Here is a 243,793-nt window from a genome sequence, read left to right as displayed (position 1 = left end):
ACTGCTATCTGCCTTTATATAATCCTCCACAGTGTAAAGGCTACAAGACGGCTGCTCTTTTTTCCCCTTACATTATCAGCAGCAGTAGGCCTAGCAGCTTCATCATCATCATCGTCATCATCATCCCCCTCCAGCCTCGGGGTTTTAGTTTAACGTCTCTGCAGCCTGCAGCATCTTCACTGAGCATCTCACCGCGGACGACCCTCCGGTCTGCATTAAGTGACGTGACTTCGGGCCAATCCTGTTGCTGCTCCGCTTGCCGACGCCACTGAAAGAGAGGGGCGGTGACCAATGACGGTGGTCGGCGGGGTGAGGGGCGTCGGTGTGGTGTACTTCACCACCCCTCCTATGGGTTTACAGAGAGTTAGTGCAAGATATTCTGCTCTGGGAGTGAGAGTGCATGGATAAACGGCACATACTCGCAGCGCATTGGTGTCACACTGAACATCATTTCTATTTAGTTTGGCATCTCCAAGTGGTATCGACTCTGAGATTTCACACCTTTCTTTCTCTTTTGCTTTAATGCCTTCATGATCTTTTTTAACCTTGTGTCTACGTCGCCTGATTATTGATGGAGCTCCGTGAACTTGAATCATGACGGGACACGAGTGTCTCTTTTTGCGTTCACCTCGTCGGGGCTTTCACCTTAACAGGTAGCCGGGAGAGAAAAAAAGAAAAAAAGAAAAGAAAGACGTGCACGGGACATGAGCATTGATTTTGGGAACCGCTTTAATGGAAGACACCACAAACCACTGACCACCTGGCTGTGTCTGCTGGAGAGCGACGCTGATCACCGCAATCACCGCAGGTCGCACAATTAGATCCTGTCCATTCCTGAAGTTAAATGGGGGGAAAGGAACTGCGACATATGCAGCCTTTAATTTACACCAGTTTGTGCGACCAGCTGTTTTTTCCCCAAACCTGTTCTTGACTCTGATTACTCCCGCGGGGCGATTAATTTTTTTCTTCTTTTCCTGGACCTAAAGCCAAATCTAACGGCGCTGACTGAGAAGGATATCTTTACCCGAATAAGCTCGCAGGCACACTGGATGAGAAGACTATGAGCTGACACACTCCGGTTTTTCTCCTGCGCTGTAAAGGATTTGGGTATGTACGATAAGAATAGGTCTCAGATGCCCACTAAGAATCCAAAATCTGCCTGATCTCATTTTTGTAGGCTTCATTCATGCGTATTCGTGTTCGTGTAGGAGCCCACACACAGCTAAAGCTCTTTAATTTGGGCAATTTAAGTGTAAAATTAATAAGACTGTATAATGTGTTGTGAAGTTTTGTGGCCATGGGGGTTTGAGGCGCTGAAAATTCTTAGTGACCATAAAATGTGGAGGATTTAGAAAGGGAGCAATAGACATGCTGCAGTGTTTTGGTGATGTTTTTTTCCCCTGTGTATTAATGCTTTGGGCATATCTAATAGTTGGCTAAATCATGTTAAAAAAAAGTTAATGACAGATGACTGTCAGGAGGGGGGTTGTTTGTTAATTAGATTTAATTACTGTGCATGGCCAAGTTATTTAACTGAATAGAAACTCTGTCATATATTCATAGGTTTGTCCTTGGAAGATTCCTGCCATCACATGAAAGGAGTCACTGCTTGTAACACCGTTGCATAGAGAGAGACCTTTGTGTTTGGGCTGGAAACACATTTACATTGTCATGGATCTAAAAGACTATTACCTGTTGGGCACCCTACTCGCCTGCATATGGTTAGATCCTTCAATTGCCCAAGAACTGATCTATCCCATCAGAGAGGAGTTGCAAGAAAATGTCCTCATTGGAAACATACCAAAGGACCTAAACATTTCCCACACAAATGCTGCCACTGGAGCAAGTGCTAATCTCGTGTACCGGCTTGTCTCCAAGGCAGGAGATAACCCACTGGTCCGCGTTCTGAGCAGCACTGGAGAGATTTTCACAACATCAAACCGAATCGACAGGGAGAAGTTGTGCCCTGGTCCCTCGTTTGAGGACAGCGAGTGCTCCTTTGAAATTGAAGTGGTCATTCTGCCTAATGATTATTTCAGGCTGATTAAGATCAAAATAATCGTCAAAGACACAAATGATAATGCCCCCATGTTCCCATCCCCTGTGATCAACATCTCCATCCCAGAGAACACGCTCATTAACAGCCGCTTTGCTATTCCTTCTGCCACTGACCCGGACACTGGACCCAACAGTGTCCACAAATATGAGCTGATCAATGGGCAAAGTGCCTTTGGCTTAGACATAGTGGAAACACCTGAGGGGGAGAAGTGGCCCCAGCTCATTGTGCAGCAGAATCTGGACAGAGAGCAGAAGGATACATATGTAATGAAGATCAAAGTGGAGGATGGTGGCAGTCCTCAGAAATCCAGCACTGCCATTCTTCAAGTTACTGTAACTGATGTCAATGATAACAGACCAGTGTTTAAGGAAAGTCAAGTAGAGGTGCATATACCGGAGAATTCTGCTATTGGAACATCTGTTGTGCAGCTTCAAGCTACAGATGCCGACATAGGGGCAAATGCAGAGATTCGATACGTATTTGGGACTCAGGTGTCGCCTGCTACAAAAAGACTGTTTGCACTGAATACAACATCAGGCCTAATCACAGTGCAGAGGCCTTTGGACAGGGAGGAGACTGCTATACATAAGCTCTCTGTTTTAGCTAGTGATGGCAGCTCGAGTCCTGCCAGAGCTACTATTACAATAAATGTGACTGATGTTAATGACAATCCACCTAATATAGACCTGAGATACATAATCAGTCCCATTAACGGCACGGTTTTCCTGTCAGAGAAGGATCCCATCAATACCAAGATAGCTCTCATCACAGTGTCAGATAAAGACACTGACATCAACGGCAAGGTCATTTGTTTCATAGAGAAGGATGTGCCCTTCCATCTCAAAGCAGTGTATGACAACCAATATCTGTTAGAGACATCAGCACTGCTTGACTATGAAGGGACCAAGGAATATAACTTTAAAATTGTAGCTTCTGACTCTGGGAAACCAAGCTTGAATCAGACTGCTTTGGTAAGAGTGAGGCTGGAGGATGAAAATGACAACCCGCCTATTTTTACTCAGCCAGTTATTGAGCTGGCTGTCATGGAAAACAACAAACGCGACCTGTTCCTTACTACTCTTAGTGCCACAGATGAGGACAGTGGGAAAAATGCAGAGATAGTTTATCAGCTGGGACCAAATGCGTCATTCTTCGATCTTGACCGCAAGACAGGGGTTCTGACTGCATCCAGAGTGTTTGACCGGGAAGATCAGGATAGGTTCCTCTTCACTGTAACGGCAAGAGATAATGGGACTCCGCCTCTGCAAACACAGGCAGCTGTCATTGTAACTGTTCTGGATGAAAATGACAACAATCCAAAGTTCACTCACAACCACTTTCAGTTCTTTGTGTCTGAAAATCTCCCCAAATACAGCACTGTTGGAGTGATAACTGTGACAGATTCAGATGCTGGAGAAAATGCTGCTGTTTCTCTTTCCATACTGAATGACAATGAGAACTTTATACTGGATCCTTACTCTGGGGTGATAAAATCTAATGTGTCATTTGATAGGGAGCAACAAAGCTCCTACACATTTGACGTCAGGGCTGTAGACAGTGGCAGGCCTCCCTGCTCCTCAGCTGCCAAGGTGACCATTAATGTCATTGATGTGAACGACAACACCCCCGTTGTCATGTTCCCTCCATCCAACACATCTTTCAAGCTTGTCCCTCTCTCCTCTATCCCAGGATCTGTGGTAGCAGAAGTGTTTGCTGTAGATAGTGATACAGGGATGAATGCAGAACTCAAATACACCATAGTGAGCGGCAACAACAAGGGGCTGTTTAGGATCGACCCTGTCACAGGGAATATTACTCTGGAGGAGAAGCCAGCAGTGACTGACATAGGCTTACACAGATTAGTGGTCAACATCAGTGACCTGGGATATCCTAAGTCCCTCCATACTTTAGTTCTGGTATTTCTTTACGTCAATGACACTGTGGGCAACTCAACACTAATCTATGATCTCATCCGGCGCACCATGGAGACCCCAATTGACCGTAACATTGGTGAAAGCAGTGAAACTTATCAAAGTGGTGACTATTTAACCATAATGATAGCCTTTGTTACTGGCGCTTTAGTGGTGATTATTGTCATCTTTGTCACTGTGCTGCTGCGCTGCCGCCATGCTTCCAGGTTCAAAGCTGCACAGAGGAAAAAACAGGGGGCTGAGTGGATGTCACCCAACACAGAGAACAAGCAGAATAAGAAGAAAAAGCGCAAGAAAAGAAAATCCCCAAAAAGCTCTCTGCTCAACTTTGTCACTATTGAGGGGAACAAACCTGACGATCCTGCCCACGAGCCAATCAACGGAACCATCAGCCTGCCCACCGAGCTGGAGGAGCAAGGGATTGGACGCTTTGATTGGAATGCCACACCTACCACAACATTCAAACCTGGCAGCCCAGACCTGGCCCGGCACTACAAATCCGCCTCGCCGCAGTCGGCCTTCCACCTCAAGGCCGACACGCCAGTCTCAGTGAAGAAGCATCACGTGATTCAGGAGCTCCCATTGGATAACACATTTGTTGGGGGCTGTGACACCCTTTCCAAGAGGTCCTCCACAAGCTCCGACCACTTCAGTGCCTCAGAGTGCAGCTCCCAAGGAGGGTTCAAGACGAAGGGGCCCATGCACACCAGACAGCAGGTAAAAGAGCACTTTTACTGGTCTATAAGTACTGCCTATAACTGCCCTGTTCCACAGTGCTAAAGTGCCAGTCTAGATTAGAGACTCACTCTAAGTTACTGTGAAGCAACAAAAAAGAGTGCAGGAGACATACTGCTTCAGCAAGTTTCACTGTTTCTCAAACTTAAACATGAAAAAAAAGATTAAAAAAGTAACTTGAACACCTGCTAAGTAATGGAGTTAATTATGGACTCAGCAATCACATGCATAATTTTGGGGGAATAATTATAGACTGATGTTTTGTCATTAAAATATATTTAAAGTCTTATTTAACAAAAATGCAAGTGGGTGAGTGATTGCCTTGCCTTATTTTTTCTCTATTCAGCACCCAGGTTAGATCACTGGTAAAATGTACCAACATAACATTAATTGTGACTCAATGTTCTTTGTGAAAGAAACATTTTTTTCTTGCCTATCTACTCAAATTACTGTTCTCATCCTAGATAAATGCTGCACACATTCTCCAAAAAACTTAGCTGACTTTTCACCTCTCTCGTCATGAAACTGAGTGTATTCATGTTTTTTGTTTGTTTCTTTGTTTTGGTGTGTACTGTAATATCACAAAAGACTTTGTAACCTTTTCAACACCTGCAGCAATAACAACAGTCAATAATTAGCCTGCTGCGGTGGTTTTGTGAATGTCACTGTACGCTTTGCCACATCATCTAAGCTTGAATTAAATGCCTCCTCTCAAAGCACACTAGCGAACTGAGTGAAGCTTGTCTGGAACTTGATACACATCCAATTCAAAAAGGATTAGCCAATAATGAGCCTCAAATTTCAACGTAATCCATGCTGCTTTTTATCAAAGCCTTATTAATTTTTCTGCTAATAAAGCACCACTACACAAAACACAGTTTTAATCTAATGGAACACACGTGGACAAATACAGAGAGCAGCAGAGAGGGGGGATGAGAGAGCGCGCAAAGGGAGAAAAGCAGGCAGAGTGAGAGTGTTGTCAGTGGGTCAGACTTGACAGGTGGTGGTACTGAACCTTTAGGTGGCAGTGTTGCGCTGCATGGCACAGCCTGGCACTACGCCAACCTGCAGTGGACTTATAAATGCAAGGGAGGAGAAGAAAGGAGTGAAACCTATGTTGGTGTTCTTAGTGAAATACTCTCGCCTAATGATGCAGACGCTGCACGGGGAAGATTGATAATGGCAGTTAGAGATGTGAGTGATAAGATCTATCCGGAAGAGAGAGTGGAATTACAGGGGTGACACTGTGCGACTCCTATCGACGCATACCTCCGGGTCACTGCATCTGGGGTTGCATTTAATGTGTTTCTGTGTGAGAGGTAGCAGTCAAAAGAGGCATTCAGTTTGCCGTCATTTGCCAGGTGCCCTTGGTGTGTGCGTGTGTGTGTGTGTGTGTGTGTGTGTGTGTGTGTGTGTGTGTGTGTGTGTGTGTTGTTGGTTGTGTGTGGAGAGAGGAAGATGAGATGAGACGATGCAATGGGTGATGGTGGCGCAGGGGGTGGGGGTGCAACCCTTAGAGGAGGACACATGAGATATGACACCATACTGTAAGCACAACTTCATTGATTCTCTCAGTCATCCCACAATTCCACACAAGATTTATTGGAATCAATAATTGTGACAAACGATTCAAAGAAGCACACAAACAGAGCCAGTGTGTTATGTAGTGCCATTAATTATAGAGATAATGCACTGTTGCAGATATTTTCACTCACACATGTTCTGCTGCAATGTTCTGTACAATTATATTGATAAAATTGTTCTATGCGTCTGTGTATAGTGTAAAGGTAAACCTTATCTAAGCTGAGAAACTGACCTCAAGTTGTGCCTCAGTTGTTCTGCTTTGTCTTTTCAGCCTTTATTCACCCTGGCCTAGTTGAGTCTTGCCAATATAATAATTATATTCCTGTCATCCACTCTTCAGAACTGGACAATAATGTCCTATAAATATCACATCTAACAATTGTGTCATAAATTTCACACGCTCATAATCAAATCACAATTAGTTTATTGATTCAAAACACATCTAGATCTAAAGAAAATGCACTACCAGAGAAGCTCCATGGGAAGTTAGATGCTCTGCCCATTAGCAATATCTATGAATTACTCAAATAAATATGCACTAATATATTTGACTGCACACCAGGGTACACTTTCTTATCTTCGTTTCTTATGATTAGAAGAAAAAGTAATTTTCTACTTTTCCACTATTAGCTAATATCTGTCTTTGGAGATTAGTAATGAAGACTGTTAAGGCATATCTGGCTGGTTCTCAGTCATAATTACTCCAAGACATCTCACTGATCAAGACTTCAGATGTTGAGGTTAAATGGCACTTATTGATTGTGGTAAAATGGTTACGCTACACTGACTGCACTGACATGTCATCCCGGATAAAGGATATGTCATCAATGCCATTGTTACGTCCATATTTTGATTTTATTTGTACAGTTCAACCATTTGTATTGACATGCGCATTGCATCTCCATCACATGAGCAGTGATAAACAGTCTCTCATCCAGTAGGTCATATTTCTCTTCGAGCTCTGCCTGCATAATGAATAAAAACAGAGAGATTAGTTTTCACTTACAAAAAAATAGCTTTTGAGGGAATTTTTAAACAGACATTGTGTCTAAAAAGTAATATCAGATTATCATATCCCTGCTGAGAAGGAGCGCTTTGGAAAATAATCACTACATTATTAAAAGATTTCTTATATATACATAGATAATAAGTCATTATCATTTAAAGGCATTACCAATTATTTTTCCTTGTGAAATGTGGTTTGATGCTCAGTATTGACAGTATGTTAACTAAGGTGTGATATGAAACATCACCAAGGCAAATTAGAGAATATTTGATTGAAGCCTTTACATTGTCAGCTAACAAACATTATCAATCATCCATTTTTGCCTGATGTTGACATGAAATAAACTATTGGGTGAAGGAGGACATTTAAGAGAAAGACACGTGCAAATCTTGGGGGAATAGCTTTTAAAATTGACCTTCTCTCTAAGAATTGAAAAGCCATTTTGTTCGGGTTCTCAAGAGTCACTTCTATGCAACATCAGCACCAATCGATAAAAAGGAAACTGAAAGAAAATTGATTAACAAGCAGGCAGAGAGAAAGAAAGGTTGAGAACAACAGCAAGGCATGAAGTTTGCAGTGGCATCTTCCTCTTAAAGAATACAGAACATAAGGAATAGAAATAGAAGACATCCACTACAGCGTCATCATAGACGAGTGCCTAGTGGAATCAGCTTTATAGAGACTGCTAACTTTGCTGATAGCAATAGGAGCAATCCTTGCCTTTCCCTTCTTTTTTCACTTATTATTTACCCTCCAGGGACCTACATTAGTGTAAACAACACTAAGGAAAAAAGCATGAAAACACTGTCCTAGTTTCACAAGGCAACACAAGCATCTAAGAAACCAAGTATAATCATCGCCGTTTCACCATCAGTCGCACTCTCTTCCTTTCAGTATTCTTAAGGGGAGATGTGGCTCACTCACATAACATGAGCCCAGTGGCTACGCATTATCCATGTACTGTACATCAGATACCAAGGCTCATATTATGGACACATTAACATGGTTTCGCTGAGAGTGCAGGCTTTAAAAGTAGTCAGTCAGATGGTGTATGGAACACCATGCTTAATCAATTAAAAAAAATATTTTTTAATTCTCACTTTTCACCATTAACCATAAATAAATACCATAGTGAATTTGACAATAAGGCAGTTTATCTACATCCTTATGTAGGTTCTTGCAAATGCATAAGACATATCCTCTCCCCTTTGCTTTCTTGTGGTAGTATGAATCTATATTATATGTTATGAGCCATAATTATGGGCCTTATATACGGCTCACAGTTGTGGAACCATATTGCATCAACTTCTTGTGTGTAAAAAGGCTTAATTGCTGTGGGTTAGTATTTTTCAGCATGGCGGAAAAGATGCAAGCTCTCAAAGGAAGTGTGGACCTACAGTACAGTTCAATTATCCCACACTTCTCTGATGTGCTCCTCTGCAGCACCAATCATGCCTTAGCTCTGGGGACACAGTATAACAGCTCCCTCTTTGGCAGCTTCTCTATAGTTACAGCACATAAAGAACAAGTGACAAGAATCAATATTAGATCGACCTAATCAAAATGATTCTGGAGACTTTTGTTTCAATTTTTGTCTACCAAGAATGAGAGCAGCCTGCATCCGACTTGCGTATAATTTTCCCAATTTTTGTGACTATTACATTAAAAATATTTTTTTATTACAGTATCAGCCACAAAAGCAGGACATGAAATACACAGTAGATGTAGTATTCAGTTTAAAGCACAGTATGAGAGAAAGGACAGCGAGGAAGAACAGGGAATCTTTAGCGACATATTCCTTGAATTGTCTTGTCAGTACATTTAATGAATGGACATTCTATGCAAACAGGAGTTTGTACAGACCATTGTAATTATGGAGCCTTGGGGGAGTCGTCCTTCTTGTGCAGGTTCATTTGCCACATTAATAAGTGGATTAGTAGTATGTACGGGGGCTGATGGCAGCAGGAGAAGTTTGAGAAGATTAATGAACTATGACAATGTTGCACCTGAGGGGAAAAGTCTGTTGCAATATCTTCTGGGTTGTGCTGACACAGAGTTTGGCAGTATGAAAGAGGAAGATGGAGAGAGGCCAGTGATTGGTGCCGACTGTGATCGTACATCCATCTCCGCAGCTATCCTGTCACTTCTCCGGGATACTATGTTTGTGATCTCCTTTACTGTACATGTCTAAAATACTTTTGACTGACGACGTACCAGTGGATTTAAAATTTTCATAGAAATACAGAAAACAATTTGTAAAATCTTTACAACAATTTCATTCATATGAATCAATATTAAACAGATCAAATAACTGAATACAGCAAATCACCAAATAAAAAGGGAGAAGCAAGAAGAAAATTGAACCTGACTACTGCATTCTCTCATTGAGTAAAATGTAGCAGATCCTCAAATCAGAGGTAGCTCTCAGGAGATAGTAAGCCAATAAGTCATTGAGTGAAGTTTTTTCAAAGCTTTAAATCATCAGTGTGGGATCTGAAGGGCTCTTTACTGCAGAGAACATTGTATTTCTTTAAAAAACTTGTCATGTCCTCTATGTCTAGGTGGGTAAAAGGAAATGAAATGGATTGCGGGCTATGCTAAGGTAGTGGGTGTGAGTACTACCAGAGTAGATCATTGCCCCAAGGGGGATCCAGTTTTGTCTGCAAAAAACAACAAAATAAATCAAAGCACCGTGTTGGTACTCTGGCTGAACTGCAGAGTTCATTTATATGTTTGTATGTTCTTCTGTTGAGAAAAAATGAAGTGCTACTGATTGTTAATATATTAATATATTTATTTATTTATAGCTTTTTTTTTTCTTTTTTCTTTTTGACCATTGTCAATTTCTGCCAGGTGCAGAATTGCCAAAACACAGATGATGGCAAATTACCAGGAATTACATTTAATTTTTTGTGAACATTTGGTTAATTTTCATTTCTGTTTTAACCATTTTCATACATGTATTCAAATCCATAAGTTTTAGTCTGTCAGATTGTCATATATTGAAAGGATATACATGTAGGTGTGTGCATGTGTGTGATTTTTTTTAATGTCTTCATTTGTTTTTGTTTTTTAGTCCATCACTTTTGGCTGGCAACCCATTCATCACTGACTTCAGTGTCATCCATTTCTGCAATTTCTCAAAGCAAATTGGTTGATCAATCTTCAGGGGTTTATTTTGTGAAATTAATGTTCACACAAAAACCAAAGTCATTGTGGCTCTTGTATGGGACTGTCATTGCTTAATTCATCTCCATGTTTTCACTAATTCACAAAACACATTTCCCATTTTTCTAAGGCAATCAATCAAGTTGACATATTAGCGTCATATTTTTTCCAACACTGCACGATGAGAAAAAGACAAACTGCAGCTTTTAAGGTATCTGAAATTTCAAAAATGTACCTTAAATATGAGAGTAGAGGGTGGAAGAAAATGTTTCTTGACTGCTTGCTTGTCTCCAAAAAAGAAAAGATATAAAAAGATGAAGTTATGATGCTACTTCATTGTTTGAATGCCCCCCCTCCCCTCCTCCCCACCCTAACAACCCATATCTCCTTTCCACTCCTCACCTGGCCCCTCCACCCACTCCTTATCTCCCCTGTCTCCAGCCCACACCTTTCACCCATGTTCTATCGGGGTCAATGCTGTTACATGCAATGTTAAATCACCAAGGGTGTGCTCACCTTTGTGTTCTGATCATTTGTGACAGATCAGGGTGCTTTGTGTTCAACATGTAGCCCCACTTTCTTCCTGTTACCATCATCTCTCCTTTTATCATTGGAGAGAGAAGTGGGGGGATGTGTAAAAGATGGGCAAAGCGGTGCTGTATGTCCTGACATGACAAACCCAGAGGGAGACGCGTCCTTGTCATTGGGTTGTTGTCTCATGTGACACACAGGCCACTGCTCTGTCACTAGCGTGTGCCAGTGTCTGGACTAATAGTTGTGATAATGGCATTGCCAGCCAAAACCCCCCTCAAGCAAAGAGCCACACTTGACTTGAAATGTGACTGCCATTGACTGCTCTGCCACTGGGTCTAATAGCTCACAAAAACTCTGTAACCCTCATCGATGTAAATCTTTCTTGTATATATGAGATGTTTCATGTAAATTGAACTCCTGGTAATCTTGCCTAATGTGCTGTGTTAAACAATAATGGACTTGTTTTTTTTGTTTTTTTTTTTAGTTTCATTTTACTTGCCCTGCTTATTTCCTTTTTTCTTTTTTTCATTGCTGGGTATACATTAATTACATCTGAAATAAACTCTGCCAATTATTCAGTACATTGCAACTCCGATTCTGTTTTTAAAAGCTTTATTTGAACAGTGCTATTCTACCTTTATAATTTCATAATAAATGTTTCAAAGAGATCATTTCTTTCTTGTTTTTAATTTTGTCTGTTTGGTCTCCTGTGTGATGTTGTGATAAGACATTATGCATAAACTGGGATATGTTTCAGTCAGCTTCCATGTGTGAACCACTTCTAATCAGCGTTTGCCCGTAAACAAGTGCTTTGCCTGATTATAATGCCAAGTTGTGTATTTTAAGAAGCAAACAGATTTTCCGGTTTGACTGAATCTATTATTTTAAATGAGGCACACAAAGTCACTGACACACAGCCAATATAATAATTCGACTTACAATGAAAGTAAAATGTTAATTTAAAGTGGTAGTTTGGTTTGGTATTGTTTACCCTTCTACAGAGTCAAAGGAGCACATTCTGTCTTTATGCCTCTGCGTGCAGTTCGAAAGCATGTTGAATGCAGAGTTTGGCCTTGGTGACCTAAATACATGAATGTTAATGGGATCATGTTAGCAGCTGCTCTCAAAATGATGCTGAGGGTTTAATACTTTGCATGAATAAGCCTACAGTTTTTTCCAGATCTGTCTTAAAACAATACTTAAATGCACTCACTTTCTAAGAGTTCATGATCATGAATGATACAATGACAATACACAACTTCCAATCGCACAACTTTACTGTGAGAAATAGGCAGCAAAATCCAAAGTTTTTGTTTCATGCAGATCTGAATGTCATTTAAACTCTAGCAGCTAATTTGACACTTAAAAAGTTGGTGTTAGACAATTATGTTGGTATTACTCTAAGGTGGGAAAAAAGTAGAAACCTTCCATTTGTTTTTATGAACATATTTTAGTTAGTTGGTACTCACAAGATCCTTCCACTGTGTTCTGAATTACTTTCAAAATATGCAGTGTGTGAACTGTGTGTGTGTGTATATTAATCAAATGTGGCTTTTAGTTAAATTAACTGAAATTATATATGCAGAAACATGGCCTTTTACAGGTTTGTCTGACTCTGGGTAAAATGAATAAACTTCTCTTTATGGTTTGTGTCTTAATACCCAGTTCTCAAACACTTCTCTACCAAACAGTGTCTCTTTATTTTTGCACACTTAATCCAATTAAGATTTAATTCTGATTGGTGGAGCGGAGGAAACACTTGTAACTGAACAGTGCTTAATTACATCAGGTGTGCAAGAATACATTAAGAACTGAACAGTAACTTGCGGAAACAATGCGATAAAACATCACATTGAAAGAACTGGCATCATAAAATTGATCTCATACCAAGATCTAATATCAACAATTTAAAAAAGAAACTAATTTCCTAACCCACACTATCATCATCCTTATCATCACTACCAGCATCATCATAACATCATAACAAACAGTAATACACTGAAGACATTATGTATATTGTGGGAAATATGAGGGGAAAGAAAGCCTGTTTGAACAATGTGTCTTTTTTTCCTTGCAAGAACTGACTCTTTGTAGTCATACTTTCAATTGTTAATCTCCAGCTACCTTCCAGTTAGATTTGTCACTTCTTTGCTGTTTTTTGCACAGAGAGAGAAAGCGATGGGGGGGTTGGGGGTGGGGGGTAGCCATTTCAAAGTGCCAAGCCAACACATCTATGGAAAGTAGGCCTAACTCAGCTTAATCTGTCCACTCCATTTGAAAGCCAGAAGCAAAGCTTAGTCTGCATTTGAGTGAGAATGAGGAAAAAATAGAGGATAAATAAATAAATATAGGCTTTAAAGTTTGACCTCATCTATACGGTCACTCAAAAAGCTGTGTGCACTTACTGATGGGAATTTGAAATCTGACTCCTGACCTAAAGTATAATCATATTGCCTGCCCTTTCCAAAAAAAGTCAAAGAAGGCATTGCTAGTATTGCATCTCTGAACATTCTGTCAGAATGTGGTGTCGGTGTCCTGCAAATACATGTGGCCAGGTGTAGAATCCATGTTGGATCGTAAGACTGTAGATAACATGGATCTTTGAAAGTGTCGCCATGCTATTGAATTTGTTGAAGTTAGTGTGGCAGATTTCCTTTTTTTTCACTCTTGCACTGATTACATTTGTAAGCACACAGTGTTAGAGATGCTCTCAAGTGTGACTTCTATACGCGTATGGTTAGTGAAAGAATATGAATAGTCAATTTTTCTGTACAAAACATTTCTTCGATTAATATGCTGATCGCAAAATGTAACGTGTACGTTTTGCCAATAGGGAAGCAATTAACACAAAGTACACACGATCAAATTCTTGTCTCAACAAAAGATTTAAGACTAAATCACTCCAATGACCAGATGTGTAGTTTTTAGACAAAAAGCCTGCGTATGCACAACAGCATTACATATACAGTCTTTGCAGCAGATTTATAAATCCCTGTGTTCGCATTGTTCTGTTATACAATTTTTTCATCATGAAATTGAGTGCACATGACAGAGCATAATGCCCACTTTCGCAATTATCCACACAGGGATGATGTCACATGCCTTTTTAACCTTGTTTGGACAGAAACCAGACTAATGCTGTCCTTGGTCTTCCACCAGCACTGTTCTCAAAGCAGTCCTTTCATTGCCATTATGCACTGGTATGTATAGTAAGCCAATAAAGGCAATTGATTGATGACCTGTAAGTGGTCAAACATATAATTCACTTTCAGTGGTGGAAGAAGTATTCTACACATTACTACAGTAAAAGTAGCAATGCAACAAGAATAGAAAAAAAATCTGCATTCAAAACATTACTTAAATAAAAACACTGGAGTATTATATGAGCAAGATATATCAAAGGTAATAGTATTAATTAGGCAGAAAAAATGCAATCATATGATTTGATATTATTATGGATGCATTCATGTGTAACTAACTATTTATTGTTGTGGCTGTTTGAAATATAATTGTAACCACTTTATACACTGCTGGCTACTTTAATATAGCAATACATCATATTTTGTGGGTAATTTTTTTGTTTGTGAAATGTTCATTTGTAGCTGTCAAGTAAATGTATTACTTGATTTATAAGTGCACTGTTTGCCTCTGACATGTAGGGAAGTATAATTATATAGTAGCATGAAAAAAAGTACAACTATATTATATATATAAATATATTTGTATGTGGTTATAACCCACTACGTGACTCTACAATTTCAGGGGGGCAATATGTAGGTTACACCTATTTATTTTCACAAGAAAAAAAATGTGTGGTTGCACATTTATACATTTTATTGAACTTTGCTGAGATACCGTAGAGACCTCTAATGTGCTGAAAAGATTAAGGCTCCAAATAAAAAAGTCCCTCAGAGAGGTTCTCTTTTCTTACTCCTTTTCACATTGCAGTATCACACTCTGCAGCATTTTTATAAATACCAGTATGTGTGTGAAGTGGTGTGAGCATGTTTCCAGTGCGCACTCAGGACTCAGAACATAACCCAATAAGGGTTAAAGTTGAGATTGAGATTGGTAACAGCATAACATCATTATAGTTCATGATATGGCTTTAAAAATGATTGTCTCCTTCTATCATGTTTAAAGCATTTATACTGTAAAGAATTGATATGGGACATATGTAAGTGACATGTTTTTCTTGCTAGAAATTGAGTTTACTGTAAACAGATTTTGACATAACAGACTATTGGTCAAAAAGATAAAAAATTAAAGCAGTAAAATCATTATTAAACATTTCCTTCCATAAAAATAAAGAAATGATTCATGGTGTGATAACTTTGAATCCAGGTGAGTTATAGATAACATGCAGCAATAACAACAGGAGATAAGAAGCATAACATGATATTTCAGTTAAATTAGGATTAATTACTGACTTTAATCAGCAACATCTTGACTTCACTAAATATGCTACATTTTCATCTTTACACAAATTGCAAGATGCCTTTTGAACATAGAGCTGCTGGGAGCTCCACTAAATTAGTCCTCTGCCCGACACCATTGCACTGCATTAAAATCAGGATCAGTCAGACACTTGAAGAGGGCCGAAGAATTTGAGCTTTGTATTATTTTCCCCCTGCTGCTGCTGATGCACACTGTCTTATTTCTCTCCAGTGACAGTGTGGTCTCCTGACCAGTATCTATTCACTTATATTTTCCTTTTGGGAGAGAAATGAAAAAAGGTGAGTGCATTCCTTACGCTGAATCCCCACATGTATTTCACTGTAGACAAAGAGAAAAACTATTTTCATTTTCACCCAGAATCCTTCAGGACAGCAGTAAGTTATGCCGTGATATTGCAGGGAGGGAAAATCCCATCCACTATAATGTATGTATAAGATCTTTATTGAATGTAGGTGCAGTGGTCACACCACTGGGAGCCTGAGGCAAATGTTATTTGTCTATTCCCCTTTTAAAAAAAAGATGGACTGACAAATGCACACATACTGTACAATCCATACGCGCTTACAAAAAGAGAGAACATGGCCTAAAGGTTGCAGTATTGAACTTTTGACCGTAAGGTTGCTGGGTCGGTCCTCGGACAGGCAGGATAAATTAGACTGGGGAAGTGAAACCACCACTGCGGTGCCCTTAAGCAAGGCACTTAACCCCCACTTGCTCCAGAGGGTTTGCTCGGTGGATAAGCCTGTTGTACCAGGCAGCTTCCAGGTATGAATTTGTGTGTAATATGTGAGTGTGGAGCAGGGGGTTTTCTCTCTGGTGCTTAGGAAATCTACCCTGGATGACAAACAAACAAAAACATATCAAGACAAAGAGACGTGCAATGGTCTTTACACTTCTCCTCTGAATGATGTTTAAGCTTGTGAGCCTTTTAGTGAAATAAATATGATATTTAGATACAGTACCCAACTTGTTCATTGGTGCTACAGCGATTCTCACAGGAAGCACATTACTTAGAATAAAGGCATAAATATGATTTTATGGGGATTTTGAAGGATTTACATTTAAGCACATAGTAATGAACAACATGGAAACAAAAGGGGACGAATCAACATACTTGCAATGGGAAAATTAAACATACAAAATAATGCGTGTTGTCTTCATGATCAGCTTGCTTCCAAAAATATAATCGACGGTAGTGAACCATGGTTTGAGCTTCCATATCATAAGATGACATTTATTTTAAAATAAAGTTAATACTGTGCAGAAACTATTGGTCAAATTCCAATTATTAAAAAAGTAATTTCCATTGATATCTGTTGTTCCAGATGAGAGCTTTCGCTGTCTTGGTATTAGCACTGGGAGAGGTCTGATCCTTCTAATTGAACTGTGGAAGATCACAGAATTAAGTATAAATTATTTTCCATGGCGAACTGGATGAAGAACATTGATTAATCAGTGTTAAGACTAATTATATATTTCCTTAAATCTGTACCACATCATTAATAGATTCCCTTTATCATGACAACAAAGAGCAACTACACTTAGTGTGGATAGCATATGATTTTCCTTGGCAGAGAGTACAATGAGAGTTATGCGTGAATTAGTAGATATATAATGCTCTTCAGGGAGCTAATTAGATAAGAAGTTGTGATGTATGGTTGCTGGAAGGATGTGTGTCAGCCCACTCCTGTTCAATGTATAGACTGCAGATTTGTATTGATTGTATGCTTTGTCTTTTGCCTCAGGCATCAGCATGCTACTGTGTAAGCTGCGCGGCCTGCCTTTGTCTGGTGAGTTGAGCAGATAAGGGTTGTGATAAATCTGCCCGAGAATAAGCTGTCATAGAGGTGCCGCACATGGGAATATTTAACGCAAACATAAAATATGGCTTGTCTGTTGTTTTATCGTCGAGGGTATACGAAATGGCAGGGTTTTAAAATACTCTCACCTCCTTATTTTTGCACTTTCTATCTCTGCAGCCCTCGCATAGGCAGAAGCTTCCTGTCCTGCTCTTCTTTGTTAGGGCCATAGAGCGGACAAAGAAAGGGAAATAAGAGATGCTTTGCACGGAATGGTGAACCAGCACCTTATCGCCACACAGTAATATGCAGAGGTGTAAAACATTTGGCTAGCTTATTTAGATGAAATGATTTAGTCCTGGTTGTGCAGAGTTAGCGAGGGCTGAATCAAGTAGTGTGTTGGGGATGAGGAGGGAGGAGGTGAAAATTGGTTTCCCCTATCTTACGGCGCACATAGAGACCCTCTCTCTCCACAGTCTCCCCTCTGACGATAACGTGCACAGATAATGGATATATGCACCCAGATTTATTTCCTATTTCCTGCCACAACTGCTTTTCCAGGAAACTTTTTTTTTTTTTAATATATGGGGTTTATGGCTTCTTTCAGTTGTAACATTCAGGAGCTAGAGTTTGCCATGCAAAATAAATATAAAATACAGGGGGATGCTTTTTAGAGCGCTGCAACTTCTACTGAAATATATACAAGAAAGCTCTAATGCAAGCTCAGATATGAAGAAGAGGAAATGTTATTTACTTTTGTTGATATGACTGCCTTGATTGTCTGCCCACAGTTTTTATCCCACTTAGTACCATTGCAAGAAGCTTATATAGGACGCAGCATTACAATTCATTACATGTGAAATACCACTTTGTTGTATTTTCGTCAAATAAAATGAATGAAAATATGTTTTTCATTAATGCTTCAAAACCTGAAATTGAAGCTTAAGTTTGCTAAATCATGTGACATCTGCAACATGGCAGGAGTGGGACTGACTCATTGACATGACAGGATGTAACACCGCCGCCCCTCATTTTTTTTAAACTTCTGCTCAAATCTGTAAAAAGCCGTGACTCTGTCTGTCATGTGACATGTGACCCCGCTACATGCTTGATAGGGTGTTTCAGTGTCCCAGAAACCAGCTCAGCCTCTATCCCAGGAACAATGAGGTTCCTTCAGTGCCACTGATTCTGGACTGTGGTTGCCCAGGGCCATACATCACATGGAATCCCCCATGAATGGTGCATGTGCACATCTGAATGTGTGCATGTTTCTGTGTGTGTGTTTGTGCAGTGATGATGGGACTTTATTCCCTCAACACTTATTCAACACTGTGTTAAATTGTTCACCCATAGAGATCAGTGACTGCCTTGTTCTGGTCCATATCTTCACAGTAGGAAGTGTGTGCATGTGAGTGTGTGAGTGTCCACTTATTAATAGCCCAGCCTCTGGGATGATATTCATAACCAGAGCAGGACAGAAGGGATTAAATGCATCACAGTGGGCAGATTTGACTGATTAATATCTTAGAGGAGCATGTTCTTTGATCTTGTGTTTACAGACAGTGTGTAACCATGTTTGTCCTAAAGACAAAGAAGGACATTATTGATTAGTAATGGTCATGAGGTTTGCTGGCCTCTATCAGTCTGTCATCATGTTAGCTATGCAGTATTTCATTAGGGAAACACTCCAGTTAAGAAAACAGCACCAAACAAACAACAACAACAACAAAAAAAGATTTTCTTAAAACAAGCCAAATGACCTGCCCATTGGGTTTTAATATACAAATGTAACAGATCTACCATTAATCAACTTGACCTGTGTCTTGTTTCACAATACTGATAAAGATTTCTACAACATTCTTAAAAACAAGAGGGAACTTTATTGGAAATGATCTCACCATATCGGCAAAATTGTTTTTCTGAAATGTAATTAAGGCATACAGTACAGAGTGCTGACAGCTCAGCGTGACTCCAAATGCGTTGTTAAGGTAGGAGTCCTTTGCAGTGCAAGCACGGGTCATTTTGTCACTTTCCGTTTTGTGCATGAGCACACATACACATACATACAGCATATTCTATTATTAATGCATCTTTTATACAGATCTAACTGAACCACCTCCTATTATTAAACATCCGCTTTTACTTTGGTTAGCCTATTTTATATGTGTCAGTAGCCTATAAGCAGCATTTCTAAAGCTTATGTGACCCAAAACTGACCTGGTTTCTAATTTCAAGCCCAGCCCTTAAATTTACACTAAACCAGACACAGTACAGTTGTATTTAGTTTTTCAATTCCTTAGGGTTTACCAACTGCCATCTCTAATTTTCGATGAGGATCTGGCTTTGAAGGCCTTGGTAATATCAAGCACAAACAATCAATCCTGGCCAATCTCTTGAGGCCTTAATGGACTTGGAAAGAATATTAAGAGGTTTTGTCTGCAGAGAAGCTTTCTGCCACAGCAGTCGTCCCTCAGCTAATTTGTGTTTGTGTGCCAAGGGAGGCCACACACTGGGACTGCTGTAACAGGCTCTCGGTCCTACTTTCGAAGTTGCTGCTGCCAGGCCAACGAGCGCACACACACGTAAATATGTGCTTCCACATAAGCACGTAAACACAACATAGGCTTCATTCTCATTAGAACAATCAGTTTCCAGTGAATAGCATACATTTCAACATGATATTTTGGACCTTTGACACCAAGGATTTAAGACTTGCAATTTTGTTCTAATGTTTTGCTTTTGCAACACATTCAAGATTTTCCATAATGCTTATTGTTTTGTGCATGAGGTTGCCTTTGTTGTTTTGCATTTGCAAGTCAGACAGAGAGATAAAGGGTGGCATTTTGGCATGCCAGGCTGAATGTGGGGTAACCATGAGAATGTGGGATCAGGGCCCAATACTTGGGTGGTGGTCCAGTTGTAAATCTGTCTTTTGTTGCTACACATTGCTAATGAAACCAAACACCACCCCAGAAGTGTCACCACATCTTAGCCTTGCCTCACTGTTTAGCATAAAATCAGCACTGAGAAATCTAATTAAAATGGGTTATTGTGGACCTCCTAGCCTAGTTATTAGGTTTTCTGGAGAGTGTAGTCTGTGTGGTGTAAGATGAGAGGGTTGGCTTAAGAGTCTGACTTAATACTAGCCTGACATTTGTTTTTGCCCCCCCCCTCCCCTCTTCTTCCCCTGTTCTTCTCTCTCTGTCAGTATTCATTTTCTGTCTCAGCTTGAGTGCAGGGACCAGACCACAGGCTACCTCAGAGACAAGCTCTTCTTTGCATATATGTATTTTTTTTTGCCATCCAATGACTAAGAATAAGCCATTTGCCAATGTTTTGCCCTTGTTTCCTGTCCCCTTCCTCATTTTGCTCTTTCTTAATTTCTAATTTTCAACCCTGCATTTTCTTCACCATTTCTCCACTGCTGCTCCAATCACTCCATTTTCCTTCTGCATTCTTCAATATTCTGTCTTTTATGCCTGCATTCCATTCCTTCCTATGTATCTTCCATTTTATCCCATAATTTATTTCTCAATTTTCATCATTCACCACCTGCCTGTCAATTTCCTTTCACCTCACTTCTCTCCCCATCCCTGTTTGTTAGAAGGCAAACATTCAGCAGTCCAATTTAACAGTATTCCACATTTTTCTTCTCTTTCTGTTTTCAATATGCACTTACTAAAAGTGTATAACACAGTATATAACTATTTGATTTTACCCACCTGAACCCTCTCTCTAAGTGGCTGCTTAGCTGACTGCCAATTTAGACTTTAACCTCAGGAGAGGAAGGCTATTGCCAGAGAGGCAGATGGTCAGAGGCGGAGGCAAAAGATGCTGGGAAATTCATCCCTTAACCTCTAATGCTCACTTTGTCATTCAGTCAGACCGCTTCCCTCCTTTATTTCTGTGGTTTTGTGAGTGAATGAAAGTGAGGGGCATAGAGAAAGACAGAGAGACAGAGAAAGAGAGAGTACGGAGCATATGTGGGTGTGCTTGGAAGGTGGCAGCAGCACGGTGCCCTAGCCTGTGTGCTCAGAACCTACTTCACAACCTACCTGCATATTTTAAAGCCCTCATGCAATATTGCTTCTGCTGTTTTCTGTTGCCGCTCTCACCAATTTTCTGCCTCATTGTCATTCATGTGCAATCTGTTTGTTTGGCTAACCTCCTCGCATTCAGACTATCTCAGCAGAGCTACTTCATGTCCATGTGTCACTGAGTGTATTTCATGCTATCTTTTGTATTATCTGCATCGCCTTGGTGATTCACTCCTCTATCAGAAATGCTGCAGGACGTCTTTACTAGCTCAAGGCTTTTTCTGCCTCTTGAGGTGTAAGACTGCCCAAACGATTAAGACTGGAACAATGAAATCTTTCAAGAGGTTTTACAATCGCACAATTGCTTTCGTTGGTTTGCCTCTATAGGAAGATGTCTTTACAGAAGTGTTTAATTCTGCACAGATAACGTAAATGCTTGCTTCATAGAGAGATTTCAGGAGGTGACGCTTACTGACACTTATGCACTGATTAAAAAAATGAATTTATATCTTATCTCTATATTTTATAGTATGTGCCCCAGCGGGAGCCCTTTTTATTGCACATCAAGCACACACAGTCTTGCTTTATAATATGCTCCTCATTATGTTTCTAACTAGAATTTGAAATGTGAATTTTTTTCTTTTATGGCTTACTGCACTTTTGTTTTAGTTTAACATCAAAAGGGTTTTTAAAGTAATATATATTATTTCTTAGGTGTTTGAGTATTATAAAAAAAGTCTGATGCCATACTTCTTTAAAATTGCACTGAACCTGACAGTATATCACAAAAAACTAATTGCCTACAGCTCCTGATATTTATAATGTAGTTTCATAGAAGAAGGTGGCCGACTTTCAAAATGTCTTATTTGAAAAACATTACACACACAATATGCAGCGGTTCTATTCAGGAAAACATATTTTTCATATTTATAGTCTGGGTGCAAGATGACTAACTCGCAATTATCATTTAGTTTTTCGTAAAATGAAAAAAGTATCATATTTAGAGGTCTAGAGGTGATTTGTCATGCAGAGCTTCGAATCAACGGGAGACAAATTATCAACCTTACGGTGAGCATATACAGTGAAATATCTGGATCTGAAGCTGTACTTATTTACTCTACCTTATTATAAATGCTGTGGTAGTTCTGCTGTAGTGCTAATTTCAGAGCTTGTATGGTTTCCAATGGTAACCAGGCAGCATAAGAGGATGAAAGGCTCATTATAACCCCACTGAGTGAAAATTAGCCCCTCTCTTTTATAGTGCACTAGCCTGCTCTTCACTGGACAGTCCTACATATCTGCTGTCATGATAATAGTCCTCTTCTCTGTGAGTGGGGAGGCCATTTTCAGCTGTATAGGTCTTTTTCAGGCTGAGAATACTCAACGTCTAAGATTGTTTGTGTGAGTGTGTTTGGCTAGTTCATTTCATTGCATGTGTTTGTGTCTGAGTAGCCTCTGTAATGAATGAAGCATGAATCATTTTGCAACATTAACTTGTATGTAATTAAAATCCGAAGCTAACAGTAACTGGGGAATAATGGGATGGTCCCTTAATGTTTGTATGGCAAACACAATTTGGGTGCTGTTTGTATCATGACCTTGGCCCTCTCCACAAAGACAGCATCTTTTGTAATGCTTTTATTATGTAACGTCGGGCTATACAATATCTGTTCTACACTGGTTTCCAAGAAAATGAGAGAATGACAGAAAATGAAAAGTGCGTATTATATGTTGTATACTATGACTCACAAACATGAGGTAGAACCTTGTAACCTTTTTCCTCTCCAATTGACTCGGTGTTAGGTAAATCCAAATCAATCACAGCATGTTTCTCATACAATCATCTTTTATGGAAAAGGGCAGAAATATAATGTTCAATGCAATCCAGTCGCACTCACTCTAAGTCACTCTCATTACTCTGACTAATTATTGTGTGAATAATTTTCTGCCCAAAAATCCCATTTAAGAACAGACTATGGCTCAGTACTTGCTGTTTATCAGAATCCTAGAATCCTGTAAAATAATGCTATGCAAATCCTTCAAAATAAGCCCCTGCAAAATAATACCTCAAACTAATAGTTAATGTTTTTCAAATATAAATGTGTTGACACATTGTGAATAAATTCAGGCCTGCTCATGATGGAGAATCATTTATTGACCATTGCCTGGAATGAAGGAAAAAGTGCCATTCCACATTGACTGGAGGCAAGACGTGTTTCTTTATTAAACAATCAAAAAGTTACAATATTCCTTTTAAATATCTGCCAGTTTAGATTTTCTGGCAAATGTTACACAATACTGTTTACAAACCATTATTTATTATTGGTGTCTTCAGGTAAATTCAGCATTAAAAGTGACGTGCTACATAAAATTAAAATTAAATTAAAAAATGGCCATCTGTTACAACTTTTATTATTATTATCACTGCCTGTTCGTGCCTTCTTGTATAAATATTTCTCCATGCTGTTTCATTTGTCAGTTTGTCCTGCCATGTTAACAGATTTTTCAATTGTTCAATGTGTACTTTTTCAGCCAAAAAACTGTAGTGAACTGTGCCCAAAAATAGCACCTGTAACATTTGCTCCATACTTAACCCATCAGCTGGTTATAACAGCTGTAGTGAATTTGCACTTCATACCCTTGAAGCAGTGAATTGTGAGGTTGATTCCGAGTCCTGGTGTGAATTGAAAAATCTGCTCTTTTATTGGTGTGATGCACATGCCTTAACATCTAACCTCAACACCTTCTTGCATCTCATTGGGGCATTACATTTACTTTTTAACAGATATATAGTTCTGTTTTAATGATGCACTCAATAAGACCTGTGGAAAGTGCTAGTAAATGCACACAGGGTCAACTTTTTTCGTTCATATGAGCAGAGAGCAACATTGTAGGGTTATGCAAGTGTAAATTGGAGGGCTGTGGTGATTCATTGCTGTGTCTTCACCTATGTACCTTATTTTTGGCATTGGTATAGTTATATTTGCAGTAAGAGGAGAACCCGTTTAAGTGCATTTCTTCTAGTGCAACTGCAAATAGCCACTTTTCACCAAAATAACATCTGCACCAAGTGCCAAAATAATGAACGGATGGACAGCATGCAATTCAAGGTCAGGAACACACAAACATGTACTAGTTTAGGGCAGACTTCACTTGTCTTTGTACAGCCTCAAAAAGAGATACCACAGACTCCAACAGAACTGCAAAAACACAAACCTTTTACTTTGGTTGACTGTCTTTGTGGGTACAGTATGTGTTTCCATTTCTGTATCTGTAAATAGCTGGCATGAATTGTGTAGTTTGTATGCCATGTAAGTCTTTTTGCAGCCCCGTGAGTGCAGGATAGTGGTTAGAGTGCATGCTACGTACAAAGCCGACTCCAGTTCGAATCCCAGCCGGAAGTCCTTTGCTGCATGTCACACCTCCCTCTCTCTCCCATGTTTCCTGTCTGTCTACTACTCAATAAAGGCGTCTATGCCGGAAAAAATCTTCATTACTTGGTTATCTTAGAAAATTATACAGAGCAACATGGTTAAAACAATAGCAGAGACAGAGAAAATACAGAGATGTCTGTGTATTGTCACACAGCAGCTGATCTATAGCATCAGGAGTGGTCTTTATAAAGTCTTTAATTGTCAACAGCAGGTCTATGATGTCGGTTATTTCTTCTTTATTTAAATATACAAGGTAAGGTAAGGTAAACTTTGTTCTATACAGAATCAGAAATATGCTACTAAATTATCAAGGAAGTTGCACCTATATAATTTAGATTAGGCTTTGTTTTTGTGATAAACAGACAAACAAGTTGATAAATAGAACATGAAATGTACATTTTAGCAATCAAAAAAAGGGAAAACTTCACATTTTTATCAATTGCAATTGTATTGTCTAAATAGAAGTAAATCACAAAACACTAAGCACATTGTAGATATTTTTTAATTTGTTGCTCACCTTCCTTTTTCCTTGGCAGCAACAGAAACACAACTGCGTCTGAGCTCTTCTTTTTAAGTTCTTTAAAATGTACAGCTTGTTTGCAAGGAATATATTCGTTTTACAGTCAGTCCAAGTGAATTGACTACAGAAAATCCCACCGCAATTATACTTAATTCATAATTAATGCAGAGCAGACAGGGGACCTAATTTACACTTGCACATTGTCAGTTTCCCTGCATGTGCTTGTCATTCTGCATAAGAGTAAACATGAATAGCTTTGGAAAGAGGGTGGTATCTCCCCACCATTACCTAGACTCTGGGGAGCTGTGCACTGTGGCACACAATTTTGCCATTAGATGATAAAAACAAAGGAAATGATCTGACTACCCAGTTGCTCCAAACAAGAGCAGGTGTGTGCAGCCGTGTTAGCAGTAGGGAGTACCTTCTTATTGTGTTGTAGGCAGAATTGTTTATTATTGCACACCCTCATTCTGACGCTGACTGGCGCCTCCACTTTGAGTTGAAGGATGAGAAAACAAAGTCTTTGTTCATCTGCAAGTCAGATCCTTAGAGCTTGTGATTATAACAAGACCTGAATACATCTATACATGTGCATACATGTATATGAGTGGGTGCTTATGAGCGTACATCTGTTCATGCAAGAGTTGGATCTAACTGTGTGTGTGTGTGTGTGTGTGTGTGTGTGCGCACGCATGTGTGTGTGTGTGTGTGTGTGCGAGAGAGAGGAGGAGAGTTGGATCTGACTGGGTGTATATGTGTGTGTGTGTGTGTGTGTGTGTGTGTGTGTGTGTGTGTGTGTGTGTGTGAGGAAGAGAGAGAGAGAGAGAATGGGCTTCTTGCAGTCTTTAGGAGTGTCATACTGAGATAGTGTGGCTCTTGATCTTTGTTGTTTGTGTTGTGGTGCCGTATTGTGCTGAGCTGTGCTCTGCTGTATAGAGTGACATTTCTGATAGGGTTTGACATGCTGCAGCCAATGTGCACAGACAGAGGCCGCTTCGGAAAACCACAGAGTATTAGTCCAATCACAGCACTGGCAGTCAGCCTGACATGCTGAATTTGTTATTCTCCTTTATTCGAACATTCGCTCATATCCTGTCCATGAGCCACCTCTGTTGGAATCAGTCTGATCTGCTTGCACCCAGTCACACACTGGCACTCAGTGTCATATATAGCACTGTACAGTAGCTGTTGACTGCAAACTCTGGTGCACTCAGACTGTCAGGAATGAAGAATTAGTTCCAAAGTTGTTAGCAATGGGGATTTGTAAAGAAACATGTTTTTAAAAGTCAAGTTATTAATTTCTCAAAGCAAATTCTGATGTACAGTACTATTCTTACACATTGCTGGTAGTGCATAAGTCAACATATGTATTTAGTGTTTTCAATATTGCACACTGAGGTGAGCACACAAGCCAGGGAATCTAACATCTCGCGTGTCTAAAACGATAAGGCATTTGTTGCGGCAGAGTATATTAATGTACCAAGTTGTAATCATAATACTCTAGTATAAGTTCATTTTAGCTCTAGTAAAATCGGGTGTAAAAAGGCAGATATTTATCTTGAGCATTGCCAACACATCCTCATTATTAAATGGCAATATAGATCTAAAATTTAAAGTGGTTATTTTCCAAAATCATTACAAATCACTAAAAAAAAAAGAAAATGTTATGTTTTATGGTGTGAGGTGCTGAGGGTAGGCACAAAAACCTTTTGGTTAGGGTTAGGAAAAGATCTGGGTTAAAATGATCACTTGAAATATGGTTAATAATTCCTTAAATGTATGCAAACATCATCACCATGGCAACAGTAAATCCCCTGACGTTACAGTTTTTACAAAAATGTCCCAACTCACAGTTGGAAACATAACACTCACAGTTGGAAATATGAAGCGAACAGTGGTCTCCTCCAACAGATGGTATAAACGTAACTATGGGTCATTTATGCTGTTCTGAATTTTAGACCTATACTGTGGTTTCTCTAATGAGGGTGGGCTGGAATGGAAAGAGAATATTTAAATATTTTTTCTCTATTTGACCTTTCAAGCAAGAATAATTACAAGACATGTCATCTTTATTGATGGCTGACTGTCTATGGCGGCTTAAATCTGCTAAAAATAAAGGGATCTTTCAACTAATTTAAAAATCAAATAATATGCCAATAACCAGAATGAGATTCGATAAAAAAACTGGCATTGGTCATCGGTATTGGACTCAGACAGAGAATGACTAATATCAAAACACAACGCTGTCTCTTTCAAATTATATTTACAAACTAATACCTCACTAATTTGTAACAGCAAACAAGTTATGAGTTGCAATGTTATCTGAATTGCATTTTATCAACAAAAGGAGGAATGTTTTAAATCTGCCAAGTCACAAAATGCTCATAAAGAATCAATCAGTAAATTGTTTGTGTCAATAGCTTTTTAATGTATATAGTTAGCCACTCACAGCATTTGGTTAAGGCTAAAGACAGATTGCTGTCTTGATTAGATATTAAAAAAGCCAAAAGTCAAACATAACACTGAGCAGTATTTGCCTTACCTTAACCAAAGTGTATTTGTTGTCTTAACCTAACCACATGTGGAACTCATGCAAACTGTGATCTCCTGTCAAAGTCCTGATCATTCTCCTACAAAAGGTAATTGGAAGAAAAGTGTAATTTTGAGGAGAAAGGGTTGTCTTCTCCTTCTCATATCTAACTCAGACAAACACACATACATTACCACACACAAGGACTAACACCCCCAACTACCCGCACACTACTTGAAATGAAGTAGTTTCTCACGTGAGAAGTTTTAAATTGTACTGAGAAGTTTTAAATTGTATTTGTAACAGTCTGTTTGGTTCTAATCGGAGGGTAGAGGCAGAGTCATTTTAATTTCATTACCACTGTGGTGGTTATTTTTAGCTCAGAGTGCTTGTGATCCTTCTGGTGCATTGTGAGAATTTGACAAGTCCTATTATTCACACAGCCGCTCATCCTCTGAGCTTGTACTTTTCAAAGCAACCCCTCTTGCTACTCATCACATTAGCTGCATATAAAGGTAGCTAGTTGTTGTGATTTTACAAGCAAGTCCGTCTGCCGTGATTTTATGGCGGATGATCTCACCCAAAAGAAAATTTAAAAAGTAGATGCATAATTAAGAGAGAAAATGGTAAACATTCTTTTTATTTGTCAGCTGGGGATATTTAGGGAGTAATTAAATGTCTTTAAAAAGCAAATTAAGACAGGAAATGTGATATTCAAATTACAGTTAATGATCATGGAGGGGAAGTGTACATGAAATTTAGAAAATAAACATCTTTGTTGTCATTTTGCAGCTCTTTACACTTTTTCCTTTTTGGTTTTTCTTTTTCATTACAGTTTTCATTAAATGTCAATTTTATAATTAAAGGATTTCCGATTAATCTTTTCCATTTTTCATTTCAGGGTTCTCAATTTCACTGTCCATGTACATTACCATTTAATTATGTCAATTCGCCATTCAATTTTTCTTATAATTCATTTACAATTTGCTCTTTAAATTTTCTTTCTGTGTGAAATTGTACTTCAAGTCCTCATATCATTAATGCTTTATCATCTACTATGATATATTTTCATAATAATTCTAATGCTATTTATCGTATATTCATAATGAATACTAACAAGATTTTCACTGTATTACCTCTTGCCAATGCATCTCAGTGGAAATGCTGGCAAAAGAACTGAGAATAAGAGAACTGAGCATCCAAACTAAGGCGAGTATGTCGTAAACATTCAAATATATCCTGAAACCATTACAAGTATTAATGTAAACATGAAAACCCAGTAGGCTTTAAAATGTATCAGATTCCCAAACAAACATTTACAATAATTGACTTTCTTTGGTACATGTGTAGGAGTATGAGTCCGGCTGTGTTTGCCGTTTCGTTAATTCAGTTTGTCTCAGTGAATGCACAACCAAGTACAGACACAAGTGAGTCACGAGTTGGAACACACATGCAAAGGGAACACACGTTGGCGGAAGAGATCAGTGAGATGGAGGGGGAGCTGGGACAAGAGGTGACCAGGGTGTCATCGATTGCTACAGGGATGGAGAGATGTCCCTCGCTGTGAGGCGAGTCAAGACGAGGCAAAGCTGCGTGCCGCAGGCCCTTTTTGTGCCTGATGACTCGCAGCTGATGTCTTATCTTGGTCAGTCAACACAGACGATTGAGTGTGTGCACATGGAAAACAGAGGTGGGGAGAGGGAGGGGCGGGAGCATAAAAAAAAAGAGGCCTGTTATCTGGATTTGTGATGCAACAGATGCTACAGATTTGTAGCAAATCTTCTAGATTTCTCTTTTGGTATCACTAAACATTAAAGTGTAAGTTGAGAAGAAAAGAGTGCCATAACATTTTTTTTAAGACAGTTTCAAAATATGACTCAAATCTGTTACTTCTGTTAATTTTTCTTGCAAGTAGACTTAAAGAGTAAATCCTAATTAAATAAAGCCATGCTTAAAGCACAGTTTTTGATTAGAGAACTAATCAGTGAAATCAGCTGGTGTTGTGTTTAAAGTGAAGGACTATTATGGCACAGCACTCAATACCTGTAGTTTGATAAGGATGGAGAGTCATGTTTTTTTCTTCTTCTGGTATTTAATGACTAGATCTAATTATGACATTTCTTATTTTTGATGTCAAACATTTTGCATATTATGAAAAAATTCTTGGATCACAGTATGCTTGGTGCAAAGCATTTAAGCTAAAAAAGCCTGTGCCCAAATATTCCACAATTATACTGAATTAATGTAGCAATAACAAAGTCAGCAGACTAAATTAGACAATCTGTCAATTTGCACAATGTAGCTTGAATTTAGCATTAACGGCGAGATTGTCAAAGGGAGCAACATTTAATTGGCTAACAATCCTTACTATTCTCAAACTATCTGTAAAAATGCAAGCAGAGCCTTGTCCAACACAGTCAAGAGGAAATAGAAAAGGCCGTCAAACAATATCCTATTATGTCAAAAAGAATCAATAAGCTGTATAGGTTGTTTTTGCTAGGGGACATATTGTCTCATGACCTATGTCAAACTCTATGGGGAGTGTAACATCAGCCTCTGTCACATATTGCAACAAAGTGTTTTGTTTTATCATATAACTATTACATTCCATACTTAAGAGGGCAATATGACTAAAGGTTTCCATCAATCAGTTATCTGAATGAGACTTGTCAGGTTATGTGGTTTATGCCTTAACAAATGTCATGGCACAAATAGTACAGGATTTGTTGCTAGAGCTGGAGGCTTTAATTACCACTAAGCCTTATGGCTGAACCAGCTACTAACACTACTAACACACATTGAATGCCTTAGGTTGCCAACAATAAGAAATATTGTAAGCCTTACCTCAACCCTGGGGAGCTCAACTCACTTTCTGAAGTTCTGCAGTGGGTCGTCCTGCAGCATGTCTTGGACTGGCAACATAGTTGGGGACACGCCCTCTCAAAAACCATCAGTGAGTCACCAACCATCCTGAGCTTGTTGTTTCAGTTCATTTACATGACAACTTATACGTAGACAGAAACTAAACCATCTCATTGGCATGGGGGTTATCAACAAAAAGTTGCTTTTTGTTATCAACTGCTGCACACCGCTCAACTCTACTCTCCCTTCTTATGTCTGTGCTGTGACAGGCTCATATGTGGTAAGACCTGCCCTTTTGAATTTTTACTACTATTCAAAAGGATAAAACACAACCTTTGACTGTGACAAAAAAAATCTGAAATTAAAGTTACTCAAGGCATAAATGCCCTCAGGTTAGGAGCATTGTGTGGCTGCATATAGATTGTGGTCTATGTAGTTGTCCGGGGTTTTGTTAAATTTATTGATAAACAATTTAAATTTAATATCTACTCTCATCCCCCTACCACTGGTGTTGCTGCTGATGCTCAAAAGTTACTCCATGGTTGGCAAGAGTGCTTGAGATATTTTTAGACTGCTTGTCTTGATTTCCCCCAGATGACCAGTTTTCATTGTGGTGCTTAAAGCCTCTAAAATTTATACTATATAATAAATATCAAAGAGGCACACATTTATCAAAACATGCTTCCATAAAACTTAAAACGTCAACTTCTAAAATAATGTATAGGAACATTAAAAGGCACTTAATTACAGTAATTGTACTTTATCATTTTCCACCCTGGATAAAAGCAGTTGTGAGAAGTGAACTCCCACACCAGTCCAAAGTAAAAGCCATTGGTAGTAACTGCCTTGACACTTATTAACAAGTGACAGTAAAAAGTTGCCTCAGGAGCTCTATAATGAGTGAACAGTCATTTTCATTCTGACCTTTTCCTGCTGAACTGTCATGGTGGATATTTTCATACACACTGTCAGACTAACATCCTTGCATTATCCTTTAATGTCATCGTTTTTAATGCCAAACCCTCATTCATGTGGAGCACTGTGGAACATGCCAAAGACTGGATTTATGACAGGGTGTGAATCATGGACTACTTTTTATTTAAGTGGCCTTATAATGAACCTAGTGCATGAACTAGAGTCTTTGTGCTTTTTATAAAATTGCTAAAAATCAATGCAATGGTAGGTATATGTAGACTTAATCAGATTTTTGTAGTAGTTATTATTGACATAATTGCGCAGTCCTGTAAATGTAGCATACTGGGAGACCATTCCTACAACTTAGAAAGCACTTTTTATTTCGGTAAACTGTCATCCTTCAGGATCAATATGAGACACTCACTATCTCCACTTACAGTGCATTGTGGTAAAAGAAGATGAAGGAGTAGGAAGCAAAGCAATCCTCAAAGTTTAAATCTTCTTGAAATAAGAGCTGCTTTATGGATGATGGATGATGCCCAGCTGACCATAACAATTTAGAAATGGTTGTATTCAAGCACAGCCCTGATTTTTGTTTGAATTTGGTTTCAACAAAAGCACATTTATGCACAAATTCTAAACCAGCTTATCTCATGCTATGTGGCATCTAACCACATTTCAGAGGGATGTGACGTAATGGTTTCTTCTACTTAGAGAGACAGAATGACCCACATGAGGGCCGGGGACCTCTGGAGGTGGTTTGGCTGAGATGATAATCTGGAGTCATCCAGGTGGAAATTCAATCTGCACCGTGTGTTTGCATTAGTGATAAAGTACCCACTGACAAGACAGAAACATTATTACCATGTCTTCCTATTGTCTTGTACTGAAAAGTCTCAGAGGACAACTCTTGCAGCAAAACAAAAAATAAGTCTTGGCTCTGCAGTAACAATATCCCTTATGACTTTACACCTGCCCATGTATGTGACAATACACAGACTTGGCATCTCTACTGTACATCTCTCCTGTGTTGTCCTGCTATTGCTAAGTGCTCATAAAAACAACATCCAAATCACAATGATTCTGGGGTTCAACCCAATACAGACAGATGTTGAAAGCTTCAACAGGTTAATTAAAAACTATCCGTCAAATTTGGTGATGTTTGGACAAACTGTCTTTGGTTCATAGCCAAATTTATGCCAGGCCCGTGCACATCTTTGGAAATGGTGGCGACTGAGTGATTTCAAAGTAGTTTTACACATGTTTGGTTCAACGTTGCTATGAAATGTATCCTGTGAGTTTTGGAATGACTGGCCAAAAAAAATCTCATTGTTGTCTGATTTGTGTTATGCCGTGCCCATTTCATGCTTCTGTAGCATCCCCTAGTGGTTTTATTTTATGCACTGGACCACGCCCCTTTGAAGTTCATTGGTCAATATCTCTATTAAATGATTAAATAAGACGTCAACAAGCTTTATGCAACTTTTGATAAGTTGGTTCTATAATGATCCTCTGAAAATTTGGTAGCAATCAGACTTACATTTTAGAACTTTTGAGACCCATGGTTCTAAAGTTATAGGCCAAAATAGTTTTTGTTATAGTGCCACCATCTGGCCATTTGTGGTCATATTTTTTGGCAATAGCACACAACTCCCAGTCAATGAGCAAAATATCATGTCTCTCACATTTACCATCTCACCAGAATTTACGAAAACATTTCTGAAACAATAAAATAAAATAAATAAATAGATAGATAAAAGAGTCTCAGTCCAGCTATCAGTCAGAAGCATTAATGCATTAAGCATTATGTACAAATACATGGGCATTATCCAATTGTTCATTGTCTGTACAATATATCCAGATGCACATTACACTTTTATAGTAGGTGTAAATTAAATAATAATGCATTCAGGCCCTCAGTTGGCTTTACAGTCAGTCATTGTTAGTGCATGCAGAGTGTAAGCATGAGCACTGGAGCAAACAATCTGCCAGGGACACATGGATATTTTTTGTTTTGTCATCATGTAACGGTACGTTGACCAACAAGCTAATCTCTCAAAAAACAAAAAAATCCCCAAAAACAGACAGACACGCACACACACAAACAAACACAAAGAAAACAAAGAAAGAAAACCTACAAACATACAGTACATACATAGATCATGTCCATTTGTTTTCCATTTGTTTGGTTTTAATTGAGATGTGTACTGTACAGTATATGTAGACATATAATCAGTAAGCATTACTTTTATTACAGCTTGGTTTCATTCAACAGCCGTATTTATAAAACTGTGCCATTGCCACAGTACCACATATTCAATATTCAATATAATGCAACATACTATGCTTGCTCCACTAAGACTATAAAAATAATTTTACAAGTTTACTGCTTGTATATGCATTTCTCCTCTTTGTCTTTTTGCATAATTTCCATGTTACTGACAGTTCTAAAAAAAAAAAAAGCTATAGATAACAACAACAGATCTAATTTAAGGACATGTGGTGTTTCCACCTCAATATTGCGCCTTTCTTGCTGTGAGGCCAGAGATAATGTGTCTGATAGTTTGACAGTTTGAAAGAAGAGGAATCATTCAGTAAAATCACAGTCGCCAGTGATTGTATTGCGATGCAGCATTTGAATTCCAGTCTATTTCCCACTTACAACATGCTTACAGATAAACCATAGCTAGAATAAGCAATGACTTGACCAAAGGGTTTGGAGCAGTAATGAGTTGACAAACCAGAAAATAACACATTTGTAAATGGAAACAGGTGAGACTGTTTGCTTTTTAACCTCTGCTCATGGCCAATTTGGACTTAGCTGAACCAATTTCTTAAAGGGCGGAGCATAAAGTCATTATAATAATGGTCAAAACAAATAAAGATGGAAAAAATAAATGAGATTAAGCAAGCGAAAACAATGTTATGCATGAGTGAGTGTGTATGGGGGCAGAATTTTCACAGGCACACAGATACAGACAGTGTATTTCACTCAGAAATGATGACACAAAACATCCACAGATATTAATATTTCCACAAAATTATTCTTGACTATGTGATTTTTTTAAAAGCATAAATACTTTATCTTTAATTTTCACCTTACTTGTCTTTTCCTCAGTATGTGTTTTTCACAAAAAAAAAGTATAGCCAGGAATCATTTTACTATGTAACAATGATATCTAAGTATCCATAGTGCATAGAGAATATAATAACCTTGCAAATGATTTGCCTGCTTAAAAAAACAGTAATTCCATAATAATAATAATATCAAAATATTAGACAATACTAGAAAGAAGAAACTGGTAGGATCAATAATTTAGGATGTAGATTGCAATGCTGACAAAGAAATTACATGTGCGGCTCCTTTTGGCAGGAGCACCCGCACAACAGCTCTCTGGCTTGCATATTGTTGTATATCCATTTGATTGACAGGTGTGTCATAGCCAGAGACGCACTGGGCAGACCCCCAACTGCCGTTGCAGTTCCTGTCAGTGTGGTTGGTTTGAAGCTGTCTACATGGATTGTCTGGCCAACATGGAGAACATGGTGAATTAGAGAAGTTGACATGGTAAATCAGTGGACTTGGCTCTGCTGCACACTGCTGTGAGCCATGCTTTGTATCACTGCAGAGGCTCAGTTTCAGGCTATGTGTCATGCCTATCAACCAGCGGATGCAAGTGAAGGTATATGTGTATATTTTAGTTTTTTGAGTATTTCCTGTTCACTGTTCTTAGAGATTAAATGTGCAAGGTGCAGAGGCCATCATTTAATATTAATATTAACAATTGTGGACTTTTCAGTGTGTGCATTGATGTGTATGCTGTTTCCCATCTTACTAACTTGCAATTATGTGTTTCCAGTATTTTTGTCCATTTTACATATTTTCTTTTTCAATTGGTTGCACACATTTCAACACTGATTTTTTTCCCAAAACACACACAGCACGTAGCAGTTAGTGTTGACTAAACATTGGATAACATATCATTGCTTTGACACAAAATATATATTGGGATGACCTCTTTTGAAATGTCTGTACTAACAGTCCATTTTGCACAAGTTTACATACAGTACAACTTTAAAAACAGTTACATTTAATCAATATCTAACACATATCTAAACTGCTAATTAAGCAATACCACACTGAGTGCTTCATTTCACTTCTAGTTTACCTCTAAAAGATTTGTGCTGAAAGCAGGCAAGACAGGACAAAAGTACAGTAAGGAGGACATACTGTAAGGTGTGATATGGATGAAAGCTTGTGGCCATACTGTAGGCAGAAGACAAGGTTGACTAGCCCTGCTTTAAATCTGTATCTGTAGTTGTCAATGCATGTGTGGTGAATATGTACAAGTTTTTGTTGTATTGGAATTACTTTATAGTTTGGGAAAATAAAGCTCCACTGAAGCATATTGCAGCATTTCTGATTCATGTCTGACACATATACCATAAGGTAGCACTATCTGTGCAGTAAGAATGCACTGTTCTTTTTACTCAAATGAAATCTTGGTTCATGAAAAAATGAAATACAGGAATAATAGAAATGATCAAGTGCTGGGCTGAAATGTGTTTGGCTACAGACACAGTGCAAATTGATGTACAATTCAGCTGTTGTAAATCGCTTAACCTGAGAAGAATGACTGACATAGACAACATTATGATGTGTATGTCATGAGATAGATAGATAGAAAGAAACTGGAGAAAAATCCACCTTAGTTAAATTTGCTGGACGTATTGAATCTGCAAAAGCCTTTGTTAATGATTACAAATACCCATGTATGATTAAATGAAAGATATATTATGTCTTTTTTTTCCTTTTAGACATTTCCAATCAAGTGTTGCACAAGATAAGCTGTGAAAGAAGGTAGACATGAGTAAGCCTAATTCGAAATTGCCTCAGTCACCTCTAGTTCAGTCCCCTCAAGATACATTTTGGGCACCATGGATACTGTGTGTAGAGACTAATAGCATTATGACAAAAGGAAAATAGAGATATACTGCATGTGTGTGTGCATGAGCAGACAAGGAGAGAGATAGCAATGTACATTCTTAGAGAGAGAGAGTGAGCTGCAGTGACACAGCAGACAACGAGTTATCAAGGGTGAGAGAAAACTGCAATGTTTTGATTAAGCTCATCACACTGAGCTTAGACCGCTCACACTACAGACATCCATGCTTGGCTGTCTCGCGGTGGTCAGAGTCGCTCACTCCTTCCCTGACCTCCCTATAGCCAGGAGCTCTAATCACTGTAAAACCGATTCATTAAAATCTGCTGTTAGTGAGAGGACACACGGGGGTGAGCAAATGGACCACAGCCAATTATGTGATTCCCTGTCAGTTAGAAAGAGATTTAGGCATTAAGTATCTCTGAGGAGGGAGACAGTGATCACTACAGCAGATCTGCACATTATTATAGGGTTTGGAAGTATGTGTGTGTGTGTTCTCTGTGTGTAAGTACGTGCATGTAGAGTATGTGGGCGGTAGTGGAGGAGTGGGTCATCCACTAATCTGAAGATCAGCGGTTCGATCCACAGCTCTTCTAGTGCGCATGTTGAAGTTTCCTTGGGCAAGATACTGAACCCCCAATTGCTCCCAAAGGCTCCCATTGGTGTGTGAGTGTGGGTGAATGATAAGAAACTCTTCCTGATGAGAAGCCACCTTGCATGACATCTTCTGCTACCAGTGTATGAATGTGTGTGAATGTGTGACTGTTGTCATGTAGTGTGAAGAGCTTTGAGTGGTCGTAAGATTAGAAAGAAACAATACAAATTCAGTCCATTTACCATTTATGTTAAAGGTTGACTCTCTATCTATTCTAACAGCCTAAGAAATGACTGCAATGTTGCCAGAATAAATGAAGTAAATCAAATTTTGAGTGGCATTTCAGGCCCTGTCCTCCAAAAACGTGAACACAATGTTCACAGAGAGCTAATACATAAGTGGAACCACTGAGTTGTGATACAAACAATAATCATACCTGACAAGTTATCGTAAAATTTTAAATGTAGTTTGAGGCTGCAAGTGTTTTCTGTTTGTATTGCTGCTAAAGTAATATCCCCATGGAAAATGCTTTGTGCTGTGTTTGATTTTTACGATAAGACAAGCAAAGGACTAAATTAGAGGCCTGTGGGTAGTCCCCTTGAGAAACCTACAACACAATTTGACCACGCTAGATCTTAGTTCCAGGTAGTGCCTAACTGAAACTGTCAGAGGATTTTTAAGGAAATACCAAAAGCAGCAAAAACAACATGAACTCCTTTCTCTTGTAGTGTGGCATTCCACTGCTTTTACACACAAAGATCAGTTTACTCGTCATTAAGAGCCTGTGACACCAACTGTGGTTCTGAACAAAACACAAACTGTCATAGTGATGTTATCAGGGTTATTACTGATTGGGCTTAAGACTTAAATTTCTTAGAAAGCCAAAACAGGAAGCTTGTGTCACAAACTTGGGACATGGAGTTTGAAAGACTAGAAGTTGGACCAACATGGACAGCGCGCCATGGACAGTATCAAGCCTGTCTCCTAGGACAGGGCTCCACAGACTTCATGGATAGTCTAGGACTGGGCTGCAAACATCTCAGTCATCTCTGTGCACCACGGTGCTGAATGGTGGTCTGAGGCTATCATGAAAATATGTAAAACAGCCTTCTCCGCCATGGTATGCATTTAGTATGTCAGGAAGAATCAGAGCTGACAATGGGTGTTGTTGTGACGTACAGGTCCTTTCCCAAACCAGTTCCATATCTGCTGCACAATCTTGGGGCTCTCCACCTCACTGTGGTGTTAGGGCAATGCACATTGTCTTTTCTCTGACTAGAAGAAGGGTAGAGCGGCAGCTGGCAGTTCAGCTGTGCCCTTTCCTATTTCAGCCTCTAAAGCATTGAGTGACAGATGAAACAAACCCAAAAAGAGTGTCCGGAGCTATGGGAGCTCTCAGGAGGTCTTTTCTGTCTTCTCTTTCTAGGGCAGTGAGTCCCAACCACACGTGACATGACCCCACTGTGGCAAGCAACGTAACACATCCTACGGCAATAGCAACTCCCTGAATCAGGTTCTGGCCGAAATGCCGAGAAATTCGACTGTTATGCTGTGGGGAGTGGGGGGTTGGTGTATTAGTTGCGGTGACACCCAACACTCCCAGGTTGTTAGCATCCGCCGAGCCAGAAAATGTTCTCAAAATATTCCAGTCATCCTGCACTAGGTAGTGGCTTCCTACTTGCTTCCTACTATGGCAGCCTGTCTCTGTGTAGTCCTACACTATCAGAAAGGAAATCAGTCCTGGAACTGGTGACTTCATTTTCAGTGGCTCCTTCCAGGACACTTCCACACATTGCTAAATGTCCAGGAGAGGAGATTAAACAAAGGCGAAAAGGAGTTGGGTGCGCTTTCACCCCACTAGTTTGATTATTCGGTCCGCACCAGGCAGTAAAATTGTTACTATGTAGCATATAGGCTGCGGTGTGGTCCGCGTTCACACCTGCAAACGAATCAAGATTGGTCTGATTGACGTTCCCTCATCTTCCAGTGGGTCAGCATTTGGTGCGGAGTCAAGCGGACCGAGACCACCTCTTTTTGGGGGTCTCGGTCCGCTTCATTTAGTGCGCACCCGAGTACGATTGATGCTTTCACACCAACGAAAACAAACCAAACTAAGAGCTTTTGGTCCGAATGGACTGTTTAGTGCGCACCAACTGCTGTTGGTGTGAAAGCGCCCTTAATGTAGCAGGCTAACCAGCTTGGGTGAGATAGGTGGGGGCAGTGTTAATCCTACACAGATAGTCTCAGATAGAACAGACTGTTACAAGAGATACATTTTATTTTCACCTCAAGTAAAAGTCATAATGGATGTCTTAAGTAAATCAGTTAAGAGCCAATTCATTTTTAATCAGACATTTAATCAGACATTGCGTCCATTCAGACTTGGGTCCAGCTGCAATTCTCAGATTTTTGGTGTTTACAATTCAAGTTCAGACCAGTTTCTAACAGGTAATTATACTGTAGGTTAGGGTAAGAGGTACTAATTAAAAAAATGAATTAGTCATTTTTAAGCTGGCTACACTTTTTAGGACACTTAAGAGGCCTTTATTTATTTTGTCTCTACCTACCATCTACCCTTCTCCTCATCACTATTATTTAATGTAAAATCTAAAATTATCAATATAACTTTTGATTCCTTGAGTGCCACAAATCCACATTACTGAAACATCGCAAAACATTATGAAATACAGTAGTACTACAATTAGAAGATTGGCAGCCTGTACAGCTTTCTATGCTGCATTTCACATTGTGTGCTCCAGGGTTGGATTTCATGGATAATATACCGGATTGCACAAAGAAAACTGCTTTATTGCACAGAACAGGGGTAGAGCCAGAGACCTGCAGCTCTCAGAATTTATTGTAACAGCACATGTTGGAACTAGTCAAAGGTTGATGGCAAAATCACATCCAGCATTCCATCTAACAACTCCTTTAAAGTCCAACCGAACTTAATTTCTTCCCAAAGGCCTGAAAAACTTGGATCTGTGAAGTCTTTCACTTTTATTTTCTCTTGTTACCTTTAGGGCATAAGACATTTGTATAAAGTGTGAAACAGAATCAATACTGCAATACCAACTCAACCTCTGTTATACATCCAACTGTATTTTCCCTGAGTAGAAATTCTGGGTGTTATGGAACTGAAAATACATTAAGCCTTTCAAAAGATGTTGTGGACACCATTCAATTCAACTTAAATATTATGAGTAAATAAACAGAATCATTATTCACTTATTCAGTGTTTTGCTGATGTACTGCACTGTTCTGTCACTGGCTGCTATTATTTGGACCATCATACCTTCCAATAACCTGCTTTATTCTAATCTCATTAAAAACACAACTGCATCTTTCCTCACAGATAGAATAAAAACTCTCACGCTGACAGTAACAATACTGTGCTCAACACTGCTGACCTTTTAGATCTTTTCTCTCACTTCCTCCTCCTCTCCTGATATGACCACAGGTCCTGGAAATCCTGCAGCTTTACACTAGCTTTAAACCTTAATGACACTGACAAGAATCACAGTTAGTTATGTATAGTATGTCTGCTAGCTATTTGGACCATTAGCTTTGCTGACACACTTGAGTTCCTCTAATTCCCTGATATTAGAGATTGACCAGAGCAGATAGCATCTTATATCTTTGTGTTATTAATTGTGGATTGGATTACCTTACGTGGCCCTACTGTTGACTCATTTCAATCCGCTCTGATATTATTTCTTATCGCTTTGTGATTTAACACTGGCTGGTTGTAGCCCTCGGCTTTAGGTTGATTCTTTCAGGTTCACTGTTGATTTACATATTCATGAGGAGAAGGTTCACTGCAACCCACAGATGAATGCGGCAGATGCTCCTTTGATACAATAAAGTGTTTTAACTACAGTAAATTAGCTATTTCTGACATTCAAATCTTGGAGGATGGTTAACAAGATAATTGTCAAAGATATATGCAATTAAGTGTTTAATTTCATATTCAACATATTAAAGTTGCTTCAGAATAAAAACAAAAAAATTGGGAGTCATATGTTAGTTCCACCTGATATCATCTTTGTCATTGTTTAATTTTCAGCTACAGCATAATTGTCTATAGTCTTGTACTCTACTCTGCATAGAAATCAGACATAGTGCAGAAGGGATTCAGTAAACATATAGTAAATCGTCAGTGTAATGTGTTACGAGATCCTACAGAGTTGATAATATGATTGCAATAGCTAAGAAAAAGGACGATTTATTTTACATATACAAATACAGTGTTTACAGTTCAACACAAGGGGACTTTTTAACTGAATGTCCCTAAAGAGATCTGCATCTCCAGTTCACATTTATTGCATTTGCACTGACACCTACAAAATTATCTAACTTTAAGTAAATCACAGCTGCAATTATTATGTACCACCTCGTTCTGATTTGATAAGTCATGTGACTTGTGGTTCAATGCAATTAATATACCCATATTTCTGCTGCTTAAGTTTACTTGGTCATTAAATGAGTTTGAAGTGTTTCGTGTACAGTTCTGTTTGCATCAAGATGTTAAATCAAGACATTATTACAGAATATTTCCTACATTATTCATGTGACATTGAGATGCTGGTTGGATCTAATTGAATCTCATCCAACTAAATAAATTAACATGTTGTATAATGCACACATATTAATGGTAGTGACAATCCTGATTGATTCTTGTAGAAAAGCTTAGGTAAGTTGCTGTGTGCTGCTGTTTAAATAAGGTAGCAAGTAATCCAGCACCCACAACACCACCCACTGATACTTGACAATTGGTGCAACCTGCAGTCTTTGTAGGTGTTTTTCCCTGACAGCCACGAGGGGCAACAATGAGCCTATTCCCCACTTGAAAAAACAACAACACTTGAACAAGGGAGACAAAGGTGAGATTTATGCTTTATCAGAAGTGAAAAGACTGTCTGAAAGAGAAGGCTTCCTATACAAGTTCCAGATTTCTTTAAAAGTGCTGACAAATATGGGTATTTTCTCACACTGTCAGCTGTAAGGGTCTCTAACATTTAAACATAAACATTCTCAAACAGCATTCAGCATGCTGACAGACACACATCTATGAATCCTTTCAACCAATTGATGAAATTTTAATTGACTATCAGTGTCTGATGGTTAAACTTTTGTCTCAGCCTTGTGGGTTCTGCCCCACATTTGGAACCCAACTGCGACTACCAGTGTCTGATAAGGAAAACCACAGAACAAAACAGCTGCTTCCAGTAACAACTTTTGACTGATATTACCTTTGCATGATTTAATATAGTCCTTTTTTAGAAGGAGGCAGGAGACAGACTAGAAGACTAATAGTGACTAGTTTTTGCAAAGTCAAGTGGAATCATGCACTGCTCATGGGTTTGATTTAACCGCTTTTGAATATTTAAAAAAAAATGGAAAAATAGAAAACAAGTATACATTCACCCAAAGGGATTTTCTCTAAAACTGCTTTAAGATTGGTTGGCTGTGTATGAAGGTTAGAGGACTGTTAAGGACATATGTAATGATCTACACTTCCAGTTTTAAACAACATTACCTTGACAATTACAGGCAAAGCTGGCTACTGATAGGTGCATACTTGTCCGCTGCTATTTTCATGCTTCAGCTATTAGCAGAAGAACCTGCACAACACTGTCACTTGGCTGATTGCCGGTTTGTTCCATGTATGAATTCATAATGTTCTCTCATAGCAGCTCCCTCTGAAATGGGTAATGGGTAAGTAGTGAAGGCAGTGTGAAATACATTTTCAAGAGGTTGCATGAAAAGCTTGCACTCTTGCAGTTGGATTTACTTAAACATAACATGGATGATACAGCTAGCTTATCAGTTTGGTAAAGGTTTAAAAGCCCATTAGCTTTTAAACCTTAGCTGCCCATGCAGTCTCTGCTGTTTCTCACTTCCAACTGGATCAAAGTGGTTTGGGCCAACTGACAATGCCATCCTTAGAGCCCTGCACTCTTGCTTGTGCTGCTATAAATGTTCAAAAATTGGCACAGAAAAAAAGAAGCTGCCATTCAGTTTACATGTGCACTGTGTTCTACCTGAAGGCTGTACAGGATTCAATCTTGTGAGTCAGTAGTTTTGAAGAACATAAGAATCCCCATCAGGAAGGAAGTAATATAATGCTCTCAGTGCAGGAGGTTAGAGAATAATGTCTCTCATTCTATGTAGCTCATATTCAATGGCAGGCAGCAGCCTTTTACTTTGTAACCCATACAGAGACGCACAAATTGGATACCATGGATTTAGGCTACTTTAAATTCTTACAACTATTCTACCCTTCATTGTCCAGTTTTATATTTAATAGGGTGGGGTAGAGTGGGACTGGAGGTGGGCATATGGCTTGTAAATTGGACTTATATGGGTGAAAGCATTGCTTGGCCTCAAGGGGGAATCCTCAGTTGACTTAAACACAGCACTTTTACTGCAACAGCTTCTTCAATTCGCTGAGCTCTTTTGAAGCAGAGCAGCAGTTCGAGAATGAACAAAGAACTTTTGACTAGATGGAGGAACAAAGACAGAGGAAAATGGATTGAGACATACATGAGACAGACAGAAAATGTCTGTGTTGTGTAAGGATGGTCGTGGAGCTGTATAAAACAGCTGTCACATGTGCTCCGCATAATGTAATAGGAGGTTATGTCTCTATCAATCCCTCTACAATGGATTTCATCAGATCATCTGTCTTCCCTTCTTGTCATTTGTATTTTTGAAGAATTCATAAGGTTTGGTTTGAAATAATTAACATGACATGCTTTTCAACCCTGGTTCTGAAATTCAAAGGCTCAGTACATAAGGATAACTTTAAATGTAAAGGGAATGGTGGATATTTAAGTTTAAATTTATGTATTCATAACTTATATCAGCACAAATGCCAACCTCAAGTGAAAGGAGTAATGAGGGATATTTGAAAAAAAACAAACTACACCAGTCTGTTCGATGACCACAGAACAGTTGAACTATAGCTGAACTACATTCAGAGAGTTTACCTATTTTAGAAATGATTATTTTTCTCAAGAAGAAAATGCACTGAAAATGAAAGTTAGAAAAGTACACTCAGAGTAACCACTAGCTGCTCTGCAACAACTTTCTACTCCTTTTGTACATGGCTCCTTCAAGAGAACACTATTCTAAGGCCAAAAGCACAGACAGACCCCCAATGAGATGAAGTCATACACTTGAAAGATGAAAGGTACTCTTACAGAATAGTTGAAGGACTGAGGAGAAAAATAAGAAAGTAGAAAATACAACTTTTTTTACTTAACATAAATATCATATATTAGTATTAGTAGTTATGTTCCTTAGGCAACTGTGCATAAAACAGATAAAATGTTTGTTTAATCAGGTTTCATTTTTTTCTGTTGCCTATCATGTTTAATCAGAAAAGCTGACCTCTCTATTGCCTCAATCTTATTTCAGCATCTTAGAACAGAAGTCATTTCGACTGTGCAGTAATGGCGGAGAACTGCTTTGTTAATGCATTCACTGTGTTCTCCAGACGACCTGCAGCATTCTGCCTTCTCATCACTGCACTCCAAATTCATAAAATCTGCTTATTAGAATTCAACCTCAAGTCCAACTGAATTCCTTGAAGCCATTAGTGGTTGTTGAGAATGGTTTGGGCTGGCCTCAGCATCGACTGTAGGACAGGGTGCCAGAGAGAATCAATGCTTCTCTGTGGCTCAGGAATGAAACTGTAACAGCAAGACTGCCCCAATTGAGTACTGGACTGCTGTCTTTTTTTAACCACTTAATTGATCAAAGTTTTATTTATCTTGTCACAACACTTTAACCTAATTTGTTTTCCATTCACTCACAAAGTACCTTCATTGAATAACCATGTTAACAATAGGCAGTATTACATTAAATTTCCTCCCTCTCCGAACACACTTTAAATATTGTGTCTATGTTAATTTACATGTAGCAGGGGCACTCTTAAACTTGTGTAATTAATTATCATATCAAACATAATCTCTATATTAGTTTCTGTCAGCACGCACACACATACACTCACAGTGGGCTTTTCATTAGAGAATATTCTCTTTGTATGTATTTTACTACAGCAGAGAGAGTGGAGGGGTGCAGGGCTGAGATGAATCCCTTTCCCTTTGTTCTTTCTGAACAAAGCAGAGGTGCATCATGCATATCCTCTTTATTCTGCAACTATGCAAAGATGTCCTTGTAATTGGGTGATATTTTTTACTGCAATACCCGCTGCATGCATTTCCATTACATGTCATAAAATACCCTCCTCACTGTCATCAACTTAAATGGAATGTCAATACTTAGTGTGTGGAATGGGGAGCGTGGAAATGGGCTTAACACTGGGTCCCATAAACTTTAATGCCACCACCAAAGGAAGGGCCAATCACAGCATAGCTTTGCAAATCAAAGAATAATAATCACAGATTTTCTTGCCGAGCCATCTCAACAGATTAATATAAATAAGTTAGTAGCATCCTCTTATGTGTTCTCATTTTCTAATCATCACCGATTTCCTTCTCTCCATTTTCCTTTGCATTGCACACTTTGCCTTTTCTTGGGTCCAAACTGCACAATCCTCCAAGCCCACCCCGCATCCCTCTGAAATGTTCTTTTTCTTTTTTCAATTTCTTGTTCAGTGATGGAATCCAGGCAAAACAAAGCAGGCCAAGAAAAACAAACAGCAAAATCAAATTATTTGGTATGAAGTAGGGTCTGGATTATGGAATACCAGACAACACTGCTCAGCTGATTTCAGTCAGATGTCCAGAGGGAGATTCCCCACACAGGGCCACTTTATGGGCTCATTTGCATAACCACAGCTCCTGATTATAAGTCAGCAGGCTGCTATGAAGGAGACAGCCACAGGGCGATTATGGCCATAATATATTAACCCATACTGGGCAATTTCCTGAGACAAGTCAGATGATGCTGTGATTGATTTTTATTGTGCTTTAAGTGTTAACTATTAAAATTACTGTATGTGAAATATGCTTACTGCTATATATCATCTGTTCAGACAACTGTACTCACTTTTCTCTGCCAACATCTTAAGAAATACAGTTATTATAATTAAATGCTTATTTCCTGTAATACATTTAATAATTAAATAAATACATGGGTAAGTAAATAAATCATGACCAAAGGCCTTCCTGAATGACTCATCCACATAACGTGTAATGTATCGTTTTCCCCCCATGAGTCTTACCACTAGTCACAAGATAAACGTCATGTTCTTTTCTTAGCAGTACACACACACACACACACACACACACACACACACACACACACAAACACACACACACACACACCACACACACACACACACACACACACACACACACACACACACACACACACACTTGTTGAGAAACAAATGTTGTCTTGTGATATCAAGGAAGAGTGCATGCAGTGGTATCTCTAAGGTAATTAAACAGAACTAAAGGTCTGCTGTGACTCTGAAGTCTTGGAAGGGCCAGACTAATGGTATAAAGCTAATTAAAGTGTGTTTCATCCCCTAATGAAAATCATCTTCTCAGCCCACAGTATACAGACAAGTTCAACAGAAAGGCTCTGCAGGTCCTCTGAGACTTTCACTCATATGTTATTATTCTTACTTTTATGTGTTTTTCATATCAAGCAACACAAATTGTTAATAATAAGAACTTTTTTTAAACTGACCAGTTACTATGATATGGTAAGATACAAGCATTCATAACATACATTAATTTAACAGACACGTTTGTCCAAAGTAACTTAAACCAATGCATTCAACATCGTGACTGCATCCCTCTCAACTGCTAACAGCATGTTCACAACAGAAGTACCTAGAAACACTCATTTGCAGAAAACACATTTTCTGCACAGAGCTATTTCGCAAAGGGCTCCACATTCATGATGGCATATGGCAGAGCTTTCTGCTGACAAAGTCTAGTTGTCAAGTGTTTTTTCCACCACTGGAGCCCATTTGGTATCTTGGTGACTCAATATGAACTTGACTGTATTAAATTGCAAAGGTAGGTGTAGTTCCGACAGCACTTAGTATTGTCCCTTCACAGCAAGACAGTCTTGTGTTGGAATTCATGTGCACCTCATGTGCTCCTCTTAACTCCAGTAGTTCAAATACTTACAGTTTTAGATAAACTGCACACTCTAAATCGCACAATCACATTGTCTATGTATGTCAATGTAGGTCAGCCTGTGATGAACTGGAAACCAATGCTGAGTGTAACTTGCATGCATGCCGAAATTGTCAGCACAGGTATCAAAATTTAGATGTGAAGGTTTTTTTGGTGGATCTGTACTTGCATTGCTCAGGTGATCAACCCTGCTCTGTCATAATTTCAGTTCTTTCATTGAAAGACACATTCAAGAACACACAAACAAAAACCCTGAACAATTTCCCCTCGTGCATAGTGACAAATCCATCTCTCAGGGAAAATAACGTATTACATTTTTCGTTCCAAATTGTATGTTTGGTTGTGGAAAAGACTGTACACCAGGATGTGTGGGAAGAGGAACCATAGAAGTGTCATTACTCTCTGTAGATTTCAGTAAATGGCTGGTGGATGCACCTTCCTGTTGTCAAACTGTCCCTGCTGTCCACCAGCAATCCTGAGTGACTCAATGAACATTTTCTTGTATTGAGTAGGCCTAATGGTTTCTCAGTGACACGAACAACACATTAAGCAAATGTGCTACTGTATATCCTCCCAAGTGAAAATAAGGTGTCATATATTCATTTGTGATTATATTGCATCTCACACCTAAGATCATTTACTTGTTGGGAGGGGCTTTTTTGTGCAGATTGTTGTGATGTAACTGGTCATGATGGATCCCAGTCCCACCCACACTAACTGAAAATGTATTCATCAGCCCCTATGCCACTGCAGCATAGTTGTAGAACATGCTTCTGGTTACAAAATGACCAAACGTCTGTTGCCACAGGCTGTTGTGACTGCATTTTGGTGTGTAGCTTATTTAATTTCAGTCCCATCTTGGTGTCCATTTGTATTGCAGTTGCCCCCTTAAAACACTGTAAGTAGCTGGACCTCTTTCAGTGTGGGACTTCATTAACATTCATTAGTCATGCCAGCCTCAGTCTCATCAGCAGCTATGGCATTTTAATGAAAAATAAGAAACAAACAAACAAACAAACACAAGCTAAAAAGACAAACAAAAAACCAAATCAGTCACAGCACAACTTGAAATCCATTGCATAGAATTATTGGATTTTTACCAGCTTTGGAGATAATTTTAATTTTAGTTTTTTATATACAATCAATAATTTTGACTTTTTAAATGTATAAGTCACAATAACAATTTTAATGTCAAATTCAGGTAAATGAAGAGGAAATATATATGCACCATGAAACCATTTCTGCTAAATAAAGCAGAAAATAACAAGGCAAACCTAGACACTTCATTCTTTTGAGCTCCCATAACTTTAATTATCTTTTTCTTTGGCTGCACCATTTCGATCCAAAGTGTTCTACTTTTGCCATTTCAGGTAATGGAAAAGTGTATTGAAACCCCATGTCACTGCCAGGACTCAATCAATCTCAATAACCTTTTCTATTCATGCACCTTATTTTTATTGTCAGTGTTGACAGTATCACGCACTGCAACCAAGGATTTACCACGATCACTCTGACATTGTGGAGTGAAAAATGATCAATTATAATGTTGCCAACTCTCACTTCCACTCTCTCTGTCACTTATCATACTAGTGATAAATGACTACGTACTAATAAATAATCTCACATTCTGGGCAGTTTATGGAGAAAGACTGCCATTAATTAGAGTGACAGACAGTGGAATATATTAAGAAGATGCATAATGAGATAAAGGTTCTGAGTGTTGCTCTATCCCACTGTCACATATTTTCCTATTTTTTTCTCCAATAATAGGAAGAATGTGTGTGGTATCAGTTGTTAGAAAAGTCTCTTGTTAAAATGACACATAATAAGTCCACACAAATAAGATTTTTAGTATTTTACGAAAGTTAATAACTGCAACCTGCATGGAACACGAAGCTAAGATGCACTGCCACATTTTGTTATCAATTCTAATTGCATCGTCAAAATCAAAAACTTCCTCCCAATTCAGTGATGAGGTTTTGAGACTTAATGGAGAACTGTTTGGGTTTTAAAACTAATGAAACATCGTAAAATACCATTTCATATGGTTTAATGAAAAGTATGGCACACTAATGGGTGGTATTTTTTACCATGTTACTTGTCATGGTACAAGTACAGGCCAAAATGTAATAATGGACCATGGTATTGGCTGTTGTAGCTCACTGGCTATGGTAAGGAAATGCCAGCTGTTGTCAGCAGTCCTCATTAGTGAGATGTGATATTAACAGGATTAAGGCAGGGGTCTAGTGGCATTTTGTTTTTGAGGAAGATTTTCTACAAAGACATGTCATTTGTAGATGTTGGTAAAATTTATTTCTGTCCAATGACTGCAACCCCATAATGATGCTCATGTTACACCTGCTCCGCCAAGAATTTGGGAATGTCTGGTCTGTATGCTATATGTCTTCCCTGTTTTATTTTGTTAGCAATAGAGAAAGTCTCTCTCTCTCTCTCTCTCTCTCTCTCTCTCTCTCTCTCTCTCTCTCTCCCCCTCTCTCTCCCTCTCTCTCCCTCTCTCTCCCTCTCTCACTCACACACGCACACACACACAGATGTGTATGTTGGCCACATAGAAACCATACATTTTACACTGAGTGTTGCAACAATTCATTTTTGGAGAATTAGAAAAGTGTTGATTTTTTGCCCCCAGTAATAGTTTGAGATAATGTGACATTATGAATACAATCAATTATATTTTCACTGCATTAGGTAAATGGCACACATACTTTTTTGAATGACGGTGGCCACTATATTGCTTTGATGCTTGTTTGGTAACCTTTTAATCAACATTGCAAATCTTTCATTTTGCTATTTTGCTATTACAGGCTACAGAACAAAGAAACTGGCTTGCAGGGAGGCTGAAGTTAGAAAGCCTGTAATGTAGAGGCTTAGTGATGAGGAAAAATACCATTGCTCTTAAAACTCTGAGATACTTTATTTTATTTCTGACACTTTAAACAATTTTTACTGTTCATCTTTCAAGCTGATGTGGTGAAGCTTATGTTTTATGATTGTGTATATAATACCTTTTATCTAATTTACTGTTGCCTGTTGTTTGTTTTTCCTGATGGAACTGTATAGTTAATAAATTGTACTTAAATCTGAAGTTTAAAATGTTTTCCTATTATTTTTCCTAAACTTGTTCTCCGGAGTCAACTGAAATAATTTAAGAAATACAACCCCCTTTTTTGAGTGACCTCAAAGGCTAAATTGGTGACAGTAAGGATGGTATTTTATTGAAAAGTTTGCATTAATTTATTGTATAATTTAATAATAATTCATAAAATATTATATACTTTCATGCAGTTAATACAGTGCAGTCAAAAGATGAAATTGCTGTTTCTGTTTAAATTGTACAGTATGTCACCAAACCATTCCAACTCTGCCTATTATGTTGAGATATACACCCAACACAGTCACCGTTAACTGATTCTGTATATGCTTGAAAAGACTCCATATTTAAAATGCATGTGTATGTGTGTGTCTTGGGATGGGGGTGGTAACAGTGTATTTGTTTATGCCTGTGTGTGAGTCAGATTATGGGAACAGTTTTATGCCAATGACAGCAGACAGCCTGACAGACAGACTGGCATAACGCCATTCAACATAGTCGAGTCTAACACAGCTTCAAGAAAAAAGTCTCCACCTATGTTGCATTGCTAAATAAAGCAGCAAGCAGTTAATATATTGGTAGCCAAGCTCTAAACAGATAAATAACTGAGAATATATGCAAGTGAGTTGACTATTTTTAGGAGACAGGAAACTGTCTTAAATAAGCAAGTTTGGCTAACAATATGGCTTGTGCTGATAAGAAGCACAAGTTGGATGCTATATAGTGCTGCTACCCAGATAACCCATCCCCTCCTTTCTCTCTGCTTCTGCTCTGCGTTGTTGTTGGTCATCTGGAAGTCAGTTAAAGACAGTGATTTATGCCTGGGGCTTCATGCAGCATAGCCTCATTACACACAGCCATTTTGAGAATCAGCAGATAATTACAGTATATATCATAGACCTCATGGGGCCCAGCAGATTCAGTCCATTCCACTGGCCTGTCATTTAGGCCATAGGGCCTCAGAAATGGAAAACTAGATTCTAACCTCATTTGGAATATAATTTGCTCTTCATTTTATATGAATTTCTGTTGAAAATTCATTGTGAAATGTTGATTTGGCATTTTTTAATTGCTCTACTATGAATAGTCATTATAGGTAATGATTTTCTTGCTAATAGTATATCTGTATTCAGTAAAGTAATGGCAGTACAGAGTCAAGCTCTTTTGAGGGCAGTGAACATTTGTTTGTTAAGAATCATGACTTAGATATTGTCAAGAATTTTATATTGTTATTGTGTTCTTTTTGCACCAGAGTGAAACATATTGGGATTTTTCACCTCTCAAAACTGACACGTCCTACCTAAATGACAAAGTAAAGCTAAATAAGCCATTCTAATTCTTTTCTTTTTCAATCTTCCATGAAGGGAACGTTAACTCGTGCCCGAACTGAACTCAACCCTGAATATCTGGACCTTCGTCCGCGAGCTGAGCTGAACCCTGAATATTGGACCCCTTGCACCCCTTTAGTGAGTACTGATGGTCCCATTTCTCATGAAACAATCTCCATAGATTCATCTTCAATTAACTAAAATTATGTTGTACAGCAGTTTTGCTAACATGTTCAGTTATATTATGATTTCAGCATAATTTTCTCATTCATAACTCCATACACGCTTCTATGCTTTTATGTGAGACACTGAGCAGACTGCTTCCTTCAGATTTTTTCCTTCTTCCCTATACAATGTTTAAGCATTTTTTGCCTCACAGTTACCGTGTCATATTGTACTTACAACATCATTAAATTCATGCCCTAATGCAATGCTAATATTCATGCCATTTTTACTTGAGTAATAAGTATTTGTCTCATTACCTCCATGCTTAGAAAACACAGTGCTTCATAGTCATCTGGGGGTTGGAGGAGTTTGCTTGTGTTGCGGTGCTTGCACACTGGTGAATCTTAATGATGTCAGTTTTTCTTACTCTCTGTTATCAAATACAATACATCAACATGGGGAGGGTTTCTTGCAAACTAGGAGTCTTACCATATTCTCCCTCCATTATAAACGGCAGTGCCAAGTTTATTTACTTTTGCACTGTCATGATACAGGAATAATTTGCAGTCTTTAAAGTCCTTACACATCACTGTCTATTGTACATACACAAAGGTGGTTGGATATTCTTGTATAGAAAGAGTTCTATCCACTTTGTATTTTTTTCAATCTGTCTCTTGTATAGATCGGTTATTCAGCTGGAAAACATGAGGTTGTTTTTTAAATGTTTTATTTGAGTTCAAGGTCTTCACTTAGGCATTAGTGAATCCATTGGTTAGATATTGATTTGAATAAGTTGTTGTCAATAGAGCCCCTGTGTGGCAGCCATGTGTGTGTCTCCTCATTTTAAGCATATTTTATATTGCTGCTGCCCTTATGCTTTTGTCTAGTGAACTATATCTAAGTGATTATAATAAGGGCCAATATGCTTAACCATGTGTGTTAGTCCAAGCTTAAAAATGTAAATATGTGCATATATGCAGCAAAACTCACAATGAATTGATGACTGCATTTGACATTGTGTTTTATATGCTTTGAAGTACTTGTTTCCCTATAAAAGCTAAAGGAGGGAAACTGGTTTTGTACCGATTTGTTTTACTAATACTTATCTTGTAATTTAGTCATACTGTCTGTTTTCCCCCACATTAAACATTTATCACTTGTTTTGCTCCTTTGAGTTCACTATCAACAAATGGGAATAGCTCACAAGAGGATGGTACAGACACAATGTAAACACAGGGAGGTGAAGTCCCTCCTACCCAAACTCCCATGGGTTGGGATAAAGCCCTCAGGTACAGCCCTTGTGTGCTGTACTGGTTTTATCATTGAGGCTACAATCAGCACAATAGATTAAATTGATGTGGAAACTATAAGCAATAACCTTTAGATCAAATATATATTGAAAGTTGTAATTTTTGTGTCACTCTTGTGTGTGCAGAGTGAGAGAGAGACACTTGTATGTGCATTATGGTTACTGGAATAGTAAGCAGTAGAAAGGTTTTTCAACTTTCTTTGAGTGCCATGTCTGAATACTTTATCCCTTGTGTGTGCAAGTACAAGATGGCTTTTGACTTCTGCCTGGTGTCTTCTCCTGCCCCCACACAATCACACATATGCCCCATAGGCCATATTTAAGTATGTTAAACTTACAATGTATACAGTATACTTGGCACAGAATGAAAGCAAGCACTGCATAAACCTACTCTAACATTCTGCTGCCAGTCTCATCTACACTGGAGTGTTTTGAAACGGTTGTCCTAACAGCTTGTCTAAACAGGACACCTTTCAGCCATGTTTTTCAGTCCTCTATCTCACACATCTGACACAACAGATTTTTCTATTTTAATCAATGCAGCTTTTTACACAGGTTGCCTAACACCTTGCATTTCCCTTGCACGACACTCATGTAACTGTGACCCGAAATGTATTTTTATGCTTTTATGCAAATCTATTTGTACAATTTTCACTACAGTGATTGTGTATTGGTCTCAGGGCACTGCCAAAACATGTGTGACCTACACTCAATACTGTGCCTGAACGCATCCTGTGAAGCCTGATGGAGGACTCAAGCTGTTGCCGCTAACATGCTGCTTTCACTATTCAGCCGGTATAGGGATTGTGTAAGGTTCCCTTTTTTCTCTGTCGCTCTCTTGCTTTCTCCTTAGTCCTATAGCTATGTCACCAACTGTGAGTGCAGAGTCAGCTGATGAACTCCTGGATAAATTTAACTGGAAAATCTCAAATGTCATGGATGCTGTTGCACCTATTAAAACTAAGACGACCTTGATCAGAAAGAAAACACCATGGAGGAACACTATGATGGTAAAGAATGCAGGAAAGCAGAGCGTGAGAAAAACAAAACTTCAAATTCACCATGACCTTTACAAACAAAGTCTTTGTCATTTTAACTATGAGTTACTCAAGGCTAGACAGTGACACTATTATTAATAAGAACAACAGCACTCGCACACTGTTTGCTATGGTTGATAAGCTTACACACACCCCTAAACAGATCGCTCCAGAACTCCTTTCCACAGAAAAATGAAATGAATTTGCTTGCTTTCTCCAAAAATCCAGCCCATAAGCTTAAATATCAACACAAAACAATAAAATGATGCAATCCTTAAGACCTCCCAGGAATAACTCAACTGCGATGTCAGAATTTAATACAGTTGACCAAAAGTCAGTTCAGCATTTAAAACCATCAACATGCTGTCTTGATACAATGCCATCAGACTTTTAAAAAAATTATTGTGAACTCGCGACAAATAATAAATAGCTCATTTCAATCAGGCATGTTTCCTAAACCCCTAAAAGCTGCCATTAAGCCACTCTTAAAAAAGAGAACGCTGGATGCTTCCATGTTAACCGACTACAGATCTCAAATCTTCCTTTTATAGCCAAGATCGTTGAGAAAGTGGTTTATAATCAACTCAATTTCTTGAACTCCAGTGGCCTTTTTGACAAATTTCAATCAGGCTTCTGACCTTGGAACAGTCCGAGAATGGTTTAGGTCCTACTTGGAAGAGCAGAGTTATTTTGTGACCATTGGAAGTTATGAATCTGATCGAGTGGCTATGACATGTGGAGTTCCTCAGGGATCAGTTCTTGGACCCCTTCTGTTCAGCCTATATATGCTGCCCTTGGGCCAAATTCTGCAGAACTCTAATGTAGACTATCACTGTTATGCAGATGACACGCAGATATACCTAGGACTGTCCCCAGATGACTACAGTCCAATACAGTCATTGTGTCACTGTTTAGAGCAAGTAACACATTGGATGAACCAAAATTTCCCTCAATTAAATCAGAACAAAACTGAGGTAATTGTTTTTGGCAATAAAGAGAAGAGGATTGCTGTCACTAAACATCTCGAGTCACTCTCTCTTAAAACTAGGGACCAAGTCCGAAACCTTGGCGTGCTGATACTCAGATTTGACCTTCAGCAGTCATATCAAATCAATCACCAAAACAGCCTTCTATCAGCTTAAGAACATATCCAGAGTGAAGGGTTTTATGTCTCAAACAGACCAGGAAAAGTTGATTCATGCTTTCATCTCAAGTAGACTCGACTACTGCAACAGTCTTCTGACTGGACTCCCACAAAAAAGCATTAAACAGTTGCAGCTCATTCAGAACGCTGCAGCTCGAGTTTTAACCAGAACAAAGAGATCAGAGCACATTACTCCAGTTCTAAAGTCTTTACACTGGCTCCCAGTCAGCTATAGAATAGATTTTAAAGTTCTGCTACTGGTCTACAAATCACTGAATGGTTTAGGTCCAGAATACATGAATGACATGTTAGTAGAATATAAACCCTGTAGAGCTCTGAGATCTACTGACTCAGGTCAGATAGTGGAGCCCAGAGTTCAAACCAGACATGGTGAGGCAGCTTAGCTGTTATGCTGCACACAACTGGAACAAATCAAGGTTAAAAACACTTCTCTTCTCCTGTGCTTACGATTGAGCTCCTTCAAAGCATTTTAAATGTTAATCTTTCATTTGCACTCTATGTCCTTTTAATTATTTTAAAGGAAATCATAATTGTATGCCTCAACCTTACATTTAATGCTCTATTCTAGTATTTTATTTCTCTCTCTTTCTATTTTTCTGTACTTTGTTTTTATTTCATTTTGTATTATTAATGGGGAGGGGGGGGGGGGGGGGGGGGGGTTCATGTTTTTTATTTCCAATTCTTACTGTTAAATGTTTATTTTATGGAAAGCACATTGAGTTGCCATTGTGTATTGCCTTGCCTTGCCTTACAATACATCAGATTTATTATAGAACTACAGATGCAATAGCGCAGTACGTAAATATCTCAGATAGTACCTCTTAGGATCTCCTTTAATGTCCACAAAGCTGCTTGTAGACGTTGTTCTTGGATTTGTATGGTTTAATCAAATGGAAACTTTACTGGGGATTTAAAAAAACACGAAAATAGCCCTCTGCTTATGGTTTGATCAATGATTCTCATGAGTACAAGTCCAATGGTAACACCTTGTCACTTGTAGTGATACATCACAGCTACTTCGCCTATTAGATAATAATTTATATAAAGTTCAGTTATCAAATGTTTCATTTATCCTTCAGCTTTCTTCTATTAACTTGAAATATATTCCCCAAACATATAAATGGTTGAGGGATCTGTAATATGATATATGGAGCTTACAAAGTCAATATTTGGACTTTAGCCTGATTTAATGAACAGAATTCTAAGAGAGAGACCTCCCCCAAGCTGTATTCAATGGAAGATCTCTCTGGCTTAGTTAAAGCACTGTGCTGTTTGCTTATTGGGCCTCACTGGACTGAGGAAGCTCAAAGACAAACATACGCATGCAACCGCATTCAAACACACACACACACACACACACACACACACACACACACACACACACACACACACGTGCACCATCATCACAGAGGAGGCCCTTTTCTTCCAGCCCAAGAGGGAATGATGACTCTCATTATCGCCTCAAAGCAAGATGGCCACAGTGCCCCTACTCAGCAGCCCTATTAAATTACCAGACAGCTTTATTGTATTGGTGTTCGATAATTTCCTTTCCTCTGTCATTCGGAGTGCATCAGGGAGTTGTTGCACGGTGAGGGAGGGGTTTAGAGAGTGGCAAAACGTGAACATGAAAAGGCACAGCTGGCTGAAAAGATTCCCTCCTATGGTTAGAGAATCTTGGGGACGACTGTTGAGCAGACACCTTCCCTTCATTAATCGTTTAATCTTATGCAAAAAATCTCAGGGAGAGGATTGGAGGCTTAAGTATATCATGTAAAGTAGTCACAACGTACCACAAATTGCATCCTCTGCGCTAGTTGTTGTCAGCAAGATAAATACATTAAGTTACTGGAAAAGTCACCTCGTCGACTACATATGTCCAATTGATTTATTGGGAGTTTTTCACTCTGCGGTCCCCAGACTTAGGATCAATATATTTACTGCCATGTATATCTATTACCATTATCTAGAACAGTGGAGTTTCCAAATGTATTAAAATATTGGTGTGGGAGGAATCCAAAACAATCAATGCTGTATCCCCACAAGAGTTTTCTTTATGTCTCTATAAAAACCATTGTTACACTTAATGTCCCATCAAATTAAATGTATTTACAATTTAGGGACATGCTTATTTAGCTTCAGTTCCTTCTTTTCAGTGTTAAAAAAATTAGACAATGTATGGTGAGAAGTAAAGAGTGTTATGAGGCTGAACAGGTGAACCCAAGACTCAGACTGGTAACAGTTAAAAGGTTTTATTAACCAACATGAGGCAGGGGGTTATTTGGGAGGAAGGTTGGCTGGATGTATGGGCTAAAGGCTGGCAGGTTTGCAGAGCTGAGGGAATCAAGAGAGAGGGCGGACAACAGGCAGGCAGGGCAGACAAATGAGATGAGGAACTTGTTTGGCAATGGTACTGGGACTGGTAGACTGAGCAGGGCATTTGTAGCCGGTATGACTAGTGATGACTAGGTCCAGTATGAGCAGCAGGTGTGAAGGGAGAGAGACAGAGACACAGAGAACAGACACGCCTATGCCATAAACACACACACGGAATGGGAAGTGGAGGAAAAACACCAGGGGCCAGATGCATAAATGATACATATGCACAAAAAACATGCATACACCATTTCTTGCACATAAACTGGTACTTCTAAACACAGAATGTGCAGTGAGAATGTGCACACGTCACACGTTTTTTAGACCATACGTAACATACCATTGATTAATGTGTGATTCATTTTATAATTTTTTTAATTTACATATGAGTCAACTTTAAATTGTGCTATTCATTTTGTATATTTTTATCCATAATTTTTACACACTTTGTAAAATTGGATTAGATATGAGCACTAAAAACTCATCATACATTATATTTCTGACATATCACTGTCGGTGATGGTTTATAGGTCCATGTGAAAAATGAATGATATAGACGATATAAAGAGCCACCCAGACGTGCGTAATGACAGCTGTTCTGCTGTTGGAGAACCTCGCTGATGCAACAGAATGGTTCTTCTTCTTTCCTGTTTGTTTCACTGACAGATGTAGAAACTGGTAAAGCAATCTGACATGAAAATGGCTGGTTCAGTGTGTATCTTCATCCATTTATGACTAGCTGTGGGAGTGGAAATGAGGCCTGTGCATGTGCTCCAAGTTCTGCAGTGACTGAGATTTATTAAATAGAACCATGTGTATGCATGGCTTTATAAACTGGATGAAAAAAATGCATATTTCTTGCTTTGTGTGCACACAGTTTTAGTTATGAATCTACACAGAGTGTTATGTAGCCCCAGGAAGACACAAGGGTAAGGCTTGGATTGTGACAATTGAAGTTTACATTTTTGGTTCCACACAACTGAAGTCTTAACATGACACAGGTCGACGTCATTTAGGTGTGTGCTTCCTTATTTATTTATTTTTTTTTACAATTGCTGTTTAGTTGACACTATGGAATTTAACAGTGTGAAATTTGTCTAAGAACAAATATTAGGACTCAACAGTTTCATGAGAGCTAAGTGGCGTGTTTGAAGAATATGAAGAAAAATCTAACCATTAATATTAGGAAGTGAGTCTGTGTGTCAAAAGTACAACAGCTTTCTCAGATGTACACAGTTCAGGGTAAATACCATTCCAAATGGAAAATATGACTATTTCATATCTAAAAGCAATATGGATCATAGGGTATGTTTGCCACCCACAAAATACTTTGTGGAGAGAGAATATACATATGCAAGTACAGTCACATGTAGTCATGTAGTCATGAAATAACTTTTGGAAAACTGCCAAAACTAGAGAACATCAGCATTGACTTCTAGTATTCATACATTAACCCTACAGTTTTGCACAGTTTTACTGCACCAAGGTGACATTAGACATGTCAGAAACAGTCCTTGTAGGTGTCACTGTGGAGACTGAAAACTAGCCAGTGACGAACATACTTACGAGATTTACACATAGGGTAAATGTATTACTCTCTAAAATGCACTTACTGACAAGGCTGCAAAATCACATTCGTAAAAAGCTACAGACACTTACAGCTATTAATGTTGACTGTGTATAGACTTTTGAATGAGACTGTGATGGAGTGCTAAATCTTATTTGGGTATAAGCTGAGACAAGGAAGGAGACTTTAGTAGGGTTGGATATACAATAGCCATTGCTAATACTATACTTTGTTTCCTAAGATACAATTTATAAACTACACAACACTGAAAGAGCCACAGCTGTTTTTTCAACTGGTTTTCTTATTCTACTGTCAATTTTTCAATTTTCAAAGGCCATAACCTTTCCACTGCTGTTCCATTTTTGATAGATTTTGCATGATGATGAACTGTAATTGTGTTCACGTGTTTAAAAAGTATGGCTCACTGTTAGCATTGTAAATAAAAATAAAGAAAAAAACAAACTCAAAGATACCTCAGACACCAGTATGGTTGTCAGTTTGAAACAAGAAAGGATGATGTATTATACAACTGTTTTCTTCATTTTTAACATAATTAAAGGTCACAGTTTCAACATCTAAAAGGCCATATTTGCTAAATCATGCATCTAATTTTGGTATGATAGATCTAGCTAATGACTGACCACAGACTAATGTGAGTTGTTGTATGTTTCTTCACTATAAATGCTTTTATAATATATTTCATGTTGTTTCTTCTTTGAATATAAATAATGAAATGCAACCAGAAATAGTGTATTTTGTTTTGTTTTGTAAAAAATCATGTTCTTGATCTTTCACAGTATATGCCATTATTTCAGGAAATAACTAAATAATTTGGAGCACTAATAAGAAATGAAAGAAAACAGATTATCACCTGCTATTTCTGTATTTAGCACTGTGGATCTTTCAGAAAATATTTATTTTGAATGTTTTGCTAATCCCAAAATTTCAGTCTGTGCCCTTACTGTGAATAATGCCTTGCAGCACAGTATGCCTGATTGTGACTACCCTTCTGTGAATCAAGTAAAAGAGATCACCATTAGTGCGCACCAACAGCAGTTGGTGCGTACTAAACAGTCCATTCGGACAAAAAGCTGTTAGTTCGGTTCGTTTTCGTTGGTGTGAAAGCATCAATCACACTCTGGTGTGCACTAAATCAAACGGACCAAGACCTCCAAAAATAGGTGGTCTTGGTCCACTTGACTCCGCACCAAATGCCGACCTACCGGAAGATGAGGGAACGTCAATCGGACCAATCTTGATTCGTTTGCAGGTGTGAACGCGGACCACACCACAGTCTGTATGCTACATAGTAACAGTTTTACTGCCTGGTGCGGACCGAATAATAGAACTAGTGGTGTGAAAGCGCCCTATGTCTCAATCAGGTACAGCAGAGAAATGGTCCATGAACTGCAGAGTGAAAAAAAAATGTGATAAAGGAAAAAGAAGAGGAAAGGCCCTGGGCGATATTACTTCATATGCATCCACTTCTGCTCTATTCTAAAATTCCAAATGATATTGCCTCTATACATTACTATATTTTAGTCTGTTTGCTTCTTGAGCACTGATGCTCTAGTAAGAAAGAAATGCTACTGTGTTTTTATGTGATGGTAAAGCACAAGCTAGCTAAAATAATTGGAATTATGCCAATAAGCTTTGCTTTCGGAAAGCTTAATTTGTTTACATTCAACAATTATTAAATAATACAAGCTGTCTCAGAAGCAGGCAGCATTTATAGAGAGAAATAGTATAGTTATAGTATTCCTTTTCTCCCAGCACTGCAAAATAACACACAAAAACGACATGTACACATTCCTTTTCACTGCTTGTGTTAACCCTCATATCGCACTTCTTATCGCTTTGTGAATTTGATGGAAGATTAGTTGTCCAACACATGCTGGGCATTGAATGAAACACATGACAATGTCTTCATCTGCAACCTTGCTCGAGACAGATTTATGTGTTGTGGTTGTTACATGAGACAGTTACACAACATTCGATCCATGAATGCTTGCTGTGTGCTTGTGTCATCCTCTCCATATATTGAAAAAAAACATGTGGCAGTGTGTGTGTGCTTTCACCACCCACTCCTGGTGTAAACTTCATTGTGTATCTCTGACTGGACTGTTTGGAGGATGAATGAAATATAATCTTACAAAAATGTTCAGACTACCTAATCTAAGCATAATTTAAATATACTGTACCATATAACAAATTGTGCAGCATATTTTAAACGGATGGTACTTAAACATCTTCAACATTACACTTATTTTTGTATATCACTTTTACACAAAGTGGAAACCTAGCTACCTGCCTAAAGTCATACGAAAGTAAGTAGTAAAGGCATGAGTAATGGCAGTGACCTGGATTAAGCCACAGTGGCTTTGTATGACATACTACTTACTCTTCTTACTGTTCGACTTTCTCTGAAGGTCAGTTTGGCCATTAGCTAGATCAGCCTAACACTGCGTGCCCCACCTCTCCACTCCAATTCTTCTCATCTCCCCTCTCCTCACTTCTCCTCCCCTCTCCACAGTCAGAAGAGAGATGTGATGGGGCTAAATTTATCTTCACAGAAACTAAAGCTAAGATGTAAAAAGGGAACTCCTGCCAGCTTGGTAACTGACTGCTGATCGTGATCAACTTCACCTTCGTGAGGCGTCTGTCAAAATAACACACACCCATTTCTCCTCTACCCTTCTCTCCATCCTCCTTTCTTTTTTTCTCCTCCTCAACTCGATCCTCCCATCCTCTGTTTTATTAACAACGGAGCTGGTGGCTTGTGATAACTGGTCACTCCTCCAGGCATTGAAAGGCAAGGACACTCTATTATCCTAGCTAGATGGATGGGTTGAAATATTGCCTGCAAGTGGTAGAGCCTGCCAAATCCTCCAGTCTTAAAACCCCTTTGTCTCTGACAAGGAAGAACATTAGTGAGAGGGCCAGCTACCTGGATAGGGATACGCTTCTCTGAATACAACATGGGGGGAGTAAGGTGAACCGAGAAGTGCACATGTGTGGAAAGGAAACCAGAAATCGCATTGTGTCATTGTTTGGTCTGTATATAAGAAAAGAAATATGAAAAACTCCTACATTGTATTATTGTACTACTATTGTATAATTCTCTTTTCTCCCTACGCTTCACATACTGTATGGGTGTGTGTGCATGTGTATGACAAAGAGAGAGAGGAGGGAAGAATAATTTGTATACATTAAATGATTAACATGCAGGTAGACAGCCGGTCAGCGAGAAAGCAGGTTCACATATTAATTAAAGTCCTAATTATAAGTGACCTTTTCAGACTTGTTTTGGCCTCCATGTCTCTGCACAATCATTTAGGAATATTTGCAACCGTCATGTGTCCGTAGTTCATGAAGCTTAAAATAAGCTGTGAGAAGCAGCTGTTGTGTTTTAGTCAGTAGTGTGTTTCTTTACATCATTTGGCAGGAACATATATTAGTCTTGGAGATAAAAGACAATAAGTGTGCTATGTTGTTTGGCTTATAGTTGTGCTGCTCCATTTTGGGGCCACTCAGGGAATTTTTGAAGATATAGCGGTGAGATGCAGAATTACTTCAGGTGCTTTCAAAATCCACTCACTACAACTTTAGATGCCATATTGGACACATGTACCAAGATGCGGAAACCAAACATTCACATTTTACCAAACAACTCATGCAGCATTAGCCATTTATTCTATATCTGTATTTTTAGTGATGGATTTTGTTCACAAATGTTATTATTTCTAATAGGCATTCAACAGCTTCAAACTTCTTACGTTCAGTAGCAAAGTAGTATGACATCATAGGTAGGGACTAGATCACGTGGATCGGTGGCAGTGTTGGGAATCTTTACAAGTGACACAGTTGGATTTGATTTGTTTCATTCGATTCCGATTCTTGTCGATTCAAAACTGATTAGCAATTGAATAATTGAATAAACAGAAAGAAAGTTGTATTTTTAGACTGTTGCTCCAGTGTATTGTCTGCAAAGCCATCCCGTCACGTCCATACTTGGACTGAATTGGTATATGAAACATAAGTGGCAGCTAAGCTAAATGGTTTAAATGAAGGTCACTCTCTGATGAACAAATTGTGTGAGTGAAAAGTATGTGAGAGTATGCAGCTTTTTGGTTTATAAAACTTTACTATATTATATTGGAAGCATCTAACAGTCTGCTGTGTCCTGTATTTTGGTTGCTCCACAAATATTAGTCTCTAGGCGTTGTCTACAACGTTTCAGTGCCAACACTTTGAAACAGCAAACAGATAAAGCAATAAAAGGAAAACTCACACCATCATAAGTTCCACAATTTTCATTATGTCAATTGTGTGATTAGACATATTAAACACAAATTAATTAGATAAAGCTAAATAATTATTAAAAAAAAGTATGTGCTTGTAAAATACGCCTGCTAGTCTCTCAGCACCTGTCAGCATTCATTATAAATCAATTCCAACTGGTATTTTATTAATTTTTATATGTACTTCATGTGTAAGCCACATGGACTGTATAGAAGAAAGGTAAGCCCTCAAACATTTGACAATCACGTGACCTGAAGGTGCTCTCCGATTGGCTTCCTTCAGTTTTCCCACGGGCGCACCTCAGCGCTCCCCGGGCACGCCCACTTTTATTGGCAGCGAATTGTCATTGTTTTATGTTTTTTAATCTACTGTGATTGGACAATTCTGGCTGTCATTCACATCCTCCCCTCAGCTGCTGTCCCCAAACTGCCACTGACAGTAATTTCAGGAGATAACGTTCAAGTGGCGCTACGGAAATTAAAGAAGATTATGTAGTTATTTCTCTACAAAAACATAATGTCACAAGACTTTAACTAAAAGACAAAAAGAGGATAAAGCAGCTTGGACCGGACCGGCTTTAGCAGCAGCAGGTGATGGAGTACCAGCTGAGACCCTGAGCTTCTGCCGCTGCTGTTATGAGACACGGAGTTGGCTAGCTGGATGTGGTGTGAGTTATTCCTTTTATTGCTTTATCTGTTTGCTGTTTCAAAGTGTTAGCACCGAAACGTTGTAGACAACGACAGGGGAACGAGACCTAAAACATATCTCTGAAAAATGCATCAGAAAGCTGCAGCCATTAAGACAATAGCATGGAGCTAAGTTTCTTAGCAGACTTAGCAATGCTAAGTTAGCATTGCTGAGCTCTTTCTGCAGCTGGCCACATCTGGACCTAGTCTATGCCAAGCTCCACAAGAGGAACATAGATTTAGTCAGTGTATGACTGCATGGTGCTGTTGCATCCAGCAGCTCCAACAGGACATACTAACGATCAGCTGGTAGCTGCATTCCTGTTATTAATATTGTAAAGGGTTAAAAATACTTTATAAAAGACATAACTATGAATAAAGTGTAAAAGATTAAACGCATAAATGCAGGATAAGACATGAAAGTAATGTTGACTATTACAGTTGATTTGGGGTACATTTCATTATTAACCACTTAACGCACGCTGTTCCGTCTACGGGACGGGACGGATGTTAGGAGGTAGCCACAAGTTCTTCTGGATGTTTTAAACACCAACCCTTAAACATATATATTCATGCCGTACATCGTTGGAAAGCTTAGATTGTCCTGATTCATTCAATACCACTCACGACTTATATGGTTGCTCACAGCCGTAATAGTATTAGCGATTAGCTCGGCTAGCCCCTGAGCTAAGTAAGAAAAGCTATAATGCCTACATACCTTCAAAGTCTTCCCTTTATCCACAACGATCATCTTATGACTCAGCACTTTCTGTACAGCTCGCCAAGTATCCATTCTTGTGAAATATGAAATCCGTTCCCTTAAAACCGAAATACTTTCCTCAATATGTCCATGTATTTAGTCCAACACGTAACGTAATAACACAAATAACAAACCATATACGGTCCGTTTACGTCATTTCCTGACCTGCACGTCCATCTCAGAGTACACGTGACTAGATGTTTACAACCGTGAGCCATATATCATTACGCACTCGGCATTTTGGTACATGGTTGGTTCTTCTTCGACTTAACATATGACTTATACCAAAATAAACAGATAGATAGATAGATAGATAGATAGATAGATAGATAGATAGATAGATAGATATGGCCAAACAAAAAAATATGGTTATATGTAATAATAATAATAATAATAATATTAATAATAATAATAATATGGCGTCAGCTTTCATTAGAGACCAAGATTTTGATTGTAGGCAAAGGGGATGTGAAGTTATAGGTGTTTGATTGTGGTTATACAGCTTTGGTAACCAAGTGTCCATTTGGAGTCTCCAAAAAGGACCTGAGGAAAACGCATGGACATACCTGTTGAAAAATACCAGACACATCTCTGAGTCTCAAACTATGTGGGATCTGTGCTGTCGTAAATGACCCCACTAATAATGCCTGGATTGTTATCAAACTTCTACGGTAGTAAAAATAGGGTATTTACTCATAAATTGATGCATTGAAAAATTTGTAAGTACACCAGGAGTTTATTAAAATAAACACTTACCTGCTGGCTTTTACTCTGCTGCTACTGCTAAAGCTATAAATATCGTCAAAATATCACGAGATAACTGAAATATGTGTGGTCTCGCCAGACACCCACACATTACATCTAGAGATCTGTGTGTGATCGCACAGATCAAAGTTAGCATGGCCACCAAGACAAAATTTTCGCCTGAGATAGGGAACCAATCACATCAACAAGGCGGACTCAAGGCGATGATGCCCGTAGAGTGACTCTGTTTACATCCAGCATGGCGGCCACGGAGGTGCAGCAACCGTTCAAAGCAGCAGTAGATTGTGTGCTAAATAAATTGGAAGGCAAGTTCACTTTGAAAATAGAACAAAACCTTGCGCTACATGATTTTTCCTTCATAAAAAGGATGTGTTTGCGCTGCTTCCTACAGGCTCTGAATACGTCATTGTCTATCCTTGATATGATTGGCTGTAAGTTTGTCCAGTAGCATACGAAAGCATTTGATCGACATTCGTTGATCCCGCCTCAAATATGAGGAAATTAACGGCTGCTCGTCAGACCCTACCTCACTTGTGGTAGGGTCTAGCGTTTGCCAGACTAGTGTATATGTATATTAATAACAAAAATAACTTTTTAATCTGTTTTGATATTCTGAGGACTATAGAAATATAATAAGGTTTTTAAACACAACCAAATACATTATCCATTAAAAGCAATCAAACATATAAAATCAAGCCCTATATATGATTGTTCTCCCTTGTTAGGAAGAAGGCATTCAATAGACCTAAACATACAGACTTATAATTACAAAAGACGCTTTGCTGCACTTTTTTGAACACATTTTACATCAACAGCTATGCACATGTACAAAGGTGTATAAATGCACTGTAAACAATTGTGCTGTGGAGAAAAAATAAGAATTTCTGGAAATGAGACTATACTGGTTCTGAGTCAGCCTCCCATCTAAGCCCAAGATTCACATAAAGTGTCCATCTGGCGTCTCTCACAAAATGTTCAGCTATGAAGTTTATCACTGCCTCAAGGACATCTTTTTACACGGCATGCTCATCGTCCATGCTTCTTTAATTGAATTAAGGAGCACTCAGTGTGGCATCTCTGTTATTGTTATCTTGTAGGTGTACAGGGTTATTAAAGAGGGAAGCATGTTAAGTCATTTGTTATCCCTGGCATTCTAATAAACATGTTGGCTTTGGGCAAGGCCTGTGGGTTGTCTGTGTCGTTCAGATTGATACTCCTGCCATATCTAGACCTATACACCTCATTATCCTAAAAGGATGGTTAAGAGGAGATGAATCTAGGAGAGAATGTGGGAGACAATGCACAAGACATTGAAAATGCTGCATATCTTTGTGTTTTTTTTTCTTTTATAGGAAACAGTCAGGAGTGTAATTCAGACTATGTGGGTGCAGAGGTGATGTGGTATCAACATGTATCTGGAAATTATTTAGTCAGTACACTCACATTTGATGTGTAAAGTAACTAACTAAAGGGAATAAAAAACAAATAGAACAAACCTCATTTCCCCAATTATTCCTGACTGAGATCCACGCTTATTTGGCCAACTTCTTTTTTTCAGCTCAAGCATTGGTTCTTGACACATATAACCCCATGGGTATTCTGTCAGGGAAAGCTTGATTTTACTAATTGGTACCAAAGCTGTTAATTGGAGCTACGGAAACAAGAAATGGAGAATCACAGACTATCCTCTTGGGAAATATGTGTGTTCAACCTCATTTTCCACCTTTACTCATTGTTTTTTTTCTTAACTATCTAACTGCAAAGAGGACATCAGTTTGTTGTCACAACAAAATGCCCAATATGAAAAACAAACATATTACATGTAGTGTTTTACATTAAATTTGAGATATAAATGACTAAGTGGTGTATTCACATAATTGTGATACAGTACCATAAGGCACAGTGTAATAAAATAATAGTTTTTAGACAGTTTTGACAATAATAATATTTTGGTGATATTTTGTTGTGATACTCTTTTTTTGAACTACACTTCCAAGCGAGAGCTCACAGCAGCTTCAATATGTTCAGTTGAATTATACCTTAGATGTTTTGCTGTACTATCAAGTGAGATTTCCTACTGTTCAAGTTAGCACCAAGTTTACAATCCGTATGGGTTTGAAATGTTTAACTTTTAAACATTTTAATACAAAGCATGCATTACAAATTAGGATTGCAGAGCTGTGAACACGTACTGTAATACTGTCGGTGACAAGGAGTCTGTAATGAAAGGCCCGATTAAGTTGCATTATTGGAATTGTACGTAGGATCCATTGTTTCTGGATGCTAGGGAATACAATTAAGTTATCTTGGCCACTTGACCAGTCTTTTTGAAATCATTTTTAAAATCAGTCTTTTGTGAGTCCCCTGCCTTTGTGACATTGATTTGAGTAACCCTTTAAACAGGGATGGACAGGTAGGCTAGGTAGGTGGATAGGTCAGTGCATAGATATAGATATACTGTAGATAGATACTACATATACTAATTGATAGATAGACATATGCACAAAGAGCTAACATTCTTAAAAGATAGATAGACATCATAAGCACAAAGATCTAACATGCTTAAAAGATAGATAAACACTCTTCTGCTGAATGTTTCTCCAACTGTGATCAGTTAATCTGTTTCAATCATGTTACCTTTTCTCAGGGGCCAAACGGTCATCCCCTCAAATTCTCAAACGGTTTTCCATTGTTACCCACATTAGCAGCTTTAAACTTCCTGTCACACTGCAACAGCCACATGCTGTGCACCTTGGGAAATACAGTACGTGCCATTTATCATGGGAAATCATCATCAAAAACAAAGTATAAAAAAGCATCAACTGTGAAATAACACAATTGGAGGGACATCCCACCTTCACTGCTGCAGCAGTTCTTCTTGTTCTTTTGGTGTGAGTTACTCACTCTAACCCAAAATGTTGTGATTTTGACAACCAAACAACATCCTTATTTATTTATCTATTTATTTTGTGATGTGAATTGGTTCAGAGACACACCGTCAAGTTGTACACATTACTGCTTGGTAAAAATGGCATGTATCTGCAGAATATTAGCTTTTTAGGAATTGAGAAATACAGGCCATTAAAAAACAAAATACATTTTTAACAAAGGTCACAAATACTTTTTTAACGTGGATTTAATGAGCCTTCTTGTTGATATGCTGGTGTGAGTAAAGAACAAAAAAATTAATATATAATATGTGTGTATTTGAGATTAAACATACCACTGAACACTGAAGTCAGCTGTTGAGCATTTCCTCAAAAAATCTGTCTGTTGCAAACTGTATATATATTTGACCATTTCACTTGGGCAGCGGAAAATCATCTTATCTTTATTAATGCAGCCATGAAACCAAGTGTCATCATCAAAAACTTTCCAGTGACAAAATTCAGCTTCCCAGGCAGCAGATGCTGTGGCAGCTTTTGATGTGGTGCCCAGTACTGAGAACCCATGCAGTTCAAGTCTGGATACTAACAAAATTTCTTGATATGTACAACATACCCACATGAGGCCAGCAGTGCAGTCAACATATTGGAATTTGTCCAGATTTGTTGGAGGATTTTCAGATGATTGACCTGAAAAACTGGACCAGGACCATACAGTATGTTTCATAATAAAACCTTAGTTTGACATCAGAATATATTTTCTTACACTTGTATTCATGTTTTAGCATTAAGGTTCCATATTCATTTGGCCACATATTCATAGAATTACTTTTTGTAGCCAACCATTTTACTATAAGTCTAGTACATGCAATCAGCAATGATAGTTTACTTTCACATATCAAACAAATACAAGTATGCTGAGCCTGACTTTGACTAAAGCCCCACACCTTACATGGTAGGATATCTTTTAACTTTAGCAGAGTTACTGTATATGTATGTGTAAGATAGTAGAAAGGTTGTCCAACTGTAATACAGCATTTTAGAGTAAACGCATATTTAGAGGTATGAGTTATTCAGCCACACATTTATCTGTCAGAGGTGTAGAAGTTATGAGCTATAAGCACTGTTATCCAGGTGCATTCCTCAGCTTGAAATACAATTCATTAAGCAGTAGAAGGTAAATCATCAAATGAATTAGAAAAAAATGGTAATGGCATGAAAAAATGGAGGCATGTAGCTATCAGATTTGATCAGCATTATCTGGCTGGAATATGAGACTTGTGCTTGACTGTGTACTCTAATTTGCTGAATATGGTTTATTCATTTGAAGAGTGGACAGCAGAGATGATGGTTCATTATAAATTAACCACAACATTGTATTCTTCTCTTGTTGCCTTTTATGATAAAGGAAGAGGCTGTGGGTATTATGAGCCTATAGATACAGCACTAAGTTCACCATTCTTACATTTGGCCCCAGCGTAGTTGCGGTGACTCTACAGTAAATGCATCGTAAAGCCAATATTAGCTGTACTGTCTCCATCCAGACCAATAAAATGTAGTCAAACAGTTAATTGGTCTGCTTATGTATCTGTACCTGGAAATGGATGAAAGTAAGATGAACAAGAATAATATTATCATACTGATATGGTCCTTTTGAATGTTAAATGTTTTATGTTAAATATGGTTTTCTGTTCCAAGAAAGTTACTCAATGTCCTCCTGAACAGCCATGCACTTCAGAACAACACATAGGAGCATTTCCTAACAGCAGTAATGAATAGGGCAAGATCATTCGTCCAATCACTGTCAAAAATACTTGGTTAGAGCTAAGAAAAGATCATAGTTTGGGTAACAATTATCACTTGAAACATAAAGTACTTAAAGTTACTATTTCCTTAAAGTAAGGCAACCTTCATTGTCATCAGCCAATGACAATCGTAACTTTTTTTGTGTTTTTTTTTAAACTGTCCCGACTTCTGGTTGGAAACAAGAAGCAAAGAGTGGTCTCCACTGAGTCCACTAAGTCTACTTTTTGCAAGATAGGGTCTAACCAGCCACACAACCCATCAACTCTGAATATGGAAATATGTCAACTTCTATTGACATAATCTTAACTGTGCTACTTCTCCAGGTCATAATTACTGCTGTCACTCAAATGTAACCATTTGTCATTTTTGCAGCTGACATTATGACCTATTCTGTTGTTTTTCTTGGGAGGGCAGACTGGAAAATGTATTTGCTTTGGTAGGATTCCATATAAGATTTATCACAGAATTTTGGAAAGCCATGAGTTGGTTTAGATCATTCCTGAGTACACCTTTTTATGTTCGCACAGAATTGCCGAATCACATTTGGTGATGCACCACTATTTGCACAATTGATTGGATATTCATTGCATTTGACAAATCAAACTTGTCAGTATGTCAATGAAAAATGTATATGTTATAGTAGAACTATTACAAAAGGCTTTTAACTCTATGAATTATCTACCTTTTTCATATTGATGAAATTACTTTCTGTTCCAACTTTCAATGAAATGCCTTTCAATTTCTTGCTTCAAACATAAGGTACAGGTTAAAGGTCATGATCCTTTTTTTTTCAACAGTCAATAGGAATTATTTTGTAGAAGAAGTACAGTTTTATTCCCAAACATGCCCTGCACAGCATCTGATGATTTGATTATTCTTGCCCACATGGCAGAGATTGTGGTATGCATTCATGAAAACTGTTGGGAATTCCCTGGACTTGGTTGTGACAGTTTGTAGCTCAGGAATTATGGACCAGGCAGCATGTCTGACATAGGCTTAATAAATGAAGTCACAGAACAGTGGTGATTTTGATCAGTGGTTTACTTTGGCCATGAATATATTTGAGAATATAAAAAGGAACTGGATTACTCTTGTATTTAAAAAAAATACACTCCATTCTCATTACATCTACATTTATTGAGGCCCTTTTGCCATATTGCACATTCACATTAATACATGCATCCATGTACACAAACAAGTTCACAACTGTCAGTAATCCTTGGTTGATCAGAGGCTCCGAGGACCTGCCAAACAAAATCAACTCACAATTTGAACAGAGTTCAGTGATGAATATTAAATGAAAAGGGGTAAAGAATTAAGCTAAGGTGCAGGAGGTTAAAATTAATAAATAAATGGGCTCATATATATTTATAAATATAGAAATAAAAAGTTGAATCTCTTGTGGTCAGCCTCCATAGACCTAGTGGTCTTTGAAGGCATCATTAGCTGGTTTTATCAGCACATTGACCCTAAAACTAGTACCTGAGGGGCCTGACTGTAGTGGTGCAGGCATGAGCATATGAGTCTTGGGTGGATGAAACAAGACTTTGAAGTGGATTTTCTATTTGAAGGATTATACATCAGGGATTTTGATTCATGCCCATTTTTTGTCCTCGAGGCTATGTGCTTGTGTGGGTGGAAAGAGTTATCGTTCACAAAATTATTAATGTATTTATTTATTTTTCAACTAAAACAATGATGTATAGTTGATGATTGAAAAAACTTGGGGTTTGGTGTATTTGAACTGGTTCCTTCTTTAATGACGACTGTTTCTAGAGTGAGGACAAATTCCAATCTAACTATTGTACTAGTGGGGGAATTTCCTCAGTTGAATCCTCATGTTCACAATATTGACAGTATTTCAGACAAATAACCCAAAGATTTCAGGTCACAGGATAACAAGGGTGGCCTGAAGCACTGAGAAATGTAGATTGTTATATTATGGTCTCCAAAGCCTGTTAACCAAACCCACTGTCTTTCACTTCCAGGTTTTTTTTTCTTTCTTTGTTTGATTGCAGAGAAAATTAAATACCTTACAATAAAGATGATTATTTTTAACACAGATTGAAATTTCATAACATAATCATTTGTATTTCATATGGATTTCCCTAATCCCAGTATATATTGTCATGACCTAGTTTAGTATTGAAATTTAGTGAATACCCTGTACTTGCTAATCCTTGAATATAATATAGGAACCCTCTCAGCTTCAATGACCTATTTCAAGAAAAAAAATGTTTTTGTTTTGAAACAGTCCTTAAGCCATGCCATCAGGAATATGGAGTATACTAAAGAGAATTCAATGCACTTTTAAAGTTTCATTATAAAATAGAATATGCAGTGTGCAACACCTCCCCTAATGTCAAGACAAATAAAAAAGAATCCTGGATCAAATACACTGACAGAATGTATGAACAGCTGCCCCCCATACTTAACTGAAGTTCAACTTTCTCATACTAGTATGCTGTAATAGCAACACCTTAATTTCCCTGAATAATTTCCATGACAATGGGGCCTTTTTATGGCTGTGTATTGTTTTGGTTTACTCAAATAGTGAACGGGTTATTGTTTCCAATATGTTAATGCTGTTTTTCCTGCTGGAATACTGTCTTTGAAGTAATCTCTTTGAGTGTGTTTGGTTCAAGTACCATTCTCAGGGGAGGGGGTTGAACTTTTAAAATGTAATTTTCCTTTTACCACCCTTGAATAGTCTTACTATGGCAGTTCTAACCTTGAACAGTCAAAACAGATAAATCCTCACAGATTGTATTCTGATTAGATTATCCGCTTAATCTGCAACACATGCATGGAACTGCAAGCGGTGGGAATGCCATTTTCAAGGCAGGGTAAATGCAATAAAATCTGGATGCTAATACTTGCTGGCAGCTAGCATTGATACCAGAGGCAAACAATATTATTGGAGCACTGATCCAACAGCTAACAATAACCCAATTTATTATATAAAAAAAGCAGATTTCCCTGTATGTGTTCACTGATGGCCCTCCTCACATTCTCAGCCTTTCCAGGGATGTATTTTATTCAGGAACTTTTATATTTCTAGTTTTGGTTCCAGTCCCAATGCCCAAGTTTGGATTGGGAACTATCATGGTGAAATATGCAGAACTGAGCATTCCTGACTGGTCAAACACAAGCCTCAAGACCGAAGGTCTATTGTTCATTAGACTGGAACCAGCACTAGTGGCTAGTGTCAATAATTTAACATTGGATAGAAATGGCCTTTAATGTGATGACATGATGACATGTAAATGACAGTTATGAAGCTAAATTCCCAACAAAGAAACAAGATAAGGAGACATACAGTAATGAAGTGACAATAAAGACACTTTGACTTATGACACACCCTAATGGATAAAAAAAAAGCACTTTATTCAATTTGCAAATAGTTTTCACAAGGCTACTTTTGAGGCCCCTATCTTGCCTTGTCGGCTGGTTCCAATCATTTTCAAAATCTGCGCATCTCCTTTCCAATATTGAATCAAACATCAGTGCTCCAATAACAGCATAATTTATCTGTGTTCAACATGGATGAATATAACATTCACATCAAATTCAATATATTTTTAAAAATGTGTTATTGGTCTAATTTACTTAATGTTTGCTGCTATTTAATGGCTCATTGACCTTAGTGGGACTACTGAGTTACCTCCAGCATACCTGTGAATGCTGGATGATATTTAGCAAGGACATCAGTGATTAATAGATAGGGCTATATAGGGCTATATAGGACAAGCATTTAGTAGTTTACAGTGACCTTTATTCCAAAAAAAATTCATGGACTGCATTACATGAAAACCTGACATATTCCCTTTTAAAAATCAATTTATATTAGATTGCATAGTAGATGTATTTATACTGTAGTGGGTATGTGTGTACAAGCAGGTGTGTCTGAGTCTTTGCAGACATTTGTAATTTGATGTGTGTTGTTGTCGACTGATGTGATTCAGTTACCTTTCTGCTGGCTTCAGTAGACAATCCCTGCTTTTTTACCTTTGATATTTACCTTCTCTGTAGTATCATTTTGACACCTGCCGCTGTTTTGCACCATTCAACTCTGGAAAATCACTAAAATAAGTGATTTGATCCTTGATATGGCAGTTATTAGGGCTTGAAATCAATGTCTCTGGCAGTAATTCATAGCTTTGCTTGAGATGGATTTGAAAAGCAGTATAATCAAAAGAGTTTGATTTGTTATATTTAGATATTTCCAAACTGCCTTTTTGAATGCAACAGAATAGATCATATGGTTCCTTCTCGTTATTTTACTGCAAAATGCTAGTTGTTGAAAATAAACACACACTTCGAAGTCGAATGAATACCAAAAAGCAAGAATATTGGAAAAGGTCTGATACATATGCTTGATGAATTGATGTGGTACATTTGAAAGATAGCAATCCAACCATAATCCTGTCTGAGTGGATTTAGGTGCATCCAATTGAAATCGTGTAAAGATTGTCCAGTCAATGTTATTCAAAACACGGAAATGCAATTATAATGCCATTTCATTTCATCATCCACTCTTGGAAGCCAAAGAAGAAAAATACAGGAAGCACTGTAGCCACCAAATCTGCGCAAATGTGACAAAAAGAAACCATGTAATTCACAAAGCATCCGCAAAGGGTATAATGCACCCCAAACTGCGCTGCCAAGCAAATAGTGTCTCGGTGCTCTTGTGCCATTTGCACATATGGAAATTAGATAATATGCATAGCCTACATTTGGCACAAAATTTCCCCCTTTCTATGCAAATGACCCCTGTTGCGAAAACACTCCAATTAAAAAAAAAAACAGCGATAATAGCCACACACAGTTAGTGTGAAATTATTAGCGTCTACAGACAGTGGTAGCTGAAGTGCACAATCACTCACTCACTCACTCACTCACTCACTCACTCACTCACTCACTCACTCACTTCAAATCTTCAAGTTTTTGAGACATTAAATGATACTGAACAGATATTGAATGATGATGTCAAGGGAGGAATCTTCAGTCAGGCAGACAGTGCGTTCCACCTGACCTGTGTAGATGTGTGGCAGAACAACATTAATTACCATCAGATCCTGACTGATCCAGGATGAAGTAATGAAGCTAATACTGCTGTGCCATGTGCATAAATGTGCACCCTCTTTCTCAGTTTGGAGATTCAGTTATCATTTCAGCTGCTGTGTGATGCTGCAGCCAGCTGTAACACAGCCAGCTGCGGGCAACAAACAGAACATCAGTACTGATGTTTCTGCGAAATCCCAGATAACATTCAGTGACACCTGAACAATATTGTAAGATTCAAACAATTTTCAGTTCTGCCTGAGTCACATAGCTATATTTTGATATTTGACATTTCAGTAGATTATGTTTTACATGCAAAATGCTAGACAAGTAAAAGAAGCATAATACATGAGCTGGTTTGTGATCGTGGAGAGGTCTGTGTGTGCACATCTCTGCTAATTTGAGGCTTTTGTGCTCTTTACAGTTTTCATGTGGAGAAAAGTCTGAAATACTGGAAACATCTCTGCTTACTCAATCAAATACAAAACACAGGCAAATTTCACTCAGCTGCAAAACTTTATGGGCATGTTTGAGTCATCATATCATTGGCTCAATATCTTTTCTGAATCAGACCTTAAGAGTGGTGCTGTAAGTGGCTGTAATCCATTCTTTATTAATTCACCCTTGTGTATTTATTGCACTGTTGGAAGCACCTTGATAGGAGAATTTGAGTGCTGATAGGTTTGTTGTCACTGTTAACCTCAACTATTGAAAGGGGAAGATCCCAGGACTATGTGAGTCCACTTTAAGCTTATGAATACTGTTATTTAAGGCAAGCCATTGAACTCAACTTTGTAGGTACAAATATTGAGATAATACATTTTTCCAAGGCTGCATGTCATGAAGTGTCCAGCTGTAGCTCATTTAATCTTTCGTCCAAGGAGCTAAGTAGTACTTCACAGAGATTCTCCTCTATAGATTAGATGAGTACTTTCTTGTTGAATGTAGTTTGTGACAAAATGCATTCTCAACATACCATTTTTTAATCACTGCATAACGCTGGTCATCTGACTGAAGTCAATCCAGTTTCATAGAGATGGTTCATATTTCACAACACTGGTCTATGAAAAAGTCAGTAAATGAAAGCTACTCTTGTGTTCATAACACTTCTTACCATAAAGTACAGTATAGGCAAGTGTACAATGTGACGAGGCCCTTAGTGGTAATAAGTGACTCCACTTACCATTGGTATTAAGTGATGGAACTCTTATATACTACCTTTTGTAATGGTATGGGCAATTTATTACTTCCTTTAACACTTATGCCTTTCACAAATTCAATTCAATTTCAGGAGGTCCTGAAAATATATTTTGGCTAAAAATGGTCAAATAAAGAAGAAGAAATTAAAATAATCTGAAGTGTATGCAATCCATAATGTGGCTTTTATTTGATTTGGTGTACGCTTTTGCAGGTTATTTCTCATAAGCACTCTCCTTTCACTATTTAATTCAGAAAATAAAGCTAAGCATGATTGAATAGACTGTGCCTCTTCTACATCTGCATACGTTGCATTTAGCATTGCATTGAGGGGATACTAGTTTGAGAACAGCTTATCTTGGTTGGTCATCATTTATGTTGAGCTGAAATGTAGGTCTACTTTTATAATGTGTGCATGTTATTCATCTCTTTCTGTTACAAACTGATAGGATTGACCTTAAATGGTGCAACCAAACATAAAAAACCCAACATATATATAAATAAATACAAATAATTAATCAAATTAGTTCATTTTCACAAACAGGATGATGCAAACCTTGCAGTCTTTGAGAAATGTTTACAAAATAATATTTCTCTGCATCTTAAAATCATATGACAAACTAATTACCATTAATGTCATCACTGTGTATCTGAGCAAAGCACAAACCTTCATAATGAATAATTATGTGTTCAAATAAACAATCACATTTTTTATTAAAATGGATTGCTAAATCATATTAGGTTAATTACTCTTAACTCCACACAGCCATACACAAATGAATGAATTAAAGCTGTTAGAGTACTTATATGAGATATATACAGTATTAAGTAACAGATGAATAGATGATCAAACTACAGATACAGAGATGGCAGAATTCTGGTAGATCATGTTGAAGATTGTGTAAAGGCCGGCTCAAAGAATATGCTTACCTTCATGAAAACTATGCAGTACCATAGCTATTGATGCACACAAGCGAACAACTCCATGGGCCCCACAAACTATGAGATCACGGGTATGATGAATAGAATTTAAAAAAATGCAGGAATGAGTGAATCAGTGAAGAATTACACACTTCTGACATAATAGTGTTTAAAATGCCTCTGTGCATCATGGTTTGACCTATAATTTACAGTGGAAAGGGAAGATAAAGCTGAATGAAAAACATAATCAATAAATATTTGGCCTGTTGCATAACGAGCTTAATGCTCTTTATTGTAACCTGCTGTGTGAAATGGAGAGAGTTTCCAGGAGGGAGCTGCAAGCTAAATAGCTGACTGCTCACTATGGTTTGGTGACTTCTTTATATACCACAGTAAAGTCACATTTTTGTGGCAGAAGAGAGGCAGGGGATCTATTGCGGTAACAAGGGTATTGACTGAACATGATATAAATCAATATGAGCCATTCAGCTCTGTAATCTTGTTTAGTTTACCCAAGTTTAATCATTCAATCCTGTCAAGTGTACCATGAGCTCTTCCAAAAACACACATCTTGATTCTCCCATTGCTGCATGTATGGTGAGGGATATTATTGATACTGCTGATGACATTTATCTAGATAAACTAACTCTCATTTTTGTCAATTTACCCATTCATGGCTGCCATGCACATTCCAAGAATGAGTCAGTGGACTCATAAACACACAAAGTACTGCTAACCCTCTTTTTTGTCAAAGTTGATGTAAAAAAACAACAACAAAGAATGCCATGTCCAGGGGAAAGTTGAGAGTTATTTTATTTGTGAAAGAATGAGCTTTCAGCAGCAGGCTGGATTATAGTCAGTCTACTATGGTGAGACACTGCCAATCAATGCATTTTCTGTGTGACAGCGGAGCCATAGTACTGTACTGGCATTGTGGTTAAGATGGTGAGTATAAATGTGAATAAGGAAGACTCATCAAAATTTGGGGAGGTGATGTTCAGTACTGAATTATTAAATCCAATATCCAGTGTTGTAGCATTTCTATCCCTTGGGTTTAGATTATTCGTTCTTCAAAATATCTTCTAAAAAATAGATATAGATGTTGACTGCAGTTAGTATCAATTCAGTATCTGGCAACACTGATGATAGTGGTCATAATGTGCTGACATTACACATAATACCGTCAGGTATGATGCATCATATTTGTACCTAATAAAGAAATTCCTGCAGCTCTTTAATACCAAGTCTTACACCATTGAGTACTGTTGTAGTCCACACAGGGATTTTCTTCGTACGTAGTCTGTGGGAAATCGGTGTGGACCAACTATATGGAATAACAACCTGAGTTTACTTTAAAAATAGTGAGTGGATTTTTCATTCTTATTCCCATCAATCAGCGCTAAGTTTGTATGTACAAGTTATTAGATTTTCAGCTTACAACATTATGTTTGAGTGCCTTGGGTATGACCCACATGGATAGGTTTTTGTTTGGCTTTACAGTAATGCCCATTCCAATTTATTTCTCCATGCTGTAAGTGATGTTGTTTTTAAGGAAAGTAGACAAGATATGATCATGGTCATTTATATTCACAGCTGACAAACAAACACATAATCGACTCAAAAGTGAAGAATGGTCACTGACGTTATCAGTTAAAATATTCAAAGCCACCCATACTTGTCATTTATTTAAAAGAAAAGGAAATAAATCATTATTTTTTGGTTAACATCATATCTTGTCATGGTGGCCTTAGCCTTTGAGGTTGTATTTTATGCATTCATAAAAATATATTTTGTGTAATGCAATGCCTTATAAAGAATAAAAATTAATAAGGCAGCTAAAACATGAAATGAATAATGTCACATGCTGATTTATCACCATCAATTTTTCATATGCTGTCACTGTAATTGTGGTGATCAATTTTACATTCTGAAAGCAGTTCTGGGAAGATTTACAGGACATGTTTGCAGTTATTCAAATTCATTGATCTACAGTGACAACATCCATGTTCTTATCCCTCCTATATTGCCCGCACTTTTCCTTATAAGATCTCTAACCAGTCATATCATTCACATTCATCTCAGACAAATGATATCACTGTGTGAGTGATACTATCATACAGCAGTGAAAACCCATCATTTGTCTTTTTAATAAGTGGTAAAGCTATATTTCATTCATTGAGGCATATTGTTAGTAGGGTATGTGTAATTCAGAGATACTGTTTCTGTGTGGGACTGCAGGCATTAATAATTGACAAGTGTCTCAATTATTTCATTTAAATAGGACAACAATTCAGATTGAACATACAGTCCATACACAAAAAAGGCTTTGTGCTTTAATATTACATATTGTTTGGGCAACTGAATGTGTGTGGTTACAGTCAGTATGTAATTATGACAGCATATGATTATCCAACACAAACAATACATTAAACAAGAAAGAGGAAGTAGAATACTGTGTGCTCTCCTTTGATACATATACGCTTGAAATCCAGTTATATCAACAGTGAACTGAATATTGCCCATACAATGAGGCGGCAGATTTTTAGAAATAATACAATAAGTGAGAAACATGCATTTTGCAGGCTGGAAAACCAAAACAATGAGCGTAAAGCTGAGGGGAACTGCAGTATTGGAGGACAATTATCTGTGGGTTTGACATGCCAGGCACCTTTCATATTACAAACAGTCATTTAATTCACTGTAAACATAATAATATTGATTCATGCAGCCTTACAAGATGCATGTGAAGACCTTGTGACCACATGTGGCACTGTGGACCAGTATTTAATGAATGAGTTCCTTTACTGTTTTTATTGCATGTTCAAAAAGCTGATGCACAAGGATTCACTTCCAAGCCACAATTGTCTGTCCTGATACACGTTTCTGTTGATAGCAGAGGGCAGGTCAGTGGTGATATGCTTTAAAAGGCAGCGCTGTACCCGTAAAAAATGAAGGGTTAGGGGAAGTAATTGGTTTTCTAAAGAAGAGGTTTTCCAACAAGTTTGTTGGCTTAAAGGACAAAGGCTGAATGCAAACAAAGCAATGTTTTATTTAATTTCATTACAACTCTACTGGTTACTTATCTATATCTTCATTCTGACATCCACCTTTTTTCACACTAAGCTGTTCAAATCCTTTGACATGCACAAAAAAACAAAAAAAACAAAGATCACCTCTGCTATAGACAATTGTTTGGCTTCTGAAAGACTTATGATCACCTTTGAAAAAAAGTGTTGGATGTAGCCTCAAGCCATTACATCTTACAGACTTTTTAGACCTCAGTCATCCAGTGTATGGTCGCGGACCCTCAGGCTGGGTCCTTGCTTACTCCAAAGTCTGAAGACGTAAAGGCCATAAGGGATTTTCTTACCAATGAGCCTCTTAGCTGTCTAGGTACTTCTTCTGCCCCTGGCAACAATAACACCTCATGTTGTTTGCAGTCAGCAACAGAATGGCCATTACAGTAGCCATAGTTGTCTCTTTGGTACTCACATGAATCCATTCCAGCTGGTAAAAATAAGTATAAATAGTACTTAAGTTGTTTGGTCTAAAATAGGCACAGCTCCTGGAGTGCTTGCCTGAAACCACTGACTAAACTGATGACCACTCACATAATTTAAGGAGTAACTTAACACCAGACTGAACAGCAGAGTTTCAAAACCATCTCTGGCTGAAGGTTGAAAGCCTGTTTGACCTCTGACATTTGCTTTGTGAAACTACACTCAACAGTGATGCCATGGTGTATTGAAACACCCCGGGGTACACTTCTACATCACTGCAGCAAAATGAGAGGATAAACCACTGGAAGTCAGCAAAAACAAGTTAAGTTACGATTTGAAGGAAGCAGTTGCCAGCACAAAAGGTGTAGTGTTGGGAGAATGAGTTTGTGTCTGCAGAACAGAATGAGTCCACTATATACTTGTAAAGGGTTAATACAAATTGACTTAACCAATTAACAATTTGTCAAGAATCCAGCATACAAATACTCAAATGGGCTAAATTATGCTAGTAATTAAGTAAATGCTGCAACATGCACAAAGTTTAGAAATTGGGACAGAGATCCTGTTGAAGTTTGAGTATAACTGAGATGAAAGGGCATTTTTAATTTCTGTCACTACTAATGTTCAAGCTGGCTCTTACAGTTGAACGTGTGTTGGATAGCAGTGATTTCAATTATCTAGAGAAGGAATACAGTAATACTCACTCATGTGTTTGACATCCTGTGATGATGCATATTTGTATTTTGAGTTCATTACTGCATTGTGACTCAGTGGTCAGTCAGTCCTGGGTTGAGTTTATAGGATGAGGATCAGGATGCTGTGTGGACTGTATAGTATGTATTCGCTTAGAATATGTGTTAACCCCTGCAGTACTCTGATCATTTGCCTATGTATGTTTTCCTACTGTACCTTGTTTAAGCCTACCATGTGGCCACTGTTAAAGCTGCAGTATGTAATTATGAAAAAAAATGTGGACTTAGCCTGAAAATTTGAACCCTCCAAGTCCCTCCTTCTTCCTCTCTACTGTGCTGCAGTCCTGCCTTCTAAGCCCCTCCCCACAGAGGAACCTGCCGTGCATGCTGCACACACCTGAAGGCTTGTGCCCACAGTAAGAGAGGAACCCAGTTTGACCGAGTGAGAGCAAAGCAGACGCTGCATGGGGGAGGGGTGCTACTGAGTGAGAGCACGTGCTGTGCGGAGGAGGTAGGGGGAGGGGAGCTGCCAGTAGCATGTGTACAGCATCATTGACACTCCTCTGGGCTCTGATTGGTTGTTTTGATTCGGGAGCTGTGAATTTTTGCAAATCACATTTTGACCACTCGGCGGACCCAGAGCCAGTGGATTTGGTCACACCTTATCGGTATCTTAATCTAACGTCAGATCATAATGACTGATTTTAGCAAATATAACACAAAAATAGTTACAATTCATTAGATTAGATTAGATTCATTAGCTATGACTCTTAGCAATATGTCCCTCTGCTACCATCACAATTGTTTTGATAACGATATGAACATCTACAAGCCCTTAGAACATCTAATAAGCATTTAGTGTAATTTGCCAACTCTTGGCAGCTACCCAAATCATTAGAGGCTTGAAGTTTAGGGTACTTGTTGCCTCGAGGTACAATTTTATTTTATTTTTTTCAGAGGAGACATAATAGTCTTGTTGAATTTACCAAATATAGTAGTTATTATAGAGCAATGATAAGACACACAAATGGATTTGGAAGAGAGATGACATGTAGTACTGAAAAGCAATTGTGATATTTGATTTATGTTTACAGTCTAATTTAGAGCCAGTGATAACGGCCTTGCAAAAAGTTAATTGTGACATGCTCCATTAAAGTTTCATGTTTTATAAAAGAGATCCCATCTGTCAGAAAAGAAACAGTTAAGGAATTCAGGATGTTTATTTTTTTAGATTTTTTATTACAGAGGTTGATCAAGGTGTCTGTCAATGAAATCTAAGGGCAATCATGAGGAGGTGCACATTCATAAGATGTGATCATTAAATAGCCCATACACCTAAAATTACCATATAAGGCTCCATGTTCTGCACCATTACTGGGAGAGCTTCAATCACAAAAAGTAAAAAAAAAGTAAAAAAAACTCAAAACTAGCTGTCGGATTCAAACAAACATGTCGGTGTGGAAGTTCTTCAGAGTAAATGAGACAGATAAAACACAAGCCATCTGCAATCTATGCAACGGGAGCATCTGCAAAAAGTTTCAACATGACGACATTGATCGGATTGGTGAATTAAGACATTACAGCCGATCTCACAAATTGCATAAAATGCAAAATATCGGCCGATCCGATATAGCCGATCAGATCGGCTGTAAAGCCTACAAGCAACAGCCTGTAATCATACAGTAGAATAAGAAGATGTGGAAACACCAGAAATCATTTCCAAATTAAAAAGCAGGCTAAGGCTTAAAATACATGTAGGTATTATTATATATGATTCAGGTATAGAGTGGGTATTGTTTGCTATTTAGTTTTCATGATGAAGAACCCATTCTGAATGTGTCACATAAAAAACACTTAAACATAAAGCCAAACTGTTTGTACGGTTTTGCAAAGAGTGGGGAAAGTAGTTAATGACTGATGAGGTCTATCTGACCAAAATGTTACATTTATAATCATTGGAGCCAATTAACAGAGTATGGATTATTTTTCTAATAAAAGACAATCTTTCATTTTTATTTCCAATTATCACCACACAATTTCCCCATGTTATTCTGAGCTGCAGTGATGGAATCAGAGTGTAAAATCATCCACACTGTCAGCTGTCACACAAAATAAATTAAAATGCAGCATTATCATGTGTTTGGTGTCGTAAACAATCTTTCCACTTGTCAGAAGCTCTGTTTTAAAACCAGAAGGGAAATAGAAATGCTGGTACACGTCCATGTCAGGATCCTGTAGGAGTGATTACTTCTTTTTTCCAGTGATCTGATTGGTCGGTAGTTGTAATGTTGACAGGCTGTGACATTGACAGTTATGTTCTTCTATTGATAGTTATGGCAACTTATGCTGAACAGTGAACCACCACTGTAACCCTGAAAACCCAAAGTTAAAGCTGAAGTTACCTCACTAACTATTTAGGAGTGACAGTGGGAGACCAGATACAGTTAGGCTAGAATATATGAACCCATGGGAATGATTTGACATGAAGTTAGATGCTAAAAAGCATCTTTCTAAAGCAAAGTGAGGTGAGAGGCAGTCATGTGAGAGATACCTATATATTAGAGGAGAATATTATAGTCTACAATAGACTTTCTTGAGTACAAGAAAATGAATGAATGCTACAAATGTTCCTAAATCACTCGTACATGCATTTTATGAACTGATTTGTTCATACGAGTGCTTCTTGCATGAGGCCTATCAACTAATTCATCTTTTGAGCTTTGCAGAAAATGTATCTGGGTATTGGGCAAAAAAGTGAAAAGAAAAACAAATTAGAGAACTTACCTCATAAATTTGTTTAAGTGTTGAAAAATTGCTTTTCTTTCATGCGTAGTAACTTTCATTACATATCACCCAGGGGGTGAGAAATCAATTTGTGAAGCTTAAACACAAATTCAGGTTTTTGCGGCCACTATCAAATAAATAAATAAAATACATACAATAATTTAAATCCCTCTATGTGTCACGTGGACAGTAAATCAATCTGTTATTCTTTGTATTCAGTCATAAGTATAATAACTTTAAACTCCATGACATATCACATATTTTTCTTAGTATTTTACATTTAGCCTTCCATTTAATACAGACTTAATTTTAGTTTCCCAGTTATACCAGAAATATCCAAACTAATAATATGATCATAACAATTCAAACAAACAACAACAAACAGAATACCTTTGTATTTTCATATCTAAAATGCACAGTTGAACATGTAGTTTATTACAGGGTTAGTCAGTGGTAGTGTCGATAATGTGAAATCCTAGATATTAAATGTTCATCTTCAATTGTATGTGGTGGTCCTAGTAGTATTTGTTGTTAAAGTGTAATTAAGTAGCATACCACATGATATGGTTAAGCAACGTTTGAGTAAACAAATAAAAATAATAATAAATAGTTATAAATGCAGTTGCAGGAACAATAACCTACCCCACTCATTTCTTGGGGTGTTTCATTTGAAAGAACCTATTTTAATTGTAATTATAACTATTCTAATTACCTGTTTACTTCCCCTGCTTTCATCTGTTTCTATCTGCAGATGTCTGTTAACATAAGGTATTCATATGGTTGCATCTAACAGTCCATCAGCTGTGTGACTTTATATCCTTGCTGTGAAGAGCACACAAACTCCATAAACACACCTGTCACCTGCCGAGCATGGTGTAGTTGAACTGGAAACACTGCGGCTCCACCTTATTTTTATTTTAGGGTTGCGCATAGCATGGCTGTGCTAACTATGCTAGCCATGTTAACTAACTTTCTTTTGGTCTGACTGATTTCTAAATGATTTTTGTCGCCCATCTGAAATTCAACCCTCGCTCTTGGCCTATATTATGACAGTATATGATGGACCTTTAAATTAATGTCATTTAATGAAGGTTGTTTTCATAGCTAAAGGATTGTATTTTGACCTCAACTCAATTAAGGACAACTGAAAACTTTAAAAAAAAAAAAATCATGAAACATTTTATGAAATCAGTCACTTCAATAATCAGGTCATTCAATTTGTGGTGTAGTATGTGTTTCATCTAGTTCATCATAAGATTGTTTTTGACAGTACTGCTTTCTTGGCGCAGTTTTCGTATCCCTGTGTTTATGTTCAAGGATGACAACTAATTTGATATTCACTGAATTATGTTTTCATCTTGGATATTGTTGTATGTATTACCATTCTGATGATTATGTATTGTAACTAACAAGGTGTTTGGTTCTTCTGTGCTGTATTAGCTTAGTACACAGTTGTTACCACATTGTTAGCAATGTCTCTGTGAAGCTGCTGTTGCTATGGCTACCCTGTTCTTCAGCTCATCTTGCTCTCAAAGCCCATCTTGATAAATAACATAAATTTAATTGTGCTGTATTACCTATATAAGAAAACAATGCACAATGTCAGGTTATTTCTACATACTCTATGAAATTAAACTTATTTGTAACTATTAAAAATATTCACCAGTAAAAGAAGTAAAATATTGGCTGCACATTTATTTACAGCTTTAATATTTTTTCATATACAGTAATTTAATAAAAATGTCCTTGTCTATAATGTTAAATTGCAGCTAACCATAACCACAGTAACTGTAACTATATCTCTCAGGTGCTCTAATGTATCTGAAAAGCTATAATGTATCTGAAACATTGACTTTATTTCCTCCATGATTCCTTGATTAACTAATTCCCACTGAAACACCTGAATATCACAACTCAAACTCCATTTATTTGTTTTAAAACATCTCTACTTCTCATTTTGTCTTTCTCTCCATATCCCATTCATATTCTTCCCCTTTTATGCTCTGTTTATTGTCTTCGTCTCTCTCATGTTCCCTCTCTACCCCCAACCACCATTTCTCTCTGTTTCTTTTCTTTGTTCCTCTCCCTTATTCTCTCAGCCTTGTGCTGTCTACTTACCTTCGTCACACTGATGGCTGCATCTCTAATAACTATTGAAGGATGGTCACAGTTTTCCCTTTTCTTCTTGACTTATATCTACCTCTGGGAGCTGGTTAGGCCCACCGTATTAGAGATGAATGGAGGATCAAATGCAACAGAGCATTCTCATGTTTTGTATTTCCCAACATTTTTGCTGTAGAGGAGCATCCTCTACTCAGGGCGTCAAATTGCACTGTTTTGTCATGCTCCTCTACTCACTTTTTAACGTACAGGGTATGCCTGGGACACACTGCCTGCCTGAGCGGCACGTGTGCGTCGTGGAACCTCTTGCTTTTCATTTTGGCGCACATGTCAACAGGTCAGAGCAGCCACAGAGCCTGCGTGAGCTGCGCATCTCACGTGGTTGTCATTTAGAGATTTTTTTCTGTGTGACATGCACCGTTCTCAGCTAAAATAGGCAGTGAAAATGTTCTGTTCTTTTCCACCGAGATGGAGCCAGTGCTGGTTCGGAGCTAGTGCTAGAGCCAGTGCTCAGTTGGTGCTAACCCGAGCACCTCTTATGAACCTGTTGCTTTTCCACCGGCAAGGAGCCACACGATTACGTCACTGTATAACGTAGGCAGCACGCGTCTTTGAAGCACTTACATGATTCACCAGTGAGAGGCAGCAACATGGTGCAAGGCATCTAGCCTGCCGGAAACAAAGAAGAAGAAGACGACAGCTCTGGCAAAAAAACAAGATAAAAATAGTACTTTAAATCAACAAATCTTTAACCCTCTGTAAATGCCACGCTAGTCAGCTAATGAACGTTAACCCCACTAGTCTGCTAATAAACGTTAACCCCGCTAGTCTGCTAATAAACGTTAGCCCCCTAGCCGGCTAATAAACATTAACCCCGCTAGCCGGCTAATAAACGTTAGCCCCGCCCCAAATCCGCTGACGTAATCGGTTCTTGCTCTGGCCCCTAGTCTGTGGCTCAGGGCTGGAGCTTTGGCGGTGGAAAAGCAAAGAACCAGTGCTTAGTCAGGCTCTGGCTCCGAACCAGCTCCAGCTCCAGCTCGAAGGGGTAATAGACATACCAGCAATGTTACACCTTTTGCTATAGTTCCATTGTCTGTATCTGTAGAATATGCCAAGACATAAAAAATATAAATAAAGTGTTGCCACTGCAGGTCAGCTTAAACAGTGAGGCAGGGATCCTCTCTGGCGGGAACTCCAGCATGGAGAGTCAGTGACACATGGAGCTTCTTGTCTCGACTCCTGCTCGCTTTCTGTGATATTAGTTCAAACCAGGACTCCTGCCTGTTGCTTACAGACAGAGATTTGGTGTTGTTACTTTTCTTATTTGTTGTCAGTTTGCCTCCTGACAGTTAGTTTGTAGGTTTGTTTGTCGGAGTGTGTTTGGCTCGTTTAGGGAACTTGGTGTCGTCTGGAGGGATTTTCTTCACTTGGAGTGGTGACAGCTGGCGGAATAATCAATGTAATCAATAAAAAAAACCCGTCTGGTGTGAGGAGTGTATGTGACAGACAAGAAAGTAGCCCCAACCAGACACTACCATGCAGAAAGAAAGCAGCATTCACCTCACATATTATTTGTTTTTCGCAGTTGAACTCATGCTTCTTCACATTTTCCTGTCTAAACTAAATACAATTGACATATATAATAAAGTGAAATAAAACATTGTATTAGTGATGGCCATTATCAAAGTCAAACTCACAGCAGTTTAGCACCGCACATGCACTACTAGAATAAAGCATAATTCATTTGAGTTAATTTAGTTAGTTCAGTTCAATTTAACAGTGATTTGAAATGGTTGGAATAATGTGTTGATGAAGGATGAGATGAGCAGGTATATAGGGGGGAAAATGCACTTAGACTTGCCCTTGCATTACCTGAGGATGTTAGGAGACTAAAAGTTTCAGGGTTTGTATAGCTGTATTTTCCCATCAAATAACTGAATGCATGGATTAAAAAATTAAATAACAAAGAGAAATCAACTTATTGAGAGGGATACATTTGTTTGAACACCGGCCATTTGCATATTTTCCACTTATGGTCTCAGATCATAAGGCTGGGCAAACTTCAGTCATGAAAAATATAAATAAAGTTTTTTTTTTTTGTTTTTGTTTTTTTTTTTACATCACATCAGGAGTATATATAATACTGCTTGTGGCCATACAGACTGAACACCAATCGGCTTGTGTGTTTTCTTGTAACATTTATAGAAAATCCGTGTCCTTCAGTGTGTGCTGATCTTTAGGTCAACCATCAAAATAGCTGTGAGTGGGAGAAGCCAAGCATATGACACACAAAAAGTTTCAGTTGTAGCATGGAGAGCTGTTAACTGTATGACACTCCATAAATGAAATTTCTTTAGTTAATGTCACATAGGTATGGTACTATACTAGTTTTTGAGTGTGTGAGTCTAAATCATTCTCGTGCACAGCTGAAAAACAGCGCTCTGTATTTTGACCTCCAAAACCTTACTATGAAGGGGCATCTGTCACTCCATATACAGTATAACAAAATAAAGTATGCTTGGTATTTTCACAGTTCTGTGCATATTGTGCTAAAAGACTCAGAGCAGTTCAAGTACAACACACATCACATACTACATTACAACACCAGGAATTCTGCTGCCATTTTTCTAGTCTCCTACACCATAGCCACGTTATTTATGACCCAATATATGGTTCAAGAAAACACATGCATTGCCTAAGATATATTAACTCCCTTTGAGCTTTAGTGCAACTAGAGATGCAGAGGAAGGGTCAATCCAATGTTTGTCACTCTAAAGTCCACTGGGTCTTCTAATTTCTTCCTTTTAGTCAACCTGTTTGAGAACTTTAGGATAAGAAACTTTTATTTACTTTTAAATAAAATCATTGTGTCTTTGTTAAAAGGTACACAGAATTCAAAATTTAAGTTTGTGCTATTGAATAGAATAAAATAAAATAGATTATTAAGCGTTTTATCTGTGTTCAGCCCCCATCCTTTTCTACAAGCTTAGTCAGAAGGGCTGCTAGTTCTTGTTCTATAATTCTTACATTTCTATGAATAATGGAGAAGACTTTCAGAGCGAAGGTGCATCCTGCACTCCTGAAGCCCAAGGTTCCCAATTAGAAGCATGGATTGGTGCCAGAGCACATGTTTCTCCACTGTATTTGTTGGCACTTTTGAGATATACCCTCCTGAAGAATTAATGAAACCAGCAAACAAAGCAGCACTTGCCACAGATATTTCATGCTGCCTTCACAAATTTGCACTGTGCAGCAAGATATTGTCACATATCTTGGTCACATATCTTAGTCCGTGTGCTGCTGTTTTTCTAAATGGCTGAGGGAGCACAATGCATTGTCTTTGTAGCTGTTTGCTATGTGATAGTGCTAAGTAGATTACTTCATTCTGTTTGTCATCAACAAACATGATAATTGTAAGTCACAAGGCAAAAGGTCACAGTTTGTGGTTGAGTCTTAAAGAAAAAATATTTTTCAAAGCAATTTGTTTTTTTCATTGTACTCTAACAATTGGTCTAGACAAAATGTACACCCATTTGCTTTTGCTTTTTTTGTTTGTTTGTTTCTGGAAGGTTATATTGAATGCAGACAAATCTACATGACCCTTTTATTTTTTGAACAGCCTTGACCAACGTAATTCTGTTGTACTTTTAACAAATGCATTGTAGATTTAAACTGCTTGAGAGTTCACTGAGGTCTTCTTTATTTTATATTGATAAAGAAAACAAGTCTCATTCCTTAAAGAAATAAAGCATGACTTCTTTGACTTGCTAGTGAATATGTCGGTTTTCTTGTTTTCCGAGAACACAGACTCCCATGGAGCCCAGCATCCACTGCTAAGACACACTGTGACAAAACTTTGGAGAAGAAATTGGGTTTTTGGGCAAGAGTTCAGCTTACCAGCTGCCAGAAAGTATCTTCTGTTTTCCAATGACATCCTTATCGCATTATTTGAGGTTTTATTATGCACTGCTTTTCCTTTATTTTGACTTTGCATATTGCATGATGCCTCCTGTTGTTCGGCTCAGTAAAACAACATCACCATTAAAAGCATTTGTGTGTTTATATGCCTCAAGGAGATTAATTATTAAAATCTGCACATCATTCATTAACAATTGAAAAAAAAGGAAACAAAATGAATTACAAAACAACTTAGTTGCTGCAAATAGGTAAGCAATTAATACTTTTTAAAGCTTTTTAATTTCAGGAGCATGGGGTATTTCGTAAATGCAGATTATTTCCAGCAGAGTAGCATTACACCTCACTATCTTTTGTAAATAAACAGCTATCTCAAGTGAATTAGGCTGAATCAGGAAACGGTTTCACATTAGAAATTAAGTTTTGGGAGAGACAGGATGCTACTGGGAAGTGTGGAATTTCCTACAATAATCTTGCATTGTGACTTGTTTGCATGGTTAAGGTTAGGCTGCTGAAACCACTTGTTTAAAGTTATGAACAATTGTGGCTGTGGTTAAACAATTATTATTTCAATGCTGACTGCTATAATGAGACAGGTCATGAAACCAGTACAGCAGTCTTAGAGGCTACATACCACCTTGACCCTCACATTATTTGCTAGATGAGCATTGCACCACTTGCTGCATTGGCACATAAAATTGCCAGTTACACTTATCACTGTTTGTATTTTTTCCCCTATAAATGTTTCTGACATGCATTATGTTTCTCCCTATTGTAATTGCTTCTTCTAGAAATAGTTGCATGGATGTGTAATTGGTATGTCAGACATGCACTCACACATTCACACACATTCACGTATACCCTCAAACAGTCTCTATAAAGTCAATAAGACAATTAATATGCCCTTTGAGAAACCCAAATGGGTATAGCACAAAAAATGCTGACACACAAAGTCCTATACAATGCTCATCCAATCTAATTATAATATAGGAAGTCATTTGGCGCATTATAAAACTTCTCTGTTTGTTGTTTACTATAATAAAAAAGTTCTCAGTCTCAAGATAGCGATCTACATCTGATTCCCAATTGTCATTATTTCAATGACAGTGGTGATAGTATTAAAATGGTTGGGAAATGGACTGCTGATAATCAAATGTTGGACTTTTATTATATTTTAAGACTACATTTCATTCGTTTTGCATTACAAATAGTTCAAAGTGGTCAGTCAGCTATAGAATCAGAAAGCTTGGCTGTGCAATGTACAGTATCCAGTGGGTGTGTGTATTTGTGATTCAGCTACACTGTGTTCAATATCCACCTATTCATTTGAAGGCTGTCCAGTGTCCTTGGACTTCCAACAGAGGTCAGCTATCACAGGTCCCCCCCCTCCCTCCACCCCCACCCTCTGTCTTTCTTTCTTTCTCTCTCTCTATGTATCTCTTTGGCTGTCTCATTCAAAGGCCTGCGCTCACCCGGCAACCATGGCAAATAACTGCCGTCGCCTTTGTAGGTCGGGCGAATTACACGACGTGTCATGTTGGTCGTGTAGCAGGTAGCAGAGCCCATGGGAGATTTAGTGGCTTTAATTACATTTCTCTTGCTGGCCGTTGAGGAGAAAGGAATTAAATGGGACTGTTTTCTTAATCAGCTCTCGCTCTGTGGGTAACCACCCTAGCTTTCCAAATGAAAAAGTGCATTGAAGCGTAAACTCTATGCTGCATCCAGTCATGCTTATGTGGTAAACAATGGCATGTGCGTGTATGTGTGTGTACTTGTATGCAGTGTGTTTTGAGTTCGGAAGATGGACATTTATTACCATGTGCATGGTCTCTTCAGTGTGGGCTTTACTTATCTGTACAGTTGGATGGAAATATGTTTCTATTGATTGCTGCCCTTGGACAGTGAACAGATGTTGGCAGGGGTTTTGAAATGGTCTCAGCATGAGGAACATGAGCATTTTGTGTGAGTAGATAGATCTCATACTGCAGGGCTAGGCAGGACTAAGAATGGCTTTAGGAAATGGAATGCATGATTCATTGGACGTATAAAGCTTATTACAGAAATACAATAGATAATTGTAACAGTGAGAAAGCCAAGCCAATAAAAAAACTGTTCATTCTAGCTCCTTCCTCCTCATTCTTTTCTTCAGTTCTTTACTCTATTTCCCACAATTTCTCTTATGCAGTCTCTCTCACTAGTCACCTTCTGCATTCCATGTTTTCTTCATTTATTCAGTACTCTTTTTACATTTGTTTCCTTTTTTCTATTTTCACTCTTTTCTTGGCTTCAGCATCCATTTTTCTTCTGGATGCACTCTGAGATGGTCGGGCTGCAGCTGTGAATTTACTGCCCCATCAGGTGCTTCTAATGTATAAAGTAGAGCATATAATGGTTATTGAACAGGAGAGAGTTATGGTGCGTAGTATTTATATCCTTGGCCCCTGAGTCCGATAACATGATATTGAGATTGAGCTGCCCGCCAAGCACAGGGTGATTCGAGGAATACAGGACACTCCACGTGCACAGTAAAGAGCAGAGCAGCGAAAGGGGATCCTATAAATGAAATAGGGCCAGTGTGGTATAAAATAAGAAGGTCTAGAGGTAAGGTAAAGCATTAATCCTGATGTATTATGACATGGTAATATCAGAGGTCAAGAAAGATGTGAAGGATGAAGTCATGACCTTTCATCCGAGGCTGGTGTCGAGGTTAAATTTGATGAGGCTTGACCTTGTTCCCCAGAGTAAGAAAGGCAAAGAAGCCAATAAAAGTTAAACCTCGTGTGTGTCTAAGCCAGAAATTGAATTCCTGTGTGTGTGTGTATGTTCACATGCGCACGTGTGTACAATGTGCGTGTGTCCAGTAGCAGAAGAGGTGTGTTTGTAAACATAAGAGAAACCTGAGAGGCTGATGATCCCATGTGCAGTGCTGACACTAAGAGAGGGGTGCCACAGTACGGATCAATAGCACAACGTGTCGGGTAAGACGCACAGAGAGAAAGAGCAATATATAAAGAGCAACTGAGGGCAGGAAGTCAAAAACAGCTGTATGATAAATGATTTCAGAAGGTGATTGGGGCACAAAAGAGAAAACAGCACACACTTGTTTTCAACTGCTCTGGCACAGCTGGCCTGTAAAGTGGTGCGATTTGTATCAGAGTTGTTGCTATTACAGCATATGTGCAAACAACAGAAACAGAGTTTGACCTTGCTTGAAAAATTAATGGTACATGTCACTGGACATGTAGCATGACATCAGTCTTGCAGAATGACAAAGGGCCTGACTGTGACACCTTGAGGGTTATGAAGATTATTTTTTCCTACTTGTGGTAAATTACTCTTCAAATAAGGCACAATATAAGACAGGAAATGACAAATGAAAAGGGCACATTGTTGGATGAGGAAGAAACCTCAGTTGAAGGACGATGACTCCCATTGCCTTTTTCTTTTTTATTTGCCAAAGTTCGAGTGTGTTGGCTTGACTCTGGGCTGTAAGTCTTGGGATGCTCAAAAATAAATAATTTTAGATTGCCAAGCTCATAGAGTGATGTGTCAGTTGTTTTTATCACTGGGCAGAGGAATACTTGCTTCACATTATCTTCAGAAAAATAAATCCTGGCAGTCAACTCTTCAAGAAGAAAAATATGTCTACAGAGGATGCCATGGTTTATTGATTATGCTGAAATAAATAATACAGCTATTATGTTAGCTTGTAGCAAAACAGTGATATAAGGATGGTGTATGCAAGTCAGAAGTAGACTGAAAAACAGGAAAATAGAGACCCTGTAGGCATTATTTTGATACAGAGTCTGTCTGTGCTTTTTCTATTATCCTTGTGGATCTTTTTGTATGAATGTGTGGGTGTTTGTGTGTGTGTGTGTGTGTGTGTGTGTGTGTGTTTGGGTGGTAGTGGTTTCATCAATGGGAATGGAATCAAGATCGCCCAGGCAGCGCCCAATTTCAATCATCCCTTGGTCAGTTATAGATTCGAAAAAACAAAAAACGCCTTGATTGTCAAAGAGATTTTGCTTGTATTTTCTGGTGCTTCCGGATTAGGGCATGGCCCCGTATGCTAGCTTGTATCACAATTTGCTTTCAGTTATTCTCCCTGCAACCATCCAAATGACCTCCTGCCACTACAGCCTTTCTTGTATAAGCTCTTGCCTCATTCAATCCTTTCAGCCATGCAGGGATAGTTGACCCAATCAGCCAAGCAAGAATATCATCAAATATGCTTGTGGTATTTTCTAACACCAGCAAACCACTTATGGTTAGACTAATACTTTTATCTACCACTTCCCGCATGTTTCCAATATGCTGATGTACATGGTACACTGAACTGTCATTATAACTGCACAATTTTGTTTTGTTTTTAAATCCATTATAGGTACAGTATGAAATAATTCACTTTTGATCCCTGAACTAACACCTAAAACAGCCGCTCTTATGCATTATATTCCATTTTAAAGTAGAAATATGAAAAGTGACATGATATCAACTTGCCAAAAAAACCCACATATTCACATCAAGCATGTCAGAATACTGTTCATAATTGGTTAAAATGCTTTTTGTCATACTGCCCTTTAATTCATTTAAATTTCATGATTTTTTATGACTCTAAATTTACCATTTTTTGTGTCATCTGCACTTACCTCAGCATAGAGTGGGCACTAAGTTTTGAGTCCAAATTGGAAACAACTACCACTAGTGACTACATTTTGGTCAGGTCATATAATAACGCCAGTAATCACTAGAGTCCAGGAAAAATCTAAGATCAAAACCGTCCTCAGAGTATAGTTTGTAGAGTATGAATATGTATTTACAGGACTGTGTGGTTTGCTGTTTCCTAGCGAAAAGATGAGGTAAATTCACTTGCCCTTGGTCATCAACTACTACAACACTATTTTGCATTTCCACTCGAAGCACTTGTTAAAAGTTCTGCTGCTTTGCATAATATGCTCAAGTTCTCGGCTTTCTCATTGGCTCCCACTTGTGTTCCGTCCCACTTGTTCTTCTCTCGTCTAAGTGAATATGTATTCCTGAGTTGGGAATTGAAGAGCTAAGTTGACCGCAGAGGCCATTTTTGAGATGTTCGGCAGTGGACAATTATCACCACTTTTGAAACAACAAACAACTTCAGCTCGTCAGCATCCTGACCTGTGTGTATCTGGGATGCTGCACCCCATCATTACTACACAGGATCCTCCTACGACTTCCATGCACAGTCAGACCTGAATATCATACTTTTGCTTAACAATGAGATATTTTCTGTTGCCATGCTTTATCTCAAGAGAAATGTGTATATGACAGCCCACCTGTGCTAAGGTGAGAGGCATCAGGTGTTTTTTTTTTGTTTTTTTTCTTCAGGTTAGCCCATTTTGGCAGCAGATTTGCACTGCGATTTAAGGGTATAGTCTGTGTGTTGTCACTACCCGCTGTGAAGCCTCAAGAAGACAAGCTTATCCTGGTTCCCATAAGCCCCCTTAGACAGAAATCAATACCTTGTCTTCCTTCGCAATGCTGACCCAAATTAAATAGAAAATCTATAGAGATGTAAAACAGAGGAAAACAAAAACAACCAAATGAAGGAATTGATTGTAGAATATATACGGCTGGACATAAGATGGTGCAAACATTATTATGATCATTGATATATAAACAATTTCAATCATTCTGGAGTCAGCGCAATGATTTTAGACAGAAATAATTATGATTTGTGACCATTATGTTGACTAGTTTGAACCGTCTGTAAACTAAACATGTACTATAATCATATATAGTAGATATAGAATTCATTGAATCATTGTCCGTTGCAGTTTTCTTGATTTTAATCTTCAGTTTTGTTTGGAAATCAATGCATTTAATGTACCAGAAAGAGAGCAAAAAGCAGTTGATTCTATTTTGCCCGGTCCCTGTACCTGAGGCCAAAGGCATAGGCCAGAGTGTGTATAGTACAGGAAGGGTGTGTTACCACTGTCACTGCCTCTGTTTTCTGTCCACTAACACATTTGTTATTTCTCAAAGGTGTTAGGAGGCCATAGTAACAATATGACAAAGATCAACAGGAGCAATAACTTACTTACTGTATGTCTCTCACAGAGCAGAATAGACTATATAACACAATTCACAGAGGGAAGTCATGCTCAGCTCATTGTTAGACTAATTTCCTCTTTCTTATTGTAGGTTTCAGAAGAGGTCTTTGTACAACAATTCAGAATCATTTTAGTTAGTGTGGCCTATCGATGGCCATTTTTTACCCTGAACATCTTCAGCGAGGGTCTAGTGCTCTAATTGTTGCCAATAATCCTACAATGGCCTTTCTAATAGGAATCTAACATACATTGTTTGATTTAGTGTTAAGGTTAATGATACAACTTTTAATGGAGGAGCTACACAATCTACTAAATGATGACCCTCTTGAGGCAAAAGTTGCTTGTGCTTATTTTTTTTTAAATTCTAGCACATATGATCCTCTGTAAATAGCTGCTGCCAGCATAAATAGATTTTGCTTCAAGGTCCTGTTTATCCAACAAGTCCTTGTGAGTAAGCAACAAAATTACCCGTATGAGCATTTCAGAAACAACTCATGAGTGTTTTCCTAATTTGTGATTATTTAGAGTAAATGAACATTGACAGATAGTACTCTCTACTCTGTTGTTGAAGTCAAATACTGTTATTCTCTTCTCTCTATTTGATATTGAATGAAAGGTACACATGTATTCATAGAGACCCACAGAGCACATTCATGTGATAACAGTGGACAGTCATACTTACTTCAACAATAGCTGTAATCTAAACAATGACTGAATATTAAAAACTGTTATTTCCAGAGTGGGGCATTAATCTTAAAGATTGATGTCATATAAACTATGTATTATCCTTTCAAGATAGTAATCAGTCTGTTTGGCCTGATCTCCCTGTGCAGAATTTTGTAAATGCCATTGGAAAACCAGAGAGTGCAGGATTTCAAAGGAAACTCCATGAATTACCATGAGATCAGAATATTAATTAATATGCTGATGTAGATAAGATTTACATCTGCTCCATCTTGAGGGATACAGGCCACTCCTGTGCTACATAGTCTGGAACTTGTGTGTCTCTATTTTTTCTGGCCATCTTGATAAGAAACGAAAGCTAAGATAGCAAGTGGGGAGATTCCAAATCCGAAAGCATAAGTCTTTCTTAGAGGTGTACTCCTTTAAAAAAAGGTAATTCATGTTATTGGTCTTAAGTTTGTTTGAGTTTAAGACAAGAGTCAAGGTTATGTCTAACTGAACATACATTACATATTAGAATTTTGGCACCTATTGAAACAAAAAAAATGTCATGAATACGATAATGATAGACTGTTTTTTAATTCAGAAAGGATCTACTGAGTCACTAACAAACTAGAAAAGAGTCTATTCAGGGAAATAAATTGGTGGTTTAGGCAGGCATGGCTCAGCCCATTCCTGGCATGTCATAAAAATCAGACATCTTCATGAGACACTTGAAACTATCCTTGAATCGTTGACAGAATGAGGACCCGGTATAAATAATTAGCACAGTTTTCAACATGTTTGTCATTAGATGTGGAGAAAGCCTGGCACACAAGGCTACAGATTAGTAGATAGATTAGACGTAAAGATGATTCCACTTGAAATAATGGACTGAACTGGAGCAGACATGACAGTGCTTCAGACAGAAAACGGTGGCATATAGAAGAAATTCAGTTTCTCCACAGCTTTGTGTCACTGGATCTTTGAGTGGCACTGGCACATTATCATGGTGTCAGAACAGAACTCCTTCCGCCCCCCCTTTCTTTCCCTCTAAAACTAGCACAGGTCCCTTGAGGGCATATGGGAGATGGCTTCAAATTGATAATCACCAGTATTCATTATCGTAGTTCCTGGATTTACTCTTGAGTTCATTTCCTAATTACTTGATTATGTATCGAAAATTATTCATTAATGTTTTCCACTTGCAACAGTTTGCACAAGTCATTAATTACTTTGAGTGTCTCTCGATAAGTAATGATTGGTTCCCTCTCTGATATACCCCCCACTGCTGATCCCTTGTCTCATACAGGCACATTGTTGTACATCGAATTTGCAATATATTGATGCAATAAATGAGTTTGATAGGACAAAATCCCACCGCATCAAAATAACTCTCATGCTGATGTGACACAAAACATTTTGTCACAGCAGGCCATTTTTAACTTTTTAGTATCAAATCAAATTTCACTCTTTGGCTGTACTTTTGATATAATCAAAAGCCAATTTCCATTATGTGCTTAAAAAGTAAAAATGCCACATTTAGTTGAAATACTTTAATTTGTATTATGACTATGCCAGCCCGGAAATGGTTCTAGTAACAATTATTCCTCATTAGTCAATAAAACCACACATTAAACTGTAAAACAAAGCTTCTATCCAATAGAAATGGATAGTTCTAATAGGTAACATAGTCTCAATGTATAAAGAAATATAATCAGATGTAAATGTACTGTATTCAGTATTTACACAATAACCTCTTCTCAGTGCCACAGCAACAGGCAGCATAATTTTATTATAATCTCTATTCTTCTTCATTCTATTACTGCCTGGAACCTGATGTCCATGTGACTTATTAACATGTAGAATATTGGTTTAATGTCCATCTCTGTCAATCCAAACCTTCTTTAAGATTGTCGAATTGTACCTGTGTGACAATTAATGTTGTCTCTAACTTGTCATTCATCATTAGTGAGTAATATATAGGCTATTTATCATCATGTTACCTGGCCTTGCTGAGGCTATTTTCATGCTTTTTGCTCCTTACCTCTCAGCTTGAATCTGTGTACAGTTACAGACTTACATCTTCAGGTTGGTTGTACAGACAGTGCATACATGAGCCCTTTTGTATAAAACATTCACAATTCTTGAAATGCAGTATTATACAATTATATTTATTTTTAACTATAAGCTCTGTGGCCATAGATACCAGCATGAGACTTGAATCCTTCATGTACAATACAACTGAATATGAAGGTGAGCTGTTGATATTTAATCTTAATAGAAGTGAATAGAGTGATATGTAAATCAAAATCTATGGATCTGCTCTATGAATATAACTTACATAAAAAATATTTAGATATACATCTTTTGCTAAGCAGTGAAGGCTAAGTTGTGAAAAACTAATAATCACAAATGTTTTTAATTAGCTTAGCCTACCCTTAAATTCCATGGTGCTATCCAATTACAAAATCCCGGCTACAGTACCGACACAGAATTAGCATTTAAAAAGTCCGGCAGCATGTTGATCAGTGTGGATGAGAACAGAACAGAGACCACCAAGTACTTATTAAAGATGTAGAGATACAGATATTTCAGATCAGGTTTACTTACTCTCTATTGTCAGATCAAATATGAGGATTCCAGCAAGGCAATTGTTCATGAGTAGTATGAAATTGCAATTTTGCTCACATTGAAATCAAATAATAAATGGATGTGGATTATGAATAAATACGATTTGAAATGTTTGTTTAGCTTCAGTTTTGTACAACAGACTAAAGTATGTGAAGTTGACTTTGGTTTTCAGTAATGGTCATATTTCTAGTCTAATATGATAACATTAAGTCATTCATTTAAAGCTCAATGGCAGTCTGAATCTCATTGCTAATTTGATATAGTAATAAAGGAAAATGTAATTTCTAAAACTGAAACATCTACTGTATGATAAAGATAGATAAATCTTCAGAGGTATGTCACCTCGTGCTTTCTGTCAAAAGATTGACATCATAGGAAAAATTCTGAATATATCAATAATCCATTACTCCTTTTGTCATTTTCAGCTATATGCAGTGTCTTTTTTATTTCCTTTCCAGGAAAAAAACAAAGCTGCAATGCCATTAGAATGCTCTTAGATTGATATTGAATTGCCTTACTTCCTCTTTAAGTGCGTTTCAAAGTATGGCAGGCATCCTTTGGGAAAACATAGATGGACTGTTTACCATCCCTGTGTCATTTCATATTTTCCTCATTTCATATTTAGTCTTGAATCCTCTCAGTTGGACATCTCTTCCCCCTCTTCCTTTTTTCATTATTTAAAAATGATTCACCTCAGACATACGGCATGTGACATTTTAGGGCAATGACTAAGAGACACATCCAGGCCTCGCATGAAATGTTGACAGTTCTTTAAAAGCTTTTATTCAGCTGAAAAAATTGACGTTGCGTGTGGGGAACTTGTAGTATTTTTAGTACTAATGATCACATAAATCCCCCTAACTGTTTAAGGTGCTGATAACATGAGAAGAAATTATTTTTCCTTGGGTAGCTCAATTATTTCATGTTTACATGGTGTCAGTTGGAAATGCAAACATTACTGAATTAGGGGCAGCAGTCAGCAAACTGCATATCCAAGCAAACTGGCTCCTTAATGTGAAGCTGTAGAGTGCAAGATACACATTATCATAGTATATCATACGTAGTCACACGGTTTACAGATTCTGTGGACTGATGCAAGCATTTGTGTGTGCTTTTCAATAAAAATCTGTTTATTCTGTCACATTATTTAAATTCACTTCTCATTTAGTCTCTAATAAGAAGAAATGTAACCGTTTATGTAAGGCACAAGACTTGGTTTGAGGGTTGTGACTAGAATCATGATTAGGATAAGATTAGAATAGCATTTATGAGAAAGGTTAGGTAAAATAATACAGCTTTATAGGATAGTAACACTAATGTGTGTATGTGTATGTCAGTGTGCATTATAATTAAATATTTATATTTCTGTACATATGCACCCATGTACATCCCCATTTGCATGTGTGCCTTTGTATCTCTGAGGGCATGTGGACTCTTTTGTGTACTTGCAGTGCAGCATTTCTGCATTGCCACCATCTTTTTTGAGTTTAGCAGGTTGAGAGAAACAAAGAGAGACAGAGAGAAAGAGCGAAGGGAAGGATGAAAAGCGAGTAAGTACAAGGAAAGTGAAGTGTACATAATCTAGCATACTGTGACTCATCGTTCACCTATTTTCTGTTAAAGATGCATGCATCAGTTTTTTTTTTGCTGTTCATGTAAGTTGGTGCTCCCACCCCTCCAGAAGTCAGGGGAGATCACTGTAAAAGTCATTTTGACTCATTTGTAATGCAGAGCACTTCAGAGGCTCAGGACTGTGTAGCCAATGCCTGAACTTATCAGAAATTAGACTCGGTAAGACAGTAAGAGGGGGAATTCAGTCTCCATGAAAGTAAGACCGCTGTACACTTATTATTACTGCACCATTTGGCCAAGCTTCGCAGCATGCACATGTACAGATCTGCAGAATAAATGTGCTCATCTGATGGTGGAGTAGTTGTGTCTTTTGTATATTTCCATCATATGAAAAAAACTGTGACTCCTGGCTGAGCAGATATGACTGACATACAGCTTCTTGATTAGTGAATTAGCCCTAAACTAAAGTTGAACTTCATTAACACGTTATTTAAGTCCCAAGATACTAGTATGTTTTAGACCTCTTCAGTCATATAATGGTATATTTTTTATATTGCCATCACAAACATATGTAGTTGAAGACAAGTGTCTATTCAGAGGAGCTGAATGTGAAACTGCAATAATATAAATTGATAATAAACTTAAAGTCAGCACAACTGAGCTGTTTTATGTCCACAAATGAAACTAGATTTCAGGCAAAGAGGCAAGTCTATAAAAAGACATCTTAAAACAAGATTTAAAAGCAGTAACAGCATCAGCAGAAAGAATACTAACTGGAATACTGTTCCAGAGCTCAGGTGCCAATACAGCAAAAGCTCCATCATCCTTTGACCTTAACCTGGACTCTGGAAAATTAGCAGACCTAACTGGCCTTTTTGGACAGTAAGGAGATAAGAGTTTACTTATGTACTTTTAAAGTCTCTTCATTCATTTTCCATGCCGCTTATCTGACAGAGGGTTGCTGGGGTGCTGGAGCCAATCCCAGCTATCATTGGGTGAGAGACAGGTCGCTAGTCCATCACATGGCTAACATAGATTAGACAGACAACCATTCACGTGCACATTCACACCTACAGGCAATTTAGAGTGACCAATTAACCTAAACTTTGGTCTGTGTGAGGAAGCTGGAGTACCTGGAGAGAACCCATGCAGGCACGGGAGAACATGCAAACTCCACACAGAAGGGCCCCAGCCAGCCAGCCGCTTAGAACACAGAACCCTGTTGCTGTGGGGCAACAGTGCTAACCACTGCACCTCCATGCCACCCTCTCTTGTGGATCCTAAAATAAATTGGTAACCAATGCAAAGAGAGTAAAACTGATGTGAGAAGAGATTTTGGTCTTTACCAGAAGTCTGGCTGCAGAGTTCTGCACAGGCTGAGGTTGAGCTACAGCTTGGTCACTAAGACATGTAAGCAAGGTGCTACAACAGTCCAGGTGTGAAGAAATAAAACTATGAACAATATTCTCTGTATTGCTAAAGGATAACATTGCTCTGATGTTGTAAATATTCCTGAGTTAGCAGTAACTGATTGTACTAATTTCTTTATGTTTTGTTCAAAGCTTACAGTAGCTCACTGTCGAAGATAATCCCCAGGTTCGTAGCAGTGCCCTTAATATTTGGGATAAAGGGACTGAGCAATGGCTGGACTTGATTATAGAGGTGCTCAGGGCCGATGATAAGCACCTCTATTTTGTTCAATTTAAATGCATAAAGTTTTGTGACATCAAGTCTTTTAACATAAGCTAAGCAGCTCTGAAGTGTGGCCAGCTTGTTGCATTCAGCGGGTTTAATGCATAACAGTGAAATTAGATGTAATGGTGATGGATGATATAACCTAATGGGAACATATATAGAGAGAACAGAGTTGGTCCAAGAATTGATCCTTGAGGTATTGCCACATATTTTCTGTGCAGTTGAAAAGAATGAATCAATTGAGACATAAAACTTTATATTTGACAAATCAGAGAAGAACTGCTCCAGGGTCATTCCAGGAATGGCCAACCAATACTTAAGTCTATTAATTAGTGTAGTGTGATCGATGGTGTTGAATGCTTAGATTACGCAGCACCAATGCAGAGCAGTGTCCAGAGTCTGCAGCCATTAATAAATCATTTGTAACCCTCAGAAGAATAGTGCTATTTAATTTACGAAATCTAGATTGAAATTTCTCAAAGATGCTGTCTTTGTTAAGCACTTCCAGAAGTTGTTCTGAAGCCAGTTTTTCTAGAATTTTGGAAATGTAGGGCAATTTTGAGATTGGTCTAAAAAATTTTAAAACTGATGGATCAAGGCCAGGCCCTTTTCTCAAAGGCTGCATACAGGCTATTTTAATAATAAATAATCTGGGACACATCCAGAGCAAAGGGAGACTAGGGCCAATTTCCTCCGTGACTTTCCTTAACAATTTGACTGGAATGATATCCAGATGACTGGATGAGGGTTTCATGTGGGACATAATGTCAGTGGGAGTTTCCATATCAACTGGCCGGAAGCTATCTTGCAAATGAGGACACGGACAAGGAAGAATCATGGGAGAAGTTGGAATTGCAATATTTGCTCGAATTTGGTCAATTTTGACAAAAAAAAGGGAGACATTTCTTCAAAGTCAGCAGTAGATGAAGCTAAGGGACAGAAATTCAACAAGAAATTATAGTGAAATGATTGTGTAGCATAATCAGATGCCAGTAAGGTCACAAACCTCTGGTTATCATTTTAAATGTAGACTTTTAATTAGGTCATGGACTGTCTACATTGCTTTAGTCTTTATAACACAAAAGTTTCCAATTGTATACATTTTTTCACTAACACTCAATTGGCACACAGAGGCATGTAAATGTGTGATGCATGTGTAGTGTTCATGTGTATTTAAGAACTTTTGTTTAGATCTAATGATCTAGTCTAATGCCAGGAATTGGCATTTGAATAATTATGTGTGGAAACCGCTTTGTGTATCTTGCTCCTGGTGTTTACACAAAGAGGCTTTTCTTTAGTATATTCATGTATGCCAGATAGAACATTGCATGTACCATAAGTGAGATTCTCCCATTGCCCATTGACAGTCATTGACATGCAAGACTGTGCTTCAGTGAGAGAAATGTTGTTTTCTACAAGGCTCTCTGTGCACCTGAGTCACTCGTCGAGCAGTTCCTTTATCAGAGCAGAGCAGCAGGATGGAAGAGCACATCTTGGGCTGATAGTGGGGCTGCCGCTCCTGACTAATCCTGCTCACTGCCGGAGAAATAAAGAAATAAATAAGCAAGGACTTGAGAAAGGAAGAGAGTGAAAAATTCAGTTGTATGGAAAGCAGTTCAAAGGCTTTCAGTTATATAGAGGAGATCACTACTTCTGATCTTTAGATAAAGATGAGACTGTAGAGACAGTATATTGGCTTGGAAAGACAGACATAGAGGGAGAGATAGTGTTAAGGTATGTGTGTGTACACATATGCGATCACATAGCATCTGAAACATACTTGTGAATATAATATTTCATTTCTTCCAAGTCCATTCTGCTAGCTGCCAATAAATTCTATACACTGCACCTTTAAAAACATCCTATTGATTTTCACAAATCAAGTTTTCAGGTTGGCACTGTAAGTATATTAAATATGAGAAGGGTTCATGTGTATTAAAAGAAGTACATTCAATTGTAATGGCTTCTACATAACCTTCTGGTGTACCTTTTATGGGTTCTGAGTTCCAAATCTGTTATTGCATTTCACACCCGAGACACACATTAGTGCGGGAGATAGAGGAGAAGAAGACAGAAAGCAGTGTGTTCGATCATTTCTCTTCCTTTATTTTGTTTGAGTAAATCACATTCCTAAGACTTTTAAAGCGAGACAGCCGACAGATATTTCTGCAGTTCAAGATGTCCAACATTTTAAACTTTTTACTTTTCTTTTTGGTCTTGTGTGGAAATGGAAAATCAGGATAAATTGGCACTTTAGACCTTGTTTTTTTCTGTATAGATGTTAAAGTATTAAACAGGATGAGATTTGAACAAAATCAGGCTACCGAATGTATAATACAAACACATTTTTATGTGTGATTACAACAAGCACAAGCACAAGCTACATACCTAATATATATAAATTGGAAAACATGGTGTCAAACAGTGTTAAACAGCAGCTATGCATTAATGTATATCTATATCATCTAAAAACCCTGTAGTCCCAGTTAATGATGGGAAGTGGGTTATGGCTCTGTCAGACACAGAGAACACCTGAATTCAAAGTCATTAAAATGGTCCATTATTATATTTTCTAATTTACTGAGATTAATAATAGGCAATGAAAACATATACTCCAAGGACTTCTTTAATTTGCTGGCGTTTACATCATTACATTACACAAGAAGACTCTCTGGTTAGTGAATAAAGCTAAGAAGAAAGATGAACAAAAATAAAAACAGAAATCAAAAAACTACTTTAAGAAAAAGTAGATTCCATGAAACTTGAAAAAAAATGATTTAAAATTCTCTAGGTTATTTACACACATTCTTCATAAATTAAAATAAAAGCAATCCAGAGCAGAGCACTGTGATTTATCTGCCAAAGGCGCACAGATGTGTAACACAGACAGTCAGAAGTGGAGTGACTAGAGCTTTGGGAAGTATTGTACTTCTCTGTAGTATCTTTCCTCCACAATGTGTGTTTTTAATACTAAATAGATAATGTAGCGGTCTAGAGGCCCGGAAGTACTTTACCCCTCTGCCTGTGCAGAGTGGGCTGAATATGGGTGATGTTCTGCCTGGAGGCAAACTGTGCCAATAAAAAGCCTTTGAGGCAGGCAGGTTGTCAGCACTCGCTCAGTTTCTGATGGTGCAATTGCTGTACATTCTGGATTCTTGAAGACTCTTTGACAATGACGGCTACATACAAAATGCCCAGAAAACTCCTGACTCAAAAGGTTCGATTAAAACTGCAGTGACCGTGTTTTCTACACAGCAAAGTTGAAAGCCACATTTTTCAAAGGGAGTTTTGTGTCTTCCCAGGAATAAACTTGACTTTGCTGTTTTTTAAATAACTCATGTAACCAATTATTCACATTCAATCCTCCTCATACTGAAAGAAGTATTCAAAAAAGATCAAACTACAGTTGGTATTTACTGGAGGGAATAACTTTGCGCATTTAGAAAGCATAAATATGTTGGTAATTTAATAGCATATATTTGGGCTTTACCTGAACACAACCATATATTGACCTTTCATCTTAATCAAGAGAGGTAATTTTCATCAATTAAAAAACTACTAAGTCAATCTTTTGATGTCGTGATGCATGTTACTATTTTTTATATTATTTCAGTCTTTTTTAAATCTCCTTCAAAGGTGCTAACTAAAACCCAACATCTGACATCACTGGTCAAACCACTCAAAGGAAAGTCTGAGGAATGACATGTTGAATTAACACAGAGCTCAGCATTCTTTCCATGCAGATTGAAATAGAAGTCCTGCATCTTCCTCTGGACTTCAGAAAAGCTTCAGTGAGAGACATGGTACATGCACCCATTCCCTCTTGCTATCCACTTCCTTTGAAAGGATGACAGCTACATCACAGTGAGTCAAAATTTTGAAGCCAATACTTGGCAGCCCAGTGGGTTTTTTTTTTTTTTCACTGAGCAGCGGAAATCAGGGATCCTACAGACATCATAGAATTCACTTTATTTCCCTCGCTGCCTGTGCTCCCTCTGTTGTTATCCTCTAAAGGCTCAGTATGACCCCCAAACACACCAGACACACTTTGTTGTTATTTTCAATATAAAATATCCATTCAGGGATTACTTGATGCTTCTCAGTGTTTATTCTCTACTCCGCCTACACGGTTCTCACTAAATGCAAGACAAATTGAGCATTTTCAGAACTGGCACTTCAGTAGAAGAATCTGTCAGCATCATGCCCCATGCATTTGAAAGTTAATACAGCATGTGTGCATGACCCTGTGTGATTAGGGAATATTTTAGGAACACATATGGTTGTTAACCACTCAATCAAGATTCAAAATTAATTCAGTAGTTATAGCGAAAAGGATGGAGACAATGTGTAGGGGCAGAGAGAAGACTGAAAGGAGAGATTTGAAATAGAGTAAGTATAACAGTTATTGCCTTGGCTGCTTGGTTAGCCTATGAGATGCAGCTACATGCTAGTGTGTTGTGTGATCTCCTCCTGCAGACTCACCCACTAATCTGTGGTCAGACCCACCATCTTCCCACATTTCTCACTAGCTCTCCCGGTGGCTTTATTCCCATGTGCTTCCTGGAAGCCGTTCCAGTAAAACCCTACCCCAAACGACCCCTTCTACACACACACACACACACACACACACACACACACACACACACACACACACAAACACAGAAAGAGAGAGAGAGAATATCACTTGTAAATTCATGTTTTTACACTGCAATATCCCTTATGTTGATAGCAATGAATGGGCAAAATGATTTGACACGCTGCTTTGCTGTGTAAATATGTGATATCCTCATCCGTTGTGTGTTTTGTGGCACCAACGTGAACCAGCGCTGCTGTTTGTAATCAGACAATCGACATGCTTTACAGGACACTCACAAGGGTAAGGCCAGGGTTCTCAGAGGTGAGCACTGCTCCAGTGTTAGCCATTTATCACCACCGCAGTGGGGATGAAGGAAACATGCTGTGAATGCAGAGTGGTATTATGGGATGCTGGTCTCTTGATGTTGCCAGTGATAAACATTATGCTTGAGGCCAAGTGTGCCTTCCGCCATTATTTAGAGGACTTTGAATTCTTTCCCTGTAGGCTGACCAGGATTACTTAGTAAATGGGATGTTTACAAACACGGATTCATGGTGTTATGGGACAGATAAAATATATTATGAATATTGCCTCAGTATTTCACCAAACAATTTGTACTGTTTGATTAATTCTGAAAATTTGTTTACTAAACTGTGAGAGTCACAAATTGTTCTACTAAAAAATATTAATTTGTGTTACATTGCCTCACTGAAGTAAAAAAACAGTGTTTCTGCATATAATATGTAACATATTTATTTATTAAATTCATCGATATCTTATTATTCTAATTTCTACTTGTATCTGGTAATCTGTGATTATAATGCTTTTTAGATTTGGCTTTTGTATTCTTTCTTACTTGGAAATGTGATGGAGACCCATTGGACTGTTCTTTTTCCTGTTTATTAGCCAACTTACATCCATTAAACACATCTCTTAATTCTAGAACTTAAAAAAAGTTGCCATCCATGTCTGATAATAGCCTTTAAATCTTTTCAAAAATATGATTTTGTGTTAAACCATCTAGTACCAGTTGGAGTCATACTATTTGAGCATTTTATGTTTGCAGTGACAAAAATAGTTAGAATTAGAACATGGAATTATAACAAAAAGATGAGGCCAAAAAAATAGGGACAAACTGTTCAGATGTGCACCATTGGAAATAATGACTTTCAAAGAGCATCTGTTGCTGTGGGTACTGCATTTGCTCTGTTATCTATTACTGTTATGCAAATATCTAAACATGACAAAACAAGAACTGGACTGATCAAAAATATTTTTTCGTTGAAAGTATGAACAAAATATGATCATTGCAGATGTATGTATAAATAGAAGCATTAATATATCAACATATAACAGAGCTTCATCAAGATGAGTGGTCTGAACCTCTCAGAAGGATCAATTAATGATTTTTCTTTGAGCTAAAACAACAGTGTTGATTACAGCTGATTGTAAACCTTGTAGTTTCATTCTTCAGCTTCATGTCACTTATATCAAAAGGACACATTTGACTGGCTTGTAAACATCCCATCTCAAAGTCCTATGCCTGTTTTGAGTAGTAGGGCAACGCAGAAACAATATATCCTTCAAATTTTGACAAAGTCTGCTTAAAAAAAAAAAAAAAAGGGGGGCAGTTTCATGATCATCCTTTACAAAATGACATGCTTTCATCCCTGCCACATCCTCCCTTGGTATGTCACTGTATCTATCCCAGCTTTCTTTTACCCTCCTTTTTTGCTTTTGGCAGGAAAAGACAGGAGACATGAAACATTTCCCCATTTTTTTTCATCTTTGACAAGGCTTGTGAAGACAAGTCAGAGAGAGGAGATGTGCCATTTTTCTCCAACCGCCAACCAACAAAATATAACAGCTTCCCTGCACTGGAGAGATCACCTTTCCCTCAAAGGCCCAAACAGCAACACCTTCTTTGAGACTCCTGAAATGAATGTTGTGAAGGGACATCAAGAGCATGTACTGTACTGCATACTCTAACTGTAGTACCTTTCAGTCAGCTTTATTTTTCTCGTTGAATGTACACATTTTTTCCGTTTCTTTTTTTCTTCACTTTTATAGTCATTATATGTTACGCTCTTATAGGAGTGTGAGTGAATTTTTATTGTAATTTAGCTTATTTCCACAAGGAGATTTTGATATCATCAATCTGCCTTCTACCCACTTTAAACCTCCTGCTCACACTTCCTGGTAATAGGCTTGTCTCAGACACAAAAGGCTGAACTTGACATCTACCTTGTGATGTCAATGGTTGTTGGCAGGTTGATGGACAAGCAAGAATGGCAGAGTTGCCCCCTCTCTAGCTAATTAGCTCATTGAGGGAAATGAATGCAATTTCAGCAAGGCTAGCGCTTATCAAAAAATTCCAATCCCCAAACATCCCTGGTGATAGACAGGCCTTTTTACATCAGGCTGGCCTTCTAGGCAGGACTATTATCAGGAATTGGAGCTGTTTGAATGGGCGCAATATACACAGATGGTATCGAGAGGTCAGGGTTCTTGCCTTAAAAGATCTATGAGATTGTAATGGAATGCTAGATATTCGGTTAAAAAAAAATAATTATAATGCTCAAGCCTGAAATAGCTATGTGTAAGTGTGCAACATGTCCGGTGAAAAGATTAAAAGGGCAAAAAAATTGGGTTCCACAGGACCAAAAATTTATCAGCTCAGCTTCCCACAGAAGTGGAAGCCAGACGACCCTGAAAAAGCTGCCAGCGTAGCACAGGGCAGAGCAGAGAGTCTGTTTTGTAATGGATGGAGGATTTTTTCTTTATATATTCAGTACACATAAACACATCAGAGCACACCTCGCTTGGGGGAGGCGACAGGGGCTGCAGAGTGAGTGTGTAGTGGCATAGAATTACCATGAATAATTAAAAGACTGGTGTGAGCATTCTGGTAGCTCTTTGATTGACTCTGAAAGCCCCAGGAAGAAATTGGCAGATGAGAGCAAACTGCAAAATGGCCAGCTCTTTGCTCTCAGCTCCGTGCCTAAGATTTGCCCGGCTAAAACCTTGAATCAGCAGTGTGCTAGGAGGCCCTTTTTGTGTCTGCCTGCCCCAGAGTGAGATCCAAATTCTGCTCATCAAAAAGGGAAAAAAGGAGAGGAAAAAAGAAAAAGAACATAGGTTGGCATGTGGACATGGTGAGGTGACATGCTTGATTTTCGAGGTTTTTTGTTTTTTTATCTTTTCATTGGTGTAACTGAATGGTTGGCAAAGTGGTGAAGATGTTATTCTCCTGTACGGATTCCAGTTGGTCATTTCTTGAATTCTAGTCTCATATTCATGGAATGCAGTCATGTAACAGAATTACAAGGGGAAAAAAATGGCTGACATATGTCACTGCCGGTGAGAGTGGCCCATAGGGTGTCATCGACAAATTTGCTGAGTGCACAGGAAGGAGAGGTCAACAGGGACTGGGGCTTGGCAGCAGCCCCTCACCTTCCCGGAGTGTCCGGATGTGGGCGGCATCCCATTACTCATCCATATCATTTTGCCAAGCCAGCACCAATGTCCTTAGATATGTGACATGAAGGCCATTCAGCTAAATGAAACCTGCAGGTGACTCATGTTGTTCTGTTATAGGCCCAGCGACAAACACCAAAATGCTTACGTATGAACAGTTGTTTAAGAGTTGTACTTTTCAAGCTATCTTGTTTTATTTATTTGGATATTGACGTTTGTGTGACGTTGACATGCAACAGGTTTGGTTGACTTAGGAAGGTCTGCCTCATTTTACCTCATTCTCTAGAAATTATTTGTGATTTTTTGTTGTTGGTTTTTAAAGTATTTTAATAAATCTGCTCACGGTCATTCCTGCTTTCAGCCTTTTGCTGTTGCCTTCAACATAATAAAAGAGACTGAACATTTCACTTATACAATATGTTGAAGATTTACTGTCAGCCTGTTGCCATGGTTTGGGTTAAGAACAAAAACTGTAAGTATTCTGTATGCAGTACATGAAGGATGATAGAGACTGTAATCAGAGGGAATGGACAAAGGGACATCCTCTAAACGCAAACTTGACCAACATCATGTGACTAGATTTCATATCTCAGGCCTCAGTGTAAAGATCGGCTGTTCATTTTCATGATTACCTGATAATTATAAATATGTCTATTGCAGTTCACTGTACATTGGGATTCATCTGTGTTGGGTTTGGTTTTAATTAATGTAATATCCACATGACCCCTATATCCTTTGCACGTTTTACCATAAGCTGACTTAATTGCTGTAATGATGTGAAAGCTTTAATTCATCAACTCTAAAACATATCAAGCTATCATTTTTCACAGTGTACTTAACTAAAAGTTATCACTGCGTAAAACACAGATCACCCAAACATGCCACTCAACATAAAGCCTCAATTCAGTGACAATCGCCACTAATGAAATGTCAGATGACTGGTGCCCTGCCTGACTATCTGACCTGATTTTGCCATTTGATGGCAAAGAAAAATAGCTGGCTGTTAGGGAATATTCCTACAAGAAAAGTGGTATAAAGACATGTTTAGACGCCTGAAAGCATGTATTGACTCAAGCATAGCTGACTGTCTAATGGAGATTTTTTACACACAGTGCAACATGACTCTACCAACACTCCATCTCAATTGGACATCTTCCAAACTTTCGAAAGACTGGTCTGTATTTACTGCCCCAAACCAAATTTACTGTATTTAAATGTGTTTAGAGGCAACCTTGCAGCTGACAAGACAGTTGTCCAGTACGTAGATTATGTATGTAAGTGTGCGTGTGTAGGATTTCAACATTTGCTGCTGGAATTTTCTTTTTCCCCACCAAGAAAATGCTGTGAGAATATGTACGTATGTACTGTATGTGCAAGTTGCTACTGTCCATCCTGTCCATTCAAACATGCAACCATCGAGCTGCCATAAACAAAATAACAACATTAAAAAACTTAAGAAATAATGCTAAGGCAGTTTTTGTCTAGAGTCAATGTGTAGAAAAAACATTTTATTTGGGGGACCATGATCTTAACTCAACCTGTCTCCTGTTTTCTGATTTGTCCCCCTATGTTTAAGGAATAACTAAGTTTAGGAAACAAATATACTGCATATGAATAGCATAGGGAAATATTAATATAATGGTTAACAAAACAGTGTAGAGTGTTTGTAGAAACACAATTGTGAACAACGTTTCAAAAAATTGATAGTGCAAAATATTAGGATATTTCGACTTGCAGTACACTATCCATACCCAGGTGCCTAGTATCAATATTTTTTAAACAGCATTTTAAGAATCGATTCAGTTTGAATTACTAACCACTAACCTCTGCCTCCTTATAAAGTCGCTGAACAGACTAGTGATGGTCTGATAAACAGCAACTCTAAATCAACGGAAAAGAAATGCAAGCAAAATAACAACCATTAGCTGCTGATGTCAAACTCTCCATGTCCATGCTGGAAACACAGTAAGTCCACTAGAGATAGACGCACATTCTTTGTAAATGCCCTTTGTAGATGTGTCTGTGTTATAGCTAAGCTAGCGGCTCTACTATGAGAGGCTATGTCTGTGAAGCAGTGTTAGTACATAGCTGCTGCTGTTTATCATGTTAACATTTACTGTCGTCGCTCATCACGCCCATCAATATCTAATAAAACTCTGATTATGGCACAGTTAATTATTGGTGGGTCATGTGTTGTGTTTACTGCTACAGAAAAATAATAAATCTTTGGATTATTAGCACAATGTTGCCTTTCTTCAGTCTTTTATCAGACTTTTTAATGCTACCAGCATCTCTTTGTGAGGCACAAACTGAGGCTACAGTTAGCAGTGTTGTTAGCATATTTATACGTGGCTGCTTTTCTTTTCAGTTGAACTAATGTGCTGTTAATAAACACTGTACATTATCTGATAGGGGTGTGACGAGATCTCGCGAGACGAAAACGCAACGGTATTTGTCGTCGAAGTGAATGTTGTCTCCCGAAGCCATAATTAAGGAGCGCACAAAAAAAAAAGAAAAGAAAAAAAAACCAATCGGTTTTCTATCGCTCATTCGCACGTCACGTCTTCTTTTTATAATGTCACGTGTGGATCATTAACCTTGTTACAGCTTCTACCTGCTGAGAAGATCTCAGTCAGAAGTATGAGATGAGGAGAGGAGCAGGTTAACCCATAGACTGTAGGGTTAACCTCAGGTCTCTACACTGAGAGCCTGAGGTAGGAGGAGCGGAGGAATCTAGCGCAACTATGGAAGCCTAATGATGCCAAAAGTAAAATGAGTCACACTACCAAATTATAACACAATTTACATGTTGTTCTACATGTGTATTTATGTGATACAGGATTTTTGCAATTTACTATTTATACTATTATAATTTTTGATAATTGGATACTTAATTTATTTTATATTATATTAATTTAATTTATATTTATATATTAGAATTTTTTTCTACTCTACTCTAATTTACTTTTTTGTATTTGTGATTGTATCTAACTTTTGTATTTATGGTTTCCATAAATACCAAAATGATCCATCTATAAAATCTCTCTCTATTTACAGTGCTGCATATGATCATTATATATTTAGAAAGTAGAACTAAAGTGATTCATTACAAGATGATTAGTTAAAACATTTCAATTCAATTTCCATTTTGTGAATTTCAAATAAAAGAACAGTCATGTATTTCCTCATTGAAGTTTTCTTAAAAATATAGTTAAAGTCTCGTCTCGATCTCGTGAACCCAATATGGTGTCTCGTCTCGTCTCGTGAGCTGAGTGTATCGTCACACCCCTAATATCTGACTATTACCTGCTCTTTGAAGTAATGTGTCTTTCTTCTCCAGTTAGAGATATCATATAGATTATTTCTTTGTGCTATATCATGTATCACAGAATTGCCTTTGTTGTGATTTATTGTTATGGTGGAAAGAACATTGTGATATTATTGTTTGTTTGTTATTCCAACCCCCTACCATTCATACTTAACTCCTTCCTGTAGCTTTTCCTCAGGCCACCTATTTTCTGCTTTGGCATTGACTGTAAACATAGGTCATCTTCAGTTGTTTGTACAAGCCAACTTTTCTTTAATTTTTCTGAGTAACAAACTCTCTTGACCAGTCACAGAATTAAACTACACATCCATTTTCAAAATAGAAAACATAACGCAATAATAAATAAAAAGGACGGATGTGTTAAAAAAACAACCTGGACCTACAGAAAGATGCCAGGCAGCGGATGTGAATTCCATCTCTCTTATGCTTTCTATTGCTGTCTGAAAGGTTTGACAGAATGATAGAACAATAAAGAGAGGTAGGCTGATACAATGGAGGAGGTGTGAAAAATTGCTATATGTCACTGTCAGTCACATGTATTTCTTGAACCTGCAGTATCTGATAGCTAGCATCAATGCAATAGATGACCCACAATTTTCTACTCCCTTCCATATTACCCATGACTACAGAAAAGGCCTCTTGCAAAATATACCTTGAAAGTAGCTTTGGAGAAAATGGAAAGTGTGTGCACGTTTATGTGCATGAGAGAGAGAGAGAGAGAGAGAGAGAGAGAGAGAGAGGAAGGAGTGATGGGAAAAGAAGGAGAAGAAAGAGAGAGAGAGCACTGTAGGTAGGCAGTGAAAGTAATGGTGCTGTTTATGGATTGGGGCTATTTTGTACATCAAAGTACACAGAAAAGGAGAGAGAGAGAGACAGTGAGGGAGAGAGAGGGAGGGGAAAGTCTGCTGCAGGCCATTTGATTGTCATTGTTTCTCCTAGGTCATGTGGGAGCGCATACGCCTTGTTTTTATTCTTTTTGTTTTCCCTCTTCTATTCTTCCCTTCTCCCCAGTAATATCAAGCAACACTGTTGAAAATGCTATTGACATAAGACTATAACAAGCACAGCTAGCTCGTCTTTGTTGTTTCCATGGATCAAAAACTCCAGATTGCTCTGTGTCCTGCCTCTCTCCGTGTCTCTCTAATATGCTGTGTGCGACCTACCCATCTAAGCCTTTCATAATCATTTTAAAGTAGTCAGTCTTAATCGCTTCGTCCCTCTCCTTAATCTCATCATACCTATTCTTTAATCTCCTCAGAGAAATACTCTGTCTGCATACACAGTTTTTCTCAACATAATCATTATGGATATATGGTCTAAATGCGCATGTTTCATTTTTCTTTTGGCCCTGAGATTTGATTTCATTATTGCTCAGTAATCTGGCTAACCACCAAACATCTGTGCGGGTACCCATAGATGCACACACACACACACACAGACACACAAACACACACACAGACAGACGTCCAACCGATATCTCAAAATGCATGGGGTATGCAGCCAACTGTCCATTTCATATAAAAGGTTAATTTATGTTTCAGAAATGACAGTTTTTAAGCCAACTAGCAAGTGAAGAAACTCAATGGAAATCAACCAGAGAAGGTCCGTCATGCTTTGGGGTACATTACACCCATGTTAATCACAAAGTAGCAAAATGGAGTCTCTTCCTTTTTCTTGACACTGTGGAGTGTCCTTCAGGTCTCCTTCTAGCGTCATGTGTGAGAGCCTGTCCAAAGAGATTTGACAAGGGCCCTGCAAGGAGAAGGAAATAAAACCCAGAGAGATGAGGCAAACATATTAATCTTGTTAAGTTAAACGCCGACCCCCACCTCCCCTCGCTGTGCTCCTCCGCTCTACTCCTCTCCCCATTCCCCACCCAGATAATGTGCAGTGCTCACAGTGAAAAATCTGCTAATTTCAGACCACGACTCAGTCTGGCTTACTGAGGCTCTTAGGGTGGTGCTGAGCTCTGTACTACTCCTCCATTAGTCGCCCCCCACCACTGTCTCTGCCTTTGTCTCTGTCACTGTTTCTGTGCTTGACTGTGTCTGTCTCTCTCTCTCTCTCTCACACACACACACACACACGACACACACACACACACACACACACACACACACACACAGACACACATTCAATCTTCTGTCTCTGTCTGTCTCTCTCTCTCCATGCACACACTTACAGGAAAACCCTCACACACATTTATCTCGACCCTTCATCCTCGGTCCATTCGTGACCTTGAGATGTATGATGGATGCAGGTCTTTGATGTAAGTGAGTTTTAAGTTTTAGATTGACAGGGATGGAACATAATTGATTATGTTACCGAGACATAGAAGGAAGGGGGTGAAAGACAAACATACAATCACACAAATTACACAGAGAAAAAAAAAGGAGAAAAAAAATGCTTCTACAGAGTGTGTGTGGCTGATGGACAATGTTTCCCTCTTGTGGTGCTGGCAAGCAGGTAGGATGTATTTGTTGTGGGGCTTTAAATCCCAAGCGGAGCATCTGGGGAAATGGGGGCTGGGGTTTGTTGAGTGCAGGGACTGTGTTTCCCTTAGGGAATAAAAAGGGCATGGAAATTACATTCAGTGTTAAATTTCCATCTTGCTTTATGTTTGTCCCCTTGTCTGACCTACTGTCTCTCCTCTTTTCCTCCTCATACAAAAATTGAAACGGCTTTAATTATGATGAGGGAAAACAGCAATGTTACAGGTGCGATTCACACCAGCCAGGAGCTATTTGTCTGGGTAAGGCACTGCACTGACTTTAGCACACAGTCCTCTATCTCACAGCTGCCTCGTTTAAACCAAGCCCAGTATGCAGTTTTTAAAAACAAGAAAGAAACTGAATCCACCGGATATTTAATTTTTCCGTACAGCAAATTAGGGAATCTTATCAGTCATCACTGGCAGATGTTACGCAGCAGAAGAGAAAATGGCTTTTTTAATTTTACTTGAATGACTATATCTGCCATTCCAAGCTTTCTAGTGGTTGAGTATGTTGTGTCCATTGCATAATGAGATTAGACTTTGGTTTAAGTGACCAGTGAAAAGCCCACATCTCTGTCATATCCGGACAGATTGCCTTTTTACATCCTCTGGATCTTCTTGTTTCTCCGGAGCAATAGAGGTGAGCCCGCTAATGCTGACCACTACTTTTCAGAGGGCACACAAGACAAAGAGACAGACAAATATATGAAGAGAGACAGAAAGAGAAGCGGCACATCATTCAGTATTGAACCTTTGCATCTCTGCACTTGTTGTAGCACAATAGCATGGCGGAGTGGGTTTAATATACAATACATACAATTATCTGGAAAATCCGATAGCTTTATATCTAATAAATTCTAGTGAATTATTTTCTTTAATCCTTCTACTTTCCATTGTAGGCAAGCTTTTTTATTTGATACAGTATTTATCATTGAGGCAAGTTGGCAGTTTTGTAAATTATATAACATTAATTTTGAGTATTGCGACATTACAGTGACAGTGCCCTCTTCAAAGACATGACAAGGGGAAAAAGAGCTCGAGGAGGCAGCAAAGTAAAGTAGTTCTTTGGATCCCTGGTTTCAAAGCAGCAGCCAGCCAACAGGTGAATCACTACTGAAATATGTAACTTCCAGTTTGTCTATACATCTTTTGTTAAAGTTGGAAACAGTCATGAATTCTTGGACAAGAAGTGCATTTGTAACAAAACAATCATCTATTTACATCATGAAATCAGTGTTTCATCTTCATGCAAACAAGGATGTGTAAATATGTGTATGTGTGTGTTTAGCATACAATTAATGTGGTGTTCCAAGATTAGGAGGAGACCTGGAGACAGTAAGGATGAGTGTCGTAGTGACCTTTTTAATGATGGAGTCGCTGCTTCTCTGTGCAAGTCCCTGGAACTGACCAACAGACAGAAGGGAGACACATCAGAGCTGAACTTGGCTGTTAACAGTTGGTTGTATAAAGTGTGTGTGCGTGTGTGTGTGCATGCACATATCTTGACCAAATGGCCAAGCATATGGTCACTCTGTGACTGTATAGATGCCATTAATGCTGCACTGCCCAGAGAGCTTATACTGTGTGTGGCTGTCATTCTTAGATGCCTTGATGGTACTGGCAGCCTCCACCATTATGCTACTGGTTTTAAGCTCTTGATGACACTGTACCATAAAGATGGAGATTATTCATCAAATGTGCAAGAGAGATGGGGCAGATTATCTCGGCACAGATATCTCTACACTATACTGTAACTTAGTACCAGTGCTCTCAGTTTCGCTGGCAGCCTAATGTTCAGCTGTGTGCAGCTGAAAGCTTTAGTTTATTCATGATATCAGAATGTGGCACTTTTCTGCAAGCTTTCTAAAAGGAGTTACATAACAAAACAACTGCAGTGCAATGCTGCTAACATCAACACAAAACATATTCAGTCTGACATTGAAGATACAGACAGAGTAGAGCCTTACAAATGTGTGCTCTTCAGTGACCTCATATGAGGATTAACTTTATTTTAGGTCAAAGAAAATCTGCTTATTATAGATGGTATAAAAGTGTCATTCCTTCTGGGAAAAGTAAGATCAAGCGGAAGCTGACCACTATGACCACTGACAGAGAAATGGGGCTATGAAATAGAGCTGCGTGTGCGTGTGCGTGTGTGTGTGTGTGTGTGTGTGTGTTTAACCTGTAGGTAGAGAGTGGGCCATATGTCTGAGCAGTTAAAGTCTCTAACAAATATTAAAATTATCATCTTCATTCATTTATAAAACACATTATTATCATTGTTCTTCATGTTTCCAGTTACCATCATCATTGATTTAAAAAAAAGAGTACTCACTGATATACTGATATTAATTACTTACTGAATAAAAACAGAAATGTACTGCTCTGTTCCCTAATAGAGGTACAAGTATTCAATAGTGACTCTATAACTGATCACAACTCACACGGTTAGACTGAAACACCTACTCTACCCTAAACTATTTGTGTTGAATCAATTTCAGGTCAAATAGCATTGAAATGTGCGTTTGGAAAAGGATGTGTTTGAAGAGCTGAACACTGAAAGGCCTCTGAGAGTCCAGCAGAAATCACAGGGTGCATGACATTCCTTAGCTAAGAGAGAGGCAAGAACCCTTTCAAGAACAAGTAGAAGAGAATAATTGGAGTACAAGTGCTAGACTCACATTATCGGATCATGAGGGTAAGTGCTTGGGAGTTTGTGCGAGTGTGTGTGTGTGTGGACAGAGAGAGAAGGCAAGAACAGACAGAGAGAGAGAGAGAAAGAGAGACAGATGAAGATGAAGAGTCAGAAACACCAGGATAGACCGAAAGGTTGATGGATACATTGGGAGGTCAGAGCAAAGACAGTAACATGACCTGAAACCAATGTTTCACAGCTGTTGAGAGAGAGCAGGGACCGGGCCTCTTGAGATGTGTCTGGAGTTAACAGCTAGCTAAATGTCCAGTGTGCAAGTGTCATTGAGACCATTTACCCCATTATACCTCCCAGATATATGAATGGAGATGGTATTGATGGTCTACATCCATACAGTACATAGCCTTCTCTAACAAACAGACTAGGGAGGACATTTTTTGTGCTCCTGTGTTGAAAAGTATGTATTCTCTTTTTTTTTAACTTAAAATGGCAATATAAGTCAACAAAGCTCAACATTATGCTATTTATTTTTATTCTCATTCAGCTCTGATGTACCAAAAGGAGTTTGAGAATATCCTTGTAGGGAACATGACATTTATTCTCTGGTGATATTGAAAGTTTGGTTGTTGATCAAAGAGCAGAGGAAAACATGAGAGCGGAAAACTGAGCAGCTATAAACAGAAGGAAAACTGTCTGTATTCCAGGTACATTTTCACACACAAAAAATATAACATCTAAAAAAAAAAAAACGGAATTAACAACGGAATTACTAGGCATGAGAGGAATCCTCTGTAGATAAACATCAAAGCTCATATGATTTTTCTGCTTGTAGAGAATACAAAGAAAAGTCAGGGTTTGACGGGATGTTTCCATAACAGCAACTTTACTTGTGGAATAAAAATTACTATCGCTGATAGGCTGAGAATTGTCAATATATAATGCTAGTTTTACCCAAGAACAGAACAATGGAGAACAGATTAACATGGTAATTGATTTGCTGGTTGCCAGGATTATTTAGGTGCAACACTGTTTCATAAATATTGCTTTTCGTATACAACAAATTGCACCAGCAAATATATATTTGCAGACAACACAATTCCATATTTTTTAATCAACATAGCATGAAAATGTCCCATAAAACATCCGTCATCTTTTTTTTTTGTGTGTGGGGGGGGGGCTTGTTTGTTTTTTCCCCCTCTATAAATATCTGCCCGTGGAAACTAAAGCATTATCAACTTTTTTATGATTAAATTGGAGCAACTTCAAGGATAAAGTTGGTGATTGTTCATATTTTTTGGATAGCTCATCCAACAATGAACTGATTCCCAGTGTGTGTGTATGCAAAGCCTAATATGTTTTATTCCTCTGTGCCGTAGACCTCTGTTTAAAACAAACCAGTCTTTTTAGTATTTTGCTAGCTTGTTGTACTACCACATCCTCTTGACTTTGTGTTATAGTATAAATTCCTCAAAGAATTTTAGTACAACATGAAGAGGTTGTGATATTTAACACAACAAGCTAGCAAATCTCTGTACACGGAACCAAGTTCTTGCCAAGTGCAGTGGCATCTGCTGTACATGAACTTCTCTCCTAAGAGTTAATTTGTCAGCTTTATCCTTTAAAGCCCTTGGTTTGCAAAAGATTGTAGTCTTGGCTAAAACTGACTTGGCTTGAAGTATGAGGTCAGACATTTTTCAATATTTAACCAGAACTATTATCTTCCAACAACCACAATCAAGTGTTTAAGTAGCAAAAATGAAAACAGGACTTAACATGCAAGCCTCATTCTTTTACGTCCATGTACTATGCTGTGTACTGTGTAAGGCCTTTTCTACAAAGAATGGTTTTCAGCCATGATTTCAGTCATCTGTTTCATGCTAATCTGATGGAACTGATACTGTTCTAATTTAGTCAATACTGCTACCTACACACACAACAACTGGTGCAACTGGTCTTGTTTGCTGACCTTATATGTACAGTACATAACTGCAGCCCAAAGTCATTATATATGTACTCTGTGGGCTCCCAAAATTGGGTAACCCACACTCAATACTGTGCTTGAACACATCAGAAATGCTGCTTTCAATACACAGTCTGTATAGACATTGTGTATGAATGTTACACCTCCTGAATTGGAAGTGTATTTCCAGTGAAAGTAAACCAGGCAGTTATTATGTTTTCTCTAAAATGTATATGGCAAAGCAAGTCAGCTCTATAAGAATACTTTGTATGAGACAGGGCTGACAGGCAAAGTGTGTGGAGTGTTTTTAACAAAGTTTCAAGTCAAAAGAAATAAGTTTTGAGCTCAGTACTTTCACTACATGCCAGTCCATTAGAGCCCAGCCTTTGTAAACATTCTGTATTCAGTGCTCTGAATGAACAAGAACTGCCAAGTTTCTGCTCACATCAAACCCTACTAACAAGGACGCTAATTTGTTGTAAAAGGCCAGAGGACTTGTTGGGAGTCAGAGTGAGAGAGACAGAGACAGAGAAAAAGTGAGAGATGGACTTGCCATTGTAAAGTGATGGCACAGAAAGACAGACTTACTGAAGAACAGATTCTGCTTCTTTTGTCATTTAGGAGACACATGTACATGTTGTCTTATAAAAAAAATACAAGTCAGAGATGCCCACCTATGTGCCATTATGACTAATATTTCATCTGCTGAATTAGAGCTCAAGGTGTTACTGGGGGAAATAGGAAAATAAAATTAATCTTGCTGCATTTTGGTCTCCAGAAGGGAGACATTGCCCTGGGTTGTTATACATGGACTTGCAGTAATTTTACTGAATGTATACTACTACGCATTCATATGCTATTATTGATATTGACAGAATATGTTTAAATATTTATTTAGTATCCATCATTTATGAATGGCTTTTCCCATTATTTGTCTTGATCCTTTGTGGTTCCTTGGCAGTATACAGTGGATGCTTTCCCTGTCATGCCAATGAAGCAGATTCAGACTGAAATGAATTGAGAGAGACAGAGATAGAAAGAGACAGAGACAGAGAGACAGGGAGATATTGATAGACTGATAGAGTGAGTGTGTTCTCGCTCTCTCTCTCTCTCTCTCTCTCTCTCTCTGTCTGTCTCTCTCTCTCTCTCTCTCTCCCTCTCTTTCTCTCCCCCTCTCCCTCTCTCTCTCTCTCTCTCTCTCTCTCTCTCTCTCTCTCTCTCTCTCTCTCTCTCTCTCTCTCTCTCTCTCTCTCTCTCTCTCTCTCTCTCTCTCTCTCTCTCTCTCTCTCTCTCTCTCTCTCTCTCTCTCTCTCTCTCTCTCTCTCTCTCTCTCTCTCACTATCTGCATGCTAAATTTAATCAACTGACAGCTGAAGTGAAGGGTTATTATGATAGCCAGGCACTCAACACCTTGGAAAACACAGGATGCCACTGTTATGGGCTTACATACCTGTCTTACTATAAAAACACGTATGGAACCTGATTCTTTCTCTTTTTTGCTTTGTCTGTCTCACTGTTGTTTTTCTCTCTCTCTTTCACTCTCTCTCTCTCCTGTTGTTCTTGTCGCCTCCTCTCTTTCTTCTCTGTTCCCCTTCTCTCCTTAGAAAAAAGTGTCTTTTGTCTGCTTAATTCTCCAAGTGATTATACCATTTGATATTGAGTACGGCAACAGAGCCCATCAAACTAATGTTTGAGAGATCACTGTTCACAGCACAGTTTGAATTAAGTACATTATTTCCCAAGACAAATGATTAAAAATGATTTTATTTTTTTTGATGTACTTGAGACAAATAGCATTTTAGGAGCCTCACAATTTTACACCCTCTGTGGTTTGATAAAAAGCAGCATATATTTAAGATGATTAAAGACAGAGACCTCTCTGGTATGCAATAATTAGCCATATTAATTTTGCCTTAGAAGTGTTCAGTCTGCTCTTGACATGCTAAGGTGTAATGTAAATCCATTTGTATCTTCAGTGGTAATAGAGTTTGAAACAGCCATACCTAGAAATCATCTCTTTAAGAAATCTCTTTGTTGTGTTTGGCACTAGATCTCATGATTAGCAAGAGTTTCTGGAGACTGGAGCACTAAGATGATTGATACTTAGAGAGTGACCCTTGAGATGAAACCACTGATGAGTGAAGGATAAAAATCCTTGGAGCCGTCCTCTGCACACTGCAAAGAAATGACTTTGTTCTCAACTCCAAAAGGGACTTGGTTAGAGGTCAATCCTGAACCTTTGATTGTTGGTTTTAATATCTAAATAGTCTTGAGTCTATGGTTAGATGAATGTATTATAAAATAAGCAAAGAAATCCTGCAAGATCGCTTTTTATAATTTGGAATTTTCTAAATCTAGTGGACTTTTGGACTAGTGGACTATACTTATATTTTGTTATTTCATACGTTTAAACATTCATATGTACAATGAATGTTTACTCATTGCCTTGGACAGATATAATGCAAACAACAGTGTAGAGGGAAAAGATACACAGTTTGAAACACTTGTGGAGGTGTCATCCCTTTAGGCATCTACAGTTTCTGTTAATGCTTGCACCTTTTTTACGTAAACATCAGCCCATATTTCCAGTCCCCCCCCCCCCAGAAAAAAAAACCCCAAAACAACAAAGGTGGATTACCTGTCATTTTAAACATACTGTGGACAAGGTTGGTTTTTCACTGTAGTCTATGATGCTGACATTTCACGCTAAGCAAACCAGAATGAAAATTGTTATCTACTGTAGTTGCTTGTTTTCTACAAAACACTAATATAACCCTGAAAATTGCAATATTGAGCACTGAATATAAACAAGTTTAATCTTGACAATCTGTCAATATCGTAAAATGGGCAATTTGATTCTTAGTAAGCTGAGATCTAGTCTTTTATTCTAGATACTGATGATGTAAGGCTGAAATGAAATGACAAGAAAGAATGCTTTACAAGAAAAATACTGTATATTTGGATGTGTAACTGTCATTATATTTGAGACTTTGATTAGAAGGAAATCCTCAGTAAATTAATTCCTCTTGTTATTGTGTTATTAAAACCATATTAAAATGACTTGCAGGTCAAGAATCAGACTACCTTTTGATGAAAATGTGATTAAAAATCTTCTTCCACTAAAGACAAAAAATAGATTTTATCATCTGTATGTGCAAGTGCAATTAAAAGTAGGCTTGTCCTCTGAACCATTGTCAAGCTGTCTTTTAATCAGAGTTTCTGAAGAAAAGTTCCATGGTGAGATTGAGATAGGCATGAGTCTTTTGGATGTGACTTCATATATTAAGACTGTCTGAGGATGTGGCTACTCGTCAGATCAGGTCACTTTAATTGATTTATCTGCTTGGCACAGCTGTGTGTGCACTAAGATCTATGTTGTTTTAGATTGCAATTTTACTGGCTGCATCACAACAGCTCCTTGAGAGAAAAATCAATGTGCGCATACACATACACATACACACACACACATACATATATATACGTGTGTGTGTGTGTGTGTGTGTGTGTGTGTGTGTGTGTGTGTGTGTGTGTGTTTGTGTTTGGACATATTTTCTCATTCAAGCAAATGCTGTGTCTGATGGGGTAACCAGTCATTTGGGAAGATCCTTTCCTCTCCTTTCACTCTCTGACCCTGCACATACTGAATCTTTTTGCCTATTGGCTGACTTTGAATTTTTTCTTTACCTCTGTTGTATCTTCCTACCAATGAACCTGGCAGGGTGAGAAGCATTTCATACACCACTACCTTTCAAATAGAGACAGGAGCAGGAAACTGGCTTGGTGCTGAGATACACTAGTCTCTAGTCATCTGAAATCATCTGAACAAAGATTTTTTGCCTTTTTGCTTCTTTTCTTGCGGTGATTTATACTACAGGACCTGGTTTCCAAACTGTCTGTTGGAATACCTACTGTGCTAAAAAGGTCTACCAATTATTATGAACATTGTATCTTTTTTTTTTGGAAAGATGATCACTTATTGTGAATTCAGACACTTTGAAGGAGAAAAATTGTGAATACTGAGACACGTATTATTTTCTTGTCTTTCATATCCACTTTATATACTTCATATTGAACAACCAGCAGATTAGGTGGACATTTCAAAATAAATGTATTTTTATAAGTCTGGTTGCATTTCCCATTTCCAAATGAATAATATGCCTGGACAATGGTTAGCAATTACAACTGTGAATATCTGCTGAGAATATTGCAGTCATGGTATGAAAGATTAATAATACTGAGATATTCCACTTTGGTGAATGTGAACAAAGACAGCTGTCATCTTATTGTAATTGATGTGTTGAAGTAACAAGACCAGAACAACCAATGTGGAAGAGCTAAGTAATATCAGATTCAGAAGGGAGAAGGGAAAGAATACATCTATTAAAAACTCTCTAATGTGTAAAGCAATAAAATAAAATATAACATGTCTTTAACAGATTATTATGATTAATCACATCGTATGTCTTTGAGCTGGATTGGTAGATGTTTGTCAGTTTGTAATGTATAAATATATTTCCATTGTATTTTTTGAAGACAGACTTAATTATGATAATTATAACTTCAACATATTTAACATCAACATTTTTTTTCATTAGGTTGATGTAATTTAAGTCAGCACATGACTTATGCTATCATACCATTTTCAAGGCTATTATATGTTTACAATATGCAGGCTTCACTCTACTATACACCCTTTGAAATCTACTTGAACTGCACCACAATTAAGGACAGACTTGGATTTGTCAAAATGTTGTTAATAACCTCGATAAGATAATGGAAATGACCATTTTGTCATGTCAAACAGAGGATTCTTCCTCTTCATTCAGTGTGTGTGTGTGTGTGTGTGTGTGTGTGTGTGTGTGTGTGTGTTTGTGTGTGCGTGCGTGCGTGTGTGCGTGCATGCATACATGTGTGCGTATGTGTATTTTCCCTGGAGCTAAGTAGTAGCTAAGTAGAAGCGCCAGTGTCCAGCTTGCTCTCGCCCTTCATTGCACTCGCAGGGTGCTCTTTCCCTTGTTCCCCATACACAATGGATAAGCCTCTGGCTTTGTCCCTCTGGGGCTTTTTGATTCACTTGAGGAGAGCCAGAACAGACACCTCCAGTGATGGCAGGGCATAGCATGTCTTTGCAGACTAAACACACTGTCTCTGCAAAAGTCATCTTTGCTTTAGCTGATCAAACAGCTGTGCATGGATAGAATAAAACTTCAATATATGGATCAATCATTGTGTTCAGAAAGCAGGAATAAGTGATATGTTTTGAGGGCAATACTTCTATTAATGTTACTTCTGTAGTTCAAACATGTCAGTTGTTCTGAAATTAAATTACATTTGCAGTCAACATGACATGATATGAATAATCAAAAACAGCAGCACTACATTGAGGTTCAAGAACTACAATATTGACTGCAGTATTTACTGCTGGACTGAAAAACAGTGTCAATTTACTGCAATTGTGCAGTCAATGTATTTATGTGCAATAATCTATGCTGCTTTTGAAATAAAAAAGAGACAATGAAAGAAGCCAAACAATAGCGACAACTTGACAAACAGCTTCAAGAAATCATTCTTAATATAGCAATACATTGCAGTGGCTCACAAAGCTAATTGAAAAAAGGAAAAACAAAAAGGCATAGGTTTGAAATTCCCCTGCTTGTTTGTCTGGCTGAGCGGCCTTAATTTGGTTGTATCACATTTATGCCTCGTGGTTGATACTGAGCGAGATGAATCATTGTAAAATATGAGCCAGATCAGCCGCTTGTTTCCTGGAGGTAAAAGCTTGTAAGACCGCTGGTAAATACACCCAGAAGAGAGCATATCCTCTGAGACGATGAGGAGTAAAAGCAAGACAAAATGATAGAGAGGTTGGGGTAAGAGCATGCTGCACGTTCCCTACAGCTTTTCTTTTAATATCTGATAAAATATTCTGTATGTTTGTAGCTGAACGTGTGATTGTATGATTATAAATTAAAGAAAGATGAATAAAATAAGGGAACATTTTGGGACATTTTCTTGTATCTTGGACAGTAGTAGATTAGCGATCTTTAGGACCTCACATTTTGCCAACCCTTAATCTTCTGTCTGTCATAGATCATCTAAAAGTGCTGAGAGGCTGACCCCCTCGTCCACTGTTCCTCAAATCAGTGCAAAATCTTTGCAGTTGTAGCACATTTCTGAGGCCAGTTAATACCCTCAGTACAATCTGCGGGTTTCTGATAATGGCTTGTAAAATCTTTCATCTTGACATAAGCTGGCATATGCTGAGTGGCTCCACATGTTTATCTTAAAGCAACAAAAGCAAGGCCAAAACATGTAAGGTAATCACTTCAAAGGCCGCTATGGTTGACTCCAGCGTTAGATCCTGTTTTCTTTCTAATCAGCTGTTGACCGTGTGGGCATTATGTGCATCTGAAATTAGTTTACGAGATGTTGTTACAGAATGGTGGAAGAAGCAAATTGGGGCTTTGCTCCTGAGAAATGTTATGGAAGAAAATAAGCTTTGTAAAGCAAGCCTTAAATTAGTCCAACCTTTGATGACCTTCTCTTGAATAACCACCAGAATACTAGCATGAATAATGACACAGGGATGACAAAATCTATCTCTAACATATCTGTCCACCACAGTCTCCCAGCTATTTTACACATCACACCCAAATGAAGGTAGGCACAGTTCACGCAGACTTTATGTATTTATGCTTTCATGTTTGGACACCGTGAAAAGGGGGGGGGGGAAACTATTTCTTATCAAAAGAACCCACCCACTTCCAGCTCTCTCATCTAGAGTATCAAGCTACAAACCCTCTGTACGAGGAAACCTTGCTTACCAATCTTTGGTTTGGATGTCGCTGGGCAAAACCTCCAAATGGTACTATTCCAGGAAACACTTTAACAACCATTGTTTCAAAAACAAGATTTTTCCCCCTGTAGCTCTTTGTAAGGTTCACGTAAGCAGAGCAAGGGATGAAAGACAGACAAATGTGACAAGGCATGAACCTCCCCTGTTGAGTAATGAAATTAAATGACAGCTCTTGAGCGAGGAAGGATGCTGAGAGAGAGAGAGAGAGAGAGAGAGAGAGAGAGAGAGAGAGAGAGAGAGAGAGAGAGAGAGAGAGAGAGAGAGAGAGAGAGAGAGAGAGAGAGAGAGAGAGAGAGAGAGAGAGAGAGAGAGAGAGAGAGAGAGAGAGAGAGAGAGAGTGAGAGTGAGAGTGAGAGTGAGAGAGTGAGAGTGAGAGAGAGAGAGTGAGAGTGAGAGATTTTGTCCAGCAAGGAAATTGAAGCCATCACAAGCAAATTGAGTTCAGGTCCTTTTGGTGGGCAAGAGCAGACCAATCAATTTGGCCTACTACTCAGTGCCTGTCAGCCTCACAGAAGGACACCTTGGCATCCAATAATAAGAGCACAGTAAACAACTGAAGCCCTGGCTCAGTCAGTCTCAGCTAACAGCTAGCTATCCATAGTAATTTCTCCTCAGGGGAAACAAATATATGACAGTAGTGTCTGTCCTTCGCATATGAGCTGAAACATTTTTTTGCAGCAGTGTGTTTGTGTGGACACTGGGTAATGGCTGCCAAATTAAGGGTTGGACCAATTTCCTTAACTGCAGTGTCTGTTAATGGTTTGATTGAAGGGGATAATGTAACAATAATACAACATGACAAAACTGAATCTTTCATCTTAAGATTCCATCTTCATAGGGACACAATGAAAGTAAAGGAAAACAGTCTCTGTCAGTAAATAAGTCTTATCAAGTCTAGGTTGGAGCCACATTTTAATGAGCCTTATTTGGCCTTTCCTTTTTGCTAATCTTTGGACAGTGACACAACATTCTTGTTAATTATCTCGATTACACAGCAGGAACGCACTACATCACAGTTCTGAGGCAACATTCGACGAGGGGTGGAATCATACAACCCCAAAGGCCTAATTATCTCTGTTGGTTCCCAATTAATCCATTAAGTTGTTTTGGCTCAGCTGCAAGACCTGAGGCACCATTTTATATACCAATACATTGCACCATAACAGAGCCGAGTTACGTGAGCTTTTGTTTTGTAGCAATTGACTGTTAATACTGGAACACGTTGCCCTTTCTTTTACCTTCAAAGTGTCTTAACGGACACATAGTAGAATCCATGATGAGGTAAATTCATACCCTTTCCACACATCACTCGCAGTCAAATGATTAACATTTACAGTAATCCAGAGTAATCCACTCCCCAATTTAAGGACACTACAGTTCTTCAGAAAATGCCACTCCAGACGTTTTTACTCTCATTGTGGAAGCTAGTAACTTTATGGCCTCTCAGCCTTCCCGCCTCTACTGGCTTACTATGATGGAGTTGCCGGGCTTACCATATGTAAAACTGCACTGATGGTATTGATGACTTGCAAAGCAGTCAATAATCGTTTATGTGATAAGCCACCGGACTTGCGGGGGAGGCTGAGAAAAAGGCTTCAGGGCCAAGGCAGGTTATGAGATTCATGGTGATACAGACTGTAGACATTAAGTTTGTTTACACGCTGCCGGTGAGCCATTGGAGTCAGCTGTTGTGAATGATTGTTTGAATATTGCAGCTGTCTCTTTAAACTAATATTGTGGCTTTCATTCCATGCTTTTTTTCTTTCCTTGGTCCTGTCTGTCATCCCCATTTTCCTCACACCAATATTGTCTTTCTCCCCTTGCTGTTCTGTCATAAATTGGTAACAAGGGATAGTGAGAGGAAAAACCAATATACATCGCTTTTTTATATGACGGCAGTGCTGTGTCCCAGTTGGAATATTATTTGGCAGGTTGTAAGAGGGTCCCAAGTGAGCACATGCAAATTTACAAACACTTATATACCAGTTGTTCTGAGTCTCTGCCATTTAGTTTCCTTTTATATGGATAGGGAAAGGAGGTACCCATCTTTACGAAAACAGCTGAGCTTGTGTTACAGCTTATGTAACTCGCAGACATCCTTGTTTTTCTCTCTCTAGGGATTTTATTACTAGATGTGTAATAAGTTATTGCTCTAGGATATTCTTAAATAGCAAACATTTTTTTTGAGTGTATATCCATGACTTGGAAAGCATATCTTTGTACTAAACTGAACATTTTACTGAGAAGGAATGTCACCTTCATATTTTGTTAGTGTTTGACAAGCCTGCAGCTTAACCAGGAATGATGCATCTGACTTACCCTGATTGTAGGATTTCTTGGCATTAAATGACAGAGTGTTTAAATGGGTTCTTTTACTATGTAGTGCAGTTGAATATATGAATATCTGAGATCCATTCAAACTGTCACATTCACAAAAAAGCTATGCTAGCAATCTGATTTTTGATTTTAACTGTGGGATAAGTGCTGGAAGTTGCCTTTCCTTAGATTAACCATTATTCCACCACAGAGTTCTATTACACCTTCCCAAATCGTGTTATTTAAATTGACTTGGTCAGCTATTTCACTTGCAATAGGGGAAACCATGCTATTTTAAGATTGTGGCCCAGAGAAGGTCCACAGTTGGGTAGAAAATACCAATTTGCAATAACAGTTCAGAGCTAAATGTGACACTTTGCACAATACAGGGCCTTTATTGCATGCAGTATGCGGCACTGTCACATAGAAATACAATATGTTATGCTAATTAGCTACTCGATTATTTAAATTCCCCTAAAATGGCTTTATTTGAGGTTTTCTTGAGATGTTAATTATCAATTCTACAATTAGCTGTCCCTTTTCTGGCAGTGGGGAATTGCAACATTCAATAATCCTGTGTATAGCAGCAATAAAAGAGCAGAATGCAGGGCACACTTAGTTTTTCAGTCGTTACTTACTGTACTTGTTGCCTAATATTACTGAACCTGAACATTTATATTTGTGCAAATATATCTTAAATTATACATATGGAAAATCAAAAAGGTTAGCTCAGTTAAGGTAACATATAAAGTATATCAAATGTAAAGCAGTTTGTTTATTGAAGCATCAAGCAATGTATCCCCAATGATTAATCTAGGAAGTAGCTTTTGATATTTATTGAATTATTTACTTATTGTCTGTAATTTAAAACCTTTGTAGAGACAGACAAGCAACCCTTGCCTGTTCGGCTGACATGTTGACCACTGGGCAGAATGCCCTGAAGGCTGTTGAGTTGATGGCTTCTGAGAGGGAGCTGGAGGCTGCTTACAGATGATCTGTCATCCTCATTTACAAGCCTTACTGACACTGGGTATTACTGCAAATCTATGTTTGTCCCTACTGGCTTAAATCAAACTTACAGTACTGTGTTCTGTTCTTAGTTACACATTTATCCATGAAAGCCATGTTCAAGCTTACTCCTTAAACTCAAAACACATGCTCCTGCTTGTGCTGAAGGAGTTATATTGTTTAAAGTATTATCTGAACACTGAATTTGGACAATACAATATAGTACAAATCGGTGTGTGAGTTGCTTATTGAATTTATTCCTAACTGAAGAATGCTACAAACTAGAAAAGGCTTGAGAGATTTATTTGTACATCAATGGAGATGAGTTTAAAGAGAAGATGAGCAGTTAAATATAAAAATCTACCTGCACAACCAGACCTTTGGTATGAAAGGCTTGGCCGTCACAGGTAAGCCTTGCTCCTGCTGTGGGAAATCAGTACATCCTACCTCAGGCTGTTGGTGCACCATAAGTAGTTCGACTTCTGAAGCTGTGACTGAGCAGGTCACAAAAGCAGTACACGGAGGAAAGGGAAGGTGACCAAAGAAGAAAACAAAAGGAAAAGATGAATATGAACAGGAAGAACAAAGTAATAGCAGATACTGGGCAACAAAAAGAAACATTGTACATAAAGAAGGCAACACTGGCACATTTTTACTGATGTCACTGTCATTGACAAGTAAAAGATCAAGACATTTTTCATTGAGTCTATTTAAGTGTTAAGAGTTGTCCGTACATCACTGGAAGATAAGATGGAGTCAATTTTCTTCCCACTGTACATTATTTAAGAGGATCCTCCGGTGCTACTAGGACGGAAATGGTGGGGAGGCTTCAGTTGAACTGACAATAGAGACAGGGGTGATTCACTACAGTAGATTTTCAGAAAGCCTTCAATACTCTTCTGTGGCGAACTTGTCAGCATGAAAAATGTCAAAAATGTAAAGTCAATGGTTGAACCACGACGCAAGATCAGAGTTTAGTGATCAAACCAGTGATTTTAAACCAACCTACAAAAAGGAGCTGTGGTAAGGAATAGGGTGTCAAGTATAATTTTTGTTGTTTTGTTATTTCCAGTAATCCCAGTTGAACCTGTTATCAAGTTTCTGCTCAAACACATTAAGGATGCCCTATGTGTAGCCAACAACAGTCTCTAGTCTTATCTGACCTAGGATCAGTAGGGGTTCTATCAGAAGAATTGAGAAAAGTGATTAAGCCCTACTGTGCTAGCTTAATTTCTGCTATAGCTTTGCTTCTGACCTGACGTTGATAAGCCAGTCTCCTAGGAACAGCCATTGCATGTGCAGCAATTTTACTGAAGTGGGCAAAGTCAGACCTGCCGGTGAGGTGATGCCCATGGGCCCAGAGAGAATTTTTGTTGCAGTGCATACATCCATTACTAGAATAACAGCTTTAAAACAAAACAGTGAACACTAAAATGCAGGCATTACAGTCAAAAGGAGGTGATACACACTTTCAGCCTTTGAACTAGTAGCTTTCATTGATATGAATGGGCCACCATGTTCTATCCAATATTTTTATACATTCATGGGATCAGCTAAGAGAAAACTGCACTGTGTCATCCAGGAGAGCAGCCTATTTCCTCCTACTACTGCATTTATCCACACCCAGCAAGAGACAGTTTGGGATGCAAAGCCCATGCACCATATTATTTCAAACACACTGTACAAAGGCAAAAAGAGGATCATCACACCAACACGTCAATGCTTCTGTCGCTTTTCTCTAAAATATTCTAAAAACAGATCAGCATACTGCTATACACGGCCATAAATATTTTCAGTCATTCAAATATTTGTCTTAAGTTTTTGTTCATATTTCTCTTTATTGTGTTATGCCAACAGGTGTGGCTAGATCTGAGGAAAATAGACATTTGTTGAGAACAAAACAGTATAGTGAAGCTGTGGATATAAGGAACAGGTCAAATGTGTGAGAGGCCAATTCATCCAGTCTTATTTAACTCCTGCTGCATGTTCTTAAAGGCAAAAATAAAAGACAAATTTCAACAGTGCTGAAAATTGCCCCTCTGCAAGTGTACATGAACACCACGCAGTGTTAGTCTACATTTTGGATACATGGTTTCCCATCAGTGAAAAACAACAACAACAACACACACACACACACACACACACACACACACACACACACACAGAAAGAAAAGTGTTCATTTTTGGTCACGGTCTCCCAAAATGCAAACAGGCAGGTGATCACATACAAACAAAAACAAATTATGCACTGCAACACACTATCCACCACTATGCATTATGCTGGCACTTTGCTTTCACTAGAAACTGTTGGGGGGGAAATTGCTGGCTGCTTGGCAACAAAACAAATGGAAAAAGGTCTGGGTGATTCTTATTTTCCAGATGATTAGTTGCATCAGAAATAATTGTTGGTAAGATCATTGACCATAAAATTAATTATTAAGGTCTGAACTTAATTGTATTTCCCTCAATGCGACTGTCCTCTCAGAAAAAAAAAAGTTTTTTTTTTTATTTCCTGATGGGTGAAATGGCAAAACTGCAGGACTGTATACTTGATGTTTTACAACACTGAGGTAGTGTGCTATAATGAGGATTAGTATCAAGCAATTCAGGAATACTGTATATGAAATAGATTGATATGACTTATTATACATATACATTGTACATAATGTGGGAGGTTTTATGTATTTCAATTAGGAGTGTGTGTGTGTATAATACATGTATACTGTAATTGACAAGGCACTGAAACGTTTGCATATGGCTTAGTTGACTCTCGCTTAACTCTGAATGCAATTATGTAAATACATGATGAAACATGACACATCAGATTACTTCTTTTGTAGAATTTAGTTTTTCAGTATATTACATCAAAATATACACAAGCCTAAGTGTGTCTGTGTGTGTGTATGCCCATGTAACACCACGATGGCTGGCACTGTAAGTCCAAGGTGTCAATTGTGATATTTGGTGGCACTGTCAACACCTTGCCATGGTGCTTCAGCATCAAACATCACTACTGTTATCACTTTCCTCCCATTATCAAGTGGCATAAACATCTGCTGCTTTTGGAGGTGATTTAACAAAAATGGAGACAACAAAATGTCCTCCTCCTACATGACAATTAGATTCTGCTATTAGAAAGTAGTAGAGGTAGAAATGTCTTATTTGTGTGCTCCACAACTCTGCAAGGCTTGACAATTAATTGTAGACTGTAACTTAAGAAACGGGTTGCAGCAGTAACTATACATAGATTCTCTTTAAACTGTAGTATCAGATAATCAGTCATGCGTGACATTAGATTCTAGCACTTTGTAGCACTTAGTACATTTTCCAAGTTCTTCTGATGTGATTGTTATAATTAAGAAGCTTGTGAATATAACATGTGCCCATGTATATTGTGAACCTAGATGTATCAGATGAACTCCCTTAAAATACTGTATACTTCCCTTCCCTTAATACAATTAAAATTCATTGTGAACAGTAAGAAGTAAAGACAGAGTAGTGCATTTTTTAAACGGCTACTGTTAAGTGTATTGATATTTTTTTAGGACGGAAGTGATACAGTTACTTTTTCAGATCAACATTATTTCAAGCAGCTTTTGCATTAAAATAGCTTGTTTATTCATTTGTAATGCTCCACTGCCAATGCCCTGCACTTTTATGTGTGGATCAGTAGGCATCGAAAAGCAGTCATATGTGGTGCAAATGACACATAGCAATTACAATACATTCAATATATAGACAGGGCATTTCTTTTTGAGCCTATACTATACAATATAAGGAGGAATTATGTGGCTGTTATAAATATAAGAGTTAGATGATCTAAATATCTAAATATACATGTCTGTTCCGCAAACAAACCAAAATATTTGTTTGAATGCCATTTATCCAAAAAAAATCTAGATCACCAATTGCCAAAATCAACCAGACTTCCCTGCTTCATCGATTTACATTTGATCTCTTTTATAGCTGGATAATCATTGCTGTGTAAATAGCCATTATTTCCACAGGATAAACAGGGATACAACTAAACAAATGTGTGCTTCTGTACCTATTTGGTGTAATGGAATCACAAATAGGATTTCATGACAGCTAATAGGGTTGTAGGTTATTATCAATCATAGACGGTGATTATGCTTTTGTTTCATATAAATACAAATAAATGTGCAGCTTTTAATGCAATGTGAATGCATTTTATTTATTTTTGATTAGCTTTTAAAATTTCTAATTCATCGTATTACTGTGATAACACAGATGTGTGTCTCAGAAGCATTTGTAGCAAGTAAATAAAAAGCTAACATCCTCCATAGTGGTACAGAACAGTGACTTGAGTGTGCACTGTCTACAGCTGAGTGCAGCACAAAGATCACATGGACTGTAACTCATAAACACATCAAGCTTCCTCTTTCAGTGCTCAGGGCCTAGCCTGCTTCGCTCTGTAGTTAACTGTCTCTGAGTGTCAAATCCTTCATCCTGATGCAGGAGACACACTTAGAGAAGAATTGCTGTGTCTTTCATTTTATGGCTGTGGATGTCGGTGGAGGGTAGAACCCATGAGTGAGTCACTAGTGGTTAACTTTGTCGCTAATGCTCTGTGGCAGTTGCACAGGTTTCTGCAGCTCTGCTTAAGGCACAGGGGGAAGCTGGTTGAACTACTCCACTCTTACAGTTCTCAATCAGCCAAGTCAGGTTATTTAACAAGCAGAACAAAGTTAGAATGAACATGGAGATGTAGAGAGAGAGGGAGGTGTATATCATCAGAAAAGGTAACAGGTCACTGCAGGCAGGAGCGGGAAAGAGAGTAGATGAGCCTAAGATGTCCAATTCTAGCCCCAAGTGATGCTAGATGACATTAATTTGAAATGAAATTTCATCCTTCTGAAGAAGTCTGTTCTGGTAAATTATGCTTCTTCTAGTGATTTTTTTTATTCATGTTTTCATATATCTAACACTGTATATGTCCCCAATTGAAACCGGCCAAAGGGAACAGTAAAGATATGCCCATCTTTAGACGACCAATATATAACATTTAGACATATATGCATAGGCAATGTATTCCTTTCATGTTTTCAGCTGTAGGCTGCCTGTAGTGTCAGAGCTGGTTACCTCAACCACCACAGAGCCTGTTAGCTGCAGTTTAAATCTAACTTCAGATACTTAGACACTACAAAACTACTCTTAAGTCAACAGAGATAATCCTGCAAGGTCTGTTCCTTAAGATTTGTAGCCTATAAAAAAGAGAATGTATTTTTTGCATTAAAAGAGCCAATGCTACAGTACAATAGTCTAAAACCACTAGATATAGACCTTTTGAGTATTACATCTAACTGTAACCCTCCAGCATCTCAAATGTTCTAATATGGTTGTCTTTGTAGAAGAAATAAGATAATCTTGGTTAAGAAAAGTTGCTTTCAGCCAGTCAATCTCAGTGTTAGACCATCACTATGCTACAGTACATAGTGATGAAGTGAGGGAAATAAGCTCTTAACATCCTTCCTTGAATTTTAGCAATCTTGTAGTATAACATTAAATTTATAATCTGTAATGTTTTAATTATGTGAAATGCATAGAGCTTTCAATAAGGAGTTCAGTCTGTTGGATGGTGTTGACTTCTATTCTGTGTTGAATCGCTCACAGTGACGGTACTACAGAGAAGTATCACCCAGCTCTGCAGTTCATTTCAGTTCTACGGGCCATTTTAGCATCTTTCAGCTCATTGTCAGTCTCACCATTCTCATCACCCTCACAAAGTTCACGACTAGATAAGGGGAAAAAAGTGCTACAGTACCATAAAAAGAGGAAACAAATATTGTCTTATATGATAATGTATGGTCAGAAACATTCCAAATGTATGCTAATGCTGCTCTGCCAATTTATTTGCCATATGAATTTTATTAGATGATAATATGTCAGTGTTGGTTTTACAATATTGTGCGTTGTCATCCTGTGGCTACAAAAACAAAGACGGCAAGAAAAATGTTTTATGATCAAGTGTCAAAATGCTTTTAATTTATTTTACTGTGTTGCTTCACAACCATTGCCATTTAACTGTGATATATATGACATGATTACCACAAATTAGGCAAACACACAAATATATATTTAACAAGCAAAAACCAGTGGGGAGGGCTGCTCATGCTAATGTATGAAAGTAGGATGAGATGGAGGTAATTAGGGAGGTGGTGACAGATGAAAAGAAAACAAATTGGACTTTGAGGGCATCAGCAAGAGGGAACTTGTCTCAGCACCTGTCATCTGGGAAATATGACAGTGAGCTTGTGGGTCTGGCTACATACACATACCATATAACTAAACATAAATTTAGGCTTTTTTTATGAGAGAAATGTGCCATGTTTCTCATGTGGATTAGACGACAAATGGTTGGGGGATAAATAAATAAACACGCATGCTGTATAGTGCATCCATAAATCTGCAAGATCATTTAGCCAAGAAAGAGTCAAAATGATGGACTGTGCTGATAATCACATGCTAAGCAAGTGTTCTGTGAATGACTAACACAAAGTGCTCTACTGTTAGACATAACACACAGACACTACATGTCCACTCCTCCAAGCTTACAATTTAGGAAATGGGTCAGATGTGACTTAGATAGATTTATATATCTTTTTGTTAGTCTTTGAGTTTGTGTGTGTGTGTGTGTGTATTTGTGATAAACTGAAGCGCAAGGGAGTGACTGATCGAGCTTCGTTGTGGATGTGACAGAATGCAGATGTTTCTCAGGACTGCCTAGCTATGATTTAATGATGAAAAGCAGAAGGCGGCAGACTTAGCCCTCTGGAGAGGCAGCCAAAGCAGACTACGTCAATATTAGAGTCAAAATCAAAGACAGGAGAGATTGTGATTTATTTGTCACTTTTTATTTGAGTGTTGCTTACAGAATCAAGTTTGGGAACTCTTTTTATCTCGATGTCTTTCATCTTTTTTAAGCTGTTTGAAATGCTTGTTTTTGACTGTGTTTATGTCATCAAAATAGAGCCCTGCCTAACTGAGACTGTGATTCATTTTGTGGATGAGCCCAAAGGAAATCCAAATGTTATGCTGACAGGAGGTAGTGTCTATCAGCTGCTAATGTTTCACTTGATTTGATGTTTTATGGAATTTTACAGCTTGTCAGGATTGTGGAGGAACACTGTGGGGAAAAGAGTATGACACTGAAGTATACTTTCCAAACATACTGTAATAAAACACCAAAAAAGGAAATACATTATTCTATTAAAGGTTTAGTGACATCAGATAAGTCCCAGCTTTGTCATTTTGTTGATTCAGCAGTGTTGAAGTACAGTTACAGTAGTGCAGTGCAAAAGGGTAAGAAAAAAAAAGAATGACAAGGAATAGAAATACAAAATAAATCAAGAGTATGACTGAGGGAACAAAGACAATCACGTCTGTGGCCTTTTGTTAATATGAAATGCATTTTCCAAGGTGGCCAGCAGATGGCACAGCACCTTTGGTCTCCAAGGGAAGGAGAAAGAGTGAGAGATCAGGAAAAAGAGAGGAAGAGAAAGAATGACTTTTGTTTTCCTGGTTGAATGATCTCCCTCAGTGGTCTGATTGTGAGAATGGACTAGTGGGAAGTGTTCTCTCACGGCAGGTGTCAGGCTGCTGTTAGATAAGATTATTTGTGGGGGTGAGGAGGTTGCATTATTTTGTGCGTGCGTGTGTGTGCATGCACTTTCTGCTCAGTGTGTGCTAGTTCTCATTAAACGTTTGCTTGAAATGTCATCTTATATTGTCTTCATTTGGAACACAATGCAACACAGAAGTTGTTTTTGACTTGCACACTGTGCTCCATATGGTCACACTCAGGAGGAGAAAAAACGCAAAGCAGTACTAAAGCTTGTGCTCTAAGTCATAAGCCTCATCCCTATTTGTTTTCTGTCACATACAACCAAAGTTGTATCAGTTTTGTGCAACATTGTGTCTTTACTTTGCAGTAATTCTGTCTGATTGTGATTTTCAGCAGAAGTGGCACAAAGCAGTTTTGAAATATGTAATAACATGGTACTAGCAATCACTATATGATTTTGAGGGTTAATAACTACTCATTCTCTTACTTTTGTTGTCTGTTTGAATGATAGACTTTTAATGCAGATTATGCTTAAGAACTTAATACTCAATTTCAGTTTGAATCAGGTACTTGTTAGTCCTTGAAAATGAAAACTGAAGCTTTTAGGTCAATAAAGCTGATGCAGTTTGAATTAATTTATAATACTGCTACGATTTACTTTCACAACATTACGTAGAGCTAGACTTATCCTTAGGAGGCAAAAACTCTCCACTTTCATACTTTCCATTAATATGATTTGTATAAAGTTCTGGCTGTCATTTGCACGTTCCTGTCAGATTTTAATTTCAGTTTGCTTAACGTTATATCCTTTCTACGAAGACCCAAGGGCGAACATTATTCCTGATCATTTGCAGGCTTGCTGGAATGTAAACCTTCCAGCAGCAAAGTGCTGCTATTTGCTTTGTGTTTGTTAAAGTGAGTGTGTTTGGTCAGGCAAATTATAAAAACAAGCGGATAATAAGGGTTAGCAGGCGAGATAAGCCATAATATCTTGTAAACTGGCAGCAGGGATAGTTTAAGCCGGTCTTATGCTAATATTACTACAAGTGACTGTCAGCAACAGAGAAATACAAATATCCTCAAACATGCTTAAACCCACAAATAAACACACCACGGCAGACAACACACACGGAACATAGACAGACGCTGCATGTTATTTAAAACAGGATATTTTGATTAACATCTATCTATGCATATAGTATATTCTTACAGTAAACCTCTTCTGATCTAATCAAACAGAGCCCATGTTCACTGTCCTGAGTCAGATTTCATTTTACCCAGCAGTTTGACAACACGCATAACTGTAACCCAATCAACAATAAGCCAGTTCTCTATCTTAAAAGTCGAAATCAAAGCAAATTATATAAACTAAGAAATCATGCACACATAACTCATGCGCTCATACTTGTCTCCTATACTGTATGTGAAGGCAATTCTGCTGATATCTCATTGGTCATGTCATTAATTGAGAAATAGGATGGTCAGTTCATTTACTGCTTCAAGCAGCAGAAGCCATTTCTCTCCACTGTCCTGCTGCCTGCCGTGTTTCCTTTTGTTTTCATTCATTAATGCATCAGAGTATTCACATACACTTCTGAACATAATACTAATGTGCATGTACTCATCATGTACTGATTGCAAACCTTAAATGTCAGCCAGGCTCCAGTCAAGTTGTAAAAATTAATTACATTTCATTCATAGATTCACACTGTGTTAATTTTTCCCCCAATACAAAAGCTCATATAATATTAAGTTGTCATATAATCCTTTCATTATTGAATACATTTATCCAGGTTTTCTTATAATACATGAAATTTGACTTTAAATACTACTTCATTGACTTTGTGGCAGAATATGCAGTATATACCCAGTGGTAGAAAAGCTGCCACTATGAGTATTGCTAGCTTGACACTTTCAGAGCAGCCAACAAATAGATGGCTACCTCGCCTGAGGGCAATGTCTTTGGCATCAGCAGGAAGAAAAACTTAAGAAGCCACTGTTAATTAAATCCAGATACACCAAACATGTCAGATCTTTAAGGCTTGTCTTACTCCCCTGTTTCTCTGTGTTCAGTGTTTTTAAAGTGTTGCATGCCTCACCTTATGTGAAACTGATAGCACTGCATTGCCTAATCACTAAACTTTAGCTGCTACACAAACAAACAAAAGAAGGAAATTATTTTTTGTCCACTTTATGTCATCTCCACTGGAAATGCCATATCTGATCATCTGCCTCCTTCTTTAATTACTATCTGTGACATTTATCCCGATTCCTACTGCTTTAAAAGACCTTTACATTTAATTGTGCTTGATTCTGCACTTTCAGCAGTCATGCAAGACTTTAAATCCTCATTTAGATTATTGTCAATACGCACAAGATTTTGGGTGATTATTTCCGGTAATCAACAGAAAATGTCACAGATGTGTCAGTATTACACTGTGTGGTTTAGGCTATAGACAGATAAATATAATGTGTCTTCTGCAAACAGACACATGGAGCACTTTGTAGAATTGTGTCTTTCTTGTCAATTCATTCTCCTCTTTTGTCTCCTGAATAACATCAGTGTCACAGCTGTCTGTCAGTCAGTCTGTCTATCTGTCTGTCAGTCTGTCCATCGGTCTGTCTGTCTGTAAATCCGTCTGTCTGTCTATCATGCAAATTGAACTTCATGTATTTAAATCTGAAGCCAACATGTGCTCCACAGTCTCTAAGGTCTGCTATTCCCCCAACCCCCACCTCTCTCTCTCTCAACACCACCCATCCAACCCCCTTTTTTCTTTCTTTATTCCCTTTTTTGTTTAATTGAATGTTGCATGCTTTTGGAACAGTTCTAAAATATATAATGAGGTCATTTGCATTAGACTGCAGATTGGTTGACCTTTGCTTTTGCCAATAATTACTGTAAAACACGTCTCTGTCTGTCATCACCAAGGATGTGACAGGGACCTCTCTGTGCTCACGAAAGGTTAGCTGGAAGCTTGTGTCTGGACTTATGAAAAAGCCTGAGGAAAATGTCATTAGAGCAAGGGGAAAAGACACTCAGAATTAACAATTGGAAATTCAATCAGGAAGGCTTTAAGGCTGGTGTGTGAGCGCCCGTGTGTGTGTGTGTGTGTGTGTGTGTGTGTGTGTGTGTGTTTGTGTGTGCAATAGAAGGACTATAAGACATGTACCACACTTGTGGGTAAGAAATTCCTCTCCTTAATGAGAGTGCAGAATGTGGGAAGAAGGACACCCTGGGGGCGACTTCTGTTAACTCCGCAGGCCACTTTGACTTTGCCAACACCCAAACAAACTGACAACACAAACCAAATAATCAGTTTTGTAAATGTTCTTGCAGCAGGCCTCACAAACATGATAATACGCTGCCACCAACATATAGGAATTTCATGGCCTTCATTGCCTGACATTAATTGCACCATGTATTTATGAAAGGCTGACAAATTTTGCACTTTTCACCTTGCTGAATTTTTCTTACAGTGCATGATGTGCAATTTGCATGCTGTTATTGGTTGTCATTGTGCAGTGAAACGTGACTGTATTTACCATGTGTTAACTCCCCCTCCCTCAATAACTCGGCCCCAAGTCAAAATAGATCTTTTACTCTCCCATCATTCTCGGTATTCTGAAACTGGAAATAAACCTTACTATCCATCAGTGCCTTTTTCATTTAGATGTTTAACACATATTTCATAGTTTAGACAAAAATGCTAAGGCTGCTTATTTCACACTGTAGTACTGATCAGTACTCAGTGTGTCAAGTGCCATGCATGAGCTTGCTCAGCTCAGTTTAAAGTAATTGTATGAGAAGCAAAATTTTAAGGCGGCAGAGCAGAGCATTAACATCAGAGGCTCTGTTTTGTGCTCTTGGTTCTAGTCGCAGCGGCGCGTCACGTTTCACCTGCCGGATGGCTCCCAGGAGAGCTGCAGTGACAGCGGTCTGGGGGACCACGAGCCTGTAGGCAGTGGCTCCCTCCTCACACAACCTCTCCCTCTGGTGCAGGCGCAAGACGACTTCTATGAGCAGGCCTCCCCTGATAAGAGGACTGAAGCTGATGGCAACTCTGATCCCAACTCTGGTGAGTTTTAATATATTTCATGTTCTCTACATGCATGGTCCGTTTCTTTCTCTCTCTGTCTCTCTCCCTCTCTTTATACTTCCTTTTTGCAAACTATGTTTAAAGCGCCATTCAGAATAGTTTTAAATAACTGCAAAGTGTTCACTTTGGTCCAACTTAATGGATATAGTTTGAGCTGTAATATTGTCTTTTATGTCAAAAACAATATGACTTATTCAATTATCTGCTGATTGCATGAAAGACATTGAAATCAGAAGATGCTTTGTCTTAAAACAGCACTTTAAAGAAAGCAAAGAAACGTCACAGGTTTTACTTCGGGGAATGACTAAAACAGCTTGAAAAGAGATAATAAATAGTCTTGGAAAACAACGTCAATCTCTTTAAAGAACTCAATGTACCAAATATCATTTAATTTAGAGTCATTTGATTGCTCAAGTAGGTTTCTAGTGGAAACACGAGCAGGTCATTCATTTCTCAGTTAATCATCCAGACTTGTTCGTGCCTCCCAGGAGCAAACCTGGGCCTCCCATAGGCTCCTCACCTATTTGTGAAACTCATTTGATTTATTTAGAGATGATTTCCCCAGTTGGAAGTCTTGGTGCTCAGCTGATGATGTTAACTTCCCACTATTTCTGGTGGGAATGTACATCTCCGACCCAGTTTTCTCATTTTATCATTAAGAGGTGAAGCGTGCGCGAAGATCAAGCGCATCACCCCAAGGTCGATGCCAGCTTGCTGAGGGTGGAGCAGCCAGCACCACATAAATACAAGTGGAATTAATAAACTATGTGTGTGCGTATGATTTCATACAGACTTGAACTTAGCAGATGTACTCACAGTTGGCAGACACTCAACGAGTACCGTGTTGGCCTACTGACTAAGAATGCATGTCAACATCTTAACAAATGAATCCAGATGCACATGACCAAGCCACGTGCCATTGGAGTACATCTAACTTTCAACCAAATACACATTTAAGTCCACATGGAGTCTACAAGCAAGGAAAAACATCTGTACACTTCTCTATCTGCATGTTTGTCCATCTCCTGTTCTGTGGAAAGATCCTCAACTGTGTATATATGAAGTACATATATTAATATCTATTAATGCATCAATAAGTATTTCAAACAACAGTTAATTAAATTCACACACAACAACATTTATCCTTGCTCATATGTTCTGAAGCAAACATAATGGTGCCTGGATTGCAGTCACTTATGTCTTGTATGTATGGTTCAGTATTAGGGTAAAGTTTGTATAGCAACAAGTGATAGGGAAGTGATAGGGAAGAGTTTGGGAATAATGGACATCGATAGAAAGCCTGTATCTTCAGCACTAGAGACAGAGATTCATCTCACACTTTAAGTCAACACTGACTTTGTCAATGTTTAACCAAGATGATTAGCTTTCCCTTATCTTAACTAAGTGGTTTATTTGCTCGACCTTTACCAACCTTTATGCTTTACTTGCTAGAGGATACTGAAGGGAAAATATTCATATATAAATCCATCTTTAGCAGATGCCTACAGTACAATATGAACCTTCAATTGGCAGTGAACAATTAGAGGATATAGTCACTGTAAATTATATGTCATTATGTTGATATAAAACATAATGTGGGTAGTGGTACACTTCCTTCAAATCACAGTAGCTACACAGCTAGACACAGTTGATGATATTGCAATTTCATAAGCGTACAGGCAGGCGATTAAAGCCAACACAATTTAACAATTTTTCAATATATTAAAGCTGTAATTAAAATATCAGCAATTATTGGCCAACAGTGTTGATGTGCACCCTGCATTTCATGGCATGTCAGATGTTCATGCTATATTGACATATGTACATTAGTTATGCATGTCAGAAAAGAGCTAAGCTATAAATGTGATGAATAATAAAAGGCATGACCAACTGCATAAGCTAAATTAGAGTATTAAGAGGAAATGCTTTCTAGTATTTTACTGTAAAGCGAGAGTCTTGGATGGTCCAAATGCAGCTTACTTAAACTATAAAGCACCTGATGTGAAGCAAGTCTTTGCAAAGACGTCATACTTTGTTCTCATACGTACATGTGCAAGACATGTGCACATGGCTTTAAAACAGAACTGTTTACCTGTTTATCATCATGGTATAAGTTTTTCAATATACAGTATTGCCTCTTTTTGTCTTGCAGCAATGGCATTCTGTTTTGTAAGCACTGTTTGCCTGTCATTTAAAGTGATAACAGTGATCTTTGACTTGTTTCTCAGCAGGATAATGATTTTATGTCCAGTTGATGATAGATGTGTAACCTGCTGTTGGTACTCCCAAATATATGAACTCAGTGGTCCCAGGTTAAGTACTGTAGCTGTGAGTAAACTGCTGTCAGACTTAAAAAGACTCACACTTAGTTGTTGACAAAGGCAAGCAGGATCTAGAAGATATTTGACACTACTATGTTCTAACTTGAGGTGTGAAGCATCTTCTAACAGATATGAAAATTACTCCAATTCAGTTCAACATTTTGAATGAGGACCTGACAGTGGGTGGTCTTATAATGACAACATGTTGTTCAATGCCTGACAGTAATATTGCCTTTTTTCTGACGCAATAAGACTATTCAAAAGACCTTCTTAAAGAATAAAAAGACTAATAAATCAGAGATAAGTGATTTAATCACATTTTTATTAAGTCTGAACTCCACATTTCTGTGCCAGATATTGAAAAAAAATAGTTTCAGGGTTTTCAGTTTTCTTCTTTGTTTGCAAGTAGCAGTAGGATTCACATGGGAGACAGAATAAAATTTATTAAAATGAGTATTGGCAAATAGGCAATTACTGTTTAAGTTGTAATATTTACACAATCAAAATACTGGGGAATCCAAACAGAACACGCAAAACAAAAACACAAAATTGACTAGTTTAATAACAAACATTTACAATAATAAAGACTAAATTCAACTTTAGCAAGGTTTTTATGAGTCAATCGAGTCAATTGCATTGCATTTGATATTTTTCTGGACAAGTGCAGCATCTACATACTATGCCAGATTATACCATACAATAACACTGTCATGCCAAACAATTCCCCTCTGTGATTGGGGGTAAAATTTAATCTTCTAATAACTTTTGGATCTTGGCCTCTCATTTTCTGGTATTTTTAAAAAGTGAACTTACTAATTATCCTTTATGTAACACAGAAAAATGGTGAGTCTCATGCGTAGGTTGTAGCTTTCATCTGAACTAAGGAAACATACACAGTGTGGGAGTTGTGAATGCCTGATGTCTAACTGTCTTTTTTTATTTATAATGGAGTAAAACATAAAAAAGATGTTTGATTTTTCTTTATAACTTGAAAATATTGTCAGTATTACCACAATTGAAGAAAAAAAAAAAGTTTGAAAACAAAGACATGAAACTGGAGAAAATAACAATTACAGATGGGTGCTACTCATCCGTTTCAGTCAATCATGATAATCTTTGTGAAGAGAGAAAGTAAGTATAGTTTTAAGCAAGTAATATTTGGGTAAATGCTGTTGCTGATGCACTCACAAATGTATGTATAGTGTATGGTAAAAGCCTCTCAACATTACTGTAGCTGTCCATGGTGCTGAGAATACTGATCAATTGATTTTAAGTTAGTAGTTGCCTTTACCTCCCCATAAACCAGGTTTAAAATTACATAAATTAAAAAGCCTATTGTAATGATAATATATAATAATATACGTAGATGATACAATTAACACGGCTGGAATTACAGACATGAGTATTATGTAAAGCAGCCTAATTTACAGTGACATATCCCACCTAATGCATCTCACGTTTCTGATGTTACAAGTGTTATAAGGTAAACTCAGTGCTGCTCAACATTGCCCTTTAGTGCAAATCAAGACCTTCTGACAAACAAACCAACATTGTTGTATTCAACCTAATTTGGTAACTGAGGATTCACTAGAAAAATATCTAGTCTGCATAAACATACAGGCATGAGATAAAGAAAAATATATAGAAAACAGATGATCAGGAGAAGTGACATTGTAGCCAGATGATATTAATATACAATACTATAATATTAGAGGTATAGGAAGAGGTAAGAAAAATATCTTTCAATCCCACTTCAAAGAAGCCCTGACAAATAACAACATAACAAAAGATAGATGATGTTGCCAAAACGTACATTTCTCTTCATCATACTGCTCACAGTCATCATTGTGAAAGCTATGCTGGATATAATTGCTGTCTGGGTGATGAAAAAAAAGAAATATATATAAAAAAAACCTCATATGATTGCTGGATCAAAAAGATGAACTACAGGGAAGAAGCAGGCAGACAAAGAATCTTCACACTGCATTAGTAGCTTCTAATAAATTCAATGAATGACATGAATGTTTTTTGTTTGTTTGTTTCTTATGTCTTATGTATCAGGCAATTTTTATATTTAAAGATCACTACGGTTGCACTGGTCAGCACTGGTATTCACAAGGAGCATCAGTGGTAATGATAGAAGTATAGGTTTAATTAGCCTTAATATGTATAGTATATAAACAAACTAAATTACAAAATAATAAATCAAGAGTTTAATTAGTGTATGTAAAATCAGCAGCTATGTTTTTGACCTTTATTTAACACGAAATAATCAAATGAAAATGAAATACAGTGTTAATAAGTGTCATTAGTTCTAGATAGTTAGAGATATGAGGACAGTTTGATAATACTCATAAAAGCCAATGCACATGATTAATGATAACAACTTGTTTCTATGTGAACATTAATGTATGTATTGTTAAACTGTTGCCTGTCAGAAGAAAAAAAAAGGAATGTTTTCCATCTTTAATGAGATGGTAGAACATGCTTTTTAATCTACAGTCATCTCTAAGTGTACTTTGTACTTTTTCATGCTTTGGAGTTGCAGTTGTAGCGCTCTTTGGAAAGGCAAGTTTGTAAGAAAGGTTTCAGGATCAATTTAACCTAAAGGTTCTTTTAGGTAACAAGCCCACGTCCATCTCTAAAATGTTCTTGCTTGATCATAGATTGCTTTTACTTCCACTTGTGCTTTACTGAGTACAAATGCCAAAATATTGAGTTGAAATTGAAATTTCTATCTCTATTTGGTCATACTATTAAAAGACAAATCAAATGATAAAGTATTCTAAATGGCTTCCCAGACCACATGGAACAGCATGTCCCTTTGCAATTACAGAGTAAAGTCATTCAATGCAGTTTCTCCAGGACGAAAAGAAACACATAATGAAACAAATAAACAACCAAGTCACATATTCACCAAATAAATGCATATTTGATGTGCAACATAATTCTGTAAATCAGTTACATTTCTGAAAAGAAAAAAAAAAATAAATTGCTGGGATGTTGAGGTCTGTCAGATTGGTTGTGCATAGATGAGAGTCCTCCCTACAAAAGCACTGAAATACATGACGTGAGAGTGCCCAGAATAAACAGAGAAGCGAGAATGGTGAGATAGAGAAGCTGTTTAGTTATTAAACATTTAAAACAACCATTATTGACTAAAGTGCTATATATAAATGATTTAAAAACATTGCAGACAAGAAACACAGAGCAGTAAGACAAAAAGATCACTTGCACAATCACGCCTTCATAACACACACACAGAGTGAGAGTGAGAGAGAGAAAGTCAAAGGCCAATTGAAATTGGCTGTGAGATGAAATTTGAATGAGTCGTTGGAATGCGTTGAACTGATATAATGAGAGAGGCTGTTTTTCCTGTCTAGTAACAACCCTTAAGCTTCAGTCTAGACTATCAAACATCTAAGTGCCTCATGTCTGATGACCTAGAGTTCTACAGGCCAAACAAACAGGAATAATCAGTCAACCTTCTTCACAACAACATCATTCTGAATTTCTGAATTGTCCAAGAGAACAGTGAAGAGTATGAGGACACACCATTGATTCAGTTACATTTGGGCATCGACAATAAAATGTGGTATTAAAGCTCTTGTATTGGAACAAGTGGTATTGGCACTGAAACACGTTCCACTGAAAAATATGAAACACAGGCATTAAAAATATTACAGTCTCTTCATTTTGATGTTTTTGGTGTGTTTTTATTTTCTCAGTGACTGGCAAGGACAGTACACATCAGTCAACATTGTAGTTCACAACATAATGTGTCAGAGTTAGCCGATAAGAGTTTATATTCATAGTCAATTTTTCTTTCACTGTCACTGGTTTTCATTTTCAACATTCGGTTTCAGAGATGAGGACCCTTACTGGGCCTACATTACCCAGTATGCCATGATTGAATTTTCACTATAACTGTTTCCAGTGCCAATACTTGTTTCAGTGCCAATAGAACTTTTTCCAGTGTTTCAATGCCAATGTTTTCTTTTTCTGTTCAGGGATTTGTTTTCAATGCCAAATTTGATTTTCAATGCTAAAATGTAGCTGTCGCTCTTCTGGCCCCATATATAGGAAGGCCAACACAAGTATTACTGTTGGACACAGGGTATATTAGATATGAGCCATACAAGAAAATATACATTTGTAAAATTAAAAATGAATGACATTTACCTAAAATTCTGTGCAGCTGTAACAATCTGCAGTAATTTAGGGGCTCAAGGCATGCACTGTATGACTTTCTTCAAATTCTGTTTAATTTTGGAGATGTTTGTAAAAGCTGACTTTTAGTACTGGGTGGTAGAAAAATTGCTGTGGCCCGTTTGTTTGCCTTTCTTTGAATTTCTTTTAGATTCATTATTAGTATATACAGTAAGATAAGAAGTGTTTCATATCACTTTTTAAAATAATCTTATTGCCAATAATTGACAGTTTTCATGGAGAAGGACTCCAGTGGCACACCACTCCTAACAAATATTGTAATTATTGTGATATGATGGAAACATATAAGCTCAGCCTCTGGATGCTAAATTTTCTAATGATGAAAATTGTATTATGAGACCAAGCCATTAAGTCAGTTCAAGTCAGTTGCGCAAGTTTGAACTTATCAATATGTTCAGTTAGCTACAGATATTCCTTTGGTAAATGACACATTTTTATGAAGGGTTTTTATTTATGCCCTACTTTTCTATTACAATTCACATGCTTGTCTATGAATCTTGATTTGCCCACACTGAAAGTTAGACGAATGTCCTATAATTAAAGTGGTTGTATTGTAACAACAATCTAATTATGATTTATTACCAATGCCAGTCATCTAAACAGCCAGTGTTGTTGCATGTCATGAGCTGTGATAGGGCAATTATAACCACCATTGAAAATATAAATAAAGGGGAGTTGAACTGTCTTTTTTTTCTTTTCTTTTTTTTTTTTTTACATTGTTAAACGATCAGAAATGGTTTCAAAAGTTAGGAGATGACAAGATTTTTATTGCAAAAGCTATACAAACATAGACCTGTTTACAAGAACAATGTTCGAAGGTGTGGAGTTAAATACAACTGAACTGAAGCATTATTACAAACATAAACACAAAGAACACTTGAGACAGGCAATTAGAATGGCAAGAGCCACCATGTTACAGTCCCCCTCCAGTCTTAAATGTGTTTTATTAATTGTTACTTCAGTTGGATCTTTGATCTTTACTGTGCATAATGATGTATGCACAAAGTTTGACACTGGAAGGCTGTTCTCACATTAATCTGCTGAAGCAGGAATGTATCTCTGCTCAGATTAAATATTTTTTTCTTCTTTTTTTGGCCATTTATTTGTAATTTTGAGATATTAAAAAAAAACAGGAAACAGTAGAAAACTACACTTGAAACCATTACAGGTAACAGCCAGGGATTCTATATGCTCGGCATATGTTGTGTTCAGACATTTTGTCAAGACATGCCATTTGCCTCAGATTTTAACAAAGGTGATGCAAGGCTGCCAGGCTTCTTTGGACTTTGTCTGTGGAGCCTCACATATCATACTATCTAGCTAAAAGTACCGAGAGTACTGTGACAGGGTGGCTTGTCATCATTTCATTTTAAAAGGATCAACTGTCTTGCAATTAAAGTGGCTAATGTTGCATTTTGCTTATGTTTGAGGAGGTTCTCATCCTCAACCACTACACCAAATAGTAAAGTAGAGAGAGTGCGGTCTCATATTTAATGGTATCCAATACTTATATGAAATGAAAATCATGTACATATTCACAGATTCTGAATTTGTTCATGAGGGGAGTAGGAGATGTATTCATTTTAAGAATTCTTAATTATGTATTTGAACCATTTTATCAGACATGTTATTATTCAAAACATATCTTGAGGGGGTCTTTAAATATTCTAAATGATTTTTAAATGGAACAGGGTAATAAAGTGTAGAGAAAAGCAGGAGAAAATGATATGTTTAACTGGCAGAGCAAAGGTTGCATATAAGACAGCGTGCCAAAGGTTTAAGGCAAAAAACAAAAACAAAAGAAGAAGGAAAAAAAAACAACATGATTAAAACTTTTTGAGTCAAGAAAAATCATCAGCATATACACTGCAATTTCATAATGCACAGTCTCTAAAATTGGGCTAAAGTCTACCAAAACCTTACTAAAGTTCCTTTTAATGATACAAACCATGTCTTGATCAGACATCACAAAGTGCTTTACAATACAAGATAAAAGAAAGACAAAGACAATAAAAGCCCATGCTCTTATCTCAAATGTAACATAGTTCTAAAATAGTAGTAGCCAGATAAAATTCAAACAAATACATATGTGCATAGCTGGTTATAAATGGTAGTTCATTACCATAATGATGCAATTTGATATATTTAAGATCTACCAAGTTTAGTGTAATTTTGTAATCTATCTACTTTATGTTCATGGTTCTAGTGAAGTTGCCTGGTACCCAACACATACCTCATAACATTAATGTCTTACATAAGAATTGTAAGAAGCTGAGAAAACTGATGTCAGCAATTAAAGCTTGTGTTACTATATTGGGGATTATAGCAGGTGAATAATATTAGGGGCCCTAATTTCCTGCAGGCGCAATGCCTGTGCTGGTCCAAACACAGTCTTTATGCAATTTTCCTGAGGCACAAGTCTACTTTCTGTGCATCCGTGCCTGTTTGGTAATTTCCGGGAACCAAAGGTGCGCACTAGAAGCGCAGCTGAGGCTGTGTTTATGCAGATTAGGCGGCACAGTTCTCACTTTGGCATGAAATTGGGTTTGCAGTAAAACCTGCTCAGACCAACTCTTACTACACATGCAGATGCAGGTAAATTTTCATGGCTGCAGTTGGCAGAGGTGCATGCACACAAACATCTCCAAAATAAAAAAAACACCTTTCATTTGTGTAAATTAACTCAATTTATTTGTATGGAAAATTCTTACGAATATCATTCATATGAGTGTAATCCATTGACCCATAATTACGTTCTGTTGGATTCCGTTTCCACCAGCCACTTGTAGAAAGTCAAATCTTTTCCATGTTTATTAAACAGCTGTTGTCAAATCACACAGCAGCAGGAATGATATGTGTGTTTCATCTACAGTCTCTGATTTGAGAGAGGGGCTGTGCATCACTTTACACATGGATGGCACAGCAGAGGAAACTTCATTAAATATTTAAATCTACCTAAGTGGCGGCAGGATCGGTCAGGAAAACTAATGTTCTGCATTTTCTAAACATCAGACAGGAAAACTGTTACTCACAGATTCCAGGTTTAACAATAAAATCATTTGAAATAACGCAATTGTCCTCATGATGTGTCCTGAGCTCCATAAAATCTGTCGGGACATTTTTATTAACTCTGCCTGGCATAAGCCTGGAGGGGATCATGCATTTGGTTGTGTGTGCATGTGTCTTTGTGTGTGCATGTGTGTATGTATGTGTATCTGTCTGCAGCTAATCTTACATACTACTGGGCTTATCAGCCTAATATTTTTTAATGCACATTTTATGACAGTATACTCAGGGATCTCTCATGGTTGCAGTGAGTCACAATATATGAAAAAACTATTTTATAACAACATTCCTGAGCTCATTGTAAAGCTTAGGCTTTCCTCTTTCAGCAGTCATCACCATTTGACGATATGTATGATACAGCAAAAAGTATTTCTGGCACTTGCTAAGCTAAAAACAAGGCTTACCAAGTCTGTTGCAGGTCACATTTTGGCTTTTGTCTTAGTACAAAAACATACATAAAAAAGTTTGGTCTCATCTTGAATTGGAGCATTTGTTGATTAATTCTATAACCAATCCGTTTGTCATAATACAACATGACATCTTGACTGTACCCTGCAGATCTGTATTCTACTGAGTGCTCTCTTCTTAAATAAAACATTGAACTCAGAGCATCAACATATCTCTGGTATGTCACTAGGATCATTACAATAAGTTCCAAAATATTTTCAGTTGTCATTTCTGCACATAGACGTGTATCCGTATAATCAATGTGTAAAATAGCCTCTGACAACCGGAGGTGTGCTTCTACCTAAACACAGTAGGCATACATCAACATCCCATATGCAGTGAAGCAATAAAAAACAGCTCTAAACACAGCCCTGCTTACTTTATACTCAATTGGCACAGCATTGATACCTTCATCCATCTTTTAAATATTTTGAGAAAACACTGATAGTACTTTTCAAATATTGGCAAATTTCAAAGCCAGATTTTGTATCTGAATATTTAATTATATTGCATGTACTTAAAGTAATAAATGAGGACTTTCAAATATGCGGTGGAGGAACGCCAGCAGATCATCTATTTCAATGTCTTCCTGTTCTCTGCATCTTCCTCTGTCGCGCCAAACACGTGCATGTCTTCCCTCACCATATACATAAATCTCAACTTTGGCCTTCCTCTTTGATAATATATTTTCCAATATGTAATATAATCTTAGCATTTTAACTCTGCCACCTCCAGCTCAGCCTCCTGTCTTTTTGTCAATGCCAAAACTTTCAAAGCTTCCAAAACATACTGGTCCCACTACCCTCTTGTAAATCTTTCTTTCCACTCTTGCTGGCACCCTTCTGTCACAGATCACTCTTGACACTCCTGCTACCTTTCCTGAACTCTCTTCTTCACCTCTCTTCTGCACTCCCTTTTACTTTAAAGAGTTGACCACAAGTATTTAAACTCTTCGACCTTTGCCATTTATCCATTTCACACACATGTATTCTGTCTTGCTTCTACTGACTTTCATTCCTCTTCTCTCCAGTGCATAACAACACCTCCCCAGGCTCTCCTCAACCTGGTACTACTCTCACTACAAACCCCAATGTCATCTGTGAATATGATAGTCCACAGAGTCTCCAGATTTCATTGGTCAATCTGTCCATCAACACTGCATACAAGAAAAAGCTAGAGCCAGTCCTTGATGTAATCCAGCCTGAACATTGAACCCATCTGTCACTCCAACCGTACACCTCACCGCTGTCACACTGCCCTCATGCATATCGTGCTCCACTCTTACTTTTACTCACTCTTGCATTACTTATCTACCACTCTTTCTCTAGATCTACAAAGACACAATGCATCTCCTTCACATCTCTTCTATACTTCTCTGTTAACATTCTCCCAAACATCTCCATACCTCCAAAGGCATGTCATCTGAACCAGCTGCCTATCCACTCTTCAGCCTCTTCATAGATGATCTTACTTCCTCCTTGCCAATTCAAAACACTTTCTGATTCAGTATGCCTACATTATCCAGTCTACTTGCTTTATCTCTATGACTATCCCATTTTGTCTTTTCTAACCTTTCTTGTACTTTCTCATTCAACTCCCAAGTTTAATTTCTCTCCTTCTTCTGTTCAGATGACACACCAAATACCTTCCTAGTGTTCTCCCTCATCACTTACGCAATAGTTACCCAGCCATCCAGCAATTCTTTACTACCACCTAGCACCTGCCTTAACTCCCCCCAACTTCCAAAACAATTCTTCAGCTTCTACCTTTTGATCCTCAGCTCTGCCTTCATTCTCTCCCTCTTGTTGGTCTCCAAAGTCCTCCTACAGATCAGCATCCGATGCTGCCTACGTTCTCCCCTGCCACCACCTTCAATCTCCATTATTTTTCAGATTGCACCTCCTACATAAGACATAGTCCATCTGTGTGCACCTTCTTCCACTATTATATGTCAACCTGTGCTCCTCCCTCTTCTCGAAATATGTATTCAACACAGCCATTTCCATCCTTTTCGCGAAATCCACCACCATCTGTCCTTCATTTCTCTCCTTGACACCATACCTGCCTACCTGTTCCCTTCTCAAACATGCCCATTGAAGTCCGTTCCAATCACCACTCTCTCTTCCTTGGGTGCACTCTCCACCACTTATCTAACTCACTCCAGAATTCTTCTTTCTTTTCCATCATCACACCTTCAGTTTTCAGCTTCATACTCATCATTATGTCTGACACTCTTTTCACCTCCGACACACTCTTGGCATACTCTTCCTTCAGGATTACTGATTGTATACAAATACGGATGTCATGACTGCCCCCCAAAAATTGAAGCCAAATATCTAGATCACCCCCTGGTAGCAGTATATGTCATAAATCCTGCCCCCTCCATGTTAGGAGATGGGACTTTGAAATTTAAAACACACATCAATACATTTTTCCTAAAGATGCTTTCTGTTATTTTAGGTAATTATTATCATGCTGATGTTGGTCCAACAGCTATTTTTTCCTGATTAGTTACAGTATACCAAACTGGGTGTGATATCAAGATTGACAGCTTTGACAGTAACTCTCAAACCTCTGACTCTACTGCGTGGACTATGCCTCCAAATAATATCACACAAGCAAGATGGCAGCTCCTGGAAAGGAGATATTTGGGCTTCACTTTTGTATAGCGGTAGGAAGTGGAGACATGCCTTCCATATTTATATACAGTCAATGGTTTGAACCCACCTACAATGCCCTTCCACCTGGTTTCTTGCACACACAGTATGTCTACCTTCCTTCTCTCCGTCATATCAGCCAAGTGCTGACATTCAAAGTAACAATTTTTATCATAAAACATTGCCCTTCCTCCTCTCCTGGTGCTTCCCTCTCTCCTCTTTCCCCCAACAGTAGCACCGTTTTCAATGGCTCCCTGCCGGTCAACAGTATTGGTGGCCTTGATCAATCTGGTATGGAAATCTGATCTATGATACGCGTATTTTTTTTTAGCATAGGATTTTTTTTGCCAGATACCATTGCTGATACAACCCTCCCCATTTATCTGGGGAGGGACATACACTAAGAATACAATCTTGGGCATCCCCAGTACTGAGTTTAGAACTGCATAGTTTATTACCCTATATTAATTTATTGCACAAAATGAGTGGCAGTACCTGTATACTGCCAGCTGCAGCATACATGAGAACACATCAGCTTCGGGTGTCCTGAATATATATTTTGGAACTTCAGTGCCTTCAGAGGTGAACTCATTTCTCTCTGTCACTCAGGCCCTCTCCCCCATTTCACGTTACTGCATTTAAAGGGGATGAGAGGAGCTCATGTGATTGGTCATTATTGAAGCCCACCCCAACTCCACCTGTATATAATGAATTCCTCCCACTAATATTATATTCAGTCTCTCATCCATGTTCTGCCTGGCTGAGCTTAGAGTGCGCCTGTGCTGATAGGAAAATTGCAAAAATGTGTTGGCCACACCCACACATGCCACATGCCAGGAATTAAGACTTGGATCTGTGCCTGTGCCCTATTTTGGGGAAATAAGGTCCTCTGTGTTTTATCTTCTGGGGCAAATGATCCTCCCACTCATTCATAATTAAATCACATTTAAGGTGAAGCAGAGGTGAGTCAGCACACTGCATATCTACACCTCATTTTGTTTAGACATACAAGAGAGATGATGTTGTTGTGTTGTTCCTGTTTGTCTGTCTTTTTTTTCCCTCATTAATTTTTCAGTGTATGTTATTTTACGTGGGGATACAAAATTCCTGCGGGTCACTACAGCAAATTCAGATCTGCACTTTATCATGAACTGCAATTTGACTTGCATCTGCTCATCACATTCAATAACAAACAAACATAATTCCAAAGAGTTCACCTGTTTCTTGATTATGTACAGTATAGCTGTACAAATAAAAAATAATAAATAATAAAATAAAAATTAAGTATACAAAGAGACATTTTTCTCTCTCTCTCTCTCTCTCTCTCTCTCTCTCTCTCTCTCTCTCTCTCTCTCTCTCTCTCTCTCTCTCTCTCTCTCTCTCTCTCTCTCTCTCTCTCTCTCTCTCTCTCTCTCTCTCTCTCTCTCTCTCTCTCTCTCTCTCTCTCTCTCTCTCTCTCTCTCTCTGTGTGTGTGTGTGCATGTGTTAAATAGGCTCGGTTTTGTTGGTATTGTCATCAGAAATTTCTTCTGCAAAAACAAAAAGATTTTTCAAGTGTCTTAAAACGGCTGTTGTTTTTCCTTGATGAACAGTTGGTAGCATTGCATTGTAGTAAATATAGCCATTATTCAACACAATTAAGAATAATTATTTTCTTGAAGTTTAAAGGTTCATCTACAGGATGTACCTACATTTCTCTGTCGCTGGGAGTTTGGACAGGTATTCAAGCACCAAAGTCAAACTATATCTGTGGAACTGTTTGAAGATGAGTGATGTTAACAGGAACATGGTTCACCAAAATGGTTGGTTGCACTATTTATGCATAACACAACCAACTGACAGCACCAGAGGAGGAAGCAGAGGGGGGAGCACAATGTGACTGGGAAAGGATAGATGTTAAGGGGCTTGGCGAAAAGGGACAAAATGCTCAAATGCAAGATTGTTATGTTCTCTAGCATGAAAGTGGAACCACTTTAGCCATTAATGATTGATGGACAGGAAAGGATGGATAACTCCCTAGTTGAGGTATTCTGCTGCATTCCAGTCTGTCATGCTTTGTCTAGTGCATCAAAACATATTTTCAAGTCCCAACTCTGCCAAGCATTCATATTAAGATAAATAAATAAATAAATAAATAAATAAATGAATAAATAAATAAATAATATATAAGCATTTTGATTATTTACTTCACTGCAATATGGAGAAAGTATGCTCCATGCAGGCAAGCAAGTTGGCCACAGTGCCATGTTTTTATAATTGTTAATGCCAAACTTCTGCTGCTATATTTCCCAGGCGTCCCAATTGTCTCTCCATGGCAGAGAAGATTGGCAGCTTCTTCACTGCATTTTACCTTTGCGCTACCACGCTCGTTATCATGGGGAATGCTAGATTAGGGAACTACTGTACACAAACAGGAACTAATTTACGTTGCAATCTACACTAAACAACTTAACTTTGCAGTTTAACTATTTAAACACATAAATAATTTATTGACTGAGTTTTTAGCAAACTGTCACAAGTCAAGCATTGAGTTATCTGATTCCACAAGCACACAATACATAAAGTCAAGTAGTACTGTACTGCCAGTCAGTTGTACACAACTTCTCAGTAAGACGTGTGATTTTGTACCCTTAACAGCATTGATAAAATACAGTTGCAAAGCATGCATTGTGTTCATGGCAGAAATACAATTGCTTGGTAATGTACAGAAACCATGAATGGGCAGGGGAAGGCAACTAACTTCTAAAAGCTATTATACTGTAGTAGCACACACAGTAGGAGGACTGATTTACTAGAAGCAACACATACCACAGCAGACATTATGTATCCCACTCAAGAATGAAATGTCTAAAAACATTTGGCTCTGCCTCTGCACTGCAATATATATATACTACATGTTATATTGTTTTCAGTTCATTGATTGCAAGCTCTCAAATGAATGACAGGAGGGCAGAAGAGCTGTGTTTCCCTGTTGTCTTAACAGGGTTGACAAATCTAGCTCCATCAGTTTTTCCGACAGTCGCCATCAAAGGATGAAAAACAAATGAAAAACAGGAAGGACACTCGACAGCTAACAGATTTATATTGTTTTGCTGTTTTTTTTGTAGTTATATCATTTGTTATTCTTTAATTACTTCTGTTTCTCAGTCAGATTGTGTTTTAGTCTTTTATATTCTCAAAATTCATGACTTACATCTTATCATTTGTTCAACTTGACCTCCTACTTCATTTTTAGAGGGCTGAGCTAGTACAGACACTTGCCACCTCGTTTGTTTTTTGTGTTTTGAGTGTAGAAGGTCTGGCAAAGCTGATAATAGCAGATGTGTTCACCGTGAATGTATGCTGATTGGAATGTACTTCAGTGGTAACAAGCTTTTAGGGAGGGAAAAACAGTATCCAAAAACCCATACAAACTTATCTAATCACTTTTCTGCTTTTTGTCTGCTTCAGTATATTCCAATTATATTTGTACTAAATATAAAGCCCCTGTTTTGAGCATGGATCTGCTTTAGTGTATTTAAAAGTTCATATAATCATATTCTGGTCAGAATATGATTATAAAATGAATAGGGAGTGAATTCTCATTTCACTGTAGCCAGACAAATATTCCAACACTGGGCAACAAGTAATAAAGAAGGCATGACCACTTTGGGCCCCATTTTAACCATCTATAGCGTATGGCGTGAAGCACGTGGCACAAGTGCCTTTTGGGTGTTTCCAAATCCACTTTTGCTATTTTAACAGCGGAAAAATGGTCACTGCCCCAGGTGCATGGTCTAAAAGGGTCGGACTAGGCGTGTTTTGGACGTAACACGCAGTAAACCAATCAGAGTGTCATCTCTCATTCCCTTTAATATCCAGGCGCGCTGACACACACGCCACGCCCACCATCCACTGTGCACCAACCGCAAGATGGGGCCCATAGTCACAGAGTAAAGAGAATGAAGACTGCATAGCACAGGCTTGTGAGTGGGCTTGGTTCATGTGCTGGAGATGTGTATACTTACTCTGGGGCACAATCACTCAAATTCTGAATTCAGTAAAAGCTCCAATGCATATAGGAGCACTTGTTTGAATACAGGCAGGGCATCAGAGACTTCTAGCTTTGCTTGGACAGGAAGCAGACTGCAGCACTCTGGTTGAGCTGTAGGGGCATCAAAAGCACTTTAGTGCCACAGCCAAGAGCATCTTGTAGTAATCCAGACATCAGGTTGTAGACATGATGTGATCCTAGTGGAATAATGGTGAGGCAAGTAAGTAGTAAGTAAGCTTGATGCCTATAGCTAATAAGGGCTAGTTTAAATGCTCATCCCCTACTGGGTAGTGGTAGAAGCAGATACATGACTATATATAGCCCTTTACTAATGTGATTTGCAGTACAAATGTACACTACTTTTAACTGGAATTTGTATTTTTGGAACTGATATTTAATCTTATAAAAATCATTAACACAAAACAATCCAGTATTCTCTAAATGTCTATAATGAATGATATCTTCAAACTACCATGCAAATACTCACATTCAGTGAAAATACTTCTTCCTTTAATCACACCAATAGCAAATGAGAAAATGGTAGACTGTGTGAATATGCACCAACAAAAAACAAAGGAACTTGCCATTGTTAAACAAGTAATTAGGGGGCGGACAGCCAATTAAGCATGTACATATAACTGTCCAGGGAACATAATAGGGGACAATAAGACAATAGAAGTCTCATTAACAGATGATGTTTAATCAGCTGTTACACAATTATGAAAAATACAAAAAAGATAATAAGAAACGTATAAGATGCACAGCTACACATGATTTGTTTACAGTACAGAACCACAGGTTGAGCTGCTGATGAAACCAATCACACATCTTTAACTATCCTTAGGCTAACCATGAAACATATGTTACCAAACAATTACCAGCTCTATAACTGTCTTGTACTGTTGCACAATGATCCACCCAAAAAAATAGGAGGGTTTGAAAGCATTCTTTCCATTGAATAAGAGACAGACATGTCCACTGAAACACTGAACTCTGTGCCAGCAGCTTTGTTGTTCCTGTAGTACAGAGGCCCAGCAATTGACTATTCAGGATAAACAAATACCAGGCTGTCACTCAGTCTGGCAGCCATCCGACCACCTAAGTCACAGACAGCTAGATGGTGGGAGTCCAAAACAATCGATAGATGTCACGGATCTTCCGACTATAGCTCCATGCTGGTGTGACAGACCTTGCGTACCTGTTTGCATATTCTTTGACTGTATATCAAAGTGGTAAATCAATATGGAATTTAGTAAACCATACATAGTGAGGCATGACATTTTCTATTATAAAGTTTTGTTTTGAGTTAGATTATCCTGCCAACCAGATTCTATGCCAGCCAGATTTACCCATGCTACGTCTGTGTTCTCCTTTCTTAAGGGAAATTCTGAGGGATGATCTATGCATATTCGTAGCTGAAACTCCCCTTAAACCCAGTTCTTCTGTTTGTGAGAAGTGTATGTTTGTGTTTGTGTGTTCCTTCTGATACCTAAATCCCATTGTGTGAAGAGGAAGTAGAGGGGTAGAGTAGCTAGGGCCCCTGACCAAGCCTGTGGGTGGGTGGCATGGATTCATAAATCAGGGAGCAGTGTTAATCTCTCTCAGGTATTGGAAAGCCAGCCCTCAGTAAATATGTTGCCCCAGGATACAATGGGGTTTAAAGGATTTCTGTCTCCAAAGAGAAATTAGGCAGGAGCTTCAGAAGTGAGCTAAATGGAAATGCTTGCTGGAGCATACAGAGAGAGCAGGGTGCTGCTGTCAGCTAGTAAACATCGTCTCAGAGTAGCCTCAGTCATTATCGTGGCAGTCGGTGCCAACAGCTAGGGTGAGCAGACGGGTGGGCTGATGAAGAGCATCTTCTATGCTGATGATTAGTCACAATAGGGAGGAGAAAAATCTAAGGACTGTTGGATTATATGGGAATGAGAATTATTTGTGCAAGTAGTAAAGTGGCTAATTACAGTAACTCACAATTACATCCCTCCCCCTTGTGCTGTAGGATTATTGTAAATACTGTCCAGCAGATCAACATAATCACATCCACATTATATTTTGCTTCATCTCCTTTTTTGTGGATGCACTGTATATTATTTCAAAAAACAATTTCCTTTATAGATTTAATGGACAATATGTGAAGAGTGGAGCAACTTGAAACATTGTAGACAATAATTTTAGGAATTAAATTAAAGTCTTAATTAAATCTTAGCTTTTTTGTAGTTTACAATTTAAGGAATGATATGAATGATTATAGTTGTATTGTGACTTAAATAATCAATATAAATGTAAATGGTGAAGAAGTCTACACTGACTCAAAACGACATACTTTGACTTTTTCCATTTTAAACCAAGTACTTTACTGCTAGGCAATCATTGGTAACTTAGAGAATTTATATAGAGGATTTTTTTTCTCTCTCTCTCTCTCTCTTTTTTTCAGAGACCGTCTGTCCAGTCAGGAATGTTCATGCTTTTCGACTTTAAGTGTATGCACTGTTGTACAGTGGATACAGTGAGCCTTTTTCTGGTCAATTGGAAATTGGAAAATACCAAGTACTGCAAAGGGCATGTCATCATCAATTTGAGCAATTGCAGCATTTAAGTTATTTTTTTCCCCCTTTGTACCATTCATTTCACATTATCTTTTAACACACTCCAAAATGGAGATAACCTTATCTCTAATCTAAGGACTAATATTATATGACATACATTTACATATTTAGACTACAATTAAGGTTTACTTTGTGTTACTGATTGGTTCAAAAGTTGGAGTTCTCTGGGCAAATCTTATTACATCTTCATAAATGTTCCTTATACGTCTAATTAATTACATTTAAATTACATTGAAATTCAAAACCAAATTAAATTCGGAATTCTAAATTATGAAGAGTTAAGAAAACTTTAATGAAGTCATAATAACATGGTAATAGAACAATGTAAATAAAATATATGTAAATTAAATGCAAAATAATAAGATGTTTAACTGTGACTCCAGTGTGGTGGAAAGAGCCTGATTAATCTTAATTTCTTTATTCATCCAAAGAAACCGAAGATCTCCCTGTAGACTGTAGGCTGTTAGGCACTCGTTAAGGGTTCAAAGCTTCATAAAGAACATTGTTAGCCAATGAAGTGTAGTTTTTGGTTTGGGGCAACATTATGTCTTGGGTTCTGTTAGAAATATTGGCTACATTAACTTTAATGTTAATGTTTTATATTGGGTAAGACAGAAGTGTACAGGGGTTTACAATAGTCAGACGATTTTATGAACAACTTGAAAATGTCTTATCTTTAAATGAAACATTCAGTATGGGGGAATTATGAATGTGGCTTTGAGGATTTTTCAATATTTTGAGATGGCATGAGTTTGTTTCATATAGTGTTAGATGAGAAGATACCTTAAAGAGGTATTCAATCAATTCCATGTCTGTGCATTCTACACTGACATGACTGCAATACTGCATTTAGCATCATGAAGTATATAGGGAGATTTATTTTTAACACATCGAAAAGGACCTAATGAAATTATTTAAAACTCCTGTTTATTGGGTGACATCACTGGAGGAAGGTTTATGTTAGGAAAAACTTGAAAGGCTTTTACAGTTCTTAAAGATTGTTATGTGGATAATCCTTGTAAATGCATTTTCTTCCCGTAAATCATACACCGATTATACACTAGCAAATATGATACCAAGTCAAATTTCCATCCATGATCCAATTTAATCTGTGAACAATCATTCAATCTCTTCTGGTACCAGTTTAACATTCCAACATCTACCGCCATGATGCGAGTAATCAAAAGCTCTTTGCATGAAGAGGACAAAGCATTCTTTGGCTATGAGCATGAGTATTTTCATCCAAGAGTACCCTGATGTTTACCAAAAAGTTACCCAAAGTTTAAAAATTTGAGACGTAGCCTAAAGTTATATCCTGACGGAACACATCCACTGGGATCCTTGCAGGCAAGGACAGATGACAAAATTGACTTTGCGGCTACACAGACGCAGAAAGCATCATGAGCTTTACACACAAGCATCTAGATTGTACCATAAGGTTGAGTCACAGGAAGAGAAAAAGAAACACAACACAGTATACAGAGTATATTTCACAGCATTGTCACATTCACTGATAGTTGGCTGTTTGAGTTTGTGTGTGTTGCTGTATTGACATTAAACAAACAGGATACCAAGATACAATGAGTTAATTGATGAAGTATTTTCAACTTGAGATCACAGCAGTTCGTGGGAGCACAGAAGCTTTACTAATATGAATATCTGACATGACTGAACATATGGAATAGTATAATATGTCCCCTTTAATGACATTTTTTGCTCCAAGTCCCAACTAACAGAAAAAAGATGGGGGGAAATTGTGCAGACTTAATACATATACTTCCAATTGAAATACATTAGTCTGAAAGTAATGCTGAAAAAAAAGAAAACAAATGTCCATGTACTGTGTCTATAGATTACATTTCATGACTATTTTATGAACTGCCACAATAGAGGATTGGAGGTTGTTTCTGTGTTTCCCACTGCTACCAGCCTCTATGCTAAATTATGCTAACATTGGTTTGACTCCAGCTTTGTACTGCAGCTTTGTAATGCACAAATGTGATTGGTATTGATCTCCCTATTTAACCCTTAGAGCATACAAAATGTTCAGGTATTGCTTTAAACCAAATTTATGGGGATATATAGAGGTTGTTGTATCTTTGGATTATCTTTTTAAAAATGTACTCCTACCTATCCTTATTATTAATGTCAGCTTTAAGTTTTAACATTCCATCACCTATGTTGTTTTGGAAGATCACACATATTTTCATTTTCTGTTCAATGTCAGGCAGTAATACAAACTTGCAGACCATGACACTCAAAGAGACAAAGGAGGGAGTATTTATACTGAGACAGCAACTTAAATGGGTTATCATGGCATTAAAGTTCCTCTCTGACTGGGCTCCTTTAACATGTCACTGTGAGAGTTCTCACAAAGAAAATGGTATCTTCAGAGAAAGCTGCACCTTAACCTTGGTGAACTGATCTGGGGGTAGTGAGCACTGTGATAGGGACTAATCCCCTGCTGTGTGCTTTGAGCGGGACTCAGAGCAATTCACCAGAGGAAACCAAGGAGAAGCGAGGAACAAGTGCTAAGAAAGAGACTTCTGACAAACTGAAAAATGTGTTGAAGTGGTGCTGTCAGCGTGATGAATCCTTTCAGACCTCGTCTCAAAATGGGATGGAATCTTAATGCGCATGTGTGCATGAGTGTAAGGGGAGATTGTGGTTGTGTGAATGTGTGTGCAAGTGTGTGTGTGTACAGTGAATTTCTGAGAGAAGCATATGGCGTTTAGCTCGTGAAAAAATCCACCAGGAAGCAAGCTGATGCCTCCTGGTTAATTGCAGAAATTTACCAATTTAGAACTCAGAGTGTGACACTGAGAACTCCAGCAGATGTTTAGAGGGTTTAAAAAGCTGTGCTTCCTGGTTGCACATAAGACTACAAAGTGTTAACGTAGAAAGAAGTACCTCAATTTAGACTGATCTGCTATGATTACTTTATCTGCATCTTTATATATTTTTTTAGATTTATATAATTATGAAGCTCCATAAGATATTAGTGCAAATTTCTTCTTCAAAATACTTTGAATGTGGATGTAGATATGAAATATTAAAACACATTTTGATCAAACAGCCAACAGTACACCAATGTTGTGATGACAATTTTATCAGCTCAATACACATGAAGTAGGCCTACGTGTTTATGACAAAAACATCTGGCACTCTGTATATTAACACTCAATTGATTGCCTCAGAAAGACTGACTTCATTATTTGTTTGCTTATCCGAATGTCATGCACAATATCTCAATAGCTGTTGGAATCACACAGCTTGGTGGAATGATGCATCTCACTGCAGCATCAAGTATTTAAAATGACACTGAATGGCTGAAGGGGGGATCAACAATTAAGGGTCAACAAAGGTGACATTTGTTAGTGACAGGCTGACAGGGAGTTCGCCAATTTTAGAGGGCAACATGTGTATTGTTGTTTAGTGGATGCTGTTGCTTTAGCTTTTTTTCCCGTACAAAATGGCTCAAAATTCGTCATCGTAAAGTTAATAATTATTTGTACATTGAGACAATTGTGCACACAGGCGTCCGCTGTATTCGCACGGGGCATGACACTTATAACCCGTCACCCTTCATTATTTGCTATTCTCGCCTAGCGCGTGCATGTACGCATGCGTAGTTATCAGTCTTTGTCCAGGCGTAGATGACGCGGTTACAAAAAATGCCCCTGATAGTGCGTGTGCGAGAGAGAGAGAGAGAGAGAGAGAAAATACTCAGCAGAGACTTCAGATAGGCACAACTAATAAGAGGTGAGAAAGAAAATATCACATTGAGAATAGATGGAAGGATGACAGGTGAAGTCAAGGTGAGCTGACAGGGTGAGAAGTAATCACTCCAAGAGCAGAATGCATACTGATCCTGCACATGGTGAAAGGGACAAGGTCATAGACAAAATGAAGCAAGTTTGAGAAGAGAAAAGGTGACAAACACATAGCTTCTCTGCAAGGACAGCCACATGGTGAAAGCAGAAGGACAGAGTTTCCCACTGGCTGACAGTTTGACAGTCAGGTTGTCAGTAATGTGAGGGAAGGTCTGACAATTTGAATGTATTGTGACATATTGTGGGATATGAATTAATTGCTTGTCTTTACTTACACTGAAGTCAAATCCATTGGTGAACAGAGAGCTCAATGGCTTATCTGCAGCAAAATGTGATCATATTTTATTGTGTCAAATTTCTGTCTATGGCCTTGTCTGCAAGATGTAAAAAAATAAATGGAATTTAAACAAAAAAAAGAAAAGTTTGAATATTGCTATGACATTTTTTAATTTATACACAGAGTTATGGTGATGAATGTAGTAACCACATACTTACACAGAATACAACAACACAGAAAAGGCTTTTTTCCCCTTTCATGAAGCCTTTAAAAGGAAGCTCAGCTCAACTACTCATAATGTGGCTTTACCTGTGATTGTAGCTCTTTCAATTCAACACAGTTGACAGATAGCCATTTGGTGCAACTGGATGGAGGTACACACATATATACACACACACACACTCACACACACACAGACATACACAATGCATGAAAATACTCTCAGATCAGAATAGGAAAAAAGGAGAATTACAGCACTTTGGTCATAAATGTTGCAGGATATACATCAGTCAGGATCGAGGTTTTCTTGTCATGGATCCAATTATGACAACCTTTAATTAAAGATAGACAGGCAAATACTGTACATTGAACTCTTATACATTAGAGGTGCAGTACAGTAATGTGTTGAACATTTAAATGCTATTCATCATAATTAGATTGTAGCATACCAACAGCTGATTGACAATATTCTGAGCTGGTGTCACACCAATGCTCCGAGCCTCTGTAGATGAGCTGCAACATCCTGCCTATAGGTCGTCCTGGTCTTCCCATGCACACATACATTGCTTCCATCTTATTTACCTCCCACTTCCCCCTGCTTCATATAAACTATCATCCCTCAGATCAAGTCTCCATCAGCAGCTGTTGTTTTGTTTTTTGCTCTTTGTTTTAACACTTTTTTTGTTTTACTAATTTCCTTGCATCATTCCCATTTTTATTTTTCTCTCACATTTTTATTTTTACACTGCTGCACTTAAGGCAAGATTTCAACATCACAAAGAATATGAGTTAAATTCCAATCAAGTGCAAGTCAGATGTTGACTGGAGGAAGAAATGAGGAAAGAAAAACAGAAAATCCAATAAATTCAAAGTTAATTTAATGCCCTTGCTAAACATAGAGGTAGGAGGCAGAGGCAGTATCCTGAGTTACAGACAAACAAATACACACATAAGTCAATCAATTGTAGACTTAGAATACATTCAGTATATCTAGTACTCTTCTGAGTAATTAAGGTTGTATGCTCATCTGTAAAAGCAAAGTTTTGACATGTATTTCTATTCATTTCTGCATCAGGCAAGTCACACATACCATCTTCTACTAACTGTACTGTAATAGATGTGTGTAAATGTGGTGACATTGCTTAGTAAATGCTTTTAAATGTATCTTAAAACCTCCTTTTTACAACTAATACCTTACATTTTCTTCTGTGCTTTTTTTCTGTTGTGCTTATAGGATTAATTGGTTCAATTTAAAGTTTTTATTCCTCTAGTGTTCTCTCTTTAACTTAGTGTGAAGCACTTAGTATATGGCTGCTATATAAATAATTATAATGCAGTATTTGTGTGTCCCTGTGTGTGTATGGGAGAGTGGGGTGTGTTATGATCCTTAGCTACTGTCCCTCCTACTGGTTCCTGCCTCAACCCCAACATCATAAGCTAATCCCTGGAAATGTCACCAGAGCTTGGCAAGCCATTTGTTGCTTACTGGTGTGGAATTTGCCACTAGGTGAGAGTGATTCCATTTAATCTATCCCCCATTACAAGCTGCAATTTTGCATGGTAGACAGCATTACCCAGATAAAGTGTTTAATAGAGTTACACTGTGATTTACACAGGGCAATCCTTAAGGGGCTGAACACAAACTTTTTACTTCCAAAAAGTCAGCATTTCGCTTCCAAATATTGTACTTATAAACAGTGGTCTCTTTTCGGATTTATTTTGAATGTAAAAATACTGAACAATATGTACATGTTTGTTCATTTAGCAACTGAATTGTATTTTTTGTATTCTGGTCTTACTAAAAAGTTATTCTTTCACACAATTCTGTAACCATTATACATGCAGTATGTGTAGTTAGAAACTCATTAACACACAGTGTATACTTGAGAGTGTTCATTTATTTTTCCTTGCAAACATAAGAGCTACAATACCATCCCTACATAAACAATGCCACGTTGCCTGAACTTATAAATATTTACACTGTATTTAGCTTGTTGTTATTTCCATATATTGTCTGTGTGGTCTCTTGTAATATTGAGTTAAAATATATAGTTATATTCTGTATTCTTGTGAAGCATGTCCAACTGGCATAATTATGAATAAGTTACTTTCTTTTTAACCCTTTCTGATGTACTTCTGGCCACTTACCAGTAAGTTCGTACTCTCAATGACTTTATGCTCTTCCACAATAGTTACTGGGATGAAAACAATTTGTAATCATGGAACCATAATTCAATCACTACTACAAAGTGGATTTGCTTGCACTGAGGTGCTGACCAGACAATTTATACCACAAGTGTCCTGTACCAGCCTGTAGCTATAACTTTGATTGTATGAGACTTTCCTTAAAAAACATGAACTCTCTTCTTAGCTTGTGCCAAACTGTGATGCTACAGAGCAAGGCAGTATAGACAGCTGGCAGGAAAACTCATACCCATCTGTCTCCCCCCTGCCTGGCACTTCAGACCTCTCCTTACCAAAGATCAGAGAGCTTCTTGTGTGTGTCTGACGTTCTAATTTTCATGTGGAAGAGCTAAGCTTAACGTGCAGTCTAGTACACCTGTTCAGTGCAAGATCATTCACTGGAGAAATTCCTGTATTGTACTTTTTAGCTTTTGCGCATACTGACAACATTAGATGATGTTGCAGTATAGAATCGAAACTTGATCCTCCCGGGTTAAGTTAGGGCTTACAGTGAGTTACTACTGCATACAGTATGCATTTATTAGTGTGTGTGTGTGTGTGTGTGTGTGTGTGTGAGGAAGGAGGAGAAATGTCAAAGTTCTCTTAAATGTGAGGTTCATAATTATTGTATCAATCAGTTTGTGAATTTGTGAAGATTATCTATTCCCAGTTTATTCCTACAATATACCCTTTTTATAGTATACAGTATTATAGTTCTCCATACACCACAACTTGCAGTATTAGTGCAAACTCTGACACATTTGTAAGCAATAACACTGAGGAAGTGACAGTTGTTTAGTTGGCTAGCATAGGCTGCTGTCACGGTAGAGGGAAATGGGTAATGTCAAGAGTCAGCCCACCTCTTTCACCACTACCTGTCACAGATTGCCCACTCTCTCAGTTTTACTATGGAGTCAGACAGTGTGGGAGTGCAGAGCTTCAAATCGTGCTCAAACCTGTCACATAGGCACATTATTGATGCTCAGTATCTGAACACTCAGAGTCTTTAGTAAGACAATCTGTGTACTATGTGGAATAGGAAAGAACAGCAAATCTGGTGATTAGTTGCCCTAATGTCCTTATCATTTCAACTGATGCTTTCTGACCACAGTATTCTGTTTGAGATTGTTTAATTAAATATCTTACACATTGACAAGTAATCCTATCCAGGTATAATTGAATAAAATTAGTCTAGTAAGGTTTTTTTATTTTTTGGAAGTTGCCAAAGACTCCTATGGTATGTCACAAAACTCATTGCTTTCTTAAAGAAAACCATCCAATTTTTTTTGTTTGGTGCACATGCTGCAAGTTACATTCATTTCCAACTTAAACCCTTAATATCAGTGAGATGATGTTAACTTTAGAAGTTAATGTTTGAAGTTCTAATGCATATTCTAAACCACATTAAAAATCTGACCAGAGTTTCCTTTAATATGGCAGCAGAGAAGTTTTCACACATTACTTGGGTCCCTAGTGTGTTAATTAATATTTATATTTGTCCACTGCCTCAAACTCTGCCTTCAGGCATTTATTAAATTATCATGAGTTTGGGCAGAGGCATTACTGTGTGTGTTACTGAGAGCACTGCAGTGCTGTTTCAGTGTGTGCACGATCTGTGTAATCCAGTATCATGCCAAACCGTGTAATACACCCGCCGATCCACTCCAGAGGATACCGTGTCAGTGTCACGTTTTGCCCAAGCCAATAGGTCCGGGTGTGAAAAGTGAAGCCAGTACACAAGTGTTTTAACCTTGCATTCTCTTTAATAGCCAGCAGGGGGCAATTCCACTTGCTCCAAAAACAGTTTTGTTTGTAAAGAGGTGTGTGAGAAAATGATCCTACTTCTCACTTGATTTATATCATCAGTAATACAATTTTCAATACAGCATGATATTTGGTTTGTAAATTATGGCCGTATTTAGAGTGACAGATGATAAAGCAGGCTATGCTTTGGGGTGGAGCTACCTTGTGATTGTCAAGTCTCTGCTACAGTGATGCGTGAGGTGTTGTGGTTGGACAAATATGGTCACTTCTCATGATTTCTGACTCCAAAATACCAAGATGGCAATGGTCAAAATGTCAAACATGAGGTTTTGATTTGGGATTCCATGAACCAACAGTCCACACTGTTTAGCAAGTGTCCGAATCGGATTTGGCTCTGTTCAGACTGGGCCACATTAATGACCAATCTGACAGGTTGCTGTGGCAACGTTGTCAGAGCGGAGGCGTCATCCAGCGTGTATTGTGTGATGTCATATAATTGCGACAGCGACAGCAACAACAAACCCTCGAGCTTCACTGGAACCGAGCCATCTCCTCAAAGATTAAGAATATGGTTTGGTCCTCTGTCCATGGACTGATGGTTTCGACGTCCTCCGTTGCCTCCAGTGATATCAGCTAGCAACAACAACTCGAATAAGCGCGAGTCTGATGTCGTATAGAGTGACGTAGAGACGTAGAGAGACGTCACGGACAGTCAAATCCGACGAGTGTTTGGAGCTGTTCAGACTCAGACACATCTGTCCAAATGCAATTTGAAACTACCTCCCAATGGTGGTTTTGATCTGGTTTGCAAAAATCGGATCTCATGTGATTTATGACTGTTCAGACTTCGTAAGAGCCATCCGGTTCCAATCTAGAAGGGCTAAAAATCAGATGTTGGCTTGCAGTGTGAATGCGGCCTTAATCAGCCACCTAACCCATCACCTCGAGATGGAAATATACAACCTCATGTAGACCGCACTTGACAATCTCACTGGAAGTTGAGTAAGTGCATACTCTACTTTCATGCTTTGATAAGTCAAAATTTGACACAGATACAGTGCCCTCTAGTGGATTGTTGGGTGTACTACATGCGTTGGCGTCATAATGGGCTGAATAATAATACGCGACTGCTCCCTGATTTACCAATCAAATAATTCCACACAAATTAAAAAGAGGATCATTAATGACACACAAACAAAATCCACAATAGCAGCAAATTAGGGGAGGGGTATTAAACACTTGTTTGTTTACTCCAATTATTTACATAAGTCAGTGATGCAGAGAGTTGCCTTTGGCAGACTGAACCTAAACACCCATAGCTTTACAATCTCCTCAATTAGAGCCAGTCCTGTGAGGTATCTGACAGCATGACCAGGAGGTGCACACTACCTAGTTCTGAACATAGTACTACTAAATGCAAGGCAGCCATGATAATTAGTGTTTCTAGCCAGGAGCTCCTCACTGGCGTCTCACCCCCGCACTGACCCAGGGAGATTGGAAAGAGGCCCAGTGGCTCCCAAGAGACTGAGCCTGTCAGGTCCGTCACTTCTCCCACGACATAGGAGTGAGTGGAGGTGTTTTAAATGCCAAACAGAACACACTTGCCAGGCCTTTCGGCTCTGCCTGAATACAAGGCCTGTCTGTCTGCTTGCTGCCCCTACTCTGTAGACCCTGAAGCAGAGCTGAGGCTCATTGTCTGGGGACAGTTAACCTGCTGGGAGGGAGGGAACAAATTCAAAAAGATGAAGTGATAGTGTTGCTGGTTGGTATGTTGCAGAGTCCTCACACACTCAATTGTACTGCAGAATCTCCTTGAAATATATTTGTCTATTGCTACATTTTTAGCTGTGTATTGTTTTCTTCTTTTGTAGTATAATGTGAGTTGGATGTCAGATCTTTTTGCTGTGCGTTTTCCTTTGTTTGCACTTATTTGTATGGATTTTCAAAATCGAAGTATGTCAGGAAAAGTAACAGAAAAGAGATAACATTGAGCAGGCATGGAGTCTGAATTGGGATCACAGTAGTGACTGCAATGAATGTGTGCTTAGCTGCATAATGATATTTGTGTTTGTTCTCACTCTGACACAAAGCTCAAAGTGATGAGATGCAAATTTCATGGTTTTACAAATGAGGAGGCTCAGGCTTCAGGTTCCTCTCAAGTGAATAAGCAGTAAAGGCATAAATGCTAAATACAGAAAATATTTGAAGTACATTTAACTAGCCTGTTGTACACACCTCATAGCAAAAGATTAATTTCAAACCCGAACTCAAGCAGGAAACAGCTTTGTGGCTATGCACACACTGAACCTTTGCAAAAATATCCCATCATTACCTGATGTCTAAAGCAAGATTTAAGCATTTTGTCTGCCAGTGTTGCTATCTCATGAACACATTGAGATAAGTTCCCATGTTGAAATATTTTCATTGAAAAAAACAAAAAGAAAAGGGAAACAATACCAGTAAGGTTGTTGGAAATCATCACTGACAGAAACTTTATGTGAAATTTACACACGTGATGGGAAAACAATCTGCCTGAGACAATCTTTCTACAAACCTGTAGTAAAAAAAATCCTATTTCCTGCTTGAGATGTCACATTATTATAGATTTACACTGGAAATAACACCATCAAAATGTATTTACTGCAGAGCCTACAGCACTTGTGTACAAATTTGTAAGTGTATGCATTAAATATCAGATGTTTGTGCCATATACTGAAGCACGTATTAGCTACCAGCCACTCTGTGCTGAAGAGGATTATACTGAGATCACACTGCTGCATTTAAGGGCATGACTTCATGTGTTGTATAAATTGCCATATCGGATGCAGCTGCATAGTCGAGCCATCTAAAAGGATAAGTTCAGAGTATTCAAAATTGTCTTAAAACAAGAGTCAAGTGCCCAGGTATACATTTAACCAGTTCTCATTTGACACACAAAGATAACATTTGAATGCATGCTGGTTTGCGACTTCAGCATTGTGAGCTTGACAATCAAGTGGCCGAAAATACTGATTCTTTTTAGTACAGAATTAGTTTTTACTATCCGTCCACCATAGCATTTTAGGGAAACACTGTCAGAGGAACCTTAAAGCATGACATTTACATATAAATATTACACCTCAAAATGGTGTTGTACATATATTAACAATTTATTTTATTTCACAATGATTTATCAACTTAAAATACTATACATAAGAAATATGAGCATTCAAACACTGTGAAGTTGTATTAAAAGGTGGAAATGATTTCTTACATTATTCTTAGTCGATTTGCAACAGCACTGCGTTTACAACACATCATGACACATCATGCTCTCTTCCTTAGAGGATTTAATATAAGTCAGTCTTAAGACATAGAACATTAACCATAACATCACAGCATGGCTTTTGGAACAGCAAACAACATAATGTCAAATAATCTACAAACTAAAATGAAAGCACATATGAATGACTGTATGCAACATAACCAAAAAAAAACAACAAATAAACAAACAGAAGAAAACAATCAGTGGATGCCAGCCAAGGCAGAGAGTGAGAGACTGGCTGACAGCAACTGGATTAGCCAGATGACAATCTGACAGTCACAACTGGCCTGGCAAGAGTCGATCCTACTCCATATCTGTAATTGGCTAAACATTGGCAAGCCTTTCTCAAGTAGCACAGTCAGATCATTTCAGATCAATGCATGACCAGGAGCCAATAAGTCTTGGTCCCATTGTCAGTGAGAGTGTATTCATGTGCACTACTATCCTGGTAATTATCAGGTTTCCGTAGTAGATATGAGTTGCACATATGGATGTCATATCAATAATCACTTTTTGGTTTTGAGAAAGCATTGATGTAACAATGATCAACATACCAAAATAAATGTAACCTAGAGCTGAGTAACCAAAATCATCTTTGTTGCATGTAAACGCCATATCCTTAATATGATCAAAACCAGAATAAGGTTCAAACCCAGGATTCTACTGTAATGTGCATGAAAGTCTACTCATTGAAGCAAATTGGTAGCAATGCACCTTTAGTAGTGTAGCTGACAAAATAGGTGATCCTTCAAGCTTTAGCAAGAATAGACTAGGGAGTGAAGCCTAGTTTATAGATAGACATGGGCCACATCTGTTACGTTATGAACACAGTTTTTCAGAAAAAACAATAATTTACAGCCTATAAATGTATTAAGTCTATGGACTCACTCCTGGTAAATTTTCTTACTTCACAATAGTGCCATAAATAAAGCAAATGCAGGATGAGAGAGTATACAACAGTAAAGCTACTGAACAACAGCCAAGTGTTCTGTGTTTACTCAGAGCAACTTCCTATGTCATTCACTCACTGACGTACTCCCACACTCCCATACAAAGTAAAGAGTTTATTTGAATAGTCCTTAATCAGAGCTGAGGGCTACACAAACACACTGGACTCAAAGGGCTTCAGAATTCCTCTATTATAAATCCACTAATGGAACACAATGTTAAAAATTAAAAATTAATAACAAAATTAAAAATAAACAGAATGTGAGAACTTTGGGGAAACACTAAGACCACGCATGGGCACCAAGGCCAACCTGGTCATTATTTTCACCATCACTGTGCACATGCATGCACAAGGGTTTCCAGATCTGTTATTTTTAATAAAGGATTACTTTTAGTGGTGTTGTTAATTGGTCACACAATATTCAAAACGGCATCCTGGCCAGTGTGAGACCAAAGAAAGGGTCATTCAGCCCAAAAATTAGTCTATCTCTTCATTCATCTAGCATAAACATTTAAAGTCTATGTGAATAAGAGATAATACAACTAGTAAATATTACAATATTCTAATTTTCATTCCTTGCATACAAATGAAAGCGTCATCTACAGATGTATGAGCAAATTGGAAAGAAGTATTTGCCTCCAATTAGTATTTGGTATTGGATTGGATTGGATTGGATTGTATGGGCTACATATACAATTCCTGATCCATTGTTCCCAACCCTTTGTTTGCTTGCTCTGGGGTCCTGCAGCTGTCAAAAACCTTCGATTGAGCTCAGCGTTGTGAGTGAGTGAACCGCAGAGCACACAGCATCTTCTAGTTTCAGTTAATGATATGTCTGCAAGCAATGTACGAGAAGAAAAAAAAAGGTTAGTTTGCCTCTGTTTCGTGCCTCCAAAGTGCTGCTGTTGGTTGAAAATTGCATTTGAACTTTTGTATTCTGTTCATGCTGATGGTAAAGAAAGGATGTCTAAATCTTGCAACAACAGATTTACAGTACACTGACACAGTTTTCTCTACAGATATTACACAATATGTTCTATAAACTATACAATGCTATACCAAAATGTATAGTATACAGTTGAAAACCATTAAAGAAAGGTTGTGATAAAGACTCTATTTTCTTCAACCGTCACATATTTCGCTTTACTAATTTAAGTGAAGCGAGCACTTTAAGCTTTATCATGCATAAAAATATAGTGAAAATGAAAGAGAAAGAGAAATAAAAATTAGTTAGGGAATTAAAAAAAAAATTCATACAAATAAAAAATACATGGCTGATATTTTACTATTCATATAGTCAATATTTCCGTCAATGTAGATATACATTTGTCAAACTAACAAAAAAAATTAGACTTACTGAAAATAAAAAAAATGTCCTAAACCACTATATTCCAAAGAATGTCAATATTACTTTTAGAATTGATGTGTAATATGTTACCAGTCTGATGTGTAAAATATGATCAGATAGAAGTTACTATTAAAACTAGATTTTTAAAAAATGAAGTTGTGTCTGCTGTGCTACATGTGAAAAATGTGTACATTTCTGTGTCTGTGTGATGGATGCAGATAGACTAAACCCTACAAGTAACAGTAACTAATACACGCCTTTTGCCTTAATCACATTAATATGTTGATGGACATTGCAGTCTGTAGTTAATGAGAAATAGCAGGGATTTTGGAGAGGTGTGTGTGTGTGTGTTTCTGTGGTGGACGTTCTAATCTCTAATTAAATATAGCGTATTTACTGGCTGATCTCAAGCTGATCAACTGATCTGCTATCCTTCTCTGTTGGCCCCCAATGCACTGGTGCCCTATAGGCAACTGTCGCCTATACCACGAACCCCCACTGTTTATTAAGATACACAATCCTGAATGGCAGGAGTCATGCAGATCTAAGCTTACACAGTTAACTATGATGTTACACATTTGGGTATTGAAGCTAAATGTTCACATTACCCCAAAATAAGCAAGTGTGAAAGTAAAACAACATAAAAGCTATTTAGAATTCTGCCATGAAGCTGAAAAAATTGTGAGCACTAATGGCCATAACTGGTTTTGATGGCGTCAGATATGATGTGGGTGGTAATTTGCATATTTTAATTTTAAAACTAATTTGGAAGTAATGTAGTGTCACACAGCATGCAAATATCATATAATGAATGGAAGCACATGATCTCTCTCATTTGATGCCTGCTATTATTTGCTGCAATGGATGATGGGTGTAACGCGTGCTAAACGATACGTGGGTCAGATTTAGACTGTTCAAAAATAGCTTTGTAATTTGGCATCCAACAGCAGTTAAAAGAGTGATTCTTCACTGTGTACCTGTCTGTCTACAAAAAATGAAAAGCAGAGATGGCATTTGATGTTGATGTTGCAATTTGGACCTTGTTATACTTTGCAAATACTCTGCAAGTCAGCACACCACCAGCACAACAAAGCATTTAAGTTCAAATCATTACAGATATGCTCACGTACAGAATATTCCATTTGTATAATTTTCTTTTTCGGGTTGAATATTTCTATTTTTACATTAACTGATTAATAATGTGAGTTGAAAGTTAATCTGTTATTTCTTAATGATTACCTAAATGTCTTGTGAATTCCTTTGATACTGTCAGGTTAAACCATTGCCTTTACCAATTTTTTGCTATAAAAAAAAAACCCAACAAAACAAAAATAACATTCCTGCCTTCATTATCTACAGTACTTTTTCTTTGTTCTAACAAAATGGCTGCTTAGAGAGGAAATGAAGTCTAAGTATACAGAAAGACATGGTGTAACAACAACAGCAGCAGATGGGTTTACAGAAGAGACAAAGAGTAAACCTACCCTATCAGGGGGGCCATATGTGCCTTGGATAGCATCCCAAGTCATGGTGCGTAAATGTGGCAGATGTTTGCTTTAAGATTGCTGCTCTTTAAAAACAGCAACACAAACTATAAATTGGTAAAAGCAATACAGTATGGTGCAGAACTGGTGACATATTGTATTGTAAATTTAATGTCATGAAAACACAGTTGCACATATTTCTCAATGATTTGAACTAAAAGGATGTCATCCTCACATTTTATCTGCAAATTAGTTTAAGAGTCTGGCTTTAAATTATATGAGAGGTTTTTAAGGTAGTAACCCACTAAACCAGTACTGCAAATATATACTTTATCACCTTTAATGTGTTAATATGACTGAAGTATATAACATTAGCTTTCAAAATGGTGGAAAAATAAACATTATTCTCCCGTTTTAAACACTAAAGATGTGTGAAAGCACAGCCCAACTGAAACACTCATACCAAACTGCCATAAAAAAATTACACAATTTAAAATAGGCCCAGTTTGTAGATTTAAGGCAAGCAGCATGGATGATGTTTAATAATAAAGTAACGCCAGAAGTCACATTTAATTACAACATATTTTGTAGAACTTGTAAGAATGTATCTTAAATTACAGGTCAACAAGCAGTCCATCACCTATCATCAATATGCTAAATTGGTTGTTTTTTTTAATGGGGATCGTTGCATTAACATTACTCACTCCTCTGCTGAAAAGTCCTTGGTGGCTTTATTGTGGCAAGTGACTCATAGGCCATGCTTTTTGGTGAAGTGCTGCTCGGTAAATGCTATCCCTCTGGCAGGGGACCTCCTAGCTACACAGCTGATGCCAAAGCTGAAGTTGCTGGTGGCTCCACCCATCTTCGGATGCTTCAACTGGGTTTAAAAAAACTCCTTGAACTCTACTATTGACCAAAAATGCCATTCACCAGTAACAGTGGATTATCCAAAATTAAACCCAATAGTCTCTAATGAAAGTTTGTGAAACTACCCAATGTAAAAATATGTATGTGCACTCTACTGTTTTTACAGTGGGGGAGTGGTCACAATGCTAATCCCTAGCCTCATTTAGCCCCCATCTCAGGCCAGCCCAAAAAATCCTGAGCACAGAAAGGGGGAAAAATTGAAAAATTCTAACCCCACAATTAATATTTTTCACATTTTCTTAGTAATGATCTTGTAACATGTATAATGTGTTTAAAATAAATTTAAGATTTTTCTTTATACAGACTTTAAGATTACAGTGTTCTAATATTTGAGCTGTAGAATCCCGGACATCACACAGACATTTTGTTGATCCAAGCAACATCAGACAGGGTTGAAATTGACAGGGTAAATGACAGGCACTCACTAATGTTGACAACTGCCAGGAAGCCAATTTTCTTTTTTTAATAGGATGGTGAAGTCTTGATCCCCCTCTACTATTTTTCTTTTCTGATTGGCTAGTGTTGCCTTCATTGATTTAGTTGGTTAGTTTTAGGCATGAGGAGTGAGATTGGTTAGGGTTAGAGTAAGAATATCAAAGTAAGCCGATCATAGTGGGAAAAGACTTAGCCATCCTAGGAAAAAAGATTGCTGCCAGTAAATGCCTGGGGTGTCACATGATCACGATGATGGGCCCTGATGTGACTCACTTGGAGTTGAGGCCCTTAAAAATGGGCCGCTGTGACCTTACCCTGGGGTACAAGAGCTGTCTGGTACAGAACAGCTCACGCAGCTGTTTGTACTGTAGCACTTTTGCCATTTGCACAACGTCTTCAACTTCCATAACCTTTTCTGCCAAAAGCGCTGTTATTCACAGTCTTCATGATCAGGGCTGATAAGCTAAGTATTGTAGACATTTAGGTCCAAATAACCTCTATTGTCAACTCTTCCACATTGTGTACATGAGGAATTTGTGCTTTTGTCTTGAATATAAAAAGTTCACAAATCGCTTTATTAGTTTACACAAATGAGGTCTGGATGGTGTTAAATTGATGCAGCATCTTACAGTAGCTTGTAAATTATTTAAGCTCTTCAAAGCCCCCCCTCACACACCACATGTGTGCTTGTACGTGCAATGAATTTTTTCCACATCACTCAGTGTGCTGTATTACTTGCATGTGATTGGTTCTCAGCATCCAGGCTAGTATTATATGTATCTGTGTGTTAAGGGGGGATTAATGAGAGTGAGAGGAAAGCAGAGCGAAAGACAGAGCTATTTTAAATCTGATACCTGTGTCACTTCCACTTGCCCCAGAATGGAAATTATATTGATATTTCATACCATGGATGTAGATATATGTAAGATTACCCTTTGGGGACTTTTGCTCTCCTTTGAATTAGGACTCGGAATAATCAAATACTATGAATTTTTATTCTTCTTAATCATGAAAAGGCTATGTGGAAACAGCAGAGCCAGAGTTGATTAAAGTGCGTCTGAGATTCATTGAATCTGGCTCAGAGCTCGAAGGAGTGTTTTAAATAGGAGTCCATTTAACAAAATGTTATGTTCTTAATGGGAAGGTAATAAGATGGTCTTTATCTTTTATTGAAAAAAGTGGAGTCGTTTCCCAGCATGATATATGCTTCTAAAGAGAAGTTCATTGAGCAAAAGAGCAAGAGTGGAGGGCTAGAAATATCATGAAAGGAAGTGATTCTTCATGTGTTTTGTCATGCGTTTAGTCTATGATTTATGACAAATTCCAAGGTGTGGTTACCTCCAGGGTTGGAGCATTAGTGGAGGTAGGAGGAACTATGCATTTTATTAACTGAGTATATTATCTAAGTATTGTTTCATGCAGGTTCAGTTCAAAAGCTAAACAAAAAGGTAGATATGACAAGTGAAGTTAATTACCACAAAGGCGCCTGCTGAAGCCAAGAAGTAGCTTTCTTGAACTGTGTTTTAGTGCAATTGCATTATAATGAATAATTAAAACACATGCCCCCCAGAACTAATATGACCAAATCATTTTAATTGGAACTTATAACAATTATATATCATATTAACAGAATGTGTCATACTGCCAAAATTATAAGAAGCATAACATGTATAAATGTATCTCACAATTTGGACATGTCATGGTATCCAGTAATTTTTTGTCAGCATGTCCCAGTGTAAAACATTGCAGAAAATATCCCTTATTTGAAAATATGAGTACATTACATTGAGTTGTGACAATCAATCATGCTTCAATCAAATGTTCTGTTCTGTCTCCAAAATGCAGATGTTATATATTGTTAATGTTTGTTATGTGCCTGTGCAGAACATGGTGGTTTATGTTGATAATTGTCATTTTTTGCTGGTTCATGGTTTTAAACATCAGTGAGGTGGCTGTAACTTTCCATGACACCAGCTGTATTTTAATACTGTATATCTAAATGTGTATCCCCTGTATTGCATGTCAGTAAAGGGCTGGCACCTTGGCTTCTCATTCATCACTGTTTGCCTAAAAATTCTTATAAAACAAAATTCTCCCGACAACAAATATCTGTATATAATATCTGTTGTCTGGGAGCAGTCTAAATCTGGTCCAAAATGGAAAAAGGTAAAATATCTTTATTTCCTACAAAATCACATTTTTGTTGCCTAAAATATGAATGTCACCCTTCAGAAAAGGAAATACATACAATAAGGTTATGAAACAATTACGTTTTTTTTTCCCCGAACTCTGGCATCATTTTTATATTTAAAAAGGAGTTGAAATATGAAAGCAGGTTATTGCACAGCTGCAACAAACCATATCAAATGACTTCGAGCTGAGTTAAAGGCTGAAATGGCGGCACGGTTTAGATGCATAGCCTGTTATATGAAGAACAGTAGAAAGAGCCTTGGGTCAAAATAGAATGAAGGAAAAATATGAAGGAGAAAAAGAATATGTGAATTCAGCTCATGCATCCTACAGACACCATTGACACATCTAGAGATAGTTGAACAATGCAAGAAAAAGAGGTAGTGTTTATTTGAAATGTTTGAAGACCAGAACATTAAGAGTACAGTAATGAGTTTAATCTCTGTGTATGAAAATGTAAATTGAAATACTGCAGTCAAGTTCAATCCAGCAAACCATAAGACCTACTGCAGCTGTAAGCGCATGAGTCATATGGTTGGGAACTAGAACTATAGCTAGACTTTTAAGGTTACAATACCCTCAAGTTAAAACTGAAAAATAATTGCAGATATGAATTTATTAAGCCATGTGATAACTCAAAAATTACTCCTCGTGAAATCTTCTTAGACACAAGATAACCTCAAGTCAGTTTTTAATTCTTCCTTCCAATTTTTTGACTACATTTAAGAGTTGATATTTCACATTTAAGGTTGGGCTACATTATTAAAAGAAAAAAAAAGAAGATGTCTGTATTTATGAGGCAAGGAAGCTCTGTGCTTTTTCTGAGGAAACCAGTGGCCGGTGTCAAGTGCTTGTCGTGTATATCTTACAATGTTTCTGGAGTTATGGAAATTCAGCATATCAAGCTTCCCCACTGCTGTATGAGGCTAATAATCCTCCTTTAAATGTGTATTCTCCTGCCTCATTAGAATCTGTCCTGCACTGTTGTGCATTGACGGCCCCATTGGCTAAGATGATGATACGCACAGGTTAATCTAGAAGGCCTTGTTGTGGTGGCATGAGATGAAGGGGAGGATTTAGACAAGGCTCTCCCGATGCCCCCTTGTGTGTGCTAATTAACTGGTACAGACTGTTCCCCTCACCCCACTGCCTCCCCACACACACAACAGTCCTCTGCCTCATGAAAACACACAAAACCTTGTGTTCTTTACAAACTCTTGACATTCATTGTTGGATATTCAGGCTGCTTTACCTTCTAATGAATTTTCCTGGGACCAAGGGGTCAAGTCTTTAAATAAATGCAATTACAAGTGTCAAAGGCCTTGACACAACCTCGTGTTATACTGTTTACTCTTAATTACCACTGCATTTAGCTGGTGAGGACAATCTGCCTGTGACACTTTTTATCCTGACTCAAACGGTTCTACCTTTGACCCGTCGTTCATTATAGTAAAAGGCATTTTAATACCTCACCGCAGAATGATTTGGAAGAAGGAAAAGAAGAGCATTTTCTGCCTTTACTTTTTTTGTTTGTTAAATTTTAGGCAATAAGCTGCTAGAGTTTGAATCACAAATATTCTAAACACCATTAGTATTGTGCTTAGGTCAAAGTCATAATACCCTGGCTATGTTGACTAGAAGCATTCGTTAGAATTGACAAAGTGTATGTGTTATGGAAGAAGATGGCTTATTTTTCTTTTTGCTGTAATGTTTTGAGAGCACCTGTAGGCAGGTTGAGGAGGAGGATCTCACTCAGTCATGTGTCATTCAGGGGGCAAAGGATGGATGTGAAGTATCTTTTGAACAGACTAGTTTTTTTTCTCTCCTGATGACTAACTGTTCTGTCCTGACTTGAGTGGGAAGTTCATTCCACTGGAGAGGCAGTAGGGAGAAGAATCAAGGCCAGGTGATGAAGTAATGACAAGGTTCCCAACAAGAGAGTAGTTGGCAGAGGCGGAGTGCAGAGCTTAAGGAGTGTTATTCTTTTGATTATTATATTAATGTGTAGTATTCAGGACCACACACAGACATTTGATGAGGCATGCATGCAAAAAGAGCACTCCTACACTCACAGTACAATTATTTGCTAGAGCGCTGTTGTTAAAGGAGAGTATCTTTTTCCTTTAGAAGCATTCCTCGCTCTCTCTCCTCTGTCTTTCTGCCTCTGTCCCCCCCCCCCTCCTCTTCCATGTGTATCTGTGAAAGATGAAGTCTTTAAGACCTACACTAATCCTGTCATTATGCTGTCGTCTTCACTGGCATATGTTATCTTCTCACTGTCTTGGTTATCCTGAGGACTAAAGCAATTATTGCGCTACAATTGAAACATCAAGTAATTAATTCATTTTCCACATTGAGCATACTTGGTTTGATGCCACGCTCTAAGTGTGAGATGAGTGTGTTTATGGGTCAGCTGTAGTGGAGGGTAAGAATAGCAGTCAGGATTTTATGCATCTCTTGGCACACAGGACACCCACCCAAGGCCATGAAGTATATAACATGCAGAGTAATGTCATTTAGACCTTGGCAAGCTTCTTGTGGCCCACTCCGGGGACTATCTCGCCTCCACAGTGCTATCTCTCTCATCCTGCCTATTCCCTCTATGTCTCCCCTGTCTCCTCTTTTCATCTGCTCCATTGCTGCATGCCACATTGTTGTATTCTCTTTCTTTACTCCTTTCCCATCCTCCATTTCCTTCTCTCTCTCTCTCTTCTCATCACACTTAGTCCTCTCATTCCTTTCATCCTAATCTTCCACCCCTCTGTCTGTGCATCCTCTGCCTCCTGGTGCATGCCCGTCATCTGCGACCAGCGTGCCACAGAGCGCCACAACACACTGCAGTGCCATGATCCAGAAACCCCACATTAACACTGGGATTTCACCCAGAGATTATTTAAGTGTGGCATGCCTGCCAGGCAGGGTTCTTCTCTGTAATCTCCATAGCCCCATGAATAGAGTAGAACTGGGAAAGAAGGGATTTGGAGGAGTTTGAGGGTTGATTGGGTTCTAGAATGGGTACAGTATGGGCTTTTAGGCATTCTCAATATTTCAGTTCCATATGGAGTTGGATTTAGGAGGTGGGGTGATAGCTCAATGTGTCACAGAGAAACTGAGGTTAAATCCCTGGCAGAATGATCCTCTTCTTCTCAGTTAGCTATGTATCCTTCTGAGGTTTGCAAAGTAATTTAATTTGAGGTAATTGTAGCAAGGATCCATAATTAAAAGGATTAAAATGCATGCCATTTATAGATGGGTTAAAGGAAATGAAATGATGAGGCCGCTGGCACTGTTTCTGCTCATACCCTATACATGTCTTTTTCCTTTCATATCAACTCCTTTGTCAGTGTATTCCGATTTGCATTATTTAATGTGTCACAGGACTTAAATGTTGGATAAAAATAACAACTGCAGACAAACACAGAAGGAACACCTCATGTTTGACTGCTAGCTAAATATTACTATCTCGTCTACATTTCATTTATTTTTTAGTGTGCAAGTCACTGTCATTTCATTTGTGTCCCAGGAATGCATGTCTGTATGTCTACGGGTGATGACAGAGCGTGTCCTCGACTCAACATGGTCACACTTTCACAGCAGCAGAGGTCTTTGACCCTATCAGAGAGTCAGAGTGCCTACTGATTTTTTGACATTGAGAGGGGAACAGACAAAGCTACTCATCAAATGTCCACGGACTGAGAGGACTATAGGAGGAATGTTTTTTGACAGAGTGCCATTTACAATTTCCTAGCTATTCTTTGCTACTTTAAATGCTGAATGCTTTCTTGCTGTTGTTTGTTTTTCCAACATACCAATATTGTCATTTTTTGCAGTTTCATAAGATACACCTTAAACACATGTTTTCCTGTCAATCAATAAGTGATCATGAAGAAAAGAGAGAGACTGAGTGCAAAAAAGAAACATGCAAGTAAATAAAATATTGTATTTATATATATATATTATTCAGTGTCTCCTAATTTTATAACATTTGAGAATATTTGAAAATATTGACAATGTGTAATAGTACCTAAATATATTTAAAATATAGATTTTCAATAATTATCCGTTCAATGAAAATATGCAACCAAATTTGCCATGTTAACATATTGTGTCTGACATAAATACTTGATAATTGCAATATTGCATATCAATGAAAACAAAACAGCTTTTACATGCAGTTGTAACTGAAAAAAACAAATTAATAAGTTTAATGTAAAAATTATGAAATTGATATTAATTTCAACATGTAGGAAAGCTCATACTATTGCAAACACAGCTGCCTACCATTCTTATGTCATTACTGAGAAAAATATAAAACCAAAGGCCAGTGTGTAGTTTTGACTGTTATTTAGCAGTAACATATTAATATTCAGTTGGTTGCATATTATATCCTCGCCCTCACCCTGTGTAGGAGAAATTACATTTGTCACAAAACTTGCAAAAAATATGAAAGAGTCAGTGTCTGGTTTGTCTGTTCTGTGCTAATATAAAAACGCAATGAGGCAACATGGCAGGCTCTGTGGAGAAGGACCTGATTCCGATATAGATATAAAGGGCTCATTCTAAAGTAATGAAACCGAGTGATTCCTATTTTCAGGTGATTATATACTAATGAAAACATAATCATGAATATTATATTCCATTTTATGCCAATAGAGCTACCTAAATTGTACATACTGGTCCTTTAAATAGTAATGTGACATTTTTTACAGCAGTACATTTGTTATAATTATCCACCTGATGGTCCAAAACAGCTGCTTTCATTATAACTGTTTGATATTTGTTTTGTTTGGTTGTTAGTTTTGGTGTTTTTAAATTTAAATTTTGTATTAGAATATGGAAGTATGTAGAAATGAAATGCACTCCAGCATTAACACTTCTCTCTGCCAGCTGTTAGCTTGGATGATGGTGGGTAAAGGATCAGTCTGCAAATATGATCAATGTGACAGAAAGAAACATTTAAAATGGTTAGCATTTATCATCCTTATCATGTCAATGTACATACATTACATAAACCTTCTCTGCTCAGTATTAGGGTCTTCTTTAGTAATGGAAACCTGTGTTCATATGTCTAGTAATTTCATGTTTTGGTGACATATGGTGGGGCTGAGACATGTGCTCCAAATGCACCTGAGTGCTGTGCAACTCTGCTTTCATCCTCATGTTCCATGTTCTGCAGTTTCATGCTGGAAAAAGCCATTACAACAGGAGTGGCAGGGGAGAGTCATGATGGTAGGAACAGATGTAAGGATTTATGAGCACCTCGATGCTTAGCATTTACACAAGGCAGCATAATAAAAATATTCTCTTATCATCACTCCCTCAGAGAGCCAACGAAAGAACATAATCCTTGAGATTAGTTTGATTGATTTGTTTCTTCTAAACAGGATTCAAAATAGCAAGGTTGTTATGATCTTTCTTCTTTTTTGAAACAAGTGGAATGGAAAATGGAGCCATACACTGAAAGCACAATGAATTCTACTGTTATTGTGGTGTCTTAATAACAGAAATGATACATGAAAAGAGGCTTACCCTTTCAAAGTGTTTTTATATTTAAAAAAGTAGGGAAACAAATATATGGTCATATGTTTGTCAAATGTGACGGTGGTGAATTGTGCCTAAACCTAACCAGACTTACCAAATACAATTACCGTTTAAAAGTGATTTGTAACAGTTTTGGAAGGTTGCATGTTATGGTCTTTGGCAGATCTTTATTACAGTCCTATGGGTCATTCAACATAATTCTACACACTGTACAAACTCTAGCTCAAACATTCAATCATAGAAATGAGAAGAACAACATATTTTTGAGTTGAGGGGGTTGCAGGTCAAAGCTCAATTGATGTAGACTTAAGGTCAGCTGCTTACAAAACAGTCTTAACAATCACTAAAATACATGTATCTTTCTTTTTTTCATCCAGATGGCTGTATTTTTATCTACATTGACTACAATCCAATAACTATTTTGTTTATGGTGATCATCACAAAAAAGACACAACTAGTTTGTTTGTGCAAGTTGTAATTGCTGGAACCAAATCATTTGTACAAATAATGTATCAAATATTAGTGTATTGACCACTTCCTATAATATTTAAGATATTATAACTTTCATGGCCCCTCAAAAGTCTATGTCCTTGAGCTTTGCTGCTTTTTAGACACTTGATATTCATGTATTGTTAGATGTTTTCATTATTTTGTCCACCCCCCATGTGCTCTATCACTCTGAAAGCTGAGTGATTTTCCAAGCGAAGAGGGATGACTGCAGAAGAGCCTCCCGATGTGGGTAACAGTTTAAATGTCCTTGACAAGTGCACAGTTTGCAAAGGAGCAAATTTAATTTCCATGGTTTGAAATTTCAAAGGTATCACCTGCTGTAATTGCTTGACTAGGGAATCCATAAATCATTGTTCAGTAAGGTCATCTTGTAATTTCTTCCCTAATGCTGGCATTTATTTTCCTAGCATCCTCTCTTTCTTCTCATTTAATCTAGCCAGGTCATTTGAGAGATTAATTGCTGCCATCTTCAAAAACAACAAATTAGTTTCACACATGTTCCGACATTAAGAATGAGAGTAACCACCGATATCAACACTTACCCAGTCAAAAAAATGTTGTATTACATTGCAGCTAGATGTCACATGAGTTTGTCACTGGTTCACCTGTTACAAAGTAATCATGGTAGAAGCATTTTAAGCCTAGAATGAGATACGTATTTCATGCAACATAAAGCACATTTTGCAGCTTACATTTGGAATGCAGCCAGTGTTTGAATCGTAATAGATCACCTTCATATTGTAATGTGTTTTTCTTTTCCTTTCGACATTTTGCCTTCAGGAACCCCATCAAAGGTCAGAACCCATATCAATTAAATCCATGTTTATGATTACCACAGGTAATTATTACCTTTGATTGATTCCTCTACTAAAGGGTGAAAATGTGAAGGTTGTTCATGGCTATTGCTAAAACTGACAAATCACAGTCCATGCTGGTTTCTCTCTCCATATAGTTAGTGTTTTAGAAATATTTAAGCTACAGCTTCTTTGTGACATTGTGCACACCTAAAGTGTGGTGACAGCCACATTTGGTCATTTTAACCATAAATGAAATTACCTTTTAGCTGCCATTCAATTGCATTTTAATAAATTGGTTCATCAGTAAGTCACGTAAGTTCACCTGATTAACCTGGAATTTCAGATTTTAGACTAAAGCCTAAATAGAGGTAAATATTATCATTCAATGTAAGGTCAGGATTAGGGTTGGATTATGGTCTCTCTATCATACAGTCTCAAGAGTGAAATACATACAGCTTTAGTCTGTAGAATAAACCAAGAAAACAGTGCTGTGACATCAGTCAAGCACATGAGCCAGTGCATACTGTTGCTCACTATAATTACTAACTCATTGTAGTTGGAAACCTAGGGATAAAAAGATAAAAGGCTATTTTTTAAATCCACTCATCAGTTTTCTCACCTGCTTGATTTATTTTTTTAAATGATAATGAAATGATCCATGAAAATTAATATCTTCCTTTATTCTAATGATCCTTCCTTTATTATTTAATTCATTCATTTTTCAATAAAACAAAATCATGGGTGCTATAAACATGTCAAGTTCCCAGTATCGCAGTTTTTCAAGTGTTGGTATAGATATACTGATCATATGTGGCGCCATATTGTAGCTCCAGCCCTTCTCACAGATGGAGATTGGAAGAAGCTTCTGGGTTGCATAGCCCTCCTGCAAGGATGTGATGGACACTTAATTACTTGGCTGACAGAAGTTATTCGCCACCTGCACCCAACAGGGGCCTCTGCCAGGCGCTGACCTCCACTTCCTCCTAGTGCACCCACCATCTCACAAATCAGATTTATGCATATTGCTATCACACATTTCATGTTATCATTATCATGTTTTCACTTCCGTCATGTTCTTGCTTTATACTTTTTTCAAACCCAACACATTCTGTAAACTGAAAGAACACAATGTGACTGCCACTCTTTTTAGTGATGAGATGCATCTGTAAAATACATTATCAATCACTGATTTCCTTGTTTAAATCTGTATCAATCAAATCAGTCAACATTTCACATCCACCATATCTGTTTTGTGTGTGTACCCATGAGAGACATATTTTTTAAATCTTAAAACAGTGAATATTTAAACTCTGCATACAGCCTACAATTCAACATGATACCTTGAACATTTAGTACATTTTCACTACACACTATTTTCTCATCAATTCAATTACCATTTCTTTTTAACACGTTAACACCACTGCAGCCATGGCAGTCGGTTCCCAGCATTGAAGAGGAGGTGCAAACCTCTTCCTTCGCTGCCAATTTAATGCCTGAACAACTTGTAAATTCTGACACATTTGCTTTCTTAACGAGTAGACATACTTGCAAACTACATGACACAATGTAGCTGAGCTGCAAGCTTATGTTTAGCGGCAACAGAAAAAAGCAAGTACCTGTAAAGTGTTGATGGCATGCATGCAAGTATAGCTCCCATTACATCTAAATCATGGATGACTTAAACAGAATACACGTTATGCAAAGAGCACGGGATAAGAATGGTATGTACTGTGTAGTCCCTGTTTGATATTGATGACCTTGAAACAGAAAAAAAAATCCCTCAAAAAAAGAAGTCAAATATAACCATTTTACAAGCTGCATTTTCCCACCAGATCAATACATTACTGTCCCTATTTTTTCAAGGATACCTTATATCCATTTAATTCAGTGCACTTTTAATAGACAGTACGGCACTATCCTTTCCCTCAGGTAATTATGAATAAATGTATATGTAGGCAGAGCATGCTCTGAAATTACAATTATTAACAGAGAGGAGATGTACCTCAACATTGCAATTACAGAGCTCTCGGGGGATTAACAAGGTTCTGTTTTATTATCAAATTCCTTCAGGCTCAAGGTAATGATCAACACAGAGAATTGCATGTCTTTCTGCTACTACTTCACTGTAGAGCCTGAATTGGTTTCTCTTTTTTCTCTTTTCACTCCTTTTCTATCTCACCTCTCACTCATTATTGTTTTTTTCTATTAGCCTTTTGTTGTACCTCTGCAAGTAAGCAGCTACTGTACCTGCTGTGTCCCCATCCTCTTTATGCTAATGTATTATGCTTATGATTGTGTGTGGGGGCTTTACTGGAAGAGCACATGCCTGGAAAGTATACTCCAAAATAATTTTAGGAATAACTAGCACCATATCTGTTACACAGTTGTTGCTTTCTGCTACAGGCCACTTACTTGTCTGCGTTGCTCATTCAGAGTCTACAGTCTTTGTTGAGGTCTGTTGAGTGACTCCAGATGGAGGGCGTGTAGACAACGGAGGGCGTGTAGACAAGGTGCTTTTATTTCAAAATTTACAAGAAACAACCTTGTCAACAAGTTATTTAAAAAATAATAAAATACAGTTGCATTTCTACCCCCCTTTAGTGCTAATGAAATACTGGTATAGTGTATTAGAGGGAATATAAATTACGGCTTAACTGCCTGAACAGCATGAACAATTATACAAAAAAAGAACAGTATCTGCTCTGATTTACCCTGTTTTAATTGCAATAGAAATTAATGAATATGTATAAATCAATGTGCATTAGGCTAATCTTTATAGCAAATCTTTATAGCAAAACAGCAGATTTACAATACATCATGTGTATCGTTTTATGGTTTAAGAGGACATTAGTGTTAGCGCAGTGCAATTTTTGTGTAGAGTCATAAAGAGAAATCATAATCCATAATATGCCCAACGTGTATTGTGGTAAACCACAAGGCTACACTCTGTCTCCTACAAATTCTGTTTATATACAACTAATTTGCAATAGAAATGTTACACACTAGTTATACTGGAAGTCAGTGTTGCTATTGGTACAATTTAACTATGACCATAAGCTATTCTTCGGTGGTTTGTTGGCCTTTCCTTAACCATACTTTAATTCACACAACTCTTGTGTTTTAATTGTATTGCAGACCTCTACCAAATGGATTAAGTTGCCAACATTTAACCATACCGTTGTGCTTTACCTGTCACATTTGAGGAAAAACAGTATAAAACATTGACAGTAAACACTTTGCTCAATATCAAGATTTTGCAAATATGTTAAATATTAACATTCTGTCTGATATGATTATTTAAAAAGGAATGTAGGAAAAGCTGAAATTAATTGAATGACAAAAGGTGATACACATATTTCTGATACGTTTTACCATTTCTTCTCACTATCAATTATTTTTTTGAAAGGGTATTATACTGTAATACATTAACTGCATGACTTCGTAATTTTTATTAGAATCACTAATATAAATAAAAAGGTTGAACTATTCATTAAACTCATTACAACAATATATTCAGCAGATACAGTATGTACACTAGTTTGACATTTAGAGGTGAATTTTAATTAAATGCTACTTTAAATACAAAACAGATACACTTAAAATAGTTTAATACATTGATAATGACAAATTATTATTATTATTATTATTTTGCTCAAGAAAATCTAGTATTTATTACATTATATTATAGCAAACCATCATTAACAATTTATCTTGCCATGCCGTCCAGATTAAAATCACTACACTCAGTAAATAAAAAACCACTTCATTACAAAACAAAAACATGGCGACACTGACAGATACTATTTTCTCTCACCTAGATGGTTTGCTCTAGTGATGTCTTGTATTTATAGGGAAAAGTGAATTGCTGTCATGGTGTACTGTTACTGTCATGTGAGGTCAATGTGATCATTATCCATTACTGTGAATTACTTACATCATTACAGCCACAGCAAGCTCACAATGATTAAAAGATAATCCTCTGGTATTGAATTTGAAATCTGTGCTTCATATCTCAAATGTCAACATAGAGACTGCTAGAGACTGTTGTCTGGGTGTTGTTTAACTGTGTGTATGTGGATTTGCTCTGGGCAAGGATATGTAGACTTTTTTTTTCAGCCACACTAGTGATGTGGTTTCAAAAATGTTAGGGGGTCTAACATTTGATTAGGCCTCACCATGAAATTGGCCATTGATATTCATGATCTCCAGAAGATGAATTAATGCAACCACAGATCAAAATTAGCATTGTCTCGAACATGTCACTTGTCCAATGGAGTACGAGAACAGAATAACACATGATGTGTGTTATTCTTGAAAAATAAAAAGGGGCAAGTGTAAAAACTGAATCAGTTATCACACATCTGTCTCATTCTTATGATCAGTTATACTAAGGGTCTTGGACCAGAAATGTATTCGATCCACTGTTGAGATGAGCAGGCATAGTCACTGACTTAGAACAGAAATTAGATTACAAGGTCAGTGGCTGAGACTAATGCAGTGGAAGATTAGAGAGGGAGAAGAAATCATTTTTACATGGCTATTGTTGTCATGGGGACTGAGCACTTGCACTGAGCTGTGTAAAACAGCAATTTAAATGTGTTTTGAAAATCTGTATTGCCATCTTTACTTTGCCACACAAAGACATAAAAGACAAATGTCTACACTGCTGTTCATCATTATATTTTAATAAAAATAAATAAAAAATATATGATCATTTAATAAATTCTGATTGATTTCAACTCAAGGAATCGGTTGGATTGGTCGGTATCCCTTTTTGCTATATTGCTAGATATAAAGTGCATGGGAAAATAGACTTAATAGTCCCTTTACGATTTAAACCATGCAGGAGGAAAACTATCAGTAAGAATATTGGGTGACGTCTATGAAAAAATATTTTTATTTCTTTTCAAAACATGAAGCCATCATGTAGAATCACTAACACTATATGTAAGATCATTTTGTAAAATCTGCAAAACTCCTTTCATTAACTACTAACCAATAACAATACAGAATAAACTGATTATTTTATTTGGTATACTGTACTTAAGTTACCATATTAATTATAAATAGCCATAATGGAATGAATGATTTGCGTCATACATGGATAGTTAAATAGATGGAGAGTGTGAGGGTTGATGATAATGGGAGCACATATCAAACTGAAGGTGTGAATATCAAATGTCTTACTTGTGTCAAACATGGCGGTGCTGTCAAAACTATCTTTGAGACAAGTCAATTAAAATTATTCTCCTCCACTTTTAAAAGTAAAACAAAGAAGTTATTTTTAGTTTTTTCCTACATCAAATAACAATTAATTAATATGAAATTATACTTAAAGTGTATGGTAAGTAAACAGAAGGCCATCTGCAGTGTACGCCTTGAAAATGGCTATTAGTGTTGTAAACAGCATTAAATATATACATTGGTGATTTGTTTTCCTTGCTGTCCAGGTCAGACTCACCATACACAGAAAAATGGCAGTTTACAAAAAAAAAAGCAAAAAAAGCATGCGTTATTCAAAACACCATTGTATGATCTAAAAGTGAACAAGATAGCAAAGTTACAGAGAAATCACAGAATCTGCGAGAATATACAGAAACACTGCAGCAAAAGGCTCAAAATGTTTTGGATTCTTGAGGATACAAATGTAGTGAGCAGTCCATGGTGGCTTGTTTAGTTTCTGCAGTGCAATAGCAGACGCTTTGCCTCAGTTCCCTCCTAGTTGGGTTGGATTTGAGCTTCTTGGTCACAAAGCATTGTACAATTTAATAGCTGTAGGCAATAGTGTGGCTGCTGAGGCGATGGGTGAACATGTTCTATAGCTTTCTCTCACCACAGAGGGGGTGGACAGTGTTTTCTACAGTGGAATTTAGTTTCATCCTCATCATCACCTTTGCTGATGCCTCCTGGTCAGACAATAGGTTTTTTTTTTTACCAGTTGGTTAATCATGCTTTTATTCTGCACCTTTTCTTCTAGCACCAAACCACAAAGAATAGTGTTCTCGTCTTCTCTAATTCATCGAATATGCCATTTGTTGCATACACTAAAGTACCAGAGCCTCATGAAAACAGCCCTTTTTTGCACCTTCATTCCTCCCATTGTAAGTTGCTTGTTCTTCTGTCAGAAAAAAGCAAAACCCAAAAGTCAAGTATGTCAGAACAGATCACTGGGAGTTCAATTCACTTCAGATCCTATTTTTTGTTTTTACCAGGTACTGGAAAGAATGATATGTATATGTCCGCATTCATCAGTGCTCCATTTCAGGTGAACTTAAGTTTTTACTTTGTTCATGAGGGAGGTAAAGGGAGCCTGTCCTAATTCTTTTTCAAACATCCTGCTATAACAGATACACAATGACACTCATCTTTCCAGAGATATTAAAAAGTGTGCAATATACATTATTTATTATGTGTAAAAGAATCAAACGGAAATACAGGGATCCGCTGCAGTATAAAAGGAGTAATCTGACTGCAAATTAAAGTTGCAGTGTACTGTAGAAGATGAGCAGGAAAGGTCAGTCTTTTGGAACGCCCCTGTGCTAATACTCTGCTGCATGTCTGACACAGAGCTCTGCTGATTCTGTGGCCAGTCTGCAGTATCTGATCCTGGAGAACCCTAAGTTTCTTCCCAAGCTTGAGAGGCCAGATGGTTTTCGACTGCACTGGAGAATTCATAGCACATGGTTCATAACATATGCACTGGCTTCCTTACTTCATGTAAGTGAAGTTTTAAACCAACTTCTGTTCGCTCATCTTTTGAGAATATTCTGTAGCCGTATTGTCACTTAGTTGTAAAAAGAGTATGTTTTGAAGATGCACCCTACTTTACTAAATTTCAAAAACTTTGATAGAATATTCCAATTATAGTGGATATGAAGTTAACCCCTAGAGAGCTGCAGTGGAGTTTTGAGGGAATACTGAGTGAAGAGAACACTGAGGGTAAAGAAAGCAGTCTTAGATTAGGTCTCTTAATGTAATAGCCCCTTTCCACCAAAACAAAACCAAATCATATTGGGTCCTTACTGCAACAAAGTGGTTATGAATGTGAATCTCCAAATGAAAATTACATGATCAATAATCAGTAAAGGGGGGGGGGTCAATGCTCAGAAACAAGTGTCAAAGGCAGCTTTACTTTGCTCCTTCTACACTACATCTCATCACATTTAAGAGTCACAACTGTAAAATAGATGAAACTAATGAATTCATTGTGTCTTATGTGATTGCAATTTTGACTAACAATCTGATACATTTTGATTAAAACATAAAACATTGTCAGTGTTGATTGGAAGCTTTGGTTGTCACATCACATGCAGTTTTAAAACACTGTAGGCTGTTTAGGTAACAGACTGGGCTATTGTATAGTACTACTTTAGATTTTAAAGCTTTCCGAATTGTAGATAATGATTCAAATCCTTCAACCCAAATGTACAGAGCAAACAAGACACAAATAAAAGACAGTGAAAAAATACAAAGTCCTAGAAGAATAGCCAAGAATATCTGAAGCTGTAACTGCTGCTGGAGATGTTTTCACAGTACTGAATACTGAATACCTTAAATATGTATATACAATTTTCAGAGATAGAAACTTTCAGTAGACAAATACTGCATTGATTTATATAGATATATATGCAGTGTGAAGTGTGCATTTACCAGCACACATTTAAGATGAAGTGACTTTTCTTTTGACTGCCAAAAAGAATAATAAATGCTAATAACATCTTCTGAACTTCATTTCCACAATAAATCACACACATTTCAGTTGCCCATGTGACTCCATCACTCTATGAAGAGTACTTTTAAATATTGGGTCAATACGGAGTGCCTTTGGTTGAATATTTGAATTACAAATTGATCTGAGAATAGTTTTAAGCAAAGTCTAAGCCAATAATATCAGTGATCATGTAAATTATGTAAATTACAGTCATTTTTTGACAGGCTTTGTGTCTTTGTTTATGCTTAACTCACCTTTCTTCTCATCTAACTTACTCACTCCTCCTTTCCATCTTTCTGACCACCATTCACTTCCATTCTCAAGCTTTGTCTTCTTTTTCTATTTCGACTCACTCCTGCCCTTCATCTCCTCTCATGAGAAGCTGCTGCCTGGCCTCAAAGGAAGCACTAGAAAGGATCCATCAGCCAGACTAGTATTCTCCTGAGGATGCATCCAGCATGTTGCTCTGTTCTGCTCTGTTCACTATCATATCTATTCAACCCCAGATAGCCTTTACTGTAGATCACAGGACCTGTTTTCGAATTTGCTGCAAAAAGCTATCCAGAGCTATATTTCTGTCTCTTGTTGGACACCAACCACTATACCCTAAGTTGTTTGCAATATATTTGCTCTGTGTGTGAGGCTTTATGAATAGAGGCTATATTTATAATGTGTGTAGCTATATACATTGATGGATTGGTGTATGTATGTATGCAGTGGAGGGTGAAAGAGTCAAAAAGAAAACCTCCAGCAGATTTGAAACACAGAGAATTAATCTGCCAGACCTATCTTGTGGGTTTTTGAGCAGCAGCTGGAGAGAGCGGTATGGCACTTTGAGCCTCCATGCTGGACCAAAACAAAGCCTCATTCATCCCCAAATAACAACATCTGGGCATGCTTCACAGCATGGACAAATAAACAAGCCCTATGGACACTAAATCCCCAGCACTCAATCACTTTTACTCCCTCTCCACCCATTCCCCCTTGCCATTCTGAAGGCTGTAGGTTGTTGGTGTGGGACTGGCACATCAGCACGGATAGTGCGCATCCAATTAATTAGCCAAACGCTATCTCATTAGCAGCCTAATAGCCGGCAGACTAAAACAAGAATACTCCCTGAAACAACCTCTGGACAAAAACGAGGATGATTCTCTCCTCCTCTGTAACCTCTGTGATCTGTTGATGCTGAGTAGGAGGATTGAAAGAGAGCCATGTGCATGTTTTTTGGGTCAACATGTCCATCGTTAAACAGTTTTTGCCCATGGCTCACATTTATTCTTCTGCAGAATTAAACAGCTCCCAGTACATCCTAATGACTACGTATCAGGAGGCAATCTAATGGTTTCTTTGTCTTTACCTTATCTATCTTTGTGGACATCTGCAACATTTGCACAGTGCTGTAAGCAAAAGTCAGCACCATCTGACACAGTTCTGAATCCGTTGCATTCCTCAACACCTGTGCCTCAATGTTATTTAAAGCACTCAGGGGCTTTGCACCAAACATCAGCCACTGGCTATTTGCTTGTGTGTGTGTGTGTGTGTGTGTGTGTGTGTTTGTGTGTGCTTGTGACTTAACGCCATATCCATCTATCTATCTATCTATCTGTCAGTCTGTCTATCTGTCTGTCTGTCTGTCTCAAATTAATTGCTGGGCTGCAAAACTTGCCTATGCCTCAAAAAAGCTTTAATCTTCTCATTTAAATTTGGAGATTTAAACTCTAAATTTTACACTATTATGCTATGGGACTGGCTTAACTTTAAAGCTAACATGCTAAAGTCATGAAAGAGTCCACTTATACTACGGTGGGCCAGACAGGATTTTTATTTCAGATTTACAAATTTGTTTGCAAGCAGCAGTACACCGGTTTACATGCCCAGCAGCCTCTTATCAGCAGTTGTAGTGTCATGGTGCTTATCATCTGTCCACAGCTCTTCAAGGTTTCAGCAAGAGTCGCTGGATGTCACTTGACACCCTCTGGGCTTTTCCAAGTCACACAGGTTTTAGCGACAGATTTTTGATTACACTATTTGCATGTACAGCTATGTTACTGTGCACAAAATAGCGAATCAACAAAGTATAATCAAAATACAAAACTAAGTGTTGCAGACAATATGCTTAATCACCAACCTATTCACAATGGTGACATAAGATGTCATCCTGATTACAGAGTGGGAAGGCAGCATGCAAACAAGCTTATTCTAGATTTGTGAGCAAAATAATCAGAAGAAACTAGCTGCCAATAAGCCTTGATGGTCAATGTCTGTCAAGTTAAGTCAGATGTAATCATAGAGCTCTATTATCAGACAAGATTATAACAAATAGCTACAATGGGGGAGGAAAACAAGATAAAAATAAGGATTTTTTCTCTCTCTCTTGCTCTGTGAGTGTGTGTGTGTGTGTGGTTGGGTGTGTGTTTATTGATTACGTGGATATGAAAACACAGGACAATACTAGGTCAAGCCGCAAGAGAATGAAGTCAGTGACAAACTGCAACAAAGTAAACAAAGAGAGGACAATGGCTAATAAGGTGGGGAGTTACAGTCTGTTTAATAAGCCTGTGGTGAATCTGGAATCATTATTTTACAACGTCAGAAAATCTGTAGTTGAAGGGAAAACTTATGGGAGATGGTTTTACCTTTTATAGCGTCCTTTCAATTAAATGGACCAGCATATTCCTGCCAATTGTTAATAGTAGGACGCCTTTCACATATGCATCAATAGGGAGCCAGTAAAGAGAGATTGAGACACAAGTAATATCCTGTGTAGTGTTTTGGATTGTTAGAGGTATTTAGTCTGCTATATCTGAGTTTTTCACAGTTGGACAAGGAGATGATTTTTAAAAATATATTTTTCATATTCCTTAAATCAGTAATAACTAACTCTGTTTATGGAAAGCTACTGCCCTGCATGTTTTAGGTATTGCCACTCCTGATTCTAACTCTTAACTCATTATTAAGGGTTTGAAAAGTTTCAACTGCTATTTTGAATGCAAGAGAGTGATTTTTTAAATTGCAGATATTTAGGTTTGGGTTTTTTTTGTGTTAGTAGTTTTAATCAAGTGTACTTTTTTCATAGCTGCAGCTGGATATTTCAAGCATTTAGCTATCTATTCTCTACTCACTTTCTGAACCACTTATCACACAGCAAAAAGCACTTAATACTGTATAGCTGATGCTTAATTATTGTGACCCATGCTGTTGATTTTCCTCCTTAATTAAATTATATGTATATTTTGTGCCAATCATAATTTCTTATCTTATTCTTATTGATATCTATTTTTATTAATCATCTGAGATGCTCCAACATTTTTATTCCCTGTGGCCCCTGAAATTACACAAGCACCCCCTGGGGTACATGTATCCCTGTTTGAAAATAACATGCCTGTACTACAGTATATAATACAGCTGTGTATGTATATAGATTTTTTCAAAAAACCTATCTACTCTATACCTCAAGTGGTCTTTTAATCAGGTTTTGTCTCTGCATTGTCTCAAACAGCAGGTATGCAGAGATTAGCAGGGAAATGGCTGATTCAAATTATCCTCTGCTGCCCATTGGGGCCACTGATTGTTCCAATCTACATGCAAATGGTCGTGTTTTTTACACCGAGGGAAAAGCAAAGCACAACGTGTCTTTGATTAATGACTGGCTTGGCTTTTGTTATACCAAAAAAAAAAAGAGAAAGAAATACAGACATTATAAACATGTAATGCTGCTGTAATCAATACGCAAACTGCTAATACCATATACAGATAGACTTATTCCATGATTAATGGATGAATCATGGCTCACTTTGCTTCACTGAATTTCATTTCATGCATCCTATTATTAAAATGTTGCAAGAAATGACATCATAATCATGCCTTCATTATAATAATTTACCGGCCCACATGAAAAAAGCAAGTCACTAAAATGACAGGTTTGTTAATGGTTTCTCTGATCTACACTGCACACCATGTACATGTGCTCAGTTCTTTATTTTCCCTCCATCTCACCCTGTTCACACCTGGCATTAACAAGCATCTTGGGTGAGCTGATCACAAGTGGACAGCTCTAAGTATGTCAGTTCACACCTGGCATTAAAATAGTGTCTCTGTATGCGTCTCGAGTGATCACTTATGATTGGACCTCACTTCCCAGTTCTAAACACAGCTAAACACATACATCATTTCCATTTGCAAAGACCAAAGGTGTTGTTGTTTTAACCAGCTGGAGGCAGGATTCACTTCCCGTGCCTAGTCTGCCTGAAATTAAAAGAAGAACGAGGTGTGAACAGGGTCTTCCTTAACAGAGCCCCAGATGTGAACTCAGTCGTCTACAATCTAATTTGAAGAATTCATCTTGCTGTCTCCTGGGTACCATGTATTATTACTTTCTGTGGTTCCTCATGCAACTATGATAATGTGTGTCTTGGTTAGACTCTTCAAATGCCAATTATGGACGCCTGTTACTATGATGGACACCACATTCATGCAGAAGGGTGACTGAATCTCTAGCTTTCTTCACATCATATATCAGAATGTGGTTTCAAAGCCACATCTCAGTTTCCAGGCAGCAAAGCTTAGTGAATATGAGGACATGCTCTTATTATAAACTAGAAATATATAACTTTAATTGTTTTGCCCTGTCATAAAAATCCTGCAAATGAACTAAACTAACCCCCCCCCCCCCCTCATTCAAAATTGTATTTGCATTTATGTCACAAGCAAGAAAGGGACAGGAACCTGAAATAATTTCTCTTCTCGTGAGTACCAGTCAAATGTTTCTCATTCAAGTGAATGGTGTGTCCAAACTTTTGACTGGTACTGGTATTTTGTTTTCTGAGAATTTGAATATGAAAGCCTGTGTGGATGAAAATATTGTCACAACAGAAAAATGTAGATGTATTATCACTGACAACAAAAATATACAAACATGAATTACCTTGTTGTGTTGAATATCTCAAACAATATCCTTAGTATTTGTGTCTTTTATTATAATGATTTGTATGAAGTGTGTATCCTATGAACACAAGCATATTTCATATGCAATGGTGGCAACAATAATAGAAATGATAATTTTAACTTTTTTAGGCCATTATGTTAGACCGTTTGGACATGGCTCTCAAGTAACTCAAGTGGCTAAACAGATGCTTTGATGAGGTATCAAATATTTGGAGGCACATTCTGACTGTCAGAGAGGAGCTTTTATCAAAGGTACTATGCATATGTTATTTTTAGTATTGCACGCTGTGTGAATCTATTACATAATTAAACATTAAATTAAAGTTAAACAGGACAACAGAACAATAATAATTGCATGTGGTTATAAAAATGGTCGACTATGTTAAAAGGGTTTGTCCGATTAACAATTGCTAGTTCTGGCAAACTTTAACACACATCATTAAATTATGCTGTATTTATATTCACATCAAACACTGGATAACAGCAGTATAAATGTAAAACTAGCCAAATTTTAAAGCTTCATTAACCAGTTTTTGACCATGAGGGAGAAGCATGTTTAGAAGTTTTGGGAATCAGTCATAAGGATTTGCAAACCAAAATGTTTTACTGGCATTATAGCCATTTTTTTAAAAATCATTTAATTTTAATATGAATTTAAACATTAGTTTGTAAATGGACATATAATTTAATCCATGCCCGCTCAATTAATCTCCAGTATTAAGTTTAACACAAAAACATTATCAACCAGCATTATATTTTTCTTATCCTTCCTGCTCCTTTAATAAGCTAACTCTTAACATCTTGTAAAATACTCTCAAATTGTCTACCTAAGTTTAATTTAATGAGGAGGAAAACAGGTCCAGACAGGAGCTTCGAAAAAGCCCTTTGAAATTTTACGGAACCTACCCACTAGCCAATTAGCTATATGTGAAGTAAAGGGACAAATTAGGACAAATAGTAATCATTATCTCTTTTAGGACACAAACAGATACATTCATTACCTTTTGAAGCTTGATATACAAACACACCAGAATTAGTTGCTTATTTAATAAGAAAAAACAGATTCAACAAACTCAAAGGAGTAACAAAAATCCTCAAACGGCTGGATTGCATTACTTTCTGTGCAGTATGCATTTTTTCAATCAAATGAGATTCAAACAAATGCCACCTGAAACACTGACTTGTTTGTTTTTTATGTCTGAGTGGAGATGCATGTTCATCAGAGGAGTTTCCAGATGGTGGCAATGAGTTAAAGAGGATCGTCCTGCTGATGATACAGTCTGTTGTACATTGACCTTCAATATTTGTTTTCTACCATGGCTTTGGGGAAGAGGGTTCATATATTTTTTTTCCTGTGAAATCAGTTCTGAGGAGCATCTATTTATCCCTTTACACTCCAGAAATAGAAAGAGTTTGGTGCTTTGGCCCCCAGGCTCTTAAACAGCTTTGCCAAGGTTGGTCAGAAACATAAGGTGTCCAAATAGTTTCTGAAAACCCACAGTATTGATGCTAGCAAGGCTTTCATTGTGTTTGCACCAACACTATTTGTAGAAAATATTGTCAAACGATCACTTAACTTATATAAAAGATTGACATTCAATAGCAGCATAAGAAAGATAGGAAGATAGTTTGATTGTTTGGCTAGCCCAGTCACTGGGTGAATATCAGCCAACACCTCTGCAGTGTAGCGCCATCGCTTATTAGAATATACTGTACATCAGTCTATTTACAGTTTATTATATAGGCACAGTACATTTCTCTGTGGACCCATATGAGAGTGCTCAAAGAGGACTCATCCATCTTTTCATCCTCCTCAAGATCTGCAACCCCCCCATGCTCACCAACTCCCAAAAGCACGACTCATTCATGTTTCAGTAACTACTGGATAGTCCACTGAATCCAGCTCTCCCGACTCATAATATGTATCTCAAATGTGAGCTTGGGAGCCTCAGTGAATGCAGGAAGGCAACTTAACGCCTGTTCAAAAAGTCAATCGATTGTTTATTGAAATATACAACTTCTATATTAATGAGTAAGCACACCCTGTCCTGTGCTTCAAGTCAATGCAAATCTTTCCACTGTTTAATCAAGGCCATTATCTTTCCCTAACCATGAATGTCTGAACATAAAATGAAAAAATCGAGAAAAAAAAACAAAAAACAAAACACATCAGTTCATGGAATTCAGTTTGGACATTGTGCAAATTAGCAAAATGTTTATTAAAACATTATGTTGATCAAACCAAAAAAAAAATCAGATTGTATGTATTTAAATGTTTCTAGAAGACGGGGTAGTATATTTTAGATTCAAGATATCCCTTTTTTTACTCAGAAGGGATAACTCAAATATGGTCTACACGTACATGGTATTAATATTTAATGAAAGGAGGAAATATATCAATTTTCTAAAATTAATGTGGAGACTAAAATCATTTTGAATGTGATTTTCATGTTTAGTCCTATGCTTTGTTTTTATGCTATCAAACTGTTTCACAGTTTCTAATCTAAATTTAAATATATTAACCTGTTTCTTTTTTTTGTCATTTCCCTAGATGGCCCCCTGGGGCCTCGTGGTCTAGTGGAAGCTACAGAGATGTGTACACAGGAATGCCTTGTCCTGGGACATTCAGACAACTGCTGGATGCCCCCGACTTTGGGAACATACCACCAGCCCAAGTCACCTGTGTCCAGCTTTGGATCTCAGAGGGAATGGGGTCCCAAGGACAAACTTCTCAATGGACATACTCTGACCAGAACCTGGAAAAATGAGAGTGGGCGGTCAGATCATTTTGGTGACAGGAAGCAGTTTGGGAGTGGAGAGGGACACTTCACCAGTGGCATGGCTGATATTCCAATGGATAGTCTCAAGTCCTGCCAGCCAGCCTCCTGCCCAGACAGCCCAAAAGACCAGCAGCTATAAGATGGACTCTGCTTTTGTGCTGTGAGCTGTCCTTACATCTGGACACAGTAAACAGAACAAGCAACTCCCCTATTTTATTGCTTTCTTTTTCTTGACTCATCTCTTCCCTCTTAAGTTGATGCTTCTGCAGTGTGATAGCCACATGTACAATGTAGGCCACAAAACTATAGTGCTTGTGCTGTGTTCTCTACAATCCAGCTTTACTAAGGCTCTAGAGAAAACCTCTTTTTTTTCTTATGAAACTCCATGGATTTCTTCAACGTAACATTTTCTGTCCACTTCATGTTTGATTTGGACAAGTGGAGGAAGGACATACGTAATATGGAGAAAATTAAAACAAATTACAAGAAAAAAAAAACTACCATGGCTGACCAATATATACAAATATGTGTGGTGTGGTTGTTATTGAGTTGTTCAGGACTATATTAATCGACACAATCAAAGAAAATTGAATTACATTTCAGAAAGTGTTCTTAAGACACTGTTAGTGGACACTTGTTTATTCTGTCATTGTCTGTGTGTTTGTAAATAAGACTTATTAACCACTATCATGTACCTGTAATAACCACAGTGAATAGGACAGTTTTTGGCTGTTGTCATCATAATGGCTTGTCATCAGGATTTGGGATTTCAACAGGAGAAAGATCTATAATGTGGCATAATGTGGCATAATGTGCAACAAGAAAAACATTTACCCAATTCTTTAAAATCCCTGACGTTCATTTTGAAACAAATTTCCATTCCTAATATACTCAACGTTGCCCATATTCCATCATAATTTTCTTCAAGTACTGCAAAACCACAGGCCAACCTTTTTTAAAAAACATTTTGTATAACGGATGTCAGTGCTCAACATGTGCATTATAAAAATGAAAAGCTCTGAAAGCTCTCCTCTATAAACTGATTTTGAAAGTGTTCAGTACAATTAAACAGCAATATATTTGTAAATGGCTAAATGTTTTATCTAACGTTGATCTTATTACTGTATAGATTTTATTCAAATTGTGATTTAATTGTGATTTAACTGAGGGAGTGCAATCCTTCAGTAGTACTTACAATTTATCGACATATATGTATATATATTATTTCCACACAGACTATTATTTTCCATATGTAAGAAAACACTTTAATAACTGTGCCTTCATGATGTTTCTTCAAACACTGAATTGTCCTTATTTAATCGATGAGAACATGTTGGCTACAAAGAATATCCTGTTTGATAATCAAATGCCTTATGCATTGAATGTTTGCCAAATTTAAATACATAATCACACAGATATTAAAGTACGAAAATCAAGTCATTGGTACTGTAGAAAAATACAAAGGCATGTGCAGATAATGGGTCAATCCTGAAAGATCATCTGTCATTCCACTGTCTGAAAAGGTTTGTTTTTCTCCACAGCATGGAAGGCAAATTACACAATGGAATAGCATGCTAAAAGATATAGCTTTTTAAAATGAAACTCATTTTTGTGTCATTTTATTTGGTTGGACTAGAGTTCATTTGTGCATTAGGAAACATTTGCTTTGTAAAGCACTTTCATATTTATGTCACAATATAAAGACGTTAAATGGGATGGAGTGATTTGCTTATCGCAGTATGTTTGTCAGTTGTGAGGGTGTTTGACATCACAAAAACTGAAACAGTTAATCCTTGTTACTACTCTACAGGTATACAGCTACTGCAATAAATGTTTTAATTATGTGTAAGCTTAATGTGTGTACAGGATGATCACCTCAGGAGTTATGTGTCTGTTTTGTGTAGATGTTTGCCCACATGAACCCTTGTTTCTAAATACTTGGGTACAATATCTTATTGTGAAATAAGCCAGCAATTTATTTCAGGAGCACAGATCATTTATGGAGTACAATTTAGGTGTTGCCTTTTTTTAGTCATTTTATGGCTGCCATTTTTTTGTGGCCAGATCCTTCCCATTAAATGATATCCATATCCTTCACCTCACAATAGAACTGAACACAAGATTTATTGTTAACATATTTTGCCTTGAAAGAGGACTATTATATTTGAACCAAAGAAGACAGATGTGTTAAACATTTATTTTTTTTATAATTTGGACACTCAAATAAAACAGTAAAGGACAGTAAATATATTGCATTATATATTAAATGGGAAGTGATTTTAAACATAAACCCTGAATCCTTGATTGAAATCTGAAATGTTTTGCTTTATTAGGTCTGTGTAGATTTGGTTTGAATTGATTGGCAGTGACCATCAGTGTCATCAGATGCTAATCTGATTCAAATATTGCTAAATTCTGATTGGTGTGTGGACAAACAAAGCAGTAAGAAAAGATCAGAGAAGAGAAAAATCTCTCAGTCGAGCTACCAAAATTGTTAGGAATATGGCAGAATATTGTGTGTCCTAGTAGGATCATCACTCACTGAACTGCATTTTATTACCTACAACAAATGTCCGGTAAGACCAATTCCACTTGCACTGAAATGTACTTCACATAGAGAAGCGTCAGTCCTCAGGACAAATTCACAATTATCACTTCGGTTTTCATCTGCAAGGTTTTCTACTTAATTTTCCTCAGATGTTTGGATAACAGTGCTATGTTGTGCTCATCAATTCACACACAATCAGCAATGAATTTGCATGGTACGACTGGCCAGTAATGAAGGTCCCAGGCAACCAGCATAACTGGCAAAGTAATTATATTTTCTTTATTCTTTTAGGTCTCTCTTTCTCACTGTAACCTCATTTGATATATTTATCAGCTGTCGCCCAATGGACCTGCTTAAATTCTTATTTGCCATGCTAGCTATCAACTTGGGCAAGAATAGTTTCTGAGAAGCTTCAAAGCTAATTGCCTTGGAAGTGTGAGGGGAAGTAAATTAGTGTCACGCCACAACTAAGAAAAAAGGTTCCCAAACGCTTTTTCTTTTTATATGGCTTTGAGAATATTTTTCAGTCAGGGAAGCCTGCACGCACAAAGTGGAACAGAGTGAATGTTCAACAGGGAATCAGTTACAGAGAAGGCATGCACTTCAGACAGAAGAAGAGACAACTCGACACAAAGATACTGAAGACAGACCAGCACCATCTACATATTTTGAAGACCATATTTGAAGATAATAAGAGCACAAATTAATGTTAGTATGCTCCAACGCTTCAGTCAGTTCCATTTCATGTAATGAATGTGGGAGAATTCAGTCTGGATCTCAGCCAGTCTAAAGGACCCTGTAGCCTTGTGAGCCTAAATATCTTCAGCCAGGAGGGATTCCTGTTTGGCTGACTGGAAGTAAAAGCTCTGTGGGAAGCCAAGATCTAAAACTGGTTACAGTGGAGCTTTAAAAGGACCAAGTTTCTCTGTAGATCGCTGTCAAAAGAAGGTAAGTGTTGTGCAGCCTGAAGCTATGTAACCCAAGTGGTCTTCCTTGGCCAGATAGTTCCTCCTTCACTCACATAGTAGATATCTGCTCTTCTACTCAGTATGGCACATGTGGTTAACTTAGGAAGAGAGATTCACAGGGGTTTGAAACGATCTAAGGCAATTTATAAAGATCCCTTCCTAGCTCACTGGGTAAAATTTAAGCAATTGCTTTTCACAAGAATATATATTTAAATTATGTCTGAGAGATTTCAAACATAAGAATGTGTCTAGTTGCAGAGTTTACTCAAATTTGAGATGAAGTACATTAGACAGCCATGTACACCACACTATATCCACCATCTACCCCATATGGACAAAAAACATATTGACTGGAAAAAAGAAGAGAAGGCTTGTCATGTTATAGTTACCTAGACTCTAGATCTATCTAGAACATAAATGGATAATAGTTATTCAAATATGTGTATTCTGAACCAAATTAGCATTTTCACCTGTCTCACAACATTGGGGAAAAGAAAAAAATATATACTGGTTTGTTCTGGCCTTTAACACCAGATGAATCTGCACTACCATGGACATCAGTTAACAAATGGAAAATGAGAGTTGCTGTAATGTTATTTAGATAGGGGTACATTTTCTTGTACAGAGCTGACAGCACAACCTTTACAGATTTCTGAGTGCACACAAAGTAAGCCTCCCAGACACTGTCAGACAGGAAGCCAAGGCCCATGCATCTTGTCCAAAACTCTGAACTTAATGATCGCCATTTAAATAAACAGCAGAACAATATATTAATATTATGCGCCCTAAGGAAGAGGAGGCTCACCAAATGAAACATGAAGGTCAGCGGAGAAGATGATGAGAGAGCATGAACTGTCATGCAATACCCACAGCAATAACTATGACAGATTAACAGTCTGTCATGAGAAATTGTACCTTAGCCAGCTCCTCTTACTATGACCTTATCCCACAAATCTGAATCACTTGAGTTATTACACTCCCAGAGGTCATTGGATACTGTAGGTTAAAACAGTTGAGTGAATACTGAGGGGTTTTAGACAAGCTCCAACAACCACTATTTATAACTGAAGAGAAAGAATGTAAACAGGACTAGGGTCTACAGCCATGCTAGAAGCTCTGTGATATTTGCACAGTGATGCTTTGAGCTAAATTCTAACATCACCACATTAACATGCTTAAAATGACTATGCTAACATGATGGTATAAAGCAGGTGTAATATTTATGTGTTTACTGTCTTAATTTAGTGTTTTAGCATGCTAACATTTGCTACTTAGCCCTTAAAAGAGGACAGCTGAGGAGGGATTAGTGCAGATGTTTAGTCATAAATAAAAGTATTGGACACATTTTAAAAAAATATAACACAATCTACTGAATATGTTTGCTAAATTTCATGGCAATTCATCCAGCAGCTATTGGGATATTTCACTTAAAACTACAATTGTGGTTGTGCAAGATGGTTTTCTATAGAAGAAAAATGCAAAAATACAGGCAATTGATGGCATGTTCACAGCGTTAAGTTACAAGGCAACATTTTGTGATGCTCTTTATCAATTATGCAAGCAGCCCATTATTGTTTTGTATCTGCTGTTTTACAGTTTGATTTATTCACTGTCACTTCCCACCTTTTCTCTATTTCTAGTTACAATACATGTGAGCAAAACGTATTGATAGTGCCTAAAGAAATCACCAAACTTGACACATGTTGCAATCTAAAGCAGCTGCCAATCTGAGTCTTTTCTGTGTTCTTCATGTCACTGAATGTATCTGTATGAATACATATTGAGCATATTAATATTGTGTAAAACTATAAATACATTGTGTTCAGAAATTCTGCACAATCAACTCTAAGATAAAACATTTAAAAAGTTAAAATTATCAATATCTTTATTGGCCTGTTGTTAAATACAGCAATTAGACTTTTCCCCATGTGAGGGGCATGAAGTTATCAAACACAGACATTGCCACATGGGTGTACACGATCAGCACTGTTGACAAATTGTTAATCATTGTGGAAGAGGAGATCCTCCATTTCTTTCTCTGCTTGTCCAATGAATAACTTTGTGATCAGGCAGTTCATACAAAGAGACCACTGATTAATTTGGCCATGCTTTTGTTACAGCTGCAAAAGATCATTTATGTTCCAGATATGAGGACCACATCGCCATAATTCTTGGACAAAGGGGTGACAAACAGTTTTTCTAAACAGTAAAATATTGTTCATTATGACAATAACTTATGTTGTGTCTCTGCAAAAGGAAAACGAGCCAGGATCACAGGGTTCATTATTTAACTTGTGTCATTGATTTCTCGTGGACAAGAAATAGGTTTATCTTTAATGTAGACTGTTCTACCATCTTTTACAGAAAATGTTTTACAATATTATCAAGACCATGAAAAGTACAATTCACACTTTTGCCATGTGAAATAACCCACTCCACTGCATTTGAATAATTCATAAGTGCGTATGGATGAGCTGCTCATATACTTAAATTATTTTACTGTGCTGCTACACCAACAGCAGATCTTTTGGGGATATATTATATTTGATGTGTTATTTTGATGTGTAAAAATACTGAGAAAAGGATGCAGACAGTTGCTCAAATGAGGCAAAATCAAAGAATTAATGAAAAACATGGTTGAACAATGAGATGATGATAATGTGGATATGCAATCTGCTCCTGCTTGTCCCTTACATTTAGGTCACAGCTAGTTTCATTTGTGCCTCACATTGTCTGTTAAATCTTCGCTGATTAAATCTTGGTGCCTTGGTGTTTTTCCGCTCCCTTAATCTTGAATCTGAACAACTTCATTACAATTGACTATAGCCTGTTAGTTTGCTTGTAAAATAAGCTATAGCCTAAGAAAATTATTGTCTTGAATCATTGGCACTCAATCATTGGTGTTTATTTGACCCAAATAGCCAACGCACTGACAATACAGATGTTAGTTGTAAGCTAACTAGCAATGGACACATGCACTGTGTGTATGGGAGTGTGTTTACATGTGTGCTTGTGTTCATCTCAGATTCTGAACTCAGAATTCATCAGAAAATCCAGTTCCTTCTGTTTATTGGTGTCCCTAAAATTCACTTGGCGTTCCGTCTGAACACACAGACACATATCTCAGTCCTGATTGACTTGGCTATCACATAACAGTACTAATACTACTAATACACGTAACAGTTTTAATACTACTGCCACTACTCATTCCGCTCAAGCTTTTCTTCTTTGTCTTTTGTCTTTGTCTTTGTTTTGTGAATCAGCTGCAGCAACAGGCCTCACTTTCTTCATACTTTGGTGTCCGTAGAGCGACGTATCAGGGTTTCAACTGATTCGAATGTAGACCCACCTGTGGCAATATTGCACACTCATAGCAACTGGTATGGTCTGGATAGGTTTGGGCACAAAACTAAGTGGTAAGGATAGTGGTTTGGGTTAACATAATCAATTGAAAAGTTCAGATGGGGCAAGAGAAAGTGTTATTTGTCGCCCTGGAAATAAGAATGAGCTGAGGATAAGTAAGGTGGGTGCTCCTGCTCCAGCTGCTTAGCATGAGGGTGACATCAGCCTCCTCATGCTTGATGAAGCAGTCCATATGATTCACAAGGATCTTATCAGCGTTGAGGTCATATGTAACTAAGTATATAAACTGCACCAGAGTTTTTGCATGTGTTTAACCTCAGCAGAGTTTTGTACTGATTACCAAATTAAATAGAAATTTGCAATCAGAAGAAGCTGAAGCATTGAGGGATACCCTTTGTTGGACTGATAATTGTCTACATTTATAATATTAAATAAATGACCAAAGGAGTAGAAATGGTGATTAAAATCTTTAACAATGGATTATCTATTGTAAATATACCTAGATACTTGAGATTGAGGTAACAAGCAAAGGATCAACCAAGGAAGTTGAAGGATGCTTTCAGACCTTTTCACATTTGCTGATGTTTGCCAGTTAGCAAACGTCAGCTAGGTGGCAATTACTGACATAGCTTCAAATTCCTAATAGTTACACACCTTCATCCTGCACTCATTTTTTCCTCCTGTATTTTTTATTTTATTTTTTCTTAAGCCATTCAGATCCAGATGGAAATTTCCTTTAGGGGGGTATTATCATTCATTGGCATTCAGGGGGCATTGTGGGAGAGTGAAGTGAAGAATGGCAGGTGACACAAGTGTGTGTGTGGGGAGGGGGGAGCACACTGTGGCTCATAAAATCTTTTTACATAAAATATTCGGGGTCCAGGATAAATAGCATAAAAAAAATAAAACCATATATATCTAATAATATGATGCTTTTAAATGGATGCAAATAATGCTAATAAGGAAAGGTTGCATGACTTATTTATGGCTAAAGATTAATTTCTGGATGTCAAAACACAACAAAATCTATATACAAAATCTTATAATTATTAGATACTTTATGCAAATTATGCTAATGAGAGAAGATTATATGACATGAAGATCACCTTTTTAAGTTAACCTAAAGTGAAACTATAGCCTTTGCTAAATATTCCTGTTTTTGAACTATTGTTTATATAATTTATGCAAATTATAGTAATGAGGAAAGGTTGCATGACTGCATCTTGGCAGTAGATGAATTTTTGGACATCACAAACATTGACTTAGACTCATAGATCAACCTTTCTAAGTTAACTGGAAACATTATTAAAGTAATTTCCAGTTTTTGGTGATTAACTAGCTCATTATGCAACATGCAACTTTTACCAATCAAGCTTTATATCATCTGCTAAGCCTAAAGATGACATTTTAATCTAAAAAAATCATAGGAAACAATATTACTGGGTTTCATACAGTCCACACAGGGATTTCCAATAGAGTAGAGTGAGTATTTCTAGCAGCAAGATGCTAGATTGAGTCAAAATAATCTACAGAGCGTTTATTTTTGTTTTATTACTTTGTTATTATTTTGTTATATATTTGATTTTTAGACAACAATGACAGTCTGTTGCATAGAGGAAACTGCACCAGAATTTGAATTCCAAAGGAAGTAAATGACGACATCTTCCTCTCCCAAAAGGTTCTTCTTGGAAACAGTCATTACCGGAGCAGATAGTAGATAGCAAAGACCAGACATTCTACAAAAGTTGCTGCTCTCTCCAAATCCAGTGAAAGACAATGCAAACCTACTGGGCTCTCTAATATGAAAATTCACCTACTTAAACTTGATTTGGGAGAGTCTGAGAGCAGGTGAAAGATGGAGGAAAGGAGAAATAGAATGACAAAGTAAAAATCTACACCCAACATTGCAAAAGGCAACCCAGAGTTTGAGTCTGGAAGATTCTGAAGAAATATTGCAGATCTTAAAGATGAAATAATTGAAGAATTTGGGCCAAAAAGAAAAGATAAGTAATATTAATAAGTAATATTATTCTATAAACATTGAAAGCTATTGTGTTGCATCTCCCCACTGTGAGCAATACAACGATGGCGTTGCTTTGTGACATGCATTAACACTGTGCTGTTTTAAAATGCAGATCTTCTCCTCTGGTCTCCTCTTCTCTGCTACAGCAACCTTCTATTTTATTCGACCAATGACCCCTGAGCTGAGAGAGCAGAAAAAAAGAGAGGTTGCTCTTCCATGACAACCAAGGGCAGAGGTTTAAGATACTCATAGATACTTACTAGGATGAGAAGCAGAGGTGGAAAAAGAAGCTAAAAACCAAGAAAGAGGAGTGCTATGATAAATGAGAAGCTAAACATGGTCGAACATTCTCGACTCTTTACCAGCCCCAAGAAAGAATGAGCATATGGGAGAAGAGATATCCACGGTGAGTCACACTGCGTCTACACAGGAGGAATATCGTAAGCAGCATGTTAGCAGAGCAGCAGCTTCAGTGCTCTGTTTGTGTCCACACAGGTTGCATTCAAGCACAGTTGGAGTGTAAGTCACCTGCGTTTTGGCAGCAATCAGAGCCTAACACAGAATTATTGTAGTTATGCACAGAAAATGGACCAAGCTGTTACGCAGCCTGTGTAGACAGCTGCATTCATTTATTTAAAAAAAAAAATCCAAAATCCAACTGAAAAAATGTTTGACCAATATAGCACTCAATAGTATGTCTATCCACCAAGTGGACTCACTATGGAAGTATATGGATGAACAGTGGTTCAATCGCATTTTTTCAGACTTAAAAAACATTGCCAAAATAAAGCCAGCCCTGTCATGTCAAGGCACAGAGAAAATTATTCATGCTGTTGTATTGTCACGCCAGGACTACTGCAATGCTTTGTTTACTTGCCTCAGCCAAGTTTCTGTGGCTTATTTCCAGCTCATCCAAACTACTGCTCAGTTTTTAGAGGGGAAATTTGCCATTGTGAATATGATGATTCCTCAAAACTAGGTCACCTGTGTACTAGAAATGTGCAATTGTTTTTGAAATTGGTGCCCTATGAATAGATAAAACTGAGAAAAATGCTGTAGATTCCCCATATCATTCTGAAAAGGGAATCCTCCAACAATCAGAATGCATTGTGCATGTCCCTCTACTGACATTGTACGTATTGCCGTTTAGCAAAGACTGAGCAGTGTTATATCTTTTTACTCAGGCTTATTCTCATTTACAAAAAAATGTTTTTCCTCATCAATCTTGATATATTGTACTGGTGTGCAAAGATCATAAAACAAATGGTACACTCGAGTTAATTACGTTGATCATTGCAAACTCACTGAGAGCTGCACATCTGCACACACGCCAGAGTAGTTGAGGGACAATCAAACACCTCAGAGTCTGCTGTCTCTATTTCAGCTTGTTATGGGAAATAATTGTGGATGATGGGTTGAAAAACTGTAACCAAACACTGTTTATATTATCTATTTTGATGATGAGGAGCCAGACCACAGATTGTGCTCAAACTGAAAAAGTTAACTAAAAGGCAACTTAATATAGATGCTGTTTTGTATTCAGAGTTAAAGTCTGATAAAATAGTCTGATTATGACATGTTTTGATCATGATTATTATCATTATGTATTATATATTATATCATTGTACTAACCGTACACTGTTAGGAACCTTGGATCACAAACATTTTAAATTAGGCTATTTAATTACTATGTTCTTTGTTGTGACATTTTACTGTTACTGTATATTTGACAGCTCTTGCTTACAGTGTTTTTTAATATCTTACTGTGTTTAGGGTAAAACGTATGTGAGTCTATACCAAATTATATAAAGCCACTACATACCATAAGATCATCTGTACACCAAATCATTACCGTTTCTTAAGCATTTTATATTTTAGACAGTAAATAACTGTGATTTTGCACCAATAGAAACATTCTACAGTGTATTATATAGTTAATTCTTGTCCTTTCTACTACTTCCTCTGCTACATCAAGATTAATTAAAATATTAAAAGACTACAGTTCATGACATTTTTGATTGAAAGCCTTGACTGTTGCATCAAGAGTTAATGCCTTGGTGAGGATCAATGACCGCTCTATTTTGTGAGAGAGCCATTCCCTGGACCCAAAGGCCATTTAGAGAGAGATCTGATGGCTTCAGTCTGTCTTGGTCCTTCCAGAAATTTGATCCACACGGGCACAGCAGACACATCTGTATGGATCGCTCCCCCAAAGCCAATCAAGGAACAAACACTCTGCCAATATTCCCTCCAGATGAGGCCTGAGCTCTGAACAGAGGGCTGAGATGAAAGAGAGAGAGTAGAGAAGGATTGTTGATTAACCTCTGTAGTCGGTAGTAAATCTGTACACAAGGAAGGAGAAACCCAGGCACCAGCACAGGACTCATACCTGTCCACAGAAGCAATCTTAAAAGGATTCTTGTCAACACCAGCTGTCTTTAAATACTGAGTGCTAGAACAGGTTGTAAACTAGTTGGTCTGTTATTGCCTTTTCGGTGGTACCTTGTAATGACCACAACCCTAGTTGCAATATGTTACAGCAGCAAAGAACAATGTGTTTTGTTCTCTGTTAGATTGATCAGTGTTATCTTGCAGGAACAAAGTTGAGAATAGATGTAATTACTGTATTATAGCATAATAATTATAGTAGGATTCAGGTTATTTTGGTTGATGATAGTAGACTGGATCCATAAGAAAGCCAACTAAAATTGGTTTTATATAAAAATAAAACTTAAAATTGTGATACAAAACTATTAAGGGATGGCCAGCATCTTATGAATAGTATGTCATTTTTTGCCTGTAAAAAAGAGATTTTGCCAAACTTACCTTTACCTAGAACCAGGATAGTTTACTACAGAGTAAGGCAATATATGTTAAAGTGATCCCATTACAACAAACCACAAACAGAGATCAAGAAATGTGTCTTAATTACCAAAGATTCAGCTTAATGCTGTATGTGACAGTCTGACCATTAAGAATGTAGTACAACTTTTCTTTAGTGAAATGAAAAAAATGCTTTTTAAAGATATGCATCCATGTCAGGCATATGCTCACTTATGGCGCTTTTCCACTTTACAGTTCCAGCACTACTCGGCTCGACTCGACTCGATACAGTTCCAGGAAGGACCTTTTCCATTACAAAAAAGTACCTACCCAATGTGGGCGGGGTCGTCAAGGCACGGAAACTGCGAAACTGCTGTGACCTCATTTAATATGCGACACAAAACACATAAACAATGGAGGACATGGAGGCAGTGGTATACTTGCTGCTGTATGTGGATTTCTGTCACACACAAAGCAAGAGAAGAGAAACGAATGACTGTAACGCTGCTGCCGGTATTTGAAAATGCCGGGTTTGATTCTTGTGTGGGACTGCTCATGACTCTTCCAGCGACAACTCTTCTGAAAGTACCAGGTACCAGGTACTATCCCTAGTGGAAACGCAAAAAAAAAACGAGTTGAGTCGAGTCGTGCTGGAACTGTGTAGTGGAAAAGCACCAATATATCACTAATATGTTTCAGTATTCATCTTTTTTTTCTTGCCTATTAAAAGTGTCCAGCATACTCATTACCATTCTGTACATATATGTGTCTAAGTGTTGTGGAGGTGTGCCATACCTGGAAAAGGTGTTACTGAAAGCACCCATTTGCAAAAGGCACTGATGTAAGATGACCTGTGACCAGAAGGTTTCACCCAAGCAAATGTGGTGGTTTAGTTTTCTGTTTGCTTTTCTGTTTGCACATGGGCAACCTTGCCAAATACCTTAATTATTTCCACAAATTTCCATTTGTGAATAACTGATTAATTCTAACACATGGACGCAACATATAACTGTGGTTCATTACCATCTTTAGACTAGATTGAATAGTTAAAATTGCAGTGGTAGAGAGAGCTGGGCTCACTTCAGAAAACACAAGCATAGGAAGTGTTGCATCAAACTTGCAGTAAAACGCTTTAAGTGCACAATAAATTTTATAATATTTATGACTTTCTTGCGTTTATACAGCAGCTCCAACTTAATATTGTCAAACGTGGTCTTTGAAATTTGGCCCTGGGTCAGAGAAGAGTGATGGAAATGCAATAAAAATTCATTGCTTAAAAAGTGGATGCCCATGAGTTACGAAAGATCAATGATGGAAGGTAAAGGAAATCATAACACAGACACTGAGAATAAAAGTTGCATGGTGTCCCATATAATAAACCTTGATCATATAGGAGAAAACAAAATAAACGTACACATGCTGAAGTGGAAATATGTGTAATTCTATATTATATGTATTGCTTATATTTGGTTATATTTATACATCATATATAGAGCTACCCATGTTATTGTTGAAACAGCAGTAGAAATTGATATATCATTCTTACTGTGGTGGTACACTGATAGTCTTTGATGGGCTATAGAACTACAATCGAGATTTCCCCTTCAGAGTCCCCATAATTGAAACCAAAATTAATATTTTTACCACCAAGTGACATTTGACTGAATTAAAACAGAATTATCTGTAATTGTGCTGGCTTTGGGGATTATTTTACTTAACATAAGGTTCCTGAACACCTGAAAGACAGGACAAAGATAAGCGATTTCCATTAAAATTCGAATGAAAAGACTACGGTTGAGCATTACCAGAAATAAGAGCTTTTAGTCATTCACATGTTAATAATTGGACAAGGTATTTGAGTGACCTCCTTGGTGACATGTGATTTGGAGAAGATTGATAACGTAAAATATAGTGCACGTGGAGTGTAACTGCATGTGCATGTGTCATTGCCTGTAGGCATAAACTGTGTTTTTTGTGTGACTGTGTGTGTGTGTGTGTGTGTGTGTGTGTGCGAGTGTTCGAGTGTTAAATACAGAACTAGTCTTTTTATACAATTTGTTTAGCACCTAATGGTATACTGTGGCTAACAACACTCAAGAGCATTGAATAGAAAAGTATTAGATTTGTTCATTTATTTTGCTTATGAAGCCATAAAGTAACACTGTACCATGTCTTCCTATTCTCCTATTCAGATGACAGGAGGCCATGCTTTTACTTTTTTATATGTCTCATCCCCATTACTTATGAAATAGAACACAGACAGTTGAGTTTATCTAACTACACTTCAGAGTTTTCACTGTATATTTTCCTATTTGAAACTTGCATCTCTGGACACCTCACACACACACACGCACACACACACACACACATACAGATATACAGAAAGAAATTTGCACATATTCACCAGAGGTTATGGATAAATAACCATCCCTAACTTGAATTAAAATCATACAATGGCATCTCATTTCTAATTTCCACATCCAACAACCATGCCATCGAGCTATTGATTTGTCTGTGGGCAACAAGTGTGTGGATCATTTCTTTATTAATACTGCATTCCTATGATCCAAGGTTAAAATAAATATTGTGCCCATATAATTTTACCATTCAAAATACCTTCTATAAATGTACATTTATATTTATGTTCTGCAGCAGTGTAGATGTTTACAGATGTTTTAGTATTGCACATTCATGTTTGTATGGATTACTACAGCTTGAAATATTTAGGAATCATCTTTTACAAACAACCCATAAATTTCCAGGCAACAAGGGGGATTTCAGGGAAGTTATTTTACTGACAGATGGTCTCCAGTTTGTGTGACCATTTAGTGACCCGTTCAAAGTCTCACAAAACTCATTGGTGGTTCACAACCCAAACTCTAAAGCTAATGCTGCGGACTGTAAATCTCCTGCATTCAGCCTCAGATGTACTCACAGTAGGAAGGTTGAACCTGCAGAAACTTATTTTGAATCAGTTATGTGAGAACATCCACAGCGACTGATTTGCGGTTTTTTTTAAGGAAAAAGACATTTAATTTGTGATTTTGTTTACTTTTTAATGCAGACTATTGCCAAAAAAAGTAAAGTGTGGAGGATAGATATGTTTTGGATAATCAAAATTGTAACTAGGAATGAGTCTTAAAGGACTGGGGTAATCAAAATGACCTTTCCACTGTTTATAATTATAATTCAGACAAATCAAGGTTGATTCATTAGTTGCTGCTCAAACTGGAAAGGATTTACAAAGTTCAAATGTACTATATCCCTTCTTTTCACATTTTTATCACTATTATTTAGGTATATTCATCAATACTCACTCTTCTTCCTTTTATCCTATCTTTATACTTAGTATGAAAAAACATAATCTCTGAGGAGAACCAATGAGCATGAGTCATTTTCTGTGCAGCATCAGCATCATCATCCTAATGGTATGCAGGGAACAGAAAGGGCTTTTCCTGACCTTGTGCTTCATTTGTAATCTCCTTTGTGGAAATTACACTCTCACTTTATGAATATATTGTAATTAGGCATATGTATTCTAACAGGCAGTAAGATATAGTCTCTGCCTAATCTCTCATTTATATGCAAAGGAGCACCAGTTAAAGAGCTTAGACTTTCTTCCGTCTTACTGATTCCTTTTTCCCCTAATCAAGTTACTTTTTATTTCTCTTCTCTCAGGCTGCTGTTCCGTTTGCCTTTTTCTGGTCAAAGAACAGCAGTCCATTATCAGTTCTTTTGAGGTTGTGTTAAAAAAGTGGTGTCGATGGTCTAATGTAGAACGAAGTCCAGAGAAATGGAAGTAATTATGGTCTAATAAAGTTTTTTCACTTCAGTTCAAGGAATCTGAAAGTGCATTGACGAGTGCCAAGGTATACAAGGTGACACAACTCTGGTTACTAATGACTGCAATACTAACACTATTTGTAAAGTGCAGTCTTATTTTTAACTTGAATAATATTTTTTTCTTCAAATGGGCAACACCTGTAACTTATTCAATATTTCTTAAATCTGGCCCTCTGTTAATATAATTAATATATATTGGGAATTTCATGAGAAGCACTGGTTTTAACTGCTGCTTTAATTTTTCAGACTTATAGAAAGGCATATGCAGTATAAAGTGCATGGATGCTTAGATCTATGTACATGTATAAGTATATATGTATATGTACTAATGTATTAATGTAGCCCAATGCATTTTCTTTTGCATTTTCTTTTGCATTTTTTCTTTTTCAGATATAAACATACTTTGTACCTAAAATTATGTATCAGTCATAAAGACCCGAGGAAGGTCTTTGAGCAAAAGTTTTATATTAAAGGATCTTTATTGAGCAAGTGAAGACAGTGTGTGGTTTTTCTTTCCTCTACTCCGGTGTGCAAGAGTGTTTTTGATGATACCTAAAATTATGTAAAAGGTTAGAGTTAGTTTTTTTAAATTAAGGTTTTAAATCACAATTCACTGTGTCTGAGTGCCCCGAGGGCAACAGTCAAGCAGATGTCTTGCTTTGATCAAAAACCATATCAAGGCTGAAACAAGTACAGATGGTATGCAGTAACATCCATAGCTTGTTGAAAACTAAAACCATTCAAAGCTATTTTTACTGAGACACGTATGCACTTTCAATTTTAAATGACTTCAGAATGAGTCAAAAGCAGTTTGCTTAATTGTCTAGCAACTTTAAAATGACAATTGACACTGTAAATAGACATTTCTTAACACATTTCTGCAAATATAGGATAAAGTGGCACCAAACTGCTCAAATCCAGACCTGTACCATAGACTAATATTTCAATTTTTAGTTTCCTTGTAAAATAGCAAAATTTCAAGCCACAAGAAAAAACAAGCAGACATAAATTTGTTCAAGTTTAAGAGTTCATGATTCTGGAGAGGGCAGTGGATTCAACCAGAGCCCAGCCATGAAATACATATCCTTAAAATGAGAAAAGAGGACGACCCACCTGTTCTCATAAATAACTTGGTTGAAAGCCTTCAGCCGTTGGAAATTAAGCTCCAAACAAGTTCATTTGCTCCCAGACGTGTTCAATTGATTTTGCACCTCAACTTCAAAGGAGTAGCAGTCAGCCTCTGTGGGGCATGGCAGGAAAAGGAGAGGCCTCGGCTGGCTGGTTCTGCAGAACTGATCAAATTCCCACCTACTGGCTACACCAACTATCCCTGCAACCACAATTAGTATTCATGGAAATGTTATTGATTTATTATACTATCGGGTGGCTACTTGGGGCACAGAAAATAAAATAATTAAATTCAGGCTTTTATATCCTTCTACCACAACTACTGATGAAAAATGTGAAAACTGTCTAGCCTCAGGCGCTATTGACACTGGTAAAACATCAAGCAACGAATCAGCTCATTGCTAGATAGATCCTTGCAATTAGCATTTTAAAATCCCATTTAGGTTGCTGTTTACACTACTCCTGAGAATGTTAATGAATAGTGAGTTCAGACACTTCTATTAGCCTCGCAACCCAGGGGTAATCCCCTGTCAGAACATGGTTTTGGCATGCATTTCTGAGACAACGTTAATTTTGAGATATAAGTGATTGGGTGACTTACATTGTATCTGCTCTGCCAGAATCCCCTTGATGACTGTGAAAATATTGTGATGCTGAGGATTCAAATGAAAACTGTTAATTACTGTGTGCATGCACCTTTCGTGTGTTTCTAAAAAGAAGCTTTCTTTTTCGCAACTTGGAATTTCAATGAATCAGCCATGTTCCATCATGAGAGCTGATTACCCCATAAGTTAAATTAGATAATCAAAAAATAAATTATATGTTTGTATCTACATCATGGTAAAAAATTATAGCAGACAATAAATGCAACTGATATTGATATTGAGTCTATGGGTCTTTTTAAAGCAGCATGCCTTTTATAATACACCATAAAACAAAACAAAAAAACAACTCCAAAAGACATTGACACACCAAACAACAATACCAGAGAAATGCTCAATAAGAAAAGATCGGATGATTTAGTAAGATCATTTTGGTAAGTGATGGCATGACATGAATAAAATAACAAATGTTTTATGATAAATGATAAATGGTCCAAAAAACATGCTGTATAGTGACAGTTTAAAAGGATTTGAACATACAGTAGAGGCCAATGCAACTTTTTTCTGTGTTATATACTAGAAATGTGTCTTGACACATGTCTAGACCCAGGTACATGACAGAAGATGACATTTCTGTGCAGCCTCACATGTCCTTACACAAACTAGAGAAACTGACTGGAATACAGGTAGAAGAAGCAACGTGTTCAAAGCATAAATATTATATGATTTCTTTCTTGTTATAACCTGTAGGTTTTATATAAGCTGACTCTAAGTGTTAACACAAAGAGATAGCATATACAACCCTTAAATAACGTCATACACTCAGTAATTCATGAACATGAATGCCTTTGGTAACTAAAAATGTATAACGAAACAGAAACACTCACACAGCCTGGTTACACAGCTCCAGAACAGCAGAGAGAAATAATTGACATTCTAAGTTTAAATGTATTGATTCAAAACTTGAATTTCTGAGAATGTTTCTCTTATAAAGACAGTTTTTAGTTCAAGGTCAGAACTATTCCGCTGTGAGGGTTAGATGCATGGGTGGTGGAAGATCATCCAAATGAAATTTGAAGTTCTAATTATTGTAGTCTATAATTCTCTCAAGGTCTTTCATTTTTGTGTCCCAATCTTTTGACATAGTTTCAGAGAATGAAGTGAAAAACTTTGTGTAAATTAATGAAACCAAGATTTGAGAATATTGTTTGACATGAAAATGACACAACGGTGGCAGGTTTACTTTCTTAACTATTATCTACTTTTTTGGTTTGTTTTTCTTTTTCTTTTTGGTTTGTTTTTTGTGGGGTGTATAGCCTTTGTGACAGGTCCGAAAGCCAATTAAATAAATTACTTAATCAGAGGATCATGAGGCAGCTTTATTTTAATTGTGACTGCAGTGACTGAAATCCTCAGTCTTCAGCCAGAAGATATTCTGAGTGTGCCCTATTCAAATTAAATATATTTCAGACCGACAGCCTTTTTTTTCTTTTTTCTTTTTCCTTTTTCTTTCGTTTCTTTTCCTATTGTACTCTATCTGGGGATGGTTCTCAAAATAAATGCAGAACTCAAACTTAAATTTGTCCTCACTTATAATGTGCTGCAGGCTCATCTGCCTGCTTGATAAACCTTTTGGGAAGAAGAACCAAATTTTCAGTCTTTATGAAAGACGGGCTCAAGATATCTTGAAATTAGTAAGTTAATAATCATATGAATAATGCATATACTTAAGCTTTGGCTCTCATGCCACTCTGGATTAATCACAGAATCAGCTCTGTGCAATACAAAAAGAAAAACAAACAAACAAATTACCCAGGGAGAAAAGAGAGGAAAGGACTGGGACAAAAGAGTACTGAGAGCTGGTCTCAGTAAGATCCTCTTTGATCAAAAAACATCACTTTCCTCCATTCAGCTTCTTCACACACATGATGGAGGTTGTGGTCTAATAATTTACTATTGGGGAAAGCATCCCCTCCTCTGTGGTGGGGACTGAAATCTCTTGGCACTGGAGGGAGTCCCTGGAAGGCGTTGAAAAAGGGCTGTCAAAAGGCAGTGTGGAAAATGATGAAATTACTGCTAGCCTATTTCAGGCAGGTCTTATGTAGATATGTATGACTGAGGTGTTCCAATTCAACTTGGACTACTGTACACACTGAGGATTGTAGTTTTGCCTTTACCTATGGTTTATATGTCCGGAGTCTTCACTTCTTAACCACTGAAAGTCCTATATTCTGTTATAATGTTGGATGTCTACTTTAAACATTGGTAAAGTTCCAAAAGAAGAGATGAAAAAGGGCTTCAAGCTTGCTCTGAACGCTCCTTCTCCAAAGTTTCCTTTACTATTTGCACATTCTTCCAGTCTTTGTTACTAAGGTTGTTGCTAGATTTCATGTTCCATGGTACCGATGTACTGTATTTAAGAAGTTGAAACTTGGCCATGATGCAAGAACATGTTCATATTTTTTTTCTTAAATCTGTCAAGTGTTCCACGTCGGATTCATCAAACAGTCGTATCACCAGGAAACAGTCGTAAATGACATTTGTAAACATGATGAATCCCGCCTGTTCTAAATCAACGCGTGTTCCAGACAAAAGTAAATTAACATGAATGACGCCCTCAAAATACTTTATAAGGTAAGGTGACTGGCAGGTTGTAGAGAAGCTCCATTCATGAAAATGGCACTAAAGTTGCACGCACCGACACATAACAAGAAACAACAATGATTTAGCATGAATTAGATGCCAAAAACATCTTGCTAGGGGTGTCATCAGACCAGGAGCTAAACTGTAACTTCAATCACCAATATTTCAATTAAATTAATAAAAGTAATTAATAAATAGTTAGTTGTGTTGTAGAAAAGTAACTGTGGACAAGTCTCTTTGTAGTTTCAGCCACTGATATTTATATTGTAAGCTCGCATTATATCATAGTTTCAATTACCAATTTAAATGACTGACATATCTACCTACATTGTTAAATAGCCTACTACTTTATACTAAATAGCCTAATACTTTTACAAACAGAGTAATGTCATCATGATTATCGATTCAGAAGAGCAATTTAATGAACGGGACATTATTCATTCAAGTGGTGGTCAGCATACAGTAATGTTAAAAAGAAAATCTGATTGTGCTGAGAAACTAAAATAGAGTAGGCTACATCACTCTGCAAACTATAGCTAACATACCGTGATTGGCTGTATTGTATCATACAGTGTTGTTTGGTCTTGATACTCGTGTGGAGGTGTTATGTCTTGATTAATTGATTATCATATCTTGCTTATCTATACGTTGCCAGCACCCCCCCCCCAAGAAAATATTGAGTTCCTCAAAAAGACATGATATGGTTGGCATACTTCCATTAGACAATTAGACAGCAACTTATGTTTTATTGCTTTGGAGAAGGACAGGTTGGTTGTGCGTGACAGGTATGACAAATCTGTCTATGTAGCATACAGGGCTGGTGGGACTCTACCAAGTGGCGGCTTCAGGAAGCTAACCAATCAGAATAGAGCTAGCTCAGTGGGAGGGGTGCGTTAAAGAGACAAGCACCACAAACTGGGCATGCGCATGGCGTTGAAAACAGGAAGCAGATTTCCTACTCTGCGGTTGGTTGCTTAGTTGCAAACAGTAAAGAGGCAGAACAGCAATAGTGAAAAGTAAGACCAGATATTTCTTTGCTTGAACCGATGACAAGAATGACATCCAGACTAAAAGGCATTCCTGGAGTTTTCAAACAAAAACAGGGTCAACAGTGCTTTCAATCTCTGTTAGGGTCTCGTAAACACTGGAATCGTGTGGAGGCTAGGCTTAACCTAACGTTTTAAAACAAAACGTATTAGTGTGGATGTAGCATCAAACTCCAGCCTAAAACTACTTCCATCCCTACAAGACAGTCATGCTGTGTCCTGCTCTGCAGTGCACAGATGCCATGTTGATGTGAACTGATACTGAGAGATCATCAGTTCTTTAGAATGAATCCCAAAGTCTTTGTTGGACTCTAAAGGACTCCCTTTTTATGTGTCTGGAGATTCATAACGAATTTGGACAGATAACACAAACCAGCTAAACTATCAGAACACAGGGAATAGTTATTTACTCTATGAGGCTTGGAAGTGGCTATACGATAATTAACTCCAGGACATATTGCCACCGCATTAAATAAATCTGTTGTGTATCCTTTTGCAGTAGTGTATCTGCTGAGTACGTTCATATTTTCACATATCTCAGTGGTAGAGAAAGTACCCAGAAATACCCACTGGACTGACTGACCTCTGCCTGGCCCACACACCATGAAGGCCAGACATCCATAGCTGATATATTTTGTTGTTTTAGTGTTTGGGAACATGTAAGGCAAGCAAAGGGCATTTATATGCATATATAGTATAGGTAGGTGGCTTTTCCTGGCTGACTTTGCAGTTCCCATTCCATAGTTTTTTTTATGAATAATTAAGTCCCTGCTAAAGGTTAAAATGCACTTTTACAAGATAATAAATTCTCTCCCAGGTGGGCATGCTCTAGGTGTATCCTTTTTTTGTGACTTTAACCTCCCTCCATTTTAACCTTAGAAAGGGCATCAATTAATGCTTGGTCATTTTTATTTGATATATGAATAAATATGTATTTCATATATGCGGTTCAGTTTGTCTTGAATTTTATTACACATATATTTTTCTTTGTTCCTTCATTAGTATCCTTTACACAGCGTTTTGTTATAACATACATTCATGACTGACTGTGGTGTCTCTGATTATGTTGAATTTTGACTAGTCAAACTGTGGGCCTTTTCTGTGACCTTTAACAGGCTCTATAGGCCTGAGCACTCTCTTTCACTGAGCTGCACCACAACATTTGCATTTACGTGGGCAGCCAATAAAGTGTCCTGGTCGGTTAATGCAAAAGAAACTGCAAGGTCAGCATCGCACTGCACCTTTGATTAGTTCAGTGACTGAAGACAGAAACATTTAAATTCCTCATACGTCCGATTAGAAAACCAGTTTGTCTCTTTAACATCCACAGTACATGCAACTACAGTGAGCAGAGGCAATACCTGGAAAATGAATTGAAGTCAGATTCCCATGTACCTACAATGTATTTTGTCGGTAGAGAAACTTGCATCATTGCCACTCTACAAAAATATATACTATATATTCGCCTTGTATGATTGTTGAAGTTACGAACAAAACAGTTGATTTTGTTGTTGAATTTGGAAGAGGACTTTTATAGAATTCTATTACAGTTGTGCTAGACATTTGTTGTGTTTTTCCCTTTGGACAAAAAGAAATGTAAATAAGAAGATTAGACTACCAAGGACCCAGAAATCCAAGTTTTGTATATATATATATATATATATATATATATATATATATATAGAAATCCAAGTTTTGTATATGTATATATATATATATATATATATATTCATATATTTATTATTTAGATTTTTTTTCTACTTCAGAATGTCAAGTTTGTACTGTGCAGCTGCCCTTACTAACCAGCATGAATAGCTAGTGCAGGGATAAGACCGAGAGCCCTTGTCTGGCTTCCCACCCGTGAACATGACCAATTTTGTTCACTGGAACGCAAGATTAAGCAGTGGGTACTAAATAAAACCTGCTTTATCCTGCCCCAAGTCAAAAGTGTGGACATACTTTCATATTCAAGTGAAAGTATTCATATAGATACATATGTGTGTGTGTGTGTGTTTAGATTATTTTCTCCATTATGCAATAACATAGGCGTCTGATCAGTCTCAAACTCATCCGCCAAATACAGCCAGAGTCACAAATAACTAGATTCGGCTACAAGAGGAGTCCATCAACAGATGGTATGGCCCCAACATAGCCCTGATCTCAGCATCATCAGGGATGTGTGGGATTACATGAAGAGACATAAGCAACTGAGACAGGCTAAGTCCACAGAAGAAGTGTGGTAAAAACTGCCAACCTGCCAAGGACCTCAGAAATCTGTGTGCAAGTGTGTGAGTGCAGTTTGAAAGTGAAACCTTGGTCACAGCAAATATTTGTCTGATTTAGGTAGTTTTTTATTCAGTTTACTGCATTGTGTATGAAGTTATTGATTAATAAAAACTATTCATGGTATTGATTTTGAAAGCATACGCACGTTATACAGTAGCTATTTTAAAAATGTATTAATATTTTTTATTAATTCCTCTTTAAAAAGGTTAACTAAATTATTATGCAGCTACATGAAGAGCAAGAAACATTACTACATGAATATTAACATGCGTATATGTCTTTTCCATGTTTCCAAGTCTGTTTGTTGATACAGAAAATGAAATAAAAAGAAAAATACAAAGCAAAACAAATCATATCATTACATGATGCAAGAAACTATGACGCACACTCATATTTCACCCTTTGTTTATTTATCTCAACATAGGATGAGTTGTCACGAGCTGAAAGATAGTTTCCAGGAAGTTGTTGACTGACTCAGGAAATCATTTTTGTGTCTGACTGTTTTGTGAAACTGTGACCAATAAGGCTGAAGTGCTTTTCAGATTCACTCCGCAAACGTGTTTTGTAGTCCACAGTGAGATCTCAGAGAGCTGCTTTTCACTGTAGATAAAAGCCTTTCAGTGTATCCCTCGATAATGTTCATCTGCTCTGCACACTGGTGATTGAAGACGATGCAGGAAACAGGCCAGTGAGATAATTTGACTTATTGAAGACAGTGGTCTTGTTAAACTTGTTTGCTTGGCATTATTGAGCCTTTTACAGTGAGGTTCAACAGGAAATGAGATTGATTGTTCAAATCTTCATACTATTGCAACATCACCATCGTTTCTTGATGGCATGGAAATTCAAACCGAGGCAATACAACCCACTCTGAGGGTTTGGGCATACAATAACATCTATGGTAATCATCAGTTTTTGTTTTGCGTCATTTTATGTCACATTACATTTAGCATACTTTTTTTATATCATCAGCAATTGTACTATAATAAAAATGATTATTCTTTTGTACTTTTGTAAGTTTCACTTGTTGAGTTGGAAGATCTAATTATCAGTCTCTGTGTGTAGACTTGTTATAAGGATTCTTACAGTAGAATTCAACACATGAATTCAAAAGCTAAAATACAAGTCTACAAAGTCTGGGTACTAATTGTAAGCTCCAAGCACGCACTTTAAGACTCAACGTGACGAAAGTTGGTTCAAACATTGACCTTGTAAAAACTGAAATGAATGCTGTGAAGAAGTGAACTATCCTTAAAGGAGATCTATTATGCTCCCTTTCCTTTGCAGTTCAGTATCTTTATTCAGGGACTGCACTAGAGTAACTTGGCATGGTTCAGTTAAAAAAAACTCCTTATTTATACTGGCCCTTTATGCAGCACATCAGTTCAGCCTCTGTCTAAAAGGCAGTTTAAGGTCCTGGCCCCCTTTCTGATGAGTCCACTCTGTTCTAATTCGCCAGCTTTCCAGAAGCAAAGGGGCTGCCATATCAGAGACGCAAAGCTTTTAAATGACAAAATAATGGGAGATTTTTATTATATTATACAGGAAATTGAAAGTTTGCTCACTGTATTAGTGGAGCTTTATTAGTGACACAAAAAAACAGTCTAGATTTGGCAATATTTGGAGCTGTATGTTCAGCGGATTGGTTAGTAATAATACAGTTAGGAATAGTACAAGCAAAAACAGAGACAGTTATGGAGATGTTGGCTTGGCGTGACTACACCAAAAACAATGGCAAACCCAATAATGCTTGTAGTGTGAAGAAATTCAGAGCAGTCTAGAACGGTACTTTTTGCTTGCAGGGATTACTTTTTTATACATTTACCTCATTATTTGACACTTTGGAAATGTTTAATTTGAACATCTAACATTGTAGAATTATATGTTTGACTGAAAATATGGAAAAGCATAATAGGTCCCCTTAAAAGTTTCAGTACAGACAGCAGTGCTATAAAATGTTCAGAAAAGTCATGGCACCTCTTTTTATAATGTTGGTATTAAATGAAATCCTCTGAGCTGATACAAATGTTCAAAAGCAGATGGCCTGACGCTAATCTGGATTTCATGCTAATGCCTCAAGTCACTAAGCAATGTATACAACAGAGAGTTTTCATGACAAGTTAAAGGAAATCTGCGGGTGTCAGTAAAGATACTAATGTGCTTCTCCCCTCTCGCTTATTCCTGTTCCCTCCCTCTGTCTTTCCATCTCCTTCATTCTCTCTTTTTTTCTCTCTAAATCAACTTCCACTGTCCTGAAATATGAGTTACCCTGAGGAGAAGGATAATTATTAACAATTAATATTCATAATGATGTCTCCGTCCCTGGACAGCCTTCACAGATTCTCAGTCAAATGGGTTTAGAATTCAATTTTTATTTTACATAATCCAATCAAAAAATGTGGATACACCCTCAAACACATCAGTCCCCTGGTGCTTGGAAAGCTGTATCTGGTATTCTTACAGTTTGACATCTATTACATTTATTATCCTATACCCAGCACTATATATTAAAAGAGAAGCAAGGGGGAGACTGTTCAATCGGAGGGTATCATCATGATTTTCATTTACCTTCTTGTAAAGGTGAGGGTTTCTCACCTTTCAGAAGATGTATTATTTCCAGTTAAGTCCAAGAGGTGGAAGGTCAAGGTGCAGTAAGCTAAAGCACAACAGTCATTAAATAGGATTTGCCCTCTGAAACTCACAGCCACTTATTTAGCTTTGTGTACATGAATGAAACTGTGTTGCTTGCACTGCATGTTTCAAGCAATCTTCACACAAATTAACATCCTGGTTTGCAAGGCTAAAGAAACAGTCAGTGACTGGGAATGCTAATCAAACTTTAAGGAGGGCTTATTTAGTGTGGATTGGCTCCAGAATTTTTTCATCTTGGAACTATAAATAAGCTGAGAAATTAAACCAACAGACAACCAAATATTGTGATTCCAATATTGAGTTACTGAATGAAACACATCTTCATAATTGAATAACAGGTCTAAACAAAAACCACAAGATGGTTTGGGATGTAATGCAAACATGAAACATGGTTTATACTTGATAAAGTTGGCAAACCTTCATCATCATGGCAACAGAAAACACTGCAACCTAACATTTTGAAAAAGATGTCCTGACTCACAATTGGAAACATGACACTCACATTCAGACGTGGGAAGCTAACACTAGTCTCCTGCAGCAAAGTCCACTTTTTTCTATCTAACTATCTAGCCGTCCACACTAACCACTTCCTTCACATCAATTTATGAAGTCACCTCATACTGGCACGTCATTTCGCCAGGTGATAATCACTATGGCCAATAAATGACTTTTGACCACCTGAAATTCATACCTATACTTTCACTTTTTTATTTTTTTTATTTTGTGATGAATGACTGATTGATGAGGCAACAGAGCATTAAGGCATTTTAAAGGTCCAACTACAGTATGCAAAGTAGAAAATGAGCAGACATGTCTCATGAAATGAATGTTTGGAGTCAAATTTCTGTCGAAGGTGAATCGCTGCAAGAGAGTCAACTGAGAAAGAGCAATCAATTCAGCAGATGCTCATACAAGAACATGTACTGCACAGAATTATGTTTCCATTACAATAGTTGACAGTCTCACTAAAGTCCCAAGATAATTACAACTTAATGCACAGGTCTAAATGTTTCATCAAAAGAATGCAATCAGCAGGGTGCATTAGCAGTTCATTGAACACTCCGTCTTTGTTTTGTAATGGCCGGACATTTTTGTCCATTTATTTCTGGCAGCAACACCTCTTTTATTCATTAGATGCTGTATTTTTTTAATTTAATTTATTTATTTGTTTAGGAGTAATTCACTGTAGTTCCCTTGAAGAGTTTTAGTGCAGTGCACACCTTTTGTCTACTGTCTCTGAGACTCTTGCACAATTCAGATAAAATGTATCTTTCTCCCTCTAATATACCAATGCTAATTTGCACCTGCTCTTTAATAAGAGAATTTTCCACATGAATCTGAAGAGCACTTTACTGATCGTACACATTGTACCTAACAAAAGACAGACAAACTGATCTCTCAGGCTTGTCTGCTTATGCGATAAATAACACGCATATCTTTTGAGGCACAAAAGCCTTAGTAAACGTGACCCTTAGTGTCAACCTTTTCTGTATTAGTTCTAAGTTGTCTTTTTTGTGTCAAGATCTTTAATTTATTGTCAGTCTAAATCCTATTCCTGGGATTCTTGGTGAACCGACAATGTCAGATGCATACCAGTAAAATCCCAGCATCCCTTCTGAGTGTAACCAAAGATGTTTCTCACATATTATTCGACATCTTCTCCTGTCTGTCAAAGAAAAAACTGTTCAATGAAGGTGAAGTGCAAAACATACAGTAAAACATATAAAACATATCCCTAATAACATATTTTATAGTAATAATAGCTTCATAATTGGTAAAGAAATAAAATCTTACTAATTGTAACTTGCATTTAATGTAAAAATAAGTCTGTCCTACTTCAGCAATAGAGTAATTCCTTTGCCTGACAAAATAATGAGTAAACAATAATAATTTATTTGTAGGAGATACATCATGACAGAGATTCATTGACATAACATCTTTTTTAAATTATTGTTCTCTTAACCTTATGACTTTTTTTTATTCAGCGTGTATTTAATTTTGTTATAATTTATTTTTTTTTAATTTTTGTTTTTTGTTTGTTTGTTTATCAAAGTATTATCTGCAACAGTTCAAACCTCTTTTTCTGTCTTTCTCTTTCCTCTCCCTTTCCTCTCTTTGGGGTTGATTAGACAGGAGAGGGCAAAGTTTGAATAATCAGCATGCCTCTGCTGTGTTTTGCATCAAACTTTTATCAAGACATAATTGTGATAAATGATGCATGTAATCAAGCATTAAATAATGCTAGAATATGCAACCTCCAAAGTTAAACTGTGACCAGCATGTCTGTGTCCTTCGTCCCCAGTGGATAGGTACCATCTGGCTGTGGCCATTACCACTGACCTGAGTGCCAGACTCCTTAGTGTGCAAGGAAGCTCAACATCGACCGGTCAAGCCCCTGCACACCTGACCACATGGACACAACCTTGCCAGAAGTGTTAGGGGACAAATTACACATTCAAGATACCCATATCCTAAAGGTTACACTCAAGTGTATGTAAGTCCTCATCCATATGTACAGTATTGTGCTTGGTGTTGAAATGTTGTCACTGTTTATTTATTTATATTTTTGTTTGTTTGTTTTGTTTTGTTTTTTCTTTTCTAAACAGAGTGACTGATGTTCTTCTACAGTCACTAACAGTGCATACGTGGTGGCCTTTTAACACTGTATAAAAAGCTAAACACTATGGGAAAATGAATTTGTATTTTTTGTTATTATTTTCTGTGCATTTTTCCTTTTATTTAATAGTTTTGCAGTGAAGACACAGACAGGAAACACAGAGAGAGAGCTACAGCATGTAACAAAGATCCCTTACTGGAATTACATGCTATCAGTTTTAGGCTCCTACATGATGCCCTGATCAGCCTGTAGGTGAGGAGATAGACTTTTAATTCCACTCTTGATTTTACAGGAAGCCAGTGCAGATCAGCTAAAATGTGAGAAATGTCTTGTTGTTAGGGCAGCCTCATAATAAAGCATTGCAATAATCCAGCCTAGAAGTAACAAATGCTTGGATTAGTTTTTCTGTATCTTTTTGAGACATGATATGCCTGATTTTTGCAATGTTACGTAGGTGAAAAAAGGCAGTCCATTAAATTTGTTTTATGTGTGTCTGTCAAATACACCATAACTGCTCATTTATCAATGCACTACTGCCACTGGCTCAGCCAGGGTGGATTTTTGCAATGTGTTTATAATACAAAGTACTGTGGACCTAAAGATAGACTGAGTCAGTTGGGTGGTGAGAAGGAAGAGTTTCACAGTACACTGAAAGGGAGTGAGACAACAATGTTTGCTCATACAAGTGTCCCCACCACATTTCATAGGACAATACACAAAATCTAAAAGTAAAGGTTGTAAATAATGAACCCGTCCTAAAAAAAACGAATTAACTTGTAAATGTAACAGCAGTATCAGTTTATAATCATAGATACTGAATGTTACACTAGATCTGTAATCACAAGCATTAAATCACAGATCCTTCACAATTTTATTAAGCATTATTTAACTTAAAATTGTGAAATACTAAGCTATGGGATTAAAGACAGTTTCCCTCCTGTTATGTTAGGGTCACTTGTTTTACCTTGCAAGTGTCTGTCCACGCAGTAGTTCTTTATTAGACTTATGTGCACACACTGTCACACAATATTTGTAAAACAAATATTTCAATCAGTGACATTTTTAAATTTGACTTAGTTTTTGCTTTATGAAAGCAATACATGTTTGATCACATTTTACTTGTTCTATTGTGAAGCATCAACTTATTTGAAGTATAGTGTGAACATTTCTAGCTTCATTAATGGAAACATCTAACCTACAGCCTATAGTGGGATGAGAGTTTTTTTATTTTTATTTCAAGCCACATATCCATTTAACTTTACACTATTTTTTAAGTAAACAAAAAAACATACAAAAAAAATTCTAAATTAAAAAATGAGTGTAATCCAAAATGTTATATCAAATCATATTTATTTCTCTGCTGGGATATAAATATATGTATTATGTTGTCAACAATAATTGGCATGAGGATTTAATTGAATTATTTTTCACAAGTTTCATTTTTATGTATTGGTTTAAATATCTGGATACGTTTGACAAGGCTAACAGTAACCACATTATTCATAACAGATGCCTTAAAAGCCAAAATGATAAGCTGGAATTCAGGGCGATGTTTGCTCGAGGTTAACAGTAAGATACTATCTTGAATGTGTGATTTTGACAGTATCAAGACTGAGACATCTGTATTGAAAGTTGCCTTATCCAGGTCAGTCAGTAGAAAACATCTCTCCACTTATCCCTGGCTGGGAAAACTACACCAAGAGACCCTTAACAGCCCATCAGTTGACACTGAATTGTCTGTGTGACATGAGTCTGGCAGGCCTGTGGTCTTCCCTAACATGACCATTATGTTAATTTTACTTTCAAGGATTTGGTGTAAAAGACTTCTTTTGACAGGAAGGAGATCTTCATTTCAGCAATTTGTTACTAAGCATGTGAGTGCTCATACAATTTCAAGTGCTGAAAAGTGCAATATGGTTAACAATAAGACAAAGTTGCACAGTATGGGCTCAAAATGAGAAACAATCTAAGCACTGTTTTGTGATATCTTTTGAGGAAAAGGATCAATTTGTCTTCAGGTTCCCCTGCTTTTAACTCACATTGTCACTGTGTTCAAAGATAGCTTCCAATTATCATGTTCTTTCTTTTTTGCTGTTCTCTCATTTCAGTGTGTCATTTCAGTTGCACAGCAATGGCCTACAGTATTATGAAATTGAAAGGAAATGCAGAAACCAATATCCGAGAGAATACTTCATGTTCTGTTAAATGTTTGCATCACACATGTGCTGTACATATTCACAGTTAAAGCTATGAATGAGATTTGTACAAGGGTATTTCCTTACAGTGTCATCACTTTACATGTAAGAAAGTGACATTTAGTATATATTTAAAGACCATAGATTACACAAACATATTGCTGAAGTATAGGCTCAACAAACATAAGACACGGGCGTACAAATACTACACTAGCCCTTACACTGATGCTTCAATCTAATATAACTCACATCATGATGCAACACATCATTCTAAATATCATTATTTCCAGTACCAGGTGAGATGAAATAAGGAATAGCACATGGAGATAAAGTATGGCAATGGGTATGCTATTGTAAATGATGTAATGTAATCTAATGTTATGGTGGGGATAAAATCATCTGCCTCTGCTGCTGCCCTCCTGCAGAGGCCAGTAATTGGGGCTGGCTTATGGGCTTTGAAATTGCTGGGCCCCAGAGAAACTTGTGTAAAGTCCCTCTCTGTCATTTTCTTTGTTTTCTTCTTTTTTATTTGTTTGTTTGTTTGTTTTTTGGGGGGGGAGGTTTGTTCGCTTTTTCGCTGCTTTGCGGCACCTGAAAGCATATCTATTGCCTATAGGTCACTGTTGCTAACATATGAGCATGACCTCTACTGAACCGGGAAATGGCACTGATGTAATGTTGTGTATGTTTAAAAAATATTTATATATATAAATATATAAACATTGAAATAAAGTTTTCGATCAGATTTTTATATTTTCAAAATATTCTATATATTTTAGATATATGTTAAACATTATTTAATGTAGGCAGTGGATTACCATTAGTCCTCCTCCTATGGGCAATGAGGTCCTCCTACTGTATAGGCATGTGAATGCCTGTCATAAGGAAAGGTTTAGAATTTGCCTGGAATCCACATTGGTTATACATGCGGCATGCTGATTCTGGACTAGACTAATGTATTTTGTTTGATATCTGCTATAACGCTTTTTATCTCTGACACACAGGCACATGCTTTTTATTTCAAAGAATCAAATCTGGTTGCTTAGTTTAGCTTAGTATAACAACTGTGAATGAGCTTGTTAAGGTCTGTCTGAAGGTAACACAATGCACCTATGAGTACCTCCGAAGTTTCCTAATTAACGTTATTGTTTAATCCATACAAAGATTTGTTGTTAGCTTGTTGTGAGGTCCCAGGCACCCAGGGGACAGCGCCAGGCTTGCTGTGTTCCTCTGCTTTCCACTCATCATGCTAAGCTTACTGGTTGGCTGGCTACAGAACATTTATGAGAATGTTATCAATCTTCTCATAACAAAGTAAATACGCATAAGTGTCAGTGTGTTTCTACTACTGGTCCCATTAACCATTTTTAAACAATCATATGTGACAGCCAGTTGCAATGCCAAATTATGCCATCCTGCCAATACAGGGCCTCAGATCAGAAATGATGTGGACTCATTGTTTAACATAAAGTGACAGCTGTAACAACACAAACATAATAAACTCAACTCTAATCTATACTGTGAAACTCATCAAGGAAACTGCTGTTGTGGTTTGCAAAAAGAAGGCTCTCACAAAAAGCTTTTGCTTATTCTTGGGACTCAACAAGGGTTATCGCTTATATTATAAATGTATTTGAATATAAATAATATAATCAATATTTAATAATATTATTCAATATTTGTGCAGTACTTGCAGTTAAAGATGAATGTTTTCTTTGTTAATATATGGCAACTCATTTATGATGCAACGAGGATCCTCAGTGCGGCCCTGACATTACAGTCATTTGGACTTGGCATATGTGTTAAAGACTAATTAGTGAGGAAAACACTGTCAAGATACCATATGGTAGAAAAGACAAAGCAGCTTGCAGAGGTCTGGTGCCACCCAGTACACTTAAGAAATTTAAATGCTGGGAAGATGGTCTGTGGCTAGTATCAAGGTACACTATATGTAAATGAGGTCAACTATTATCAAGATTTTGACACATTTCCTTCCCCCAATCCCAAAGAGGTAGAGAGAGAGAGAGTAGGGAATTAAAGGATAGATCAGTGAGTTTGGTGTGAATGTCTCCATTATTGTCAAATTTAGCACAAGTTTATTTCAAACACAGTTTTCCATACATGCGGGGAAAATACCAATTGACATGCTCAATAATCAGAACCTTCAAAGCACAGAGTCATTTACAGAACTGTTCTATAGATGAGAGGGCATTGCATTGGGTCAGATGGATCTCAGGAGATTATGCTAATATTGAAAGAAGCAAAGAGGAGTCTTGTCCTCAGTCAACTGAGACAAATCCTTGTGCAATGCCATATTATGTAACAAACCTTAACTCTTTGACTTACTCCATGATTGTCTCTTAGTAACATGAAGACAGAGTTGACTTCTGCAATAAAAATAAAGATGGAAATTATGTTTACATCGTTTTCATTTAAAGGGGATTCTGATTGGTAAAATGCAAAGTTGACATTAGATAATATTTGTCTGACACCATTTAGCTGGTATTGTACTTTCAGCTCAATCAATTCATTGGATCAATTAACAAAGAGCATTAATATTATAAAACTAATGCCCTAAGAATGAATGTAAAGTCATAGAAATGAAAATAATGTGCTTACATACTTCAAACAGATTCATATATATTTTACGTAACATAATAACTAAACATCCTTTTCAACATCCTGTACCATCAATAAAAACTTCTATAGCAAACTGGATGATAGACAGACAAAATACAATGTTCTAACCTATTTACACTTATAATAATAATAATAATATAATTAATAATAAATATATCATCTGGGAATCAAATTCAAAATTCATTTAACAGCCCAAAACAACTGATTTTTCCCCTAACTGATTAACCCTAACCTTAACCCTAGTCAGAGCCTTTCTCAACTTTGTCGACTGTTTGCAGTACACAGGAACAAACAACTCCATGTTCCAGTTGGTTTTACCTCTTTGTTCTCCTTTCAAAATCAAACACATTTTGGGTCTTCACTTCACAAGTGGGATAATGGTAAATTGTATTATTGTAATTAAGCAACACAAAATGTAAAGTGGACACACAGTAAGCTCTGTAGCTCAAAACTACTGACCCTTTATGATACTTTTTGTTGACATCCAGGTCAACCAAAAATTACATTAAATTCCACTTTTTCTTCCTGTCATTTTCTGCTCTCATGTAAATTAATCAGAATTGGTTGAATATTTTATTCATTGCACTTACACTGACTGTAGACTGCACTCTATTTTGAGTGCAGGTTTAATTAAATGTGTAATTCTGGTAAAAGTCATTAATGTTCGGAAATAATTTCCATCAATAGTAGCTCTTGTCTTCAAATAATTCATATATTTATAGCTAAGTAATTACTGCTGGTGTTGGAAGTAGGAACTTTACTTCTTAAAAATCAGGCTTGCATGCACTGATTCTCCAAACTAATGCCATCATATTTCAGTGTTTATGTATATTGTGACAAAGGTAGATGATTAGATTTAAATTCAGAAAGCTTATTTAGGAAACTCATTGTGTGCCTTTTTATTGAACCAGTGTTATATACAAATATATTAGGGTTTATTTCACCTCATGTATAGTTTAGATTACTGTTTGTCTTATATTATTTTAGTATTTGTGGCAGCTGATCATTGAGACGTGTGTAATCTATCTCAGTGAGTAAATTCTGTCTGTTTTTATTTCCATGATTATCACATCTGCAACTTAGTAATGTTATGTTCATGTAAATTCGACAACAATAGAAACAAACATGACAATAACTATAATGAATTACATGCAATAATAGCATGGGTGGCCTGTGTCAATTACCCACAAGTTAACTTTTTCTACTGTACAGTGGACACCAAAGTCTGCATTAGGCTGCTATATCATTAAACACATTAAATAATACAATTTAAAATAAATAAATAAATAGCTCATTGATAAATTGTATATGTTCTCTAAAGATCAACAAAAGTTGTTGAAAATTGTAATAAAATGATGTTAAACGGATAAAACTTGAACATGTCATTACATGAAAAAGTATGATCTTACCTACTTTTTCAGTGCAGTGTCATTGTCAACATTTTAATATAAACACAATTTCTTCAGCAGTGCTATGAAGTTATGAAGCAATTAAACTTCACAGTCTGTGTCATCAAGTGATTGAAGTCAATAATGCCTGTTGATGGTGCAGTAAAAGTGATTTCTTTAAATGAATAAACTCCTCTTTTAGTCTAAAACAGTTTTGGCAGTGTGTTTCACCTTTCAAAGTTGAACAAAAATAAATGATTTTAGCTCAGCCTCCTCTCTCTGTCTATGTACTGCTGGTCAGAGAGAAAAATAATGACGAGAGTTGAGAATTCTGGATCGTGCTGAGGGTTGAGCTAATGACATGGACGTAGAGGGGACCCCCCACCAGTGTGAACTACTGTGATGACAGGATACATGAGAGAGGGCCAGCAGGCCTTTCAAGTTAGAAGGCAGAGTTGATGCAGTTACTGGCTGTGGGCAATTGTACCATCTTCGAATCTCAGCTTGCTGTTCTCCCTCCCTTCACATTGAGAGGACAGAGGGTGCACTTAAACGAGGACTACTCAGTTTGCCTTTGGAAATCTGCTGTACCATTTTGTTTCATTTCTAAAGGCCTAACTTTCCTAACCTTAAGGTCAAGATCCTACAGGGTGATCCTTTGATATGAGAGACTGGTCCTTTGATAAACAACTATGAGCATGTTTATTCAATGTGGCTGTATTCATTTACTACATAAGTGTTGTAAAATCAACATGATATTAATAGCCTATGCACAGCCTGAAACATTTTCATGGTCGACAGAATGCATTTGATTCAATGAAGATTTAAAAAAAATGTATTTTGTTGCTTCTATCCTATCATATGACATAAAAAACAAACAACATGTTTGACTTTGTAAAGAAAACACTTCTTTTTACATTCAGAAACCTACAGACTTGCTGAACCCTCTGTGATCCACCACTTGGAAAAGAAAACCGGACAGTCTGTATATGACCCCCATTTTTTAATTCAAACCATGCAGGACTCTGCATTCCATCTTAAGGCATACACGTGAGTTTTATGCATAAAGTATTATAAAATGTAATGAATAGAGTGTAACAGCTGTCAACAGTGTAGCGAGCCAGTGCCTTGATAATTCTGTTAACACTGAAATAAATTACATCTCATTACACAAAAGCTTCATCAGTTATTTTCTGATTTTTCACACCTTAATGCCTTAATTGTGCATTGTCACAGACAACTGCAAAATCAAGTCAAAGCATTTTCTGCTACAAAAAGGAAGAACCCCCCCCCCCCGAAAAAAAGAAAACAAACAAACAAACAGCAAAAAAACAGGAGATGTGTACATTCAATTAGATCAAGCAGCTGTCCACTAAATGAGGATGAAAGAATACTCATTCATTCAAAGATAAATTCAACTTAAAATTAATTAATTAATTGGTAATAACTTACCAAATAAATATCATTGTATAGGAGGGTTTTTGGTTTCACTGGTTGATTTGTGTTTTGAATTAAATCACATACCAACACAATTTGATATATGGACCTGGTAGATTTCGTTAACCCAGAATCATTATAAAACGTTCTTTCAACAGCTATCAGATCTCATTTAAATGTAGTTTATTAGATGCAGCAACACTGGTGGATATTCATCGTTCAAGAGCATTCATTTACCAACATTCATTTTTATTTTGAATTGGTAAAGGAAAACGCTTGTATGCTGAAGAGATGCATGCTCTCCTTTTACAGGAGTAAATACCAAAACAATAATCCTTTGTGTAATATTTACCACATGTTGTGTCCTGCCATTTCTGTTTCTTTGATAAATCCATTTTAGATTCATCAATTTTTAACGTCATATAGAAATACTTTATGCCTCTAGACAAATCATTTGTGGGTGTTCTTTTTTCAATTTTTCCATTTTTGTTTTTGGGGTGAGTTGCATTACTGTGAGAAATGAGAAACAGGACGCAGTACTGGGCAGTGTTCACCTCTGGGAAAGTGAAAATTTCCTCGCACTTGCTGCGCTGAGAACAGTGATTTGTTAGAAAAACTGATGGAAATCAACACAGGGCATTCATCACTGTGTGCAGAGCAATGGCACAATATATGACTTAAACTGACCTGTATGGAAAGGGTATTATCCTATGTACTCCAGTGAAGGGCAGTGTCAGACATGTGCAAGACACATTAGATTTTGTGTTTATTAAGGTGATGCAAAATTATTGATCTGTACATACCAAGCTTTAATCAAAGGGCTAAAAAGTTAACTTCACAAAATGAATTATTTTGCTGAATATTTTCTTGCAGAAAGTTAGATGATCCACTGTGGTGTCTGTATTCAAATATGGAGTTAGAGCCTTATCATTACTGTGAGGTTGCTAGGCAACCAGTGGAGACTTAAGGAAGTCATTGTGCCTGGCTGCTGGTTGCTGGGAAAGACCTACAGTATTTAACTCTCTATAAAACCTTAAACTGTCATTTTTTTAGTATATATTTTTAAATCTATAAATAAGATACAATGTTGGTGGGAAGATAATTGTCATGTGTTTTTGAACTTAAAAAAGACATCATCTGCTCTTGGCAGCATATTTGAGCACTTTTATAATATGTTTCCTCTGAGGGAAACTCTCCTATTCCTAAGCCCTGTGTTTAAAAGGGATGAATGTAAATGTAGTGAGTGTGTCTGAAAGATCAGCTTGACATGATGATCCATCAGAATAATAATTACAATGTTTGAGAAGTCAGCAGTTGATGTTGAAGCCATGTGTGAGTATCACAGCTATAAATACACTGTGGTTAGTTGATATCCTTCATAAGACCACAACAAAGGAATACAAGTGGACGTTGATACTGTTACATTTTTTGTCAGTATTGTTCACTAAAGTCTTAATGGTAAGGAAAATTGCTATCTCGATCAATATCACTATAATCAGTAACTTGATGTGATAAAACACTGTGTAAATATAAAGAAAGTCTCACATGAATGCATTTCAAGCAAAAATAAATACATTTGAAACATATGATATTGTGTGTCTTTATAGGAAAAAGTAATACTTTTGACCTCAAGCCTGGCATGTCATTTTTGACCCATGTCAGCAAATTTAAGTTATGAGTATAAGATTATTTTTATTCACATATATGTTGTGCATCCAAGGGCAAATGTAAGCTCCAACTTCAAAGTGTATATTCATTTGTTTGCAATGTGCATAACTTTTATGTTGTGGATATTGCCATGGCTACCGTGGATGTTATCCATACATCTTTTAATTATCCTCAACCGAGATTCAAGGCCATGACTTTAAAAAAAAATATGTGCAATAATAGTGAAAGGGGTAATAATGATCTTATCAATTACTGGTAAAGTTCTATAGCAGCTGAAGGTGATTAACCTTGAATCCAAAAGTCCAATATAAATTATATCTAAGCATGGATAATTTCACTTTAATTAACAACCCTTAGATTAAAGAAATAAAACAAAACTGATATGGTAGTATATAGGAAAGCAGGTCTTGTGTGCATTTCATGTGTGTTTACACATAATTTCCTTCTACACACCATTCCTTTGGATGCTACTTATGTTGGAGGTGGTGAATAGCTGTCAGCACAAATACACTTTGATGACATAATATTATACTTTATATAATTCATTGCAATAATTGTAGCCTATATAGTAATTGTGCCTGAATCATACACATGACATGCAGGTGGGAGACAAAATGTTATGTGAACTATCTAATAGAAAGTGAAGGCACCACTGAAAACTAATGTTGCCAAGGGTAACCTAACTCATACTCAAAAAAGATAGAAGCTGTAAAATGTTGTATTAATTTCCATATTAATTACCTTATTACAATCATACACGTCTCAAAGTTTATTGCATGAAGCTGGGAGGGGTTAGAATAGAAACATTCCTGTGCCAGTCAGACCACTAGACCTAAATCTCTAGCTTGCTTAATGAACAGCTGTTGAGTGAGCTGAAAAGGCTGTAGCAAGAGCAGGAAAATAGCTGTAACCTGCTAAAAAAAAGTCACTAGATTTGTCACTGGGCTCTTTTCTGAAGTGAAGTTACAAAAACAAACTGAAAAGTCACAAAATCTGCTCACAAACTTGAGCAATTAAAACGTCCATTAACAGTTTTATGATCTTATATTTCTGTGTCACCAGAACAAAACTGCAAAAAAGCCAATGACAGGATAATGAAATATCCATCCATTGTGATTATACATTGTAATAAGTAAGTAATAAAATACAAGGTAGTGAATGGAGACCCCAAACACCTGGCTTTCATTAGTCTATTGAGAAACTGTTGACATAACTGTCTGTCACTTCTTTCAGTAATTAATATGTTTCTGACATACTGTAGCATTGAGAAATCATAAACAGTACTCTTCATATTTCCTCTTTGTGATAATAATAAAAGTTATCCTCATGTTTCCTAACCTTCATGGTCTCATTTGTCATCATCACATTTTTACCAGAATGTCAAACTTTAAAATTAATCAACTTTAAAAAGTATATATGTTACATAAACTGACAGTGTCAATATAATTGGAATAAATAGTTCTATTCAAATGGTCTTACTGCTAATTAGATCATGTATAACTGTCAGCAATACGGGTGAATTAACATCTTAACAAGCATCATTATATTTAGAGAAGATCCATAAAATGCTCTCAATTGTTTACATGAATATGATCAGTGAGTGTACTGAGGTCCAACTGTGCTACTTGAAACTAATGACCCTAATTAGAAAAATCCATGTTTGAACTAAGAA

At 37.5% G+C, this 243,793-nt stretch overlaps 1 protein-coding gene across 2 annotated transcripts; it reads left to right on the top strand.

Annotated features, from left to right (window-relative positions):
- The first annotated feature begins 1,671 nt into the window (after positions 1-1,671).
- LOC128357413 (protocadherin-9) lies at positions 1,672-204,390 on the top strand. 2 transcript variants are annotated; one of them, XM_053317770.1, is made up of 5 exons: positions 1,672-4,707; positions 37,168-37,179; positions 51,711-51,812; positions 143,472-143,673; positions 204,023-204,390. In XM_053317770.1, exons 1-5 carry the CDS (start codon positions 1,672-1,674, stop codon positions 204,388-204,390), a joined length of 3,720 nt encoding a protein of 1,239 aa, XP_053173745.1. The 2 variants fall into 2 exon arrangements, with proteins under 2 accessions (XP_053173745.1, XP_053173737.1); XM_053317762.1 differs by lacking the exon at positions 37,168-37,179.
- Positions 204,391-243,793: the final 39,403 nt, after the last annotated feature.

Source organism: Scomber japonicus, chromosome 1 (genome assembly GCF_027409825.1).
Source record: "Scomber japonicus isolate fScoJap1 chromosome 1, fScoJap1.pri, whole genome shotgun sequence".
Classification (NCBI taxonomy): Eukaryota; Metazoa; Chordata; class Actinopteri; order Scombriformes; family Scombridae; genus Scomber; species Scomber japonicus.
This window is presented reverse-complemented; position numbering and strand designations above follow the sequence as displayed.

Excerpts from the sequence above, each read along its gene's own strand:
- LOC128357413 (XM_053317770.1), top strand. The coding sequence starts at position 1,672 with ATGGATCTAAAAGACTATTACCTGTTGGGCACCCTACTCGCCTGCATA. Across the intron at positions 51,813-143,471 it reads GGACCCCTTGCACCCCTTTA|TCGCAGCGGCGCGTCACGTT; the intron begins GTGAGTACTGAT and ends TCTTGGTTCTAG. Across the intron at positions 143,674-204,022 it reads CAACTCTGATCCCAACTCTG|ATGGCCCCCTGGGGCCTCGT; the intron begins GTGAGTTTTAAT and ends TCATTTCCCTAG.